General features: G+C 41.4%; 1 protein-coding gene across 8 annotated transcripts; it reads left to right on the top strand.

Annotated features, from left to right (window-relative positions):
- The first annotated feature begins 42,811 nt into the window (after positions 1-42,811).
- On the top strand, positions 42,812-272,464 carry LOC114656994 (uncharacterized). 8 transcript variants are annotated; one of them, XM_051932299.1, is made up of 6 exons: positions 118,027-118,206; positions 166,506-166,592; positions 241,209-242,470; positions 254,345-254,395; positions 263,866-263,979; positions 267,866-272,464. In XM_051932299.1, the coding sequence occupies exons 2-6, from the start codon at positions 166,557-166,559 to the stop codon at positions 268,545-268,547; spliced, it is 2,145 nt and encodes a 714-aa protein (XP_051788259.1). In that variant the 5' UTR covers positions 118,027-118,206; positions 166,506-166,556; the 3' UTR covers positions 268,548-272,464. The 8 variants fall into 8 exon arrangements, 6 of the variants coding, with proteins under 6 accessions (XP_028664527.1, XP_051788259.1, XP_051788258.1 ...); XR_007935902.1 differs by lacking the exons at positions 241,209-242,470; positions 254,345-254,395; positions 263,866-263,979 and adding exons at positions 173,523-173,573; positions 178,093-178,206; positions 183,743-184,498 and having other exon boundaries at positions 118,078-118,206; positions 166,506-167,854; positions 268,613-272,464; XR_007935901.1 differs by lacking the exons at positions 241,209-242,470; positions 254,345-254,395; positions 263,866-263,979 and adding exons at positions 173,523-173,573; positions 178,093-178,206; positions 183,743-184,888 and having other exon boundaries at positions 118,078-118,206; positions 166,506-167,854; positions 269,010-272,464.
- Positions 272,465-276,092: the final 3,628 nt, after the last annotated feature.

The following is a 276,092-nucleotide window of genomic DNA, read 5'->3' as shown; positions in this document are numbered from 1 at the left end:
AAATTTGATATCGAGCTTTGGAAATTTGATATGAAGTTTTTAAAATTTGATATCATGGTTTTGGAATTTGATCCCCAATTTTTAAAATTTGATATCGAACGTTTGAAATTTGATATCAGGTTTTTAAAATCTGATATTGTGCTTTTGAAGCTTAATTTCAAAAAAGAGACCTTAATGCTTATATATAAAGGTAAGCCGTTTTTACATTTACTCCATTTTCCTTTTTATGAAATTTCATATCAGGCTTATAAAACTTGATATCACACTTTTGAAATCTGATATCGAGCTTCTGAAATTTGATATCAATATCCTCAAGCTGGATATCAGGTTTTAAAAGCATGATATCAAATTCCAAAAGCATGATATTAAAATTTATAAGCCCGATATCCATTTTCCTTTTTATGAAATTTCGTATCAGCGTTATAAAATTTGATATCACACTTTTGAAATTTGATATCAGGTTTTTGAAATCTGATATTGTGCTTTTGAAGCTTAATTTCAAAAAAGAGACCTCAATATATAATGGTAAGCCGTTTTTACATTTACTCCATTTTCCTTTTTATGAATTTTCATATTCGGCTTATAAAATTTGATATCACACTTTTGAAATTTGTTATCAATATTATCAAACTTGATATCAGGTTTTAAAAGCACGATAACAAATTTCAAAAGCTCGATAAAAATTGAAAAACGTGATATTAAACTGTATACGCCCGATATCAAATTCCTGTGCTGATATCAAGTTTAAAACTCATGATATCAATGTTTTGAAAGCAGTTATTAAATCAAAGGAATTAAATGTGAAAACGACTTGTCGGCAAGGGCGGTGTGTAATCACCGCATGGCGGCGCTGCTGCTCCTTCACACAGGTCGTCTGTCGACCTCTGGTCTTTCACTATTTCGCTCTGCTTACTGGGCGACCTGCACAATCCGACATCTGCCCGTTTGCTCTTTTGTCGCGCTCAACACTTCTTTCTGGTGCAAGTCACTGCAGTTTATTCCCTTTTTTGTTTTCGAGTATTTCACGTTATTGTTTGCCGGTTTTTTGTGTTAACGGCTGCTCGGCTTCTTTATTTGGCTGTCTGGTCTCCGCCGGACACGCTGCTGAAGTTGCCGACTGAGGTCAATACTGGCTGAGGATCTCCATAGCTCCACTCCGTTGAGGAGTTTATCGCTTTATTTTAGGGAGTTATCTGACACAAGTCAAGTAAACCAAGTGACGAAATCCTGCAATCCAATTGTCTGTCCGGCGGAGCTACTGAATTACGATGATGCGGAGGTCTGCAGCTGGACTGAGGTGCGGCTCGTGTAGAAGCAGGAGGCGGCGTGTCTGTGGAGCGGATTGCTGCGACGTACTGTGCTGTAGATGCTGGTGTGAGTGTGAGCCCCTCAAGGCCGGATTTTCCTATAGGCTAACTAGGCTTCAGCCTAGGGCCTCAAGATCAAGAGGGGCCTACATTCAAATTGTTAGCAAAATTAAAATTACACTATTCTAAAAACAGTGAACACTAAAACACTGAACCGAAAATAAGGAGAAATTCTACGCATATGACTAATAAACAAACATAAAAATGTATTGGTTAAGATCAACGCGTATTGCGTATTTTATTATCTCATGTAATTTACAAACTTAAAAATGGAAGGTGAAAGGGCCTCATAAGTGGAATAGCTTAGGGCCTCTTTTCATATAAATTCGGCCCTGAAGCCCCTTGACCTCTGGCTTCCAGCCCCTTCCTGCCATTGCACTCACTGATATGAATTGTATGTGAATTTCCCCTTGGGGATTAATAAAGTATCTCTATCTATCTATTATGTAATGCCTTTCTATTATATAGTGCCTTTCACATCTATCTATCTATTATGTAATGCCTTTCTATTATATAGTGCCTTTCACATCTATCTATCTATCTATCTATCTATCTATCTATCTATCTATCTATCTATCTATCTATCTATCTATCTATCTATCTATATTATGTAATGCCTTTCTATTATATAGTGCCTTTCACATCTATCTATCTATCTATCTATCTATCTATCTATCTATCTATCTATCTATCTATCTATCTATCTATCTATCTATCTATCTATCTATCTATCTATCTATCTATATTATGTAATGCCTTTCTATTATATAGTGCCTTTCACATCTATCTATCTATCTATCTATCTATCTATCTATCTATCTATCTATCTATCTATCTATCTATCTATCTATCTATCTATCTATCTATCTATCTTTGCATGTCTGACTGGCACGAGACCCCGGGGCCCCCATCCCTTTCTTTGAGCTCGATAAACTCTAAGTGGGACCCCACACTGTGATGTTCGACTAGCTGTATCGATAGATTTGCATGATTTTCTGTTCAATGACTGAGTGTAGCCTGATGGGCAAAAATGTCCTAAACTAAATCTAGAAGACAATGAGGTGTGCTGCACGGAAAAAAGTATAACCTCCCTTCAACTTAAAATAATTAAGGAAATGATTCACACTTAATATTTTCAATCTGAACCAATATAATTCTTTTTATCTTATTGAACCCACAATTTTTAAGTTGAGGCAATTCATTTAGAGTGATTTGGTGCAATTCACTTGTTTTATACTGAAGTAAATCTATTTTTAAGTTGTTACAATTTAAAATGATTTATTGGTCGTAACCTGTTTTATGCTATTTAGAAATATGATGAACATAACACATTCCAATGCTGTACTTTTTACATTTATTTAAGAATGTAGGGCAAATACACAAGCATTTTGTAGTGTAAATCTTAAATATACAGCAAAAAATTATTAAACGTTTCTACAGCTTTCTTGAAAGTATGTTTTATTACGAGTTCTTATACTTAAAATTAACAGTTGAGAGACAGGGTTACTTACCAGAAATCCTCCGTTATAAAAGTCTGCTGCTGAAAATGCCCAGACCTGTATAGCCGTGTCCACTCCACTCGGGAAAGTCTTCTTCTTTTTTGGCAGTTGGAAAGCCATCATGCTGGAAAGTTCGAGAGGAGAAAATACAAGCGGCCCCTCGCACACAGCACACGAACAACATAAAATATTAAGTTAACTGAAATAGGATTTTTATGTTTGTTGCCTCCACCATAACTAACTTTGCTACAAACATTTTTTTTACTATGATTGAGATCTGAAACTAAATATCTAAAGCTACCAACCCTAATGACTAATCTTAAGTTGCTTGAAAGAGAAAATTTACGTTGAATGAACAACATCAACGTTATCCTTTTTTCAGTGCAAGTAAAGGGGGTCTGATTACTTTCTGAAGGCACTATATGTGTCTGGGTGTTGCAGCCCTTTTGTACTTGCAGTTTATCTCAAGTTTCTTGAAAGACGATCATCTCCATTCGCTTAGGCAAGCGCTTCTCAAGTTCAGTCCTGGGGGGCTCATTGTGGCTGCAGGTTTTTCTTCCATACATCTCACATTCAGGGAGTCATTTTTACCTGAAATTGATCTAATATATAAATAGCTGTTTTTCTTCCTTTTATTCAGCATTTAGAAAACCCAAGTAATTTGAGATTTACATTTATATAAAAAAATTGTTGTGGTGCTTTAAACACTTCACTATCTTCTCTGATTTAGTACTTTTTACTTTATAGGGAAAGTATGTGGTACTAGGGTGTTGTACCGTGTTAGCCATTATGAATATAGTGAAAAGTCAAGCAAAATGACACCTTTTATTAGCAAACTAAAAAGATTACAATATGCAAGCTTTCGAGGCAACTCAGGCATTGAAAAATTCAATGTCAAGATTTTGATGAATCTCGACATTTTAGACTTTAGAGTCCAAAAATACAAATTTTGAAATTATGTCTGTGTGTCTGCCGTGTGTAAACACGATAACTTGAATACTCTTCCACTTAGGTCAACCAAATTTTGCATAGAAGTATTCGGTAGAAAACGTCGATTTCTATCAACTGTTGGGTTATTTCCACTAACCAGAAGTGGAACTTTACCTTTTATTCATGCAGCCAGAGTCTGATTTATTCAACTTTACTTTTCTAATAATTGTTCAATATACGCCTATTGTTAATTTGATTTGAATTGTTGATGATGGTTCTTTAATGTACATCATATAAACAGTTTACTCTTCAGATATCCATCATCATATCTGAGTATACCAGAAAGTCGAGGGGAGACCAGTCCCGATTTTTTTATTAACTCTCATTTAGTCTGTGGGATTTGCACCCATAATTTTGTAGCACACCACCCCAGTGTGGAGGGTGTTAACAGATTTGCGCAGCAAGGAATCCGCTACGCTTTTAAAATGAGGGATGGATAAAATCAGGCCAACACCTAAGCCCTACCAAATTTCCACCCTGTCACCTGAATATTAACGACACCCAGGAAAAAAATACTAAACACCCCTCACAAACAAACCCACACACGAATGATGATTAAAGACGTGGAAAAAAAAGTCAAGTCAAGTTGGGGATTGTGCATTGGCACACCCACTACATGACAAAACAACTCAGGATCCCGGTTGGCAACCCCCTAAGCAGACATGCGGTCCAATCCCACCCTCCAGAAATGACCTTCTATCTACCGCAGCCAGGTGTTAGGTGGGCGACCCCTTGGCCTGGTCCAGCCACTTGGGTCCCCAACAATAAGGATCTTACAAGCTGGATCACCCTCGGGAAAACGCGCCATATGGCCATAGTGCTGTAACTGATTCTCCCTCACAATGCAGGTAATGTGCCTCATTTGAGACTCCATGAGCAACCGCTCATTCGACACAAAGTCAGACCAACGGTACCCAAGGATTTTCATGAGAAAAACAGTACCAAAGTCTTCATCTCAGGTCACTGGATAGCGTCCATTTCTCACAACTACATAACAAGACCAGAAGCACCAGGATTCTAAAGACTTGGACCTTCATCATTTTGCATAGATATCGGGAGCACCACACACCCATTTCCAGCGACCTCATGACCCCCAATGCTTTCCCAATCTGTCTATGACTTCATAGGAAGAGTCACCAGAGACATGAAAGTCCCTGCCAAGGTAAGTAAACCTCTCGACAAGGTCGACACTCTCTCCGCAAACAGACACACTGTTGATGGCCTTGCCCAAGAGGTCAGAAAAGGTCTGGATGTTGGTTTTTATCCAGGACACTCGCAAGACCAGACCTTCAGACTCCTCACTCAGTGTCTCGAGCGCCCCGATCAGAGCCTCCATTGACTCTGTGAAGATCACAGCATCGTTAGCAAAGTCAAGATCCGTGAACCTCTCTTCACCACAGCCGTCAGACCCCATGACCTTACCCAACACCCAGTCCATACAAGCATTGAACAGAGTAGGAGTACAACACATACCCTGATGAACCCCAGAATCGACTGGGAAAAACACAGAGGTCCTGCCTCCACTCTGCACAGCACTCACAGTACCAGTGTACAGGCCGGCTATGATATCCAGCAACCTAGAGGGTAAAAAAAAAAGTCCTTACTGTAAATACTGGAAGTGATTCTGGAAATGGAAACTAAGATTAAATGATGGAAAGAAGGGCAGAACACTCTTATTCAATAAACTACTTCCGGGAATATGGATAGTGAAATTCTGTCCTACCACCAGAGTCCAGAAGAATAGTCTTCAGAGGGGCGCCTCTTATCCTAGAGCATCGAAGGACTGGATTGGGAGGAAAAGATCCCACCGCCGTCCTTACGTCTGGTGGCCGAGTACCATCCTTCTCCGCTATGAATGTCCAGTAAGTGAAAATGTTTAGGAGCTGCTGCGGATGATGTTGATTAGAAAATGGTCCACTCGGAAAGTCCCGCCACATCCTTCTCTTCCGGTTTTATTGGTACAGTGCATACAAACCACAAACTACAAATCCCACAAGCCCCTCTGCATCAGTTCAAACCTGTTGGAAGACCCCAATTTACAAACAGAAATCGATGCACCCAGTATTGTCATTCACATTTAACAAACACCCAACAGGACATACTTACATAGAAAAACAACCCCCCCCCCCATGTGGCCCCTCTACAATTTTATCGTAAGGGCTATTAAAGAGCTTGGAAGAAATTGAGGAAAGGGATATGAAATGCCGAAAGCTGAGTGCCAAACACACTCTTCAAAATGAAGGTGCCAATGCGAGAACCATTTTTGGATCTTATAGGAACCATCCACACAAATGGTCAAGAATGAGCCTTCATTTATTTAGATTCGTAACCAGCTCTGTAAATAGTAACAAAGTGATAACAAATATTTGAAACACAGAGAATTTGGAATTTTGAAAGGACTCCTGCTGTATACTATACCAAGCTAACTTCAGGTTTTCTTCATCCGTCAGCATTATTAGAACGTTAGAACAAACTGGACGAGAACAGGTCATTCGGACCAACAGAGCTGGCCAGTCCTAAGAACTTATGTCTTCTAAAAAACATTAAGTCGAGTTTTGAAGGTCCCTGAAGTCCTTCTCTCTACCACAGTACTTGCCACTTATTCCATGCGTCTGTGGTTCTCCGCGTGAAGAAAATGTTTTTAATGTTTGTGTGAAATTTACCCTTAACAAGTGTCCAACCGTGTCCCCATATTCTTGATGAACTCATTTTAAAGCCACAACCTCGATCTACTGGACTAATTCCCTTCATTATTTTAAACACTTCAGTCGGGTCACCTCTTAATCTCCTTTTACTTAAACTGAAAAGGCTCAGCTCTTTTAATCTTCCCTCATCACTCATCCCCTACAATTCTACTATCAGCTCAGTTGCTCTTCTCTGGACTTTTTGTAACACTCTTGTGTCTTTATGGAGACCAAAATTGCACCCAGGACTCCGGATGAAGCCTCACCAGTGTCTTGAGTAGAACCTCCTGTGACTTGTACTCCACACATCAAGGCACTATATAACCTGACATTCTGTTAGCCTTCTTAATGGCATCTGAACACTGTCTTGCAGTTGATAGTGTCGAGTCCACTACGACTCCGAAATTCTTCTCATGAGGTGGACTTTCATATTTCAGAGCTCCCATTGTGTATTCTACCCTAATATTTTTACTTCATACGTGTCATACTTTACATTTACTGATATTAAATTTCATCTGCCACAAATCTGCCCAAACCTGTCTGCTGTCCACATTCCTCTGTGATGATTCAATGGATTCTCAATGATCTGACAATCCACATAGCCTGATATCATCTGCAAACCTGCAAAGTTTAACCTTAACCTACCCAAATTCATTTATGTATATGAAAAATAGCATTGGCCTCAGCACTGACCCCTGCTGGACACCACTCTTAACATCACTCACTTTTGATAAAATTCCTTGCACCATCCTCTGCTTCCTATGCTTTAGCCAATTCTGAACCCATCTACACACTACCTCCCTACTATACACTAAAGTCCTCCAGTGAGTTGGCTCCTTAGTGTGGCGATGTGGTTTGTGTGGTCAAAGATCCCCTAAGCGACGTCATCGAGAATCGTGTACTCCTTATACTGCCACCCATGGCAGCACGGTCAGACAGAGGTGAGGTCCTGACTAAGACTGACTCAACCACCTCAACCATCCTGCCAATCCCCCAATGTCCTGCACATAGGGCCGTCTTAACCTACGGGCACAATGCGCATTGGCCGAGAACCCCAGGAGCATAGGAGACCACCATGTTTCTGATGCCTATGCATGTTTCTGTTCTGTTATCAAAGCAGGTGCCCCTGCGCACTACTTTGCCTGGGGGCCTATGATGCTGTTAAGATGGTTCTGCCTGTGCACATGGATTTCCAACAGGAAGTGAAGTGGTGTGACTGAGGAATGTGCACATTCACTACCAACCAATATTAACAACTCCTTTGAGCAGTTCTCCATCCATCATCTCTCTCTCTCTCTCTCTCTCTCTCTCTATATATATATATATATATATATATATATATATATATATAAATCCATCGTCTGTCTCTCTGTCTGTCTGTCTAACAGCTTTTCACGAGAGAACTACTTAACGGATTTTGATTGGGTTTTTTTTGTAGAATGTTCTTGAACATTCCGTTTGATTTTGTAACTTCTCTCATCGCGCTACGTATCATAGTTCACTTGCTGTACCGATTTATTTGTGCAAATCTGAGAGAGATGCAGCAGACTGAGAGGAAGGGAGTGGAGCCCTCCTCACTCACGATCCAACCTCGGGGTGTTCCTTACCTCTGCTTAGCTTGCGAACAAGAGAACTGCTTAACAGATTTAGATTGCTTTTTCTATAATTTGCTTGAACATTCTGGTTGATTTTGCGACTTCTTTCATCATGCAAAGAATCATAGTTTGCTTGCAGGAGTGACATATTCATGCTAATCTGAAACAGTGGTTGTGGGGTGAGAGGATGGGGAAGCGTGACATCAGGAGTAGGGAGCCGGGCAGGTTTTGGAGTGTACCTTGCCTCTACTTAGCTAGCGATACCCGTTTGTTTATTGATTTTTATATTTTGTCCTGTTTCACTACTATGCAGGTGGAGCCATGGGGGACTGCTAGTCTTCTATGTATTAAAAATTTCTGTTTTGTCCAAATCTACAGTATACTAATAAAAGGCAAAGCCCTCACTGACTCACTCATCACTAATTCTCCAACTTCCCATGTAGGTAGAAGGCTGAAATTTGTCAGGCTCATTCCTTACAGCTTACTTACAAAAGTTAAGCAGGTTTCATTTCGAAATTCTACGCGTAACGGTCATAACGGTCGACAACGTCTGCCATGTTAAACTTTCTTATTTATGGCCCCATCTTCACGAAATATGGTAGGTGGCTTCCCTGTGCTAACCGAAACTGATGTACGTACTTATTTCGGTGGTATGACGCCACTGCTGGCCGCCATATTGAACTTTCCAACGGTCTTTGTTACTTATGGGCCCATCTTCAAGAAATTTCGTATGCGGGTTTCCAACTCTAACTGAATCCTACTTACGTACGTATATACATCCATAGCCTGTAGCTCGGTCACCGTGTGAGGTGGCGGGTCCCCCATCCCCACACCTCCCATGTACTTGGCTGCCTGCCTATATAAGGCCGTCCGTCACTCCGGTCTCTTCATTCCCTTCCTTGCTTTGCCACGGTATTCACGTCTCCCTGCTGATAACTGCAGCCTTTTTATTTATATCCACGCCTTCTCCACTGTTTTATTGTTCGTTTATTACGATTATAGTTATTTTGTAGGTATTTTAGACTTAGTTTACATTGTTCAGGTACCCATTTCCTTTATCGTTCAAACTGTACCCCCATTAACATGTCTATTGAGGTGATCACCATCGATCAAAGAACTGTCACTTACCAAGTGGTTTCCATGCCCGGAGATGGTGCCTGCCTTTTCCATTCTCTGTGTTACATATTACACGGCCATATCAGGCTCACTCTTGATATCCCTCTTGAGGAACATTGTGTCTTATGTATTGAATGACTGGGACAGGTTCAAGGTGTGGACTGATGACAGTACAGGAGATAATTATACTACACAGGAGCACTAGAAGAGTGAAATGCTTAAGCCCTTCACCTGAATGTGAGTTGATGGCTGCCGCTGAATTGTTTGGTTGTCACTTTCAAGTGTACCGAAATGGACAAATATTTTACACCTTTGGACAACCACCAATGCCTCTTAAACATCTTATTCACAGGTGATGATTTGAGTAGTGGACACTTTGATGTTTATGAATGTTTAAACTCTCAAAAGCTGGATGCAAAGTTATCGATGAAACCCATTTCAATTCAAACGCCTCCAATTTCCAGTAAGGCTCTGCTTCGCAATGACAATTAATACGTCTCAGGGACAGACCCTACAAAAGGTTGGCATTGATTTGAGGCGAGATTGCTTTTCACATGGCCAACTATACGTTGCTTGCTCAAGAGTAAGCTCAGCGCACAGCTTGGTCATATTACAACCGGAGGGCCGAACTGACAACGTGGTATACAAAGAGAACCTTAACAAATAATTATTGGTATATTTTCCCTCAGTTTAAAAAGGTTTACTTTTCTTCTTAATAAAAATTTTAAAGCAGTTCTTCGCCACTGTGAAGCACGGGTATTTTTCTAGTACACTATAAGGCTAAGGGTTTGTGGACATCTGCCTATCACACTGACTTGAGCTTGGTGGATATCCCACTCCAAAACCGCAGACATTAATATGGACTTGGAGCCCCCTTAACCGCCTCCATTCTTCTCTTCTCCTCTCTTCTTCTTTTTCTTGCTATATACTTCACAACTCGGCAGCTCCAAACTGTGAGTTTGCATGGTCTTCTACTTCATGGCTTAACTTTTGTTTCTCCTTGACGCTTCCACTTCACAATGATGGCATTCAAAGTTGACTGGGGTCCGACTTTTGGCACAAGTGGCATCCTATGACAGTGCCATGTTTAAAGTGACAGAGCTCTTCAGTAACCCTATAATATATATCTCTCTATTATAAAAAAAAATCCTTCAGAGAAACAGTAGGACGTCGATACGTGATCTTCACGTTAAGATCACGGAAGACACTTAAAGGACCCGTGAGACTAAAGGCCACGGAGCGTCTTGCGGGGGACCTTAAACGTGAGACTTTGTGCCAAGAGATTGACCCAGGACTGTCGCAATGACGTAGAACATGAGATTCGTGCAAGACACGCTCTACTTACAACCAAATAAGAGCACGGGCAGCAACACACTCAGTAGTGTTTTGGCTTTGAGCACACACAGATCCAGGGTTCTCAGCACATATAAAGCGTATAAGGACAATACGTTATAGGTGAAACGTAGACTTCTTTCTTCCCCTCTTCCTTTATTTCTCCCTATCTCCAGACCAAATTAATTCTTTTACCTTATCCAAGGAGAAAACAATCAGTTAAGAGATCACAAACAACTGAACTGAATTATATACAATAACAGATTTATTTGTATCTATATTTAAATTTATTAAATCAAGCTATTATCTATAGTGCATCCGGAAAGTTTTTTCCACATTTTGTTATGTTACAGCCTTATTCCAAAATGGATTCAATTCATTTTTTTCCTCAGAATTCTACACACAACACCCCATAATGACAACGTGAAAAAAGTTTACTTGAGATTTTTGCAAATTTATTAAAAATAAACAAACTGAGAAATCCCATGTACATAAGTATTCACAGCCTTTGCTCAATACTTTGTCGATGCCCCTTTGGCAGCAATTCCAGCCTCAAGTCTTGTTGAATATGATGCCACAAGCTTGGCACACCTATCCTTGGCCAGTTTCGCCCATTCTTCTTTGCAGCACCTCTCAAGCTCCATCAGGTTGGATGGGAAGCGTCGGTGCACAGCCATTTTAAGATCTCTCCAGAGGTGTTCAATCAGATTCAAGTCTGGGCTCCGGCTGGGCCACTCAAGGACATTCACAGAGTTGTCCTGAAGCCACTCCTTTGATATCTTGGCTGTGTGCTTAGGGTCGTTGTCCTGCTGAAAGATGAACCGTCGCCCCAGTCTGAGGTCAAGAGCGCTCTGGAGCAGGTTTTCATCCAGGATGTCTCTGTACATTGCTGCAGTCATCTTTCCCTTTATCCTGACTAGTCTCCCAGTCCCACAGCATGATGCTGCCACCACCATGCTTCACTGTAGGGATGGTATTGGCCTGGTGATGAGTGGTGCCTGGTTTCCTCCAAACGTGACGCCTGGCATTCACACCAAACAGTTCAATCTTTGTCTCATCAGACAAAAGAATTTTCTTTCTCATGGTCTGAGAGTCCTTCAGGTGCCTTTTGTCAAACTCCAGGCGGGCTGCCATGTGCCTTTTACTAAGGAGTGGCTTCCGTCTGGCCACTCTACCATACAGGCCTGATTGGTGGATTGCTGCAGAGATGTTTGTCCTTCTGAAAGGTTCTCCTCTCTCCACAGAAGACCTCTGGAGCTCTGACAGAGTGACCATCGGGTTTTTGGTCACCTCCCTGACTAAGGCCCTTCTCCCCCGATCGCTCAGTTTAGATGGCCAGCCAGCTCTAGGAAGAGTCCTGGTGGTTTCGAACTTCTTCCACTTACGGATGATGGAGGCCACTGTGCTCATTGGGACCTTCAAAGCAGCAGAAATTTTTCTGTAACCTTCCCCAGATTTGTGCCTCGAGACAATCCTGTTTTGGAGGTCTACAGACAATTTCTTTGACTTCATGCTTGGTTTGTGCTCTGACATGAACTGTCAACTGTGGGACCTTCTATAGACAGGTGTGTGCCTTTCCAAATCATGTCCAGTCAACTGAATTTACCACAGGTGGACTCCAATGAAGCTGCAGAAACATCTCAAGGATGATCAGGGGAAGCAGGATGAACCTGAGCTCAATTTTGAGCTTCATGGCAAAGGCTGTAAATACTTATGGACATGGGATTTCTCAATTTTTTATTTTTAATAAATTTGCAAAAACCTCAAGTAAACTTTTTTCTCATTGTCATTATGGGGTATTGTGTGTAGAATTCTGAGGAAAAAAATGAATTGAATCCATTTTGGAATAAGGCTGTAACATAACAAAATGTGGAGAAAGTGATGAAGCGCTGGGAATACTTTCAGGATGCACTGTATATAATGTAAAGTATACTGCTCAAAGAAATGAAAAGAACACTTTTTTATCCGAGTATAGCGTCAAGTCAATGACACTTGTGGGTTATTGATCTGATCAGTTAAGCAGCAGAGGGGCTTCTTCATCAGTTTCAGCTGCTTTGGTGCACTAGGGGGGCAACAGTCAGACGACCCCCAAAACAGGAGTGAATGGTTTAACAGCTGGAGGGAGGCCACTGACATTTTTCCCTCCTCGTCTGTTTTGTCACTCGTTCTGCATTTGGCTACAGTCAGTGTCACTACTGGTGGCATGAGGCCATACCTGGACCGTACAGAGCTACCACAGGTAGTCCGACTTCTCCAGGATGGCAGGCACATCAATATGTGGCATTGCCAGAAGGTTTGCTGTGTCTTCCAGCACAGTCTCAAGAGCATGAAGGAGATTCCAGGAGACAGGCAGTCACTCTAGGAGAGCTGGACAGGGCCCCTCGTAGAAGGTCCTTAACACATCAGCAGGACCCACCGGTATCTGCTCCGCTGGGCAAGGAGGAACAGGATGAGCACTGGCAGAGCCTACAAAATGACCTCCAGCAGGCAGGCCACTGGTGTGAATGTCTCTGACCAAACAATCAGAAACAGACTTCATGAGGGAGGTCTGAGGGCCCGATGTCCTCTAGTGGGCCCTGTGCTCACTGCACGCTCAACACCGTGGAGCTCGATTGGCATTTGCCATAGAATACCAGAACTGGCAGGTCCACCACTGGCGCCCTGTGCTTTTCACAGATGAGAGCAGGTTCACCCTGAGCACATGTGACAGACGTGAAAGGGTCTGGAGAAGCCATGGAGAACGTTATGCTGCCTGTGACAATGTTGAGCATGACCGGGTGTGGTGGGGGGTCAGTGATGGTCTGGGGAGGCATATCCATGGAGGGACGCACAGGCTAGACAATGGCACCTTGACTGCTATTAGGTATTGGGATGAAATCCTTGGACCCATTGTCAAGACTCTATGCTGGTTCCTCCTGGTGTACAACAATGCCCGGCCTCATGTGGCGAAAGGATGAAGGAATTGATACCATTGACTGGCCCCCACACTCGCATGACCTCAATCCAATAGAACATCTCTGGGACGTTATGTTTCGGTCCATCCGACGCCGCCAGGTTGCACCTCAGACTGTCCAGCAGCTTAGTAATGCCCTGGTCCAGATCTGGGAGGAGATCCCCCAGGACATCATCGGTCGTCTCATTAGGACGTTGTCAGGAATGCATACAAGCACGTTGAAGATGCTGCAGTGAAATTTCAACCAAATGGACTCGCCTGCCTGCCTGCAGCATCATTTTGTTCCTTTTGATTTTCGGGGTGTCTTTGAATTCAGCCCTCTGTAGGTTGACCATTTTCATTTCCATCAAACGACGTGGCATCCTTTCATTCCTAACACATTACCATACCAGTCCAGATATCCAGCATTATTTTTTTCCCATTGAGATCTGATGTGTTTTCAAAGTGTTTCTTTAATTTTTTTTGAGCAGTTTATTTATCTTACAGTCTAAACATTTTTTTAGGAACCTATCAACCCTGCATCTGAGGATGGCGGCTCATTCCAGGATCTCCTAGCAGTGGAGATGGAGCTCCCGCTATCTCGCGTTTGTGTTGATGATGATGATGATGATGATGATGATGATGATGATGATTACGAGGGACGTTCAAAAAGTTTCCACACTTTTATATTTTTGTTGGGAACGGTGAAGACGGGAGGAGTTGTAATTGGGCATTAAAAAGTTGGCACGACGCTGGGAGAACTGCATCACAAACGAGGTGACTATGTAGAAAAGTGACTTGTAATTTGTTTTTGAAGTTCTTAATAAACAGAGTTTTAAAAAGTGCGGAAACATCCCTCGTATTATTTATTTGTTTATTTATTGTTGTTTCTGTTCTGGCACGACGTCTACACTTTAACGGGATACCCCGGCCTGTGCCTCAGCTGTTTTCCTTGCTCCTTGTGGTCTGTCCACCGGTTACAGAGCTCAACTAATAAAACGCGATTAAAATGTTTAAAAAATACATTTATAAATCAATGTTTATGGTAGGGCGGCACGGTGGCGCAGTCGGTAGCGCTCGCTGCTAGGTGATCTGGGTGGATTGGCTATTCTAAATTGGCCCTAGTGTATGGGTGTGTGTGGATTGTTTCCTGCCTCGCGCCCTGTGTTGGCTGGGATTGGCTCCAGCAGACCCCCGTAACCCTGTGTTTGGATTCAGCGGGTTGGAAAATGGATAGATGGATATTTATGGTGCTGCTGCTTTTTCTGCCGGTGCCTTTAAACAGTTAAATCAGTTATGATTAACGCATTCATTTCCTTTTTCTTGTCATTTTTCTGATTTGTTTTGTTTTTGTATTCGTTCTTTTTAACAGCAGCCCAGAACGCGACGGCAACACGCGCACAACGGAATGAAGCGGAGAATCGCGCAGCGCCCTTAATGAGCGGCAGGGTGTGCTCCAGTCTGCCGGGCTCTGAGATGGTCGACCGCAGGGTCTTTAAACAGGCTCGAGAAGTTTACCTGTCAGTGCCCTAATCCTCGATAACGACACGCGAGCGCTTCGAAGCGTATGTGACAGCTGTGACATTTTAATTATGAATGTTCTTCATTTGTGGTACACGATCTGTTTTTTTTATGTTCAGGTCACGTGAACCTTTAAGGCGTTTTAAATTACAGCGTGTCCCCCAGCGGCACATTTTATTAAACTTTAGTACTTGACTTTTTAGACGATTTTGTTTGACAGGACTTTGACAAGCAAATGTGTGTTATTTATGTCAAAATTGCACCATTTTTAATGTTTTAAAACGGTTATAAATACAGATGTTCCAAAGTTAGATTTTACAAATCCGAATCTTGCCCAGTTCGCCGACTTACTTCGACCGAAGACTTATGCAGACCGAAAGGGGCGAACCCTTAACATTTTATTATTCTCTTAATCTCAAAATGAAGGGAACAAAAGAGAGCGGTGCTGCTTTTAGAAGAAAAGAAAAGGACGAGGGATGGAGTATTAAAAAAGAATGAAGGGATATTATTGAAATATCTCAATCGTAATTAATAATTTAAAACATAGTTACAATTTTCGTTGTTTTCATTTTTTGTATGATATTATGTTTATGTAAGATGGAGGCGGTGGGGGGGTCGGCAAACTGAAAGATGGGCGACAAAAAACTCTAGCAATGCCACTGTGTCCTCCTACTTCTTACAATAAGTGAGACGCAATGGCAACTTGCGTCTATGCTGTGTCTTTATACCTTTATCTACTTCCTTTGTGTTATGCGTCTGGATCCTCTACACAATTAAAACGCAAAATCCATAATGTAACTGCTTATCCAAGTACAGTGCCCGCCATAATGTTGGGGACAAGACACTTTTTCCCCCTTCATTTCCAGTACTGCTCCACAGTTTCAATTACAAATCAAAGAATTCAGACATTGTAATTAAAGTTCACATTGCAGACTCTCATGTGTGGGGATTTGAAGACATTTCCGTCACACAACCCTTTTTGTACACATCTCCCCCGTTTCAGGGCACCGTAATGTTTGGCACACAGCAATGGCAGGTCTGTTGAAGCTGCCATATTTAGGACTTTGTCACATATCCCCTTGACTGCTTGACTGCTTGGGCTGAGGTTTTTCTCTATTCTGTAGGCAAACATGAAGAATACCGTCGTATGCCAAAATTATCATTTGTGGATGATAAACTTGTGGATTTTACAAACATTAACTATAACATCCATCCATCCATCCAACCCGCTATATCCTAACACAGGGTCACGGGGGTCTTCTGGAGCCAATCCCAGCCTACACAGGGCTCAAGGCAGGAACAAATCCCGGGTAGGGTGACAGCCCACCGCAGGGCACACACACACACACACACACACCAGGGACAATTTAGGATCGCCACGGCACCTAACCTGCATGTCTTTGGACTGTGGGAGGAAACCAACGCAGACACGGGGAGAACATGCAAACTCTAGATAGATAGATAGATAGATAGATAGATAGATAGATAGATAGATAGATAGATAGATAGATAGATAGATAGATAGATAGATAGATAATTTTAGCGTAGTCGGCAGGATGATAGATAGATAGATAGATAGATAGATAGATAGATAGATAGATAGATAGATAGATAGATAGATAGATAGATAATTTTAGCGTAGTCGGCAGGATGATAGATAGATAGATAGATAGATAGATAGATAGATAGATAGATAGATAGATAGATAGATAGATAGATAGATAGATAGATAGATAGATAAGATACTTTAATAATCCCAAGGGGAAATTCCCATACTGATAATAACAATATTAAATTAAAGATTGATAATAATGCAGGTAAAAAACAGACAATAACTTTATATAATGTTAACGGTTACCCCCCCGGGTGGAATTGAAGAATCGCATAGTTTGGGGGAGGAACGATTTTCTCAGTCTGTCAGTGGAGCAGGACGGTGACAGCAGTCTGTCGCTGAAGCTGCTCCTCTGTCTGGAGATGATCCTGTTTAGTGGATGCAGTGGATTCTCCATGATTGACAGGAGTCTGCTCAGTGCCCGTCGCTCTGCCATGGATGTCAAACTGTCCAGCTCTGTGCCTACAATACAGCCTGCCTTCCTCACCAGTCTGTCCAGGCGTGAGGCGTCCCTCTTCTTTATGCTGCCTCCCCAGCACACCACCGCGTAGAAGAAGGAGCTTGCCACAACCGTCTCATAGAACATCTGCAGCATCTTATTGCAGCCTTCTAATGAAGTATAGTCGGTCTGTACCATCTGCACACAGTCACCTCTGATGATCACAGGGTCCATGAGGGGTCTGGTCCTCCTAAAATCCACCACCAGCTCCTTGGTTTTGCTGGTGTTCGTTCAGTTGTAGTTGGTTTGAGTCGCACCATTTAACAAAGTCCTTGATTAGGTTCCTATACTCCTCCTCCTGCCCACTCCTGATGCAGCCCGAGATAGCAGTGTCGTCAGCGAACTTTTGCACGTGGCAGGACTCCGAGTTGTGTTGGAAGTCCGATGTATATCAGCTGAACAGGACCACAGAAAGTACAGTCCCCTGCGGCGCTCCTGTGTTACTGACCACAATGTCAGACACACATACTGAGGTCTGTCTGTAAGATAGTCCACCATCCATGACACCAGGTATGAATCTACTCCCATCTCTGTCAGCTTGTCCCTAAGGAGCAGAGGTTGGATGGTGTTGAAGGCACTAAAGAAGTCCAGAAACATAATTCTTACTGCACCACTGCCTCTGTCCAAGTGAGAGAGACTCTACGCAGGGAAGACTCGAGAAGAGAGCCCAGCTCTCCTAACTGCGAGGCAGCAGCGCTACCACTGCGCCACCGTACCGCCCATCTAACATTCAGTTGATCAAAATACTAAAAATAACAAAAATAGAGATATGCTAGCATAAGTGAAAATGTCCAACTATTGAAATGCATGCAGAACTTGCTTGTAAGGAGAGACCTTGCACCGTTATCCACATATCTTCTGTCAGACCCGTTTAATCCAACTGAGAGATGTTGAACTTTCCCCAACAGCATCGGGTCCAAAGCCAGAGCCAGCTGTAGAGCGGACCCCAGTCTTTGTGATGTTTGGATGACTTTGCTGGCTTATTTTGTAGTTTTGTTTTCAGCGTTGTTGCCTCACAACCCCAGTAGACAACACTTACAGTTGAAGTCGGAAGTTTCCATACACTTAGGGTGATTTCTGTAAAACTCACTTTATAAACCTTCCATAGATTTAATATAAACAAACTATTGTGGAAACTGGCCCGGACACAGACAGGCAGATATCATTAGATCACCCAACACACATTTATTTACAATATATACAGAATAAAGTGCCACACACAACCCCAAAACTCCCCCAAAGTCCAGGCCCCACAATGCCTCTCTTTCTCTGGTCCGCCTCCACTCATCTCCTCCCGAGCTCCGTCCTTCTTCTACCCGACTCAAACCATCGAATGGAGGGAGGCGGCCCCTTTTATCCCCACCCGGATGTGCTCCAGGTGCCTCCTGATTAGCTTCCGCCAGCACTCCCAAGTGTGGCAGAAGTACCGGTTGCACACCTGGAAGCACCCCGGGTGTCCCTGGCCTTCTTGCCCCCCAGCACTTCCGGGTGTGGTGGAAGTGCTGAGGGCCAGGGCTCCTCAGTGCTGAGTGACCACGGGCCCCTATAGGGTTGATCTTCTAAGCTCTGTTCACGTGGTCCCCAAAGCCACCAGGGCAGTCGCCCCCTCATGGTCTGGAGGAGGTGTAAGCCCTCCTCCGGTCCTCCTGGGCGTACCACCCCCAGCCACTCGCCTCACTATCGATGTCTATTTTCTGCAGGGCCAAAGTAATTATTTTCCAGCAATGTTCTTTTTATTGATTATATCACAATTCAAGTGGTCACGAGTTTACAGACACTTTGTTAATTGTGACTTTAAACAGACCCCTGTGACCCTGTAGTTAGGATATAGCGGGTTGGATAATGGATAGATGGACTTTAAACAGTTTGGAAAATTTCAGAAAATCATGGCCGGCCTGTACACTGGGACTGTGAGTGCTGTGCAGAGTGGATGCAGAACCTCTGCATTTTTCCGAGTTCATTCTGGAGTTCATCGGGGTTGTTTTTTTTGCTCCTACTTTGTTCGATGCTTGCATGGACTGGGTGTTGGACAGGGTCGTGGGGTCCAGCGGCTGTTGGTGAAGAAAGATTGATGGATCTTGACTTTGCTGATGATGCTGTGATCTTAGCGGAGTCAATGGAGGCTCTGATCGGGGCGCTCGAGAGACTGAGCGAGGAGTCCGAGTGTCTGGGCTTGCGAGTGTCCTGATAAAAACCAAGAGCCAGCTCTTTAATGACCTCTTGGGCGCGGCCATCAGCAGTGTGTCTGTCTGCAGAGAGAGTGTCGACCTCGTCAAGAGGTTTGCTTACCTCGGCAGTGACATTCATGTCTCTGGTGACTCTTCCTATGAAGTCAGTAGACGGATTGGGAGGGTCATGGTGGGTCATGAGGTCGCTGAAAAGGGGTGTGTGGTGCTCTTGATATCTATGCAAAAGGACGAAGGTCCAAGTCTTTAGAGTCCTGGTGTGAATTTCCCCTTGGGATTAATAAAGTATCTATCTATCTATCTATCTATCTATCTATCTATCTATCTATCTATCTATCTATCTATCTATCTATCTATCTATCTATCTATCTATCTATCTATCTATCTATCTATCTATCTATCTATCTATCTATCTATCTATCTATCTATCTATCTATCTATCTATCTATCTATCTATCTATCTATCTATCTATCTATCTATCTATTGTGATGGATGGCTGGCTACATATTCCAGCCCTCACCCCCAGGCCTCCAGGAGGAGCTCTCCCGACAGCATGGACGTGCCCCGAATTCCAGCAGGGGCTCATGGACTTTGTAGTTTTTATGCACAGCCCTGCTGGATACCTTGGGGACCACCGGGAGTCGCTGTAGGGAGGCTCGTGGACTCTTATGTGCCCTATAACATGGAAGTACATCCTGGTCATGTGAACAGGAGAAATGATGTACTTCCAGGTTGAAGAAAAGGACTTTTACCCTAACCCGGAAGTAATAAGGACTTGTGGACTGTTGGGCAGGAACACCTCCGGGTCAGGGGGTATAAAAGGACTCTGGGAAAGCCCAGACACTGAGCTGAGCTGGGAAGTAGGGTGGCGAAGTGTCTGGGAGAAGAGGATTGGTATTTGTGATCAGTTTATTGATTATATGAGTAGTGTGGAGTGTAGAGTGCTTGGTGCACAGTATTATTATACAAAAAATAATAATTATACTTTTACCTGATGTTTGGAGTGGTACCTGAGGGTTCAAGAGGTCGATAAAAGCCTCTACTGCTACACTATCTATCTATCTATCTATCTATCTATCTATCTATCTATCTATCTATCTATCTATCTATCTATCTATCTATCTATCTATCTATCTATCTATCTATCTATCTATCTATCTATCTATCTATCTATCTATCTATCTATCTATCTATCTCTTCCTGTTTGTGAGACATGGACGCTATCCAGTGACTTGAGACTGAGGAAGAAAAAACATTATTAACTGTAATGATTATAAGCATTTAACTCAAGGACTGTATTTTGTATTAATCATGTTGCAGAGAGTTATATGATTTATTACTTTTATATGATTTGTTCTTCATTTAGGTAGAAAAAGAATTAAGCTTGTGCACAGAATATGAGACTGGTTTGCATTCTTTTATGAGAAAATGCTGACCTCTTGATACTAGCAGAACACCTTATGATACTACAATGCCTGGCCAAAAAAAAAGTCGCCACCTGGATTTAGCTAAGCAAATAGGTACGAGCCTCCTATTGGATAATTACTGCATGGGCGATTGCTTTTTATTTTATATTGATGTCTGTTTCTTTGTCGTTCCCGACTTTCAGCAACCACAAGATGAAGACTGGACTCCTTCACTGCTGTGTCTCTTCAGATAAACCTTGGGTACCGCTGGTTTGACTTTGTGTTGCTCATGAAGTCTGAATGAGGCACATGATCTGAATTGTGAGGGAGCGTCAGTTACGGCACTATGGCCATGTAGCATGATTCCACGAGTGTGACCCGGCTCAGAGGATCCTCATTGCTGAGGACCCAAGCAGCTGGATCAGGCCAAGGGGACGCCCACACAACACCTGGCTGCGGCAGATAGAGGATCATTTCAGGGATGTGGGACTGGACCGCGTGTCTGCCTGGGGGGTTCCCAACTGGAATCCTGAGCTGTTTTGTTGTGTATTAGGGTGTGGCAACGTGCTGTACCAGTGCAAGCTCCCCGATCTGACCTGACTTGTGGGGGGTGATTTTATCCTGAGGACACTCGATTGTTTCATCATGCTGGGGGGCCAAAACACTGAATTTAAATGTTAGAGACTATTGTTTGGGTGATATCCCCTCTGATGGCGTAACCTACATCCCCTACACCCCCTTGGTTACAACAGTGGGTTGTAAAATCCCTTCCATTAATAGAGCGGTTAAATGCTTTAAGACTTAAAGACTTTGTACTGAGCCAAATGTAGCTAGACATTTAACAGCCCCTACTTTAGACTTTATATCTCCAGAGCACAAATGATGAAGTCTCTGAACTAGTCCCTGAACATGGATGCACTGTGGATTTCTAGGATGACAGGCTGCAGATGAATAGCTCATGGCAACTTGTCTCCTTAAAATAAACTAGTTTTACAGATTTTCTTCTTCTTCTTCTTCTTGGGACATTGATACCTCGTTTTGCTGAAATTCTAGTCATACAGTGCTTTTGTACGATGACGGTTGTGAAAAAATAGCAGAGACGAGTTGAGTGTCTACAATTAAAAATGCAATCCTAGTCTGCATTTCATCTTCTGTAAAGTTTTCTCAACTTTTTAAATATGTTTAGTACTCTTTATGCATTTGATAACTAATTAGGAAGCAAAAGGTGTCTATGAAAGATCTAAGGCTTGTCTCACAAACAACCTGGGTAACCAGGTGTTGTGGTGTGAAATTCTGCATACAAGTTGATAAATAATTTGTATGTCTTTATTTGTAACTTAGACAAAGCAAATGTAATGTAATAGTGTTACATTACTGAGAAGCATTCATGTTTACCCCCTAGGATATTTAACCCTTAGAAATAAACTTGATGCATTAGGATTAAAAGTCAAGACGAAGGTAAAGAATTTAGGGGTAACTGTGACCTGAATTTTAAATCGCATATTAATCAGATTACTAGGATAGCATTTTTTCACTTAAGAAACATAGCAAAAGTTAGACCTCTTATATCAGTGAAAGATGCTGAGAAATTAGTTCACGCTTTTGTTTTCAGTCAACTAGATTACTATATGGTGTTCCACAAGGATCTATCCTGGGTCCGCTGCTCTTTTCAATCTACATACTTCCATTAGGTCAGATTATCTCGGGGCATAATGTGAGCTACCACAGCTATGCTGATGACATGCAGCTGTATTTATCAATAGCACCTGATGACCCCGACTCTCTTGATTCACTGACACAATGTCTTACTTGTGTTTCTAAATGGATGAATAGTCATTTTCTCAAGCTAAATAAAGAGAAAACAGAAATTTTGGTGATTGGCAGTAATGGATATAATGAGGTTATTAGAAACAAACTTGATGCATTAGAATTAAAAGTCAAGATGGAGGTAAAGAATTTAGGGGTAACTGATTGACTGTGACCTGAATTTTAAATCGCATATTAATCAGATTACTAGGACAGAATTTTAGCAATATAGCAAAAGTTAGACCTTTTATATCATTGAAAGATGCTGAGAAATTAGTTCACGCTTTTGTTTTCAGTCAACTACATTACTGTAACGCACTCCTCTCAGGACCACCAAAAAAAAGACATCAATCGATTGCAACGAGTGCAGAATGCAGCTGCTAGAATCCTAACTAGGAAAAGAAAATCCGAGCACATCACCCCAGTTTTGATGTCACTACACTGGTTACCTGTGTCATTTAGAATTGACTTTAAAATACTGCTTATGGTTTATAAAGCTTTAAATAATCTGCTCCATCTTATATATCGGAATGTCTGACATCGTATATTCCAAATCGTAACCTTAGATCTTCAAAAGAGGGTCTGCTTAGAATTCCTACAGCTAAACTTAAAAGAACTGGTGAGGCGGCCTTCTGTTGTTATGCACCTCAAATCTGGAATAGCCTGCCAATAGGAATTCGCCAGGCTGATACGGTGGAACACTTTAAAAAACTGCTGAAAACACATTACTTTAACATGGCTTTCTCATAACTTCATTTTAATTTAATCCTGATGCTCTGCATATTCAATTAATTATCATTACTATTCATGGTGGCTCCAAAATCCGTACTAACCCCTACTTTCTCTTCTGTTCTTTTTCCGGTTTTCTGTGGTGGCGACCTGCGCCACCACCACCTAATCAAAGCACCATGATGTCCCTGCATTGATTGATTAAAGGCCAGAAGTCCACGCGACTGTCATCATCAAGTCCTTCGATGAAAACCCTGAATACAACGAGGACTGATCATTTATGTTAGGTAGAATGCCTAGAGGGGCCTGGGTGGTCTCATGGCCTTGGGACCCCCTGCAGATTTTATTTTTTTTACAGCCGTCTGGAGTTTGTTTTGTTTTTTCTGTCCTCCCTGGGCATTGGACCTTACTTTTATTCTATGTTAATTAGTGTTCTCTTATTTTAATTCTTACTTTGGCTTTTTTCTCTTTCTTCATCATGTAAAGCACTTTGAGCTACATTATTTGTAGGAAAATGTGCTATAGAAATAAATGTTGTTGTTGTAGGATAGTGAATTTTACAACAGGGATTGGCAAGTGATTCTCTGCTGGACTCTCTCAGTCAACCCCCACAGGAAAACCAGACTGCATAGCTGAGAAGCTTCACATTAACATATGGTTTTGGGGGCAAGTGTGAAGGTATTCTGTGCCCCATTGGTCCTGAAGTATGGCTGTTTGGAATTGGCTTGTATCAGAAGCCTATTGGCTGTAGGGTGTGGACAGAGAATCTATAAATTTGCTTGCTTTACCTCGCTCTCTCTTACCACATGATGAAGGACCTTCTCAGACCATGAACTGAAAAGGACAACACATTAAAGAGCACAGCTCAGCAGCCATATTGAGACAGGCATGCGGCCTGTTCTGAAGAAAGCTGACCACCAGTGATGCCTTAACTAGAGACATTTTAAGTAACTAACAAGTCTGTGTGCCGCCTGAAACTACACATCAACATTTATCAGGTTGTATGGTTGCCAATATTCAAATGTACTTTGCATATTGTTATTATTTATGAAAATTATCAATAATACATTATTTAAATTGTAACTTAACTCCTGCTTGTTTTTTACTACTGTAGGGACATAAAATGCGCAGAAGATTCTCACCTTGAAAGAAGGCTCTAGGAGTCAAAGGATAGGCAGAGTAATTCGCTTTACAGTAATCCCTCGCTACTTTGCGGTTCACTTTTCGCGGATTCACGACTTCGCGGATTTTATATGTAAGCATATCTAAATTTATAACATGGATTTTTCGCTGCTTCGCGGGTTTCTGCGGACAATGGGTCTTTTTACTTCTGGTATTTGCTTCCACAGTTGGTTTGCCCAGTTGATTTCATACAAGAGATGCTATTGGCGGATGGCTGAAAGCTACCCAATCAGAGCACGCAGTTAAGTTCCTGTGTGCTGCTGATTGGCTCAGCGACGGAGTGCTGCATTAACCAGGAAGTCTCATCTCACTCATTCACCATTAACGTGCTCTTGCTACTGCATTCAGGGGATTATCACCTTCATCGTCATCATTTTTACTGCGCAGCATATTCATCACCATCATCACGTCATATATAGCTATGTGTACTTCCCTATACAGTAAGTGTAAACTTATCTACCGATTTCATATTGCTTAGCAGTTGTCCCTGTTATTAATAGAGTAAAGGGTGGGTTGTAAACAATACAGGGAGGGTTTAAAAACGTCCAAATACACGTTAAATAATTAAATAAATATGGTGTCCCTACTTCGCGGAAATTCAGTTATCGCGGTCGGCCTTGGAACCTATCTCCCGCGATAAGTGAGGGATTACTGTATTGCAATAATCAGTAATATGGACTCAACCCAATTAAGCCAAACTGAGTAGAGCCCTGAACAAGCCAAAAGTTACATTTCATATAATCATTTCTTATCATTTCAACCTCACTTGAAACAGCTCATTCGCTGCTTATTCTGACTCCCCACTCTAGCTGGCCCCTTCCAGGCCCCTTTCTGTGCCCACCAATATCTTTCTTACCTTGTCATTCATTATCATTCCTTGCTTCCCTTATATTCCTGACCTGCCCTCCAATGGCAGATGCTCCCCCTTCTCTGACCTCGGGCTGTCTCCATTCATCATTCTCCCCCTTCTCTGTCCTTTTGGGTTATTAAATATTGGTGGTTTCTCACTGAGCTCAATTAAAAAAAGAAATATGGCATATGCCTTTATTTGACTATTTGCTTGGCATACCTGATTCATGTAAACGTTCACACTAAGTCAGTGGTTCTCAATCTGTGGGGCGGGCCCCCCTAGGGGGGTGCAAAGTAAAAAAAAGGGGGGCACAAAGATGTGAAAAAAAGAAAACAAGAATCAAAAATATGAAAAATCCATCTATTGAAATTAAAACAAATTAACTTAAACTACATTCTGATACTAGAAAAATAAATATAGAGTTAGATAAATGTCGACAAAAGTTAAGTAGGTATAATAAAATATCCATATTACTAACCGAGAATGGTAAACCGGATGGCATGGACGCAGGTACATGGCGATGGGACCATGAGACGTACTGCGCAGGCGCGTACAGCGCGCATCTCATAAACCGCACGCGAAGTTGTATCCACCGCGCACGAAGGAGTCACGGCCCAAAAACGAAAGAGCTCAACTGACGTGAATGAGAAATGAAGCAACAAGCGCCCATGGCTAACGACTACCGACAGCCACACAAAAAAGAGGACTCTGCGCTGCAGCCCAGATTGAAAACGGAAGAGGCTACGGAGGCCCCACGGGTCCATAAAGTACGGAAGGCGCAGGCGTCAGCGCCATATTGTGAGTGGCACTACTGCGGAGTGAAGTTAGGAATAATGTGCTGCTTGGGTCGACTAATGTATTTCAGGATACCCAACGCCGGGGGTAGGCGAGCGAAGCGAGCAGAGGGCGGAGCCCCCTTGTGCATCTATGATATATAATTAATTAAAAAAGAACAACTGGTATTAGTGGGCTCCTTTCAAAAAAACATTAGGGGGGGCACGATTAAAACTGTTATGAAAACTCGGGTCGCAAATACTTAAAGGTTGAGAAACGCTGCACTAAGTTTTAATGCTTATAAAGTTCATACTAAGTTTAAAGTCTACTTGTGGTAATACATAACTTTAATTTGCCATACTACACCTAATTGCCTGAGGTTATAAATGTAGAAGAGAGGGTGGGGAGATGTTACATGTTATAATACCTGATAAACAGTGTGTGAGATCTGAGGCATTCTGACAAAGGCTACATATTAATAAAGTATCTATCTATCTATCTATCTATCTATCTATCTATCTATCTATCTATCTATCTATCTATCTATCTATCTATCTATCTATCTATCTATCTATCTATCTATCTATCTATCTATCTATCTATCTATCTATCTATCTATCTATCTATCTATCTATCTATCTATCTATCTATCTATCTATCTATCTATCTATCTATCTATTAATAATACAAAAGGGGAAAGCAGAGTAATATATTACTCTGCCAAGACAAAGCACCAAGGTAGCTGTCCAGAGGTGCTGAATGTGCCTGCTCTACAAATTATTTATTCAAAGTTTTCCGTTTCACCTTTTTATGAATGTTTTACAGGTTTTGGGCCTACACTCGTCAAAACAAAAGTGCCAGATTAGGCATTTTTGGTTGCTTAAACAACAAATCACAGGAAGGTTCCAGAAAGAACCTGTTGTTTAGATCAGAATTAGAATCTGAATGAAATCTGCTTATTCTGGTGTAATTTAATCTACACCGCCTGGCAAACGAGTGAAGTTCATAAAGATTGTGCCCTGGATGTGATGATCTTCCCTGCCCATGTCATGACTCTGAAACAGTATGGGTCCTGCAAATGGGTTCTATAGAGAGTGGTTAAAGCAGGGGAAAAAAGAAACAATTGGCCGTACTCCTTGTTCTTTTCGCTGATGAATATATTATGAACAACTTTAGATAGGCTGGAGATCTGATTTCATACTAATGTAGAGAAACTGTTTTGAAGAGCTTGGGAGTTTGGGGGGTCCTGGAAGCTCAGAAGCTCACTGAATTTACAGATCAGAAAAATAGAAAGACACTATACAGCCACGGACACCATGCAGCCCCAAACCCAAGACACAGTAATACCCAGCATACTTTCAAGTTAGAATAAAGAATATCTGTTCCAATAATGCACCATTACAGAATCACCTCTCCAGAAATCATCCAAAATACACAATAATTACACAATTCTTCCTCCTTTCTCCTCCAGTTGAGTGTTGCCCACTGCCTCCCATCCCTGACTCAGTCATGTAAGGCAGCAGACTCTCTTTTATGCCAGACTCAGGAATGCTTCTGGTGCCACCCCATGTCTTGCTTGGACCACTTCAGGACCATAAAGAAAGTAGGGAGGTCCTCCCATGTTATCACTCAATGTCGTTACATAGGAACCCAATAGGAATCAATATCTCAAGCACTCCTGCGGGTGTCCCAACTGAGTTCCCATGTGAGGACCACTGCTAACTATTGTATGGGGCATGGAATTGGTCCCGACTCCTGGCTATCGCTGGTCCTTCCATTATTACAGTGGTTCTCAATCTGTGGGGTGGGGCCTCCTAGGGGGGCGCGGAGTAACAAAAAGGGGGGGCAGGAAGATGTGATAAAAAGAAAACAAGAATTGAAATATGAAAAATCCATCTATTGAAACCAAAACAAATGAACTTAAACTACATTCTGATACTAGAAAAATAAATATAGAGTTAGATAAATGTCGATAAAAGTGAAGTAGGTACAATAAAATATGCATCTATGATATATCATTAATTAAAAAAGAACAAATTGGTATTAGTGGGCTCCTTTCAAAAAAAACATTAGGGGAGCGCGTTATGAAAACTCGGGTCGCAAATACTTAAAGGTTGAGAAACGCTGCATTATTAGATACTGGACGGCACAAAGTTATTTGTTTGTTTTGCCGGCCAGTCCATCTGTCTTCCCCTCTGGCATCCTATCTGGGTACAAAATCACCCCCTTTCCCAGTCGGGATGCCTGCCCTTCTACAAAAGGTAGATAGATAGATAGATAGATAGATAGATAGATAGATAGATAGATAGATAGATAGATAGATAGATAGAGTTAGGTCCATAAATATTTAGACAGAGACCACTTTTTCCTCATTTTGGTTCTGTACATCACCACAATGAATTTTAAATGAAACAACTCAGATGCAGTCGAAGTGCAGACTTTCAGCTTTAATTCAGTGAGGTGAACAAAACGATTGCATAAAAATGTGAGGCAACTAAAGCATTTTATGAACACAATCCCTTCTTCATTTCAGGGGCTCAAACGTAATTGGACAAATTAAATAACTGGAAATCAAATGTTCATTTCTAATACTTGGTTGAAAACCCCTTTGCTGGCAATGACAGCCTGAAGTCTTGAACTCCTGGACATCACCACGTCTGGGGTCACACCAATGGCTGAAGACCTACATGAGCCCCACCCCTTTGACTTCACTTCCTGTCTCCCCCTTTAAAAGCCTCCACCTTTTCCCTACTCCCTCAGTTCTGTTTGGACTCGGTTTTGCGCACATCAGTGTTGTGTTATTTTGAAAAGCAACTTTGCAGCCAGGAAACCAAATTATACGGGTGGCTGCCCCAAACCTTTATATGACTCTGTCTCGAGTTTGTGACTACTATATGTTATGTAATGTTCAAAATATAAGGTGTATTTAATATATGTATATATAATTATTTCAAATAGATATTTTATGTATAATTTATAAACATTTTTTGTGAAAAGCTTATAAAATATATTGTGTATTTAATATGTATATATATGTATTTTTTGTGAAATGTTTGTTCTGAATATTTGCAGAAAAAACTTCTTCAAGGAATGACCAAAAAATTGATTTTTGTGTTGCAAATATTCAGTAATAAATCTAAAAGAGTTTTGCTATAGCTGGTACAGTAACATTCACCACCATTAGATCAGTTTAAAAACATGTTTCATGTTTGAAGGCACTGTACAAAATGTAGCACTAATTTTAAAGTAAATTTGCTTCCATTGTTTAAAGCAAAACATTGTTGTGGTTTGTTTTATTAAAAACAATTTCACCCTAACAAACAGTGAATTCAACACCATATAAAGAACATATTTAGTTGAGTCCAATTAAGAATTGAAGTTGGCATTACAGTGAATACAATAATGGACAAATTTTTTATTTCAGTTCATCCATCCATTATCCAACCCGCTATATCCTAACTACAGGGTGACGGGGGTCTGCTGGAGCCAATCCCAGCCAACACAGGGCGCAAGGCAGGAAACAAACCCCGGGCAGGATGCCAGCCCACCGCAGTTAATTTGAGTTTTTAAAGAAATTTGGTTTGAGCTAAATACATTTTTTTGCTTTTATTCAAGTTTTTGAAAAGGTTAAAACAATACTTTTTAAAATTTGAAAGAAATCAATTAAATTGCTTGTTACCTTGTGAAGTAATTTATTTAGGTTGATCCAACAAAACATTTTTTACAGAAAAATGGTGTGTGTGAGGCGGCACGGTGGCGCAGTGGTAGTGCTGCTGCCTCGCAGTTGGGACACCTGGGTTCGCTTCCCGGGTCCTCCCTGCGTGGAGTTTGCATGTTCTCCCCGTGTCTGCGTGGGTTTCCTCCGGGCGCTCCGGTTTCCTCCCACAGTCCAAAGACATGCAGGTTAGGTGGATTGACGATTCTAAATTGGCCCTAGTGTGTGCTTGGTGTGTGGGTGTGTTTGTGTGTGTCCTGCGGTGGGTTGGCACCCTGCCCGGGATTGATTCCTGCCTTGTGCCCTGTGTTGGCTGGGATTGGCTCCAGCAGACCCCCGTGACCCTGTGTTCGGATTCAGCGGGTTGGAAAATGGATGGATGGATGGTGTGTGTGTGTGCCCTGCAGTGAGCTGGCGCCCTGCCCAGGGTTTGTTTCCTGCCTTGCACCCTGTGTTGGCTGGGATTAGCTCCAGTTGACCCTCATGACCCTGTAGTTAGGATATAGCGGGTTGGATGATGGGTGGATGGATGTTTGGGGTCTGTGGCGCCCCCTATTGGTCACACTGTATACTATCACTCAAGCTAAGCTCTGGTTCTTGATCTTTTGCTGTCCTCTTAGGTAGCTTCATGAACAGTAAAGATTTCCGTTTTCTCCACAAATTCGGAACCTTTTCAAAGCCCAAAAAACCAACTTCACGTGCACAGACCACTTCCCAGAATAAATGCTGCTTTGTCCAGCACGTAGACCGCCATTACACAGCCGTCATTTTTTTAAGGGTGACATCTTGTGAACGGATCCTGCTGTTGAGAATAGTAATTAAAAATATTAATAATACATTTTATTTATATAGTATGTACTATCTGGTCAGTTGAACAAAAAAAAAAAGTAAAATCGGGGGTAGACCCGCGACGCTCGTGTAGTGCGAGTGTCACAGCAGCTAATTCCGTATCCCGGTGTTTTTCTCGTGTAAACGTTGCTTTTCAATAACATTTTCGTGTTTTGTTTTTTTTTTTTTCACCAACGTTATTTATCGACCTGCTGAACCACAGCACTATATGTCAGGTCTACCCCATAGGTGACATCACCGCGTGCCACTTTGGCAATAAAATGTTTATACGTCATCACAAATCAAATTGATTGACACGCTACCCACACCAAACTCTAACCTTAACGAAACCGACCCTTAATACTGTATTAACTGGCACTTAACTGTAACCCTACACGCTAACCATACTAATCCCCATCTTAACTTCTGTCTTTCACCTGCTGGTCTAGAACTGCTGACGTAGACCTGCGGCGATGTGGTGCTCGTGATATTGTTATTTCTCGGGGGATGGCAGTTTGATGCTGCGTGTAAGCAGACGGCAGACATTTAACCGGTAACTCAGGTGGGAGGTGGGGGCGGCTGTCGTTATTTCTTCTTCTTGACGTTAATCCACTTCTGCTTTGAGACGATCAAGTCTGCACAGCAGCAAGGCGGTGAAGTTCAAGATAATCTGCTTTCTGTTTCTTGTCTTTCCTTAGTAATGACTTGCGTGTCATTGCCAGATGAGTGCGCATTCTCATTATAGCGCTCGTTTAATGGCCGATATTGACTCTCAAATTGAATAAGGAAGGAGCCGTCAGAAGGGGCGGGCAGCCGAGCAGGACCGGCGCCACTGGAAAAGTCTGAGAGGGGTTTGCGGGTTTCTGACGATTCAGTTAAAAGGAGCCACGGCGACTCAGCAAGCAGAAGTTTACTTTCACTTTCAGTTCCGATAAACGGTGAAGTAACAATGAATACGCATGACTGTCAGCTGGATTTTTAGTCGAATAATTCATTTTTCTTTATTCTGTTAATACTCTCTGCTGAGGTGCCGTACTAGTAGCGCAGCTGCCTTGCACTATAGAGACCGGGGTTCAAGTCCGGGATACTCCATGCATGGAGTCTGCATGTTCTATCTGTGTCAAATTTGGGATGGGGAGAGCTCATGTCGAAGACATGCAGCTTGTGGGTACTGTATTGGCTTTTCTGTTTTGGCCTCAGACCAGGGCCGGATTTTCCTATAGGCTAACTAGGCTTCAGCCTAGGGCCTCAAGATCAAGAGGGGCCTACATTCAAATTGTTAGCAAAATTAAAATTACACTATTCTAAAAACAGTGAACATTAAAACACTGAACCGAAAATAAGGAGAAATTCTACACATATGACTAATAAACAAACATAAAAATGTATTGGTTAAGATCAACGCGTTAATTTTCCACACAGGTTACTACCAATCACAACATGTTTCATTTAACATATTGATATATATCACAGTAATGATGTATTTTATTATCTCTCATGTAATTTACAAACTTAAAAATGGAAGGTAAAAGGGCCTCATAAGTGGAATAGCCTAGGGCCTCTTTTCATATAAATCCGGCCCTGCCTCAGACTATGCCTGTGTTTGCCCTGAGGTGGACTGGCACCCCGTCCAGGTGTTGCTCTTGCCTTGCACCTGTTGGGCTCCTGACTCCCTGCACTGCATAACTGAGCTTGAAAAATGGGTGGGTATCCTCTGTAGCATCACCACCTGCACTTCAGAACAGTTAATCTACCTGAAACTAAGCATGTTTGGGTTTTGGCAGGTACAAGGGTTGTCAGTATATTCAGTTATCATTAATTAAAGGGTTAATCCCCACCCGGAATAAAGGTAAAATCCACAGGCCCACTCAGACTGACCCCTCGCCTCACTGTTGTTTGCTGAAATGGAGCTTTTTGTCTGCTCAACATGTTAGGGCACTCAATACACATACCAACGAGAACTTAACTGTGGAACAAATAAAAAACTTCATAAACTAAAACAGGCGGCTCTTCTTCTTCGCCCACTTGGGACTGCAACATCTGAAGGAAGCTTTGGTGAAAAGAGAAGAATTAAGATCTGGCTGCATCTAGACGAGGACAGGCCATTCAGCCCAACAAAGCTTCCCAGTCCTGTCCACTTATTTCTTCCAAAAAAACATCAAGTCGAGTCTACCAGACTACTTGGTCACTTATTCCAAGTGTCTATCCTTCTTTGTGTAAAGAAAAAGTTTCCAACTGTGTCCCCATGTTCTTGATGAACTCATTTTAAAATAACAGTCTCTATCCACTGGACTAATTCTCTTCATAATTTTAAACACTTCAATCAACTCATCTCTTAATCTTCTTTTGTTTAAACTGTAAAAGCTCAGCTCTTTTAATCTTTCCTTATAATTTATCACCACATGTAGCCCTGGAATCAGCCTCATTGCTCTTCTCTGGACCTTTTCTAGTGCTGCTATGTCCTTTTTGTAGCATGGAGACCAAAACTACACACAGGACTCCAGATGAGGCCTCACCAGTGTGTTATAAAGCTTGAGCAGAACCTCCTGTGACTTGTACTCCACACATCAAGGCGCTATATAACCTGACATTCTGTTAGCCTTCTTAATGGCGTCTCAACACGGTCTGGAAGTCGATAGCTTAGAGTCCACCATGACTCCTAAATCCTTCTCATGAGGTGGACTCTCGATTTTCTGACCCCCCCATTGTGTATTCAAACCTAACATTTTTACTTCCTATGTGTAATTCTTTACATTTACTGACATTGAATTTCATCATCAACAAATCCACCCGAGCCTGTCTGCTGCCCAAGTCCTTCCGTGATGATATAACAGATTCCAAATTATCTGCTAATCCACCTATCTTGGTATCATCTGCAAACTTAACCAGCTTGTTAATTATATTCCTATCTAAATCATTTATATATATTAAAAATAGCAGCGGCCCCAGCACTGACCCCTGCTGGTCACCACTCTTAACATCTGCCAGTTCTGATGAGGTTCCTCACACCCTCATCACCCTCTGCTTCCTGTGTCTGAGCCAATTCTGCCCCCATCTAAAAACATCACCCTGAACTGTCACTTCTTTTAATTTGATGCCCAGCCTCTCATGTTGCACCTTATCAAATGCTTTCTGAAAGTCAAGATTAATAATATCATCTGCTCCACTTTGATCGTATCCTTTTGTTGCCTCCTCATAGAGTTCCAGCATGTTAGTAAAACACGACCTCCCTCGTCTGAACCCATGCTGACTGTTCAAAATAAAGCTCTAAAGCTTCTTCAATATTCTACCCTGAGGGATCAATGATGCTCTTCCCTGGTTGTTCTTAACATCGAATCTAACTTAAGGGCAAATTTGTGGCCTGCAGGGGCTGGCATGGACAAATCGTGGGCATTTACACCAACCGGAAAAATTGGCGAGTCGTTTTTCATTGAGGTACACTCTTAAAAATCCTGGTTCTTTACCAGCAGGTTATGATCTTTTACTGGGCTGTGTTGCTCCTTGTTGGAATTATTTCTTGACAAAGCACCCTATCATCCTGGAAATGGCTAAAAGAAGTTGTGCTCTGAAAAACTTTCTAATATGCATAAGAACAGATTAAGAAAACCTGGACATAGAATGTGTTATTATATGCAGCTAGAGACTTTTAAAAAAATCAGGACCCAATGGGATATCACAAATTTTATAAATCTGTTATCATTTGTTTCATGGTTATTTACTGCCTGAAGCTTGTTACGGATCTGAAAGTTCTGAAATCTTCATTCGGATGGGTCTTTTGGGAATGGCATCGCTCTACAGGACCACTCTGGCACCACCCTTTCCAAGAATGTAAGCCCTGTGCTTTTTCTGCGCTGCAATATCATTGGCTTTGTTTGTAATCTTTCCTAGCAGACTCCCTTTTCGATGACCAGTATGACGCTATGCCCCCCTTTAAAAATGGAAAGTCACCTTCTGTCACCACCCACTGTGGCACTGTATCCCCTGAATACAAACGTGATGCAAAAAAGTCATCTGGTTACGGATCTTCGTAAATCGCATGATCACTTTATATAGGTGTCGTAACTCGTTACTGTGACAAGTTTGAAGTAACGATATGCAAAAATGTCAACCCCATCAGAAATAAAGCCATTTTAAAAAGTCAGGTATTGAGAAAATGACCGGAAGGGCAACAAGCTGCTTATGCAAAAAATGTTTTTAACCCCGTAGCGATGCACCTCAGTTAGCGGAGAACTTACAGCCTTCCCTTTATTAAAAATAGAGATGTGATTTATCCATCCATCCATCCATTTTCCAACCCGCTATATTCCTAACTACAGGGTCACGGGGGTCTGCTGGAGCCAATCCCAGCCAACACAGGGCGCAAGGCAGGAACCAATCCCGGGCAGGGTGCCAACCCACCGCAGGACACACAAACACACCCACACACCAAGCACACACTAGGGCCAATTTAGAATCGCCAATCCACCTAACCTGCATGTCTTTGGACTGTGGGAGGAAACCCACGCAGACACGGGGAGAACATGCAAACTCCACACAGGGAGGACCTGGGAAGCGAACCCAGGTCCCCAGATCTCCCAACTGCGAGGCAGCAGCGCTACCCACTGCGCCACCGTGCCACCCGAGATGTGATTTATGTACGAGAAAAAAAATAAATGATGCTATTCAGTTATTTTAATTCGTGCGTTCACCCTTACGTTACAAGCTTTATCATCCATTGTGTTCTTACTTGTAATAATAATAATAATAATAATAATAATACATTTTATTTATTTGTAGGAGCCTTTCTAAACACTCAAGGACACCAAACAATAGACAAAACACAGATTATAAAGAAAAGTAAAATACAAAAGTTAAAATCAGACAGAGCAATTGTAATCAAAGAGAAAAGCCGTCTTAAACAAATGAGTTTTAAGTTTAGATTTGAAAAGTGAAAATAATTCAATATTTCTAAGCTCAGGTGGTAGTGAGGTCCAGAGCTGGGGAGCAGAGCAACTGAATGGTGGTAAGATGGGCGAAGGGGACAGTCAAGTGGATGGAGGAAAAGGATCTAAGGGTGCAGGAGGGAATGGCAACATGGAGGAGGTCAGACAGATATGGAGGGGCGAGGCTGTGGAGAGCCTAAAAAGTTAACAGAAGAATTTTGAATTGAATACGGAACTGAACTGGAAGCCAATGAAGCTGCTGTAAGACAGGAGTGATATGGTGAATAGGGGGGTTCTAGTAATGAATTCTGGACCAGTTGAAGCTTATAAAGAGATTTGCGAGAAAGACCAAAGAAAAGGGAATTGCAATGATCCAGACGAGAAGTGACGAGGCTATGAACGAGGATAGCAGTGGTGTGGAGAGTTAGGGAGGGGCGAATACGATTAACGCTACACAGGTGGAAATATGGAGTCTGGGAGATGTTATTGATGTAGGACTGAAAGGATAAAGTACTGTCAAGGATGACACCTATGGGGAAGACAGAGGAATTATCAATAACAAATGAAAAATGATCAGTTTTGGATAATATTGAATTTGTACCAATGACGACAACCTCAGTTTTGTCACTTGTTATTTAATTTAAGAAAATTTGAAGAAAACCAGGGTTTGATTTCTGCTATACAATCAATAAGCGAGGAGGGTGGAAAGGAAGAAATAGGTTTGCTAATGAGATAGAGCTTGGTGTCAGCATAACAGTGGAAGCTAATGTTATATTTACGAAAGATATTTCTGAGGGGAAGGAGGTAAATAATGAAAAGGAGGGGCCCCAGGACAGAGCCCACCTGAAGTGACAGCGGTGGGCTGGGATGTGAAAGTTTAAAGCTGAACAAACTGAGTGTGGCCTGAGAGGTAGGATCTGAACCGATCTAGTGGAGTGTGGGTAATGCCAATCGAAGATAATCTACTGAGAAGAGTCGTGTGACAAATAGTATCAAAGGTCGCACTCGGATCAAGGAGATAGATAGATAGATAGATAGATAGATAGATAGATAGATAGATAGATAGATAGATAGATAGATAGATAGATAGATAGATAGATAGATAGATAGATACTTTATTAATCCCAAGGGTAAATTCACATACATCAGCAGCAGCATATTGATAAAAAACAATATTAAATTAAAGAGTGATAACAATGCAGGTATAACAGACAATAACTTTGTATAATGTTAACGTTTACCCCCCACCCCGGACTAGAATTTAGCCAGGACACCAGGGTATAACCTACTCTTTACAAAAGATGCCCAGAGATCTTTAATGGCCATAGAGAAATCAGGATCTTGTTTTTACGTCTCATCCAAAGGAGAGTGCCATTTTTTGCAGTCACTGCGTCCCCGTCACTACATTGGGGCATTGGGGATCGCATACATAGACCATAGCGTAATCGTCAACTGCTGGCCACCTCACCAACATCTCTTCCAGCAGCAACCCAATCTTTCCCACCCAAGTTCTGGCATGGGCCTGAACAGGCTTAGCTTCATGTGGATAACCTACTGTGAAGTACAGGAGGTATGGCTGCCGGCTGCTGCCATCGGTGTTTTGAAAACAGAAGTTTCCAAGTAAGGCTACCACACCTCAGAGTTGCTTTCTTTATCCCACTGAGTAAGCCTTTTTAAATTTTCTACTTTCAAATAGTAGTGCAGAGCCCAAAGTCATTCTGAAGGAAAGGGTGGCACCGCATTCCTTCAAATGAAAGGAATGAATCGGTGGGCTAACAATCCCATAAAGACAGCTATCTTGTAGGGTGTTGCATTTAATCTATGAAGAGCATGATAAGAGTTTTTTTTATAGATGGGAATGAATGAATAAGTAAATGAATGAACTGACCTGAGTTTCAAGACAAGGACATGCTGGAGAGTCCTGTGTTGATTACTTTACTACTCCTCTGGGTGAACAGATGAACCTCCTCCTGATGTTTTTATGGAGTCCAAGGTTGAGCTGTCTGGCAAAAATTAATATCTGCCTTGTTTTAACTTTTACAGTTCATTTTATTTGGTAATAAAACAGAACACAACACAGTCAAGAAAACAGGAATAACATACTGTAGCAAGTTTGATGTTATGCTTCAAAAACAATTCATACTACCCACCTGACAAAGACAGCCTGATGAACCAGAGATCATCTAAAATTGAGACCACATTTTGAAACTGTCTTTTCCGTAGAATATAAAACATTTGCTTTCTAATTCTCTAGGGTGTAAAGTAATCCATGTATTTTATTTTCCTAGACTTTCAGTCATGATGCTGTTCAGTTTATGTTGTATATGGGAATGCTCCAAAAGACCATACAGACAGCACAAATGACTCTTGTTGCCTATGATCAGACAGACAGAGGCTACATCCACACTACTACAATTTTATTTAATAAACTGCATTTTAAATGAAGATAGATAGATAGACAGACAGACAGACAGACAGACAGACAGACAGACAGACAGACAGACAGACAGACAGATAGATAGATAGATAGATAGATAGATAGATAGATAGATAGATAGATAGATAGATAGATAGATAGATAGATACTTTATTAATCCATCCATCCATCCATTATCCAAACCACTGAATCTGAACACAGGGTTACGGGGGTCTGCTGGAGCCAATCCCAGCCAACACAGGGCACAAGGCAGGAACCAATCCCGGGCAGGGTGCCAACCCACTGCAGTACTTTATTAATCCCAAGGGGAAATTCACATACATCAGCAGCAGCATATTGATAAAAAACAATATTAATTTAAAGAGTGATAACAATGCAGGTATAACAGACAATAACTTTGTATAATGTTAATGTTTACACCCCCCGGTGGAATTGAAGAGTCACATATTATGGTGCAGGAACGATCTCCTCAGTCTGTCAGTGGAGCAGGATGGTGACAGCAGTCTGTCGCTGAAGCTGCTCCTCTGTCTGGAGATGATCCTGTTCAGTAGATGCAGTGGATTCTCCATGACTGACAGGAGTCTGCTCAGCTCCCGAGCCTGCCTTCTTCACCAGTTTGTCCAGGCGTGAGGTTTCCCTCTTCTTTATGCTGCCTCCCCAGCACACCACCATGTAGAAGAGGGCCCTCGCCACAACCGTCTGATAGAACATCTGCAGAATCTTATTGCAGATGTTGATGGACGCCAGCCTTCTTATGAAGTATAGTCAGCTCTGTCCCCTCTTGCACAGAGCATCAGTATTGGCAGTCCAGCTGCACTCCCAGGTATCTATAGGTCTGCACCATCTGCACATAGTGACCTCTGATGATCACAGGGTCCGTGAGGGGCCTGGGCCTCCTAAAATCCACCACCAGCTCCTTGTTTTGCTGGTGTTCAGTTGTAGGTGGTTTGAGTCGCACCATTTAACAAAGTCCTTGATTAGGTTCCTAAGGATGAGAATAGGAATTAAACCAGAATCAGCTGCCATAAGGAGGTCGTTAGTCATTTTTATAAGTGCCATTTCTGTACTGTGGAGGGGACGAAAACCAGATTGGGACTGTTCATACAGATTATTTTGAGATAAATGAGAGTGAAGTTGAATAGCTACTATTTTTTCAAGAATTTTGGAAATGAAGGGTAGATTAGAAATAGGACAGAAATTATTGAAGTTAGTAGGATTGGCACCAGGCTTTTTCAGTATTGGGGTTATTGCAGCAGTTCTAAAAGATGAAGGAACAGTACCAGTAGTGAGAGAAGAGTGGACTATAGCAGATATAAAGGGGACCAAAGAGGGGAGGCAGGCTTTGACTAGAACTGTAGGGAGGGGGTCCAGTTGACAGGTGGATGCCTTAGACTTACAGACAAGATCTGAAATTTCTGAGAAAGTAGGAAGCCGAAAAGAGGAAAATGAGTGAGTTGGTGGGTGAAATTCAAATGAAGTACTGGAGGAATCCTTACAGGGAGACTGATGAATCTTCTGGATTTTTTCATTAAAAAAGGACACAAGGGAAATGCAAAATTCATTTGAGTAAGAGCAAGAAGGTAAAGAATCGGTGGTTTGTGTGATATTGTTAAGTAGTGAAAACAATGACTTGGTGTTTCCTTCATTGGAAGAAATAATGAGAGTATAATAGTTAGATTTAGTTTGGGCAATACAGTCCTTGTAATAAAGTCTATGTTTTTTGTACATCTCTTTGTGAACAAAGAGTCCAGTTTTTTTATATAACCGTTCAAGTTGCCGGCCTTTGGCTTTCAAAAGCCAAAGTTCAGGTGTGAACCAGGGAGCAGAAAAGGAGAAAGAAATAAATCTAGTTTTTAATCTAGTTTTTGCTCTGTTCTGATTCCATCCACCCTTCCAATTTCTAAACCCACTTTATACCTACAGGGCCGTCCGCTCTGTTTATTGGTTTCTATTTTTGATTGATGGATGAGAATCGGAAATGGGGGTGTGGTCATGAGAGAAAGGAGGCGAGGAAGAGAAGGTCGGGCGCGTAAATGAAAGTCGAAACAGAGATTTCCAGTTCAGTACTTCAGGTTTATTAGCCCACGTCACGCCAGTCGGAAAGTGTTACGTTTAGTCAGAGTGTTGTGCTATCGGGGTGGGTCGGTGGAGTTGGGATGGGGACACCTGCTGGGAGGCACAGCAAAGCTATTTATGGGAATTCGACCGCTATGAGCCCCCATGCAACAAACCCCAGGTATATCTTCTATTTATTCGCTAAAAAAAAAGCCCAACTCCATCCAGAACGAAGATGGGGGGCCAAATTTGATCCCCTGGCAGTCCCGCTATCCATCCATCTTGTCCACACAGCCATTCGGCGGGAGGGAGTGGGCGCTTAGACGGCGATAGTCTGGAGTATACCAGCAATCATTGGGCTCAAGGCAGGAACAATACCTGGACAGGCCGCCACTCCAACGCAGGATGAACACACACACACACACACGGGCTAATTCAGCAACGCCAATCCACCTAAGAAATTCACCCAGACATGGGGAGAACATACAGACAGGGAACACCCGAGACGTGAACACCAGTGGCAGGCAGCAGCGCCATCATTGGCACCCTCATCATTTGTCCAATCTGTTAACCACGCCGCTTTATCTTTGCCTTCATCCAACAAATACAGTCAGTGGGGTTCTTCAGAGCGATGGAATAGAGGAATCATTTTGGGTTCCCAAAAAAAACATCTGCATGAAGTGCCTAAAAGGAACCATTAGCTTCATTACAAGGTCCTTAAATGAACAGATGATTTGTAAAGTGCAATAGGCTCCTGCTTTTAAAATGAGAATGACACGGGGATGAGTTCAGGGTTTCTTGATCTGTTAGCACCCTGCATTATACTTTAAGGATTTATTATTATTATTATTATTATTATTATTATTATTATTATTATTATTATTGTGGCAAGGTGGCACAGTGGATAGCGCTGCTGCCTCGCAATTAGGAGACCCGGGTTCACTTCCCTGGTCCTCCCTGCGTGGAGTTTGCATGTTCTCCCCGTGTCTGCGTGGGTTTCCTCCGGGCGCTCCGGTTTCCTCCCACAGTCCAAAGACATGCAGGTTAGGTGGGCTGGCGATTCTAAATTGTCCCAAGTGTGTGCTTGGTGTGTTTGTGTGTGTCCTGCGATGGGTTGGCACCCTGCCTGGGATTGGTTCCTGCCTTGTGCCCTGTGTTGGCTGGGATTGGCTCCATCAGACCCCCGTGACCCTGTAGTTAGGATATAGTGGAATGGATGGATTATTATTATTATTATTATTATTATTATTACTGGATGACGCTTTTATCTAAGGTGACATTTGAGAGATACGATTGGTTACATTTTTGTTTTTTTATTTGGAGCAGAGTGACTTGCTGATGGACACACAGTGTCAGTAGGGGGATTTGAACCCAAATCCACCAAAGCCTTAACCACTATGCCAGACTAACATAACCTTTTTAAAACCCAAAGGACTAATTTTGAATGCGAAGGACTCTTCCCAAAACAAAATGGTTGTTTGTGGAGTCAGTTTGGTGGTCCCCATATATATCAGCTACACTCACTCTCATCGAATGACTGAACGGGACATGACCACTAAGACAATAACGATCACGTGACCCTCGGTGGACCATGCGGCAGTTACCAGATTCTAATTTTGTTGTATTCCCAAGATGAATATACAGGTATATCATTAACCTTTATCATTATTATGTTATTGGGTGGCACGGTGGCGCTGCTGCCTCGCAGTTAGGAGACCTGGGTTCGCTTCCCGGGTCCTCCCTGCGTGGAGTTTGCATGTTCTCCCCATGTCTGCGTTGGTTTCCTCCGGGCGCAAAGACATGGAGGTTAGGTGGATTGGCGATTCTAAATTGGCCCTAGTGTGTGCTTGGTGTGTGGGTGTGTTTGTGTGTGTCCTGTGGTGGGTTGGCAACCTGCCCGGGATTGGTTCCTGCCTTGTGCCCTGTGTTGGCTGGGATTGGCTCCAGCAGACCCCCGTGACCCTGTATTCGGATTCAGCGGGTTGGAAAATGGATGGATGTATTATTATGTTATTATTGTATATGTATGTATTTTTATTGTTAAATGGTGGAGGCCCTTTTTGTAGAGACCGATTCAGCTGCACCATTTGCGGTTTTGCACCATATGGTCCACGGGAAATCCGGGAATTGAAAATCTCTGTAGTGCCCCCTTCACTTGATGCACAAAGCACGTGCTTATTTTGCTTAATGTGTGGAGCGGTGGCTCAGCGAGGGACCAGCCGCACAACCCAAGAAAATGCCATTAAAGAGACATTATTTTTAAGAGTGTACTACATCACCCTTAACAGATTCTCAGATTTGTAATCGAATATGACGACGTTATATGTCGATTATTTACAATTACGGGACGCCAAATCCACTGGTCTCAAATGCCCTTTACTCCATACCTGATAAAAGTTGACTTATTAGCGGAAATCATGCAGACTCCACCGGGAACTTTTTGGTGTGCGGTTTCAGCGCTACCCCTGCGCCATTGTGCAGCCCTCACCATGTATTCGCTGTGCTAATTCATTAATTTTTTAGGTTGAGTAAGAACGCGGCTTTTTCATTTAAAAACTACATTACCCATACTCTCTTTCGCGTCCATCGTAGGGTTTAGCAAATTATAGCTGCAATAAAAAGTGTTACTAAAAGGACTTTGTACAGGACTTACAACACGATTGCCTCGGAAATGTGCACTTATTGTGCACAAACTGAGAAAGATAATGACAAAGAGTCTGATGTCAGCATCTTAGACCGCGACGTGACCAGCAGTTAGCCCCGGTAGCGATTGTGAGAACAGAACGGCTGATGTGGTGAAACCCCCAGTCACTTGTGTGTGACCGCAAGCGCCGCTTCTCAACGAAGAGCCACTCATGCTCACTGACGGTCCAGGTAGGAATTGTCTGTTATCTGATGAGACCTCAGCCACCCATGTGCAGTCGTTGTGGTCGCTTCTGTGTTCGGCGCCGCACTGGATATCAGATCCTTGGGAGGTCATAAGGCTGCTCGGCAGCCGCCTATTCACGCGACCGCGCAACGAGCGCGCACCTTGTGAGTGTTTAACAGGTCGCTTGTTGTTTTCACCGTTTGGCGTGATGTTTTTGTCTACTGTTGGATTATTTTGAGTAGTGAGAAAAGCGCTATATAAATGTAAAGAATTATTATTATTATTGTTGTTGTTGTTATTATTATTATTATTATTATTATTATTATTATTATTATTATTATTACTTTATTGTGCCTTATATGCCTTGGGATGGGCATTCAATAAGAATATCATTGTCATGTTAATATATAACCGAGCCGAACGAACTACGAGTAAGAAAGTCTGAGCGTTTCAGATTGATTTAAGATGGAAACAGAACTGGACGGGGTGCAGTGGTTCTTGCCTTCACCCGTTACTCAAACCGCACCCTTCAATATGAACGTAATTAAGTTTGTATTTCTCTTTGCAGCTAACCACATAGCATTTAGCTGACAATTTTGCTTGGCACACCTGAAAAAACCTGTAAAAAGTTGCTTAAAGCTATCTTTAAATATACTGTAATGCGATATTCCTTAGGCTTAATCAGAGCTCCCTGTTGGCCATTTTAATGACATCAGAGTCAGTCGTGCATTTCTTATTAAATCAGCTTTCCATGAATTAACTGCACGCCCCAAATCAGTGGTGGGTAATGCCGGTGTTCTGACGATTTGTCCTAATTTGTCGAAGTATCTTACCGTAGTTTATATATGAAAATGTTAACATTTCTCAATTTATTTTATATACATCATTTAATGCCTGAAAGAGACACAGCCTGATGCAAAGATTTCACAAGACGGTCATTACTCGTGCATGGATACAATGGGCTGTACAAGATTAAAAGTCACACATGCAAAATATATAACTTATAAAATGTTGACAGTTAATACCTATGCAGTAAACTGTAATAAATGCATTAATGTAGTAAGGCTAATAAAAGCATACATATTACTGAAATACAGTAACACTTACCTCAAACTTCAACACTAGGTAGAAAAGTTGCGGAATTTTGGTCCGCGCATGCGTACTATAAGTGAATAGATCATTTCGATGGGTAGGATGTTTCGTTAGAACACCGGTCCTGCTGGAGGGCTGCAGATTTTTGTTCGAAGCCAATTTCTTAATGATAAGTCAACTGTTACTTGAGTATAATTACACTGGTCAACAAGCATTTTGCTACTGGGATTCTTTCACCTGTACTTTAACAAATTTCACTCCTGACTCCAAATCTGAAAATCGTTTTCATCCAGCAGCACGTCCCGTTTTTTAGTTATGATGTACCAGGTCTTGGACAACTAAGGTGACAGGACAGTAAAGGCGATGCGTTTCAGCATTTAAGAAATAAGTTTGGTCTCGAGAAAAATGAAGCCTAAATTAAGAAAGGTGTTTGTGTTGGCCCTGAAATCCGTGAACTGATGCTTGACGAGGAGTTCAAAAGGAAACTGAAGCCCACTGAATCAGCACCGTCATTCGTGCAGGTTGTCCAGAATTTTCTTGACAAGCACAGAGCAGAGATTTATACTGAGCTTGTGGAGAATATGCTGAAAGTATACTAGCTTACGGGAGCCAGAGTGTCACTGAAGATGTCATTTTTGACATTCTCATCTCGACTTGTTTTCCACCAAATCTAAGTGATGTCAGACCCGGGGGGGTTGGACTCCTTACGCACCGCCATCCACTGAAGAGCGACGTGGTCAGTGAGGGTCAATGAGGGTGAACTCCCGACCTAACAGGTAGTATCGCAGTTGAGTCACAGTCCACTTTATCGCCAGGGCCTTCCGTTCCGCATATCTCGTCTCCCGGTCAAGCAGTTTCCGGCTCAGGTGCATCATGGGGTGCTCGACACCGTTGATGCTTTGGCTGAACATGACTCCCAAGCCGGTGTTCAAAGCATCGGTCTGGAGAATAAAAGGAAAAGAGAAATTAGGGGTTTTCAATATAGGTGCTGTAGTCAGGGCCATCTTCAGGTCGCAGAACGCCCGCTCCATCATCACATCCCACACCACATGTAGCGGGGTCGACTTCTTTGTGAGATTTGTCAAGGGCGCAGGTCTCTCCGAAAAACGGGGTACGAACCGGCGGTAGTAACCCACTAATCCCAGGAAAGCTTGTACCTGCCGCTTGATTATCGATATGGGGCCAATCAAGAATGGCTTTGATTTTGGAGCACTGTGGTTTAACCGTACCTCCTCCCACCAGGTACCCCAAATACTAAGCTTCATCTAATCCAAAGAAGCATTTCTTGGGATTAATGCGCAGACTGGCCCTAGCTAGTGTCAGAATGACGGTGTAAACCTTCAGGACATGTTCATCCCACGTCCCAGAAAAAATGACGACGTCATCCAGGTAGGCGGCACAGTAGGCATTGTGGGGCTTTAGCACTCTATCTACCAGACGCTGGAAAGTCACAGGTGCCCCATGCAATCCAAATGGGAGGACTATGTACTGCCAGTGTCCAATAGGCATGCTAAATGCAGTTTTTTCTTTCGCGGATACCGTTAAGGGAATTTGCCAGTACCCCTTCGTCATATCCAAAGTAGTCAAATATCGTGCTGTCCCCAGCCGGCCATGGAGTTCATCGACCTGGGGCATGAGGTAGGCATTGAACTTGGATACCTGATTGAGACAGCGGAAGTCATTGCAGAACCTCCAGGTACCGTCAGGTTTGGAAACAATGACGATGAGACTGGACCAAGGGCTGTGGCTCTCCTCAATAACGTTCATGTCCATAATGTGTTGGACTTCTAATTCAACCTTAGCACGTTTTGCCTCTGGGAGGTGGAAAGGGCGTTCCCTGATGACCACCCCAGGTCCGTCACTATGTTGTGCTGAATCAGCAAGGTACGGCCGGGTGCCTCACTGATCACTTCCTGGACAGACAGAATTGCAGACTCCAGCTCCTGTCTTTGGGGGGCCAACAGTTTAGAGTAGGAAGTGGGCACGAGTACCATGACACGGTCTCCCGGTTGGTACTCCCGCAAGGAGGAGTTCCGATTATAATTCCGTGCCTGCGTTGATTGAGCCTTTGCCATGTGTTCTTTTAGCAGGGGTCGAATCTTTGCCAATCTGTCACGTAACTGTGCAATATATTCCAAAATGTTAGTGGAGGAAAGGGCCTCTCCTTTCCAGCCTTCCTTTAGTATGTCCAAAATTCCCCGGGCTTGTCGCCCGTACAATAATTCAAAAGGGGAAAGCCCCGTGGAGGTTTGTGGGACCTCCCGGTAAGCAAAAAGTACGAGGGGGAGGAGTTGGTCCCTGGTCCTATCATCTGTGCTGACTACTTTGCGGAGCATCTGTTTAAGGGTCTGGTTAAATCATTCGACAAGTCCGTCTGTCTGTGGATGGTAGACAGATGTCTTAAGATGCGTAATATGGAGTAGCCTGGCAACCTCCATGAACGTACCTGATGTTAAAGGCGTACCTTGGTCCGTGAGGACTTCTTTTGGTATACCTACCCGTGAGAAGAGCCCTACTACTTCCCGTGCAATACTTTTAGTATTGGCTGAGCGCAACGGAACAGCCTCTGGGAACCGAGTAGCGCAATCGACCGTCACCAGGATGTATCTGTGGCCTCTTGTGGAGGGCTTTAGGGGACCTACAAGGTTGACCCCGAGCCTCTCAAAGTGGATGTCAATGAGAGTGACAAGAGGAGCACAGTCCCTCCGAGGTATCTGGCGGAGTTGACATTCTGGGCAGAACTGACAAAATTGCCTGACCTCCTCATTTATCCCAGGCCAAAAAAATCGGAGCTTCACTTTCTCCAGTGTTTTTTCGTCTCCCGAGAGGGCATCTAGGGGGTAGGCGTGTGCCAGTTCACAGACGTCCCACCCGTAAGTCCACAGCACTAACAACAGCATCTGAACCTCGCCTTCATGCTCTGCCACCTAGTACAGCAGATCGTTTTTTAAAACAAAGTAGGGGCCCTGTGGTGTGGGAGTGTTGAGGTGATTTCCCTCCACGGAGACGATCACATTCCTGGCAAACTTCAGGGAATCGTCATTCCACTGTTCACGTTGAAAAGAGGCCGGCATAGACCGAAATTGAAAGTCTAGGCTGCATAAAGGATCGACGCCACTCCCCAAAGACGAGCTCTCTTCTCGTGGAGTCTTTGCCGGGGATGTTTCCAGGTCAAGGTCTGGAGTGGGGAAGATCATCTCCAGGCCTGTGACGTCATCACTAGTTGCCAGAGAACATGGCGTGGGAGCACTCAGGACAGACTCCGTCCTGTCCATTATCAGACCCAAGTTAGGTTTGGGAGGTGTGCAGCGCTTACCGCTTTTCTTCTCCAAACAGTCCCACCCCAATATAACTAGATAGGGAGGTTCGGGCAAGACAGCTACTACCAACTGTTTGGGTTCAGCCTCCCAGGTTTTAAAGCACTTGGCGGACTTATGATCACCATGGGTTACAGGGAATTTAGTCATAGTGCCTCCTTGTCTCTGGAACTCGCTACCACAAAACATTTGGGACACAGATTCCCTACCTATTCTCAATCTCGTCTTAAAACATATCTATTTAGATTAGCTGACACCACATGACCTTAGGCTGTATTCTTATTGCTGTATTTTCAGTTCCATAGATATAGATATATGTATATGTGAATGTGTACATTCATGTTTTTGTTGGTTTTATGATTTTATTAGGGTGGCACGGTGGTGCGGTGGGCAGCGCTGCTGCCTCGCAGTTAGGAGACCTGGGGACACGGGTTCACTTCCCGGGTCCGCCCTGCGTGGAGTTTGCATGTTCTCCCCGTGTCTGCGTGGGTTTTCTCCGGGCACTCTGGTTTCCTCCCACAGTCCAAAGACATGCTGGTTAGGTGGATTGGCGATTCTAAATTGGCCGTAGTGTATGCTTGGTGTGTGGGTGTATTTGTGTGTGTCCTGTGGTGGGTTGGCACCCTGCCTGGGATTGGTTCCTGCCTTGTGCCCTGTGTTGGCTGGGATTGGCTCCAGCAGACCCCCGTGACCCTGTATTCGGATTCAGCGGGTTGGAAAATGGATGGATGGATGATTTTATTATCTGTACGGTGTCCTTGGGTGTTTAGAAAGGCACCTTGAAATAAAATATATTATTATTATTATTAAAAGAAGAAAACCGCATGGAACCAAAATGTTACTTCTGCCACTTTGTTGCAAGTACCACTTCTTCTGCTCCTGACAGTATGTAAGACCATTACAGAAAGGAAGATCGTATTCAGTAGTGAACCATCAGTGCAATACAACTACAACCTTGGGCACTCATGCAAGACAGAGGAAGTCACTATTACCATTTTACAGTGTTTGCTTTTCTTTTTCTTATTTTTTGCTTGCGCCTTAACCTATCGTCTATGGGGAAGGAACGAAAACTTTCAATTTGTCAAAAATTTCGATCTCTGGTTTTCGAAGAACTGTTGTGATGTGAGATTTTGCATATAAGTTGATAAATATTTTGCATGTCTTTATTTGTAACTTAGGCAAAGCAATGTAATATTAGTGTTACATTAGTGAGAGGGCGGCACGGTGGCGCAGTGGGTAGCGCTGCTGCCTCGCAGTTGGGAGATCTGGGGACCTGGGTTCGCTTCCCGGGTCCTCCCTGCGTGGAGTTTGCATGTTCTCCCCGTGTCTGCGTGGGTTTCCTCCTGGCGCTCCGGTTTCCTCCCACAGTCCAAAGACATGCAGGTTAGGTGGATTGGTGATTCTAAATTGACCCTAGTGTGTGCTTGGTGTGTTTGTGTGTGTCCTGCGATGGGTTGGCACCCTGCCCAGGATTATTTCCTGCCTTGTGCCCTGTGTTGGCTGGGATTGGCTCCAGCAGACCCCCGTGACCCTGTGTTTGGATTCAGCGGGTTGGAAAATGGATGGATGGACATTAGTGAGAAGCATTCATGTTTACAACTCCCCACCACCTCTTTCAGGAATGGGTTTCTTTGAATTTTACGACAGAGTTGGGGGGAAAGTACCTTAAACAAGTTTGGCTACTGTTTCTCTGAAGTCACTCAGTCAACCCCCATAGGAAAGTCAGGCTGCCTAACTGGCAAACTTTAGCTCAACAAATGGTTTTGGGGGGCAGGTGTGAAGGTGTTCTATTCCCCCATTGGTCTAAAGTATGGCTGTTTGGAACTGACTTGTACTAGTACTGTGACGCCCTATTGGCTCTAGGAGTTGGACAGAGAATCTATAAATGTGCTCACTCCCTCACTCTCTCTCTGTTACCAAACTGATGCATGAACTGAAAAGGACAACACAATGAAGAGCACAGCTTGGCAGCCATATTGAGACAGGCATGCGGCCTGTTCTAAAAAAAGCTGACCACCAATGATGCCTGAACTAGAGACATTTTAAGTAACTAACAAGTCTGTGTGCTGCCTGAACCACACATCACCATTTATCAGATTGTATGGTTGCCAATATTCAAATGTACTTTGCATATTGTTATTATTTATGAATATTACCAATAATACATTGTTTAAATTGTAACTTAACTCCTGCTTGTCTTTTACTACACCTAATTGCCTGAGGTTATAGATGTAGAAGGGAAGGTGGGGAGAAGTTATATACTATAATACCTTATAAACAGTGGTAAGTCTGTGAGATTTGAGGCATTCTGACAAAGGCTACTTATTAATAATACAATAGGGGAAAGTAGAGCAATATATTACTCTACCAAGACAAAACATCAACGTATTAGGGTCCCCTGATACCGAAAACACTGATATCTCGATGATGGGTGTGTGTCTGTCTGTGTGTGTGTGTCCCAATTTCTTTAGGATTGTCTAGAGCTAAAATGGTTGGATGAAAAAAATATCAAGCTTGAAACTTAAGCCTGTTACGAGATGACAATATACTGATTAGTTTTTGTGCCAAAACATGTAAGAGAAAGAGGCACTCTAGAGCCGTGTTCTTCAACTGGTGGTCCGTGGAAATTTTCTGCCGGTTGGTAAAAAATTTCACTCAAATCATGTAGCGGCTACATGATTTGGGCACTACATTGTTGTGGGGTGAGTGGGACGCTTCATGCGACAACGAGTATAGGCGAAGTGCACGGCCGCCAAATGCAGGTATTGCGCCAGCTCGCTTGTCGACAACATATCGCAAAAATTCTTATTTTATTGCACACATGCATATTGTTTTCTAATATTGTGTTGTGGTATTTCAGAAAACAAATTATTTCTTTTATAAAATTTGAAACCCTACAAAATGGACTCAAAAAAGTCAAACAGTAAAACCTTTTAACCTTCTTTAGTAGAGGCAAGGACAATATTCAGGAGAAAAGCAGTGATGATGCCGAAAGTATGCCAAGTACTAGTGGTTCAAGTTTAGAAGAAACAAAGATAAAGAAATATGTTGTGTGGGACATGGCCGGCCTTTTATCCCGGCCAATACCCCCAGGCCGCCAGGTGGAGCCCTTCATGCAACATAGAGGTGCCCCGAGTTCCAGCAGGGCATCATGGACAGTGGAGTTTTTCATCACAGCCCTGCTGGATACCAGGGGACGCTGCAAGAAGGTCCAGAGACTATTATGTGCCCTATAACCCGGAAGTACGTCGTAGTCATAGCGACAGGAAGAATGACGTGCTTCCGGGGTGAAGAAGAAGAGTTTTTATATGACCCGGAAGTGTTCCTAGTCACGTGGACAGAGAGGGCGAAACACTTCCGGGTCAAGGACTATAAAAGGACTATGGGAAATCCCAGACATTGAGCTGAGCTGGGTGGAAGGGTGGCAACGCGTCTGGGAGTGTGGAGGATTATTGAGTATTGTATTATTGTGTTTATGAGTATTGTGGAGTGGAGGGTGCTTTGTGCACTGTATTGTCCGAATAAGTATCTATCTATCTATCTATCTATCTATCTATCTATCTATCTATCTATCTATCTATCTATCTATCTATCTATCTATCTATCTATCTATCTATCTATCTATCTATCTATCTATCTATCTATCTATCTATCTAAATATAATTATTGGACTTTTACCTGGTGTCTGGAGTCAAGTCTGAGAGTTCAAGAGGACGACAGCACCCTCTGTCTGTCACAGTTGATACTCCGGAATGTGAATTACAAAACAAAAAGAGAAAAGGAAACGTTGCTATGCATTAGGATAAACATTTAAAGCTTGGTTGCTTGGTTTCATTGTAGCCTCTGACAGTTAACTATCGCCACAGCCTTTGTGTGTAGTATGTTCCAAAATTCTGTCAGATGATGCTATGAAACTTTCCAAACCTGCTCATCATCTGCATTCAAAGTACAGAGATTTTACTGATAAGCCACTGGACTTTTTTGATAAAATTACGGGACCAGATGAAAATTCAGAAAAGTCAAATGAAAATGATGACGACTAGTGACAAGTCGCTGCTTCTAGCGTCTTATTCAGTTTCTCTTTGAATAGCTGAAATGAAAAAAACATTTACTATTGGTGAGAAGTTAGTAAAGCCTTGCATCTTAAATGTTGTACGAGAAATTTTGGGTCCTCAAGCCACTAAAAAACTAGAGGCTGTACCGCTTTCGGACACCACCATTCAGAGAATTGCTGATATGGCCATGAATATTGAAAAGCAAGTTGCATAGGGGATGAAGAAATTGAGATGTTTTGCGGATCAACTTGATGAATCAACTGACTTGAGTAACCATGCTATCCTAATTTGCTTCGTGAGGTATAGTGAAGATGAAGACTTAAGGGAAGAACTTCTTTGTTTCCTTGACTTACCTGGACGGACCACTAGTTCAGAGATATTTAATGCTCTTGATGAGTATTTTCAAGTGCACAGCTTAGACTGGAGCAAATGTGTTGGAGTGTGTATGGACAGTGCTGCAAGCATGACTGGATGTTGCTCAGGAGTAGTTGTGAAAATAAAGGACGTTGCTCATCCAGAGGTTTTGTCCACTCACTGTATGATCCAACGGGAGCACCTAGCTGCAAAGAAGCTTTCTACTGAACTAAGCACTGTGATGAATGACACTGTGAAGATCATTAATTAACTCCTCAAATTTGTTTTCAGCCTTTAGCAGCCAAACTGACCCTAACATTACCCGTGTGAGCCATTCTCCTTAATCTATTCCATATGACTTCACATCTTCATATGAATTATGTCTTGACAGGCATCTTTTGCCATTTCTATGGAATATATATTTTTATAGTCTTGTTTTGTTTTGTGTTTTTTTTTTTTTGTTCACTTAGTGTGATTTACCTGAAATGATTTGACTTCCTTATTCAACTTCCTCATAACTTTGGTGAACATGTAATTAATATCTTAGCATGAAACGGTCACATCAGTGAACTGACAAAGGAAATTTTAGAGACAACCAGGGGAAACGCTGTCCCGTGAGTCACCATGCTGAAACGCGTCACTGACACCCAACTGTTCTCATGACCTCCTAGTATTTCATAACTGAGAGGAACCAGTGGCAAATTAGAGACACAACAATACCGGTTCAAAGTGTCCATATTTATAACTAAAAAGTGCCCAAAGTGTACTCAATATATGTATAATGTGAATAAAAATGAAAGTTATAAATAGTTCAAGGAAAACCTGCCTGATTCAACATCACTTCCGCTTCCAGCAGCCAGAACGATGACACTTCCAGTTTCAGTGCCTAGACTGGCGTAACTTCTGGTTCTGGCCATAGACATATATAGATAGACGCCGCATTCACTGTATTGCCCAGTCGACATGATACGTCAGCGCGTACGCCATATTGCGAGTGGCAAAAGTGCCATTTAAACTAATACAGGTAAACGTGGAAACCGGATTTTCTGATGAAAAAACAATAACGTTTACAACAGTATCGTTTACATACAACAGATTTTGGTGAATCATTTAAATGCAATTATTTATATCCATTTATCCACTAATAATGACAATTATTAAATAACTAGCAAAATACCCACGCTTCGCAGCGGAGAAGTAGTGTGTTAAAGAGGTAATGAAAAAGTAAAGGAAACATTTTAAAAATAACGTAACATGATTGTCAATGTAATTGTGTTGTCATTGTTATGAGTGTTGCTGTCATATATATATACATATACACATATACACACACATATACACACATATACAGATATATTATATATACATATACACATATATTTTTTATATATATATTTTTTATATATATATATATATATATATATATATATATATATATATATATATATATATATATATATATATATATATATATATATACACATACATACATACATATACACACATAGATGCACTTACAATAACATAGAAATCAATATAAACAACATTAACATCATTATCATATGAGAATATGAAGTAATATATAAGAAGCACATTTCATATAAATATAAATTATTAAACAGTAAAATGTTCTTCAATAATTTGCTACCGTGGCTTTTCGTTGGTCTGTCCAGGATTTTAAATCACCTGTAGCTTGCAAACCGTTTCACGTATTGACTTGAAATGTGGTACACATATAATACGTCACGTCTGCTATCCGCTTTATGGGTGATGAATGTATTACTCTTTTTATGTTTATTTTATTTTAGAATCAACTCCTATCTGCGCACACCAGGGCGGCCGTGGGCAGATGCGTATGGTGTATTCACTCCATGTTATCGTGCATTGCGCTGTCACTGGTATTTTCATAAAAGAATTTGAACAATATATAAGAAGCGTATAAATTATTAAACAGTAAAACATTAACATTTAAGAAGTAAAGTTACATTGAGTACTACTGCAGTGCCTTCGGGTATACCTCATTTTTTCTTTGCCCATTACATGCTTAAATGTATACATTTTTTGGTGCACCTACCCGAGAACAAGCGACATATAACCGACCGTGGGAGAAGCATGGATTTTAAACACGCGTTGAGTTCATCTGCTGGTCTCCCTCGTGGAATAACTGGTAATGTTTGAGTAAAATGTACAGCGAGTAAAACGACATTACCTCCTTTTTTTTTTTACGATCTCTGAGATCTTGCTTTTTTCGGTTCAAGGCTTCATAAGCTCTTTTATGTTCAATGTTGTACTTAATAAGTACTAATTATCCCAAACCATCATCTTTGAATGTTGCAAGACTTTCGCCTTGTATGTAGAGCGGGGTAATTACATTCATTGCATTCCTAGTCTGAATCACAATGTGATTGTATGGGTGGTTACCTGGCACTGTAGGGTTTCCACCCGTCTTTTAAAATATCGTGCCGCGTTTGAGAATGAAATTGCGCGTCCCGTTTTGAATCAATACTGGACGGGATTTATCCCGTATTTTTTTTATCATTTTTTTTTTTAAAGCAGCGTCTCATGCAAATCATCCCACACGCATTTTATGAAGATGCCTCCTTTCCTACTTTTGATTGGGTAATACTTGATGTCATCATTAGTTTGATTGGTGTTTTTAACTGTCCAGTGAGGAGGGCGTGTCTTTTAAGTACAGTCTGCAAAGTGTTGGCACTGACATGTTGCATCAGCGGCATAGTTGAAGCCCCTAACGTTGCGGTCAGCAAGTCGGCTAACATCCGCCATGTGCCGTCTTTCAGTTGCGAGAAGCAGATCATAGAATGGTTGAAACTGTTGCCCCCTAACGTTGCGCCACGGCGTGTGCTTCGTTTATACCTCGTGTCTTCTCATTAAACTTTTATCTCGCGAATATGTTATTGCAATCCGCAGCGGGAGCATTTCTATTAACTTAATTTAAAGTTACGTTTTACACCGTGCTTTGTTTCCCTTATGAACATGCTTGTATGCTTAACTCGCTCCGTTCTCAATTGTTTAATTAATTTTTTGCTCTTCGCTGTTTGAGGCTGTTCCTCCATTTCCCCCTACTTCGTTGTTTTATCTCGCGAATATGTTATTGCAATCCTTAATGGGAGCGTTTCAATAAACTGATTGAAAATAGTTTTGCATTTAGCTTTTTAGTAAAAGGCGAGCTTTTAAGCCTGAGAAATCACCCCGTAAATGCACACGTTTAATTGGACATGTGTTAATATGTATGCTCACACAGTATTAAAAGACAGTCAAAAATTAATGTAATTTACCTTCGTTCCCGCGTGTGACTCGTGCTGTAAATGTCTTCCTTGTTTTTAGTTCACGTGATTACGTAGGAGGCGTGATGACGCGATACGTGACTCCGCCTCCTCCATTACAGTGTATGGACAAAAAATATGTTCCAGTTATGACCATTACGCTTTGAATTTCGAAATGAAACCTGCCTAACTTTTGTAAGTAAGCTGTAAGGAATGAGCCTGCCAAATTTCAGCCTTCCACCTACACGGGAAGTTGGAGAATTAGTGATGAGTGAGTCAGTGAGTGAGTCAGTCAGTGAGGGCTTTGCCTTTTATTATTATAGATAATTATTATTATTATTATTAAATAATTCCTCCCATATAAGTAACATTTCTCGGACTGCCTTCTTCCATCTCTGAAACATTTCTAGACTTTGTCCTGTTCTTATGCAACACAGTACTGGAGTATTGGTTAATGCCCGAGTCACCTCACATATAGATTACTGTAATGCTATTCTATCTGGCATCCCATAAAAACTTATCCACCGCTTACAATTTCTTCAAAATTCTGCTGCCAGAATAATAACCTGCTGTTCTAAATCCACTGAACATATTACACCTACTGCATTCTCTCTCTACTTCACTGGCTCCCTGTTAACTACCGATTACAATACTAAATACCGCTCTTAACATTTAAAGCTGTCCACATCGTCGCTGATCTCCTACAGACTTACACTCCTCTCGCTCACTCAGATCCTCATCTGCAGCTCGACTTTCTGTACTGCACATCAAACTCAGTTCTATGGGAGCTCAAGCATCTCCCCTAGTGCTCCTCAACTCTGGAATTCTCTTCCCTCTCATATCCATCAGCTCGATTCAATAACACATTTTAAAACTGCCCTCAAAACGTATCTTTTCAAACTGGCATACAAATTGTGAATTTTGCACTGTTACTGCCAGTTATCTTTGTTTGTCTTTCTTTTAACAGTGAAATGATCCACTCAATGACAAAAATAAACAATTTTATTGTATACAAATTGGCTTAATAATTTCTGAAAACATTTCACTCATTCCTCTCTCAATCTCTCTCTCTCTCACACACACACAATGTGGTTACTTAAATATATATACAGGATAGGATCTAAAATCCATGAAACAGAACTCTCTTCCATAGCAAATTCCATGTGTTGCCACTCTGTAATTTGAGAGTATTCAGTCTGGCAATGTGGTGCAGCCTTAGTTTGTGGAAGACAGACACGACTAAAGACATGAGCATAAAATGATGTCAATTTCAAACTGTGTATCCTCAATGTGCTCCTTGAGAAAAAACACATCATCTGAACCAATCTCAGCCCGGACAAACTGATTGATGAAAGATACACTGACAGCTTGCCCTAATGTCAACTGTCAGATAACACGCTCTGCTACTTTGACCACCTTGACTGGACCCTCAGAAGGAATCCTCAGACCTCCTTTGTTTTTTAATGTAAGCGAGTGGTAGCTTTGATCATATGATGTCGGCACAGCGTCTAGCACGGCACACATCACAGGACAGCTTTCTCAAAATCCCGTCTACTGGCTACCTCCCACTGCTTCCTGAGGTGGATTTCTTTGGGAAACCTTCAAAGTTTGAGAAATGTTAACAGCTAACAACAATGTACATAGTTAGTGACTAAATACGTTTAGCCAAAATGTTGTTTGGAGGCTCACTTGAGCACATAAATGCATAGCTTTGCTAGCTTAGCCTGGCGTAGCTAAAGTTAAGATTATAAAATGGGATTTTCTAATGGTCAAATATAACCAAAACAATTGTTCAGCTTTACCTATGAAATGTAATCCCTGTGATCTGGTTTGGAGCGTACAGCGGTTTGTACAATCCCAAGCAGCACATGGGTGAGGCATCTTTATCTGTTACTTCACTCCACAGCAGTGCCACTCGCAATATAGTGTGTGGACGATCACTTAGACAAGACAGCAGGTGTGGTCATATAGCAGCTTTATTTTAACATCGTCACAGTGAGCAGGTTTCAGAAAAGCAGGCAATCAATATTACACGACAGCGTCAGGGCTCTCTGAACCCTGTTTATTGGGTGGGGCAGGTTTTTATACCCCTAGAATGCGTGATTTAATATTCATTATGAAAATGCAACAGTTAACACTTTATTTTTTTTTTAATATTTTTATTTTATTAATTTTCATTGTAATCATTCCATACAAACAGATCAATATATAACCCAACAAATTTGAAGACAAATCAAACCCCACCCCTGAGAAGGAGAGCTTAGCTAAAGGAAAATTGCTTTAGGCTTTTTAATAAGGCAACATTAAACAAAATAAAGGGAGAAGTAAATATCTATGTAAATAAGAGATGGAGAAGGGAGTTAAATGCAATAATAGTTAATTCTCTTATTCTAAAATAATATTGATTAAATCCTGCCATGTTTTGAAAAAATGTTGTACAGATCCTCTAACTGAAAATTTGATTTTTTCCAATTTCAAATAATATAAAACATCGGTTTCCCACTGACTTATAAGAGGAGAATTAGGATTCTTCCAATTTAACAAAATAAGTCTGCGTGCCAAGAGTGTAGTGAATGCAATCACCATTTGCTTGTCCTTCTCCAATTCAAGTCCATCTGGAAGAACACCGAACACAGCAGTTAATGGGTTAGGAGGGATTGTGACACTAAGGCTGTCTGAGAGGCACTTAAAAATTTTTGTCCAAAATGATGTTAGTTTAGTGCAGGCCCAAAACATGTGACCCAGTGAGGCAGGAGCTTGGTTGCAGCGCTCGCAGGTTGGATCCTGGCCTGGAAACATTTTGGACAGTTTTAAGCGAGACAGATGAGCTCGGTATATAATTTTTAGTTGAATAATTCTATGCTTTGCGCATATAGAACTCGAGTGAATTCTCTGCTTTGCTACCTTCCACTCCTTTTCTGATATATTGATTAAGAGATCTTCTTCCCAATGTCCTCTTGGATCTTTGAAAGGTAGGGACTCTAATAAGATTTTATATATTGCGGAAATAGTGTTTGTTTCCTCGGAATTGAGCAGTATTTTTTCCAGCATTGTGGAGGGTCCAAGGTGGGGGAAATCGGGCAATTTCTGTTTAACAAAATTTCTAATTTGAAGATAGTAAAAGAAATGTGTAGCTGGGAGGTTAAATTTTGAACGTAATTGTTCAAAAGATGTAAATATGTTGTCTATATAACACTTTATTATACACAATCCTTGAGCCCCTTCAATGCTCCTTGTGCAACTTGATTCCTTGGCTCCTTGTTATGGCATTCAGATGTAAACAAAGGGAGAACGTGATAAGGCAGTCTCAGTGTGGAAGCTTAGACCTTGAGTCCTTCTGACAAATATTTATTTCTGTTTGCTCAGCAAAGCATGTTTTTAAAGCTTACTTCTGCTTAACTCCTTAGACAAGGATTAGTACAAAGGAACGAAGAGAACATTCATCTTCCACAAGCGACAATGTTGACGTGCGATGCTGCTGGTCATGAGGCGTCTAGTAATTCTATGTCTATGGTTCTGGCGCCCAGACTGATGTCACTTCTGGTCCCGGCCCAATGACATCACTTCCGCTTTTCAGCCATCTTCTCCTAACATAATCAGTTTAGTTGAGGACTCAAAACAGTGCACACGACCGCTATTTCCAAATGCTTTTGCAGCCAAGGACAATATATGGGTGGCTGCCCCAAACCTTTTTGTGTGTGTCGAGGCTGTTCATTTTACAATGTGTAATTCATTATCTTAGCAAAGGAATTGTTTTGTCAGCAAACTGACAAAGAAAATTTTAAAGAGAACCAGGAAAGAGCTGCCAGGAAGTCACCAGGCTGAGACGTGTCCCTGACCCCCATGTTCGTTTGAGCCTGGAATAGTTGTTGATTCTACAATAAAATTAAATAAAAATAAAAGGAGGAATAACCTTGGAGGTCAATCATCACCCCAAAAAGTGGATAGTAGACATCACATAGTATGTGTGTACCAAATTTCAGGTCAATAGGTCAAACAGTTTGCGAACTACAGGGGATTTCAAATCCTGGACAGACAAACAAACAGCCACGGTGGCGTATCATATAAGAGGATAAAAGTCTAATTTATGATTTTCAAGTTGTTATGCCATTTGAGTTGAGCTAACACCATTGAAATTTCCGTGTGACTTCTTAAACATTTCAGTCATCTCTCAGAGAAATGTGTTGTTTACTTGACCTTTATCTGGTTTCCTGATATGCCTAAACAGGTTTTTGACATGTATTAACCGTTTATACTATTTATTTAAGATGAATGCCATATTTCAGTACAGACAGCGTACTGAAACACTTTTTCCTAAATGGCAATGTGACCCCCAAGTCTAATTTTTCTTCTGCACCCCTGTGAGTCTACAGCATTAACTCCAATGGGATACAAAATTCCAACTTCAGTGTGCAGAAAAAATGGAAATGAAGTTGCCTGAGTTATTGATAATTGTACTTGGAGTAAATAGAAATGAAACAAAGAATGATATAAAGTGAGCCCACAGCAGAGCAGATCAGCTGAATCACGACTTAAAGATCAAGACATATGTTTAAGCAATAACTTTAAGATAAAAGAAAATGTAGTGAACATTGATGCCAAAATACAGGAAAATATGAGCAAAATTGAGGATAAAATAAGAGTACTTGGTGGTCACCTGGAAAAAGTTAAACCAAACGTTTATGACTCTTATCAAAGAAATAGAACAACAACAACATTTATTTATATAGCACATTTTCATACAAAAAAAGTAGCTGAAAGTGTTTTACATAATGAAGAAAAGAAAAATAAAAGACAAAGTAAGAAATTAAAATAAGACAACATTAATTAACATAGCATAAGAGTAAGGTCCGATGGCCAGGGAGGACAGAAAAAACAAAAAAAAAACTCCAGACGGCTGGAGAAAAAAATAAAATCTGCAAGGGTTCCAGGCCACGAGACCACCCAGTCCCCTCTGGGCATTCTACCTAACATAGGTGAAATAGTCCTCTTTGTATTTAGGGTTCTCATGGAAGGACTTGATGATGATGGTCATGCAGACCTCTGGCTTTTAATTTTTCACTGTTGGAACATCACGGTGCTTTGAGTAGATGGTGGTGACGAAAGCCACCACCAAAAGGACACAGGAAAAAGAAACAGAAGAGAGAATAGTGGTTAGTACAGATTTTAGAGCTACCATGGATAGTTATTATAATGAATTGGATATACAGAGTATCAGGATTAAATTACAGTGAAATTATGAGAACGCCATGTTAAAGTAATGTGTTTTCAGCAGTTTTTTGAAGTGCTCCACTGTATCAGCCTGGCGAATTCCTACTGGCAGGCTATTCCAGATTTTAGGTGCATAACAGCAGAAGGCCACCTCACCACTTCTTTTAAGTTTTGCTCTAGGAATTCTAAGGAGACACTCATTTGAGGATCTGAGGTTACAATTTCCCCTCCTCGAACCGCCACCTTATCGTGGTGGAGGGGTTTGCGTGTCCCAATGATCCTAGGAGCTCTGTTGTCCGGGGCTTTATGCCCCTGGTAGGGCCACCCAAGGCAAACTGGTCCTATGTGAGGGATGAGACAAAGAGCAGTTATACAAACCTCCTATGACGAATAAAAAATTTGGACGGCGTTTTTCCCTTGCCCGGACGCGGGTCACTGGGGCCCCCCCTCTGGAGCCAGGCCTGGAGGTGTGGCTCATTGGCGAGCGCCTGGTGGCCGGGCTTGCACTCATGGGGCTCGGCCGGGCACAGCCTGAAGAGGCAACGTGGGTCCCCCTTCCCATGGGCTCACCACCTATGGGAGGGGCCAAGGAGGTCGGGTGCAGTGTGAGTTGGGTGGTGGCCGAAGGCGGGGACCTTGGCGGTCCGATCCTCGGCTACAGAAGCTGGCTCTTGGGACGTGGAATGTCACCTCTCTGAAGGTGAAGGAGCCTGAGCTTGTGCGCGAGGTTGAGAGGTTCCGGCTAGATATAGTTGGGCTCACCTCGACGCACAGCTTGGACTCTGGAACCAATCTCCTTGAGAGGGGCTGGACTCTCTACCACTCTAGAGTTGTCCCCGGTGAGAGGCGCTGAGCGGGTGTGGGTATACTTATTGCCCCCCGACTTGGAGCCTGTACATTGGGGTTTACCCCAGTAGACGAGAGGGTAGCCTCCCTCCGCCTTTGGGTGGGGGGACGGGTCCTAACTGTTATTTGTGCGTATGCACCAAACAGCAGTTCGGAGTACCCACCCTTTTTGGAGTCCCTGGAGGGTGTGTTAGAGGGCATACCATCTGGGGACTCCCTCGTACTGCTGGGAGACTTCAATGCTCACGTGGGCAATGACAGTGAGACCTGGAAGGGCCGTGATTGGGAGGAATGGCCCCCCCGATCTGAACCCGAGCGGTGTTTTGTTATTGGACTTCTGTGCTCGTCACGGATTGTCCATAACGAACACCATGTTCAAGCATAGGGGTGTTCATATGTGCACTTGGCACCAGGACACCCTAGGCCTCAGTTCGATGATCGACTTTGTGGTCGTGTCGTCGGACTTGCGGCCACATGTCTTGGACACTCGGGTGAAGAGAGGGGCGGAGCTGTCAACTGATCACCACCTGGTGGTCAGTTGGCTCCGATGGTGGGGGAGGATGCCGGTCAGGCCTGGTAGGCCCAAACGTGTTGTGAGGGTCTGCTGGGAACGTCTGGCAGAGCCCCCTGTCAGAAGTAGCTTCAACTCCCACCTCCGGCAGAACTTTGACCACATCCCGAGGGAGGTGGGGGACATTGAGTTCGAATGGGCCATGTTCCGTGCCTCTGTTGTTGAGGCGGCTGACCGGAACTGTGGCCGTAAGGTGGTCGGTGCCTGTCGTGGCGGCAATCCCCGAACCCGTTGGTGGACACCGGCGGTGAGGAATGCCGTCAAGCTGAAGAAGGAGTCCTACCGGTCCCTTTTGTCCTGTGGGACTCTGGAGGGCAGCTAATAGGTACCGGCAGGCCAAGCGGAATGCGGCTTCGGTAGTTGCTGAGGCAAAAACTCGGGCATGGGAGGAGTTTGGGGAGGCCATGGAGAACGACTTTCGGACGGCTTCGAGGAGATTCTGGTCCACCATCCGGTGTCTCAGGAGGGGGAAGCAGTGCAGTGTAAACACTGTATATGGTGGGGATGGTGCGCTGCTGACCTCGACTCGGGACGTTGTGGGTCGGTGGGGGGAGTACTTCAAAGACCTCCTCAATCCCAATAACATGCCTTCCAATGAGGAAGCAGAGCCTGGGGACTCGGAGGTGGGCTCCCCCATCTCTGGGACTGAGGTCACCGAGGTGGTCAAAAAACTCCTTGGTGGCAGGGCCCCGGGGGTGGATGAGATACGCCCGGAGTTCCTAAAGGCTCTGGATGTTGAAGGGCTGTCTTGGTTGACACGTCTCTACAACATCGCATGGACATCAGGGTCAGTGCCTCTGGTTTGGCAGACCGGGGTAGTGGTCCCCCTCTTTAAGAAGGGGGACCGGAGGGTGTGTTCCAACTACAGAGGGATCACACTCCTCAGCCTCCCTGGAAAAGTCTATTCGGGGGTTCTGGAGAGGAGGGTCCGTCGGATAGTCGAACCTCAGATTCAGGAGGAACAGTGTGGTTTGCATCCTGGTTGCGGAACAGTGGACCAGCTCTACACCCTTAGCAGAGTCCTGGAGGGTGCATGGGAGTTCGCCCAACCAGTCTACATGTGTTTTGTGGACTTGGAAAAGGCGTTCGACCGTGTCCCTCTGGGAATCCTGTGGGGGTGCTCCGGGAGTATGGGGTACCGGACCCCCTGATAAGGGCTGTTCGGTCCCTGTACAACCGATGTCAGAGCTTGGTCCGCATTGCTGGCAGTAAGTCGAACCCGTTTCCAATGAGAGTTGGACTCCGCCAGGGCTGCCCTTTGTCACGGATTTTGTTCATAACTTTTATGGACAGAATTTCTAGGCGCAGCCAGGGCGTTGAGGGTGTCCGGTTTGGTAGACTCAGGATTGGGTCACTGCTTTTTGCAGATGATGTTGTCCTGTTTGCTTCATCAGGCCGTGATCTTCAGCTCTCTCTGGATCGGTTCGCAGCTGAGTGTGAAGCGGCTGGGATGGGAATCAGCACCTCCAAATCCGAGACCATGGTCCTCAGCCAGAAAAGGGTGGAGTGCCCTCTTAGGTTTGGGGGCGAGATCCTGCCTCAAGTGGAGGAGTTCAAGTATCTTGGGGTCTTGTTCACGAGTGAGGGAAGAATGGAGCGTGAGATCAACAGGGGGATCGGTGCGGCGTCCACAGTGATGCGGGCTCTGCATCGGTCTGTCGTGGTGAAAAAGGAGCTGAGCCATAAGGCAAAGCTCTCAATCTATGTTCCTACCCTCACCTATGGTCATGAGCTATGGGTAGTGACCGAAAGAACAAGATCGCGAATACAAGCGGCTGAAATAAGTTTCCTCCGCAGGGTGTCTGGGCTCTCCCTTAAAGATAGGGTGAGAAGCTCAGTCAGATGAGGTGGCTCGGGCATCTGATCAGGATGCCTCCTGGACACCTCCCTGGTGAGGTGTTCCGGGCACGTCTAACCGGGAGGAGGCCCCGGGGAAGACCCAGGACACGCTGGAGGGACTATGTCTCTCGACTGGCCTGGGAACGCCTTGGGATTCTCCCGGAAGAGCTAGAAGAAGTGGCCGGGGAGAAGGAAGTCTGGGCATCTCTGCACAAGCTGCTGCCCCCGCGACCCGACCTCGGATAAGTGGAAGAGGATGGATGGATGGATGGATGAGGTTACAATTTGGAATATAAGGTGTCAGACATTCGATATATAAGAAGGGGCAAGATTATTTAAGGCTTTATAAACCATAAGCAGAATTTTAAAGTCATTCCTGAATGACACAGGTGACCAGTGTAGTGACATCAAAACTGGAGAAATGTGCTCGGATTTTCTTTTCCTAGTTAGGATTCTAGCAGCTGCATTCTGCACTAGTTGCAAACGATTTATGTCTTTTTTGGGTAGTCCTGAGAGGAGTGCGTTACAGTAATCTAGTCGACTGAAAACAAACACGTGAACTGATTTCTCAGCATCTTTCAATGATATAAGAGGTCTAACTTTTGCTATTCATATCCGCCGACTACAAAGAAACAACTGCTGTAGAATCCAAATGCAAAGTGAGTTGTGATAAATTAGTAGCTTTTGAGAGTGTGCTGGCACTCTGCATCTCAGTTTGATATCCCAGAAGACATTAAAGGCTCTTCAGAGAGTTACTAATGCAGCACAGAGTATTACCAGCTGTCCACTCCCCTCACTAGAGGGCATTTGCAGTTCTCCAATTTTCCTGAAAGATTCTTCTGGCAGGCTTTACAGGTTAATTACATCTCAAACAAACAGTACTTTTTTTCTAAAGGTTATATGCATGTTGAATTCTAATATCAAGTGTGTTGTGAACCTGAGACACAGACATGACAAAAAAGGGGTTTGAGGCCTCCAAAACTGACCATAAAGCAGCCCAGGAACCTCCCTGGGCTGCCCAGCAGAAGCTTACTTCAGACCAGCTTGGTCCAGAAAACTACCTGCTGGCTTCTGGCCTAGGAGGCCCCTAAAAAGCAACTGGCTTTGAATGGTCGAAAAATACGGAAATGAGAGAGAGAGAAACTGTAAAAACATTGAAACAAGTTCCAAAAAGAATCTTTATAAAGGAAATCATCTATATATATAAAATCCGTATGTGCGTCCAGGTGTCCGTGTGTGTGTGTCTTCTGGTGAAGTGCTAATGCGCGGGGCACGGTGCGATGCGCGATATTACTGTCAGAGAAACTTACAGGCGTTTTATGGAAATACAAACAAGTATTACTGCGAGAGGAAATTAAAGGTACACAATACAGTGACGTATATTACAGCCACATACAAGCCAGTATTACTGTCAGAGGAGATTAAAGGCATATTACCGACGCATACACCTGTATTACCGCCAGAGAAAATTAAAGGTATATTACGGACGTACAAGCCAGCGGACGTACAAGACGGTATCCTTCAATAAGGGCGCGCACAAAAAGGGCGAGCCTCAAAAGGGCGACCTCAATTGGTCGCAGCAAATAAAGGCCCGCGTAAATAAAGATCTGCACCTTTGTTGTTCTTCACATATTCCAGAGCCATTTGAACTAAATCATCTACGAATGCCTTTATTCGCCGCGCTCAATTGTGGTCGCCCTTTTGAAGCTCGCCTTTTTGTGCGCACCCTTATTGAACAGAGCCGTACAAGACAGTATTACTGTCACAGAAAATTAAAGACACACAATACACGGCGGCAGCCCACGAAGAACGGTCAGCTCAGCAAGTAAACATCAACAAAAGAAAGGCTGAAAGAAAGAAAAATACGACCAACAAAAAGAATGAGGTCAAAGTCCCTTGCCATTTAATATAGACTGTTCCTACTAATGTTTATACACTACTGTTCTAGCGCCCGTTATTGTAACGGGCTAAATTACTACTTTATTATAAAACAGAAAAAAATACAACAAAATGCTCAAAGGAGCAAAAAGAATTTGTCTACAAAAGCAAACAAAAATCATCCATCCATCCATCCATTATCCAACCTGCTATATCCTAACTACAGGGTCACGGGGGTCTGCTGGAGCCAATCCCAGCCAACACAGGGTGCAAGGCAGGAAAGCAACCACAGGCAGGGCGCCAGCCCACCGCACAAACAAAGATCAACAAATCCCAATATGAAATCCACATGCAAAATCCAATAACAGAAGGAAAAATCAATAACCAGAAAATATCAAAAGAAATCAAAATTTACAAATTCTCCAAGAAATTACTCACATTTAAAGACACACATACAAAACATAACGAACAATACATTAAAACAGAAAAAAATAATAATTAAAAAATGACAATAAAATATTAAATACACATAATAACAGATCCATATGTAATACAGTGTCATCCAACATTCTAACTTAATATATAGGAAAGTACATTACTATATTTAAAGTACACATTATTTTTATACTTTAAAATTACATTATATCCAAACTCTTTTTTACAGTTATTTTTTATGTACATTTTTATATCTTGGATTCAATGAGAAGTCAAGGAACATGGCACTGTTTATTGGCTAACTAAAAAGATTACAATATGCAAGCTTTTGAGGCAACTCAGGCCTTTTCTACAGGCAAGATGATTACTCTGATTACATCTCACCTGAAGAAGAGGCCTGAATTGCCTCAAAAGCTTGCATATTGTAATCTTTTTAGTTAGCCAATAAAAGGTATCATTTTGCTTGACTTGTCATTGTACCCATAATGGCTAACATGGTCCAACACCCTAGTATTTAAAGACTTTTAAACACTTTAACGTCTTCCTGTGATGCCATTTTGTTTTGTTGAGGATGCCACCTGATGCATTTGTTTTATGAATCCTTGAAAACGAGTCGACCACTTTTCGAGTGACGTGTATCTCAGGAGGGAAATCTGTGGCCACGGTGATTCAAAAAGCAGTTTTGAACAAAATGGTTTCAGATTGATTTTGCTCCATAGAGGTATTGATTTTGTGAATTTCGTTCAGACTTCCTAAAATGCAACACAATAGGGGAAGGAGAATATCCATGTTATCAAGAAGGCTGAATCTCTCATGCAATACAAGACTGGCCTAAAATAAAAGGCTGTAACTACCGCTCAGTGTTGAGAATGTCATGTACTGGCCATACCAGATTTGTGGAAGATGCTTTGTAGGCAGAATAAAAGATCCCAGAGAACCTAATCCTAGTTTGATGACCACAGACTGGGCAGCTCTTCCAGAAGAAGAAGACATTTCATTTATATAGTGGTCTTCAGGACACTCAAAGCACTTTATATAAAGTAGGGGGAGCCACCTAAACCACTTCCAATTTGTAGTATCCACTAGAATGATATCCCTGCCCGGGATTGGTTCCTGCCTTGTGCCCTTTGTTGGCTGGGATTGGCTCCAGCAGACTCCCGTGACCCTGTGTTCGGATTCAGTGGGTTGGAAAATGGATGGATGGATAGAATGATATGATGGCAGCCATTTTGCGCCAGTTTTCTCGCCACATGTTAGTTATTAAGTGGTGAAGGGTTGAGAGAGATAGACAGCCAATTAGAGACAAGGGATGATTAGGGGGCTAGAATGACCAGGCCATGATAGGTAATTTAGCCAGGACATCGGGGTACACCATACTCTTTGCGAAAGATGCCCAGGGATCTTTAATGGCCATAGAGAAATCAGGATCTTGTTTTTACGTCTCATCCAAAGGAGAGTGCCATTTTTGCAGTCACTGCATCCCTGTCACACCACAACATCCTAGTACTACATCAGTGGTTCTCAACCTGTGGGTAACAAAAAAAGGGGCGCAAATGTTGCCATATGTGGCGTAATTTTGCTATTCGTAGGGAAATTTTAAACTTGTAGCGGTGTATCGGCAGCAAAAAATATAGGAATACATTTTACCAGGGTTTCAAAAAAACATTACGGGGCGCGATTAAAACTGTTATGAAAACTCGGGTCGCAAATACTTAAAGGTTGAGAAACACTGTACTACATACTTCTTGGATTGTACGATTATTTATCTATGGCTGTTGCTGTGGTTATGTGTTGAACTCGCACCGATCTGGAGCAGCCCCCCTAATTTCATTGCATGTGTGTACAGTAATCCCACGCTATATCACGCTTCGCCTTTTGCGGCTTCACTCTATCGCGGATTTTATATGTAAGCATATTTAAATATATATCACGGATTTTTTGCTGGTTCGCGGATTTCTGCGGACAATGGGTCTTTTAATTTCTGGTACATGCTTCCTCAGTTGGTTTGCCCAGTTGATTTCATACAAGGGACGCTATTGGCAGATGGCTGAGAAGCTACCCAGCTTACTTTTCTCTTTCTCTTGTGCTGACTTTCTCTGATCCTGAAGTAGGGGGATTGAGCAGGGGGGCTGTTCGCACACCTAGACGATACGGACGCTCGTCTAAAAATGCTGAAAGATTATCTTCACGTTGCTACCTTCTGTGCAGCTGCTTCGTGAAGCGACATGCTGCACGGTGCTTCGCATACTTAAAAGCTCGAAGGGCACGTATTGATTTTTGCTTGTTTGTTTTTCTCTCTCTCTCTCTCTCTTTGTCTGCTCCTGACGGAGGGGGTGTGAGCTGCCGCCTTCAACAGCTTTGTGCCGCGGTGCTTCGCATACTTAAAGCCAAACAGCCCTATTGATTTGTTTGCTTTCCTCTCTCTTTATGACAGTCTCTCTCTCTGATGCGCACTCCTTTGAAGAGGAAGATATGTTTGCATTCTTTTAATTGTGAGACAGAACTGTCATCTCTGTCTTGTTATGGAGCACAGTTTAAACTTTTGAAAAAGAGACAAATGTTTGTTTGCAGTGTTTGAATAACGTTCCTGTCTCTCTACAACCTCCTGTGTTTCTGCGCAGATCTGTGACCCAAGCATGACAATATAAAAATAACCATATAAACATATGGTTTCTACTTCGTGGATTTTCTTATTTCGCGGGTGACTCTGGAATGCAACCCCCGCGATGGAGGAGGGATTACTGTACAATGACAGAATTGAAATGAACTGAATTACAATGAAGCAATGGGGATGATGATGCCTCAGACAAGGGTGAGGAGAGCGAACATTCCAATACGAGTGTGCTGGGCAGTGTGGAAAACAGAACAATGTACGATTACAAAATATCCAAGAGAAAAACTAATTTATTTTGTGCGTGTATATATATGGTGTAAAATGGGACATGATAGCAATGATAAACAGTTGGGGCACCACCTTGGTGAACCCCATACAGTTGAAAGGCTTAAAGGAAAGAAAAACTCACCACAATTATGGCAACATCTTCACAGATGTGACTTCATAATAGAACTGACTCAAGATGGACGATTTCTGGGTTATGTGTTCATGAGGCAGGAACGGGAGGGTCCAGGCAGACGGTTCTATGGAGGCAGGAGAAGTGAAGGCATTAGTATACAGCGTCAACCCCTAGTCCGGCAGGTCATTTCCATCATTAAATACACTTAAGCTGTCTCCCATGCACGTGACAATGAAAACATTATGTACAGTAAATCAACGTTAACAGCACTGCTCTCCCAAATTGCTGTTGCACCTCCATTCCGCTCCCAGGCAGTCACTATGAACTCCGGCACCTCATCATTTACAAATTAATCGTTGTTTGTATTATGCGTTTTCTCCACCATGAGAACTTTTTTCAGTAACCAGAGAGATTTTTGAAAGTCAGGGGGCATTTGTAGTTCCTGGTGCTTTTTTAGCTCCTGATCCTGGGTGTGTACTTTTTGTTCAAACAGTAACTATCTTGAGTGAGTATCAGGCATTGAATTGTGCTGACGAGTTGACCACAAACATTGGCGCCATCTTAGAAATCTTCTAACAGCTTGGAGAGTAATCGTTGAAGATGGAGTACCACACTTATGTTCTGCATCACTCTTCATAGTCACCTCCTTGCTGTGCCACACCATATACTACAGACACGGTGACACATTCTTTCACGCCAGATTTTCATCATGCACTGCATACAATTTGTTTTCCAAAGACGCAGTTATGTGGGTGTAGAACCGTGTATCCAAAGTGGTGAATTTCGAGGAGAGACTGGTTACGTGGGTGACAAAAAAATGAATAAAACGCAAGATACAAAAATACCTGAAGTTCACCTGTTCATTATGTAGGATTAAGAGATTATCAACATAGTGGTTAAATGGGCTGTCCCAAGCAGGAATGTGTTTTGTTTGATGACTGTGTCCATGCGATTGCTTGTCTCCATTGTGTTGTGCTCAGTGCAAAGGCTTCAGATGGTAAAGATAAACAAGCCCTGACTCTTTTTGCATGTCACATATTTTGCATAAACATTATACTTCCTTTTGTGTGGTCGGAAGGCAATGCAAATCCTCAATAAAACAAGTACCTCAGAGCCTACTGTACACCATACAGGAAGAAAGAACAAAGTTCTTGAAATGGTAAAGCGCCTATTGAGTCCAGTGGTGTGCCTAAGGACTTGCATAATTTATCACCGTTATGAAGCTGAATATGCTGTGTCAAATTTCCCTCAAGTAGGCCTGACTGTCAGTCATTGTACATCATCAGCATTGCTTTTTCAAAGGTTTGCTCTCCAGCCAACTTAATGTACGTCTGCCTTAACATATACAACCTGTTCTGCTTTCTAAAATTTCCTTTCCATTCCCTCTCTGTGGAGCTCCTGGAGTTGCCTGAAACCAATTCAGTCAGCTACCTAAATCAGAACTGATGAAAGTAGGCTCTTCTCTCGAAACCTCAAAGGGTGTCAGTATGAACAATACCACGAAGAAATGTGCTGAGAAGTGTCCAATGTAGCAGACTCCAATATTCAAATTATTATTATATTGAAACTAGTTTGATTTGGTTTTTACTAAGTGAAAATTTGAAATGCCAGTGATGTTCATGGCTGTTGGTTAAGATTTGCCTGAGGATATTTGAATGGCTGTGTAGCAGCAGGTGTCCCATAATCCTATACTTTATTATCTGGCTCATGCCACTTCATTCATTTCCTCGTTTTCTCATGTCTCATGAGTTGTGACAAAATTCTGTCATTCATCATGTTGTTACTACTGTGTGTAAAACTGCAGTATTAGGTTTGACTTAGTTAGGAGTGCCTCCAGCTACTACAACCTTCAAGAGGTCCATCATCATGCCAACTATCATAATGCACTTTAAAAATCACATTAATAAGCATGAGTGGCTGAACTGGAGGAACCGTGTTCACCTAAACTGAGAAGAAATCGATGTGTTAAACCTCTAGAAGTTGTGAGGACAGGGCATAGGTGGAGCTGTTTGGTGATGAACGCAAATCACATAATTAGGTAGTAGGCCAGCTTCACTATTGACTTATCAAGTGAGGCTGGAGGACAGAATGACGTATTCTATTTTAGTGCGTGGTGGCATGATGACCACTGATGATGACAACCAAAATACTTGAAGGAAGTCCTGGGGTAGGATATTGTGGCCCTCCCTCTACATGGTGATAATTGATGATTAAAGGGTGACCTCTATTAGAATGGTCAATGCGGTGCCGATGAGTGCTTTTCCACCCTAAATTGTGCAATTATGATTTATCTTACAAATTGGGGCGAGACCATGGGGCCTGAATCCCACCAACATACCCAGGGGTATTATGAACTAAGGAGTTTCCAAGCACAACGTTCTAAACAGTTACTCGAAATACCCACAAGAGGGGGAATCACCTTTCAACTCTGGCAGGTCACATAAAGGGCAATAAATAATCTTTGTAAGTAAAAAAGTCTATTATTATAAGAAGCTCTGGTAATCAAAATTAAGTTCAGAGGAGCAGAATTTAAAAGCCACAGAAGGTAATACCTTCAAAATAGGCAAACCCAAATGTAAACAAAATCCCTATACAAAATCTGAGAATGGTCAAAAACAGAACATAGAGGTCAAAATCCATTAATTCACAAAAAGCACAGAATAATCAAAAGAGAAACTCACCAGCATCATGAGCACATTCATAATGAACTCCAAGGGATTGTGAGTTTTCCTCAGAATTTATAGGGCTGAAGGCAGTCCCTATATGGTGAGGGGTATGTGACCCTGCCTCTTTGGGGGACCACATTAAACATAAAAGATAACATAGAAACTAAATGACCAGCAATATTATACATAAAGGAATCGAAAATGAACAGGACAGGCATAAAAATGGCATTTGAACCTCATCCAGTGGAGGAACCCTGGCTGAAATATGACAAAAAGGAGATGCACCAGAAGGAAGCCTAGTCTCCACTAGAATTGCTGGCTCTGGCCCACACTAGGCCAAAATGCTCTTCAAAATCAAAGTTCAAAAAATAAACTATGACATGTGCCAAAGAACACTTAAAATGTCTGTGATGATGCGGGTTCGACTCCATTCTCCCATCTTCTGTCCAGGAGCCCTTGAACCCTGCACTGTTGGTAATGTTACTGATGACCTCGCAGTGAGGTACAACAATGGAGCAAGGGGATGGAATAAAAAGTGCAAAGCGCTTTTATTTAAAACAATAATCAAAAACAATGTTCAAATTAAATAAAGTGCAGTGCTTCAAAAGTCAATAAATAATCCATAAAAACAGAAGTGAAGAGTGGAGGTTAAAATCCATTAGAAAAAAATCTTTAAAACAACGAGGTTCAAATAACGCAGGAAGCAATCTTTTAAAACCAAAACAAGCCCGGTGTCTTCTTTCCTCTGGCAACTTCTCCCGTTTGGGCTTCTCAATAGGGGAGTCGCCCTACCTACAGCTGACCTTCTCTCTACCTGCTTCAGCTGATCAGATCACCTCACCAACCCATGGCTCCGGTAGGCTCCTCCAGACAGTGACTTAGGTTCCACCACGACCAGGGCGCCCACGCTGGGGGAATACACACCCCAAATCCCGACTCCGGCTGCCTTCCACGACCTTATGCGGAGAGTCATCTGCTTTCTGGTAAACTCAGTGGGAGCGACCACTACGACTACTCCGCGGGTGTCAGCCCAACACCGAGGCTCCCTGTTCAGCTCCACGCGAGCCTGCACTCGCTCGCTCTCCCACACCGGCTTTCTCTCTCTCCACTGCTTCCTGCTTTCTTCCTGCAACCTCTGTTCCTTATCTTTCCTTTCTTCTCCCCCTTTAGATAGATAGATAGATAGATAGATAGATAGATAGATAGATAGATAGATAGATAGATAGATAGATAGATAGATAGATAGATAGATAGATAGATAGATAGATAGATAGATAGATAGATAGATAGATAGATAGATAGATAGATAGATAGATACTTTATTAATCCCAAGGGGAAATTCACATACTCCAGCAGCAAAAAAAAAATATTAAATTAAAGAGTAATAAAAAATGCAGGTAAAAAACAGACAATAACTTGAATAATGTTCAACGTTTACCCCCTCTGGTGGAATTGAAGAGTCGCATAGTTTGGGGGAGGAATGATCTTCTCAGTCTGTCAGTGGAGCAGGACAGTGACAGCAGTCTGTCGCTGAAACTGCTCCTCTTTCTGGAGATGACACTGTTTAATGGATGTAGTGGATTCTCCATAATTGATAGGAGCCTGCTGAGTGCCCGTTGCTCTGCTACGGATGTCAAACCGTCCAGCTCTATGCCAACAATAGAGCCTGCCTTCCTCACCAGTTTGTCCAGGCGTGAGGCATCCTTCTTCTTAATGCTGCCTCCCCAGCACACCACTGCGTAGAAGAGGGCGCTCGCCACAACCATCTGATAGAACATCTGCAGCATCTTACTGCAGATGTTGAAGGATGCCAGTCTTCTAAGGAAGTACAGGTGGCTCTGTCCTTTCTTGCACAGATAATCAGTATTGGCAGTCCAGTCCAATTTATCGTCCAGCTGCACTCCCAGGTATTTATAGGTCTGCTTTAGCCGACTCACGCTTCTATTGATGAAGGGAATGTGGTAGTTGTGGCAATCAGCAGCTCCTGGGAACAATTACAGATGTGGACTACCCCTCACCTGTGCACTTAAGTGAGAAATGTCCACACCACAAACTCCTCCGGAACCGCTTCGGCCACACACCCCCACGCCCCCTCGCTAAGCTGTGAGTATGGCGATTATTTATTAAAACTGGCCTTTTTAACGGGAGCTGTGGACCCGCTATACCACAATGTCCCACAAGCGAGGGGAACCATGTTCAACCCAGGCTTGCATAAAGCAAGTTGACTTTATACAAGAAGGATTTATAGCTGGAATGAAAAATAACAAAAAAGGATTTGTCGAATAGGCAAACAACTCCTAATACGAAATCCACAAGAAAATTCAAGTAGATAGATAGATAGATAGATAGATAGATAGATAGATAGATAGATAGATAGATAGATAGATAGATAGATAGATAGATAGATAGATAGATACTTTATTAATCCCAAGGGGAAATTCACATAATTCACACAAGTAACACAAGCAAGAAACAGTTAAGTGTCAGAGAAAGTCAAAATCAAAGAAAATACCAAAATTCACAAATCCTGCCAAAATCCACCAGAACGCACTCAAAAAGAACTACCCTGAAACTGGATTCACCACCTGCCTTTACAGGGAGTGTGGGTGGTATCTTAATGGTGATGGATGGGCCTCTCTCCACCTACAAAATACAAGGAACATAATAAAACCAAGTGACCACATAATAACTAAGAGAAGATAATTAACAGATAATGTATAATTTGACAAATAATTAATGAACAGAACAATGTTTGTGGGGCAGCATGGTGGCGCAGTGGGTAGCGCTGCTGCCTCGCTGTTGGGAGACCTGGGGACCTGTGGTTTGCTTCCTGGGTCCTCCCTGCGTGGAGTTTGCATGTTCTCCCCGTATCTGCGTGGGTTTCCTCCCACAGTCCAAAGACATGCAGGTTAGGTGGATTGACGATTCTAAATTGGCCCTAGTGTGTGCTTGGTGTGTGGGTGTGTTTGTGTGTGTCCTGCGGTGGGTTGGCACCCTGCCCGGGATTGGTTCCTGCCTTGTGCCCTGGGATTAGCTCCAGCAGACCCCTGTGACCCTGTGTTCGGATTCAGCGGGTTGGAAAATGGATGGATGGATGGAACAATGTTTTTGCCTTGCAGTAAGGAGACCCGGGTTTGCTTCCCAGGTACTCCCTGCATGGAGTTTGCATGTTCTCCCCGTGTCTGCATGGGTTTCCTCTGGGTGCTCCAGTTTCCTCCCACAGTCCAAAGACATGCAGGTTAGGTGCATTGGCGATCCTAAATTGTCCCTGTTGTGTGCTTGGTGGGTGTGTGTGTGTGCCCTGCGGTGGGCTGGCACCTTGCCCGGGAATTTGTTCCTGCCTTGTGCACTGTGCTGGCTGGGATTGGCTCCTGCAGACCCACGTGACCCTGTGTTAGGATATAGCGGGTTGGAGAATGATTGACTGACTGACTGACTGACTGACTGACAATGTTTGTTTTGATCATGAATAATTTTTTGGACTGTATCATCTGTCATTTTGCGTTCTCATTGTCTCTGCCATTTTGGTCTCCCATTGTTTGGACAAACATGGCGGTTGTTAAGGGCGTATCCTCTGGGGTTGTGAATTTTGGTAATGACGCCACGGTATAGAAGGCCAACCGTGAAACACTTCCTTGTCCAAGCTGTGGTTTCTAAACCTGTTTCTCAAATTGTTATTCCTTATTTTCTTGCTTTATTGCTCTGGTATTTTGACCTTGATGTTTGCCTTATGTTTTGGCCTTATTGCACATTCATTTGATCTTTGGGTTTCATCCCATTTCTGGCTTTGTGTAAATCTCCTGGCTCACTCTCAAACCTTGGCTACTCACAGACACAACAGACACCTGACATCATCAGAGTGACCATATATAAGCTGGCACGTGAATTTGCACAATTTGCGTTTCTGGTGTATTGAATTTTAAATTCTGTGTTAGGTCTTTGAGTTCTGGTTAGTGATTTCTGGTTGATGACGGATCAGTTTGAAGTTTGACTTGGACCTTGGCTTATTACTGACTTCATTTACAGTCATGTCCATAAGTATTTGGACAGTGACACAATTTTCATAATTTTGGTTCTGTATGCCATCACAATGGATTTGAAAGAATGCAATCATTATGTGATTGAAGTGTAGACTTTCAGCTTTAATTCAAGGGGTTTAACAAAAATATTGTATGAGCTGTTTACAAAAGACAGATATTTTTAAACATAGTCCACCTATTTTCAGGTGATCAAAAGTATTTGGACAAAGTAACATAATCATAAATATAATGATCATTATCAATATTTGGTTGAAAATCCTTTACAGTCAATAACTGCTTCAAGTCTGAACCCATGGCCATCTCCAAGTGTTGGGTTTCCATTCTGCCGATGCTTTACCAGGCCTTTACTGCAGTTGTCTTCAGTTGCTGCTTGTTTGTTGGACTTTCTGCCATCAGTTTTGTCTTCAGTAAGTGAAATGCTTGTCCAATTGGGTTGAGGCCAGTTGATTGAATTGACAAATGAAGAATATTCCACTGAGTTAAAGAGCACTTGGTTTGCTGTCGCAGTATGTTTTGGCTCATTGTCAATTTGTACTGTGAAGCATTGTCCTGAAGCATTTGGCTGAAGCTGAGCATACAGTATAGTGGCCTGTACACTTCAGAATTCATCCTGCTGCTTCTGCCAAACATTAATAAACACCAGTCACTGCTTTCCATTGGCATGATCATGCCATAGCACTGCCTCCACCATGTTTCACAGATGATATGGTATTCCTTTTCCATACCTTTTGTTGTCGCTGAGCACTCTGGTGCATTCCTTCTTTTGAAACTCTACCAAATGGGTGATTTCACTACTCCTGGTGTTTCTGATATCTCTCCGATGGGTTTGTTTTGTTTTCTGTGTCAAATGATGGACTGTTTTACCTTGCATGGACAGCTCTTTGAACCTCATATTAAGAGGTCACAGCGACATCTTCCAAATGCAATCCAAACTTTGAATCAACTCCAGACCTCCCACATGCTTAACAGTTAAAGAAATAATGAGGGACCTGGTCCCACCTCGCTATGGAAGAGCTTGTCAGTTAAATGATCAAAGTACTTTTGAGCCCCTGGAAATTCAGGGACCATGTATTAAAACAGCTGTCCGTCCTACATTGTTCATATGATATTTTTGGTAACTTGAAACAAAGCTGAAAGTCTATACATCAATCACATCTTGATTGCTTCATTTCAAATCCATTGTGCTAGCATACAGAGCCAAAATCATGAAAATTGTGTCACTGTACTTTTGGACCTGATTTTTTCTCCTCGTCCTTATCATTAAATTCATTCTGTCTGGTCTTGACACAGTAAACATTGGCCATAATGTAAACTGTAGTAATTGTATGATTGTCACATGTACAGAGTACAGTGAAAGTAACAATGTCCATAGCTGTGCATGTGATTAGGCATTGTCAAAATGCTTGATATCAGCACACAGTCCCTACTTAAGATGGTGTCTTCCAAATCTAAATATCCTGTTTTTGGATTGAGGAATCTCTTTCTTATGGTTGAGGAAACGTAAGAAGAACTCTTTACTATTAAGGCTCTGGCTTTGCTTTTTGAAGTTTCTGTTTTGGCTCGTCTTTTGACCCCTATTCTGTAGCCCTCATAGATTTTTGCCTGAATGGTAGCAATTGCAGGGATACAAAGATTCACACCATCTGAAGATGGAAATTTGTTTATCCTTTTGTGGGGACTTCCAGGAACACACCCAGCCTTGACTCAGCACACACACACTCTCACACGCAGAGTCACTGTTAATGGCACAATGAATAAATGAATAACAAGGAAATATATTAATCAAATAATGATAAAAGAACACACAATATAACAAAAACCACATTAACAAAGGCTCTCCCTAGCTTCCTGATGGTGATAATAAATTACAACATTTATTTATATAGCACATTTTCATACAAAAGTAGCTCAAAGTGCTTTACATAATGAAGAAAAGAAAAATAAAAGACAAAATAAGAAATTAAAATAAGACAACATTAGTTAACATAGAAAAGGAGTAAGGTCCGATATACCATGGTGGACAGAAAAAACAAAAAAAAGACTCCAGACGGCTGGAGAAAAAAATAAAATCTGCAGGGGTTCCAGGCCACGAGACCACCCAGTCCCCTCTGGGCATTCTACCCAACATAAATGAAATAGTCCTCTTTGTAGTTAGGGTTTGTGGACGAAAAAGGCACACTGGAAAGCAGACAGATAATATTTTCTCAATTCACTTTATTTATTCATTCGGAGTCGCAGTAAGTAGAGATTCAAAAGAGTATATCTTATTGCTGCAAAGCTCAATTGAACCCTGATCAAAAGCCAGGAGGGGTTTTTTATACTTCAGCATCTCATGATTAATAAGACAGAAGGAACATCCTTATCAAAACAGTAAAGTTAAACAATATGTCTGTTGAGCTAAGCATTATCTGTGTTTTGGAAGCTAAGCACAGGAGAGACGCCTTTGCATAAACTTCATGTACTTTCTGCAGCCTTGTGACCTTGTCCCTGAAACATTCACTCTGAGAAAGGGAAAAAAAAGAAACAGCTTACATTTTATTCATCTGGACACTATTTCTCCTGAAACCTGGAATAACATATTTTTGTTAGTTCATAAGCCAAAGCGTCTCTCACTGGCAAGTTACAAAATAGTTATTATAAAGATTCTAATTTACTAAACACACAAAATACATGGTGCTGAGGAGAACATTCTTCTTCTACATTCCCCCCTTTTTGAACCAACAAAAATATGGGTGACATAGGAGTAACAAGGGAGAGAGTAGGAGAAGGGGAAGGAGTGGAAGGAAAGGAGGAAGAAATGGGAAGCATGCATTCTTCGTGTAACATATAAGCCTTGGCCACGGAGGCAGTGAAATACTGGGACACAATATATCTAATTAGGGGGACTATACAGCAGGCCACAAGCAACAGAATGATAAAAGCAACGGCCAGTGAAATAAAAACTGACCTGAGCCATCAGCCCCAGGGGCTAGAAATGCCAGAAGTGGTAGCTAATTTATTTGAAAGGGCAGTTAAACCTGGCAAAGCACGGTGATTGATCCATCGGGAGCCGTATTATTAGGGATGTAAGTGCAGCACACATCACCAAACAGAGCACATACACCCCCCTTTTCAGCAAGGAGCATATCTAATGCTAATCGATTTTGCCAAGTCATAAGGGATGTTCTATCAAGCTGTTCATGTATCCCTTCAACAGCCTCTTTAGTAAAATTCAGGAAACGCTGTTGGTTGTAATATAAGTAATTAAGCCAATCTACATTTTTATTTATTGTAACTTGGGGGAAAATAGACTCAAATCCGGCAGCAACTTGATCTCGCGCTTGAAATTTATCAGGGACTCCACAAGGGACACCAATGGAATCAAAGTAAACGCCAGGGCCGTGAAGAGAGAATGTGGAGGGGTCAGCAGAGCGGGGTAGATGACGTCGGCCAGAGCTGGATGACACGCGAGGAGAATTCAAAGGGAGGAGGCGGAATGGCATAACAAGTTGGGTTAATGCGCATGTGCCAGTCCAAACAGGGGGAAGAATATCAAGTAATTTTAATGTACTGCACATCCACCAAATATCAGCACGCGGAGTGGACACCTGTCAACAGGAAAAGTGATAATGTAGAATTAAATGAGGTGGAGTTAACCTGGAAAGTCTGGGAACAGAAGGAAGAAGGGATATGACCAACATTAGTACCTCGGAAGGGGGAACTATAATTACTAGAGAAGCAGGTATAATTGCCTTCATGAGACTGGAACATCGGGGGAGTCATATGAGGAGTGGGGGGGGAAAGAGGAGAGAAAGTGTAATGCAGTTAGAGTCTTTTGGTGTGGACGGAGAGGTAAAAAGGGCAAGGAGACAAGGAAGACCAACAGGGTAAATATTAGAAAGAGGGAAAGGGATGGTAGCCAAATGTGGCCTGGCCATAGCACAGGCGTAGCAATCAGATTGATTTACTTGCTTAGCCGAATATAATACCCACTGTAACCAACGATTCTGATCGCCATAGCCAGTTTCAATTGAAAAAGTGGATGAGAGGGTGGAAATATTCATAATCTTAACAGAAGAAAAGTCTGAACCAGAAGTTGGGGAGACAGGTGTGTGTGCAGGAGAATGAGGTGTTAGTAACAGGATTGTCAATCTTAATTAGAAATCTCCCTAAAGGGTCTGTTCCAGATACATATGCCCCTAATATATAGGTTCCTGAGTCATGTAAAGAGGAGTTCTTCAAAATGATGATCAAGGGGTTACAATGGTTGTCAACACATTTATGAGAAGCATGTCCTTTTATGATAGAAAATCGATTTTTCAAACCGTATTTTTGGGCCTCAAAAGGTTGAGAACCCCAGTTCTCAGTTCCAGTGTTAGCAAAAACCCATTGCCAGTTGTCGCAGTTACTTCCCTAATAATACTTCGTAACAGTCATACACACGTATTTGTCAGACCAGGTCCATTGGGCTTGTCGACCAGTCCCACAGTTGATAATAGAGCAGAAATCAACCTGCACTGATGTGGTGATTCCTAACAGGAAAGTCAAGGTGACCAGGGCAGTAGACAAGGGAAAAGAAAGCATAGTAGCACAGCAATCAAGGGTGCCATCTCTTGCAATGTGAGGCGTGAATCCAGGTGGGCAATCCTTCCATTTTCACTGCATGTGGTGTGGATAGAAGAACTTGGAACGGTCCTCTCCACCTCGGCTGATGCCAATGTTTCGTCCGAGTGTCATGGACGAGGATCCAAGTGCCTAAGGGAATCGGCGTGTCTTTAGATGGAAGATTAGTCCTCCAGGCCTGGTTAACCTGCTCGTGGACTTCTTTCAGAGAAGCTCGGAGACCTGTAAGACAAGAGAGAAGATCATTGTCCACAGTATGCAGGTTAACATTTCCTATAACCATGCCCACAGGAATGGGTGTCCGGTCAGAATTTCAAACGGTGACAGTCCTAATTGCCGGTGTGTTCTTGCCCTCAATCTCATTAAGGCCAGAGGCAAAGTGTCTGGCCAGGATAAATTTGTCTGCTCACAGATTTTTGCTAATTTAGATTTGAGGGTGCCATTATCAGTTTGCAATTTCTGTGGTATGCCCCACCTAGGAATAATTTCTTTGATTAAAGCTTAGGCTACAGTTTTAGCATCAGCGTGTTTAGAAGGAAAAAAAAAAAATTCTACCCATTGGGAGAACACATCAACAATTACTAGACAATAACGGTAAGCTTTAGACGGAGTTAGTTCAATGAAATCCATTTGGAGGTGTTCAAACGGACCCATTGGATTAGGTGTAACGGCGGGACTTACCTGGACTTACCTGGGTGCCCTTTCCTACATTAGACTTTTGACATAATGCACAGCGTCTGCAGAACTGCTCTGCATATGTAGAAAAGCCTGCAGCTTCCCAGTGTTTTTCAACATCCTGAATTATGGCGTCCCTTCCAGCATGGTCTAGACCATGAGCGATTTTTGCCATACCTGGGAAAGAAGCCTTTGGGAGGAAAGGTTTGTTAGTTTGCCTATGGGTCCAGACTCCATCAGAGAGGGACCCTTCTTTGGACCATTTTCTTTTTTCTCTGTCCGTGGCTGCACTCTGTAAAGAAACAAGTTGATTATCAGGGTCCTGGTTATTTCTCTGTTGGAATAAAGAAATTGGTGTGTTATTATATGCAGCCTGTTTAGCAAAGTGATCAGCTAATTCGTTTCCTTTGCTGACAGGATCTTGTTTTCCTATGTGAGCTTGACATTTAACAATCGCTAACTTTGATGGTTTAGTTATAGCTATTAAGAGGGATTCAATCAGTGTTTGATGTTGGATCGGTTTGCCAGCGCTGGTCTTAAATCCTCTACTAAAATAGAATGAATGGCGTGAGGTACCTTTACTGTTAGGGGGCTCATGAGCACTTTGTTTGTCTGTATGTGGTTGCGTTAAAACTGCATTCATTAATCCCCCCTTTTTCGTCCACGAACACAGTGAATGGACGAGAATATGGTCAGTGAGAGTAATGCATTTTTATTATTATTTATTTATTGATTTATTTATTTTTTTTAATCACATAGAGCCTTGTCAGCCTGCTATACCACTGCATGCAGCCAGATGGCAGTGTTAGCTAGATTTTGTAAAGGCTGTGCTCCTCCTGAAAAACTTACAATCAAACAACTTCTCAGGCCGCAAGCTGGTACTACTTTTAAATTAGGAATTCATCTCACCGTGGTGCCATACATGCTAGCCTCCAGATCATGGAAAAGTCCGAGGCGGGACCGGGTCAGCGACAACAAGGAAACACTAATTTCCGTGGCGACCCAAGTGCTAACTGTAAACAAAGATAATCCATCTCGGGAAACACACAGCACAACTCCACAACAAGAAAACATTCCCACCAAAAGCTATGCAGCCACAGAGAAATATGCTGACTTAACCTGTTGTTTTGTGACCGGTCTTGGAAGGTTTTGAATGATGGTTAAACGGCCGCTAGAGAGAGCTCTTCTATTGCAAGAAATGTCATGACCTAAATATTTAACGATAGCTTGAAGTAACTGCAGTTTTTTTTTTTTTCTTTCTTCGACACTTTTTTATGGCCATTTTCACCTAAAAAGAATAGCAATTTTCTGAGTATCATGTGCACTTGTTGTTTATTTATTTTTCTTTTCTTTTTTCTTATCTATATACTGTATCAATTTATTATCTTTTTCTGGCCAAAACCATAAACACAAGGGGCTTCAGTATATCCCTGAGGCATGACGGTCCAGGTCCATCGGCGGTTTTGAAAGGTAAAAGCAACCCAGAATTGAGAATCAGGGTGCACGGGAAATGGAAAAGAAAGCGTTAGCAAGGTCAAGAACAGAGAAGTACCGGTCGGACGGGGGTATCGTGGAAAGAATAGTGGATGGATTAGGAACAATAGGTGTTCTAGGAAAAAACCGCAGAGTTAACTTGTCATAGGACCCGTCAGCCTTTTTTACAGGAAAAAATGGGGGAGTTGACTGGAGAGTATGTAATTGGAATAATTGCTCCTCGCCTCACGAGATCAGAATGTACAGCGGCGATGCCAGCCTCTGCCTCTGGAGACAGAGGATCCTGGACACGGTACAGATGGAAGGAAGATTTTGAGAAAATCACCAGTGGCTCAGTGTGCTATCCTTCCATAATCATTTTTCCCTTGGGACCACAGTGCTAAGGAAACATGGGGAACCGAATCTCCTAAACAGAAAACGCTTTGTGAATATGTGAGGTGCATTGAAGCAACTGCTTTAGTAGACAACAAAAATACATGGAATGTGCAAAGTTTCAGGGCATGTGCTGGAGGAAAGAAAAGATTCTAACCAAGGTGTGTCCACTTCAGTAGGGAAATACTGGGCAGTACAAGGCAGGGTGTCCGGGACTTGTAAGTGAGGAAAATAGGCATGAGGGGAAAGAATGAAGGGCTTTCAAAAGGAAGGTGTGCGGGGAGATGTTCAGGGTCCAGGCTGTAAAAGAGGGCTTGGGGTGTGAAGTGTGGCACAGGAGCTTAGGAATGGAGCAGCAAAAATCCATGTTCAGTTAAAGAAAATTGAGACTGACAATTTAAGTCATAAGATCCCATCCCAGCAGTTTCACAGGACACAAATGATTTAACAGAAAGCAACGAGTCAATAATGAAACTGTTAATGCTGAGCTGTAACTGCACAGGAACCTCCTTCAGTGCGTGGCTCCTGTGTCCATTTCAAAGGCAGTTTCTTTGCCATTAAAGTCAATAAAAGATCAGTTTCAGCATGACGAGTAAGCAAAGGAAACTGGAAAAAGTGGCTTGGGTCCCTGATATTTCTTAGGACCAAGGAATGTCATTAGGCTCAGGGAGAGGGGGTGACGGAGGCGCTTGTGTGGGCAGTTGCGTTTGAAATGTCCAAGTTCACCGCAACCGTAACAGGCATATGACGCTGGCGTCTGCTCCGAAAGGTTAGGCATCTGAGCAAAAGGATTATTAGGGTTTGATAAATGGAACCCGCGTCCTCTTCTGTGCCCTCGCCCTCGACCTCCAAAGAATTTTCCGCGTCCTCTCCACCTAGCCAGGTCAGTTCTTCCAGTATAGTAATTTATTTGTGCAGCCAAAAGTTTGGTCTGTGTGTCTGACTCTTTTAATTTAGTCTGACTGTCAGCATGCTCTGCATGACGCTTGTCTTCCTCGAACGTTGCGGTCTTCCAGCCTTTTTGCAGGACGTGCAGACTTTGCTTTGAATGTCACTTCTCAGTCCCAAGATGAAAGGAGGCACTGCAGCACGAGTTCTATCGTTTGTATTGTCTAGCCCAGAGTGATTAGCCATCAGATCTTGCAATCGGTGAGCCGGCTGAAATTAGTGACCAGTTTGTGCCCTTTTTATATTTTTCTGCCAGGGCTCCTTTCAAAGGCTCTCACTGGGCGAGGAAAGGACCTTCATTCCAACGCCAAGGGACACCGTTATGATCACCGTGATTTACAGTTGCCCATGTGGTGCTCAGCTGTCGACGGAGCACCTGTGTGCACCCTGCAGCATTTGTTTCATACATGTTATCCAGCTGCTGTAACGGCTCCACAAATTGCAGTCCACGGACTGCTCGTGCGCTGGGAGACAGATGACTCTTTTAATTTCTGCCATTACAATCCAGTAGCATCTTGTGAATGATCTGAATTATCTTCCTCAGGGTCAATATGTGAGGACGGGTCATAATGATATTGTTCATCGTAAAAACCTGCTCCAGACGGTTCGTCTGTTAACAGGGGTGTTGTTGGAGAAGAGGGTGCAGGAGGTGGAAGCAGGGGAGTTTTGGTAAGGAGGGGGTGGACAGATTACGGGGTATAGGAGGTCTTTCTTTTCGGTCTGCTTTCTTTTACTTTCAGGCTTGGGCGCTGTCTCTATCTTCATTTTCTGCAACGCTAGCAATAATTCTTCCTTGTCTTTTTTGTGTTTTGACTTCAGTAGCCAGCAGGTTGTTACGCCTCTGCTTATTCCACTTCTTACATGCCTTTTAAAATCCAACCCAGTCTGCTTCTCTATTAACTGTTTAGGGGACCCGCCTTTCAATCCCGACGGTGTACTAGGAGCATGGTAATTCTCTGAAAATAATCCTTCTAACATTAAGTTTTGAGGACCCTGGGGGACCTGTTTGACTGGCGTGCCATTATAATTTCCCATAGTAAGCGGCAGGCCTTCAACAGAGAGCAACTCAATCCCCGATTATTTCTCGTCCCACTTGTCGTCCCCGGAATCAACCAGTCGACAAGTGGAAATCAACCTCCCCTCTTCCAAATTTCACACGTACTCTAACTGCCCCTTTCACCCCTATTCCTCTTAATATAGGAACGTGCCACTCGGTCCTTTCTACTCGAATTCTTAAGGGATGACTTACTAGCATTCACACTGTGCCGTCACTCTCTATGAATCCCTAAAACCCTTCTAGGTCGATACGGTATGATTCTCTATTCTTTCAGCATACTTTTATTTTTTATTCTCTTTTATTATTATTTTCTTTTTTCTTTTCCCCGTATACTTCTATTTCTTCCAGCACACCAGTCAAACCAATGGGAATCCCCCGAATCTACTCACCGCGACTCCTTCTGCCTGCCTGGAAAAATCCCATCCAGTTGCTTTTCGTTTCGGTCAGGAGGAGGTCAGCGACTCCCCACGCAGGAAAACGCCCGAGGTTGGCCAGTCCTAACTTTTACCGGAGCTGGTCCTCGATCCGCGGAAATTGGTCCACTTGGACGAACCCGCCCAGGGAGTCGTCTGCCCGTCTCCTGCCCCACGTTCGGGCGCCAAAAACTGTGGACGAAAAAGGCACACTGGAAAGCAGACAGATAATATTTTCTCAATTCACTTTATTTATTCATTCGGAGTCGCAGTAAGTAGAGATTCAAAAGAGTATAACTTATTGCCGCAAAGCTCAATTGAACCCTGATCAAAAGCCAGGAGGGGTTTTTTATACTTCAGCATCTCATGATTAATAAGACAGAAAGAACATCCTTATCAAACCAGTAAAGTTAAACAATATGTCTGTTGAGCTAAGCATTATCTGTGTTTTGGAAGCTAAGCACAGGAGAGACGCCTTTGCATAAACCACATGTACTTTCTGCAGCCTTGTGACCTTGTCCCTGAAACATTCACTCTGAGAAAGGGAAAAACAAGAAACAGCTTACATTTTATTCATCTGGACACTATTTCTCCTGAACCCTGGAATAACATATTTTTGTTAGTTCATAAGCCAAAGCGTCTCTCACTGGCAAGTTACAAAATAGTTATTATAAAGATTCTAATTTACTAAACACACAAAATACATGGTGCTGAGGAGAACATTCTTCTTCTACAGGTTCTCACGGAGTCACTTGATGCTGATGGTCATACAGACTTCTGGCTTTTAATCCATCCATCATTGCAAATTAAAACACTAACAGCAAAAAATAAACACTAACAACAATGTCCAAAACAGTCCAGTATTACAGGGGCAATTGATAATGGATTTGTGAATGACAAATCCTTTTGAACAACCTTCTGAAAGCAATCTAAAGTTTTGTCCTACCATATTCCTGATGCAGTATGAGGAGTTTGAGGTAACTGGGTGTGCTCCCCAGACAAAGATGTGTCCAAACAGTACAAACTCACCTGGACAAGCAGGCACAGGAGAGCACATTTATCCAGAGAGAAACATGAGAACATGAGGGCAACCATTAAGAAGGATATCAGGGAAGCTAATAGACCTTTGGAGAGGAATATAGCAGACACTGCAAAGAGAAAGAAGACCCAAAGAGATTCTTTCAGTATTTTAGTAGTAAAAGAACAGTCAATGAGGAGGTCAAGTGCATCAGAAATAATAAAAGGGGAATTAAAAGATAAAGACAATGAAATAGCAGATGCCCTAAACTTACATTTTTCTGAGGTGTTTACAAGTGAGCAAGTGAATAACCTTCCAGAGGTAAACACGACTACTAAGGAGTGAGGGATATGGAAATTGTAGAGGGAGAAGAGCTGTGTGGATTAAATAAGATGAAATCAAACAAATCACCAGGACCAGATAATATTTACCCTTGAGTTCTTAAGGAGACTAGTGAGTACAGATATAAACCTTTGACACATATTTTTAGGAAGTCACTGTGCACTGGAGAGATTCCGAAGGACTGGAAAATGGCAAATATCATCCCATTATATAATATGGGTGACAGGGCAGATCCAAAGAACTATAGGCCAGTAAGCTTAACATGCATCACAGGAAAATTAATAGAAGGAATTATTAAGGATAAGATTGAGCAACACCTGGCAAGGACCGGAGTTATTAGGAACAGTTAGCATGGGGTCAGAAGAGGAAGGTCGTGTTTTACTAACATGCTGGAATTCCATGAAGAGGCAACAAAAGGATACGATCAAAGCGTGACTTTCAGAAAGCATTTGATAAGGTGCCACATGAGAGGTCTGGCATCAAACTAAAAGAAGTAGGAGTTCAGGGTGATGTTTTGAGATGGGTGCAGAATTGGCTCAGACACAGTAAGCAGAGGGTGATGGTGCGAGAAACCTCATCAGAATTGGCAGATGTTAAGAGTGGTGTTCCACAGGGGGCAGTGTTGAAGCCGCTACTATTTTTAATATATATAAATGATTTATATAGGAATATAAGTAACAAAGTTTGCAGATGATACCAAGATAGGTGGATTAGCAGATATTTTGGAATCCGTTATATAATCACAGAAGGACTTGGATAACATACAGGCTTGGGCAGATTTTTGGAGGATGAAATTTAATGTCAGTAAATGTAAAGTATTACACATAAGAAGTAAAAATGTTAGGTTTGAATACACAATGGGCAGTCAGAAAATCGAGAGTACACCTTATAAGAAGGATTAAAGAGTCATAGTGAACTCTAAGCTATCAACTTCCAGACAGTGTTCAGAAGCCATTAAGAAGGATAACAGAATGTCAGGTTATATAGCGCCTTGATGTGTGGAGTACAAGTCACAGGAGGTTCTGCTCAAGCTTTATAACACACTGGTGAGGCCTCATCTGGAGTCCTGTGTGCAGTTTTGGTCTCCAGGCTACAAAAAGGACATAGCAGCATATGAGAAGGTCCAGAGAAGAGCGACTAGGCTTATTCCAGGGCTACAGGGGTTGAATTATGAGGAAAGATTTAAAGAGCTGAGCCTTTACAGTTTAATCAAAAGAAGATTAAGAGGTGACATGACTGAAGTGTTTAAAATAATGAAGGGAATCAGTCCAGTGGATCGAGACGGTTATTTTAAAATGAGTTCATCAAGACCATGGTGACACAGTTGGAAACTTGTTAAGGGTAAATTTCACACAAACATTAGGAAGTTTTTCTTTACACAAAGAATGATAGACACTTGGAATAAGCGACCAAGTAGTGTTATGGACAGTAAGACTTTAGGGACTTTCAAAACTCGACTTGATATTTTTTTGGAAGAAATAAGTGGATAGGACTGGTGAGGTTTGTTGGGCTGAATGGCCTGTTCTCATCTAGAGTGTTCTAATGTTCTAATGAAACTGTAATCCCAAGTTGTCAAATCATAATCCAATTGTGTGTATGAGGTTTATTAACAAGGAGAAGGACAATCGTGTTCCCTCCAGTGTCTTTTAGGTTCCCTTTTTAAAGAACATGCCTCGTCAATCTATTTCCAAGCTGCCTCTTTCGCTCCCCGAAGCTGTCCAATGGCGTTTTACTGCCAGGGGCCACTGGGAAATGTAGGATATTTTAAGTAGCAATGCTACAAATAAACCAGAATTTTTTTTGCAAAAGCTAAAAACAGCAAGATAAAGTAGGGTTAGTTTATACCACTAAGTGAGATTATTGTTAAATCCAAAAGGGCTTACAGTAATCCCTCGCTATATCGCGCTTCACTCCATCGTGGATTTTATATGTAAGCATATTTAAATATATATCGCGGATTTTTTGCTGGTTCGCGGATTTCTGCGGACAATGGGTCTTTTAATTTCTGGTACATGCTTCCTCAGTTGGTTTGCCCAGTTGGTTTCATACAAGGGACGCTATTGGCAGATGGCTGAGAAGCTACCCAACTTACTTTCTCTCTCTCTCTTGCGCTGACTTTCTCTGATCCTGACGTAGGGGGATTGAGCAGGGGGGCTGTTCGCACACCTAGACGATACGGACGCTCATCTAAAAATTCTGAAACGACATGCTGCACGGTGCTTTGCATACTTAAAAGCTCGAAGGGCACGTATTGATTTTTGATTGAAAAACAAACTCTGTCTCTCTCTCTCTCTCTCTCTGCTCCTGACGGAGGGGGTGTGAGCTGCCGCCTTCAACAGCTTTGTGCTCCGGTGCTTCGCATACTTAAAAGCCAAACAGCCCTATTGATTTGTTTGCTTTTCTCTATCTCTGTGACATGATCTGCTCCTGACGCGCACTCCTTTGAAGAGGAAGATATGTTTGCATTCTTTTAATTGTGAGACGGAACTGTCATCTCTGTCTTGTCATGGAAGCACAGTTTAAACTTTTGAAAAAGAGACAAATATTTGTTTGCAGTGTTTGAATAACGTTCCTGTCTCTCTACAACCTCCTGTGTTTCTGCGCAAATCTGTGACCCAAGCATGACAATATAAAAATAACCATTTCGTTGTTCCTTTGTAAAAAGTGACAATGACAATAAAGATCTATCTATCTATCTCTATCTATATGGTTTCTACTTCGCAGATTTTCTTATTTCGCGGGTGGCTCTGGAACGCAACCCCCGCGATGGAAGAGGGATTACTGTATATTCAAAGGCAAAAAAAGTCAAAACCTTCAAAGAAACTACAGAGAATGAATGTTTTCTTTATTACACAGTGCAGACGTTTGCTAAGCATGCAGGCTGCCTTTAAAAACAATAGCCGCCATGATGTTGCAAGCATACAAATACTTTGGTTCACCACAGCAATGTGTGGCATTGAAATAATCATTATAAAATGGTGGTGCACCAGCAACATAAAATACTGTATAATAGTAAAAGACAAAAATATATATATTCATATTGTATTTTTCAGGCCCATTGAAAAAAAGTCAGTGTCAGATTATTGAATCCAGAGTGGTACACTTGGATCCATCTTGTGTGCAATATGAACGATCAAGGAGCACCTGATAGGTTGATCAGATGAGAGTTCTTGTTTTGTTTTTCTGTGTTGGGCAAAGTGACAAGAATGGAGTCTATTCTAAGATATGAACCTGATTCTTGTGAATGTCACGCGTATTCAACATTCTCAGTGTACCATGAAAATTCAATGAAAACAGTGTGCCATCATGTGTGGCAGTTCCCCAAGGTAAATAGCTGCTGGCATGCTAGAAATGTACTAGAGATATGCAAATATGGAAAGCTCCAACGAAAGATCCATAAATACAAAAGGAGAGTTCAATACAAGGGCATTGATGACGTGGTTTTAAGGAAATTAACGGACCATTCCAACTGCTGAGCAAATCAAAAGGTAGCCGATAATTTCCTGATGGTGGTTCCAAATAACATGCCATGTTTTTTTCTTTTCTCTCTCTCATTTACTTGAAGGTAGGTGAGATTAACCAGTTGTGACAAAGCCTTACTTTTTTCATTCCTGGGTAAAATGGATCCTGGAAGAATTAGAAGAACTAAGTGGATAGGACTGGAGAGCTTTATTGGGCAGAATGGCCTGTTTTCATCTCGATTGTTTTAATGTTCTAATGGACGCTTCAATTCAAACAGTCAGTCCCATGTGACTTGTGTTTCCACTTTGTAATGTATCTATCCATCCATCCATCCATCCATTTTCCAACCCGCTGAATCTGAACACAGGGTCACGGGGGTCTGCTGGAGCCAATCCCAGCCAACACAGGGCACAAGGCAGGAACCAATCCCAGGCAGGGTGCCAACCCACCGTAGGACACACACAAACACACCCACACACCAAGCACACACTAGGGCCAATTTAGAATTTAGAATCGCCAATCCACCTAACCTGCATGTCTTTGGACTGTGGGAGGAAACCGGAGCGCCCGGAGGAAACCCACGCAGACACGGGGAGAACATGCAAACTCCACGCAGGGAGGACCCGGGAAGCGAACCCAGGTCTCCCAACTGCGAGGCAGCAGCTCTACCCACTGCGCCACCGTGCCTCCGTAATGTATCTGTTTAACATTATTTTAGCAAAAATACATATGTCTTAGGGATCACACTCCTCAACCTCCCCTGGAAAAGTCTATTCAGGGGTCCTGGAGAGGAGGGTCCGTCGGATAGTCGAGCCTCGGATTCAGGAGGAACAGTGTGGTTTTCGTCCTGGTCGCGGAACAGTGGACCAGCTCTATACCCTTAGCAGGGTCCTGGAGGGTGCATGGGAGTTTGCCCAACCAGTCTATATGTGTTTTGTGGACTTGGAAAAGGCATTCGACCGTGTCCCTCGGGGAATCCTGTGGGGGGTACTCCGAGAGTATGGGGTACCGGCCCCCCTGATAAGGGCTGTTCGGTCCCTGTACGATCGGTGCCAGAGCTTGGTCCGCATTGCCGGCAGTAAGTCGAACCCGTTTCCAGTGAGAGTTGGACTCCGCCAGGGTTGCCCTTTGTCACCGATTCTGTTCATAACTTTTATGGACAGAATTTCTAGGCGCAGCCAGAGCGTTGAGGGGGTCCGGTTTGGTGGGCTCAGGATTGGGTCACTGCTTTTTGCAGATGATGTTGTCCTGTTTGCTTCATCAGGCCGTGATCTTCAGCTCTCTCTGGATCGGTTCGCAGCTGAGTGTGAAGCAGCTGGGATGAGAATCAGCACCTCCAAATCCGAGACCATGGTCCTCAGCCGGAAAAGGGTGGAGTGCCCTCTCAGGGTTGGTAGCGAGATCCTGCCTCAAGTGGAGGAGCTCAAGCATCTCGGGATCTTGTTCACGAGTGAGGGAAGAATGGAGCGTGAGATCGACAGGCGGATCGGTGCGGCATCCGCAGTAATGCGGGCGCTGCATCGGTCTGTCGTGGTGAAAAAGGAGCTGAGCCGCAAGGCGAAGCTCTCAATTTACCAGTCGATCTATGTTCCTACCCTCACCTATGGTCATGAACTATGGGTAGTGACCGAAAGAACGAGATCGCGAATACAAGCGGCTGAAATGAGTTTCCTCCGCAGGGTGTCTGGGCTTTCCCTTAAAGATAGGGTGAGAAGCTCAGTCATCCGGGAGGTACTCAGAGTAGAGCCGCTGCTCCTCCGCATCGAGAGGAGTCAGATGAGGTGGCTTGGGCATCTGATCAGGATGCCTCCTGGACGCCTCCCTGGTGAGGTGTTCCGGGCACGTCCAACCGGGAGGAGGCCCCAGGGAAGACCCAGGACACGTTGGAGGGACTATGTCTCTCGACTGGCCTGGGAACGCCTTGGGATTCTCCCGGAAGAGCTAGAAGAAGTGGCCGGGGAGAGGGAAGTCTGGGCATCTCTGCTCAAGCTGCTGCCCCCGCGACCCGACCTCGGATAAGCGGGAGACAATGGATGGATGAATGGATGGATACATATGTCTTAAGCATACAACTGGATATATGACATGTGGATTATGCATCAGAAATGACATCACATGTTTATTTTATATTCTACAAACGTTTTTCACGTTGTTTGCTGTTGTACAGCACTGGTCGCTATTGCTTTATATTATATCACAACATTTTTTCTGTTCTGCATGAAAACAAAGGGTAATTTTTTTTTTCGTCCATCACTTCAGTCTACATGGATAAATAGCATATTAAATTGTTTCATTTTTGGGTCGAGTGGTCTTTTAATATATTTGTGCTTTACCATTTCACAGAAGATGAGGGAGATGCAAACAAACTTCCAGAAAAAACACGCCTTCCAGAAAATATGCTGCTGGGGCAGAAGATAAACCAGGAGATAAACAAGAGTAAATAAAAAACAATGATATGTGATCTGTCAGCATACTGGCAAATAACTTTTCTAAGCATATAGGAAAACAAAGAAAGGGTTTGAGACCAAAAGGAAACTGAAGCCAAAGGGAAAGACACAATTTGAGGTTGAGAGGACAAGCAAGAAGTGAAAAACCAAAAGTAACACGTGCAAAGTTTTGCACAAGACATTTTCGAGAGTGTTGGTATCCACAGATCAGAAAAGCCATTGAATTTCTAGCTGCCCTTAAATCATGTTGTGTCGATTAAGCACAGGTCACAACCTCAGGGGCCGAGCCCTTAGAAATGCGCGGATGCAGACCCAATGGCTAGATTTCAAAATGGTGGCGAGTGAGGGCCTAAAATGGCATCCAAAATTTGGCAACTTTATAGCCCTCAGGGTTATCAATGCTGAGAGCTGGCTCCTCAAAAGTTTGAACAAGTATGGTAGAAGTAAGACACCATTGGTTTGAAAGAGGCCCTAGATCCAAAGTGATTGAGCCATTGTGTGTTGTGAGGACACATGTATGTTTGTTAGTGCTGGTGACAACATGTCCCTATGTAGAGTGCTAAGAGTGACCACTCTAATACTTTCTTATGTGAAGGGGGTCTTGTGAGGAATGTTGCAGAGTGACTGCAATTGGCATCACCAGAGACTTTATCTGGATAGAATCTCTGTTTGTATGCGTGTGTATCTAAGACTAATATGCACACAAAGTGCAAGAGTCGATGAAATTAGTAAGTGTAGCTGGTAAGTCTCAACAAATTCTACGATAATACAGGTTTAGAAATTGAAAATTCTTTATTGCATTTTTCCCACACACCTTTTTGTTTTGGGGATTGTGTTGCAATTTGGTGGGTTTGCGTCGCCTGTTTCCATGGGGATTTCCCATGAAGCACCAGGAACATGCCACTTGTGGCATCACCAACGCGTTGGTATACAGGTCACCCTAAAACACTCACGAGTACTTGAGATTGGATGAAACGTAGTGTCCTACTTACCATGAACTTTGATTATTGGTATTTTGAAGCAAAGCCCTGGCCTATGACTCTGATTTTTGGTTTATGATTTGGCTCTGATGTTTCTCTCTCTTGTTGACTTTTGGTTTTGCCCTTTTGACTCTGTTCTTCTTCCTGATTCTCACTCTTTTATTTTTTTGGACTGACTGCCCCTTTTTACAGTCAGTTCACCTGTCGAGTACTTTGTGTTTGACACATCTCACTTTTTGGATCAATTATAAACAACTAGGAATGTATTTTGACTTTGAGTTTACGTGACATTTAGGATTTGTTGCACTGTTAGATGTTTAAGGTTTTGAATCCTTATTTGCCATTTGGACTTCATTCCCATCCGCAGGTTCATGACTCACATCAAAACGTTTTCACTAGCTAAGTTTCCATCCAGTTTTTTGCGACATTTTGTTATCGACAAACAGAATATACGTAAAAAAAATGTGCGAAATTTGCTGTCTCCAGCCTGTTTCCATCAAACTGGCTTTTTATCGATAAAATGGTGTGCGTGATGACGTCATCCCCCCCAAAACGAACTGTCGCATAACTTTTGTTGTATCGCGAAAAAAATCTGCCCTTGAGCCGTTTCCATACATAATTTTGTGTATGTCGCAAATTATCTACCTTTTGTTTTCCACGTTACACCCCCTCCACTAAACAAAGAAACAAAGAAATGGAGAGATTATTCAGAGTTTTTTGAAATTTGCCAGCTTACTGTTATTTCAGTTTCACAAATAATTGGAATTGTACATAATATCCGAAGACGACAGCAGAATGAAGCAGTTGCTTGTCGATAGCCCTAGAGCTCGAAGAAAGTACCCCAGTGCGACAAAACCCACGGGTATGGAGAGACGACGGAATAAGACCTTCTGGGAGGAGGTGGTGGAGAGACACTTAACAGAAAATCTCTGGCTGCAACATTTTATAATGACACGGCCGACGTTTGACATGTTGTGTGGATTCATCAGTCCTGATGTTGCGCCCATCACAGGTTGCCAACGACCACCGGTTCCAACCCAAAAGCGGATTGCCATCGCCCTTTACAAGCTGGCAACCTGCGCCGAGTATAGAGTAGTTGGAGAAACTTTTGGGGTTAGTAAAACTACCGTCCATCGATGTGTATATGCTGTGTGCACCGCTATTAAAGAAAAATTAATGCGGCGTTATATCAGACTTCCGACTGTAGCGGAGGCCAATGAAATCGCATACCGCAATTCCTTGGTGCATCTTGTGCCACAGATTTACGGTGCGCTGGATGGCACGCATGTGCCTATTCTTCCCCCGACAGAAGGCTACCGCGATTACATTAATCGCAAAGGGTGGCCATCTATTGTTCTCCAGGCCCTTGTTGATGACAGGTGCATGATACGAGACATTTGCGTTGGCACTCCTGGAAGTGCCCATGATGCAGCTGTGTTTGCAGCATCGGATCTGTACAGGTGAGCCTACCTTTTAACATCCCTTCACAGTGCGATAACAACTGAATTAACCTGCTTCCCTTAAGGTTTTTAATTAAAACGGAAATTTGAATTAATACAAAATAACGATGTTTAATCAAAAAAAACTCTCTTCATCAGACCATGCGAACCGCTCCGCCATTCTCGTTTTGATTGCACGTGATGAAAATGTGACACATTTATTTGCGTTAAAGCCCTTTTTTCCGACAAAAACTGTTTCCAATGTAGTTTTTGCGACATCTGAAGTATCAATATGGAATTTATGCGCTAAAGTTAAACGGAAAAATATTATGTCGACATGTACAACATTTTATCGATAATTAGCATTTCCATCAGCTATATCGGTAAAAAATTTGAAGCGCTAAATATTTTTTCGCAAAAACTCCTTGGATGGAAACCTGGCTAGTGTTACTTTGCATCAGTACAAATTTTCTCTTTTTTTTTTTTGCAATAAAATTTTCAACGTAGTTTTTCCAGGCCACAGGCATATGAGATTAGTCAATTAGCAAAATCCATTCTTATTTAGGTTGTCCACAAAGAGCCAAAAACTTCTTTTAAGTCAGGAACATGCAGATTTAGATTCAGCACAGCATTGTATTGCACAGTCATGTTTTCCAGGTTTTGGCTATACAGTGGAACCTCGGTTTGCGAGTAACTTGGTTTACGAGTGTTTTGCAAGACGAGCTAAAATTTTTAATAAATTTTGACTTGATAAACGAGCGAGGTCTTGCAATACGAGTAGTATGTATACGCTTTGTCTGCTGAGCATCATGTGATCACAACTGAGCTGTTGGTTCTTCTCTCTCTTTCTCGCTGAGGGAATTGTGGGCAATCGTCTCCTATTCTCCGGAGTCGGCGTGCCTCACTCATATAGTCAACATCTGTACGAGCGTATACTGTTTACTACAGCATTGTGACAGTGTGCGTGCGCGCGCATGTGTGCTGTGATGTGCAAGTCCCCGTCTTCCACCCCAAAACACGAAGCTGAGTCTCAGTACTTTAGCAGCACCAGCTTTATAAAGCTTGAAACAGCAACAGCGTGGTTATTTATTGTAGCGGGATCTGCCGCTCTCCTATACACAGACACAGCAGTCAGGCAGGGTCGTTGCCAAGTAGTACTGTGCCCTGCACATTTATAATGTTCCTTGTTCCTTGTATCACCCATCGATGGCAGGCGCTTATAGCATGTAGGCGATCTTTTCGGATTCGCTTTTATGGCTACAGCGCTGGGAGACTGCGATTGCTTTGGGACGCTCTTCCGCATGTCGTCCCATTGGGTGGAATCTCACAAGAGTTTAGAAACTCACTCACACCAGCCATGATTCTTTTTAAAGGTAAAGTGCAGGTTAATTTGTTTTATGTATTTTTACTTTATATTTTGTATTAATCATTTTTATATGAATAGTTTTGGGTTGTGGAACGAATCATCTGAGTTTCCATTATTTCTTATGGGGAAATTCACTTTGATATACAATTGCTTTGGACTGCAAGCTCGTTTCCGGAACGAGTTATGCTCGCAAAACGAGTTTCCACTGTATTTAATTTAGAAACATCACAATAAGTTTCACTCAGCAAGTAACATACAGTTGTCCGAGACAGACAGAGCTAAATTTGGAGATGACTGGCTGCAAAACGTAGACTCACAGGTGTTATGATCTTTACAGCTTTATTTCACACTTCTTTCACAATTTTCTGTTCCACGTTGTGCTTTAGACTTGAGTAGAAATCTTCTTCTGATGATGGATTTTCATTGAAGCCTTTATTTAAAGACTTTAGTGAGAATTCAAGCAAAATGGCACCTTTTATTGGCTATTTAAAAGATTACAATATGCAAGCTTTTGAGGCAACTCAGGCCCTTTCTTCAGGCAAGATGGAATAGAGACACTGGAGTTCCCTGTGTCTATGTAAACACTAGGACAAGTAACAACATTGGAAAACCTTTAAGTGAAGCATCTTAGATATAAAAAATTAATAGACTTCTTCAGGCTAAGATTTATTTAGCAAGAGAGAAGAACAATGCATGGTCAAGATCTTCTGATAAGATTTTTTGAAGTTTCTGATGAGTTTTTCAATACTATGTGGGTCTGTAGACAGGTTGTCTGTGTCAGTCCTAGAGATGCAAACAATCCTCTTATCTGGCAATAAAACTCTTGTATCTATTCAAACCATGTTGTAATGTGTTCAATTTTAACATGATATTAACTTCCCATTCCATTCTGAAGTTGCCCATAAGCCGTGTGAGTTTAAAGTCACTCTCACAGTGTCCATGGCTGTTGAAGTGGGCTGCTACAGGAACATCTGTTTGCCATGCCTGATGTGGAACGGGTGAAAATTAATTCTCTGGCGGATTGTTTGTCCAATTTCTCCCACACAGAGTGAGTGCAGTGTCAGGACATTTCATGCAGAGAATTAGGTAGACCACATTAGATGATCTGCACGAAAATGATCCCTTTATGCAATGTTCTAGTCAGCAGTGTGGTATAATCTACATGATCTGTATTATAAATGTGAACACACATTTAACTTCTTTTCTGTAGGCTGGGAGATGTGCCTTTTTCTATTGGTTCACTTAGGGAGCTTTGGACAATTACTGTAGTTGCTGCAGATTGGGTGGAGCACATCCTTAAACCCATCGCCTGCAATAGAACCAGCTACATCCGGGACAAGACGAGCTAAAATTTTTAATAAATTTTGACTTGATAAATGAGCGCGGTCTTGCAATATGAGTAGTATGTATACGCTTTGTCTGTTGAGCATCATGTGATCACAACTGAGCTGTTGGTTCTTCTCTCTCTTTCTCACTGCGGGATTGTGGGCAATCGTCTCCTATTCTCCGGAGTCGGCGTGCCTCACTCATATTGTCAACATCTGTACGAGCGTATACTGTTTACTACAGCATTGTGACAGTGTGCGTGCGCGCGCATGTGTGCTGTGACGTGCGAGTCCCCGTCTTCCACCCCAAAACACGAAGCTGAGTCTCAGTACTTTAGCAGCACCAGCTTTATAAAGCTTGAAACAGCAACAGCGTGGTTATTTATTGTAGCGGGATCTGCCGCTCTCCTATACACAGACACAGCAGTCAGGTAGGGTCGTTGCCAAGTAGTACTGTGCCCTGCACATTTATAATGTTCCTTGTTCCTTGTATCACCCATCGATGGCAGGCGCTTATAGCATGTCGGCGATCTTTTCGGATTCACTTTTACGGCTACAGCGCTGGGAGACTGCGATTGCTTTGGGACGCTCTTCCGCATGTCGTCCCATTGGGTGGAATCTCACAAGAGTTTAGAAACTCACTCACACCAGCCATGATTCTTTTTAAAGGTAAAGTGCAGGTTAATTTGTTTTATGTATTTTTACTTTATATTTTGTATTAATCATTTTTATATGAATAGTTTTGGGTTGTGGAACGAATCATCTGAGTTTCCATTATTTCTTATGGGGAAATTCACTTTGATATACAATTCCTTTGGACTGCAAGCTCATTTCCGGAACGAGTTATGCTCGCAAAACGAGTTTCCACTGTATTTAATTTAGAAACATCACAATAAATTTCACTCAGCAAGTAACATACAGTTGTCCGAGACAGACAGAGCTAAATTTGGAGATGACTGGCTGCAAAACGTAGACTCACAGGTGTTATGGTCTTTACAGTTTTATTTCACACTTCTTTCACAATTTTCTTTTCCACGTTGTGCTTTAGACTTGAGTAGAAATCTTCTTCTGATGATGGATTTTCATTGAAGCCTTTATTTAAAGACTTTATTGAGAATTCAAGCAAAATGGCACCTTATATTGGCTATTTAAAAGATTACAATATGCAAGCTTTCGAGGCAACTCAGGCCCTTTCTTCAGGCAAGATGGAATAGAGACACTGGAGTTCCCTGTGTCTATGTAAACACTAGGACAAGTAACAACATTGGAAAACCTTTAAGTGAAACATCTTAGATATAAAAAATTAATAGACCTCTTCAGGCTAAGATTTATTTAGCAAGAGAGAAGAACAATGCATGGTCAAGATCTTCTGATAAGATTTTTTGAAGTTTCTGATGAGTTTTTCAATACTATGTGGGTCTGTAGACAGGTTGTCTGTGTCAGTCCTAGAGATGCAAACAATCCTCATATCTGGCCATAAAACTCTTGTATCTATTCAAACCATGTTGTAATGTGTTAAATTTTAGCATGATATTAACTTCCCATTCCGTCCTGAAGTTGCCCATAAGCCGTGTGAGTTTAAAGTCACTCTCACAGTGTCCATGGCTGTTGAAGTCGGCTGCTACAGGAACATCTGTTTGCCATGCCTGATGTGGAACGGGTGTAAATTCATTCTCTGGCAGATTGTTTGTCCAGTTTCTCCCACACAGAGTGAGTGCAGTGTCAGGACATTTCATGCAGAGAATTAGGTAGACCACATTAGATGATCTGCAGGAAAATGATCCCTTTATGCAATGTTCTAGTCAGCAGTGTGGTATAACTACATGATCTGTATTATAAATGTGAACACACATTTAACTTCTTTTCTGTAGGCTGGCAGATGTGCCTTTTTCTATTGGTTCACTTAAGGAGCTTTGGACAATTACTGTAGTTGCTGCAGATTGGGTGGAGCACATCCTTAAACCCCTCGCCTGCAATACAACCAGCTACATCCGGGACACCAATTTTTTCTTAAAAAAACTGTCTGGTATAGGCCCCTTACCTAAGGGAACCTTACTGGCCACAATGGATGTTGAGGCCCTTTACACAAACATCCCCCATGATGATGGCATTTTGGCATGTGAAACATACCTTAAACAACATGACTTACCCACAGAGTCAGTTATACAAATGATAAAATTCACTCTGACACATAATTTATTGTCATTTGGACAGGACTTCTACTTACAACAAATGGGGAATGCAATGGGCTGTCGGTTTACACCTCACTATGCAAACCTATTTATGGCAAAATTGGAGGAAGATTTTATGTCAATATGCATCTTAAAACCAATGTATCTCCATTACATAGATGGCATCTTCATAATCTGTACTGCCAGTCAGAAGGACCTCCTCCATTTTCATAATGAATATGATTCTTTCCACCCCAACATAAAGCTGAAGCTGAATTACTCAAAAACAGAAGTCAGCTTCCTTGTCACCACTGTTCAACTGAAAGATAACACCTTTATAACTTCTGTTTTTCACAAATCGACAGACAGACGGACCTATCTGAGAAGTGATAGCTTCCACCCAAAGCATACAGTCATATGAAAAAGTTTGGGAACCCCTCTCAGCCTGCATAATAATTGACTCTCCTTTCAACAATAAAGATAACAGTGGTATGTCTTTCATTTCCTAGGAATATCTGAGTACTGCGGTTGTTTTCCCGAACAAAGATTTTTAGTGACGCAGTATTTAGTTGTATGAAATTAAATCAAATGTGAAAAACTGGCTGTGCAAAAATGTGGGTCCCCTTGTCATTGTGCTGATTTGAATGCCTGTCACTGCTCAATGCTGATTACTTGCAATACCAAATTGGTTGGATGAGCTCATTAAGCCTTGAACTTCATAGACAGGTGTGTCCAATCATGAGATATAAAGGTATTTAAGGTGGTCAATTACAAGTTGTGCTTCCTTCCCTTTGACTCTCCTCTGAAGAGTGACAGCATGGGATCCTCAAAGCAACTCTCAAAAGATCTGAAAACAAAGATTGTTGAGTCTCATGGTTTAGGGGAAGGCTACAAAAAACCATCTCAAAGGTTTAAACTGTCAGTTTCAAGTGTAAGGAATGGAATCAGGAAATGGAAGGCCACAGGCACAGTTACTGTTAAACCCAGCAGGTCTGGCAGGCTAAGAAAAATACAGGAGCGGCATATGATCAGGATTATGAGAATGGTGACAGACAACCCACAGATCACCTCCAAAGAGCTGCAAGAACATCTTACTGCAGATGGTGTATCTGTACATCATTCTACGATTTAGTGCAATTTGCACAAAGAACATTTTTATGGCAGGGTGATGAGAAAGAAGCCCTTTCTGCACTCACGCCACAAACAGAGTTGCTTGTTGTATGCCAATGCTCATTTAGACAAGCCAGATTCATTTTGGAACAAAGCGCTTTGGACTGATAAGACAGAAATGGAGTTATTTAGTCATAACAAAAAGTGTTTTGCATGGCAGAAGAAGAACACCGCATTCCAAGAAAAACACCTGCTACCTACTGTCAAATTTGGTGGAGGTTCCATCATGCTGTGGGGTGGGCTGTGTGGCTAGTTCAGGGACTGGGGCTCTTGTTAAAGTCGAGGGTCGGATGAATTCAACCCAATATCAACAAATTCTTCAGGATAATGTTCAAGCATCACACAAGGTTATACCCCCAAAACAACAGTGTTCTGTGGCTAGGGATCTGCACTGGCAATCAGAAGGTTGCCGGTTCGAATCCTGTAAAATGCCAAAAGGGACTCTGCTCTGTTGGGCCCTTGAGCAAGGCCCTTAACCTGCAATTGCTAAGTGCTTTGAGTAGTGAGAAAAGCTCTATATAAATGTAAAAAAAATAATTTAATTTAATTAAATTACAAAGTTGAAGTTACGCAGGGGTTGGATATTCCAACAAGACAATGACCCAAAACACAGTTGGAAATCTACAAAGGCATTCATGCAGAGGGAGAAGTACAATGTTCTGGAATGGCCGTCACATTCCCCTGACTTGAATATCATCGAAAATCTACGGGATGATTTGAAGCAGGCTGTCCATGCTTGGCAGCCATCAAATTTAACTGGAGAGATTTTGTATGAAAGAATGGTCAAAAATACCTCCATCCAGAATCCAGACGCTCATCAGAGGCTATAGGAGGACAGCGTCTAGAGGCTGTTAGATTTGCAAAAGGATGCTCAACTAAGTATTGATGTCATATCTCTGCACCTGTCTAATTTTGTTATGATGCATATTGCAGATTTTCTGTTCATCCAATAAACTTAATGTCACTGCTGAAATCCTACTGTTTCCATAAGGCATGTCAGATATTAAAAGGAAGTTGCTACTTTGAAAGCTCAGCCAATGATAAACAAAAATCCAAAGAATTAAGAGGGGTTACCATACTTTTTCATATGACTGTTTAAGGCGCTCCATTATTTTCAGCCAAACAATATGACACAACCGTATTGGCTCTGACCCGACAACCGGGATAAACAACTGCAGGAGCTTAGTCAAGATTACATCACACAAAGTTATACCCCCAAAACAACAGACACTCAAATAAAAAGAGCTACTGCCATACCCAGAGACAACCTTGTGGAATATAAAAACAAAGACATCAAGAACCGCATCCCCCTTGTTGTCACCTATAACCCACATCTTGAAGCACTTAGAAAAATTATAAAAGAACTTCAGCCAATGCTAAACAAGGACGAAACGCTGAGAGATAGATTTCCGGAACCTGCCCTCCTGGCATACAGACAACCACCAAACCTTCAGCAACTAATTGTCCGAAGCTCCCTAAGTGAACCAACAGAAAATGGCACATCTCTCTTCCTACAGAAAAGAAGTAAAACGTGTGTTGACATTTATAATACAGACCGTGTTGTTATACCACACTGCCGAATAGAACATTGCATAAAGAGATCATTTTCCTTCAGATCATCTAATGTAGTCTACCTCATTCTCTACATGAAATGTCCTGACACTGCACTCTATGTGGGAAGCATGGCAACACAGATGTTCCTGTAGCAGCCCACTTCAACAGCCATGGATACTGTGAAAGGGACTTTAAAGTCACAGGGCTTATGGGCAACTTCAGAACACAGCAAGAGAGAAAAGAATGGGAAGTCAAGCTCATGCTAAAATTGAACACATTACAACATGGTTTGAATAAAGACGAGAGATATTATGGCCAGATGTGAGGATTGTTTGCATCTCTTGGACTGGCACAGACAACCTGACTGCAGACCCACATTGTATTGAAAAACCCATCAGAAACTTCAGAAGACTTTGTTGGACAGTTAATTTATCAGAAGATCTTGACCAGACATTGTTCTCCTTTTTTGCTAAATGAATCTTAGCCTGAAGAGGTCTAATAATTTTTTACATTTAAGATGTCTCACTTAATGGTTTTCCAATATTGTTATTCGTCCTAGTGTGTACATAAACACAGAGAACTCCAGTGTCTTTATTCCATCTTGCCTGAAGAAAGGGCCTGAGTTGCCTTGAAAGCTTGCATATTGTAACCTTTTTAGTTAGCCAATAAAATGGGGTCATTTTGCTCGACTTCTCATAATGGCTAACACGGTACAACACCCTAGTATTTAAAGAATTTAAAACACTTTAATGTCTTCCTGTGATGCCATTTTGTTTTGTTGAGGATGCCACCTGATGCACTTGTTTTATGAATCCCTGAAAACGAGTCGACCATTTTATGAGTGACGTGTGTCTCAGGACAGAAATCTGTGGCCACGGTGATTCAAAAAGTAGTTTTGAACAAAATGGATTCAAATAGATTTTGTTCCATAGAGGTATCGATTTTGCGAATTTTGTTTACGCTTCCTGAACTGCAACACAATAGGGGAAGGAGAATATCCATGTTATCAAGAGGATTGAATCTCTCATTTACTTCCATGTGTAATGGGCAGAACAGTAATGCAGAATTTCTGGAAAATTCTCCTACAGGTTAAAGCTGATGGTCATCTACAGGACATAAATATTTACCTGTCTTGCTAAAGAGTCGCCTGCTTTGAATAGTCAGACTGCTTTGATTTAGTATCTCATCTACACACAATGTGGGGATACAGAACTGTCTGCTCCCTTGGAAAATTAACGAGTTCTGGGGACATTGGTTTCTAATCAAGTACTGAAAGTAAATGTGTTTACACTATTTGTTATGCAGAGGAAATTGGCTTGCACCCTTGTTTTCACTGATTGCCATGTTGATCTATGCAGAAATTGAAGCATATATATTTCTGGGAAAAGGAGAATTAAAAAAAAGAAAGAAGTATGGTCTAAGACTCGGGACTGCTGCCTGTTTCTTTTATGCTTTTCACCATATTGCTGTGGCTACACCCTGTAGCAACAGTGGCTTGTACCTGGCCCAGGTTCCCCTAGACCCTGAGGCCGTAACAATGTAATACAAGATTGGCCTAAACCAGAAGACTGTAACTACCGCTCAGCATTGAGAATGTCACGTACTGGCCATACCAGATTTGTGGAAGATGCTTTGTAGGCAGAGTAAAAGAGCCCAGAGAATGTAATCCTAAGCTTTGATGGCCACAAATTGGGCAGCCCTGCCAGAAGAAGAAGACATTGCATTTATATAGTGGTCTTCAAGACACTCAAAGCACTTTATATAGAGAAGGGGGTGCCACCTGAACCACTACCAATTTGTAGCATCCACCTGAATGATACCGTGGCAGCAATTTATGCCAGTTTGCTCACCACATGTTAGTTATTAGGTGGTGAAGGGTTGAGAGAGATAGACAGGTAATTAGAAACAAAGGATTAGAATGACCAGGCCAGGGACTAGAATTTAGCCAGGACATCAGGGTATAACCTACTCTTTACAAAAGATGCCCAGAGATCTTTAATGGCCATAGAGAAATTAGGATCTTGTTTTTACGTCTCATCCTAAGGAGAGTGCCATTTTTTGCAGTCACCGCGTCCCCGTCACTACACTGGGGCATTGGGGATCGCATACATAGACCATAGCGTAAGCGTCAACTGCTGGCCACGTCACCAACACCTCTTCCAGCAGCAACCCAATCTTTCCCAACCAAGTTCTGGCATGGGCCTGAACAGGCTTAGCTTCATGTGGATAACCTACTGTGAAGTGCAGGAGGTATGGCTGCCGGCTGCTGCCATCGGTGTTTTGAAAACAGAACAGTTTCCAAGTAAGGCTACCACACCTCAGAGTTGCTTTCTTTATCCCACTGAGTAAGCCTTTTTTCTACTTTCAAACAGTAGGGCAGAGCCCAAAGTCATTCTAAAGGAAAGGGTGGCACCACATTCCTTCAAATGAAAGGAATGAATCAGTGGGCTAACCATAAAGGCAGCTATCAGCTATCTTGTAGGGTGTTGCATTTAATCTATGAAGAGCATGATGAGTTTTTTTATAGATGGGAATGAATGAATAAGTAAATGAATGAACTGACCTGAGTTTCAAGGCTGGAGAGTCCTGTGTTGATTACTTTACTACTCCTCTGGGTGAACAGATGAACCTCCTCCTGATGTTTTTATGGAGTCCAAGGTTGAGCTGTCTGGCAAATATTAATATCTGCCTTGTTTTAACTTTTACACTTCATTTTATTTGGTAATAAAACAGAACACAACACAGTCAAGAAAACAGGAATAACATACTGTAGCAAGTTTGATGTTATGCTTCAAAAACAATTCATACTACCCACCTGACAAAGACAGCCTGATGAACCAGAGATCATCTAAAATTGAGACCACATTTTGAAACTGTCTTTTCCGTAGAATATAAAACATTTGCTTTCTAATTCGCTAGGGTGTAAAGTAATCCATGTATTTTATTTTCCTAGACTTTCAGTCATGATGCTGTTCAGTTTATGCTGTATATGGGAATACTCCAAAAGACCATACAGACAGCACAAATGACTCTTGTTGCCTATGATCAGACAGACAGAGGCTACATCCACATTACTACAATTTCATTTAATAAACGGCATTTTAAATGAAGATAGATAGATAGATAGATAGATAGATAGATAGATAGATAGATAGATAGATAGATAGATAGATAGATAGATAGATAGATAGATAGATAGATAGATAGATAGATAGATAGATAGATAGATAGATAGATAGATAGATAGATAGATAGATAGATAGATACTTTATTAATCCCAAGGGGAAATTCCCATACTCCAGCAGCAGCATACTGATAAAGAACAATATTAAATTAAAGAGTGATAACAATGCAGGTGTAACAGACAGTAATTTTGTATAATGTTAACGTTTACCCCTCCGGGTGGAATTGAAGAGTCACATAGTATGATGGAGGAACGATCTCCTCAGTCTGTCAGTGGAGCAGGATGGTGACAGCAGTCTGTCTCTGAAGCTGCTCCTCTGTCTGGAGATGATCCTGTTCAGTGGATGCAGTGGATTATCCATGATTGACAGGAGTCTGCTCAGCGCCCGTCACTCCACCACAGATGTCAGACTGTCCAGCTCCGATCCATGCCACCAGGTATGAATCTGCTCCCATCTCTGTCAGCTTGTCCTTAAGGAGCAGGGGTTGGATGGTGTTGAATGCGCTAGAGACGTCCAGAAAAATAATTCTTACAGCACCACTGCCTCTGTCCAAGTGGGATAGGGATCGGTATAGCATGTAGCTGATGGCATCCTCCGCTCCCACCTTCTCCTGGTATGCGAACTGCAGAGGGTTGAGGGCATGGTGGACCTGTGGTCTCAGGTGGTGAAGTAGCAGCCACTCCATGGTCTTCATCACATGTGATGGCAGGGCGACAGGCCTGAAGTCATTCAGCTCACCAGGACGTGATACCTTTGGGACTGGGATGACGCAAGATGTTTTCCAAAGCCTTGGGACTCTCCACTGTTCTAGGCTCAGGTTTGAAGATGCGCTGGACAGGACTCCCCAGCTCCAACGCACAGGCCTTCAGCAGTCGTGGTGATACTCCATCTGTACCCACTGCTTTGCTGGCACAAAGTCTCCTCAGCTCTCTGCTTACCTGGGCTGCTGTAATTGTGGGTGGGGGGAAACTCTCTCCTATGCTGGTATCAGCAGAAGGATGGGTGGAGGATGCAGTACTCTGAGGTGAGAGCAGGTTAGGGTGGTCAAACCTGTTAAAGAAGTTGTTGATCAGGTTTGCTTTCTCCCTGTCTCTCTCGATGGAGGCACCATGCTTCAAGCTGCAGCCAGTAATGATCTTCATCCCATCCCACACAATCTCTGTCCACACTAGTGTCTTCACATTGTTTATGAAAGTAATCCCAACCACACTAAAATGACCATAAATGCATATGACATAGATGTTCACGTACACGGGGCAAGCACACATCGGTGGAAAACTCTTTGAAGGGACCCTAACCCTGCAGACCTCTGGAGTTATCATAAAACTGTAATGACTAGTATATTAGTCAAGTCATGTGGCTTCATTATCTTACCACCCATACAACGTATTGCAGCATACAGTGGCATGAAATAACACAACCGCGAAGCAACATAGACATAAACACAAGAGAAGTGAGAGTCAGGTAAAAAAAAATGATACTATACTATAAGATAGATAAATACATCCTGTGGCCAGGTGTGGAAATGACAGCTCAGGATGCAGCGAGGGAATTTTGGGGCGTTAAACCAGGTTGTTGATTTTATTAGCCAGAAATGCCAAAATAAACAGAAATAAAACAAAACTACGCTTGTTGGCGCACATCCCTTCAGCGGGAATCTCAGAATAGCCACAACGGTTGCAGTGGCTCTAGTGGAGTTCTGTCCCATTGTTTGCTTTGGCCAGCAATGACACCTCCTTCTGGGACATCTTGGGATTTTATAGCTGCTAAACTGGAAGGGGCAGGGTCAAATGCCTTCACCATGCAGCGTCTTAGCACTGTGTGAAAAGAAGGAGATGACAATATTAGTGGTAGCACCCCCTCTCATCTTGGTGGGTAATTACACCGCTCGACCGATCCTCCAAGGAGGTCCTTTGACATGCATGTGTGACAAAACATATGTACAGAATAGGTGAGTGAATAGATAGTAATAATTTAAAAGAGACAGTGTAGCAGATGGCCAGTGCCCATGCCCGGCTGGGACACCTCTGAAATGGGAGGACTGGGAGAGAGAGTGTGCTCAAGGCCTTATCCTGCTGGGTTGCTATGGCACCACTGATTCCCCACAGGGCACGCTGGCAATTGGAGTTTGGTGGATCAGCACTTTTGGGTTCTGGAATGCTGTCAGAGGGTGCTGCAGGGACTCTCGAGCCCTATGTCATTGAACTCCCACCTTACCCAGAAGTGCTTCCGGTCCAAACCTGCGGGATATCAGAAGAACTCCCAGGGATTACATAAAAGGAGCCAGCTGCCACTGCTCCAGGAGCCAGAGTAGTTGAGAGATGGAGGACAAAGATAGCTGGAGGAAGGAGGAGGCAGAAGGAAGAAGTGAAGAAGAGTAAAATAGTGTTATTTGTGCTTATTTCAATGTGCTTGCTGGTGGGAAACAGTTAAGGAAGTGTTTTCCACAAAATAAAATCCTTGTGTGTTGATGGACTTATTCTTTGTGTCTGTCTGTGTCAAGTTTGGGGAGCTGGAGTGCCCCCTGCAGGCCACAATAGTAATAAATAAATAGCAACAACAACTCATAATAAAAAACAAAAGTAGTAACAAATGTTCCACATATAATAAGCTACTAGGAACAGTTCTGAGGGCAGGCGGGCAGCACAGAGTTCAGAGTCCAGATAGCCTAGGAGAGAACCTGGCAGAACTTGTTCAGATGTTACAACACCTTCTGCCCGATGGAAGTTAACTAGAAGTTAACTGGTTTAAGTTAGGACAGATAGGTCCCATATGATCTTTTCTGCTGTTGAAGGGCCTTATGGTCAGAGACCCTTTGGCACTTTTGTCTTTAAGGGTGTAGATGGATGGACGGAGGATGGTTGGTCATTTTCCTTACAGGCTGTTCAAATATGTACTGGCCAGCGCTAAACAAACCACAGTGAATTGCACTAACGCTCTTGGTTTTTCTGAATTACTCAACACATCCCTGTGACATAACGGTGTTAGGCAATTTCAATGTGGTATTTTCTTCAGCGGATTTCACAAAAGATTTCGCTGTTTCCTACCAACAGAACCTACGTGGGCAGCATGGGGTGCAGGGCATAAACTGACGATTGAGGAGGTGCCACTCCACCACAGGACTCGGTCACACACGCAGTGACACTCAAACTGGGCCACTTTTTAGCCACCAAATAACCAATCATGATAGTCTTTGTGATGAGGGAGTAAAGTCTGGTGGTGGTGCCTAATCTTGGACAGGCACAGGTTAATAAGTCACCTTTATGACATATTAGATCATGAGTGGTGAAGTGAGTGCAGGTGAAGAAACATCTTCTGTGTCAAAAATGACAGCTTCCAGGGATAACAACTCCGTAAAATTCCTGTCTTGTAAATGAACCTGAAATATATGAATGGACGCTTAGAATTTGGCAATGAGGACTTGTAACGTGTTTCTGCATACCAGGATGACAGGAAACGTTTCCAGAAACCCGCAGAAGGTCAACAACTGTAGAATTGACTCTTACAATGCCCATTGATGGCAGACCTCTTTACCCAAGGTGGCTTGCAACATCAGTAAACATTGCTTGGGTGATATTATTATTTTTCGTTGTAAATGATAATGAAACACATGCAGTGTTTGTGTGTGTGTGTGTGTGTGTGTGTGTCTGCCATGGTGACAAAGTGGTTAGAACTGTAGCCTCACAGCTTAAGGAAATTGGAATAGCATCGCAGTATGGTTCCAGTTTGGGAAGAAATGGAGAGTTTGCTAGCAGACGGCTACTGGGTATTAGCGGGTATCCCGTCTGTGCATGTGTGCTGACGCTCCTCAATGACCATAATTTGGAAGCCAAAAAGAGAGACAAGACAGTAGAGGACATCAGCAAACACATGGTGTGGTGGAACAGAAGGTACAGGCAGAGCTACTGCTTGCAAAATCAGCAGCTTCTGACTTACAAAGTACTGATGGGTTTTGGTTTGTTGTTGTTGTTGTCTTGTTTTTTTGCACTGCATTATACTCAAGTTATTCTATACATATTCACAAAACAAACACACCATGCGCTGTCTGAAGGATTGTGGGAAATTTTGAAACATGATAGCATTTATTTATTTCATTTAAGGGAACACAAATAAATTTCATATTTCCACCAGACTGACCATTTGCAGACTATTTGTCCAGAAAGAGTAAAATAGCTTGTAACGTGAACGTCCGTCCGTCCCAGCAAACTGTGGGCACAAGGCAGGAACAACACCTGGAGAGGGCGCTAGTCTATCACATGGTACAAACACACACACACGCATACAAACACACTCACTTACCGGGGACAATTTAACAATCTCGCTGATTCACCAAACACGAATGTCTTTGGACTATTGAAGGTAACTGGAGCACCAGGAGGAAACTCAAGTGGGGAGAACATACAAACTGCTTGAAAGGCGACTGCATGTCTAAGTAAACAATGACACTCAACTGGTATCTAAAAGATGGGCTTTTTTTCTTTTGTTTTTGATTTGTGATTTTCTTTCATAGAGGGTCTGTCATTTTTTGTGCTCATTTCAGAAAACAAAATATATTTTCTAAGTTGTGCTTATTTACACACACTTTGTCAAATGACCTTATTAAATTACACCATAGCGAAATACCCAAGTATTAAAATGGGCTTCATGGTACAGTGGTAAGTCCATCTCTTTCTGTCGCTTCATGTATTTACAAACCTCTGTTCACCAGATATGCCAGCTCTTACATCCATCTTTCTTTGTGCTTCCCGTTTCCTTTGTTCATCGAACATTGCTGCCCTCTTGTGAAGACTGGGTGACATTACACCACACATTGTACGGCTTTAATATACAGTATACTGTATACAGTATTCAAGTTGTGCTACCCATCTAAGATGGGTTGAAATTTCAGTATTCAACATTGTAATAGATTCCACATCACACGGAAAGAGGTTAGGGGGCAGCCGCCCGTATACTTGAATTTGGCCGCCAAAAATAGTGAAGGTTGTGGTTCAATGTTACAAATTTCAGTCCAGAACAAGAACAAAGCAAACAGACAAACATGGTGGTTATATAGTGGGAAACAGGAAATGATGTCACCAGACTGGAACTGGAAGTGACGTCCTCGGGGCCAGGGCCAGAAGTCAAGTCAAATCAGATCAAAATTTATTTATAAAGCACAATTTAAAAAAAACACCAATATGCCGTACAATAAGATCAAAAATATCAATAGTAAATCAATAAACAAACAAAGAAAATTACATAAATATTAGAACAAATAAGTTAAAGGAACCAATTAGCAGGTGAACAATTAACAGAAAAACAGTGAATATAAAAAATTAATAAATTGATACCAGAGTTACTTATATGCAGTTAAAGGCAATGGAAAACAGGTGTGTTTTAAGTCTTGATGTAAATATTTGGGTTGATGATGCTGACCTAATTTCAACTGGTGGAGCATTCTATAACTTTGGTGCTAGAACTACAAAGGCACGATCACCCCTAGTCTTCATCTTAGACTTTGGCATGACCAACAACTGCTGTTGAGAGGAACATAGGGAGTGGACTGGTGCATACAGGACCAGCAACTTGGCCAGATAAGATGGGGCAGCACCATTCAGTGACTTAAAAACCAAAAGTAAAATTTTAAACTGAATCCTAAATTCAACTGGGAGCCAATGAAGTGAGGCCAGAACTGGGGTAATGGACACAACTTTCTGAGAGCCAGTAAGAAAACGAGCAGCAGCATTCTGAACCGCCTGCAGCCGAGAAAGATGAGATTTACTGATTCCAGAATAAAGAGAATCACAATAGTCGAGGCGTGATATAATAAAAGCATGGCATACCTTCTTCAAATATGAGTGTCCCAGAAATGGTTTGACTCTAGCAAGCAGTCTAAGCTGGAAAAAGCAGCTCTTTACAGTGGATTAGATCTGTTAATTAAAATAAAGATTGAAATCAAGGATAAACCCAAGATTTTTGACGTTGGGTTTGCAAAACATAGCTAATGAGCCAAAGTAACGTGGCAGGGACCGGAAGTGACATCCTCAGGGCCGGGACCAGAAGTGAACCCACAACCTTGTGTGTTAGTAGTGACCTATATTTATTTTATTATTTATACATATTTTAAGGCTTTATAAACCCTTCCCACACTGTTATAAACCTTTCTCACTCTCTTGTTAACCTTTCCCACACTCTTATAAACACTTCCTATGCTCTTAAACACTTTCTACATTCTTAAACACCGCAGACCAACACTGCACACTGCACGCAGCGATCAGACGTCAATGTGTCTGCACTCGCTTTGTGAAGGGGGGCAGCTGAACTCACGCTGAGCAGAAATGGACTTTGTGCTGCTTCTGCCAAAATGACTGCTTGCCGCTCTGCGCGTTCTGAAGGAGGTGGAGGAATGGGGGGGGGGGGGGGGGGGTTGGGGGAGGGATTGGGGTGTGAGGGCTGAACGCATGTTCGCTCAAACCCCCCCCCCCCTTCCCCGGAGGCGCAGTAGCTCCTGCCACTTCGCATTGTCAAGGAGGTGGGGAGCTGAATGAACGCTAAGGAGAAGTGGACTTTGTGCTGGCTTTGTGCTGCTTGTCGCTCTGCGTGTCAATAATTTAAAAGCCTGTACAATCAGGCTTTTAGGTGTACATCACCTATTTTCCTGTCTCACTGTCTTATCTTGCATGAAGTTAAAATGTTTTATAATAGTGAGATGTTACTCCTATCCTTAGCCCGACATCCACATATCATATGTGTTAACAAAGTGTGTTTTATAAGTTTACATGTGTTTGAAGCATGTGGGATGGGTATTTTAAGGCTTAAACTATAAAAATGTTTATTTATATGGTCTTTCTATATCGCGGATTTTCTCCTGCTGCTGATGGTTCTGGAACATAACTTCCGCGATAGGCGGGCAATCACTAAAAACCCGCGAAGTCGTGAATCCGCGAAAAGTGAACCGCGAATTAGTGAGGGAATACTGTATAGGCATATCTGCAAGCAGTATTGTAAAATGTTTTCAAATGTGAAAAGGGTGGCTTTTTTTTCTCTTTTTGTGAGTATACAATATATTTAAGGTAAAGATTATCTCTTTTTCTGAAATTCCACTGGTAACTAATTGTTTAATTAGCCTTCGTATCCATATTACAATCAGCCCATCCACCTTCCAAATGTGCTTATCCAGAGGGTCATGGGGGGAGCTGGAACCCATCCCAGAAAACACCTGAACATGGCGCCAGCCCTTTGGGTGAAAACACACAAGTTACGCGGATTGGCGTCTCTAAATTGGCCATTGTGTGTGTGTGTATGTATGTGGTGTGTGTATGTGTGTGTGTTCGTCCAGTTATGAGAAGTTGGAAGGTGAATAAGCTCTTAGTAACAGTAGCATTGGCAGCTGTCCAGAAAAGTGTATTAACTCCACCTGAGATTCCATTTGAAACAGCGCAGGTTTTTGTTTTTTTTTTTGCTGTTTTTTTCCTCCAAGAGGACATGAACTCTTTGGATCATCTCAGTAATCAGCAATCAACTTAGAAACACACGCTGTGCAGGGGTGATGCAACGTCCGTCCTTGATAGTGCAGAGCGATTTCGAAAGAGGGACACGTCGCTGTGTTTCACCTTCACAACCCAATGTGCAGCAGGCGACAGCCCTTAGTGTAACACCAAGCGCTGAGGCAGTGCGTGGGTTCAGATCCCGCTACTGACACTTCACCTGCCTGTCTTCCAATGGGTTAAAGGCTTCAGACAACTAGATAGATAGATAGATAGATAGATAGATAGATAGATAGATAGATAGATAGATAGATAGATAGATAGATAGATAGATAGATAGATAGATAGATAGATAGATAGATAGATAGATAGATAGATAGAGTGAAAGGCACTATATGATAGATAGATAGATAGATAGATAGATAGATAGATAGATAGATAGATAGATAGATAGATAGATAGATAGATAGATAGATAGATAGATAGAGTGAAAGGCACTATATGATAGATAGATAGATAGATAGATAGATAGATAGATAGATAGATAGATAGATAGATAGATAGATAGATAGATAGATAGATAGATAGATAGATAGATAGATAGATACTTTATTAACCCCAATGGGAAATTCACATTCTTCAGCAGCAGCATACTGATACAATAAATAATATTAAATTAGAGAATGATAATTAGAATAGGAGTGCATGTCTACAAAAAGTCCCTGATGTTCGGTTGTATATCACCTAGACATTTAACGCCGAGAACTCTTTTCGACGCGGGTAAAGACGGAATAGCGACGAGGACGAGCGATCCATCCACTGCACCTACAATGCTAAGTAAGCCTGCAATAGCAAGAAACCCCAATTTTAGCCTCAAGCATTGCATCATTGTTATTTCTACTATCTATCTATCTATCTATCTATCTATCTATCTATCTATCTATCTATCTATCTATCTATCTATCTATCTATCTATCTATCTATCTATCTATCTATCTATCTATCTATCTATCTATCTATCTATCTATCTATCTATCTATCTATCTATCTATCTATCTATCTATCTATCTATCTACCTATTCCGAACAGTGTTTGGCGGCCAGGGGATTGCGCGTTTGTTGGTCGCAGATTACTAGAAGAGCGGGTGTCCTTTCACGAATATCTGCTCACTCCAGGTTTGAACTACCCAAACCACGGCTGAGGAGAGATAGAACACCACTGACCAAAGCGCAAGTGCTGTTATGAAGGGCGTTCTGGGCCTTGCAGAAAAAATTATTTTTTGCCAACACCTCTATATAAGCTGGCGTAAGTTCACTCCTTTAATGTCGATTGTTGCTCTCTTTTATTATTGCTGCTCGACACTGTTCTTTTTTTACAAAGAAATCGCGTCACGTTTATGCCCGTTTGAATAGACTTTCGAAGGATACGATATATTTTATATATTAGTCGAAATTTCAATAATAATAATAATTGTACATATCCAGCGTGTCAATAATATTTGACTTTTGAAATACGTGGTGATCGATTTTCCTGCTTTTGACAGTCTGATTTTCAGACTTGGAAGCGATGAGCCCAGCAAAGAAAGTACTGTAGCTGCTCCCGAAGGTTTTCTTCTGGTACAGATGAGACCACGCTCCGACTGATGTTTAAAGAGTATTTATTTGCTCTCTCTCTCTCTTTACCGCTCTCAAACACCGTGGAAAACTAAAATACAATAAAACTAGTAAATTAAACAATTAATGAATTACACAGGTGTCAGGATAACAAATTAAACCTACCGTGTGTGCCTTCTGACCAGAAATTCAGGAGTCTTTATTACAGTCTCTCTGATACTTCACTTCTTCTTATCTTATTAAAACTAAACAGCTCAGCGTCCATTAAGCGTGTCACTATGTGCCCTTCCGCTCCTTTCTCTGACCTTATCATGTGACCACTGCGCCCTTCCGTTCAGACCAACTTTGCAAACTTATGTACAAATATCCATCCATCCATCCATCCATCCAGTTTCCAACCCGCTGAATCCGAACACAGGGTCACGGGAGTCTGCTGGAGCCAATCCCAGCCAACACAGGGCACAAGGCAGGGAACCAATCCCGGGCAGGGTGCCAACCCACCGCAGGACACACACACACACACCCACACACCAAGCACACACTAGGGCCAATTTAGAATCACCAATCCACCTAACCTGCATGTCTTTGGACTGTGGGAGGAAACCGGAGCGCCCGGAGGAAACCCACGCAGACACGGGGAGAACATGCAAACTCCACGCAGGGAGGGCCCAGGAAGCGAACCCGGGTCTTCTAACTGCGAGGCAACAGCGCTACCACTGCGACAAATACATTGATTATAATATAAATAAAATTTCAATTAGAAAAACAGTTATCATCAACAATAAGATTGCAACACAACTATATGATATACAATATAGTTTACAAAATATATTTTACAAATTCAAACACTAAATTTACATATATACACACACATATTTTGCGACAGGTACAAGTACTTTGAACTTGTTAATTAAATGTCAAATAACGAAGTCCTTCGGGAAACACGCAAAACTCACTATTTCTATACCCACGTCGTTCGTTAGCCCTTTCGTTATTCGCTACGTTGATTGTTTTCTGGAAACGTACCCCGGATTGGCAAAATACCAACGGAGTCATGTTATATGGACTCTGCTATATGGAATAACACAGACTAAATAGCTTACACAACTTTTAATTTTACTGATTCGTCAACATATTAGGGAATTTTTCAAAGCCCAACGAACACATTTCACACGCAAAGAACCTATCCCGGAATGCAATGCTTATACGAGGAACCAAACAGTCAAGTCAGTTACCAGTAAAGCGCCAGCAGAAAACCAGTACTAGGAGTGCATAACTTACATTATTTATTTATATTGACACATCAAGCTATTATTATTGTTGTTGTTGTTGTTGTTTGTTTATTTATGACTCTTCTTTTTCCACTTCTATGTGGGGTCCATGTTTTACAGGTTTTAGATTATTATTATTGTTATTGTTGTTAGCGAGCTCTGCCTCTCTGTGATAAAATGACAGGCAAAAGTCCAAATAAAGAATGACGTTAAAAATAACGAGTCGGTTTACTTTGTTAATTTACCAACAAGATTAAGTATAACCTTAGTTACCAAAGGGTTCCGAAAACACTCTTTAATTAACGAATGATCGGGTAACGGAGTATTATTAAACCTTACAAAGCACCCCAGATTAATAGAGTTCAGGAATTGACAGTTGGCCGCAGATGGTTTAGTTTTCGGTGAGGTACAAATGCGCCCGACGACAAACGGGCGTGCGGACGCTGATGTCGAAAAAAACGGGATACAAAAACACCAATTTAAAATAAAAAGCAATTTCTTTATACTTGGTGAGTTAAAGAGACTGCAGCTAACCCCAACCCCCCGTGCTCAATGCCACTCACTGGCCAGAACAGACAAATCTGTTTCAAAGAAACAAAGTCATCTCTTTATATTACCTATAACTTATTCATTAGCCAAAGAGAACAAAACATGGCAGTTCACTTTGAGGTCATGCATAGATTGCTGTAAATTACGGTTACATCCTAATTTATTACATGCAAGAGTGTACAGAGTTTATTACCAATTTAAAGAGTCATCAGGGCATCACATTCCTAAAAATAAGCCTTTATCAGCATACACACACAAGACCAGTTTAAAGCAGTTTCTATAGTTCATTACTTTAGTTACAAAGAAATTACATTTAATATCTTCATTAGATTTTTTTTAGTTAGATAAATAAATCCTTATTTATTAATCCATAAGGGACATGTTTCTTATAGTTTTAAGCAAGAATTCAGAAACTATCACATTGATTTATAATATCACAGGATGTTCTGTTAGTACCAAGAGATCAGCATTTTCTCATAAAATAATGCAAGTTATGTAATAATTCTGTGCACAAGGTTTATTCTTTTCTACCTAAACGAAGAACAAATCATATAGAAGTAATAAATCAAATAGCTCTCTGCATCATGATTAATACAAAATACAGTCCTTGGTATTTGTGAGTTAAATACTTATAATCATTACAGTTAATAATGTTTTTTTCTTCCTCAGGCGTCATTTCGATCCGTTTGTCTTTCATTTTTATTTGGGTCCCCTTTGAGATCATGCTACACCCATGTCTATTGCTTAAAAATACATAACATTTCGTGATTTTTAATTGTTTAACATTTTTTCTAGTAATACTTTTTATATAGAAATAATCGTAAAAGCATTTAAATCTTAAAGTGTCAATACATGATAGGAAGTTAACTAATAAGGCAGCGTTCCATATGTGCGCATTCACGTGAGGGGTTAGAAACACAAAGATAAAGGGAGAATGTTTCGATGCATGCTCAATAATCCAGGTAAGGAAATCCTAGAAATTTGATTCTGTTCATCTGGACAAAGTTTTTAAGTGGCAGAAATATTTCGAGACTTATCCAAGTCTCTTCCTCAGTCTGAGTCTCGAAATATTTCTCCCACTTAAAAACTTTGTCCAGATGAACAGAATCAAATTTCTAGGATAAAGGGAGAATCTCCGATCCTGTGCAAACTTTAAAAGAGAGAGAGAGAGAGAAAGAAAACACATCCCCCCTTCATTTTCATTTATGGACGCTCTTCTTGCTAACAAGTATCTCATATCCTGTCCTGAAGATGTCGACCTGTTGGACAGCTCCGGTAAAGCTTCCGAGGACTTTAATCTGTAGCACCTGTAGCGTAGCCGCCATGTCCGCATCGGTGCGCCTGTTCTTTTAAACAAAGAAGTTCGCTTGATGATTCCGCAACGGCTCACAATTTAGAGTAAGAGAAATTAAATAAGCAAGTAACGGAACGAGTTGTGTAATCCTGCGGTGGGAGTTAACTTTGTCGCAGAGCCGCAGACTCCCTATTTTTAATTTTTTTTAACTTTATTTGCATTTATTTATTAACAGACAGAAAGAAAGCAAGGATCGGGACACCGCCCTGTGTGTGTGTGTGTGTGTGCGTGTGTGTATTTTTCCTGAAGGGGGCGGATTATTTCATGATCGTTTAGGCAGTTTGTGGCTCACTAAAATGAAGGGAGGCGGGGGTACCGAAAAGCACCTGCTCTGACTCGCTCGACTCATTTGAACGGTGATTGCTGTTCTTCTGTAACAGGTGTGAGGGTGGGCGCCACCGCCACCACCTGAGGACTTATACCGGTAAGCATTTGTAATTATTATTTTTTATATTTTAATTTATTTTTCTTTTATTTAACTGTTTAAAACAAGATTAAAGACTCATTTCTATTCACTTGCATTCCGTGACCTTCAGTAATACTGATGGTTTCCTCATTGTGATTATGTAACATTACTTCTATTTATTATTTATTTTATTTATGTTCATTTATTTTATTTCTATTTATGTTATTCATGTTAATTGTATGTTTTTCTTTAATTCTATTATTGTAAAGCACTTTGGCCACAGCATTTCGATGTTGTTATAAATGTGCTATAAAATTGACATTGACATTATTAATTGAGGACTCTGACAATCTTCATCCCGCAATTAAATCAAAATGCAAGATTAACTGCTTTTCAAACGAAACTCGAAATTGGGTGCTTTCAACTGATTCTTAGTTGAAGCAGAGACCTTGAGGACCTTTAAAGAAGTATCTGAGGTATGGAGACAGGTTAGCTAGTAGTTAAAGAAACGGGCTGCATGGACTGCAGGGTCTCCTCTCGTCTGTTAAATGTCTTATTTTCAACCAATCGCCAACAGTCACCCGTGTCTGATAATCTCATGTGTTTTGTTATCCTTAAGTTCTCCATATTAAGGTCTAATTATTGGTGCATTTTGCTTGCTTTCGTTTTGTCCTATTTCCTCTATTTTAAGAAAACTCAAACAGGGTTGGCTGCCTATAAAACAAGTATGAGCCTGCAGGTATAACATGTTTTTACAGAGTTCAGGTTATTCAATAACTGAAAGACAGTTGAATCTCAATTGTCGGGATTCAGTTGAATTGATTTTTTTTAACAAAAGTAGAGTGAAATCCGACCACATTTCAGATTAGGGTGAAGAAAATGTTGCGAGTAATTCAGAGAATTGCTTGTACCTTTTATTCTAATGGCTTATAGGCTTACTCTGTGTTTATGTAATATATGTATCTATTTCACATGCAGATTATTTGAACTGTATACTTTATAACATTCTTGTCGACAGTTTTTGGATAAAAATGACACATTTGTGTACTAATTTAATAATCTTGAAGTATTTCTTCCGGGTGTTGAGCTCTTTATAAAAGACTCGCGATACAAATGTCATAGATCTGCAGCCGTTCGACAAGATCATTAAACTCTTCAACACATGCCTGTCACCATCAGATTGCTTTTTACCCCTCACTGAGTCGATATGCTCATCAGTTGTCATTGTCATTATTTATTCTTCCTCTAATCGACATTCACATAGGATCTTCTTCTTGTTTCGAGACACTGACGCCTGCAATCAATCAATCAACTTTATTTAAAGAGCAGAATCACCATGCAGCATGGACCCGATACATTAGAGGAAGAGAGAAGATATAAAGTAAGCAAATAAAAACAGAAATTAAAAATAAAACATCAATGTTGAAGGAATAATCAATAATACAACTGAAATAAAATGGCATTTAAAGTTAAAGTAGGTCAACAAGTAACAAAATAATAATAATACGAGGGACGTTCAAAAATCTTCCGCACTTTTTTATACTCTGTTTATTAAGAATTTCAATTGCAAATTACATCACTTTTCTATAAAGTTACTTTCGTTTTTGATACAATTTTCACAGCGTCGTATACCAACTTTTTAATGCCCAATTACTACTCCTCCCGCCTTCACCGTTTCCAACGAAAATATAAAAGTGCGGAAACTTTTTGAACGTCCCTTGGACATACATTCATACATACATACATACATACATACATACATACATACATACATACATACATAAAAACTACATGAAATGTGAGCATAAATATATAAATGTGTCATTCATGTGAGCTCAACTTATGGGCCACAGGGGTTGAGTTATGAGGAAAGATGAAAAGAGCTGAGCCTTTACAGATTAAACAAAAGAAGATTAAGAGGTGACATGATTGAAGTGTTTAAAATTATGACGGGAATTAGTCCAGTGGATCGAGACGGTGACTTTCAAATGAGTTCATCAAGAACACGGGGACACAGTTGGAAACTTGTGAAGGTAAATTTCGTTAGGAAGTTTTTCTTTACACAAAGAACGATAGACACTTGGAATAAGTGACCAAGTAGTGTGGTAGACAGGAGGACTTTAGCGACTTTCAAAATTCGACTTGATGTTTTTTTTTGGAAGAAATAAGTGGATAGGACTGGCGAGCTTTGTTGGGCTGAATGGCCTGATCTCGTCTCCAGGGTTCTAATGTTCTAACTTGGATGAGTGAAAGTGATAGTTTTATTTCAAGCCATCCTTCATGCTGAAGACAGGGTCATGTACTGCAGCCCTGAGGTTATGGGTTAAACTCCCGCTACTGACACGCAGTGACAATGAGCAAGTAACTTGACCTGCCTGTGCTCCACTTAGAGAACGAAATGGAAATTTAATCAGTTGTATAATAAATGTTTCAAGTCGCCTTACGTCAGCCGCATAAGTAAATGTAAAGGGTGCGTTTGGAAGAATATTGGGGAAAGAATTAAATACATAAGCAGCAAAAATCATGTTTTGTGACTGATTTATTTCATTTTCTCCGAAATGTCCCTCCATTTTGGGGAACACCAAAACTTTACTTCAGAAAATTCAGATATCGTGTTGTTTTAACTTACACGTTGAGTTCTGTAAGAATAAAACCAAGTACCGTGCCCTGGATGCCTCTCAGAGGCTAGGATATCGCGTATTAGTCGAGATGTAGCTGCGATTCTTGTGAGACAATCTACCAGAAATTATTTCAGGGATTCCGGTTCGAATCCCGCTCATGGCACATTGCTGAGTGAAAGAATATATCTCTAAATATATATATATATATATATATATATATATATATATATATATATATATATATATATATTAACTTTCTCTTCGACGAACGGCGCTTTGAATTCTGCTTTGCAGGTTTAGTTGTTTATTTTTATTTTTTGATTAAACAAAAACTGTGTAATGAATGATTGATTTGTTAAGGAACATATGGACAACAAGCATAGTTAAAATCAAAATTAAGCAAACTGCTTGCAAATTCTACTGAATCATAATTATAACAAATAATAACGCATTTCACTTACTTATATAGCACCTTTACCATGGTCTCAGACGGCCGCACAGATAATCAAGAGGGGTACAATAAAAATGAAAGCACAATAAGAATGAATAAATAATAGTTCACAGCCTTGTGTTTGTATGTATTTTTAAAATTTGGGAAGTAACATATTCTATTTGATGTTGACGTTGAAGTAGGTAACAATAAATATTTGGAAATATTGCAAAGGAAAATGTTTATATACTTACAGTAAACAGCACACACACCATTTAGTTAATTATATATATTCTTCTTCTTCTTCATTCGGCTGCTCCCGTTAGGGCTGTCACAGCGGATCATCTTTTATATCCTGGCCAAATCAGGCATCAGAATAGCACAGAAACCCGCAAACAATCTGCACACGGTCCTTTTCAACGCTAAAAACAACAAATTGACAGCAGAAACACGAAACGAAGTTTATAGTATTCCATGCAGTTCTTGCTCAGCGGTATACATGAGACAAACATCAAAAAGAATTGCAACTCGCATACAGGAACATCGCAACGCCGTCAGAATGAAGGACTCACGATCACAGATCTATACGCATACAAAATCAACAGGACATACGTTTAACTGGGACAATGTACAAGTAAGATTTAAGGCGAGTACTAAAAGTGCCAGAGAACTGGCTAAATCTTGGCTATCAGACAAAAACGCCATTAACAAACATTTGGACATAAACCCAGCATATGCAAACTTAAGTAGAACATGTTCATAATAAATAAAACGTTACGACCTGTACCCATATGCTGTTCTACAGCACGATTAGAATCGTCTGAGTATGAAAGGTGTAGGTCTATTTTATAAGCATATTTTATAACATCCAGGTTAATATCGAGTATAATATTATATATAAGTATTATTGTGAAATTAGTGTTAAGTATAAAAATGAAACTATGATTATACAATATATACAATATATATTATTATACATTGAGTCCGAATGGGCCATGTTCCGTGCCTCTATTGTTGAGGCGGCTGACCGGAGCTGTGGCCGTAAGGTGGTCGGTGCCTGTCGTGGCGGCAATCCCCGAACCCGTTGGTGGACACCGGCCGTGAAGGATGCCGTCAAGCTGAAGAAGGAGTCCTACCGGTCCCTTTTGTCCTGTGGGACTCTGGAAGCGGAATGCGGCTTTGGTGGTTGCTGAGGCAAAAACTCGGGCGTGGGAGGAGTTTGGGGAGGCCATGGAGAACGACTTTCGGACGGCCTCGAGGAGATTCTGGTCCACCATCCGGCGTCTCAGGAAGGGGAAGCAGTGCAGTGTCAACACTGTATATGGTGGGGATGGTGCGCTGCTGACCTCGACTCGGGACGTTGTGGGTCGGTGAATTCCTTTTTGTGCCTGGGGCTACGGGGTATCGTGTTCAAAAAGCGGACGCCAAATTAGGGGGGAATAAATCGATATTAATCTCATGGACCTGGGGGGCGATGTTAACATCAGGGACCACCTCACGGACCTTAAGGTTAGGGTTTGGTGGGGGGGTCAGGTCAATCCTAAATAATAATACACTGTCCAGACCTTAAAAGTCTGCTTTTTGAACAATACCATTGGGGGGGGACTGGGGGGAGGAGGATGGGGTGGTTTTGGGGGGAGTAGTTTTTCTTTTTACTACTTTTATAGAAGTCAAAGTAAAAAAAATATTGTCGATTCTGCAATAAATTACGGGGAGTTCCTGCAAGTTATGCAAATATTACAATAAGAATATAAAATTAAAATAACAGTATCATATTGTCCGGAACGCCAGTTTATTGTTCGCAGTAAACTTTTGTTAATTCCAGGACAGGACCAGTAATTTACTGTAAAAAAAAAAAATCACTCAGCGTAATTGCGTTTGTAGTAATTTAGTAGCTTTCATTCCGCAAAAAATACAATAAAACTAAAATCCTATCCCTATAGCATTACATATCCTATAATAAATACACAGACATTTCTAAATACAAAATACTTTGATTAATTTGTTAATACAAAACGAATATTTACATACAGATTTCTTTTTTTTTATTTTGACAGAAAAAAAAAATATATTGGAGAGTTATAGGTAAAATTGTGCATTCGTTTTGAGGAAGCTCTTGGATTCCTTTTATGCCTGGGGCTATAGGAGTGAGGGAAGTAGTTTTTCTTTTTACTACTTTTATAGAAGTCACAGTAAAAAAATATTTTAGATTCTGCAATAAATTACGGGGAGTTCCTGTAAGTTATGCAAATATTACAATAAGAATATAAAATTAAAATAACAGTATCATATTTTCCAGAACGCCAGTGTATTGTTCGCAGTAAACTGCTGTTAATACCAGGACAGGACCAGTAATTCAATGTAAAAAAAAAAAAACACTCAGCGTAATTGTGTTTGTAGTAATTTAGCAGCTTTCATTCTGCAAAAAGTACAATAAAACTAAAATCCTATCACTGTAGTATTACATAACCTATAATAAATACAAAAACATTTCTAAATACAAAATACTTTGATTAATTTGTTAATACAAAACGATATTTTTAATTTTTTTTTGTTTGTTTGTTTTGCTGTTTGCTTGCAAGAGTGGAATAACTACTTTTCTCGCTGTCAGCCGTTGAACAATATTCACTTTTGGGAACGTTCGTGTGTTGTCATGAGATAAGGGAGCGTTTGCAACGTGTGTGTGTCTGTTTATTGTTAGCAACACGAACATGTGCGGATTATGACATTTGGGTGTGCCAGACCAACCATAAGGAAAAAATACTCACAACCGTACACTGCTGTACATACTGACACCTGTTCATAATATACTACAATATAACCTAAACCTTACTTACATTAAAACTTTGCACTTGAGAAAAAATCCAGAAAACTTTAACAATGGCAGAATATTTTTTTGTCTGCTTATTGTACTTGTGATTAAAATAAACACTTTTTTTGTGGAAAATGTAGGCAAGGCATACGCAATATTCATTTAAGATAGTTTAGCTGCCTCGAAAGGCATGCCGGTAGGTGGCTGTGCGCGCACGCGCGCGTGTGTTACAGACTCGTCCAGTTTGTAGTCGGCGCTTGCCGGGTTCGACTCCACCTTCCCTGCGATAAGTGGGGATAAGTGGGTTTAGAAAACGCACAGACAATGGAAAGTTGGGGCATTTTTTTATGTACATTTCAGTTATTTAAATATTTTGTCAGGAGATGTGCGTGACTAGTGATTGAGGTTTTGCTCAGACATGTTCATGCGCGGTGATTTAAAAAGCTGCTCGATTGAATGTTTTGCCAACAGGAGCGGCTCTCTGATATATAAATAAGAAAAATTCTGAATTAACAAGTCGAGGTGGCCTTTTTCAAGATAAATGTGAAACAGTAAACTAATCTGTGTTGCGCCAGGGAAGTGTTGCTTATTAAGGATACTTTGAATTGTCGTAATCATGGGCTATTAAGAGGGACGTTGGAAAAGTTTATTTTCAGAAAAATGCAAATGTACTGCGTACAGTAATTCACTATAAACATTCTTAGCTTTAAGTTATTTCCTAGAATGCATTGCGCTTAACAGTAACATGCCTTAAATTAATAAAGTAATATGTTTACTATGAAATACCTGTAAAATTACACATTTTTACAGTGTATAACTCTGCTTAAGTAAATATATATTACAAGATACAGTTTTGACACGTGTATATTCCCCATGCCCCCATGTCCATAGACAATGACTAAGCAGCGTTGGAGCGCACGGACGCTGAGACGCAGCTCTCTATCTTTCAGCCCTGATTCCACTCACTCAATTATTTGCTTCAAACCACCTGCAATACTGCAACGAAAAAGTTCACGAAGAAGAGCAAAGTAACGCGACGGAGAAAGAAGGATCGTGCGGCGAAGAATACGACCGCACAAACAGGGACGAGTGCGACGGTTGCAGGTGTAAACTTGATTGACGAGTGGGGCAAAGAAAGATGAAAACGACAGGCTTCGTGAGCCATTATAATCTTCCAGTGCTGGTAATGCTACGTTGGCAATCCTCTTCAGGTTTAACATTCATAAAAACAGCTCCACCGATTCGCAAAGGTTCCAAAGTCAGACGCTCATCCGCCAGTGGCGGTTTTAGACGGGGGCCAACAGGGGCCAGTGCCCCTGTAGAACTGGCCCTGGCCCCTGTGCTGAAGAGATAAAATTTTAATTAATTACTTACGGTGATATGCGCGTCTTAGCAATCTAGGGGTGCTAAGCATTGAATCCAGAAGAGCCAAGGCTTTGAACCTTGACGCATTTGTGGACCGTTTTGCAAGAAATCACAAACGCAGAATACTGTTATTATAATGTTACAGGCTACTGTGTTGCCAGCGCTAGAGGATGAGAGATTACTGAACAGAAAATGTGAGTGTACATTTAAGTTTATCCATCCATCCATTTTCCTACCCGCTGAATCCGAACACAGGGTCACGGGGGTCTGCTGGAGCCAATCCCAGCCAACACAGGGCACAAGGCAGGAACCAATCCTGGGCAGGGTACATTTAAGTTTAGTGCTGTAAAAAAGTCACTTTATAACAAAATACTTACATAAAACGAAAAATATCTTGCATACAAAAAAGAGAAATGTTACTGTACAAAAAGTAAAATTTGTTTAAAGGTTTATTGTGCTTATATACAGTATGTGAAATCTTTTGTTTGAAATTCATTTGTATGTTTTATTGTTAAATGTTCATTTTGTTTGTGCTCCAAATAAATTCACTTAATATGTTAAACAATTAAATAGTGCCTTTTTTTTTGTTTGTTTTTTGTTCTTTTTGTTTTGTTCCCCACCCTGGCCCCCTGGTAAATTTGGTCTGGAACCCCCACTGCTCATCCATAGCCATAGTCATAGCCGCTCTTATAGTTCAAATGACCAACCTTTAGAATGTGGGCTTTGTGCGCTAAGCCTGCACGAGAGGGTGGATGTGTATTTAGGTGTGGCTGGTGTTTGAGAGGTTAAGGAGTTTGAGAGAAAGCCACTAAAGAGCTTGCAGTACAATAAAGAACATTCTCAGGTGGGATTGTATTAGAAAGAGCTAAGTGTTGTTGTTTTTTATCTGTCAAAACATATTCTGTCTGCCCAAATATGAAAGATAATTCCTGCTAATGGAATTTGTCTACAGTTCTCACAGAAATTACAGTAAAGACAATTTATTTTATCAGATATCAACGAATCCCATTGATAGAATGGATTCAGTCATTATAGCTATGAACTTGTAAGCAAGCAGGAAGGCAGAGCGTTTGTAAATAATACAGCAGGGGCCGAAGTGCCGCGTTTTTGTGTAACTCCTTACTCAAACGTCAATGTCCTCCAAAATTAAAGAGTCGTTCAAAGGAATACATGGAACAGAGCCAAACTTTAAACGAACGCAATGTGAATTATGGGAAGTCTGAATTGTATGCTCTGCGGTGGGTTGGCACCCTGCCCAGGATTGTTTCCTGCCTTGTGCCCTGTGTTGGCTGGGATTGGCTCCAGCAGACCCCCGTGACCCTGTGTTCGGATTCAGCGGGTTGGAAAATGGATGAATGGATGAATTGTATGCTGCCCCAATTCGGAGTGTTAGTAAGAAAGGATTTACTTCACAAGGTAGAAGTACACACTTAAAATAAACAATGCATACTTGAAATACTACAATATACACTTCAGTTTAAATATTTAAAGTCTAAACATTCTCGATGTAATAACATAACATGAATTTGTCATTTGTCATCCTCTGATAGAGGTCCATAGAGTAAAGTATACAAAATAAGCAATAACATTAAATTCCTAATCCCTGACCCTATAGTCTGAAACGATACAACACTATATGTTTAAAATTTGTCATCTTTACCCTTCTGCAAGTGGCTTTTTAAAAAGTTATTAAAAAAATTAAAACATCATATTTGCAATTATTAATATCAAAATAGCATAAAATGACACTCGGGTCTTGTTCAAAAAGTGGATGCCAAAAATCAGACTTTTAAGGTCTGGACAGTGTACTTTTGATTTAGGATTGACTTGCCCCCTACCACAGTGGTTGTCAATCTGTGGGGCGGGCCCCCCTATCAGGGCGCAAAGCTAACAAAAAGGGGGGCATGAAGATGTGTATAAAAGAAAACAAGAATCAAAAATATGAAAATACATCTATTGAAACCAAAACAAATTAACTTAAACTACATTCTGATACTAGAAAAATAAATATAGAGTTAGATAAATGTCGATAAAAGTTAAGCAGGCATAATAAAATATGCATCTATGATATATCATTAATTAAAAAAGAACAAATTGGTATTAGTGGGCTCCTTTCAAAAAAACGTTAGGTGGGGCGCAATTAAAACTGTTACGAAAACTCGGGTCGCAAATACTTAAAGGTTGAGAAACGCTGCCTTACCAAACTCTAACCTTAAGTTCTGTGAGGTGGTCCCTGATGTTAACATTGCCCCCCAGGTCCCTGAGATTAATATTGATTTATTGGTCCCTAATTTTCTGTCCATTTGTTGAGCAAAACCCGGACACCCCACATGCTAATATTACCAATCCCCATTTTTTAGAAGTTTTGTTACAAGGCGTAACTTTGATCCCTCATGACCATCTGAGATCAGTTGATGTGGCCTGCATACCTTCAACTCCTTCTGATCATTTTTCCTGAAGACACCCATTGGTTTACGCTTTATTTTAAGAGTGTAATTTCTTGCACAAATATGTTCCAACACTGTCTAAAAATAAACTTTTTGGGTCTAGAGGGCCAAAAAATAGCTGTGGTAGGGCACAAAAATCTTGACATTTTGCATTATTAGGCATCAAGAGAAATTGAATGGCATATCTGAGTTGAAGGTTTTTCATACCAGTGAGTCAGGGGGTGCTGGACCAAAAAAAAAGAAAGAAAAAAGAAAAAACTGAAATGATTTTGAAGTATTTAGAAGAAGTTCTTTGTTGACGGAGCAGTTTGGGGTGCCGGCAAGGCCATCCCAGTTTAGTAACAAGTTCTCAAACAAAATGAACTCTCAATGTTATGAAAGCAATAATCAACAACAAGGACAACATTTATTTCTGTCGCACATTTTCATACAAATGATGCAGCTCAAAGTGCTTTACATGATGAAGAAAGAGAAAAAAGACAAAATAAATAAGAATTAAAATAAGGGAACACTAATTAACATAGAGTGTCCTGCAGTGGGTTGGCACCCTGCCCAGGATTGGTTCCTGCCTTGTGCCCTGTGTTGGCTGGAATTGGCTCCAGCAGACCCCCATGACCCTGTGTTTGGATTCAGCGGGTTGGAAAATGGATGGATGGATAATTAACATAGAATAAAAGTAAGGTCCGAAGGCGAGGGAGGACAGAAAAAACAAAAAAAACTCCAGACAGCTGGAGAAAAAAATAAAATCTGCAGGGGTTCCAGGCCATGAGACCACCCAGCCCCCTCTGGGCATTCTACCTCACATAAATGATCAGTCCTCATTTTATTTAGGGTTCTCATGGAAGAACATGATGAACATGATGTCATTGATGATGACAGTCATGTGGACTTCTGGCCTTTAATCCATCAATGTAGGGACATCACAGTGCTTTGATCAGGTCAGGTCACCACCCCAGAAAACTGGAAGAAGAACCGAAGAGAAAGTAGGGGTTAGTACGGATTTTGAATATGAATACCATGAATAATAATGATAATTAATTGAATATACAGAGCATCAGGATTAAACTAAGATGAAGCTATGAGAAAGCCATGTTAAAGTAATGTGTTTTCAGCAGTTTTTTAAAGTGTTCCACCATATCAGCCTGGTGAATTCCTATTGGCAATGTATTCCAGATTTTAGGTGCTTAATAGCAGAAGGCCGCCTTACCACTTCTTTTAAGTTTAGCTCTTGGAATTCTAAGCAGACACTTATTTGAAGATCCAAGGTTACAATTTGGAGTGTAAAGTGTAAGACATTCCGAAATATAAGATGGAGCAGATTATTGAAGGCTTTGTAAACCATCAGCAGTATTTTAAAGTCAATTCTGAATGACACAAGTAACCAGTGTAGTGACATCAAAAGATGAGAGATGTACTTGGATTTTCTTATCCTAGTTAAGATTCTTGCAGCTCCATTCTGCACTCGTTGCAATCGATTGATGTCTTTTTTGGGTGGTCCTGAGAGAAGTGCGTTACAGTAAACTAGTCGACTGAAAACAAAAGCATGGATTAATTTCTCAGCATCTTTCAATGATATAAGAGGTTTAACTTTTGCTATATTTCTTAAGTGGAAAAATGCTGTCCTAGTAATTTGATTAATATGTGATTTAAAATTCAGGTCAGAGTCAATAGTTACCCCTAAATTCTTTACCTCCTTCTTGACTTTTAATCCTAATGCATCTAGCTTATTTCTAATAACCTCATTATATACATTATTGCCAATCAGTAAAATTTCTGTTTACTCTTTATTTAGTTTGAGAAAATTACTACTCATCCATTCAGAAACACAAGTAAGACATTTTGTCAGTGAATCAAGAGAGTCGGGGTCATCAGGCGCAATTAATAAATACAGCTGCGTGTCATCAGCATAGCTGTGGTAGCTCACGTTATGCCCCGAGATAATCTGACCTAACGGAAGCATGTAAATCGAAAAGAGCAGCGGACCCAGGATAGAGCCTTGTGTAACACCATATAGAATATCTTGGGTCTTCGAAGTATAATTACCACAACTTACAAAGAATTTTCTACCTGCCAGGTAGGACTCAAACCAATTTAAGATCCTGCCAGAGATGCCCACCCTTTGACTAAGGCGATTTCTAAGACTATTGTGATCAATGGTATCGAACGCGACACTCAGATCTAAGAGGATGAGAACAGATAAACGGCCTTTGTCTGAATTTACCTGCAAGTCATTGACTACTTTAACGAGTGCAGTTTCTGTGCTGTGATTTGTTCTGAAACCCGACTGAAACTTACCAAGAATAGCAGGTTTATTGAGGTGATTATTAAGCTGCATAATGACTGCCTTCTCTAGAATTTTACTTAAGAAAGGCTAAAATTTTCAAAAGCAGAGGAGTCAAGATTATTTTTCTTCAGCAGGGGTTTAACTACAGCATTCTTAAGACAGTCTGGGAAGACCTAATGACGAGTTTACTATGTCAAGAATACTATCAATTAGTACGCCCGATACTTCTTTGAAAAAACTTGCTGTTATTGGGTCAAGGACGCAGGCGGGTGGTCTCAGTTGAGAAATTATTTAATATAAATCAGGTAAATCTATCCTGGTGAAAGAATTTAATTTGGTTAAATGGAGTACCAGGGTTTAAGTGGTTCAGTATTGGGGAGATTTACTATATTTCTAATCAAAACAAATGCCATTTAGCCAAGTGGCCTCTGTTCATTAAGATCTGTAAGTGAATTATTCTCTAGCTAGGAACTCCTCTCACAAGATCGTCTCCTTGGTCAATGATGCCTCTTTCCGGGTGGTCATCCTTTTGCAGCTCTGGGATCAGAAGGGGCAGAGTCAATTTCCCTCACTGGGCAATTTCTCCAGCCTGTGGAGGAAGAACATAATAAGGCCATAAGCGGCAGCAGCCCCTCTCAGCCCTGGGTAGTACTACAAACTTGGGAAGAGCTTGGATGGTGATCCTCAGATGCGCATACATGACACTGGCCATAACGATTCATTTGTTTCTTTGGCCACCCTTTTTAGTAATAATAGCATCCCTAGGTCCATACTGTAGAGGACACACTCAAGAATAAGCTGGCTATAAAAGGAGCCCCATGAGCAGTCTGTTGCACAGACACAACACTTAGAGAGTGTTATGGAGAAATCTTCAGAAAAAATTGAACAGAGCCTTCAGGAAGGCAGTCAGAATTTAGATTTTATTGCACAGCATAGAAAACGATTGCAGAGCATGAAAAGCCTGTCTCAGTTCATGTAGTGAACCTTGAGCATTGTGTGAGCGCCAAATTTATTACAATTCTTATCACAAAAATGTCCCACCTTTACACTGTTTCCCATCATCTACTGTACACAGATGACCTCATTCAGCATCTTTTCTCATAGCAATCACCTGGTGTTACAGACTTTCTCATAACAATACCCTTGACCCCCGTAGACATCCCCATAATAATCTTCTTCTGCATCCCTTGCCCCATAGACATCCCTGTAACAGTCTTCTCATAACAACCACTTTGGCTCGAAGGACAGATTTATTAATAATAATAATAATGATAATAATACATTTTATTTAATAGGTGCCTTTCTTAACACTCAAGGTCACCTTACAATGAAATTAAACATCCATCCATTTTCCAACCCGCTGAATCCGAACACAGGGTCACAGGGGTCTGCTGGAGCCAATCCCAGCCAACACAGCGGCACAAGGCAGGAACCAATCCTGGGCAGGGTGCCAACCCACCGCAGGGCACACACAAACACACCCACACACCAAGCATACACTACGGCCAATTTAGAATCTCCAATCCACCTAACCAGCATGTCTTTGGACTGTGGGAGGAAACCGGAGTGCCCGGAGGAAACCCACGCAAACAAGGGGAGAACATGCAAACTCCATGCAGGTAGGGCCCGAAAAGCGAACCCGGGTCCCCAGGTCTCCCAACTGCGAGGCAGCAGCGCTACCCACTGCGCCACCGTGCCGCCCTGAAATTAAACAACATTAGTAAAATAAAAACAAAGAGAATGATAAATCAAAAACCAATAATTAGCAAACAAACAAAGATAACAGGCAGTACAACTTACAACTAAACATCAGCAAAACCAAAGAGCTGGTGGTGGATTTTAGGAGGCCCAGGCCCCTCATGAACCCTGTGATCATCAGAGGTGACTGTGTGCAGAGGGTGCAGACCTATAAATACCTGGGAGTGCAGCTGGATGATAAATTGGACTGGACTGCCAATACTGATGATCTGTATAAGAAAGGACAGAGCTGACTATACTTCCTTAGAAGGCTGGTGTCCTTCAACATCTGCAATAAGATGCTGCAGATGTTCTACCAGACGGTTGTGGCGAGCACCTTCTTTTACGCGGTGGTGTGCTGGGGAGGCAGCATAAAGAAGAAGGATGCCTCACGCCTGGACAAACTGGTGAAGAAGGCAGGCTCTATTGTAGGCACGGAGCTGGACAGTTTGACATCTGTGGCAGAGCAACGGGCGCTGAGTAGGCGCCTGTCAATCATGGAGAACCCACTGCATCCACTGAACAGGATCATCTCCAGACAGAGGAGCAGCTTCAGCGACAGACTGCTGTCACCATCCTGCTCCACTGACAGACTGAGGAGATCGCTCCTCACCCACACTATGCGACTCTTCAATTCCACCAGGGGGGTAAACGTTAACATTATACAAAGATATTGTTTGTCTGTATGCCTGCATTGTTATCACTCTTTAATTTAATATTGTCTTTATCAGTATGCTGCTGCTGGAGTATGTGAATTTCCACTTGAGATTAATAAAGTATCTATCTATCTATCTATCTATCTATCTATCTATCTATCTATCTATCTATCTATCTATCTATCTATCTATCTATCTATCTATCTATCTATCTATCTATCTGTCTGTCTGTCTGTCTGTCTGTCTGTCTGTCTGTCTGTCTGTCTGTCTGTCTGTCTGTCTGTCTGTCTGTCTGTCTGTCAACAGTGCAAAATTCACAATTGGTATGCCAGTTTGAAAAGATAAGTTTTGAGGACAGTTTTAAAATGTGTTATTGAATCGATCTGATGGATATGAGAAGGAAGAGAATTCCACAGTTGAGGAGCACTATGAGAGAATACTCGAGCTCCCATAGAACAGAGTTGGATGTGTGGTGCAGAAAGTAGAGCTGCAGGTGAGGATCTGAGTGAGTGTAAGTCTGTAGTAGATCAGCAAGATTGGGAGAAGTAAGGTTGTAGATGTTAAAAACGGTATTTAGTATTGTATTCTGTAGTTAACAGGGAGCCAGTGAATTTGCGAGAGAATAGGTGTGATACAGTTCCCTAAAGACCCATTCACATGAAAGGTTCTTAAAGAACGTTTAGTTGTTTAGTTTCTTAACACAGGCTTGGGTTTTCATAATCCAGCGTTTCTCAACCTTTAAGTATTTGCGACCCGAGTTTTCATAACAGTTTTAATTGCGCCCCCTAACTTTTTTTGGAAAGGAGCCTACTAATACCAATTTGTTCTTTTTGAATTAATGATATATCATAGATGCATATTTTATTATACCTACTTAACTTTTATCGACATTTATCTAACTCTATATGTGTTTTTCTAGTACCAGAATGTAATAATAATAATAATAATTCATTACATTTATATAGAGTTTAAGTTAATTTGTTTTGGTTTCAATAGATGTATTTTTCATATTTTCGATTCTTGTTTTCTTTTTTTCACATCTTTACGCCCCCCCCCTTTATGTTACTTTGTGCCCCCCTAGGGGGGCCCGCCCCACATGTTGAGAACAACTGGTGTAATATGTTCAGTGGATTTAGAACACCAGGTTATTATCCTGGCAGCAGAATTTTGAATGAGTTGTAAGTGATGGATATGTTTTTGTGGGATGCCAGATAGAATAGCATTACAGTAATCTATACGTGAGGTGATTAAGACCTTAACCGATACTTCAGTACTGTGTTGCATAAGAACAGGATGAAGTCTAGAAATGTTTCAGAGATGGAAGAAGGCAGTCTGAGAAACATTACTTATATGGGAAGAAAAAGAAAGAGTACTGTCAAGAATGACGCCCAGGCTCTTCACCTGGGGAGAGATGTTTGTGTTAATATTGTTAATTAAAATAGAAGACTGGTTAACCTTAGCAAGTGTGGATTTAGAACCAATGAAGAGCACCTCAGTTTTATTGCTGTTTAGTTGTAGAAAATTGTGAGTCATCTATGACTTTATGTCTTGGGAAAAAAGAAGTGAATTTAGTGGATAGATATAGCTGTGTGTCCTCAGTGTCACAATGAAATTTAATACCATGGTGCCGAAAGATATTACCTATTGGGAAGATATGAATAAGAAAAAGAAGCGGCTCCAAAACAGAACCCTGTGGAACTGCTTGAGTAAATTGCCTCCTATCAGTGAGGTAGGAAGAAAACCATTGGAGGACAAGGTCACAGACTCCAAAACTAGCCAGTTTTTGAAGGGATAAGGTGTCAAATGCAGAGCTGAGGTCAAGAAGCACAAGAATTGATAAAAGTCCCATGTCAGCTGCCCGGAGAAGATCATTTGTGATTTTGACCAGTGCAGTTTCTGTGCTGTGTTTAGGATGAAACCCAGATTGAAACAAACTGAAGTTTGGAGGAAACTATCTTTTCGAGAACTTTACATATGAATGGAACATTTGAGATAGGCCGATAATTGTTAAGGATATTAGGGTCTAAACCAGGTTTTTTCAGAATTGGTGTAATTGAGGCTGTTTTTAGTGAGAGGGGGACCGGGCCTGTAGTAAGGGAAGAGTTAACTATAGCAGTTATCATGTGGGAAATATGTGACAGACAGGACTTAACAAAGCTTGCAGGTATTGGATCTAATTGGCATGTGGAAGAATTAGATTTTGTTATAAGCTCCAAGATATTATTTTCAGCTGGTAAACTGAAATCTGAGAATAGGGCAGCTGGTGAGGGAATATGGGTAATAGTGGAGAGCATGTCATTTTCTGCAGAAACAGACGAAGCAAGTTGCTGGTGGAGTTTTTCAATTTTTGAGTTGAAGACATCCAAAAAAGCGCAGCAGTATTTAACAGAGAGGTTATTTTCTGGTGGTGTAATTAGCCTATTTATTGTAGAAAAAAGAGCTCTAAGATTTTTCCCTCCCACCCAGTATTTGCTACCCAGAGGTGAGCGTCACCTGATTACCTCTCCCTTCATTCCCACAGCCTCATCCTGAGCTGTTGATCTCGATGGCCTTTTAGTTAATCAATTGTTAACAATTGAAACTCTTAACAATTAATTTGGGAGCAGAAGGAGCCATATATGAAAACTGAAATGCCTAATTAATAATTCAATAAATGATTGCTTGTTGCACTAGCATCCTGTAAGGCTAAGGCTCACATAATAGGTGACTGTGCCAGTGAGCTTCACTGATAAGAGCCAAGCTGCCAATAACCTCGACACAGTGCTTCATGCTTGAGAGAAAGAAAGAAAAAAGATGAGACTTTAACAATGGCTTCTTTAAGCTAACTAATATGAGCTACTGTATCTTTTTGCTATTACCACTAAGATGTATAAAGAAGCATTAGCATATAAACTTAAATACTAGCTAAATTAAATATACATGCGCATGCTAAAATAAGAGGCTGTGGCTGCAGCCAGCAGTGTTGCTACGTCATGGCATGCCAGTGGTCTGACTGAAGCCAAGTTGCTGCTTACTTCACGGGCACATGAGCAGGAAAAGGTCCCTAACTTTCAACAATCAATTCTTAAGACCCTATAGTGTTCCAACTAAGTAATATCATAATGCATTGTATTTTAACTTTATTGCCTAAGGCAGGCATGTCAAACACGCGGCCTGTGGGCTGCATGCGGCCCGCAACATAAATCTGTGTGGCCCGCATGGCAGATCCTAGTTAGCGCTAAACTTGTACAAAATGATTACTATCGTTTGTGATTGAATCATTCTGCATCTTCGGCATTACTTATTGACTTTTCTTACTTCCACCTTCTGACAAAAGCACATTTCCATTGGCATTATGGTACCAGAAACGTCATCTGCTAGTATAGTTGCAGCTGTGGCGTCAGCTCCTTGATACTCTAGGCATGACACTGACCCCCACCTCCCCTCCAAGAGCCTTGACCAAAGTTAATGAGCCGCGACGTCGCAACTGAAGTGCTAGACTGCAGCAGCCTGGCAGGCTACACTACTGGCTGAGACTGGCCACTGGGTAGAACTGACCATCACGAGTAGTAATAGCTTGCATATTTTCACGTTTTTTTTGCTGTATTTTTATGTAATTTTGTGCTAGTATTGTAACGAATAGATAGATAGATAGATAGATAGATAGATAGATAGATAGATAGATAGATAGATAGATAGATAGATAGATAGATAGATAGATAGATAGATACTTTATTAATCCCAAGGGGAAATTCACAAATAGTTAGTGCAGTTAGTGATCACAGTTAGTGCAGACTACAGCTGAAGATCTGAAGTGGACGTGAGAAGTTGGTGAGTTATTCATTAACAAATTTTTGTGATTTTGAGTTTGTAAAATTATTGTAGGTCAGGGGGCTTTTTGCATATCGGCTTATTTTACAATATAAACTTTGAAGTAAACTTAATAAAGTAAAATTTGATTTTTGGAGGATTTTTTTTTCCAATTTGAATTACTGAGCAATGAATTCAGCGACTGTTTTCGTGATTTCAGTTCACACGAACAGGACTTTGTGCAGTTTATCACCGTACTTTTACAACGTTGAGAATGCGCCTGAGAATATCCGAATGGAAAATTGAGTGAACTGCAGTCAGATTCTATTCTGAAGGCAAAATACAAGGAAGTTGGTGTGCCAGGCTTGTATGCTTACCTGCCACCCTCGTATGTGCAGATCCGTAAGTTGGCATCGAGAGTACGCTCTATGTTCGGAAACACTTGCCTTTGTGAGCAATTGTTTTCATTAATGAAAGCTACCAAAACCCCACATCGCTCAAGACTTACCGTCGAGCACCTTTCATCCCTCATAAAAGTTGCAGCTGCACAATATTTCTAGCCTGGTTTCTAACAAGAGATGCCAAGTGTCGGGACAAAAGAAATAGATCTCAGACTGTAAGACTCTTATATTAGGACCTAGCTAAGAGGCTAAAACTCTAACTGTACGCTGCTGTATGGAGATTGTATGGAAATAAATTGCTTTTCTTTAAACTTTAAACTTTAAGTGTTACATTTTTTAAAGTTTTCAGTATTGGAAAGAAAGCTACAGTAACTTTGTATAATATTATAATAGTATTTGTTACAGTGTGGCCCACTGATGCACATATGACAGTCAAAGAGGCCCACCAATGGTAGTGAGTTTGACATGCCTGGCCTAAAGTATTGCTGAGCCCTAATAAATCTAAATGTCAAATAAGTGCGTTTATATTTTAAACGTTAGCTTGAGAGCTCGCCAAGCACTCACAAAAGTAAAGGCCCTGCATGCAGTTTGTTTAGTCGTCTGTCAATAAGAAGCTCGGCACCTGCACTCTCAAAAAAAAATCTGCCTGCTTGCTACGTCAGAGAGCGTGATGACCTTGGCTCACAGATTGACTCACAGAAACTCGAAACAAGACAAGTGAGAAGGACAGGCAGGCAAGAGGCCTCTCTAACAAAATAAATGGCGTCCTTTTAAAGCTGCTCCAAGGCCAAGGCTTTTCATAGCTAAGAGCACTAAAACTAATCAAGGTTCAAAGTTCTTTTATTTGCCATTCATGCATAAAACCAACAGTCAAAGCACATTGGAATTCTTGTGCAGAGCTCTGTCTGAGGCATAGTAAAACATTAAAAAAAAAATAATAATGAAGAGTATTGATCCTTGATTAGAATTCTCAACAAGAGCACTTGTACACCCCTTCCATCTGCTAAAGACCAGCAATCTGGATGCATGGCTGCTGGCGAGACTCTGATATGGACACTGACTTTGGGTCAGGTCACAGAGCTGGAGATAATTGTGGCATACTGGCTGCTTCTGGCCCCGTGTAAGCGGAGTGAAGTGGAGCTGGGCATGGCCAGATTAAGGTGGGTGGCATTGATGCTGCAGCATTAGGCCCATTCCTGAAATAGGCCCAGATGAAAACAGATGAGAATTTTCCGGAAGCTGAACAGTTTTCCTTTGCTATATTAACCTCAAAATAATTCTTAGAATGAACTTATTACTTATTAGAACTTATTATACAGTTACTATTGTTCTTTGTGCTGTGACGTAACTATAACGTTGTTGTGTTTATTGTTAACCAAAGATTTCAAGTTGATGCTATAAATTTTACGTTAAACAGTTTACTTAGTAATTTAGCTGCGTTTTTTGCAATATCTTGGGGATTCTTGACACTTTATTATTGTTCGGTAAGTGCCATGTAGTAAAATTTTCACCTTGAAAGTTAGTTGTATAGTAAAAATGATGGCTATTTAAATGGTTATCTGTAAAAGTAAAACTAAAAGCCGGCCCCGCGGACCCGGCATGGATGTTTAGAATTTTTAAAATCCTCGACAGGATTCTGGTCTATTATGAAATTTAAATCATGGACAAATTTTTACCCTCAAGAGCCTGACCCAATGTCTCTGCAAATTCATTTTTTCTTACTCTGTTTCGTAAGAGAATTGCAAAATTTTGTGCTTTTCATTGTTAGGTTTTCTGCATTAAGTGCACTTTTCAGACAATTGCTATTGAATGTTGATGTTACATAGTTTGATGTTAATCTCAAGTTGTTACGATACTCGAGATCATAACAATAAAGGCTGTTCAATAAAGGCTGGCTGGCTGGTTGCTTCAGAAGCAAGTAAGGCTCCTTGGTCGGTCTGAGTGCGTACGTACGCTGAGTGTCGAATGCACATGCACCAATGCAGAGAAAAAATAAGCATCAGGCCCAATTTCTCCTTAATCCGGCCCTGGAACCGGGCAGTATGTATGAGTGGACTAAGGGTCAAAGCAGCTGGCAGCAAGTGCCACCGCTGAAGATCCAGTGGCAGTGGAAAAAGCAAATGTTCTCTTTTTCCATTCCATTCCTCCATCTCTTGCAACCCTCTGTGTCGTTACATTGGTGTGATAAGAACCAACAAACAACCCTAACATGGAGTTCTGGTTTAGCACTAACATTGGTGGACCTCACTTCAGGCTGGGTACAAATAAATCACCTAACAAACTGACTGACAGATTAGTACCTTTGAAACAGCAGATGGAGATGGATGTACAGTATGTTGCTATCACCAAGTCAAAAATGATGCATTCTTTCATTGACCCATTAATATGGTTTTTCAGTTTAAATTGGTGACTTCTTGGGTTCCTTCCTGCTTCTTGTTTTGCATGTACATTCTTAAGAAAAGCTGGTTCTTAAGTGGCAGTTAGGTCGTATGGTTCCAGCATTGCTTGACAAAGAACCATTGAATCATGGGTAGTGTTCTTTTCACATGAAATTGGTTCTTATGGCTTCAAGGTTCCTAATATGCAGACACAATGTATGGCAGGCATGACAGGAACAGATCAAGAAGGTCTGAATTTAGCCTGCTATTGTATACAAGAAGATTACTTTTGGTACTTTACAAATCTGTTATCATCTATTCAAAATAAATGAATGTTCTTCCTGAAACCATCATATGAATGGGTATTTTGGGAGCCAAAAATGGTTATTGATGGTGTTGTCCTTAATAAGCACTTTAGAACTTTTATTGTTTACAGCCAGGGGAATTGAAGACAGGGGGCTATTATGACTAGCTAGGGCAGTGGTTATCAATCTGTGGGGCAGGCCGCCATAGGGTGGCGTGAAGTAACAAAAAGGAGGGGGGGGGGGTGGGGGGGCGAGAAGATGTTAAAAAAAGAAAACAGGAATCAAAAATATGAAAAATTCATCGATTGAAACCAAAACAAATTAACTTAAAGTACATTCTGATAATAGAAAAATAAATATAGAGTTAGATAAATGTCGATAAAAGTTAAGTAGGCATAATAAAATATCCATCCATCCATCCTCCAACCCACTGAATCTGAACACAGGGTCACGGGGGTCTGCTGGAGCCAATCCCAGCCAACACAAGGCACAAGGCAGGAACCAATCCCGGGCAGGGTGCCAACCCACCACAGGACACACACACCCACACACCAAGCACACACTAGGACCAAATTAGAATCGCCAATCCAACTAACCTGCATGTCTTTGGACTGTGGGAGGAAACCGGAGCGCCCGGAGGAAACCCACGCAGACACGGGGAGAACATGCAAACTCCACGCAGGGAGGACCTGGGAAGCAAACCCAGGTCCCCAGGTCTCCCAACTGTGAGACAGCAGCGCTACCCACTGCGCCACCATGCCGCCCATAATAAAATGTGCATCTATGATATATCATTAATTAAAAAAGAACAAATTGGTATTAGTGGGCTCCTTTAACAAAACGCTAGGGGGTTGCGATTAAAACTGTTATGAAAACTCGGGTTGCAAATACTTAAAGGTTGAGAAACTCTGAGCTAGGACATCTAGCCTGCCTGAGATGTCTTCCACCTGTTTATGTCCATCTTTCTGTCAGCTTCGTCCAGTTAGGCTTTGAAATAAATTACAGATTACAGTGGCATACTTCAAACCTACCATCACACCCATGAACTGCTTATTTGTTATCTTTAAAGTATCTGACTTGTTCTAAGTTACTCAATTTTTTTAACTTGTTCGAACTTGTGTTGGGTATTGTGAAACCTTTGACAGCCATGCATGAATTTCAACTTGAATTTCAAGTTTCTGCAGTCCCCATTTTAAGGTGTAATTTAATTCTGATTGGACATTTTCAGCATTGTAAGGATTATTTATATTGTAAAGTATCCAGGGGCACTGCACAATGGCTGACCCTGTGCATTATGCATAGTACACTAACTGCTACAGTTCAAATAACTCAATTCTCAAAGTTTTAGGAAAATACCAAGCAAAAACAATCACAAATAATTGAATGTAAAAGCTCAAAACCCTCCCTACCATCAATTTATCTTCAGGCTATTTTACTACATAACATTTTGCCGTGTTGGCCACAAGTGGGTAATGACCAAAAAAATGAAACTGCAAGGAACCAGAAACAGAAACTGTACTTTCTCCGGTCCTGTTCAGCCCATATACATCGGACTTCCAATACAACTCGGAGTCCTGCCACGTGCAAAAGTTCACTGATGACACTGCTATCGTGGGCTGCATCAGGAATGGGCTGGAGGATGAGTATAGGGACCTAATCAAGGACTTTGTTAAATGGTGCGACTCAAACCACCTACACCTGAACACCAGCAAAACCAAAGAGCTGGTGGTGGATTTTAGGAGGCCAAGACCCCTCATAGACCCCATGATCATCAAAGGTGACTGTGCAGAGGGTGCAGACCTATAAATATCTGGGAGTGCAGCTGGATGAATAAATTAGACTGGACTGCCAATACTGATGCTCTGTGCAAGAAAGGACAGAGCCGGTTATACTTCCTTAGAAGGCTGGCATCCTTCAACATTTGCAATAAGATGCTGCAGATGTTCTATCTGACAGTTGTGGCGAGCGCCCTCTTCTACGCAGTGGTGTGCTGGGTAGGCAGCATTAAGAGGAAAGACGCCTCACGCCTGGACAAACTGGTGAGGAAGGCAGGCTCTATTGTTGGCATGGAGCTGGACAGTTTAACATCTGTGGCAGAGCGAAGGGCGCTCAGCAGGCTCCTATCAATTATGGAGTATCCACTGCATCCACTAAATAGTATCATCTCCAGACAGAAGAGCAGCTTCAGCGACAGACTGCTGTCACTGTCCTGCTCCACAGACAGATTGAGGAGATCGTTCCTCCCCCAAACAATGCGACTCTTCAATTCCACCCAGGTGGGTAAACATTAACATTTAACATTATACATAGTTATTGTATGTTTTTCACCTGCATTATTATCTTTCTTTAATTTAATATTATTTATTGTATCAGTATGCTGCTGCTGGAGAATGTGAATTTCCCATTGGGATTAATAAAGTATCTATCTATATGTCTATCTGTCAGAAATGAGGTTTCTTCACATAGCTGATGGGCTGACACTACATTATAGGATGAGAAGCTCAACAATTTGGGTGAATTTCCAATCAGAGTGACCACTTTTGCTGATCACCATGAGCCAGTTGAGGTGGTTTGGGTGTGTTGTAAGGTTGCCCTCCCAAGTCATCTCCCCCTGGAGCTGCTCCAGGCACATCCCACTAGGTGGAAGACCCCATGGCACATCTAGGACATGCTTGATGGATCACTTCCCTTGGCTGACTTAACCTCCACACATGTGAAGTGCTTAAGAAGAGCTGGAATCATTAGCTGGGAGCAGGTAGAATTGGGCTGACCTGATTGGCCTGCTTCCGCTGCTATAGGCTGAGAAAATGAGACGATGAGATGAAATTTCAGAAGAGAACAATAGAAGAGGCAGTAACAGTTAAATCTTGAGTCATTGGATCCATTGGGCTTAAGGGTATTATACTGTTGATGCTTTACTCCATAGTTTTTAAAGCTCTTTCCTTCACCATGCACAGTAATAAGGTTTCCACGTACAGCAAATGTGTGTATTTACATGTGTCTGATGTTCATACAGCCATACATTAGAGTAGTGTTTCTTAAACTATGGGTCTCCACTTATTTTTGGTAACGTGATGTCTGAACTTGGGTCATGCTGAGTTGTGAATTATAGAAGTATTAAGCGAGAAAATGTTCCAAATTGTTTGTGGAATGCCTTGGGATGGGTCACTGTTTGCAAGGGTAAAACAATCCCCCTCAAATGCCCATTGGCAGTGATTCTCCAAGGGGGTCCCTAGATGACGATTGTGTCGTAAAGACATGCAAGAGGCAAAATTGGTTTGAACAAAAGATTTAAGAACCACTGCATTAGTGTATTGAATTAAAATAACTGGTAAGTCCGCATGATACTACAAAACTAGATAATCTAGAATTAGATGAAGCATTACAGAAACACCTTGACAGAATTCAGATTACGGAATATTTTTGTAGAAAGACTTAATGTAAGTACATGTGAAGGATTACGCAAATGAAGTAAAAATGTTAGATATAATAGATAATAACCTCTGCTCCTTAGAGACAAACTGACAGAGATGGGAGTAGATTCATACATGGTGGCATGGATCATGGACTATTTTACAGACAGACCTCAGTATGTGCGTTTCGGGAACTGCAGGTCTGACATTGTGGTCAGCAGCACAGGAGCGCTGCAGGGGACTGTGCTTTCTCCAGTCCTGTTCAGCCTATATACATCAGACTTCCAATACAACTCGGAGTCCTACCACGTGCAAAAGTTCACTGACGACACTGCTATTGTGGGCTGCATCAAGAGTGGGTAGGAGGAGAAGTATAGGAACCTAATCAAGGACTTTGTTAAATGGTGCGACTCAAACCACCTACACCTGAACACCAGTAAAATCAAGGAGCTGGTGGTGGTTTTTAGGAGGACCAGGCCCTTCATGGACCCCGTGATTATCAGAGGTGACCGTGTGCAGAGGGTGCAGACCTATAAATACCTGGGAGTGCAGCTGGATGATAAACTGGACTGGACTGCCAATACTGATGCTCTATGCAAGAGAGGACTGAGCCGACTATACTTCCTTAGAAGGCTGGCGTCCTTCAACATCTGAAATAAGATGCTGCAGATGTTCTATCAGATGGTTGTGGTGAGCGCCCTCTTCTACGCGGTGGTGTGCTGGGGAGGCAGCATAAAGAAGAGGGACGCCTCACGCCTGGACAAACTGGTGAGGAAGGCAGGCTCTATTGTAGGCACGGAGCTGGACAGTTTGACATCTGTGGCAGAGCGATGGGCACTGAGCAGGCTCCTGTCAATCATGGAGAATCCACTGCATCCACTGAACAGGATCATCTCCAGACAGAGGAGCAGCTTCAGTGACAGACCGCTGTCACCATCCTGCTCCACTGACAGACTGAGGAGATCGTTCCTCCACCACACTATGCGACTCTTCAATTCCACTGGGGGAGGGGGGGGGGGGGTAAATTTTAACATTATACAAAGATATTGTCTGTCTGTGTACCTGCATTGTTATCACTCTTTAATTTAATATTGTCTTTATCAGTATGCTGCTGCTAGAGTATGCGAATTTCCCCTTGAGATTAATAAAGTATCCTATCTATCTAATGGGAGGTTTGAAAGTAGAATGTATGAGGCTAGACCTGTGTGTTATAGCATACTGGCCACTGTTGTGGCCACTGGGGTCATAAACCCCCAAATACAACTGCCCACAATGGTTCCAGGTTGAAATACTCTATTTATTTTATACAAACTACTTGCCAGTCAGTGACATTCGGTGAGATTCATGGCTGTTGACTCCTTCAGAGTGAGATTTACAAATGTATGAACCCAAAAGAGTAGCTTATTCACTATATATTTGGGAGCATGCACATTGACTACTGGTTGTGTTTCATATCTCATCAGCATTCTTTACACACACATAGGTAAGGCGCATATTAGGCTAAGAAAGAACATTACATTTACAGCAGTGACAGAGAGTGGAGAGAGCGCATTTGCTCCTCACCCTCCATGTGTTCTAAATTTGCCGTTGCAATTCCACAATTCATACTCCTTCAATGCAAACGAAAGTATAGAGTGGTGTACGAAAAAGGATTTCAATTATTAGTTGTTTTGAAAAGTTTTTAATTGTGATGCTTTAATCAATTTTACTACAGACTGTTCATCTAAACAGAAAAACAAAAGAATATTTTATTTAAGGTCAAAATTTAGTTTTTAAATATTGGATTGTTTTTTTTTCTTAGTCTGATCCATCCATTTTCCAACCCGCTGAATCCGAACACAGGGTCACGGGGTCTGCTGGATCCAATCCCAGCCAACGAACCAGTCCCAGGCAGGGTGCCAACCCACCGCAGGACACACACAAACGGGCCAATTTAGAATCGCCAATCCACCTAACCTGCATGTCTTTGGAATGTGGGAGGAAACCCACGCAGAGAACATGCAAACTCCACGCAGGGAGGACCCGGGAATCGAACCCAGGTCCGCAGATCTCCCAACTGCGAGCCAGCAGCGCTACCCCCTGCGCCACTGTGCCGCCCTAGTCTGATCCCATTTTTTTAAATAAAATTGAAAACCGTTTATAGTCTACCTTTATTTGTAAATGAAGTCCTTGCGCCTATCTTTCTCCACGAATATCTCCGTCACTTTCTTGTAAAACTTCTCCTTATTTTCCTTTAGTTTTAAAAGTCTTAATTTTCCATTTTAGCAATCAGTCGGAACAAAAAATAAAAATAAACAGACCGCTGCAGTGCACTTGACTTTCTGATATCGCTAACTTATTGGCGCCTCTGCGTAGAAGAACAGCTCATATGTGCCCCCTTCAGGGCTGCACGGTACTGTCTGCCTCACCTTGTGCCTTTTCACTGTGGTTTTATGTCCGATTAGCAAGACTAAATATGTCACACACATTCATTAAACATATTATCCAAACTGTGGAAAGTCGGGATGTATAATAATCATGTCTGCAAGAATTATATCAGCGACATACAGAGAGACAGCAACGGGCACGTGCCAATTGCATGCATGAACCCAGTGTTGTGAGGGACAGCGCAGTCCTAGGGGAGGTGAGGTTCGTCGTTACCGCGCCTTACGTTTCTGTCCTATATTTGAACAGGAAATGTACAAATTCAGCGATTTTGACTATAAAATAATCAAAATTATTGGAATCATACAGAAAACAAATGTATAGCACAGACCAGTGGGCAAATTTATTTTATGTTATCATTATTAGTTTTAAGCCTCACCTGTCTCCCCTGACCTCACATACTTGTTGCCAATGGCATTATTTGCAATTGGAACTGCACAACACAAACTCTTTATCCATTCTTTCTCCCTTTCTTTTCCTCTTGTATCACTCCTTTTCACTCCATTTCTCCTTAGGCTTTTTTCACCATCTTGGACTCACCTTCCAAGTGAAGAGGGGTGGCTCCTTTTATTTTGGAGCAAGGTAGCACTTCTGGTGGCATGACTGCCCACTGAGGTCAATTAGAACCAACTGTGGATAGAGGAGCTTACTCTGAGCAACACCCTGGGCATCCAGCAAGGTTGTGCCTTGTTACTACAATTCCTAGGTAGCACTACTGGTATGCACATGGGTACCTCAGGCACAGGGCACTGCCACCTGACAGCTTGAGGGAGCATGTAATTTTGATATGCATTCATCTCCATCAACATTACTAACTCAGATGATATTAATTTGCACAGAACAGAGGCGGAATTACTTCTAGCCTCTTATGAATTTTAGCTGGTTCCTTGCCTTTCCTTTCCTTGGTGTTCTGCTTTTTCTTAGTGTGTTCGATACTTTTTTGGCCTTTAATGTTGTGAAATCTTTATATTTGTGGATTTCTTGAGTTAATACCATGTCTGTTGAGAATTATATTTGAATAGCCTCATTGGAAATATAGTATATTTACTGAAATGTTGAACATGTTCAATATTTATTTCCCCAACTGCATACATTAAAGTTCTGAATACCAGTTAAAGCAGTGTCTAGTTTTTTACAGCTTGGAGATCTTCCCACTACCCTCTCGCCATTCCGTCAATCAATGTCAACCTGATTAATTTATACCAACAAGAGTTAGATCATGGGCGGTGACCCTTAGCAAATATTTATTAGTTTTATTGCTTACAGAGATCATTAATTGTTTTATCAGTAGCTGCTTTTCCTTGAAACTCCTTTATATTCACAGACCACTACTGACCACCTGCAGAAATATTTTGTAATTATGATATACTTAATAAGAACCTATAATGATGTAGCTTTGGTTACAACTTAAAGAAAATAACAAGTATTAAACTATTTAACATACATGAATCCCAGTACATTACTTACTGTTAAACAACATCAAATATTTTCATGGTGATAGGATTTAAAAGTTCACAGAGCAGAATATAATCCTTGGATAGACACATACAGATTGAGTATATATGTTTCTATATTCGCAATAGACGCATTTCAGAGGGTGAAATGGCAGGGAGGACAAGGAGTATGGTGACGAGGAACAGTGAAATTATGAAAGGCCTAAATGGGGAATTCAATCTCTGCAATGCAAAAAAAAGATACAAGGAAGCTGAATACACCCTGAAGTTAGGTTCAGTTTTGGTGGATAACCTAAGAACATTCTACATTTAACCTAAACAGGTAACACCTCATTTTTTGTGAAACAGTGTCCTGATTTTCCCCATTAACAAAGGTTGTTATTCTTTCAGAGTCATTCTATTTCAGATGTCCGCCATACTCTCTGTGTTCTTCCTCCTCCTCCCTCACACACAATACATGAAAACTGCACAGATTAGGCATTGGAATGGGGAGAGGCAGCAATTAGTCATTTTTATGATGAAGGCAGTCAACTCACCAAACAATTTACTACCCGTCAGTCTTGAAAAAAACTGACATACTCTGCCAGTGTTCATTTGATGCCACACAGACTTGTACTGCTTTCAGATGGGTGGGAGTAATTTTAGATGGGCAATTTTGTTATCAATAGATGACAGGTTATCTTCCAAACATTGGCAGTTATTTATTAAACACCACTCACTGCATGAATCCACTACAGTTGTCACAGATTTTAGTTCTTGTTGGGAAGAAAAATTTCTTGTTGTTTGTGTTATCATAATGATAATCCCTGGTTTATAGAACAAATAAGAGAGAGAATATTCTTCAGTGACCAAATCAATCAACTGACCTCAACCCAATGGGACATGCATTTCAATTGCTGACGACAAAATTGAAGGCAGAAAGTCCAACGAATGAACAGCACCTGAAAGCAGTGGTAGTAAAGGCCTAGTAAAGCATCACTAGAGTGGAAACTCAGCACTTGGAGATGGCCATCAGTTCAAACTTCAGGCAATCACTAGTGTTGCAGTTTTAATTTATGGCTTGTAGCAAAAACATTGTATGAGCCATTTCAAAAAGACTACCATTTTTATACATGGTCACCCCATTTTCAGGGGCTCAAAAGTATTTGGACAAACTAACATAATCATAAATATAATGATCATATTCAATATTTGGTTGAAAATCCTTTCCAGTCAATGATTGCCTGAAGTTTGAACTGATGGCCATCTCCAAGTGCTGAGTTTCCACTCTAGTGAAGCTTTACTAGGCCTTTACTACCACTGCCTTCAGGTGCTGCTCATTCGTTGGACTTTCTGCCTTCAATTTTGTCTTCAGCAATTGAAATGCATGTCCCATTGGGTAGAGGTCAGTTGATTGATTTGGTCATTGAAGAATATTCCACTTCTTTGCATTGAAAAGCACTTGGTTTGTGGTCACAGTACATTTTGGCTCATTGTCCATCTGCACTGTGAAGCATCATCCTAACAGTTTTGCAGGATTTGTCTGAATGTGAGCAGAATGTATAGCCCTGGACACTTCAGAATTCATCCTGCTTCTTCTGCCAGCAGCAATATTATCTGTCAATAAACACTAGTGATTGACCTCCATTGGTAGTCACGCTTGCTCATGCCATAACACTGCCTCCACCATGTTTCACAGATGAAGTGGTGTCCTATAGATCATGACCAGTTTCTTCTCTTCTCCATACACTTTTCTGTTCATCATTCTGGTATACAGTAATCCCTCGCTATATCGCGCTTCGACTTTCGCGGCTTCACTCTATTGCGGATTTTATATGTAAGCATATTTAAATATATATCGCGGATTTTTTGCTGGTTCGCGGATTTCTGCGGACAATGGGTCTTTTAATTTCTGGTACATGCTTCCTCAGTTGGTTTGCCCAGTTGATTTCATAGAAGGGACACTATTGGCAGATGGCTGAGAAGCTACCCAACCACAGCGCGTATTATGTATTAAATAAAACTCCTCAAATATATTGTGAGCACGGCGGCTGTTCGCTCCCCTAGAGGACACGACCGCTCCTCAAAAAACGCTGAAAGATTACCTTCACAGTGCTCCCTTCTTTGCTGGGCTTACATGTGGCTGCTTTGCAAGCGATATGCTTCCAGCATGGTGCTTCGCATACTTAAAAGATCAAACAGCACGTATTGATTTTTGATTGTTTGTTTTCCCCTCTCTCTCTCTCTCTCTCTCTCTCTCGCTGTGACGGAGGGGGTGTGAGCAGAGGGGCTGTTCGCACACTGGCCTAGAGGATACGGTCACTCCTCTAAAAAATGATGAAAAATGCTTGCTCCCTTCCTTGCAGCTGCTTTGTCCGGTGGTGCTTCGCATACTTAAAATCCAAACAGCCCTATTGATTTTTGACTGTTTGCTTTTTTTCTCTCTCTCTCTCTCTCTGATGCGCACTCCTTTGAAGAGGAAGATATGTTTGCATTCTTTTAATTGTGAGACTGAACTGTCATCTCTGTCTTGTCATGGAGCACAGTTTAAACTTTTGAAAAAGAGACAAATGTTTGTTTGCAGTGTTTGAATAACGTTCCTGTCTCTCTACAACCTCCTGTGTTTCTGTGCAAATCTGTGACCCAAGCATGACAATATAAAAATAACCATATAAACATATGGTTTCTACTTCGCGGATTTTCACCTTTTGCGGGGGGGGGGTCTGGAACGCAACCCCCGCGATGGAGGAGGGATTACTGTATATTGATCTTAGTGTCCTTTGTTCAAATAAAATTATATCAAAACTGGACAGTTTTTTAAAATATTTTCTGGCAAAGTCTAATCTGTCCTCCATATGTTCCAAAATTACCAGTGGTTTGCACCTTGTGATAAACTCTCTGTCTTTACTTTCATGAAGTCTGTTGATTGTAGACTTTGGCAATGATAGGACTACCTCCCAGAGAGTGTTCTTGGTTTGTCTAAATGTCGTGAATTGTTTTATCTTCACCAAGGAAAGAATCCTGCAATCATCCAACACAGATGTTTTCCATGGTTGTCCAGGCCTTCTAGTGTTGCTGAGTTTACCAGTGCATTCCTTCTTTTTAAGAACGTACGAGATGATTGCTGCAGTGGGTTGGCACCCTGCCCAGGATTGATTCCTGCCTTGTGCCCTTTGTTGGCTGGGATTGGCTCCAGCAGACCCCCGTGACCTTGTGTTCGTATTAAGTGGGCTGGAAAATGGATGGATGGATGGACGAGATGATTGATTTGACTAATCAATCTAATGTATAATGCCTTGAATAGAATTCACACTAAAACATGGCGTACGGACAAAACTAGAAATGTGCATATGCACAACAATTTCAGATGCCTAAAACTCTGTATAAGCAAAGTTCTATGCACTTTCCCTTTATAAATCCCAATCAACGTGAATTTTAACACACATACATGCGCCTACGGCCCTACCTCAAACTCCTCCTAGAAATTTGCCTGTTTGGTATATGCAAAATGGCCCCTTACAGTCAGTGTTTTGTTAAAATACAATGGCAAAAGCATGTGTAAAAAAAAAATAAGAATTTCAGTGAATGCGAAATGGAGGTCCTTCTCAGTGAAGTGGAGACAAAGAAAAATGAACTATATGGTGGCTTAAACAACAAAAAGAAACTGATGGCATGGCACAGCATGGCGGAGGCACTCAAAGTTCAAGTTCAGAAAGTCATAGAGTGCCCGAAATTAAAAAGAAGTGTTCAAATATCAAAGTTGACATGAAAAGGTGAGTTGCAGCCCACAGTCTGAGTGTCATATGGAAGCGTATTAGGGACACAGTGGAAAAAATTGTGTATGTCAAGATTAATCTCCAAGCAGCACTACTGTTTCTATGTGGATTCCCTTACTTTTTTAGATTCACATCCATGATTCGGTCGTTATCAAAAACACCAAAATTAATTTTAGAATGTTTACAAATTTAAGGCACTTCATCAGGGCCGGATTTATATGAAAAGAGGCCCTAGGCTATTCCACTTATGAGGCCCTTTCACCTTCCATTTTTAAGTTTGTAAATTACATGAGAGATAATAAAATACATCATTACTGTGATATATATCAATATGTTAAATGAAACATGTTGTGATTGGTACTAACCTGTGTGGAAAATTAACGCGTTGATCTTAACCAATACATTTTTATGTTTGTTTATTAGTCATATGCGTAGAATTTCTCCTTATTTTCGGTTCAGTGTTTTAGTGTTCACTGTTTTTAGAATAGTGTAATTTTAATTTTGCTAACAATTTGAATGTAGGCCCCTCTTGATCTTGAGGCCCTAGGCTGAAGCCTAGTTAGCCTATAGGAAAATCCGGCCCTGCACTTCATTAATAATAATTCATTACATTTATATAGCGCTTTTCTCAGTACTCAAAGCGCTATCCACACAGGGAGGAACCGAACCCACAATCTTCCACAGTCTCCTTACTGCAAAGCAGCAGCACTACCACTGCGCCACCTGTGAGGATGTAATCAAACTGTAACAATATAATGGCTGCATTAGCTTTGTTAGAAGACATTGCAAATGGAAGAATTAGAAGAGAGGGCATATTTAGAGATCATACTGACCTCTTGTCCCATGATGATGGCCAGCTTCTTAAGTTAATTTAGGTATCCTCTTGAAGCTGTGTGCTGAATATTAGGATGGATAGCTGATATCAGCCCCCTATGGACCTCTATCGATTTGAGGACAAATGTCTATTAAAATCAATAAAATTTTAACTGTAGACATTTAAATTGAAGCACACATTTTGGTTTTTCAAATATTTGGCACATCTATTTTTGTTTATTATGCACATCTCCCACACAAAGTAAATTCTTATATTTCTTATCATCACCCTGAATTAGGACGGCTTACGCTAATTCAGGCTTTTTTATCTTATGTAGTTCTTTATTGGCCTCAAAAATCATTAAGCTGTTGTTTTGGGGGGTTCTGAAGTCAGAGTTCAGTGGTTCATTTTTTTTTTAATTCCATTCCATTGTTTTGTTAAGAATTCCTTCTCCCATTGCTCCATACTGTTTTTGTATATCCGCTGTCTTTGTTAATTGTTCTGATGCTAGGCTTTACAATCAGTGGTGTGAATCACATTATACCATCACCATGGTGGGATAAAGGTCAGAATCATGCAATTTTATATAATCTCAGTATTGAAAGTATCTCTAAGAACTTGGCTTGCACCTTTCACTGTGTTACTTTGGCATCTTGGGTTGGACTTGTGTTGGTTTACTGACTTTGATTCTTGTGTCTTGGATTGATTCATAAATTGTACTCGATTTCAGTGCTCCTGACTCTCTCGCTACTCTCCTTTTGACTCTGATTTCTACTGTAAGTTTTGGGCATTGTTTGAAACACTCATTTTTCTTACTCACTGGCAGGGATTCTTCCAATTTCATCTGCTGAGCCTTAATATGAACGTTTTATCCTGTGCAGCCATTGCAGTTTGGCCTTGTTGTAGTGTTGATGGACCTCCCCATTTTGATTTCCGTTTTGGTTTGGTCTTTTTTCCCCACTCACCACTATACAATAGTCCTTGCTGTTGTGTCTAGCACATGTTGGTAAAGTGTGCCAGTACTGAAAAAGTACAGAAAAACTCCAATTTTAAAATGTTATGGTCCCAGCATTTTGGGATTTTCAGTACCAGAAGTAAACGTCACCTTTCCGCTCAATTCTCTTCACGTTTCCTTGAAGCTCGCTATTGCTATTGTGAAAAAGGTGTGTTTTTCCTCACACACAATAACACCCAACATAGTCCCGGGGTCAAATAAAGTATTTTATTACATAAATATCTCCCCAAATGCACACAAACAACCAAAGCACAATTACAAAGTTAGTAAACATTCATTTTCTCTCCTTCTGCACCTCCTGATGTGTGTCGCCCACCGCCCCCCAACTCTGACTCATTCATTGAACTTACCTGGGAAAACCTCCAGTGCCATAGTGTGTTCTTTTGGAAGCACCTCTGACTCATGTGAAAACCAGCGAGATCCTTCCCCGATAGCACCCTCTAATGGCACCCAGGGACCCTGTCAGAGCTGCACTTCTAGACTCCCGCTCCCATATACACTGCGTTTGTCCAAACAGGGTCATCTTGGGAGACCCACTGTCAGCTGAGGTATGGGGGATTGAACTGCTTCTGGCCTCTGTCATCCTCTGATCCATCCTTATATGCCTCTGGCCGAGCAAGAAGTCATATTCCTACCCAGCTGGCATACCCATATGAGCTTCATGACACTTACAGTAGTCATTCTGATATGTGTTCAGACCATAGTGTGTTTTTATTTATTTATTTAAAGAGCTTCTATAACAAGCTAAATTTCCCCCTGGAGACAAACAAAGTTCTGTTTATCTATCCTGCCATTCATCCAGTAGGCCGCTCAAACCTCCCTTCATAGGTGAACAGGTGGGGCCCAATCCACCTAACCAGTCTTGTTACTCAGAGGCAGCGTATTGTGTTTGGTTTTGCTGAAAATTTACTTTGGCAGGATTTCAAGTCAAAGCACCAATGCAAATGCACATGAACATAAAAAGTCAGACAGCATAGTAGCTCATACATCTCTACACCCATGTGTGGAATGCAAAAACTCTCAATACAGTCCTGCCTGAAACTCGACAATGTTGTGTTTGTCCTCAAAACAAAATGTCATCATTCTATTTTTGGGTTTATGCTGACAGAAACTCCAATCAGACTGTAAACAAAAGTATAAAGGAAGGCTTTCCAGTTGAGTGGTTTTGTAGAAGTACAAATTTCTGATGGTGGCAGAATGTTTTTCTCATAACTCGCTTTATGAATGGCTGTAGCTGTAATGGGTGCTCATAGGGGTCAGGTGCAGAGTCGAGTTAATCTCAAAATGGGCTGAGATGTTAGGCTCCTTCAGTGGGAATGCCACAGTGACTTGGTGACAAGTATTTTGTCATTTAGAGTCTTAGGTGATCCTGTTTTCCCTTTCACACTCTTTATTATGTACAGTTGACCCAAATGTCTTCAGTCCCATATTCGATCTTCCCCACTTCCCTTTCTATAACCTCAGAGAATTAGATAGAGTAAAAGAATAGACAGGAGCTAAATTTCACATCTAATGATGTATTATTGATAATCTATCTAAATTATAGCAAAGCAGTGTGCAATGTGAGTGTTGGCTACAAACCAAACCATAAAACCTAATAGATAGATAGATAGATAGATAGATAGAGTGAAAGGCACTATATTATAGATAGATAGATAGATAGATAGATAGATAGATAGATAGATAGATAGATAGATAGATAGATAGATAGATAGATAGATAGATAGATAGATAGATAGATAGATAGATAGATAGATAGATAGATAGATAGATAGATAGATAGATAGATAGATAGATAGATACTTTATTAATCCCAAGGGGAAATTCCCATACTCCAGCAGCAGCATACTGATAATAACAAAATTGAAGAGTGATAACAATGCTGGTATAACAGACAATAACTTTGTATAATGTTAACATTTACCCCCTGGATGGAATTGAAGAGTCACATAGTGTTGGGGAGGACCAATCTCCTCAGTCTGTCAGTGGAGCAGGATGGTGATAGCAGTCTGTCACTGAAGCTGCTCCTCTGTCTGGAGATGATCCTGTTCAGTGGATGCAGTGGATTCTCCATGATTGACAGGAGCCTACTCAGCGCTTGTCGTTCCTCCACGGATGTCACACTGTAAAATGGATTGGGAGAGCATGGGGGGTCATGAGGTCGCTGGAAAGTGGTGTGTGGCACTCCTGAAATCTATGCAAAAGGACAAAGGTCCAAGTCTTGGTGCTTCTTGTTTTGCTATATGGTTGCAAAACATGGACGTTATCCAGTGACCTGAGACAAAGACTGGACTCCTTTGGTACTATGGTTCTCCGGAAATCCTGGGGTACCATTGGTTTGACTTTGTGTTGAATGAGCGGTTGCTCATGGAGTCCCGAATGAGGCACATTACCTGCATTGTAAGCATTAGTTACGGCACTACGGCCATGTGGCGCATTTCCCCAAGGGTGATCCAGCTCATAGGATCCTCATTATTGAGGACCCGACTGGCCGGACCAGGCCAAGGGGTCGCCCAAGTAACACATGGCTGTGGCAGATTGAGGGTCATTTCCGGAGGGTGGGACTGGACCGTGTGTCTGCCTGGGGGTTTGTCAACCGGGATCCCAAGCTGCTTCATCATGTGGTGGGTGCAGCAACGGATTGTACCAATGCATGCTCCCCAACTTGACTTGACTTGAAATATAAATCGGATGGGACTTCCTAAAATCAACAAACATCTTGTTCGTTTTTACAATGACAGGTTGTTGTTGGCATATTAGGCTGTCAGATGTTTGACCTCTTCTCTGTATGTTGACTCATAATTGTTACTAATGAAGCCAACCACAGGTGTGTCATCAGTGAATTTGATAATGTGTTTGGAGTTAAACTAAGTAATGCAGTCATGTGTTGGCAGAGAAGGGAGGGCGAAGTCCTGCAGTGCTCTGGTACTTAGTGTGATGGTTCTGGAGATATTGATATGAATGTTAGCCAACTGAGGCCGTGCTGTTCATGCTGGCCATGATGTATTCATTCATAATCCGCTGAGTTTGGTTGTTGGTTTCTGTGGGATGATGGTGTTAAATGCTGAGCAGAAGTTGATGAATAGCATTCTGATATACAGTAAGTGTTCTTGTTTTCTGTGTGAGACAGAAAAAGATGGAAGACCACAGAGAAAGTGTCTTGTGTGGACCAGTTTAGACCTTGATCTGTGATATGACTGCCCTCTCTAAGAGCTTCATAATGATTGGTGTGAGTGTTATGGGACAGTAGTCATTCAGTCTTCTTTGGCACCAGGATGATGGTGGCAATCTTGAAACACACATAAACTTGTAGCTACACTTGATTCTTTCTGGTCAGCTCTCTTCATGATGGAAAAGTTTCAGGTAGAGCATGCCTTTTGAAAGCCTCCCTCTTTATTGTCCCTTTACAGGTCCTGACACACACACACACACACATAAAAACGCACACCCAGCTCCTTCCTGGGCAATTCACCAATGAAACAGCTCAGGCAAACTCAAGTCCAGCTCTTCTGTAGCTTCTAACAAACAAGAAAGGAAAGCTGCAATTAAATCATAAAACTGTCCCAGATGGTGCTTTCCTTATTAATGAAGGTCTGGGGTAGAACACTGTTTTGTTCAGCTTCCTCACTTTTAAACATTTCAAAAAAGACATTCAAAATATACAGTACTAGCCATACGCAGCATAATTATGTATTGATGGGTGAACACTTCCTGAACGACACAGTTGTCCAAACAGAAGTGAAAACAAAATCGAGCCCAGTGCATTCTTTAACTGCCTTGTAGCGCAGTAGTAGTGCTGCTGCTTTGCAGTAAGGAGACTGTGGAAGATTTTGGGTTTGCTTCCCGGTTCCTACCTGTGTGGATAGGGCTATGAATACTGAAAACACTGGTATATCAATGTAATGAAGTATTATTATTCTTTTGCGTCTAGCGCTCGCTCTCTCTCACGCGTGCCTGTATGTGTGTGTGTGTGTGTGTGTGTGTGTGTCGCTTGCTCGCTCGCTCGCTCACTGCACGTGTTCCTGCAGGCATACCAGTAAGTGAATGAAAAGATGGAACTCTTACAACAATGCACGCTACAAACCAACATACAATCATCGTTCAGTATGCACTGCCTGCTCATGTGCCCGCCCCCAACTCCTCACCTGAGTCACTGTCGTCTGTGCACCTCTGAGCCACGTTGTCCTTTCATTGTTCTTTGCGGTTCCTGCTGCTTTTCTATATATAATCCACCAAGTCACCCGACCATGGTAGTAGCGGGGGGGTGTTGGTGCGTACACAGGGCAGGGACGTATTCAGAGGGAGCGTATGACCCGCACTCACTGGGCATTCCTCGTTCGTGGGGGACATTTGCAAGCCCTGGTGCCCATTACGAATGGGGTTCAACGGCTTACCCACGCCTGTCGGCGCCGGGTAGACACATGTTGATCCATTCAGTGTAGCGTGCGTGAAGTACCAGACATCACATACCTGTTAATGCTCAATCTCACGTGGCTGAAAGCCACTTGTCCCTCTAAGAAGTTGGACGCCTACTGCTTGGCGATCGCGTAACTATTAAGCAGGAGGGAGTCTCATTTGTTTTCGGAATTAACCAGACTAATCGCTCCACCAACTAAGTATGGCCTTGCAACACCACGCACAGAATCGAGAAAGAGCTATCAATTTGTCAATCCTCTCCGTGTCTGGGCAGGGTGAGGTTTCCCGTGTTGAGTCAAATTAAGCAAGATTTGTGTGTGGCGAGTTGTTGCGTTCGAGCACATGAGCAGGCACTGTGAATGCCTTGAGAGCGTGGGTGGACGCGTGCTGGGGAATAATGAGTATCTATATATCTTCTTAGATATAGACAGCGTCTGATAGATGTGATGGTTTTACACTCCAGTACATTGCGATGAACGCTGGTAACAGTCAGGCGGGCAGGCGTATTAGAGTTGGTGCTTTTAGAGTTGGTGGGCGTGTCTCTCTAGCGGTTCGAGTTCATGGGCGGTGCTCTGTCGTTTGTATCCCACGGTCGGACGACTTGGTGGATTATATATGGAAATGCAGCCGAAACCGAAAAGAATAATGAAAAGTCAACGTGGCTCAGTGGTGCATGTGTACTGTAGCAGAGATGAAATTGAGTTTTTCCGTCCGGGGCACATGAGCAGGCACCATGAATGCCTCCAGTTGGTGGGCGTGAGTTGTTGGGCTGGGCTTTGTGAATTGACTGCTTTCAAAGCGCTGCGTGCTTTCATGGGTGTCTTGCTTGCTCTGGCGGCGGCTTAGTGAATTATATGGTCCTGCCGCCTCCACCCTTGTTCTCGAAGCATACACACCGCCCTGGTCATGGGTGGGGAAATGTCTTCCGTGTTCCTGCAGGACCATCTAAGAAGACGCATGTTTGTCGCAGATGCGAATTGCTGTATGTAGCGTGTAAAACAGTTTGCGATGGTGCACGCGGTCGTGCGTCGTAACCGCAAAGTCAATGCGGCTCAGAGATCCATGTGTACTCTAGCACAGACGAACATAAATGACGGCGTTTTTTCCGAGTCGTCACGTCCGAGTTGGTGGGTGTGGCTCTGCGAGTTGTCGTCGTATCCAATGGTCTTAGAGTTGGTGGGCATGGCTCCTTCCTGCATGTGCCATGGGTGTCTTACTTGTCGGCGGCTTAGTGAATATACGCCCCTTCCTGCGTGCTTTCATGGGTGTCTTGCTTGCCCTGACGGCGGCTTAGTGAATTTTATATATATATAGATATCAACCCATATGCTAGATATCACTCATTTTAAAGTCTGTCACACCAATAGAGCTGCTAATTTTATTATCTGAACAAATCTGAACATTTAGATCAACTCCAAAAGAGGCAGGTTAGTTCCATTTTTAAATGGCACTTACCATGGACGAGGGAGGGCTTTTGAATACAATACAATTTATTTTTGTTTAACCCCAAAACACGTAAGAAATGCAACAAGGGGCTTTAACAGGTCCTGTTTACTGACAGCCCCCCATCCTTGACTCACTAAGAAGACACGAAAAAAGGAACAAATTTGAAGAAATCTTGGAAAAGGCAAATCAGAGAGAGAGACCCCTTTTCAGGTAGGTTGGGCATACAGTGGGTGTCAAAAAACGGGGTAAATACAATACAAAACACAGAACAGAACACAAGTGATACTCAACACAACACAATAGTATAATAGTAATAGTATAAGTACAGATCAAAATGCAAGAGTAGATGATATCACATAATAGGATTCTGATTTGTTTGGAGTCCTGATGACCTCGGCCATCAAGCTGCCTCCCCACTACAGGCCATTCCACAGTGATGGGCCGGACAATCTGATGAAAGGACCTTTTTACCCGATGATTCCAATGTTCCTCTATCAGAGATGACTTTTCCTTAGGTAAGCAAACAACTTGGCATTAGGGCAGTGGCACAAAGTGCTACATTTAAGTACTGAGAAGAAAAACAGAATAGACAAGGGTTAGTAACAAATTATAACTATCATATTACTTATGTTTTAGTGTTAATGACTAACAACAGAGATGTGATATGTGTAGTTAATCAGCAGCTCTAGTCAGGGTATGCTAAACTGAAGTTGTGGGTCTTCAGCCGGGATTTGAAAGCAGAGACTGAAGAGGCATCTCTTATAGTAGCAGACAGACCACTCCACAGCTTTGGGGCCCTGTAACTTAAACCCGACCTCCCACTGTTATGTTATTAATCCTTGGAATCGATTTTCAGTAGATAGTCTTCAAAGAGAAGCGTTAAGTCAGTTCTAGTGGTCCTGAGTTAAAGAAGTAATGATTTAAGTAGTTTCTATTGATTCTTACCTAGATGGTAATGAATTAACTATTATTGAGCAATCCTGACTTATAAGGAAGAAAGCATTAACTAATAACGTTATGAAAGTCCTTAGCCTTCAGCTCTTACGGAGATACCACCATGTTCATATCAATTGGAGATGAAGTTTACTCTTTCCTGAATATATTGAAAAATATTCTTACCCACAGGAAGTCATGGTGAGTGGTATGAAGGGGAAGAGTGAGAGGAGTGGAGGTCGCTTCCACCTGATTTGGAACAAGTCATTTTTCCAGCATGATAATCCACTGGCTCTAGTGTCGCTTCAGTATTGAAGTTTTGACTTTAGTTAACGATATCAGATTTTGAACCTCAGTATCAGTACTGGTAATCGATATCGATTTTGAATCTTAGTATCAGTACTAAAATTGTTCTGAAGCGGACAACAAATAATTCCCAAATCCTCCTTTCTCCAGACTCCCTGATGCACCACACAATTGCACTGCTTCCTTCTTGATAGCCATAACGTCCTGATCACACCAAAGCAAGGTGGGTTGCTCAACGTTGCTGCATTTTCACTAATATGCATACATTCTATGATGAAGCAACACAAATGAACAGAAAGGTCAAATTGTCTTCCTAAGCTTCTGTATTATGAGTGTTCAAAAACAGCCACCTGAAACCAGCATTGTTGCTTTTGGCCATGCCTTAGGTGACTCCTAATGCCTCAAGACCTTGAGATGTCTTCTGTTACAAATGAACATTTAGTCAGTCAGTCAGTCAGTCAGTCATTCTCCACCCCACTATATCCTAACACAGGGTTACGGGGGTCTGCTAGAGCCAATCCCAGCCAACACAGGGAGCAAGACCGGTACCAGCCCACCGCAGAATGAACTTTTAGATACCTTACAATTTATTTTGATCCAACAGAGGACTGATGAGCTACGTGAACATTTGATACCCTGACTTAAGCAGATCTATGAGTGTGCATGTATTTTTCTATCAAGCCACAAGATTGAAACAGTGGGTAGTGAGCTAAAAAAAAAACCTCAAATAAAGACCTGTTTAACCAGTCAGATATCTTAAAAAAAAAAAAACAGAAGCCAACCATGACAAAGTTCCTGATGTTAGTTAATGGGAACTGTGGGCTCTTTATAAGAGGAATCATTGGCAGCAATTCTAAAACACTACCTTAGATAAAGTACAATGACAAATGTGCAGCCTGAATTGTGCCAGAAACAAGACCCTCCGTAACGTAGACCACCCTAGCATGGCTACATTTAACAATGCATCTATTTGTATCACTTTTGTAATTCGATTCACACTTAAATGTCATGTTCGACTACTGCAAACTAATGTATTGAGAAACATTCTCAGATTTGAAAATTGAAAGATTTGTGTTGCGTGTGTTTGGAAAAAACAGACATGTTCAAAAATGCTGGCAAGTGATCAGGAAATGGCTTCAGGCGTACCTCGCCTTGAAAACTTTGAATATTTTTTAATCGTTTCTTTGGTAGAACTCCACATTGATATTTTCCATTGCTTGGACTTCCTTGTTCTTCTTCATAATAAATAAACACCCTTGAATAGTTGTGGTTTCCTCACAGATGCTCTTTGGTTTTTTTTTTGTCTGTTGTCTTGGCATTTCAACTGTGTTGGAAATAGCATGTTCAGATGTATCTCTTGTCTCAAATCCAACTTGGTGATGGATGAGTTTTAAAGCCGGAGTGCTTTCCACTATATGGGCTTACATCGGATGATTCTTTTGGCGATGATAGTGTTATTTCAGTAAATCTGTTCAGTATCCTTTGGCATTATACACAGATCAACCACAACATTAAAAGCACCTGCCTAATATTGTGTAGGTCCCCCTCGTACTAACCCATCAAGGCATGGACTCCACAAGACCTCTGAAGGGTGCCCTGTGGTATCTGACACTAAGACATTAGCAGCAGATCCTTTAAATCCTATAAGTTGCAAAGTGAGGACTCCACAGATCAGGCTTGCTTTTCCAGCACATCCCACAGATGCTCAATCGGATTGAGATCTGAGGAATTTCGGGGTCAAGTCAACACTTTGAACTCTTTGTTACGTTCTTCAAACAGTTTTGGCAGTGTGGCAGGGTGCAGTAATCTGCTGAAAGTGGCCACTGCCATCAGGAAATACCCTTGACATGAATGGGTGTACGTGGTCTGCAATACTATTTAGGTAAGTGGTACGTGTCAAAGTAGCATCCACATGAATGCCAGGACCAAAAGTTTCCCAGCAGAACACGACCCAGAGCATTGCACTGCCTCTGCCAGCTTGTTTTCTTCCCATAGTCCAGCCTGCTGCCAACTGTTGTCCAGGTAAATAACTCACACACACCCAGTTGTTCATATATTCTCAAAGAAAACAGGATACATCAGACCAGTCTACCTTCTTCCATTGCTCCATGGTCCAGTTCTCATGCTGATGTGCCTTTTGTAGGTGCTGTAGGTTCAGAATGGGTACCCTGACCGGTTTGTGATGCATTGTATGTTCCTACACCTTTCTCTCATAGCCAGCATGAAAATATTCAGCAATTTGTGCTCCACTAGCTGTTCTGTGGGATTGGACCACATGGGCAAGCCTTCGCTCCACCACACATATCAACGAGCCTTGGGCACCCATGACCTTTTTGTTGATCCTTCAGTTGTCCTTCCTTGGACAACCTTTGGTAGGTACTAACCACTACATACTGGGAACACCCCACAAGATCTGACATTTTGGAGACGATCTGACCCAGTCATGAAGCCATCACAGCTTGGCCCTTGTCAAAGTCACTCAGATCTTTATGTTTGCCCAACACAGAACTGACTGTTCACTTGGTGCCTAATATATGCCACCCCTTGACAGGTACCATTGAGACAAGATCATCAACGTGATTCACATCACCTCTCAGTGGTTCTAATGTTTTGGCTATCCTTAATTAATAATTTGCAGAAAGTGTCATTACAGGCTTATCCGCCACTATTCTTTCTCAGGAGTCTCAAGATCTGGGTGCAAGTTATTTCCTGCACATAGCAGTCTCACTTCAACTGTGTGCTAAATGGTAGGATTTTCTCCTCCATAGTTGTAGGTCAGTCTTTGCTGACTTATTAATTTCCATAGATGGTGTGATGCCACCAGGGTATATACCACCACCCTAACCCGGACACAGACAGGCAGGACACAGGTTCAACTCACCACCCGTGTTTATTTATAATAAAAGTGCACAACCAACCACCAGCACTATGACACAACACACCACCACAAATCCTTCTCGCCACCAGTCCTTCTGCCTCCAATCCTCCTCAGCCATTGTCCTCTTCCTCCCGACTCTGGCTATGGAATGGTGGGACTGGCCCCTTTTTATAGGGCACCTGGAAGGACTCCAGGTGCCTAACGAGCTTCTTTGGGCCATCCTTCCGGGTGTGGTGGAAGTGTGGCCAAATAAGGCCCTGGAACGGTCCATGCGCACCCTGGCCCTGCTGGAAACCAGGGAAGCTGCTCTCTGTCAGCTAGGGGGAGAAACTGTCACAAAAATACTCTCTCCCCGGTCCTACCATACTCTGGGCATCCCGGCCGGGCAAGAGGTATGGCCACCTGCCACAATGGGAAGACCAAACTTAGCAAAAAATGAAAAAGTCATAGAATTAATAACTTATTGAAGGACGATTAAATAAAATTAAAGAACTAATAATAAAAATCACAATGGGGAAATACAACTCTGTTTCCAAAAAAGTTATGACACTGTGCAAAATTTTAATAAAAATGGAATGCACTGATTTGCAAATCATTTAAATGCATATTTAATTGAAAATAGAACAAACACAACACATGAAATGTTGAAATTGAGACATTTTATTGTTTTCTAATAAATATCTGATCATTTGTAGCAATTTAAAGTAAGCGGGGTGGGGCCCTGGAAAAGTTGGGTGAAATGCTGCTAAAAAAAAAAAAAAAAGCTGATGGTCATGTGACAACTAAGGAGGATAACTGGCAACAGGTCAGTCACATGATTGGTTATAAATAAGAACTTCCTGGAAAGGCGGAGTCTCTCGGAAGTAAAGATGGCGAGGGTTCGCCACTCTGTGAAAAACAAATGATGCAACGATTTAGGAATAACATTCTTCAACTTAAACTAGCAAAGAATTTGGGGATTTCACCTCACAATAAACCCAGGAGACACTGACTCATAACATAAAGCTGGCTTATGCTGTGACATATGCAGTACTTTATGATCCTTTCAAGTGACTGCTGCACCCAAAGGTGCTTTCTGGTGACGGCCCTGTCCTTGCAAGGTTAAAGTAATAAGAAGTGTAAGGCATCAGGGTAAAATTACAAATGTATGATGAAGCTTAAACAGAACAATACTTAAGAGAGCAAGGAGAAAATTCAAAGCGCAATGAAAAACGTAAAAAGTGTGAGGCACAGCAACAGTCCTGACAGTGTTTTTCACTGTTTTTTTATTTCTTGTAGCTTTTAAAGGTTTAAAATGATGATGATGATGATGATATATTAATCCCCAAAGGGAAAATTATCTTTTTGCATGATTTGGGGTTGAGAGAGCAGTGTTAGCCATTGTACAGAGTCCCTGGAGTAGTTGGCAATAACTGCCATTATTGTCACATTTACAGTGTAAAAGTTCTTACTTCTGTGTCTTTTAAATGGTTATTATTCTGTAAGTGTTCCATCAGAAATGGGGCATTTTTAAGGGCATCACAATATTTACAAAAGTATCCATCCACAGAGCTAAGAGACTATTTTCAAAAGTGTAATTCAACCTTTTAATTAATTATTTTCATTAATTGGACTCCGCCAGGGCTGTCCTTTGTCACCGATTCTGTTCATAACTTTTATAGACAGAATTTCTAGGCGCAGCCAGGGTGTTGAGGGGGTCTGGTTTGGTGGACTCAGGATTGGGTCACTGCTTTTTGCAGATGATGTTGTCCTGTTTGCTTCATCAGGTCGTGATCTTCAGCTCTCTCTGGATCTGTTCGCAGCTGAGTGTGAAGCGGCTGGGATGAGAATCAGCACCTCCAAATCCGAGACCATGGTCCTCAGCCGGAAAAGGGTGGAGTGCCCTCTCAGGGTTGGGAGTGAGATCCTGCCCCAAGTGGAGGAGTTCAAGTATCTCGGGGTCTTGTTCACGAGTGAGGGGAGAATGGAGCGTGAGATCGACAGGCGGATCGGTGCGGCGTCCGCAGTGATGAGGGCTCTGCATCGGTCTGTCGTGGTGAAAAAGGAGCTGAGCCGTAAGGCAAAGTTCTCAATTTACCAGTCGATCTATGTTCCTACCCTCACCTATGGTCATGAGCTATGGGTAGTGACCGAAAGAACGAGATCGCGAATACAAGTGGCTGAAATTAGTTTCCTCCGCAGGGTGTCTGGGCTCCCCCTTAAAGATAGGGTGAGAAGCTTCACATCGAGAGGAGTCAGATGAGGTGGCTCGGGCATCTGATCAGGATGCCTCCTGGACGCCTCCCTGGTGAGGTGTTCCGGGCACGTCCAACTGGGAGGAGGCCCCGGGAAGACCCAGGACACGCTGGAGGGACTATGTCTCCCGGCTGGCCTGGGAACACCTCGGGATTCTCCCGGAAGAGCTAGAAGAAGTGGCCGGGGAGAGGGAAGTCTGGGTATCTCTGCTCAAGCTGCTACCCCTGCGACCCAACCTCGGATAAGCGGAAGAGGATGGATGGATGGATGGGTAATTCAACCTGCACAGTGCTGCTGCAAAAGAGATGGCTTTTGTTGATTGTTGAGATCCCCAAAGCAATTTAAATCCCGAACAGTACCAAAAATGTCCACCAGAGAGAGAAAAACACTGTCAAGCACCCTAACGTGTAACACAGAGGGCAACTTAGAAACTCAGTCAGTCATTGTCCAACCCGTTATATCCTAACACAGGGTCACGGGGGTCTGCTGGAGCCAAACCCAGCCAGTACAGGGCACAAGTCAGGAACCAGTCCCCGGCAGGGCGCCAACTCACCACAGGACACACACACACCAAGCACTCACTAGGGACAATTGAGGGTCGCCAATACACCTAACCTGCATGTCTTTGGACTGTGGGAGGACACTGGAGCACCCGGAGGAAACCCACGCAGACACGAGGAGAACATGGAAACTCCACGCAGGGAGGACCCAGGAAGTGAACCTGGCATTTAGAAATTTTATAGATAAAATATTTATTTAAAACAATAATGCTATGTAATAACATGAAGCTTGGCGGAGGGCAAAATGGAAAACAGTACTTGTGGGCAAAAGCAATCCAAGATGAACAAAGTCCCAATATGAAATTCAAGGCGAAATGAAAGAACGGAGCAGAAAGTCAAACATCCAGTGATCACAATCAAACCTCTCTAATTCCCTAGCACAGTATTTCTCAACCTTTAAGTATTTGCGACCCGAGTTTCAGAACAGTTTTAATCGCGCCCCCCTAACGTTTTTTTGAAACCCTAATAAAATTTATTCCTATATTTTTTGCTGCCGATACACTGCTACAAGTTTAAAATTTTCCTACGAATAGAGAAATTACACCTCATATGGCAACATTTGCACCCCCTTTTTTGTTACTTCGCCCCACAGTTTGAGAACCGCTGCCCTAGCACATTCAAATGAACCACCTGGATCTTTGGGGAAACCCTTGCCTTTATAGGGCTGGGGGCTGTCCGTGGCAGTGATGAGCAGGTGGCCCCACCACTCACAGAGCCACCCACAAAACCCAAGGCACATAAGAAAGGCTTGGAGACAAAATCACAAGCAAATAATAATGCAAATAATCAATAAAAGTAACATTACTGTAAACAGAATAATTAAAAATGATCAAAAGAAACAATCAAACAAGGTGGCATTCCCGGTTGAAACATAATGTAAAGATTTATATCAGCCTGTTACTGTTGCGTATTTCTAGTGGGTCATGTAGTTTGTGGAGTTTGACAACTTTTTGGTGTGTTGTAACCACACAGGCTGCACATTTTAGGCAGACCTCTGCTTCTATGACAAATGTGTTGTGATACTCGCTGATCATGGTGGCACAGAGAGGCAGCGTGTTACATGGGCTTCCCCATGACTTTTGTCCTAAAAAGGTTCCCTCCCAAGCACAGCTGATTGGTTGACAGCTCAAACTTATAGGGCTTGAGCCAAGTCCAAAATGTTCAGTCTCCAGTGATGGGCCATTTCAGGTGACCAGTGAGTGTAGGACCCTTACCTTGTCATCACCAAGTGACAGTTACACATGTGGATGACACTGGACTTGCACAATTCATCATTTAAAAACTGAAGCCTTAGATTTGGCACTGTGGGACGACCGGCGACCTGGGAAATTCTTACAATATACAGTATGAAATATCTGAACCAATTTAACTTCATAATCTATATTTCAGGGTGTGTAAAGAATTGTTCAGTGCTGAATTCATTCTAATGTATTGTCTTTGCAGGTGTTTCCTTCACAAAAGAATCCAGGAGAAGCTTGCTGGGAGGATACAAATATGAAAGCCGGAGAGAGTATGGAGGCCTTAATTAAGGTCACTGCAAAGTGGCCAAAGTTGAAACGAAACTGGGTCATCTTGTTTGTTTGTGCACTCATCTTGGTTTTGATCTACAGTTTTGTTTTACCTTCTTCATTATTCAACATTATCCATCAGAGCATAGCTAAGACCCCTTCCATTTTTACCATGCACCATCCCACCAGTCACAAGTTTGTTGCCTTTTCGGCCTTTCTAGATGATAGGGACTCGAATTCTGTCTCTCCTGTGATCCGAGTCATAGGCCTCAACAACCTGTACCATAAGGAGAAGGTGTACTGCCATGTTCGGTGTGACAGTGGCATTTACTCCGTCCAGGCCATGGAACCTGTCCTCTCCAATGACATAGGTGTCCCCTCAGGCGAGTCTGACATGATATGTGAAAACCGCTGTGGCTCTGCTAGTTTGATTGACATTGCTGTGAGTACAAAACATAATCACAGTGCCATGGAAGGGTCAGTTAAAATTCTTAACACCAAAGAAGGTCGACCCACAGAGTTCCAACATGGTTTGACCATTTGTATTAACAAGGTATTGGATGAGTACACTAATGTCCTCCAACTCATCCAGTCTATCGAGATGTACCGACTGCTGGGGGCGGGCAAGGTGTCGGTGTACAAAATAAACTGCTCAGACATGATGCAGCAGGTGCTTGACTACTACGCTCAAGATGGCTTCATCGAAGTCCTTAGTTGGGACATTTCTCAGCTGCTTACGTCATCCCATCACACCCACAAAGAGACTTTACAGCACATCCAGGATATATTTTCAATTGATTGTGTCTACAGGAACATGTACACAAGCAAATATGTCCTGCTCAATGGACCAGAAGAAATCCTCATTCCCAACCAACATGAAAACTGGACTGAGCTGATGAGGGAGTTGGCACAACAGCATGAAGGAGCCGAGACATTTGTCTTTAATGTGCACGTCTTTTCTGCCATTGCCCCTGACACGGACAGCCTTACTTCTAATACACAGTGGCCTGCTGATCCTGGACTGAACATTTTATACTATCACTTCAACAATGGAGTAGAGAGTGATGAGAAGAGGATGGTTATAAACCCCAGGGTTATTTTCAACTTAGATCAGCTTTCAGTGGATCACAGTGGGAAGTGGGTCAAGATCCCAAGTGACATGGCTCAGATACGCCTTTATCAGAATCTAATCACCACTGAATCGGGAGTGGTCCCTGAGAACGAAGACAAAAGGCTGCAACATTACAAGCCCTCACTGGCAGAGCATCTGGCAGCGGTCTTGAGGTCAGTTTTCTGTGATGCCGTGTGAATTTGTTGGACGTAGGTTTCAATACATATCTGCTTGTCTCCATCCAAGAATTGGCACAGTACTTGATATTAAAGGTACAGGGGTTCAGATGCTTAGGGTTAATGAATGATGAGTTCCACAACAGTCAACCCGTTGTATCCTGACAGCACTGTATGTTCTGTGGCCACATAGGTCATAACAGTACCAGTCACACATTGATTCATGGCTGAATGCACAAAGGTTTAGTTGTCCCCAAACAGTCATGAATGGCATGAGTACACTTCTTACTTATTTAGTGTTCCACCAATGTCCTGGCCCATGACCACTGACCTTCTCTCCTCTCTGGTGCATCCCAGATATTTTCCACCCAGTTCAGTCTTCTCAGTCACTCGCCTTTAGCGAAGCCTCAAGCACCTTCTGTAGGAGTGTTTTAGTCTGTCATTTGCACCATATGGACAAACCAATGAACACAGGCATGATCTAATTTGCAATGGAGAAGCACAGTCTCCAGAATATCTGTGATGCCTTAAGTGTATGTAGCCTTGGCATTATCCATTACCTAGGGCATCAATAGCCATGACTAAACTAGTGGAAGGTTGGTGCAACAAAGTGCTCAGTGCAGTTTTATTTCATTCAAATCAGGCAATGAGGAACAAGTGCAGTGCAGTCTCCAATTAATAAATCTGCACTAAAAATGGTTCCAATATGGAGGATAAAATGTATAAATAAAGCCAATAAAGAGATTTGAAGAAGGATTAAAACCCAGTCAGGATCATCTGTCTCCCATATCCCAAGTCCTATTAACATCCATCATTTGAACCTTCTGCTCACCCCTTGGATCTGCTCAGTAGATGAAGAAGCTGGCCACCTTTCCAGCTCTCACCCCAGTCACCTCAGTCAGTCACCACTGGACTCCTGGAGCACTCCATTTTTCTATGGATTGCTCAGCAGAAGCAACCTGCCACTACAGGACCTGGGGGAGCCAAATGACCACTTGACTTCCTTTCCTCTTCACCCGGCTCAAGCTTGGTCCCGACATGTTACACTCTCTCTTTCTTTCTTGATCTTTTCTTTTTTCCTCCATCTCCTTTTTGCTCTCTCTCTTTCTCAGACCCCTTTAATCTCCAGTGAGTGCAGCTGCTGTCGTAGTGAAAAATTATCACCAGAAGGCTTTTTACCTGAAATGAAGGCTATTAGGAGACTCAGATGACAGGCAAACAGAGTCTATAATTTTATTGCAATAAAATAACCATAATAATAACACAGACTCAACCCAATACGGCCAAATTGAGCTGAGCCCCGAACAGTTCAAAACCCAAAACTTATATATCATTTCTTATCATTTCTTATCGTTCGATTAGCTCATTCTGCACCCGTTTTTACTGTCCATTGTTCCTCTCTAGTTTCTGTTTTGCTTATGTAGCCCGTCTACTCCAACTGTGTGTAGAAAGGGGCCTTGAGTTCTTTACTCTAATGTCTAATTTGTAAGGATTCTACTTACTTTAATATTTTATGTCTCAGGTTACATTGAACAAAACATTATTAATTAATTCTATCAATACACTGGTTAGATAATAACAAATAATGATAAAAGAAATTACCTGTTAACATTCGTTCCTAACCCAATAGTTTATATTACACAAACTTATAATAAACACCAGGAAACTGGGTTATAAAACAATAATGAACTCCCTGTTTAATTATAAGTCAACAAACACAATTAATAAATTGAAAATAATCAGGAACTATATTACACTATTAATGCTAAAATAAAACACATTCAGTCTTGTCACTCTATTTGAAACAAAACGTTGCAGGCCTGATTTGTGGCTTGGGAGCATTGCGACCAAAAACTTATCGGTCGTTTCACTCCACCAGGAGCAACAAAATAAAATGAAAAAGCTACCTTACTTGGCAATGTTGTTATCAGTCCAACAAATCCTTCTGACCTCTCTGCCTCTGTCTATGCACAGGTAGCCTCTGTTAATAATAATAATAATAATAATAATTCATTACATTTATATAGCGCTTTTCTCAGTACTCAAAGCGCTATCCACACAGGGAGGAACCGGGAAGCGAACCCACAATGTTCCACAGTCTCCTTACTGCAAAGCAGCAGCACTTCCACTGCGCCACCTGTGAGTGAATCCAAAAATGTCTCCGTCATCCAAATAAGCAAACGTCCACCATTAGCGTGTTGAGCTGAGTTAACTCCTGCCTCTGGTAGTTTGCTCCGTTACGCCCCTCGTTGAATTAACAAGTCATTCCTCAACAGATAGACCCTGCGAATGTTTAATCGAACTTCTTCGTCTATCTCAGCAGTTCGTATGCCGGTAAATTATCTGGTTGATAATTTATCTCTCAAACTTTCTGCTACACCACCTCGCCGTCACGCTCTCTCTTTTTCTTTTTTCTTCTCTCCTACAGCCCTTCCGTTTTCTCGACCACTTCCGGATGTCAAAATAAAAGTTTTCATAACTACGTAAACAAACTATTACACTAAAATTAACAGTTTACAACACAACATTTACATTTTTACATTAATTAGTGATTTAAACACATTTCTACCTGGGCTACACTTATTTTTATTGGTCTACAGTTGGGCAGATGTCTTCCTTTTACCATCTTTGGGCTTTTCTTATGTCATTTCCTTTCCTAAGCCTTTCACACTATGTTATAATGGTGGTCTCACAACATCTCCAAAGACCTGCACATTCAGTTACCTGGCGACTTGAAACTTTCAATGTGTGCGTTTAGATGTCTGTGAGTGAGCCACGGGATGGACCGACTCCCTGTCCTAGTCCGGCTCTTACCTTGTGCCCAGTGCTTCCAAGATGGGCTACAGCGTCTCACAACGTTTAATTGGATTGAGGGGGGATTCAGAATTCTGTATTTGCCCATTTTTAAAAGGGAGATCGATTCCCTCCCTCCACTCTCCAATTCAACAGTCAATTCCCTTCATAATCCATTTCATAATCCCCACTCAGGGGTTGGAAGACAAGTGCTCTTTGCAATTAAACGTAAGCTGAAATGGTTGTGACCAGGATATCTATGAACAAAGTCGAGGGAATTTCAGAACTGTTTTCAGGTCCTGAAAGAGACTAATCGAGGTGACCTCTTTAATTAATGCAGACGTTATATTGATGAATTCAGTTCAGTGGTTCTCAACCTGTAGGGCAGGCCCCCCTAGGGGGGTCGCAAAGATGTGAAAAAAAGAAAACAAGAATCAAAAATATGAAAAATACATCTATTGAAAACAAAACAAATTAACTTAAACTACATTCTGATACTAGAAAAATAAACATAGAGTTAGATAAATGTCGATAAAAGTTAAGTAGGTATAATAAAATATGCATCTAAGTGTATTATATATCATTAATTTAAAAAGAACAAATTTGTATTAGTGGGCTCCTTTCAAAAAAACGTTAGGGGGGCGCGATTAAAACTGTTATGAAAACTCGGGTTGCAAATACTTAAAGGTTGAGAAATGCTGATTCAGTTCAGTTCATTTTTATCACACCCTAAAGTACAAAATATCAAAAAAATAATTCTGCTGGTGCAGAAACTGGAGACAATGAGAAAGCAATGACAATACGTGACAGTTTAACCCTTCCAATTTTAAAATAAACACATAAGTGTCGGGTCGCACAGTGGTAGCGCTGCTGCCTCGCAGTAAGGAAACTTGGGTTCGCTTCCCAGATCCTCCCTGCGTGGAGTTTGCATGTTCTCCCCGTGTCTGTGTGGGTTTATTCCAGGTGTTCTTGTTTCCTCCCACAGTCCAAAGACATGCAGGTTAGATGGATTGGCGATTCTAAATTGGCCCTAGTGTGTGCTTGGTGTGTGTGTGTGTGTGTGTCCTGCGGTGATTGGTTCATGCCTTGCACCCTGTGTTGGCTGGGATTGGCTCCAGCAGACCCCCGTGACCCTATGTTCGGATTCAGCGGGTTGGAAAATGGAAGGATGGACATTAAGTGTCCGAATACACAAACCATATCTATCATTAGACAACTCACAGTAATTTATTGCGGCTCAGATATTAATTGTACAGGTTTTTAACACTATAAACAGCGTTAGTTACCGACATGCTGCACTGCTTAACGGAAATACGAGAATCACCTTTGGGGAAGTAGTGGTGTTGTCATTCGCATTAGCCGACATCTTCACGACGAGCCGTTCGACATGACGCATAAAGCAGTGCTACACTGACCCCTAGTGGTAGTGCTTGGATATCGCGGTAAAAGTAATGAACGTTCAAAGCTGTTATAAAGAGAAAAAAAAACACAACCTCCACAAAAATGAACCCCTGCGGGTGTCACCTGACACATGGGGGATGCCCATTTGTCCTCTGTGACATTATCTATCTATCTATCTATCTATCTATCTATCTATCTATCTATCTATCTATCTATCTATCTATCTATCTATCTATCTATCTATCTATCTATCTATCTATCTATCTATCGTCATTTACTTTATTATCTATCTCTCTTATCTATGTAAAGGTATCCCCTTTCTTGTCGTCAGTCAGTTAGTGTCCCAAATCTATTAAAGAGACCACTGTGATGATCAATATTCAGGATGCATGTCTTGTGATGAGAAGTGTACAGCACACTTGTGAGGCCTCAACTCAAGCATGTGCACTTTTACTTCTCAGTAAAACAAAAAGGAATAAACAGTGAAGAGGGAGTTGATTGATCCTTGGACTGTAGAATGCCAGCCATTCTTCATCAAGAATAGACGGCCAAAGATGGAAGTTGGTTCAAGGTCAACTTTACAAATTAATGAAACTGACAATATGTACCCAAGTACTGTGGTTAATTGAAACGTCTTTAGAAGGATCGAGCACAACATCCCAATTATTTTTGATTTAATGGTTTGTTCTCTTTCAAATATTTTGTTTGTTCTTTGCCACTCTTAGATTTCTTTGAGTGTAGAATTCTACCTCTTTCTTTTACAGTGAACTTCCATACCCTTTTGAAGGATGCCAGCTTGACTGTTTATGGTTTTGTGTGCTTATGTGATATCTAATTAAATGCGTGATTTGTGACTTGACAGACAGATGATCACCACAGTTAAAACAGTTTTTATTTCCACCGCAGGTGTTGTGTTGTTTATAAAGACATTTGGTGTCAACTGATATGTTTTAGTTTGAGACAAACCCAACAGTTAAGTTTCGAGGCGTCCTGTAAAAGCTCATTAATTGTGTGAGTGTGAAGCTACGCAACTCCTTTTCATTGAAGCAACACTCCACCCCAAAATTAAATGTTTCCCATCTGCTACTCACCTTGCCTTTTTGTATGTCAGGCTTTGAAGATTGGAGATTACAAAATACCTGACAAATTGAGCTTCAGTGGTAACCCGACAGCAAATAATATGAAAGCGTCCAGTATCTAGGCACAAGTGTATTTTTTGGTAACATGTTGTTCAACTGTTTACGGCAAATTGTCTCGTGTACAACAGCAAGGTGCCCTTGAACATGTCTTGAACACACTTAGTCATGACAGGAATGGGGAAGAAATTCTGAAGTAAATCATGATCTCTTAAAATTCTTGCAGTCAAGGAAGAGCTGACAAGGCAACACGTTGCCAATTCAAGTACAGTAAATGTCCCAAGATGGCTGTCAGCGTGGTCTTCTCACTCTGCTCTTGTGTGTTTTTCTTTTAGATTGTTGCCTATGCTGACTCAGAACGTGGAGCTGAAGTGGTTCACCAAGTGGTAAGCAAACTCTTTTGCCTTGAAAATAGATTTGGTTGTTAAATACCGTTGAGCTGCTCACCTTCATCTTATTGAAGAACTTGACCTCAGCTTGACTTGACTGAGGGGCTTCAGCCTTTCCACATTTTGGAGTCTTGTTTGTCCATCCAGAGGAAATCTACTCTTCATGTTAACTGTTGAGTCCAGGCTAATCCTGGCAGCTTCTTTTCATTTGAACCATTGGGTGTTTCAACCCCAGGTGTCATTTACCTTTTACGTACAATTGTGGCCCCTAGAGAGCCCTCACCACCACAGCCCAAAGATGTTCAGTATCCATGGGGTGCAGTGCTTGGTTGGAGGCTGTTGAGTGAAAGCAAAGTACCAATCTGTTCCGTAGATCCTAATCAGTTAGACTTCGAAAGTGGCCATTCTACAGAGATGTCTCTGCTTACCATTGTCAACACATTACAGCTGGCTAGAGCTACTAACATGCCATCTATCCTCATCTTCCTTCATCTCTCCTCTGCTTTTAACAACGATAACCATCAGATCCTCCTTTCCACCCTCTCTGACCTTGGCAATACTAGGATGGCCCTCAGGTGGTGTAAGTCCTACCTCTTGAGCAGATCCTACCCTGTGTTCTGGTGAGGAGAGATGTTAAGGGTGCATCAAGCAAGCATAGGGGTGTCCAAAGAATCTCCCCTTCTCACCATACACCTCTTCACTAGGCCCCACCATCCAATCACATGGTTTGTCATATCACTGCTATGCTGATGGTACACAGTGGTACCTGTCGTTCCCTCTGGAGGACCACATCAACTACAGTCTCTGCATGTCTCACCTTACAACTATTACAGCCAGCATGAAGGAGATCAGGCTGCCAAAGAAGACACTCCTTGTTATCCCTGCTCATTTGTCTATTCAGCACCCATCGGGTCATGACCCATAACACCAGACAAGTCAAGACACAACCTTGGGGTGATAATGCTGTCCTTCAGTTCAGTTGCCTTCATGCAGATTCATCACTGTGTTTATTATCCATAAGACCATACCAAGGCCCAGGTTTTGGTCTTGTCACATCTGGACTATTGTCACTTTCTGCTGACAGGAACACCTGCATGTTCTACCACACTACTGTAGATGATTCAACATGCAGCATCACTTCTTGAATTCAATGATCTGAGATGCGCTTGTGTCCCTCCTCGTTTCAGATTGCTACACTGGCTCCCTGTAGCAAGACAAATTAAGTTCATATCCTTAATACTCACTCACAGAGTCATCATTGGGTCAGAACCAGTGTATATGCAGACACTCATGATGTCCTGTGATGCTTCCTCACCCACTCCGGTCTTCAATTAAAAAGTATCTGGTGATGTCACCACTATGTAGCATCAAATGTCAATTCAGACCTTTTTCTTGTGTGGCTCTTTACTCGTGGAACAACTTGCTTGTCTCCATCTGATCTGCTGAATCCCTCAATGTGTTTTAGAAGTATTTGAAGACCCTCTTGTTCTGTGTCTGTCTAACTGATAATGGCTTTGATAGGTACTTACCATACCTAGGTTCTTCACTTGTGATAATGAATTCTGTAACCTTGCCCTGTCATTCTTGTTCCTAAGATGTCCCCACGTTGATATCTACTCGATTATGTTGACCTCATTTGTGAGATGCTTTGGATAAAACATTTGCTAAGTACATAGATGTAAATGTAAACCAAAGTGCACACCTCAGGCCTGAAACAGCACGCCACTTCATGGGATTGTTTCATAAAGGCACCCAACTGTGGATTCTCCTGTCAACATCAAATCAGAGAGGACCTTTTTTCCTCGGGCAGATCTATGCCAACATTCCCACAGCTTCTGTTTTGTTACTGGAGCCACTCTGTCTTTTTCTTCCAAGTTAGGAAGGATTTAGAGATCCCTGGCCCCTTGTCAGAAGTGGTGAATTTGAGGTCCCTGATGTCTCACCCTTAAAAGGATTAGAAGATCTGAGTGTGTAGTGATGGGATGGCTACCAGGTGTCAGCACAGTCAAGCCTTTGGAAATATAACATCTCAGTAACTCTTAGGCTGGATTTATACTTCACGCGACGTGATGCATGCTGCAGCGGATGCTCCTGCTACACAAGCGTTGAAGTGTTTATACCTGCGCGCGTACTTTCCGTAAATCTGGAGGAATCCACCAGGTAGGGCGAGATATTATCATGGTGAGAACATGTTCAGCTTCTCTGTGTTGTGAATTGCCTAGAACACCCATTAAATTCCAATGAAACCTTACCGCATTATCTCTGAAAAGGATGTTTATTGATTAAATCCAGGGATGTGTCCATTCCAGCAAGCATTGGGCACGAGTGAGAAACAATCCCTGGACGAGACTTCGGCTCATTGCAAGGTGAATAGAAGCACACACATACACTAGCGTCATTTTAGCGGCACCAGATCCCCAAATCTGCATATCTTTGGAAGGAAACTGGAACACACTGAGGAAACCCAGCAGGAAAACATGTAAACTCCAGGAAGGGGATATCAGCGACGTGACTCCCTGCAAGACAGCAGCGCTAACGTTCCACCACCGTGTCACCCCCATGTGTGTAATTATTAACAGTATTCATTATTTAAAGGAAATTACCGATTTATCTGTAAAATGTAATATACATACTTTAATGCTTTTCATCATGAAAGTGATATCACGTGTAAATCTTAGGATTCTAAATGTGCAGACAGTTGGAATATCATGCAATTAATGTGCTCAGTGTGGTGATCTATTGTTGGCGATCCGCTGCTGTCAGGAGCAGAGGAAGCCCTAGAAAAAAAGACGGCACAGAAGACGGTATGTGAGACTTTTAAAACGTATCGTGTCATTACAATCGGGAATATGCGAAGCTTGAATATAAAAGCACCACGAATACATCTGTATGTCGGCATTTTGCTTCACCACATCGAACCATTTACCAAATATCGAAGCGTGCACACCGATCTCGTAGGATCCGCAAAGCGGCTTTCTCTCACATGTAGATAGTAACCAGAGACTCTGATGTCACATTCCAACTTTTAGCACACTGCACCCCCCCCCCCCCCCCCATCCCTGACTTTTTGCTGGTACTGGAACTTGCGCACGCGTCATGTTAATTGCTGAGGACCTGCTCAGAGGACGCATCAAATGAACGCTGGGAACGCGTGACACTAGTGGTGACACTAAAATGAAGCCAGTGTGTGTATGTGAGTGCTTGTATTCACCTTGCGATGAGCTGATGCCCCCTCTAGGGATTGTTTCTGCCTCGTGCCCTATGCTTGCTGGAATGGGCACATCCCTGGATTGATGGATTTAATCATTAAACATCCTTTTCAGAGATACAGTGGTAACTCGGGTCACGACTGTAATTCGTTCCAAACCTTTGGACGTGACCCGATTTGGTCGTGACCCGAACATAATTTCCCCATAAGATTGTATGTAAATACAATTAATCCGTTCCAGACTGTAGGAACTGTATGTAAATATATATATATATTTTTAAGCACATAAATAGTTAATTATACCATAGAATGCACAGTGTAATAGTAAACTAAATGTAAAAACACTGAGAAAACCTTGAACAACAGAGAAAACTAACATTGTAAGAGTTCGCGCCAGACTCTTACGAACTGCTCGCTGTAAACACTTTTTTATGAGTTTTAAGCACAGGGAAAAATAATTAAATGCCACTTCTCTTGCAAAACTTTTCATACCATCCTCTACTGGCTTTAAATTCCTCACCTCTTCATATCTTACGTCATTTTTGAGGCAGATTGAACACTTAAGTGCCAGTTTAAGTGATCAATTAAGGAAAATATACTAAGTAATTGCAACACAAACACTTACTTAATCAGTTTTAATGCGAAAAGGTGCCGATGAAAGAAGAGAAGAAGCGGGCCGCCAGGGTGGAGAAAAGAAGAGCTGCTCAGGAAGCATCAAGGGCATCAACCTCTGAGCAAACAAATGGTAAACGTACAGAGAAAGAGGATGAAGCAAGTGGATTCACTCCACGTTATCGTTATAGCAGTGCGCCGTTACTGGTTTCTAATAATCTTACAAACGCATTTTAGATGCATACCGGTAGGCAACACAGCTTGTGCAATGGGAAGCAACTCTTCTATGCTTGCTTTTCTTCCACTAAGGATGATCAAACAGGGAATGAGACATTGTAACCGGTAGGATCTTATCAGGGAAGAGCCACATAAGCAGAGCAGAGAGCGACCAAGTTGGCATTTTCAGAAATCTGCATTTTCACCCATGAAGCAGCAGCATTTTTTAAAGTCGCCACCTCTGGAGAGCATTTGCAAAAGTCACGGGTTGAAAACGCTAGGGTAGTGTGGACGAAAGGTGAAAATGAAGTCCTGTTTCTGCCTTTTTAAATGAAAACATACTAGTGTGGACGGGGCTTTACTTCATCTGTGAAAGTGTTGTACAATAGAGTAGAAATGAATGGATGAAAGATTCTAATGTGAGTGCGTCATATCATTCCCTAGCTTCGTAATAATAAGAGGTGATGTGCTTCTTTGCAGGACACATTGGCACGTTCCTGTTGTCGGCGAAGGCAACTTTAATCGAGAGGCCCTGAATCAGCACCACAAGAATAAAAGGCTCACCATTGGCCTGACCGTCTTTGCATTGGGCAAGTATGTAATTCTATTTCTTTTCAAAGAAAAAAATCTGCTATTCTTAAAGTTGGCGGTGTGCCCTCACTTACTCCAAACCTGTCGCTCTTTTATGGTTTTATTTTTTTGGGGTTTGTCTATTGCTATTCACAGTTCTTGCACAGTTGATATTTGTCATCATTTATCTCACATTACCACATTGGTGTTTTATTTGTAAATTCTGATTCCAATCTCCCTCCATTTTGTAGCCCAGATATGCAGTCAGCACTATTTTGCTAATAGATTTGACTCCTGTTGCGAGTCACGAAATTCGTGACCAGTGGCGTTCGTTTTTTTTCTAAGGCTAAAGCTCCTGATCCCAGGTACCCAGCAGTGTTGTGCAAGTTCACACCTTACAAGAACTCACTCAAAGTTCAATTCACACAGATTAAAATGAACACATTCACATTCATAGTTCATCATTTCAATTTGGAACTAGTTCATGTTCAGTTCATTTTGTATTTTTTAAGGAGGGAGAATAAATGACCCATAAGTTTACTTTTTTCAATTCTGCATGCCTTATATTAGGCACTTATACAGTGTTCTTGAATAAAATACAATAATTATGAAGACTTTTTTAATTTAAATACACTTTATTGAGTTATACTCAGCAACAAACACATATAACCATATAAGCTAATATACTCCCAGTCAAAAAAGAAATTAAATAGACGCAATTATACAAATAAATTACCGCTCTATTTCCAACTGTGTGACACAGTGACTGGGAACCAGCGTGTAGGTGAACTGACCTGTTATGCTGCCGGTCAAAATTCGCGTCACACATTGCATGTCCAATGGGGAAAAATATAAAGTGGCCTCACAAAATACAACATTTTCCTAAAAGTGAAAGCGGAGCTTCTCCATGTGCTCGTGTCAGCGGAGGTGCAGCCTAAGCACAAGTGCAGGGAGACGCAGACAGCACCTATTTGATTTTAAGTTATTTTTTCCAAATACAAATAAATGGCAAAAACATTTGTACAAAATAAATATTCATAAAAATCCACTATTTGTGCTTATCTGAATACCATATTTGGATTTGGCTCCACCCCTGCATTACCGGGTAAGGCAAGCCGTTTAATCCGGACCTAAACCAGATACAGAATGTCAAGTTCTTCTTTTGCAAATAATAAGTTCACCGTTCTTAGAAAAATGAACTTGTTCAAAGAACGTGCCCTTCATGCACAACACCAGTACCCAGCCCCTGACCTGTGAGAGCCGGGCCCCTCTTTGTTCCAACCTGCTTTGTGCCATGCATGGGCGACACTGTGAAAGCACGCACGCTGCTCTTTGACTGTGCTAAAATTCAATGGAGGACACCTTCCCCAGGTTTTCCGTCTACCATACAGTATATACTGGTCTAACAGTATTATCAAGGGGGGCTAAGCCCCTAACAAGTGCTAAAGCTAGCAATGCCCCAGCATCTGACCAGTAATGCCACCATCGTTCTTTCCGTTAAGATGGTGGTGAGCTACACGTGACAGTTACTTCTTTGAATTTGTTTTAAAATACAAAGGGAGACCCAAACAATCACAGAATTGTTAAAAACAACCTTCATTACAAAATTTACAGCAATTCTCTTAATCTCCTTCAAAATACACTCCTTGAGAAGCTCTTCTCCCATTCCTGGAAAACATCTCCATGTACTCATCTTTTGTTTCCAAGTCTAGAGCCTCCTGTGTGTGTGTGTGTGTGTGTGTGTGTGTGTGTGTGTGTGTGTGTGTGTGTGTGTGTGTGTTTTGTATTTCTTTCACAGTAGATAATCATCTTCCCTTTAGTCTCAGCTTTTCCTTTTTTGTGATGTGCCCTCTGTTGTAATGACAAATGCAATGCTTTTTTCTTACTACAAATGTCTGTAACGTGCCATCTGTTGGAATGACAAATGTAATGTATTTTATTACTACAAATGCTGGAGATGTGTCAAATGTTGGAATGACAAATTCAGTGCCCTGAGCTTACTCTTGAGCATGCAACGTACAGTTGGCCATGTGAAAAGCAATCTTGCCTCAAATCAATGCCAACCTTTTGTAGGGTCTGTCCCTAAGATTTATTAATTGTCATTGCAAAGCAGAGCCTTACTGGAAATTGGAGGCGTTTGAATTGAAATGGGAGATCAGAGGGTATAACGGGAATGTGAGGAATAAAAACTCTCTCCCCTGAGCCACTGCCAGTAAAAATAGTTGCCTCAATTAGGTTCTTTTGCAGACCCATGACCTGAAGTCTCGTGCCGTTATAAAGTTTTGGTGGCTGTAAGTTTCTTAGTAATATTATTGGTGACCCAACCTTCAAAATTAGATTATGCTCAGGAGTGCCTGGAGGATTAAGAGTGTGGAGAAACTCTACCGGATAGTGCACCGCGTCTTCCACTTCTACAACTGAATCCACAGACTGATATGTTTTCGATTGTGAAGGTAGTTCTTGAAGTAAAATGTGGTTTATAGTCATAGTCATGTCATTTCTTGGTGTCAGGATAGCTCTCTCCCTCAACCATGACACGTCGTTTCGTGGAGATTTCGTAGATTGGGGTAAACATTTTGAAGAAGGCTTTCTAAGAGGTATTGGCAGTTGTCCAAAGGTGTAAAATATTTGGCCATTTCGGTACACTTGAAAGTGACAACGGAACAATTCAGCGACAGCCATCAACTCACATGCAGAACCATAGGTGAAGGGCTTAAGCATTTCACTCTTCTAGTGCTCCTGTGTAGTATAATTATCTCCTGTACCGTCATCAGTCCACACCTTGAACCTGTGCCAGTCATTCAATACATAAGACACAATGTTCCTCCGGATATCAAGAGTGAGTCTGATATGGCCGTGCAATATGTAACACAGAGAATGGAAAAGGCAGGCGCCGTCTCCGGGCATGGAAACCACTCGGTAAGTGACTGTTCTTTGATCGATGGTGATCACCTCCATAGACATGGTAGTGGGGGTACGGTTGGAACGATAAAGGAAATGGGTACCTGAACAATGTAAACGAAGTCTAAAATACCTACACAATAACTATAATCATAATAAATGAACAATAAAACAGTGGAGAAGCCGTGGATTAAATAAAGAGGCTGCAGTTATCAGAAGGGAGACATGAATACCGTGGCGAAGCAAGGAAGGGAATGAAGAAACCAGAGCGGCCGACGGCCTTATATAGGCAGGCAGCCAACTACATGGGAGGCATGGGGATGGGGTACCCAACGCCGGCTCACACGGCGACGAGTTGCAGGCTATGGACGTATATATGTACGTAAGTAGGATTCAGTTAGTGTTGGGAACCCGCGTACCAAATTTCTTGAAGATGGTCCCATAAGTAACAAAGACCGTTGGAAAGTTCAATATGGTGGCCGACAGTGGCATCATACCATTGAAATAAGTACGTACTTCGGTTTCAGTTAGCGCAGGGAAGCCGCCTACCAAATTTCATGAAGATGGGGCCATAAATATCAAAGTTTAACATGGCAGATGTTGTCGACCGTTATGACCGTTACGGTGAAGAATTTCAGCTGACAGTGGCCTCATACCACCGAAATAAGTATGTACATCGGTTTCGGTTAGTGCAGGGAAGCCGCCTACCAAATTTCGTGAAGATGGGGCCATAAATAAGAAAGTTTAACATGGTGGGTGTTGTCGACCTTTATGACCGTTACGCGTAGAATTTCGAAATGAAACCTTCTTAACCTTTAAGCTGTAAGGAATGAGCCTGCCAAATTTCAGCCTTCTTGGAGAATTAGTGATGAGTGAGTCAGTGAGGGCTTTGCCTTTTATTAGTATAGATGCAGGTATGAACAAAAACAAAACATTTATTCTGAATGAAGTTACCAACGTTCATTTCTGAAAAATATATCTAGTGTTGATTTTTTTGGATATTTGTTTCTATATGGATTAAACAAACTTCATGCTTTTTTGTTGAATTATTGGCTGATACATTTTTTGCAGACCAGTGTAATTGATAAAGTTGGCAATTGTACTAGAACATATCTAGGAACTCAACAAAATATCCTCATGTTACAGGAAATGAGTCTGGTAATTTTTTTGTGGAAATCAGGAAACAGGAAATGGCATTTACTCGTTCATTTGGATGTGGTAGTTGGCCCCCCACTCATAGATTTTTCTGTGACGTAAACACAGTAATGTCCACAATGGCACATCGATGTATCCAAAAGGTTTTTGAATCTTACCCGCGAGTCACACAAATTAGCAGAAACATAAGCTTTTCCCTTGATGGCTGTTCCTGCAGCACCCTGTTTTGCTAACTTCTTGTCCTGCCACTGTCTCTGCGAGTAAACATAAGGCTTTTTGATGGTCAACAGCAGAATCAAATTAACTTTACCGGTGAGTGACACATTATGTGCATTACGCAGCTGCAAAAAACAAACGTAAAGGTAAACACAGAAGTATGAACATTTATTTGTCTTGGTAGAGTAATATATTGCTCTACTTTCCCCTGTTGTATTATTAATAAGTAGCCTTTGTCAGAATGCCTAATCTCACAGATTTACCACTGTTTATAAGGGATTATAGTATATAACTATAATCTATAGGTAATTAGGTATAGTTAAAAGACAAGCAGGAGTTAAGTTACAACTTAAAATAATGTATTATTGATAATATTCATAAATAATAACAATATGCAAAGTCCATTTGAATACTGGCAACCATACAACTTGATTAAATGGTGATGTGTAGTTTCAGGCGGCACACACACCTGTTAGTTATTTAAAATGTCTCTAGTTAAGGCATCATTGGTGCTCAGCTTTCTTCAGAACAGGCCTGTTCAATATGGTTGCTAAGCTGTGCTCTTCATTGTGTTGTCTTCATCATCAGAGGTTAGTAAGAGATGATTCTTTCAGATGTTAGTAAGAGAGAGATTGTGAGGTTAAACAAGTAAATTTATAGATGTTCTGTCCAACCGCTAGAGCCAATAGGACATCATGGTACTTAAAAGCTTCTGATCCAAGCAAATTCCAAACAGCCATACTTCAGACCAATGAGGGAAATAGAACATCTTAACACCAGCCCCCCAACCATATGTTAACGTAGCCTGGCTTTCTTGTGGGGGTTGAAAGACTTTAGCAGAGAAACACTCGCCAAACTGGTTTAAGGCACATCCCCCAAATCCTGTCGTAAAATTCAAAGAGACCCATTCCTTGGGTTGTAAACATGAATGCTTCTCACTAATATGACATTGCTTTGCTTAAATTACAAATAAAGACATGCAAAATAAATAAGTTATATGCAAAATCTCACATCACAACAACATTGCTTTAGGAAACAATAATCCACCACAGAAACGTTTAAAACCTCCAAAAAATGAAAACTCTTTTTAGTGAGTTTTGTATTTCTCAATTGAGAAATCGCCGGGAAACTGTATGTGGGTTGAAATGGGCCTGTTTTCGCTCATCAGTACTTCTCATAAATGTTTCAAGCATGGAAGTCCTGGGAACTGTTTACTGAAGTGATGGCGCTACCAAGGCCAAGTTGTAGTGATTGACAATTTGTTTTTTGTTTTTTTGTCTGTTGCCAGGTATCTGGATTACTTCCTGGAACAGTTTCTTGCCAGTGCCGAGAAGTACTTCATGACAGACCACCGAGTGATAATTTACGTGATGGTGGATGAGCCTTCCAAAGTCGCCTACGTGGAGTTTGGAGTTAAACACTCCTACAAAGTATTTCGCATCAAGAAGGAAAACCGGTGGCAGGACATCAGCATGATGCGCATGAAGACGCTCTCGGATCTGTTGAAGAAGTACATTCAATATGAGGTGGACTACCTCTTCTGTATGGATGTCGATGTAAACTTCATTGCCCCCTACGGTGTGGAGACCTTAGGAGAACGGGTGGCACAGACTCAAGCTTGGTTTTTCGAGACCACCAATCAATATTTCACCTATGAGAGGCGACCAGAGTCGGCTGCCTACATACCGATGGGAGAGGGCGATTATTACTACCACGCGGCCTCCTTCGGGGGTACTCCCAGTGAGGTGCTGAAACTGGTGGACCACTGCTACAACGGCATCATGGCTGACAAGGAGAAAAACATTGAGGCCATCTGGCATGATGAGAGCCATCTCAACAAGTACTTTCTGCTCAATAAGCCCACCAAGGTCTTGAGTCCGGACTACCTCTGGGATTTTAATATTCATGGAAATCAAAATGCAAAACTCCGTTGGGTGCCAAAAGATTACGGGCAAGTGCGGGAGAACTAATATGAAGGACAAAGGACACGAAGAGTCAGCTGCAATTCTACCTCTGATAATACGGGTCTTTTTTAAATTCCAGGGTTTTACTCAGAAATGTAGACGATCTGGAATTGCAGGAGTTAAGTCACATATTTATGCCTTATTGTTCTATTTTTATGAATGCAAAAACTGAAGAATATTATCAAAATCATAACTGCTCACTAATTGATGTACTTCTCATGCCAGGGTTTGAGTTTTAAATCAATTCTTGATTTTTTTCCCAGGATGATAAGACATTGCTTTTAGTTTCCATTTGGGGAAGCATCTCCAGAAGCTTCATTACTCATTCATTTTTAATTTGTAATTTTTATAGACAGGTTTATATGAAAATGTTACATTTTATGCTCACATTCAATCTCAGGGTGGCCTCTAGAGGTGCAATTATGCACATGAGCTGTAACTATCATGAAAGACGGAGAAACGATATTCAGGTTTTCCTATCCTGATCCCTCATTAAAACTCCTGATTGAGGATTTGTGTTAATTGGTAACTACAATGTGCCAACATATTGTGTGGCTACAAAAATATGGGGTGACGATAAATGCAGGATCACTCATTAGTGTTGTTGTCCCACCCCATCAAATTGAAAAGAAAAATGAAGGCATGCTAGGATGGTGCACCTTATCAGCCATTATGTCTGTTGTGGAGGCCCAGTGTGGGTCACAATGGTCCATGCGTCCTTAGTCCACAGACAGGGCATAGCGATTATCGGGTTTGCTCCCAGTCACACTTCCCGCTGGAAACGCTCCTGAAGCAGATCGCAGTATGGTGAGATAGTATCCACATCGAGAGGTACACACTCAGGGTCCCCGAGATTATGAGAGCTAGCACTTGTGCCTTTGTACCAGCTCTCTCATGGATGGGCATCGGTACAATGCCAGTTTTTTATTATTTGTTTGAATATAATGCGTTTTTTGGTTTATTTAAATGTGCCAGCCCAAAGATTCTCAAAGTGAGTGTATTGGATTACAGAGTACCATTGTGACTGTTTTTCTTTACATCTGGCGGTCCTCTCAGTTTTCAGCTTTGTGCTGTCCACTTATTGACCATGCCGATGGGCAGTAGGACCTCTGTAGCATCCATTACACTGTTTGCCATCTCTCATCTGGTCTGTCTCGGTCTTTCTCTTTTTCTCTTTGCCACTGGTTTGTCTTACCTTCCTTTTATGGGACCCCTTTATCAATGTAGAGTTGGAGCTTTTTGTTTTGGGACTGCTCATCCACTTGCAATCACTTATTTATTTTAAACTAGTATTCTGAGCTACTGACGCAAGAAGTTGACTGTTTTTCCACTAGTGTTGGATGGATGCTAAAATTTTGACTTCAGCATCGAGAGCAGCTATTTTGGACCTCATTCTCAGTAAGAAAATGGTATCAAAGAAAATAATGGTTAACCCCAGGTGACCCACTCCAGCCTCCCCGATGTACCCCATAATCACACGCTTCACTGCTGTGCCACAAAAACATGTGCCTCACTGCCTTGACACACCCCACGGTTCCTCTTTCCAACGTGTCTAAGGCTTGGGTGGAATGAAATTGCACCCATGGAATCTCCATTGCATCATAGAGCAGAAGAACAAAGTGCTTAGCATGAGGTCTTTTAAACCTATTGTTTTCTTCTGATACTGTTGACACTGTAATGTGTTAAAAATGACATTTTGCGGTACATTTTTATTATTGTTATCCCATTCAGCCTTGGATTCTACCTCTGATTATACAGGTTTTTCAGTTCCAGGGTTTACTTAGAGAGGTTTGATCATTCTTGTGATGCTCCGTGCATCCAGCCATGGCCATTACCATTTCACCAGAGCATCAGTAGTTCATAACCAAGGATTGACTACAGCAGTGGTTCTCAATCTGTGGGGTGGGCCCCCCTAGGGGGGTGCGAAGTAACAAAAAGGGGGACGCGAAGATGTGAAAAAAAAACAAGAATCAAAAATATGAAAAATACATCTATTGAAAAAACCAAAACAAATTAACTTAAACTACATTCTGATACTAGAAAAATAAATATAGAGTTAGATAAATGTCGATAAAAGTTAAGTAGGTATAATAAAATATGCATCTATGATATATCATTAATTAAAAAAGAACAAATTGATATTAGTGGGCTCCTTTCAAAAAAACATTAGGGGAGCGCGTTATGAAAACTCGGGTCATAAATACTTAAAGGTTGAGAAACGCTGAACTACAGCAAATGAGGAAACAATAATCAAGTTAACAGTACAAAAGTGCAAGTTTATTCAAATCAAAAAAACTGTGTCCAAAGTGTGGTACATTTGAAAATCTTCTGTAAATAATAATGATCCATAATACAACAGAGCTGCAGGGGAAGATAAAGTCCTGTCTTAGTTTTTCTTTTAAACATACTTATTGTAATTAAATCAAAGTCAGGATAGGCTTCTCCCATCTTGTCCCCAGTGCCCCTGCAGGGCTGAGACAACGGCAAATGCCGTCCCCAATGGCTCCCTTCCCAGCCACCTCTGTTGGTACCCACTTGGACCCACTTGAAGCTGACTTCCTATTCCTCTTATGTCTGTTGGTCTCCGCAGAACACCCGGAGCTCACAATCGCCCTTTCTCCAATGGCTCAGTAAGTATGATCCACCCCTGGAGAGCTGTTCCCTTTGCTCTACTGTGGGGTATCCCCAACTAGTTTGACTGCACATTTCTGCTTCCACCTTCTTTCTTGATCATGATCACCCCCCTAAGAACACACACACACACACTTTGTCTCTCCTTCTATGACCTTTTCTATCCCTGTGAGTGTAGGAGAGCCTAATTATCCATGGAGTACTAATGAGAGCTGGCTGTGCTGATCGTGCACCCACTCATGAATGAACCATCAGCCGATTCCCCTATTTAGCACTCCGTGGCCATCTCTTCTCCCGTACACACCTACACTCATGAAATCTGAGCTGCACTGTTCTTTAAAAATCCCACACCCACTGGTTCTGCCACAGACCCTTGACACGCTGCACCACAAGGCCCACCTGGCCTGTCTTGCTCCTTCTCCTTCTCTTTCTCTTTGCCACTGGTTTGTCTTGCTTTCCCTTCTTTATGAATGTAGGGTTTGAGTGTTTGTTTTCAGCCTGCTAATCCACTTGTATTCATTCACTTGTTAGTTGGTCTTTTCTGACTGGCACTACACAACTGTTTTTTCCGATTGGCTATTTAAAATTTTCAAACCCCTTTCAGCTCACCAGGGGAGGGCTGAGATGTTTACCTAGCAGATCAGGAGCAGAACCAGGTAAATTCTCTGTGATATTAATGTTAATCCACTATGTGATCATTTAGTCGCTTGCTTATTTTTTTGCAGTATAACAGGAGGCTTATTTAATGAATTTGTCTTTGGTCATCTACTACCAGCAAGAGGCACACTGCCTGTCTGAGATGGTTGAAAAATTCGACAAGCTTTACACGTTCCAACACACTCACTTTCCTCCTTTTCTTTTCATCCATGACTGTTCTTCATTGTTTGTGTTCATTGTACTGCTAACCGAATGCTTGTTGGCTGTTAAATCTCAAAGGCTCACAAGCTCACCGTACAGGAATTCATTAAGATGAAACCAAACCAATGTGATTTAGATGTGGTGAGTTCTAAGGGATCGTTAAGAGCACTAGGACTGAGATGGTAGGGTCGGTACACCAGACGACTGATGGTAACCAGCATCCACTGTCGCTTTGCACCATCTTTTCCTTTCTTTCTTCTGAGACTGTTCGTCAAAAAGACTTAAAATAGAATCTTCCACTTGTTTCTAGAATGTTTCGGAAACTCGGCCTTAGCAGTGGAATGTTCTGCGTTTCATTTTTTGAGACTGTTCGTCAAAAAGACTTAAGATAGAAACTTGCACTTGGTTCTAGAATGTTCCGGAAACTCGGCCTTAGCAGTAGAATGTTCTGCGTTTCATTTTTAGAGACTGTTCGTCAAAAGACTTAAGATAGAAACTTGCACTTGTTTCTAGAATGTTCTGGAAACTTTGCCTCAGCAGTAGAATGTTCTGTGTTTCATTTTTAGAGACTGTTCGACAAAAGACTTAAGATAGAAACTTGCACTTGTTTCTAGAATGTTCTGGAAACTTTGCCTCAGCAGTAGAATGTTCTGTGTTTCATTTTTAGAGACTGTTCGACAAAAGACTTAAGATAGAAACTTGCACTTGTTTCTAGAATGTTCCGGAAACTCTGCCTTAACAGTAGAATGTTCTGCGTTTCATTTTTAGAGACTGTTCGTCAAAAAGACTTAAAATAGAAACTTCCACTTGTTTCTAGAATGTTCCGGAAATTAGCAGTAGAATGTTCTGCGTTTCATGTTTAGAGACTGTTTGTCAAAAAGACTTTAAATAGAAACTTTCACTTATTTCTAGAATGTTCTGGAAACTCGTCCTTAGCAGTAGAATGTTCTGCATTTCATTTTTAGAGGCTGTTCGTCAAAACTTGGCCTTAGCCGTAGAATGTTCTGTGTTTCATTTTTAGAGACTGTTCGTCAAAAAGACTTAAAATAGAAACTTCCACTTGTTTCTAGAATGTTCCGGAAACTCGGCCTTAACAGTGGAATGTTCTGTGTTTCATTTTTAGAGACTGTTCGTCAAAAGACTTAAGATAGAAACTTCCACTTGTTTCTAGAATGTTCTGGAAACTCGGCCTTAGCATTAGAATGTTCTGTGTTTCATTTTTAGAGACTGTTCGTCAAAAAGACTTTAAATAGAAACTTCCACTTGTTTCTAGAATGTTCTGGAAACTCTGCCTTAGCAGTAGAATGTTCTGTGTTTCATTTTTAGAGACTGTTCGTCAAAAAGACTTTAAATAGAAACTTCTACTTGTTTCTAGAATGTTCTGTGTTTCATTTTTATTTATTTATTTTTTTATTGCTTACTAATCACTTATTTAAAAACACCCTTACAAGAGTATGAACTATGAACGTAATAACAACGCAAACAAAATGTTCAGAATGGAGTGACCTCTTAATGTTTCACAATCTGACAAAAATCCCTAATGGACCAAAAATAAGCCTTGTGAAGAAATGATTCTAAAAACATGAACTCTTTGCATTTGGGTTGTAGACCACCCTAGTGATACTGAAGACTCTTGGTTTTGACACAAAATTGCACTGAACTAATTGAGCTGAATGTAAACCAACATGGTCACAATGAAGAACGCCTTTGGCCTTGTTTCATTTTGCACATTGACTTTTCAATCTGATTATTATTATTGATATTCCTTGATGTGAATTCTCGAGATGAATGACTACCAATTTATCCTGGATAGATGCCCGTATGTGAGTCTGGGAAATTCTTGGCACAGGATGAGGTTAACTGGACACTTTAACATATTCCTGCAGACCCCAAAGACTGTGTAGAACTCAACTGGTTTGGTTGGCTTTCTTTATCAATTTGCCTGTGAAATGCGATTTTAAGAGCTGAACTTTTTTTATTTAAATTTTAATAATCAATGAAAGAAATTTTAATTTGAAAATGTATCAGAGTTTTTAATTTTGTATGTGATTTGTGTATTTTTTAAATATTGTGTCTATTGATTTACTGTGATGGGTTTATGTTATGACTCTGTTTGTTTGTTTTTTTTTATTTGCTTTGCGTCCTCGCCCACCATAACCTATCATGTATGGCAGAGGAGCAAAAGCTTTAGATTCTTCAAAAATTTCCATCTCAAGGTTTCAACGGCTCTCGATGTTTTAGGGTTCCCTCATACTGAAAACCTTGATACGTTGATGATGGGTGTGTATCTGTCCTGTGTGTCACAGGTTCTTGTGGTCAGTCTAAAGCTATAACGGCTCGACGGAAAAATACCAAACTCGAAATTTCAGCCTGTTATGAGATGACAATGTGCTGATTAGTTTTTGAGCCAAAATGTCAGAGAGAAAGAAGCACTGTAGAGGAACCCTCAAATACCGTAATTCTGCAATTCATTATGAATTCATCCCATCAATTGCTATTGTAATGACCTAATTTATGATCAGAAAGATCAGCATCAGAGTGGTAAAAATTACTGAAATGTTATAGAATAATAATAATAATAATAATTCACTGCGGTGGGTTGGCACCCTGCCTGGGATTGGTCCCTGCCTTGTGCCCTGTGTTGGCTGGGATTGGCTCCAGCAGACCCCCGTGACCCTGTGTTCGGATTCAGCGGGTTGGAAAATGGATGGATGGATGGATAATAATTCATTACATTTATATAGCGCTTTTCTCAGTACTCAAAGAATAGTTTGGGTAACTTGGTACCGAGGGCCAAAGCCTAGTGATGCTCATGTCTGAAATTTTTTAAATTTTAATCACAGAGAGAGTTACTCATAGCAAAGGAAGGAACACAATGGTTGACCCATACATTATTATTAACACGGTACAGTCCGATGTTTCAGAATAGATGGATGACCTTTGGCTCAGACTTTTAGAAACGGTCAGAAATTGGAAAAAGAGAAGCAGCAGCCAGAATGCTGGTTTCATATTTAGAACTTGGTTGCTCCTCTTTATGACCTCCTTTTTGGTGCTACTATCTTTTTGAAATGTATAAATCTTCTTTTCTTACTTCTTTAATAAACTTTCTACAGTTTTGGTAGGATTTGCTCATTCACATTTGCAGTTGATATTCTTTAATTTACCATGTCTTTGATGTTCTATCCCACATGAAATTGCTCAGGAGGTTATTTTATAGAAGGACAAGAAGACAACAGTTCATTTATATAGCACTTTTCTCACATAGACAGATTGAACCACTGCAACCACCATCAACGTGTAGCATCCACCTGTATGATACAAAGGCAGCCATTTTGTGCCAGGTTGCTCAGCACACATTAGTCAGTAGGTAGTGGAGGGGTGAGAGGGATAATGGACAGGGCATGATTAGGCCATGGTGTGCAATTTAGAAAGGACTTCAGGGTACACCCTACTTATTTTAAGGGATGCCTAGGGATCTTTAATGACGACAGTGAGTCAGAACCACGGTTTTACATTTCAAACAAAGGACAAAACCATTTTTACAGCAGTGTGTCCCTGTCACTACACTGGGGCATTGGAATCCACACACAGGCCACAGGGTAAGCTCCCCCTGCTGGCCATCCCCAACATCTCTTCTAGCAAGCATCCCAAGTTTTTCTTAGATGGTTTCCCATGCAAGTACTGGCCAGCAAAGGCGTAGCTCGGGTTTTCAGCGCCCGGGGACAACTGAAGATTTCCCGGCCCCTCCTGTTTGCCAAAATGCAATGGGGAAGGGAAAGAAACATCAGTTTGGCTCCCCCTGGATGCTGCGCCTGGGGACAGATGTCCCCCCTTGCCACCCCTAGCTATGCCACTGCTGGCCAGGCCTGAACATGCTTAGCTTCAGGTGGATTGCCTGTTCTGATGTGCAGTTGGTATGGTCACTGGCCATATTAAGCTGTTTATAGGCTTTTAGGCACAGTTATGGAATGGAAACATGATGATGACGCTCAATGACTGCATTTGTTCTACTCTGTTACCACTATTGTGTAAACCAATTGTTCATTCAGGACCAAAGATATACACACATTTTCCTCTTCTACCCTGACTGATAGCAGCGCCTTTATTTCACAGTCCATAATTTGTTTTTACATTTCGTTCTGATTTTTTGTTTGAGTTTCTTTAGAGTGGTTCACACACAAATGAATAACTGCGTGCCTTGCGTACAGCTCTCACTGTTTTTTCCGTGTTTAAACAGAGCATTTTTTACAATGTCGAAGATAAAGTACACAACTTAAAATCGGACATTTCTGAGAATCCATACCAACTTTGGCTCTAGTAAATTGCAGGCTTAAGTTTGCCCAGGATTTCAGTCACGCACCATCTTAACCTGGTAGTTTACAGGTAAATTCCTGGGACAGCCTGAGTGTGTGAATGATGCTGGTGTCTCTCTGGCACATATTCGTAAACACTTCATCTTGCAGTCCCGGTGTCCTAATGTTTAAAGTTCTCTGTTCCTTTTTATGTTTCAAATACTTGCCTTACAATTCGCCTTCTTGAAACTGACTTTACCGCACCGGTGCTCGTTTCTGTTGCACTGTCTAACTTTCTCAAATTGAGCACTGGGAGGTTTGTGTCACTCTGCTGCTGTCGGAACTGTAAATTGTCTTGATGTTTGTGTTATGGTGTATAAAATCTGTACATTTTGGTTTCCATTATATTTTGCTCGAGACAAGACAACAGATGAACTAAGACAGATCTAAGCAGGTTTTCTTACACCTCAATTTCAAACAGCTGTTTCCTACATTGAAAGGAAGACATTTCTGGTGGTTCAATTACTTTATAACCTGGGAAAGGATGCTGTGCTGACACCCCAGGCTATTGATTACTTTATGGATGGAAATTTGGGATAAGAATGTCGTTTACAGCCTGGGGAAAGGGAAACTGAGGCAATATCAAAGAACTTTATTATCTGGGAAAGAATTTGAGCAAAATTCATCAATCACATTGACAGCCAGCCAATCAGGTGCATGGAACATTCATGTGCTGTGAAACCATGGCATGGAACTTTATAATAAATATGCCTTGGTTTTGGAAGAGGAGAGGAGGAGGAAGGAGAAGAAGCAAAGAGAAGGAGGAGAAAAAGAGGAACAGACGAAGACGACATTGGTCGTCAGAAAGGCATCATGAACATCCATTGCTAAATCAAACGCCTCCCTGGGACATTCATCCTTGTCATTTCAGCTTTTCCGTAAGCTTTTCCTAAAGACTATATATATTCAGACTTTTCTATCAGTACCTATTTTCTATTATTCTTTGTTCCAGTGTTATTATTGTTATTCTTGTAATAAATACCATGCTGCTTTTAACTTTCTATGCTTTGTCTTAATGTCTAGAGTGATTGAATTAATAAGTTAGATTTCTTTGAACACCTGTTGTAGCCAGATTTTTGCCATTATTTCTGTGCTGCGAGGTTTATAAGGCTGAGAGTGAGGGCGCCGCTCGAAAGAAGGGACAGTACGATAAAAAGAAGGTATTCTTGGCTGATAAATGGCCTATAGTCAAGAGTGCTGAGTCTTTGTATGTTTAAATGTGTTCTTGTACACCAAAAGTAATATTTAGGTCTGAGATATCACTAAAACATTGTATGTTGTTCGTGCCGATAATAAGTAAGTCTCTTGAAGTGCTGAGTGACAGGCTGATGTGTGGTTTAAAGTGCTAAGGGTTAATCAGCGTGTGTGTATCATTCATAGGGCACTGTTGTGGTTAGGGTCTGTGTGTGTGTGTGTGTTCATTTCAAAGTGCAACAGTAGACCAACCCGATAACGAACCTGACGAGAACATTTACCCTTGAGAGAACAGGTAAAGGGTAAGTAGAGGGAAATACTACGATAATACAATCGGTGAAGCAGGTGAGACGCTAATGAAAAAGAGGCACAGGGCTTATTGGTTTTTAAAGACTGCTTCCTTCATTGTGTTTTAACCTCCGTTTTAAAGGATTGGCTCTCTCTCTCTGGCGCTGCCTGTATGTGTGCCTCTGTCTCTCTCTGGCGCTGCCGGGGTGTGTGCGCCGCTCTCTCTCTCGCACTGCCTGTTTGTGAACCAAGGTTCCACTGAGGTTGACTAATGAAAAGTCAACGTGGCTCAGAACTGCATGTAGACTGTGGCACAGACAAACAGAAATGACGGCATGTTTTCTGAGGCGTCACGTTCGAGTTGGTGGGCGTGGCTGTGCGAGTTTTCGTCTTATCCAATGGTCTTAGAGTTGGTGGGCGTGGCTCCTTCCCGCGTGCTTTCATGGGTGTCGTGCCGCTCTGGAGGCGGTTTAGAGAATTATATATACAGTGGAACCTCGGTTCACGACCATAATTTGTTCCAAACCTCTGGTCGTAAACCGAATTGGTCGTGAACCGAAGCAATTTCCCCCATAGGATTGTATGTAAATACAATTAATCCGTTCCAGACCGTATGAACTGTATGTAAATATATTTTTTAAAATATTTTTAAGCACAAACATAGTTAATTACACCACAGAATGCACAGTGTAATTGTAAACTAATGTAAAAGCATTGAATAACACTGACAAACACCCAGGCTCCCTGCTCAGCTGCACATACAGGCTCGCGCTCAGCTGTACACTCTCTCTCTCTCTCATCAGCACACGAGCCTGCCTGCTCTCTCTCTCTCTCCTCCTCTCTCTCTCTCCTTCTCTCTCCTCCTCTCTCTCTCTCTCTCTCTCTCTCTCTCTCTCTCTTGCTCTCTCTCATCAGCACGCGAGCCTGCCTGCTCTCTCTCTCTCTCTCTCTCTCTCTCTCTCTCTCTCTCTCTCATCAGCACACGAGCCTGCCTGCTCTCTCTCTCTCTCTCTCTCTCTCTCTCTCTCTCTCTCTCTCTCTCTCTCTCTCTTGCTCTCTCTCATCAGCACGCGAGCCTGCCTGCTCTCTCTCTCTCTCTCTCTCTCTCTCTCTCTCTCTCTCTCTCATCAGCACACGAGCCTGCCTGCTCTCTCTCTCTCTCTCTCTCTCTCTCTCTCTCTCTCTCTCTCTCTCTCTCTCTCTTGCTCTCTCTCTCTCATCAGCACGCGAGCCTGCCTGCTCTCTCTCTCTCTCTCTCTCTCTCTCTCTCTCTCTCTCATCAGCACACGAGCCTGCCTGCTCTCTCTCTCTCTCTCTCTCTCTCTCTCTCTCTCTCTCTCTCTCTCTCTCTCTCACTCTCTCTCTCATCAGCACGCGAGCCTGCCTGCTCTCTCTCTCTCTCTCTCTCTCTCTCTCTCTCTCTCTCTCATCAGCACACGAGCCTGCCTGCTCTCTCTCTCTCTCTCTCTCTCTCTCTCTCTCTCTCTCTCTCTCTCTCTCTCTCTCTCTCTCTCTTGCTCTCTCTCTCTCTCATCAGCACGCGAGCCTGCCTGCTCTCTCTCTCTCTCTCTCTCTCTCTCTCTCTCTCTCTCTCTCATCAGCACACGAGCCTGCCTGCTCTCTCTCTCTCTCTCTCTCTTGCTCTCTCTCTCTCTCTCCAGCATGTGAGCCTGCCTGCTCTCTCTCTCTCTCTCTCTCTCTCTCTCATCAGCACACGAGCCTGCCTGCTCTCTCTCTCTCTCTCTCTCTTGCTCTCTCTCTCTCTCATCAGCACGCGAGCCTGCCTGCTCTCTCTCTCTCTCTCTCTCTCTCTCATCAGCACACGAGCCTGCCTGCTCTCTCTCTCTCTCTCTCTCTTGCTCTCTCTCTCTCTCTCCAGCATGTGAGCCTGCCTGCTCTCTCTCTCTCTCTCTCTCTCTCATCAGCACACGAGCCTGCCTGCTCTCTCTCTCTCTCTCTCTCTTGCTCTCTCTCTCTCTCATCAGCACGTGAGCCTGCCTGCTCTCTCTCTCTCTCTCTCTCTCTCATCAGCACACGAGCCTGCCTGCTCTCTCTCTCTCTCTCTCTCTTGCTCTCTCTCTCTCTCTCCAGCATGTGAGCCTGCCTGCTCTCTCTCTCTCTCTCTCTCTCTCATCAGCACACGAGCCTGCCTGCTCTCTCTCTCTCTCTCTCTCTTGCTCTCTCTCTCTCTCATCAGCACGTGAGCCTGCCTGCTCTCTCTCTCTCTCTCTCTCTCTCATCAGCACACGAGCCTGCCTGCTCTCTCTCTCTCTCTCTCTCTTGCTCTCTCTCTCTCTCTCCAGCATGTGAGCCTGCCTGCTCTCTCTCTCTCTCTCTCTCATCAGCACACGAGCCTGCCTGCTCTCTCTCTCTCTCTTGCTCTCTCTCTCTCTCATCAGCACATGAGCCTGCCTGCTCTCTCTCTCTCTCTCTCTCATCAGCACGCGAGCCTGCCTGCTCTCTCTCTCTCTCTCTCTCTCTAGCACACTAGCCTGCCTGCTCTCTCTCTCTCTCTCTCTCTCTCTCTCTCTCATCAGCACACGAGCCTGCCTGCTCTCTCTCTCTCTCTCTCTTGCTCTCTCTCTCTCTCATCAGCACGCGAGCCTGCCTGCTCTCTCTCTCTGCTCTCTCTCTCTCATCAGCACACGCCTGCCTGCTCTCTCTCTCTCTCTCTCTCTCTCTCTCTCTCTCTCTCTCTCTCTCTCTCTCTCTCTCTCTCTCTCTCTCTCTCTCATCAGCACACGAGCCTGCCTGCTCTCTCTCTCTCTCTCTCTCTTGCTCTCTCTCTCTCTCTCCAGCATGTGAGCCTGCCTGCTCTCTCTCTCTCTCTCTCTCTCTCATCAGCACACGAGCCTGCCTGCTCTCTCTCTCTCTCTTGCTCTCTCTCTCTCTCATCAGCACACGAGCCTGCCTGCTCTCTCTCTCTCTCTCTCTCTCTCATCAGCACGCGAGCCTGCCTGCACTCTCTCTCTCTCTCTCTCTCTCTTCAGCACACGAGCCTGCCTGCTCTCTCTCTCTCTCTCTCTCTCTCATCAGCACACGAGCCTGCCTGCTCTCTCTCTCTCTCTCTCATCAGCACGTGAGCCTGCCTGCTCTCTCTCTCTCTCTCTCTCTCTCATCAGCACACGAGCCTGCCTGCTCTCTCTCTCTCTCTCTCTCTTGCTCTCTCTCTCTCTCTCCAGCATGTGAGCCTGCCTGCTCTCTCTCTCTCTCTCTCTCTCTCATCAGCACACGAGCCTGCCTGCTCTCTCTCTCTCTCTCTCTCTCTCTAGCACACTAGCCTGCCTGCTCTCTCTCTCTCTCTCTCTCTCTCTCTCTCTCTCTCTTACATTGCAGCAGTTCAGCAGTTCACGTCTGACTGAGAACAATGCAACACGTGTGGAAATCATCAGCGCGCACAAACCGAAAGGGAAACTGGCTTGTTCGTATACCGAGTGTGTGGTCGTGAACCGAGGCAAAAGTTTGGCGAACTTTTTGGTCGTAAACCGAGTTGTACGTGTACCGAGGCGTTCGTGAACCAAGGTTCCACTGTATAGATTATTTCAATCTCAAGATGAAGCGAACAAAAGAGAGCGGTGCTGCTTTTAGAAAAAAAGAAAAAGGCGAAGGAAGAAGTATTTAAAAAAAAGAATGAAAGGACATTATTGAAATACCTCAATCGTAATTAATCATTTTTTTAAAAAATCGTCATTTTTATTTTTGCTTGATATTTATTATGCTTTATTTTGCAAGGGGGGAAGGTGGGAGGGAGTGCAACTCAAAGACAGCCCCGGGCGACAAACACTGGGGCCGCAGCAGTTGGCTGTGATGGTAAAAAGCGTTCTTTACTTTCAAATATGTACCTTAAGTGTGAATGTTGAGGGATTCCGGCTTCTGTGCGATTCTGATCTCGCAGTAATAATTGGCGAAGTTGATTTGCTAACTGCTCATTTTGGTCTCACGAAGGGGATTGTCTCAATTTTGCTTATTTTATAAAGCCGAGCCATTGTTCTCGTTCAGAATCATCGATTTGCATGTAGACCACTGATTTTTTTTATTGTTTCCGCAATCTTTAGCATTCAGCGTTCTAAGTTCACCCTGTTTATTATGAAAGTCTGCGTTTGCATGTTCTCCCCGTGTCTGCGTGGGTTTCCTGCGGGTACTTCAGTTTCCTCCCACAGTCCAAAGACATGTAGGTTAGGATCCTAAATTGTCCCTAGTGTGTGCTTGGTGTGTGTGTGTGTGTGTGTGTGTGTGTGTGTGTGTGTGTGTGTGTGTGCGTGCGTGTGTGTGTGTGTGTGTGTGTGTTCGTCCAGTTATGGGAAGTTGGAAGGTGAATAAGCTTTTAGTAACAGTAGCATTGGCAGCTGTCCAGAAAAGTGTATTAACTCCACCTGAGATTCCATTTGAAACAGTGCAGTTTTTGTTTTTTTTTTGCTGTTTTTTTCCTCCAAGAGGACATGAACTCTTTGGATCATCTCAGTAATCAGCAATCAATTTAGAAACACACGCTATGCAGGGGTGATGCAACGCCCATCCTTGATAGTGCAGAGCGATTTCGAAAGAGGAACACGTCGCTGTGTGTCACCTTCACAACCCAATGTGCAGCTGCAGACAGCCCTTAGTGTAACACCAAGCGCTGAGGCAGTGCGTGGGTTCAGATCCCGCTACTGACACTTCACCTGCCTGTCTTCCAATGGGTTAAAGGCTTCAGACAACTAGATAGATAGATAGATAGATAGATAGATAGATAGATAGATAGATAGATAGATAGATAGATAGATAGATAGATAGATAGATAGATAGATAGATAGATAGATAGATAGATAGATAGATAGATAGATAGATAGATAGAGTGAAAGGCACTATATGATAGATAGATAGCTTGAAAGGCACTATATGATAGATAGAGTGAAAGGCACTATATGATAGATAGATAGATTGGAAGGCACTATATGATAGATAGATAGATAGATAGATAGATAGATAGATAGATAGATAGATAGATAGATAGATAGATAGATAGATAGATAGATAGATAGATAGATAGATAGATAGATAGATAGATAGATAGATAGATAGATAGATAGATAGATAGATACTTTATTAATCCCAATGGGAAATTCACATTCTTCAGCAGCAGCATACTGATAAGCTGGCACTTCAATCTGCCTCAAGAATGATTTAAGATAGAACACCACTGATCAAAGCGTAAGTGCTGTTATGAAGAGCGCTCTGGGCCTTGCAGAAAAATTTATTTTTTGCCAACACCTCTATAAAAGCTGGCGTAAGTTCACTCCTTTTATGTCGATTGTTGCTCTCTTTTATTATTGCTGCTCGACACTGTTCTTTTTTTACAAAGAAATCGCGTCACGTTTGTGCCCGTTTGAATAGACTTTCGAAGGATACGATATATTTTATCAATTAGTCGAAATTTTAATAATAATAATAATAATAATTGTACATATCTAGTATGCTGCAGTGGGTTGGCACCCTGCCCGGGATTGGTTCCTGCCTTGTGCCCTGTGTTGGCTGGGATTGGCTCCAGCAGACCCCCCGTGACCCTGTATTCGGATTCAGCGGTTTGGAAAATGGATGGATGGATGGATATCTAGTGTGTCAATAATATTTGACTTTTGAAATACATGGTGATCGATTTTCCTGTTTTTGACAATCTGATTTTCAGACTTGGAAGCGATGAGCCCACGTCGTTCGTTAGCCCTTTCGTTATTCGCTATGTTGATCGTTTTCTGGAAACGCACCCCGGATTGGCAAAATACCAATGGACTCATGGACTCTGCTATATGGAATAACACAGACTACATAGCTTACTCAACATTTAATTTTACTGATTCGTCAACATATTAGGGAATTTTTCAAAGCCCAAAGAACACATTTCACACGCAAAGAACCTATCCCGGAATGCAATGCTTATACGAGGAACCAAACAGTCAAGCCAGTTACCAGTAAAGCGCCAGCAGAAAACCAGTACTAGGAGTGCATAACTTACATTATTTATTTATATTGACACATCAAACTATTATTATTATTGTTGTTGTTGTTGTTTGTTTGTTTATGACTCTTCTTTTTCCACTGGGGTCCATGTTTTACAGGTTTTAGATTATTATTATTGTTATTGTTGTTAGCGAGCTCTGCCTCTCTGTAATAAAATGGCAGGCTAAAGTCCAAATAAAGAATGACGTTAAAAATAACGAGTCGGTTTACTTTGTTGATTTACCAACAAGATTAAGTATAACCTTAGTTACCAAAGGGTTCCGAAAACACTCTTTAATTAACGAATGATCGGGTAACGGAGTATTATTAAACCTTACAAAGCACCCCAGATTAATAGAGTTCAGGAATTGACAGTTGGCTGCAGATGGTTTAGTTTTCGGTGAGGTACAAATGCGCCCGACGACTAACGGGCGTGCGGACGCTGATGTCGAAAACAACGGGATACAAAAACACCAATTTAAAATAAAAAGGAATTTCTTTATACTTGGTGAGTTAAAGAGACTGAAGCTAACCCCAACCCCTCGTGCTCAATGCCACTCACTGGCCAGAAAAGACAAATCTGTTTCAAAGAAACAAAGTCCTCTCTTTATATTACCTATAGCTTATTCATTAGGGTTAGGGTCACCTGCATTATTATCATTCTTTAATTTAAAATTATTTATTGTATCAGTATGCTGCTGCTGGAGAATGTGAATTTCCCATTGGGATTAATAAAGTATCTATCTATCTATCTATCTATCTATCTATCTATCTATCTATCTATCTATCTATCTATCTATCTATCTATCTATCTATCTATCTATCTATCTATCTATCTATCTATCTATCTATCTATCTATCTATCTATCTATCTATCTATCTATCTATCTCTATTAGCCAAACAGAGAAACGCTTGGCAGTTCATTTTGAGGTCATACACAGATTGCTGTAAATTACGATTACACCCTAATTTATTACATGCAAGAGTGTACAGAGTTTATTACCAATTTAAAGTGTCATCAGGGCATCACATTCCTAAAAATAAGCCTTTATCAGCATACACACACAAGACCAGTTTAAAGCAGTTTCTATAGTTCATTACTTTAGTTACAAAGAAATTACATTCTTATAGCTTTAATATCTTCATTAGATTTTTTTAGTTAGATTAATAAATCCTTATTTATTAATCTATAAGGGACATGTTTCTTATAGTTTTAAGCAAGAATTCAGAAACTATCACATTGATTTATAATATCACAGGATGTTCTGTTAGTACCAAGAGATCAGCATTTTCTCATAAAATAACGCAAGTTATCTTATAATTCTGTGCACAAGGTTCATTCTTTTCTACCTAAACGAAGAACAAATCGTATAGAAGTAATAAATCAAATAGCTCTCTCCATCATGATTAATACAAAATACAGTCCTTGGTATTTGTGAGTTAAATACTTATAATCATTACAGTTAATAATGTTTTTTTCTTCCTCAGGTGTCATTTCGATCCGTTTGTCTTTCATTTTTATTTGTGTCCCCTTTGAGATCATGCTACACCCATGTCTATTGCTTAAAAATACATAACATTTCGTAATTTTTAATTGTTTAATATTTTTTCTAGTAATACTTTTTATATGGAAATAAGCGTAAAGGCATTTAAATCTTAAAGTGTCAATACATGATAGGAAGTTAACTAATAAGGCAGCATTCCGTATGTGTGCATGCACGTGAGGGGTTATAAACACAAAGATAAAGGGAGAATGTCCGATCCTGTGCAAACTTTAAAAGAGAGAGAGAGAGAGAGAAAAAACCACATCCCCCCTTCATTTTCATTTATGGACGCTCTTCTTGCTAACAAGTATCTCATATCCTGTCCTGAAGATGTCGACCAAGATGTTGGACAGCTCCGGTAAAGCTTCCGAGGACTTTAATCTGTAGCACCTGTCGCGTAGCCGCCATGTCCGCATCGGTGCGCCTGTTCTTTTAAATAAAGAAGTTCGCTTGATGATTGCGCAACGGCTCACAATTTAGAGTATAAGAGAAATTAAATAAGCAAGTAACGGAACGAGTTGTGTAATCCTGCGGTGAGAGTTAACTTTGTCGCAGAGCAGCAGACTCCCTATTTTTTATTTATTTTTTACTTTATTTGCATTTATTTATTAACAGACAGAAAGCAAGCAAGGATCGGGACACCGCCCCGTGTGTGTGTGCGTGTGTGTATTTTTCCTGATAGGGGGCGGATTATTTCATGATCGTTTAGGCAGTTTGTGGCTCACTAAAATGTGTGTGGGGGGGGGGGGGGGGGGGGGGGGGGGGTTACAGAAAAGCACCTGCTCCGAGTCGCTCGACTCATTTGAACGGTGATTGCTGTTCTTCTGTTCTTCTGTAACAGGTGTGAGGGTGGGCGCCACCGCCACCGCCACCACGTGAGGACTTATACCGGTAAGCTTTTGTAATTATTATTTTTTATATTTTTATTTATTTTTCTTTTATTTAACTGTTTAAAACAAGATTAAAGACTCATTTCTATTCACTTGCATTCCGTGACCTTCAGTAATACTGATGGTTTCCTCATTGTGATTATGTAACATTACTTCTATTTATTATTTATTTTATTTATGTTCATTTATTTTATTTCTATTTATGCTATTCATGTTAATTGTATGTTTTTCTTTAATTCTATTATTGTAAAACACTTTGGCCACAGCATTTCGATGTTGTTTTAAATGTGCTATAAAGTTGACATTGACATTATTAATTCAGGACTCTGACAATCATCATTCCGCAATTAAATCAAAATGCAAGATTAACTGCTTTTCAAACGAAACTCGACATTGGGTGCTATCAACTGATTCTTAGTTGAAGCAGAGACCTTGAGGACCTTTAAGAAGTATCTGAGGTATGGAGACAGGTTAGCTAGTAGCTAAAGAAACGGGCTGCATGGACTGCAGGGTCTCCTCTCGTCTGTTAAATGTCTTATTTTCAACCAATCGCCGACAGTCACCCGTGTCTGATAATCTCATGTGTTTTGTTCTCCTTAAATTCTCCATATTAAGGTCTAATTATTGGTGCATTTTGCTTGCTTTCGTTTTGTCCTAATTCTTCTATTTTTATAAAAACTACATGAAATGTGAGCATTTAATATATAAATGTGTTATTCATGTGAGCTCAACTTGTGGGCCACAGGGGTTGAGTTATGAGGAACAGATGAAAAGAGCTGAGCCTTAACAGAGTAAGCAAAAGAAGATTAAGAAGAGACCTGACTGAAGTGTTTAAAATTATGACGGGAATTAGTCCAGTGGATCGAGACTGTGACTTTAAAATGAGTTCATCAAGAACACGGGGACACAGTTGGAAACTTGTGAAGGTAAATTTCGTTAGGAAGTTTTTCTTTACACAAAGAACGATAGACACTTGGAATAAGTGACCAAGTAGTGTGGTAGACAGGAGGACTTTAGGGACTTTCAAAATTCGACTTGATGTTTTTTTGGATGAAATAAGTGGATAGGACTGGCGAGCTTTGTTGGGGTGAATGGCCTGTTCTCATCTAGAGTGTTCTAATGTTCTAACTTGGATGAGTGAAAGTGACAGTTTTATTTCAGGCCATCCTTCATGCTGAAGACAGTGACAATGAGAAAGTAACCTGACCTGCCTGTGCTCCACTTAGAGAACGAAATGGAAATTTAACCAGTTGTATAAAGAGAAAAGCCAAGCAAAATGACACCTTTTATTGGCTAACTAAGAAGATTACAATATGCAAGCTTTCGAGGCAAGTCACCTTACGTCAGCCGCATAAGTAAATGTAAAGGGTGCGTTTGGATGAATATTATGGACACAATTAAATATGTAAGCAGCAAAAATCATGTTTTGTGACTGATTTATTTCATTTTCTCCGGAATGTCCCTACATTTTCGGGAACACCAAAACTTTACTTCAGAAAATTCAGATATCGTGTTGTTTTAACTTACACGTTGAGTTCTGTAAGAATAAAACCAAGTACCGTCCCCTGGATGCCTCTAAGAGGCTAGGATATCGCGTATTAGTCGAGATGTAGCTGCGATTCTTGTGAGACAATCTACTAGAAATGATCTCAGGGATCCCCGTTCGAATCCCGCTCATGGCACATTGCTGAGTGAAAGAATATATCTCTAATATATATATATATATATATATATATATATATATATATATATATATATATATATATATATATATATATATATTTTAACTTTCTCTTCGACGAACGGTGCTTTGAATTCTGCTTTGCAGATTTAGTTGTTTATTTTTATTTTTTAATTAAACAAAAACTGTTTAATGAATGATTGATTTGTTAAGGAACATATGGACAACAAGCATATAAAATCAAAATTAAGCAAACTGCCTGCAAATTCTATTGAATCATAATTGTAACAAATAATAACGCATTTCACTTACTTATATAGCACCTTTACCATAGTCTCAGACGGCCGCACAAATAATCAAGAGGGGTACAATAAAAATGAAAGCACAATAAGAATGAATAAATAATAGTTCACAGCCTTGTGTTTGTATGTATTTTTAAAATTTGGGAAGTAACATATTTTAGTTGAGGCTGACATTTAATTAATTTAAAGTAGGTAACAATACATATTTGGAAATATTGAAAGGGAAATATTTATATACTTATAGTAAAGAGCACACACACCATTTAGTTAATTATATATATTCTTCTTCTTCTTCATTCGGCTGCTCCCGTTAGTGGCTGTCACAGCGGATCATCTTTTATATCCTGGCCAAATCAGGCATCAGAATAGCACAGAAACCCGCAAACAATCTGCACACGGTCCTTTTCAACACTAAAAACAAGAAATTGACAGCAGAAACACGAAACGAAGTTTATAGTATTCCACGCAGTTCTTGCCCCGCGGTATACATGAGACAAACATCAAAAAGAATTGCAACTCGTATACAGGAACATCGCAACGCCGTCAGAATGAAGGACTCACGATCACAGATCTATACGCATACAACATCAACAGGACATACGTTTAACTGGGACAATGTACAAGTAAGATTTAAGGCGAGTACTAAAAGTGCCAGAGAACTGGCTACATCTTGGCTATCAGACAAAAACGCCATTAACAAACATTTGGACATAAACCCAGCATATGCAAACTTAAGTAGAACATGTTCATAATAAATAAAACGTTACGACCTGTACTCCACATATATGCTGTTCTACAGCACGATTAGAATCGTCTGAGTATTAAAGGTGTAGGTCTATTTTACAGTATAAGCATATTTTATAACATCAAGGTTAATAGCGAGTATAATATTATATAAAATTATTATTGTGAAATTAGTGTTACGTATAAAAATGAAACTATGATTACACAATTCAATGTTTATTATATTTATACATTATTATGTCTGTACACGTTTTGCAAACATATTTGATAAATGTAATAAACTGCACCAAGAATTGTTTAAAAATCATTAAAAAATGTGTACGTGAATGTAAATATATCTGCACAAACCGACACTCGTGAGTAAAATTTTTAGAAATTTCAAAATGAAACGCAAATCGCAAAGCGTCTGTGTGCAAACTCGAACAAGCTTTTGCAGAATACATTAACTGACAAGAGGTTGGCCCGCCCTTTCTGTTAGCCAACACGAGCCGTGATTCGCCAATTCTTGGTAGCCGACCGAGCCATCATTGGCCAGTTCTTGGTGGCCGATACGGGCCGCGATTGGGCCGAGCTTTCAATTCTTGGTAGAATCTTGGTAGCAGAAACCGATCTCATTGGTTTTCGCTACCAAGAATTACCTCGACTCATGGCTGCTCGGAGGCGCCATCGTGCCGCCCAACTGATATTAATAGATCGTTAATTACTCTGGTCAAAGCAGTTTCTTTAAGTGACCATATTTTCAGGTCTAATATACTTGCACAGTATTCCAAGATCAAAAAAACATCATTTGCTTAAAATATAAAGTTTCAGTGTAACATAAATTACACTTTTAAATTATGGCTTTTAAATTATGAAGAAGTCCAACTCGCGCCCGATGCTAAAGTCCGGCTTCCCTGCGTTTCTGCTCTGGGTACGTGCTGGCTTTAGAAAATTGACGAAATGATGGAAAGTAAAGGCACTTTTCATTGTCGTTGCACTTCATCAGAGACATTTTTGTTTGTGACATATTTTGTTAGGATGGAGTCTGACCAAATGTAGTTCCGACCGCCGCACTGCTAGTTTGGACAAGCCGCACATTCACGTCACGGCAAGTGAATACGCACAGCCGTCCTTAGCTTTTCTGGCATTTAAATAGCAACTCGCAGATCTGACGTGTAAACGAGGAAAATAGGGCGTTAGTATTAGACGAAGGGTTTAAATTTATTTAACATTAGGGGATAAAAATACATATTTATGATCTATACGTATAATACATATTCTATGATCATTAAGAAAAAATCTGTCAAGGTATACCCAAACAGTAAGCCATGGATCACTAATGAGGTTAAAGCATTACTATTGCAAAGGCAACATGCACGTCAAGAAAATAAGTTAGAAGATAAGCGAATTTTACAGTAAAGGGTTAACAGGTTAATTAAACAAAATAAAAAGTTGTATGGGGAAAAAATCAAGAGGTGGTTCAATGATAACAATCCAAAGCAGGTCTGGAAGGGACTAAAAACAATTACAGGACTGGGCCCTAAAAAGAATGGAGATTTTCCAGCTGACAAAGACTACAAGCTTTTAGCAGATGAACTGAATAACTTTTATGCCAGATTTGAAACAAGTGATTTCAGCACCCAAAATACAGAAATAAAGGAAATGCTTTATAAAAACACCAGGTGTTCTGCTGTGATTGGGTTCAGTTTAACTGAAGTGGAAAAAGGCTTGCGGCAGGCCAAAACAAATAGTGCAGTGGGACCAGACGGCATATCAGGTCGGCTCTTAAAGTCTCGCTCTAAGCAGCTCTCCCCAGTTTTTCATTTGCTTTTTAACTGGTCTCTGACCTGTGGTATTGTACCTAATCTGTGGAAACAATCAGTCATTACCCCTGTGTCTAAGGTTTCTAGGCCAAGCTGTTTAAATGACTACAGACCAGTGGCACTTACATCTATTCCAATGAAATGCTTTGAACACTTGGTGAAAAACATTTTAATGACAAAGACAAAGTCTTTTCAAGACAACAATCAATTTGCTTATTGTGCAAACAGAAGTGTGGAAGATGCTCTGCTTGTTATCTTATATCAAATCTATACCTTTCTTGATCAGCCTGGTTCATATGTCAGAGCACTATTTTTGGATTTTTCTTCAGCGTTCAATACTATACAGCCTCATATACTGATTGGGAAATTAAACAGTATGAATGTAAACCCATTTATCACACTATGGATTCAGAACTTTCTTTCAAATCGTTCACAGACAGTTAAAGTTCAGGACACTTTTTCAACAGCCATTCATTCAAACACAGGAAGTCCACAGGGGTGTGTGTCTTATCACCATTACTGGTTACTCTGTACACCAGTGACCTGAGACAGAACAATGACCACCGCTCCATTATTAAGTATGCGGATGACACCATGATCATAGGATGCATATCTGGGGAGGATGAAAGCCACCATCTAAATCAAGTGGACTGGATGGTAAACTGGTGCAATTAAAACTCTCTCACTCTGAATGTAAAAAAGACCAAAGAAATGATATTTGATTTTAAGAACAGAAATCTGTATGTTCACCTATTGTAGTTCTGGGAGAGGAGGTAGAAATAGTGAATGAATATAAATACTTAGGAACTTACCTAGATAATAATTTTTTTGTATTTGTATTGCAGTTAAGATTGTTTTCTAAATGCTACCAGCGCTTATTTCTCCTCCATAAACTCAAACTATTTAAAGTAGACAAGGACCTCATGTTGTCCTTCTATCGCAGTCTGATCCAGTCCGTCATCACTTTCAGTTTCATTGCCTGATTTAATAGTCTGACAAACCAAAACTCAAAAAAGCTCCAGCAGATTACAAAGTATGCAGCTAAAGTTATTGGGGCTGATGTAGATGATTTGACTGGTGTGTGTGTGTCAGAGGGCAATGCTAAAGAAACTGGAAATCATCTCAACTGATGACAGTCATCCATTACATGTAGAACTAAACTTCAGTAAATCAGGAAGGATAGTTGCTTTGAAAATCCACACAAATCGCTCCAGAAACTCCTTTCTTCCTAGTGCCATACAACTTTTCAATAAGAAATATCGGAGATAATGTTTAAGGTTTTGATATATATCCCGTTACCTTTTTTTTTTTTTGGTGTAAATATGTTTTATCTAACTGCCTTACCTTAAACTTTCTTATTTCTATTTGTCTGTTTTATTTCATTCTGTCTGTTACCTGTCATTAGATGCAACTGAGAAGGCAAATTTCATGTTTTCTTGTGTAATAAAGAAACCTAAACCTAAACCTAATTTAACATTAGGGCTGATGCGATTTGGACCTAGGGGGTGAGAGAGACAGTAAAATTAAAATTGGTTATGGTGAGAATAAGGAAAGGGACAAGTAACCTCTCTCGAGCTGAAACAGTAAAGTAACCCGGTACAGAATGTGTCTCTGTTTTAAGGGGAGGTGACGTTAAATGAGCGTATTCACTGATTTTTAACAAATTTACATTAGCACGGTGGCGCAGTGCTGCCTCGCAGTATGAAGGCCAGGGTTCGCGTCTTGTGACCTCCCTATCAGGAGTTTGCACGTTTCCCACCCCGTGTGTGTGTGGGTCCAGGGTGTGTTCCTGTCTTGCGCCTTGTGCTAACTGGGATAGGCTCTAGCACCACCCGCGACCCTGTTTTGGATTAAATGGATTCAAAATGCCATAATACTCGTAGCTGTGGACTTGAAAAAGAGAGAGACAAAAAAACACAACACTTTTATTGGAGAATTAAGTAAAATTGTGCATTCGTTTTGAGGAAGCCCTTGAATTCTTTTTGTGCCTGGGGCTACGGGGTATTGTGTTCAAAAAGCGGACGCCATATTAGGGGGCAATAAATCGATATTAATCTCATGGACCTGGGGGGCGATGTTAACATCAGGGACCACCTCACGGACCTTAAGGTTAGGGTTTGGTGGGGGGTCAGGTCAATCCTAAATTAAAAGTACACTGTCCAGACCTTAAAAGTCTGCTTTTTGGCGTCCACTTTTTGAACAATACCACTGGATGGGGGGGGTTTGGGGGGGAGTAGTTTTTCTTTTTACTACTTTTATAGAAGTCAAAGTAAAAAAAATATTGTCGATTCTGCAATAAATTACGGGGAGTTCCAGCAAGTTATGCAAATATTACAATAAGAATATAAAATTCAAATAACAGTATCATATTGTCCGGAACGCCAGTGTATTGTTTGCAGTAAACGTCTGTTAATTCCAGGACAGGACCAGTAATTTACTGTAAAAAAAAAAAAAATCACTTAGCGTAATTGCGCTTGTAGTAATTTAGTAGCTTTCATTCCGCAAAAAATACAATAAAACTAAAATTCTATCCCTATAGCATTACATATCCTATAATAAATACACAGACATTTCTAAATACAAAATACTTTGATTAATTTGTTAATACAAAACGAATATTTACATACAGATTTCTTTTTTTTTATTTTGACAGAAACAAAAAGTATATTGGAGAGTTATAGGTAAAGTTGTGCATTCGTTTTGAGGAAGCCCTTGGATTCCTTTTATGCCTGGGGCTACCTGGAGTGAAGGAAGTAGTTTTCTTTTTACTACTTTTAAAGAAGTCACAGTGAAAAAAATATTGTAAATTGTGCAATAAATTACGGGGAGTTCCCGTAAGTTATGCAAATATTACAATAAGAATATAAAATTAAAAATATCATATTGTCCGGAACACCAGTGTATTGTTCGCAGTAAACTGCTGTTAATTTCAGGACAGGACCAGTAATTTACTGTAAAAAAAAAAATCACTCAGCGTAATTGTGATTGTAGTAATTTAGCAGCTTTCATTCTACAAAAAGTACAATAAAACTAAAATCCTATCCCTGTAGTATTGCATAACCTATAATAAATACAAAAACATTTCTAAATACAACATACTTTGATTAATTTGTTAATACAAAACGAAAATTTACATATAGATTTCTTTTAATTTTTTTTGTTTGTTTGCTTGTTTTGCTGTTTGCAAAATAACTAGAATAGCTAGTTTTCTTGCTGTCAGCCGCTGAACAATACAATATTCACTTTTGGGAACGATCGTGTGTTGTCGTGAGATGACGGAGCGTTTGCAATGTGTGTGTGTCTGTTTATTGTTAGCAACACGAACATGTGCGGATTATGACATTTGGGTGTGCCATACCAACCATAAGGAAAAAAGACTCACAACCGTACACTGCTGTACATACTGACACCTGTTCATAATATACTACAATATAACCTAAATCTTACTTACATTAAAACTTTGCAGTTGAGAAAAAATCCAGAAAACTTTAACAATGACAGAATATTTTTTGTCTGCTTATTGTACTTGTGATTAAAATAAACACTTTTTTGTAGAAAATGTAGGCAAGGCATACGCAATATTCATGTGTTTTAAGATAGTTTAGCGGCTTCGAAAGGCATGCCGGTAGGTGGCTGTGCGCGCACGCGCGCGTGTGTTACAGACTCGTCCAGTTTGTAGTCGGCGCTTGCCTGTTCGACTCCACCTTCCCAGCGATGAGTGGGGATAAGTGGGTTTAGAAAACGCACGGACAATGGAAAGTTGGAGCATTTTTTATGTACATTTCAGTTATTTAAATATTTTGTCAGGAGGTGTGCGTGACTAGTGATTGAGGTTTTGCTCAGAGATGTTCGAGCGCGGTGATTTAAAAAGCTGCTCGATTGAATGTTTTGCCAACAGGGGCGGCTGTCTGATATATAAATAAGAAAAATTCTGAATTAACAGGTCGGGGTGGCCTTTTTCAAATAATACATGTTATTTATATAGCGCCTTTCCCATGCTCAAGGCACTTACAGAATATAATAAGAACGGCAGAATATACAGTATATAGCATTGTACAAACCAGATAAATAAATAAAGAAGATTAAGACAGTAAATTCTGAAAAAAAAAAAAAAAAAACAGACAACATAATTGATGGTCTCGCACACACATACAGGTTACATTAGCATCTTGACAGAGAAGTAAACTGAGAGAAAGGTAATAAAGTCAAGTAGAGCTAAAAGCCTTCCTGAACAGATGAGTTTTGAGTTGTTTTTTAAAAGATAAATGTGAAACAGTAAACTAACCTGTGTTGCGCCAGGGAAGTGTTGCTTAGTAAGGATACTTTGAATTGTCGTAGTCATGGGCTATTAAGAGGGATGTTGGACAAGTTTATTTTCAGAAAAATGCAAATGTACTGCGTACAGTAATTCACTATAAACATTCTTAGCTTTAAGTTATTTCCTAGAATGCATTGCGCTTAACAGTAACATGCCATAAATTAATAAAGTAATATGTTTGCTATGAAATACCTGTAAAATTAAACATTTTTACAGTGTATAACTCTGCTTAAGTAAATATATATTACAAGATACAGTTTTGACAGTTTTGAAGTCCCGCCGACACGTGTATATTCCCCATGCCCCCATGTCCATAGACAATGGCTAAGCAGCGTTGGAGCGCACGGACGCTGAGACGCAGCTCTCTATCTTTCAGCCCTGATTCCACTCACTCAATTATTTGCTTCAAACCACCTGCAATACTGCAACGAAAAAGTTCACGAAGGAGAGCAAAGTAACGCGACGGAGAAAGAAGGATCGTGCGGCGAAGAACACGACCGCACAAACAGGGACGAGTGCGACGGTTGCAGGTGTAAACTTGATTGACGAGTAGGGCAAAGAAAGATGAAAACGACAGACTTCGTGAGCCATTATAATCTTCCAGTGCTGGTAATGCTACATTGACAGTCTTCTTCAGGTTTAACATTCATAAAAACAGCTCCACCGATTCGCACAGGTTCCAAAGTCAGACGCTCATCCGCCAGTGCCCCTGTAGAACTGAAATTTTAATTAATTACTTACGGTGATATGCGCGGTTTAGCAATCTAGGGGTGCTAAGCATTGAATCCAGAAGAGCCAATTTTGAACCTTGATGCATTTGTGGACCGTTTTGCAAGAAATCACAAACGCAGAATACTGTTATTATAATGTTACAGGCTACTGTGTTGCCAGTGCTAGAGGATGAGAGATTACTGAACAGAAAATGTGAGGGTACATTTAAGTGTCGTGCTGTAAAAAAGTCACTTTATAACAAAATACATACATAAATAGAAAAATATCTTGCATACAAAAAAGAGAAATGTTACTGTACAAAAAGTAAAATTTGTTTAAAGGTTTATTGTGCATATGTACAGTATGTGAAATCTTTTGTTTAAAATTCATTTGTATGTTTTATTGTTAAATGTTCATTTTGTTTGTGCTCCAAATAAATTCACTTAAAATGTTAAACAATTAAATATTGCCCCTTTTTTTTTTGTTCTGTGCCCCCATGAAAAAACACTGGCCCCACCCTGGCCCCCCTGGTAAATTTGGTCTGGAACCCCCACTGCTCATCCCTGACGTCATAGCCGCTCTTATAGTTCAAATGACCAACCCTTAGAATGTGGGCTTTGTGCGCTAAGCCTGCACCGGAGGGTGGATGAGTATTTAGGTGTGGCTGGTGTTTGAGAGGTTAAGGAGTTTGAGGGAAAGCCACTAAAGAGCTTTCACTACAATAAAGAACATTCTCAGGTGGGATTGTATTAGAAAGAGCTACGTGTTGTTGTTTTTTATCTGTCAAAACATATTCTGTCTGCCCAAATCCGCTAATGGAATTCGTCTACAGTTCTCACAGAAATGACAGTAAAGACTATTTTATCAGATATCAACGAATTCCATTGATTGAATGGATTCAATCGTTATAGCTATATAATGAACTTGTAAGCAAGCAGGAAGGCAGAGCGTTTGTAAATAATACAGCAGGGGCCGAAGTGACGCATTTTTATGTAACTCCTCACTCAAACCGTCAGTGTCCTCCAAAATTAAAGAGTCGTTCAAAGGAATACATGGAACAGAGCCAAACTTTAAACGAATGCGATGTGAATTATGGGAAGTCTGAATTGTATGCTGCCCCAATTCGGAGTGTTAGTAAGAAAGGATTTACTTCACGAGGTAGATGTACATACTTATAATAAACAATGCATACTTGAAATACTACAATATACGCTTCAGTTTAAATATTTAAAGTCTAAACATTCTCGAAGTAATAACATAACATGAATTTGTCATTTGTCATCCTCTGATAGAGGTCCATAGAGTAAAGTATACAAAATAAGCAATAACGTTAAATTCCTAATCACTGACCCTATAGTCTGAAAAGATACAACACTATATGTTTAAAAATTGTCATCTTTACCCTTCTTCAAGTGGCTTTTTAAAAAGTTATTCAAAAATTGAAAATATCATATTTGCAATTAGTAATATCAAAATAGCATAAAAGGACACTCGGGTCTTGTTCAAAAAGTGGATGCCAAAAATCAGACTTTTAAGGTCTGGACAGTGTACTTTTGATTTAGGATTGACTTGCCCCCTACGACAGTGGTTCTCAATCTGTGGGGCGGGCCCCCATAGGGGGGGCGCGAAGCTAACAAAAAGGGGGGCACGAAGATGTTAAAAAAAGAAAATAGGAATCAAAAATATGAAAAAAACATCTATTGAAACCAAAACAAATTAACTTAAAGTACATTCTGATACTAGAAAAATGAATATAGAGTTAGATAAATGTTGAATAAAGTTAAGTAGGTGTAATAAAATATGCATCTATGATATATCATTAATTAAAAAAGAACAAATTGTTATTAGTGGGCTCCTTTCAAAAAACGTTAGGGGGGTGCGATTAAAACTGTAATGAAAACTCGGGTCGCAAATACTTAAAGGTTGAGAAACGCTGAGCTAGGACATCTAGCCTGCCTGAGATGTCTTCCACCTGTTTATGTCCATCTTTCTGTCTGCTTCATCCAGTTAGGCTTTGAAATAAATTACAGATTACAGTGGCATACTTCAAACCTACCATCACACCCATGAACTGCTTATTTGTAAGCTTTTAATTATCTGATTTGTTCTAAGTTACTCAGTTATTTTAACTTGTTTGAACTTGTGTTGGGTATTGTGAAACCTTTGACAGCCATGCATGAATTTCAACTTGAATTTCAAGTTTCTGCAGTCCCCATTTTTAGGTGTAATTTCATTCTGTTTGGACATTTTCAGGAATTGTAAGGATTATTTATATTGTAAAGTATCCAGGGACACTGCACAATGGCTGGCCCTGTGCATTATGCATAGTACACTAACTACTACAGTTCAAATAACTCAATTCTCAAAGTTTTCGGAAAATACCAAGCAAAAACAATCACAAATAATTGAATGTAAAAGCTCAAAATCCTCCCTACCATCAATTTATCTTCAGGCTATTTTATGTTTCAATATGTTACTACATAACATTTTGCCGTGTTGTCCACTAGTGGGTAATGATCAAATGAATGAAACTGCAAGGAACCAGAAGCAGAAATGAGTTTTCTTCACATAGCTGATGGGCTGACACTACATTATAGAATGAGAAACTCAACAATTAAGGTGAATTCCCAATCAGAGTGACCACTTTTGCTGATCAACATGAGCCAGTGAGGTGGTTTGGGTGTGTTGTAAGGTTACCCTCCCAAGTCATCTCCCCCTGGAGCTGCTCCAGGCACATCCCACTAGGTGGAAGACCCCATGGCAGATCTAGGACATGCTTGATGGATCACTTCCCTTGGCTGACTTAACCTCCACATATGTGAAGTGCTTAAGAAGAGCTGGAATCATTAGATAGATAGATAGATAGATAGATAGATAGATAGATAGATAGATAGATAGATAGATAGATAGATAGATAGATAGATAGATAGATAGATAGATAGATAGATAGATAGATAGATAGATAGATAGATAGATAGATAGATAGATAGATAGATAGATAGATAGATAGATAGATAGATAGATACTTTATTAATCCCAAGGGGAAATTCACATACTCCAGCAGCACCTTACTGATACAAAAAAAAAACAATATTAAATTAAGGATTGATAACAATGCAGGTAAAAACAGACAATAACTTTTTATAATGTTAACGTTTACCCCCCCGGGTGGAATTGAAGAGTCACATAGTTTGGTGGAGGAACGATCTCAGTCTGTCAGTGGAGCAGGACAGTGACAGCAGTCTGTCACTGAATCTGCTCTTCTGTCTAGAGATGATCCTGTTTAGTGGATGCAGTGGATTTTCCATAATTGACAGGAGTCTGCTGAGCGCCCGTCGCTCTGCCACAGATGTCAAACTGTCCAGCTCCATGCCAACAATAGATAGATAGATAGATAGATAGATAGATAGATAGATAGATAGATAGATACTAGAGCCTGCCTTCCTCACCCGTTTGTCCAGGCGTGAGGCGTCTTTCTTCTTAATGCTGCATCTCCAGCACACCACCGCGTAGAAGAGGGCGCTCAACACAACTGTCTGATAGAACATCTGCAGCATCTTATTGCAGATGTTGAAGGACGCCAGCCTTCTAAGGAAGTATAACCGGCTCTGTCCTTTCTTGCATAGAGCATCAGTATTGGCAGTCCAGTCTAATTTATCATCCAGCTGCACTCCCAGGTATTTATAGGTCTGCACCATCTGCACACAGTCACCTCTGATGATCATGGGGTCCATGAGGGGTCTGGACCTCCTAAAATCCATCACCAGCTCCTTGATTTTGCTGGTGTTCAGGTGTAGGTGGTTTGAGTCGCACCATTTAACAAAGTCATTGATGAGGTCCCTATACTCCTCCTCCTGCCCACTCCTGATGCAGCCCACGATAGCAGTGTCATCAGTGAACTTTTGCACGTGGCAGGACTCCGAGTTGTGTTGGAAGTCCGATGTATATAGGCTGAACAGGATCATAGAAAGTACAGTCCCTTGTGGCGCTCCTGTGTTGCTGACCACAATGTCAGACGTGCAGTTCCCAAGACGCACATACTGAGGTCTGTCTGTAAGATAGTCCACGATCCATGCCACCAGGTATGGATCTACTCCCATCTCTGTCAGCTTGTCCCTAAGGAGCAGAGGTTGGATTGTGTTGAAGGTGCTAGAGAAGTCTAGAAACATAATTCTTACAGCACCACTGCCTCTGTCCAAGTGAGAGAGGGATCGATGTAGCATATAGATGATGGCATCCTCCGCTCCCACCTTCTCCTGATATGCAAACTGCAGAGGGTCAAGGGCGTGTTGAACCTGTGGTCTCAGGTGGTGAAGCAGCAGCCTCTCCATGGTCTTCATCACATGTGATGTCAGAGCAACAGGCCGGAAGTCATTCAGCTCACTAGGATGTGATACCTTTGGGACTGGGGTGATGCAAGATGTTTTCCAAAGCCTTGGGACTCTCCCCTGTTCCAGGCTCAGGTTGAAGATGCGCTGTAGAGGACCCCCCAGCTCTGATGCACAGACCTTCAGCAGTCGTGGCGATACTCCATCTGGACCCGCTGCTTTGCTGGCACGAAGTCTCCTCAGCTCTCTGCTCACTTGCGCTGGGAGCAGGTAGAATTGGGCTGACCTGATTGGCCTGCTTCTGCTGCTATAAGTTGAGAAATGTGTGTATTTACATGTATCTGACGTTCATACAGCCATACATTAGAGTAGTGTTTCTTAAACTGAACTTGGGTCACGCTGAGTTGTGAATTATAGAAGTACTAAGCGAGAAAATGTTCCAAATTGTTTGTGGAATGCCTTGGGATGGGTCACTGTTTGCAAGGGTAAAGTGATTCTCCAAGGGGGTCCTTAGATGACGATTGTGTCATAAAGACATGCAAGAGGCAAAATTGGTTCGAACAAAAGATTTAAGAACCACTGCATTAGCGTATTGAATTTAAATAACTGGTAAGTCCGCATGATACTACAAAACTAGATAATCTAGAGTTAGATGAAGCATTACAGAAACACCTTGACAGAATTCAGATTACGGAATATTTTTTTAGAAAGACTAAATGTAAGTACATGTGAAGGATTACGCAAATGAAGTAAAAATGTTAGATATAATAGATAATAACCTCTGCTCCTTAGAGACAAGCTGACAGAGATGGGAGTACAATACAATACAGTTTATTTTTGTATAGCCCAAAATCACACAGGAAGTGCCGCAATGGGCTTTAACAGGCCCTGCCTCTTGACAGCCCCCCAGCCTTGACTCTCTAAGAAGACAAGGAAAAACTCCCAAAAAAACCTTGTAGGGAAAAAATGGAAGAAACCTTGGGAAAGGCAGTTCAAAGAGAGACCCCTTTCCAGGTAGGTTGGGCGTGCAGTGGGTGTCAAAAGAAGGGGGTCAGTACAATACAATGCAGTTAACAGAACAGAACAATTCCTCAATATACTAAAAAATAAAAAATATAAATTTTAGAATTACATAGCAGAATTTAACAGTAGATGATATATTACATAATAAGATTTGGATTTGTGTAGAGTCCTGGAGACCTCATCATTCAAGCTGCCTCCCCCATTTGGCCATTCCACGGCTGAAACAGTGCTGGGCCAGCCAATCCGATGAAAGGACCCCTCTTTCCCACAATTCCTGCGATCCTCCATCTGGGATGACTTTTCCTTAGGCAGGCAAAACAACTTGGCAGGTGGGCCATGGCACCAAGTGCCACATTTGAGTACCGAGAAGAAAAACAGAATAAGTGAGAGTTAGTATACAATTATAACTGTCATGTTACTTATGTTTAAGTGCTAATGACTAACAACAGAGATGCAGTCTGTACAGTTAATCAGCAGCTCTAGTCAGGATATGCTAAACTGAAGTAGTGAGTCTTCAGCCGGGATTTAAAAGCTGAGACCAAATAGATTCAAACCTGGTGGCATGGATCATGGACTGTTTTACAGACAGACCTCAGTATGTGCGTCTCGGGAACTGCAAGTCTGACATTGTGGTCAGCAGCACAGGAGCGCCGCAGGGGACTGTGCTTTCTCTGGTCCTGTTAGTCTATATACATCGGACTTCCAATATAACTCGGAGTCCTGCCACGTGCAAAAGTTAGCTGACGACACTGCTATCGTGGGCTGCATCAGGAGTGGGCAGGTGGAGGAGTATAGGAACCTAATCAAAGACTTTGTTAAATGGTGCGACTCAAACCACCTACACCTGAACACCAGCAAAACCAAGGAGCTGGTGGTGGTTTTTAGGAGGCCCAGGCCCCTCATGGACCCCATGATCATCAGAGGTGACTGTGTGCAGAGGGTGCAGACCTATAAATACCTGGGAGTGCAGCTGGATGATAAACTGGAATGGACTGCCAATACTGATGCTCTGTGCAAGAGAGGACAGAGCCGACTATACTTCCTTAGAAGACTGGCGTCTTTCAACATCTGCAATAAGATGTTGCAGATGTTCTATCAGACGGTTGTGGCGAGTGCCCTCTTCTATGCGGTGGTGTGCTGGAGATGCAGCATAAAGAAGAGGGACGCCTCACGCCTGGACAAACTGCAGGCTCTATTGTAGGCACGGAGCTGGATAGTTTGACATCTGTGGCAGAGCGACGGGTGCTGAGCAGACTCCTGTCAATTATGGAGAATCCACTGCATCCACTGAACAGGATTATCTCCAGACAGAGGAGCAGCTTCAGTGACAGACTGCTGTCACCATCCTGCTCCACTGATAGACTGAGGAGATCGTTCCTACCCCACACTAAGCGACTCTTCAATTCCACTCGGGGGGGGGGGGGGGTAAACGTTAACATTATACAAAGTTATTGTCTGTCTGTATACCTGCATTGTTATCACTCTTTAATTTAATATTGTTATTATCAGTATGCTGCTGCTGGAGTATGGGAATTTCCCCTTGAGATTAATAAAGTATCTATCTCTCTATCTATCTATCTAATGGGAGGTTTGAAAGTAGAAAGTATGAGGCTAGACCTGTGTGTCATAGCATACTGGCCACTGTTGTCGCCACTGGGGCATACCTAAGTCATAAACCTCGAAATACAACTGCCCACAATGGTCCCAGGTTGAAATACACTATTTATTTTATACAAACTACTTGCCAGTCAGTGACATTCGGTGAGATTCATGGTTGGTGACTCCTTCAGAGTGAGATTTACAAATTTATGAACCCAAAAGAGTATCTTATTCACTATACATTTGGGAGCATGCACATTGACTACTGGTTGTGTTTCATATCTCATCAGCATTCTTTACACACACATAGGTAAGGCGCATATCAGGCTAAGAAAGAACGTTACATTTACAGCGGTGACAGAGAGCAGAGAGAGCGAATTTGCTCCTCACCCTCCATGTGTTCTAAATTTGCCGTTGCAATTCCACAATTCATACTCCTTCAATACAAATGAAAGTATAGAGTGGTACACAAAAAAAGGATTTCAATTTTGACCTTAATTGAAATATTTAGTTGTTTTGAAAAGCTTTTAATTGTGATGCTTTAATCAATTTTACTACAGACTGTTCATCAAAACAGAAAAACAAAAGAATATTTTATTTAAGGTCAAAATTTAGTTTATAAATATTGGATGTGGTTTTTTTTTCTTAGTCTGATCCCATTTTTTTAAATAAAATTGAAAACTGTTTATAGTCTTACCTTTATTTGTAAATGAAGTCCATGCGCCTATCTTTCTCCACGAATATCTCCGTCACTTTCTTGTAAAAGTTCTCCTTATTTTCCTTTAGTTTTAAAAGTCTTAATCTTCCATTTTGGCAATCAGTCGGAACAAAAAATAAAAATAAACAGACCGCTGCAGTGCACTTGACTTTCTGATATCGCTAACTTATTGGTGCCTCTGCGTAGAAGAACAGCTCATATGCGCCCCCTTCAGGGCTGCACGGTACTGTCTGCCTCACCTTGTGCCTTTTCACTGTGGTTTTATGTCCGATTAGCAAGACTAAATATGTCACACACATTCATTAAACATATTATCCACACTGTGGAAAGTCGGGATGTATAATAATCGTGTCTGCAAGAATTATATCGGTGACATACAGAGAGACAGCAATGGGCACGCGCCAATTGCATGCATCAACCCAGTGTTGCTACCGCGCCTTACGTTTCTGTCCTATATTTGAACAGGAAATGCGCAAATTCAGCGATTTTGACTATAAAAATAATCAAAATTATTGGAATCATACAGAAAGCAAATTTATAGCACAGACCAGTGGGTAAATTTATTTTATGTTATCATTATTAGTTTAAAGCCTCACCTGTCTCCCCTGACCGCACATACCTGTTGCCAATGGCATTATTTGTAATTGGAACTGCACAACACAAACTCTTTATCCATTCTTTCTCCCTTTCTTTTCCTCTTGTATCACTCCTTTTCACTCCATTCCTACTTGGGCTTGTTTCACCAACTCGGACTCACCTTCCAAGTGAAGAGGGGTGGCTCCTTTTATTTTGGAGCAAGGGAGCACTTCTGGTGGCATGACTGCCCACCGAGGTCAATCAGAACCAACTGTGGATAGAGGAGCTTACTCTGAGCAACACCCTGGGCATCCAGCAAGGTTGTGCCTTGTTACTACAATTCCTAGGTAGCACTACTGGTATGCACATGGGTACCTCAGGCACAGGGCACTGACACCTGACAGCTTGAGGGAGCATGTAATTTTGATATGCATTCATCTCCATCAACATTACTAACTCAGATGATATTGATTTGCACAGAACAGAGGTGGAATTACTTTCTAGCCTCTTATGAATTTTAGCTGGTTCCTTGCCTTTCCTATCCTTGGTGTTCTGCTTTTTCTTAGTGTGTTCGATACTTTTTTGGCCTTTAATGTTGTGAAATCTTTATATTTGTGGATTTCTTGAGTTAATACCATGTCTGTTGAGAATTATATTTGAATAGCCTCATTGGAAATATAGTATATTTACTGAAATGTTAACATGTTCAATATTTATTTCCCCAACTGTATACATTAAAGTTCTGAATATCAGTTAAGGTAGTGTCTAGTTTTTTACATCTTTGAGATCTTCCCACTACCCTCTCACCATTCCGTCAATCAATGTCAACCTGATTAATTTATACCAACATGAGAAAGGTCATGGGCAGTGACCCTTAGCAAATATTTATCAGTTTTATTGCTTACAGAGATCATTAATTGTTTTATCAGTAACTGCTTTTCCTTGAAACTCCTTTATCTTCACAGACCGCTACTAACCACCTGCAGAAATATTTTGTAGGTATGATATACTTAATAAGTACCTATAATGATGTAGATTTGGTTACAACTTAAAGAAAATATCAAGTATTAAACTATTTAACATGCATGAATCCCAGTACATTACTTACTGTTAAACAACATCAAATAATTTCATAGTGATAGGATTTAAAAGTTCACAGAGCAGAATATAATCCTTGGATAGACACATACAGATTGAGTATATATGTTTCTATATTCGCAATAGAGGGTGAAATGGCAGGGAGGACAAGGAGTATGGTGACGAGGAACAGTGAAATTATGAAAGGCCTAAATGGGGAATTCAATCTCTGCAATGCAAAAAAGACACAAGGAAGCTGAATACACCCTGAAGTTAGGTTCAGCTTTGGTGGGTAACCTTAGAATATTCTACTTTTAACCTAAACAGGTAACACCTCATTTTTTGTGAAACAGTGTTCTGATTTTCCCCATTAACAAAGGTTGTTATTCTTTCAGAGTCATTCTATTTCAGATGTCCGCCATACTCTCTGTCTTCTTCCTCCTCCTCCCTCACACACAATACATGAAAACTGCACAGATTAGGCATTGGAATGGGGAGAGGCAGCAATTAGTCATTTTTATGATGAAGGCAGTCAACTCACCAAACAATTTACTACCCGTCAGTCTTGAAAAAAACTGACATACTCTGCCAGTGTTCATTTGATGCCACACAGACTTGTACTGCTTTCAGATGGGTGGGAGTTATTTTAGATGGGCAATTTTGTTATCAATAGATGACAGGTTATCTTCCAAACATTGGCAGTTATTTATTAAACACCACTCACTGCATGAATCCACTACAGTTGTCACAGATTTTAGTTCTTGTTGGGAAGAAACATTTCTTGTTTTTTGTGTTATCATAATGATAATCCCTGGTTTATACAACAAAGAAGAGAGACAGTTTGGTGAAGCAATTTCTTTGGGAGATTTTAGTTCTTGTTGGGAAGAAACATTTCTTGATTTTTGTGTTATCATAATGATAATCCCTGGTTTATACAACAAAGAAGACAGACAGTTTGGTGAAGCAATTTCTTTGGGACAGACCAGAAATGCAAAAAACAAACAAACAAAAAAATCCCAAAACTCTTAAAACAGATAGCAGAAATTAGAAACAGAGTACAAGAACAGAGTAAAAAGACTGCTCTACAATGGAAGGATTTCTGCCACCTGGCTTGGACAGTCTGTTCTAATAAAAAACAGTTGGTGAGTTTCCATGCACTTCGATAACTGTTATTCACAGAAACCTGACTTTGAAAGTGCCATGTAAACCCTCATTCTGGTTAGACAAACCTGATTAACAGACGTAGATCTTCTTCATGAATACCCTAATTATGTGGCCGTGTAAACCCTTAACCAGGTTACTGTGAAGGATTTTTGTAGTCTGCGCATGTCCATTGTACTCTTGTCAGGTTGCACATGTGTGTGCTTACATCAGCCACAGACAGAAGCATCCACAAAAAATTTCCAGAAGCAAATGTTCAAGCAATCACATAATTCTTTCCTCTGTCCTAAATAAGCCAACTCAGTATTTCAGAAATCACTAAATTTGTGTTCACGAGCTAAACATAGAGTGCTGAACTCAGCAACAGAATCTCAAGGGCAGTAGGGTAACACATTAAAAGTAACATTACATAGGTTGCTCATTACCTTAAAAAGTAATAAAAAGTAATAAAACTAACGTAATACTTATTGAAGTAAAAATCCCCACTATGTTGTTGTAGCAGCTTTGGGCGTGAGGCAAGAAGCACACGTATCTAGGGTTGCCAGATGTCCCTTAGAAATGGGAATTGTCCCATATTTGATAATTTTGTCCCCCGTACTGTACTGACCTTTCAGGGACACCCAAATGTCCCATATTTCGTTCATTTTCAAATTTCATAATAAACATATATCTTTACTACCTTCTTATGGTACTTAGTTGTAACTTTATAAGTAATTATACTTTCTTTTCTCAGATTCTCTTGATGAAAATAACCCAGATGTAACGAGGATACTCGTGTTTGCTGCCTGTTTGTAGCTTGTTCAATTGCTATGGCTGGCTGAGGACGGCGACACTCTTACCGTTTTGCTCTCCAGCCGCGCTGCTGTGCAGTTCTCTATCACCATTGCGACATACAGTGACTGTCAACAAAGGGTGTTGTTACTACTTGCCACGGCCCACATTTTTTCCAACTGCCTGTTTTAAATAATAATAATATCTCTGTTGTCTGTATTAAATAAATATTTTCAAATAATTTCACTTTTACAGAATTTTTTTTAACTTGTATTAAATAATATTCAAATGATTTTACTTTTGTTTTCCTCATAACCCATTCAAATGCTTGCTTTATGTTTTTAACTTATTTCTCTACTTTTATCTATATATATAAAATCCCTGTGTGCGTCCAGATGTCCGTGTGTGGGTGTCTTCTGATGAAGTGCGCATGCGCGGGGCACGGTGCGATGCGCGATATTACTGTCAGAGAAAGTTAGAAGCGTTTTACGGAAATACAAACCAGTATTACTGCGATAGGAAATTAGAGGTACGCATATTATAGCCACATATAAGCCAGTATTACTGTCAGAGGAGATTAAAGGCATATTACCGACGCGCACGCCTGTATTACCGCCAGAGAAAATTAAAGGTATATTACAGACGTACAAGCCAGCGGACGTACAAGACGGTATCCTTCAATAAGGGCACGTACAAAAAGGCGAGCCTCAAAAGGGCGACCTCAATTGGGCGTGGCGAATAAAGGCGCGCGTAAATAAAGATCTGCACCTTTGTTGCTCTTCACATATTCCGGAGCCATTTGAACTAAATTATCTACGAACGCCTTTATTCGCCGCATTCAATTGAGGTCGCCCTTTTGAAGCTCGCCTTTTTGTGCGCGCCCTTATTGAATAGAGTCGTACAAGACAGTATTACTGTCACAGAAAATTAAAGACACACAATACACGGCGGCAACCCACGAAGAACGGTCAGCTCAGCAAGTAAACATCAACAAAAGAAAGGTTGAAAGAAAGAAAAATACGACCAACAAAAAGAATGAGGTCAAAGTCCCTTGCCATTTAATATAGACTGTTCCTACTAATGTTTATGCACTACTGTTCTAGCGCCCGTTATTGTAACGGGCTAAATGACTAGTATAATATATTTGTCTGGGTGTGTCGGGGGCATGTATAAATTTATATATATAGTAATACAGAGAGAGATTTTAAGAGTCTGCGGTGGACTGGCGCCCTGCCCAGGGTTTGTTTCCTGCCTTGCGCCCTGTGTTGGCTGGGATTGGCTCCAGTAGACCCCCCGTGACCCTGTAGTTAGGATATAGCGGGTTGGATAATGGATGGATGGATGGATTTTAAGAGTGTCCCATATTTCTTATTTTCTAATCTGGTAACCCTACACGTATCAGTATGCCTGTCCTTCACAGGGCTCAGTTGCTCAGCCAAGCAGAAAAAAGGTTTGCTGCATGCAATCTGCTAACAGAAACCTATAAAACAATCATCAATTAAACTAAGCATATTGATAAAACACAAAAAAATTATCCTGATGACAATTAACTCCATCTTCTTGGACAGTTTAATGATGTTGGAGAGTTTGGACAAAGGAGAACTCCAGAAGATTACTTGCGTATGTAAATGTGAATTATTAAGAAATCAGATTTCTGCCTTAACTGGGTTATTCACCTTAGTCTGGTTATGTGTGTCTGCATATAAACTCAAAGAGTGTGTCTCTTTTACCACAATGCTCAGTCTTCATTAAACTGTGTCATCATCATCGGCCATCGTGGAACTGAACAAAATTATGAAGGCTGAGATAATTTATTTTGTGGTTATATAAATAAATGTAGTCCTTCATGTGTTGTGAAGTAAATCACCTCAATCCCCTTTTCACACCTTCAACCTGAGATCCAGGTGACTCGCTGCATGAACACTGGCCGCAGTGCCATCCAATTACACCATTACAACATATCTGAAATGTCTGTTTATTTATAGGTTTCTGTTACCCGATTGCACGCAGTGCACTCTTTTCTGAGTGACTGAGCCCTGTAAAGCCCTGTAAAGGAGTGGCATATCTGCATTAATTGATTCTACAATGAGTCAGTTGCATAACTGTCTTGAAGAACTGAGATCCTGGATGGCTAACAGTTTTTTTGATCTCAATCGTAATAAAACAGAAGGGCTGTTAGTTGGTCTTGCAGCCAAAACTCAAGTTGAATTTGAATTTATTTGGTATTTTATTGCACCTCTGTAAACCTCTAGTCCAGAATCTTGGGGTTATTTTTGACAATAGCTGCTTTTTGAGAAATAGATTAATGCTGTGGTCAAGAGTTGTTTTTTTCCAGCTTCGTCTTTTAGACAAGGGCAAACCATTTCTATCTCCTATGGATTTTGAGAGAGTTGTTCCAGGATTTTGGGATCCGCAAATCCCTGATCCGCAGGTTGCAGATGGTTCAGAATGCTACTTACTCGGTTTTTGGTTGGGGCAAGAAAGTTCACCTCTGTATCCAAAATTTTGGCCTTGTTACCCTGGTTGCCAGTTCGTTTTAGAATTGATTTTAAAATTTTGCACTGGTTTTTAAATATGCACATGGGCATTCTCCCACCTATTTGTCTGAATTGTGTGTTTTACATCAGCTTAGGTCTACCAGTCAGTTGTCTCTTGTGGTCCCTCGTAGTAAGTATAAAACTAAGGGGGACAAGGCTTTAGCAGCCACTGCATCTCATTTGTGGAATTTGTTTGCCTTATTACATTAAGGACGCACCATCAATTGATCTGTTTAAAACAAGACTGAAGACTCATTTCTATTCTTTACCTTTTCATGATCTTCAGTGATGCTTACCGGTAATTCTACCTTTGTACTCAGTGGTTTGATTCACTTTACTATTGGTTGTATTATGTTTTATGTATTTTATGTATTGTATGTTCCATGTAAGCACTTTGGTTACAGCATTACTGATGTTGCATTAAATGTGCTCTATAAATAAACTGACATTGACTTTGACTTATCAGTATGTGTGCCTCTTGCCTTACACTCAGTACTGCTGCAATAAGAATAGTGCAGGTATTTTTACTTCAATAAAATGAGTTTTTCCTTTTCATGCCTCTTCTGTGCATTTTTCATTTCATTTTAGGTTTTTCACTAATTTAAAAAGTATTCGGACTACATAACACACATTACTGCTACTGAGATTGTGCTGGTGAACTTAGCATGGCACATTTACTTCCTCAACATTGGTTTATTGACATTTTTTCAATCAGGAGAAGGACTAATGCAATCATCCAAGCATTTGCTTCAGGAAATTTATCTTGTGAACACATCTGCCTGTGGCTGCTGAATGCGTGTGCAAAGCTACAGAGTGCAATGGACATGCACAGACAACAAAATCCTTAACTGTAACACAATTAGGTCCATTAACACAGTCATATGTTAAAGTTTGGGAACCCCTCTTAATTCTTTGGATTTTTGTTTCTCATTAGCTGAGTTTTCAAAGTAGCAACTTCCTTTTAATATCTGACATGCCTCATGGAAACAGTAGTATTTCAGCAGTGACATTAAATTTATTGGATTAACAGAAAATATGAAGTATGCATCATAACAAAATTAGACAGGTGCATAAATCTGGGCACCCCAACAGCGATATGACATCAATACTTAGTTGAGCCTCCTTTTGCAAATCTAACAACAACCTCTAGACGCTGTCCTCCTATAGCCTTTGATGAGTGTCTGGATTCTGGATGGAGGTATTTTTGACCATTCTCCCATATAAAATCTCTCCAGTTCAGTTCAATTTGATTTCTGCCGAGTATGGACAGCCTGCTTCAAATCATCCCATAGATTTTCGATGATATTCAAGTCAGGGGACTGTGACGGCCATTCCAGAACATTCTACTTCTCCCTCTGCATGAATGCCTTTGTAGATTTCCAACTGTGTTTTTGGGTCTTTGTCTTGTTGGAATATCCAACCCCTGCGTAACTTCAACTTTGTGACTGATGCTTGAACATTATCCTGATGAATTTGTTGATATTGGGTTGAATTCATCTGACCCTCGACTTTAACAAGGGCCCCAGTCCCTGAACTTGCCACACAGCACACCCCACAGCATGATGGAACCTCCACCAAATTTGACAGTAGGTAGCAGGTGTTTTCCTTGGAATGCGGTGTTCTTCTTCCGCCATGCAAAGCGCTTTTTGTTATGACCAAATAACTCCATTTTTGTCTCATCAGTCCAAAGCACTTTGTTCCCAAAATGAATCTGGCTTGTCTAAATGAGCATTGGCATACAACAAGCGACTCTGTTTGAGGGGTGAGTGCAGAAAGGGCTTCTTTCTCATCACCCTGCCATACAGATGTTCTTTGTGGAAATTGCGCTCAATTGTAGAACGATGTACAGATACACCATCCGCAGCAAGATGTTCTTGCAGGTCTTTGGAGGTGATCTGTGGGTTGTCTGTCACCATTCTCACAATCCTGCGCATATGCTGCTCCTGTATTTTTCTTGGCCTGTCAGACCTGCTGGGTTTAACAGCAACTGTGCCTTCCATTTCCTGATTCCATTCCTTACAGTTGAAACTGACAGTTTAAACCTCTGAGATGGCTTTTTGTAGCCTTCCCCTAAACCAGGAGACTCAATAATCTTTGTTTTCAGATATTTGGAGAGTTGCTTTGAGGATCCCATGCTGTCACTCTTCAGAGGAGAGTCAAAGAGAAGGAAGCACTACTTGTAATTGACCACCTTAAATGCCTTTTCTCATGATTGGACACACCTGTCTATGAAGTTCAAGGCTTAACGAGCTCATCCAACCAATTTGGTGTTGCAAGTCATCAGCATTGAGCAGTGACATGCATTCAAATCAGCAAAATTACAAGGGGACCCACATTTTTGCACAGCCAGTTTTTCACATTTGATTTAATTTCATACAACTAAATACTGCTTCACTAACAATCTTTGTGCGGAAAACACCGCAGTTCTCAGATGTTTCTAGGAAATGAAAGACATACCACTGTTTTTTTTTTTGTTGAAAGGAGAGTAAATTATTATGCAGGCTGAGAGGGGTTCCCAAACTTTCTCATATGACTGTAATTGGACAATTATGCAATTTTCATAATTTTGGCTCTGTATGCCACCACAATGGATTTGAAATGAAGCAATCAAGATGTGGTTGCAGTTTTAATTTATGGCTTGTAGCAAAAACATTGTATGAGCCATTTCGTAAAGACAACCATTTTTATATATGGTCACTCCATTTTCAGGGGCTCCAAAGTATTTGGACAAACTAACATAATCATAAATATAATGACCGTATTCAATATTTGGTTGAAAATCCTTTCCAATCAATGATTGCCTGAAGTCTGAACTGATGGCCATCTCCAAGTGCTTAGTTTCCACTCTAGTGATGCTTTACTAGGCCTTTACTACACCTGCCTTCAGGTGCTGCTCATTCGTTGGACTTTCTGCTTTCAATTTTGTCTTCAGCATGCATGTCCCATTAGGTTGAGGTCAGTTGATTGATTTGGTTTTTGAAGAATATTCCACTTCTTTGCATTGAAAAGCACTTGGTTTGCGGTCACAGTACATTTTGGCTCATTGTCCATCTGCACTGTGAAGCATCATCCTAACAGTTTTGCAGGATTTGTCTGAATGTGAGCAGAATGTATAGCCCTGGACACTTCAGAATTCATCCTGCTTCTTCTGCCAGCAGCAATATTATCTGTCAATAAACACTAATGATTGACTTCTATTGGTAGTCACGCTTGCTCATGCCATAACACTGCCTCCACCATGTTTCACAGATGACGTGGTGTCTTATAGATCATGACCAGTTTCTTCTCTTCTCCATACACTTTTCTATTCATCATTCTGGTATATATTGATGTTAGTGTCCTTTGTTCAAATAAGATTATTTCAAAACTGGACAGTTTTTTAAAATATTTTCTGGCAAAGTCTAATCTGTCCTTCATATGCTCCAAGATTACCAGTGGTTTGCACCTTGTGGTAAACTATCTGTCTTTACTTCCATAAAGTCTCTTAATTGTAGACTTTGGCAATGTTGTTTTCCATGGTTGTCCAGGCCTAATAATAATAAATTACATTTATATAGCACTTTTCTCAGTACTCAAAGCGCTATCCACACAGCGAGGAACCGGGAAGCGAACCCACAATCTTCTTACTGCAAAGCAACAGCACTACCACTGCACCACCTGTGAGGACTACTAGTGTTGCTGAGTTTACCAGTGCATTCCTTCTTTTTAAGAACGTACGAGATGATTGATTTGACCAATCAATCTAATGTATAATGCCTTGAATAGAATTCACACTAAAACATGGCGTATGGACAAAACTAGAAATGTGCATATACACAAAAAATTCAGATGCATAAAACTCTGTATAAGCAAAGTTCTATGCACTTTCCCTTTATAAATCCCAATCAACGTGAATTTTAACGCACATACATGTGCCTACGGCCCTACCTCAACTCCTCCTAGAAATTTGCCTATTTGGTATATGCAAATTAGCCCCTTACAGTCAGTGTTTTGTTAAAATACAATGGCAAAAGCATGTGTAAAAAAAATAAGAATTTCAGTGAATGCGAAATGGAGGTCCTTCTCAGTGAAGTGGAGACAAAGAAAAATTAACTATTTGGTGGCTTAAACAACAAAAAGAAACTGATGGCGTGGCACAGCATGGCAGAGGCACTCAAAATTCAAGTTCAGAAAGTCATAGAGTGCCCGAAATTAAAAAGAAGTGTTCAAATATCAAAGTTGACATGAAAAGGTGAGTTGCAGCCCACAGTCTGAGTGTCATATGGAAGCGTATTAGGGACACAGTGGGAAAAAGTTGTGTATGTCAAGATTAATCTCCAAATTTTGACTTTAATCTCATTGTTTATTTTGTCATTAAAGGAGCCCGTTGTAAACTTCATCTTAATATCAATGTTTAATATACTAATACAAAAATGTTGCGTACACCCATTTCCACACTCACATTGAGATGTATAAAAACTAACCTTGGCATATTTTCATGGCAACCTCAGGCCATGCATACGCACATTTCTGCTAGGTTTAGTAAATGGGTATCACTCAATGTCAAAGCAGCACTACTGTTTCTGTGTGGATTCCCTTACTTTTTTAGATTCACATCCATGACGCGGTCTTTATCAAAAACACCATAACTAATTTTAGAATGTTTACAAATTTAAGGCACTTCATTGTAATCAAACCGTAACAATATAATGGCTGCATTAGCTTTGTTAGAAGACATTGCAAATGGAAGAATTAGAAGAGAGGGCACATTTAGAGATCATACTGACCTCTTGTCTCATGATGATGGCCAGCTTCTTAAGTTAATTTAGATTTCCAACAGGTATCCTCTTGAAGCTGTGTGCTGAATATTAGGATGGATAGCTGATATCATTTTTCGGATGCAAGGCATTAAAGTCATGTATGTATATTACATTTTACAGATACATTTTTCTTTATTTAAATAATGCATACTGTTAACAATTAAACATGTGGGGGCAGGATGGTGCAGCAGAAGCACTGCTGCCTTGCAGTAACGGGGTCACGTTCCAAGTGTTCCCTGCCTGGTGGGTTTCTTCCTCATGCTTCAGTTTCTTTCCAAAGACATGCAGGTTTGGGGATTTGGTGATGTAAGTTGACGCAACTAGTCAGAAGTTGGTGGATATCAAAGTACATTTGTCTCTTTGGTTTACAACTCATTATTTTGTTTGTAATGAGTTTGCCTTCTCCCTCATTCATGTACAATTGATTTTGTTTTACATGATTTTGACTTAACAAAATCTCATTTCTCAGCCCTTCAGAGCATTAAGCCTGGTTTATACTTGACGCATCTATGCTTGTAAAAATTGCCTTATAAATGGCACAAGAGGTACACTTCACCGGCCATAAGGGAAGTGGACGATGTTCAAAAGATATACTAGCATTAAAATATTCGGTCCTAGACCCCTCTTATGGCTGATATCTTGCTGTCCACAGGAATAGAGAGCAAGTCCGACTCACCAATGGGAGAACCATCGGGCCACATACCAAAACCCACTCATTTTCTCGGGTGTTCACCTCGCCATTTCTTTTCTTCTGGGTAGCCACCCCATAAATAACAGACATCCATACGTGAATTTCGCCTCCGCCATCTTTCTAGCCTTAGATAGCTGAGCCTTTGCTTTGCTGTTTCTTCTCTCTCTCTCTCCTCTTCCTTCTCAGTTAGCAGTCGTTCCTAACAAAAAAAATTTTCACACTAAAAGTTTCCATTTCCTGACCTGGTAGACATGGTAACGTAACGCCTGCCCTAGACAACTGGAAATCCTACCAAGCTAAGTCCTCCAAAACTTCGCCGTCGACTGCTATAGCTGAATGGATTTTCCTTCAGCATTCTAAATCCCTGTAATCAAGTGACAGCAGTTGGAAGAAAACAAAGCAGATTTTAATTCTATGCAGTCTTGCTGCACTCTGGTCATGAGCAACACGGTGAGAATCTGTTTCATAAACTGGTGGTCCTTGCCCTTTAAGAGCCACTCCTAGAAGGGTAAAAACGACAAATTTCACATATAGGTGTGCAGGCTATCGTTTTAGACTATTTCAGTGTTTGCAAATATGATATTCTTTCAGGACCCGGGTTCACTTCCCGGGTCCTCCCTGCGTGGAATTTTCATGTTCTCCCCGTGTCTGCGTGGGTTTCCTCCGGGCGCTCCGGTTTCCTCCCACAGTCCAAAGACATGCAGGTTAGGTGCATTGGCGATTCTAAATTGTCCCTAGTGTGTGTGTGTGTGTGTGTGTGTGCGCCTTGCGGTGGGCTGGCGCCCTGCCCGGGGTTTGTTTCCTGCCTTGCGCCCTGTGTTGGCTGGGATTGGCTCCAGCAGACCCCCATGACCCTGTAGTTAGGATATAGCAGGTTGGATAATGGATGGCTGGATGGATATTCTTTCAGATCCATTACAGCCCCCTATGGACCTCTATCGATTTGAGGCCAAATGTCTATTAAAATCAATGTCATTTTGACTTTAGACATTTAAATTGAAGCACACATTTTGGTTTTTCAAATATTTGGCACATCTATTTTTGTTTATTATGCACATCTCCCTCACAAAGTAAATTCTTATATTTCTTATCATCACCCTGAATTAGGACGGCTTACGCTAATTCAGGCTTTTTAATCTTATGTAGTTCTTTCTTGGCCTCAAAAATCATTAAGCTGTTGTTTTGTGGGGTTCTGAAGTCAGAGTTCAGTGGTTCATTTTATTTTTGTTTTAAATTCCATTCCATTGTTTTGTTAAGAATTCCTTCTCCCATTGCTCCACACTGTTTTTGTATATTCGCTGTCTTTGTTAATTGTTCTGATGCTAGGCTTTACAATCAGTGGTGTGCATCTCATTATGCCATCACCATGGTGGGATAAAGGTCAGAATCATGCAATTTTATATCATCTCAGTATTGAAAGTACCTCTAAGAACATGGCTTGCACCTTTCACTGTGTTACTTTGACATCTTGGGTTGGACTTGTGTTGGTTTACTGACTTTGATTGTTGTGTCTTGGATTGATTCATAAATTGTACTCGATTTCAGTGCTCCTGACTCTCTCGCTACTCTCCTTTTGACTCTGATTTCTACTGTAAGTTTTGGGCATTGTTTGAAACACTCATTTTCTTACTCACTGGCATCGATTTTTCCAATTTCATCTGCTGAGCCTTAATATGAACGTTTTATCCTGTGCAGCCATTGCAGTTTGGCCTTATTGTAGTGTTGATGGACCTCCCCATTTTGATTTCCGTTTTGGTTTTTGACTGTCTTTTTTCCCCACTCACCACTATACAATACTCCTTGCTGTTGTGTCTAGCACATGTTGGTAAAGTGTGCCAGTACTGAAAAAGTACAGAAAAAACTCCAATTTTAAAATGTTATGGTCCCAGCATTTTGGGATTTTCAGTACCAGAAGTAAACGTCACCTTTCCGCTCAATTCTCTTTACGTTTCCTTGAAGCTCGCTATTGCTATTGTGAAAAAAGTGTGTTTTGCCTCACACACAATAACACCCAACATAGTCCCGGGGTCAAATAAAGTATTTTATTACACAAATATCTCCCCAAATGTGCACAAACAACCAAAGCACAATTACAAAGTTAGTAAACATTCATTTTCTCTCCTTCTGCACCTCCTGATGTGTGTCGCCCACCGAACTTACCTGGGAAAACTTCCAGTGCCATAGTGTGTTCTTTTGGAAGCACCTCTGACTCATGTGGAAACCAGAGAGATCCTTCCCCGATAGCACACTCTAATGGCACCCAGGGACCCTGTCAGGGCTGCACTTCTAGACTCCAGCTCCCATATACACTGCGTTTGTCCAAACCGGGTCATCTTGGGAGACCCACTGTCAGCTGAGGTATGGGGGATTGAATTGCTTCTGGCCTCTGTCATCCTCTGATCCATCCTTATATGCCTCTGGCCGAGCAAGAAGTCATATTCCTGCCCAGCTGGCATACCCATATGAGCTTCATGACACTTACAGTAGTCATTCTGATATGTGTTCAGACCATGGTGTGTTTTTATTTATTTAAAGAGTCTCTGTAAAAAGCTAAATTTCCCCCTGGAGACAAACAAAGTTCTGTTTATCTATCCCGCCATTCATCCAATAGGTCGCTCAAACTTCCCTTCATATGTGAACAAGTGGGGCCCAATCCACCTAACCAGTCTTGTTACTCAGAGGCAGCGTATTGTGTTTGGTTTTGCTGAAAATTTACTTTGGCAGGATTTCAAGTCAAAGCACCAATGCAAATGCACATGAACATAAAAAGTCAGACAGCATAGTAGCTCATTCATCTCTACACCCATGTATGGAATGCAAAAACTCTCAATACAGTCCTGCCTGAAACTCGACAATGTTGTGTTTGTCCTCAAAACAAAATGTCATCATTCTATTTTTGGGTTTATGCTGACAGAAAATCCAATCAGACTGTAAACAAAAGTATAAAGGAAGGCTTTCCAGTTTAGTGGTTTGGCAGAAGTACAGATTTCTGATGGTGGCAGAATGTTTTTCTCATAACTCTCTTTATGAATGGCTGTAGCTGTAATGGGTGCTCATAGGGGTCAGGTGCAGAGTCGAGTTAATCTCAAAATGGGCTAAGATGTTAGGCTCCTTCAGTGGGATTGCCACAGTGACTTGGTGACAAGTATTTTGTCATTTAGAGTCTTAGGTGACCCTGTTTTGCCCTTTCACACTCTTTATTATGTACAGTTGACATGAATGTCTTCAGTCCCATATTCGATCTTCCCCAATTCCGTTTCTATAACCTTAGAGAATTAGATAGAATAAAAAAATGGACAGGAGCTAAATTTCACATCTAATGATGTATTATTGATAATAATTATAACAAAGCAGTGTGCAATGTGAGTGTTGGCTACAAACCAAACCATACAACCTAATAGATAGATAGATAGATAGATAGATAGATAGATAGATAGATAGATAGATAGATAGATAGATAGATAGATAGATAGATAGATAGATAGATAGATAGATAGATAGATAGATAGATACTTTATTAATCCCAAGGGGAAATTCACATACTCCAGCAGCAGCATATTGATAAAAAAACAATATTAAATTAAAGAGTGATAACAATGCAACTTTGTATAATGTTAACATTTACCCCCCGGGTAGAATTGAAGAGTCGCATAGTGTTGGGGAGGACCAATCTCCTCAGTCTGTCAGTGGAGCAGGACAGTCTGTCACTGAAGCTGCTGCTCTGTCTGGAGATGATCCTGTTCAGTGGATGCAGTGGATTCTCCATGATTGACAGGAGCCTACTCAGCGCCCGTCGCTCCGCCACGGATGTCAACCTGTCAAATGGATTGGGAGAGCATGGGGGGTCATGAGGTCACTGGAAAGGGGTGTGTGGCACTCCTGAAGTCTATGCAAAAGGACAAAGGTCTTTAGAGTCCTGATGCTTCTTGTTTTGCTATATGGTTGCAAAACATGGACGCTATCCAGTGACCTGAGACGAAGACTGGACTCCTTTGGTACTATGTCTCTCCGGAAATCCTTGGGTACCGTTGGTTTGACTTTGTGTTGAATCAGCGGTTGCTCATGGTGTCCCGAATGAGGCACATTACCTGCATTGTAAGCTTTAGTTACGGCACTACAGCCACGTAGCGCATTTCCCCAAGGGTGATCCAGCTCATAGGATCCTCATTATTGGGGACCCGAGTGGCTTGACCAGGCCAAGGGTTCGCCCAAGTAACACATGGCTGTGGCAGATTGAGGGTCATTTCCGGAGGGTGGGACTGGACTGTGTGTCTGCCTGGGGGTTTGCCAACCAGGATCCCAAGCTGCTTCATCGTGTGGTGGGTGCGGCAACAGATTGTACCAGTGCATGCTCCCCAACTTGACTTGACTTGAAATATGAATTGGATGGGACTTCCTAAAGTCAACAAACATCTTGTTCATTTTTACAACGACAGGTTGTTGTTGGTGCATTAGGCTATCAGATGTTTGACCTCTTCTCTGTATGTTGACTCATAATTGTTACTGATGAGGCCAACCACAGGTGTGTCATCAGTGAATTTGATAATGTGATTGGAGTTAAACTAAGTAATGTAGTCATGTGTTGGCAGAGGAGGGAGGGCGAAGTCCTGCAGTGCTCTGGTACTTAGTGTGATGGTTCTGGAGATGTTGATATGAATGTTAGCCAACTGAGGCCGTGCTGTTCATGCTGGCCATGATGTATTTATTCGTAATCCACTGAGTTTGGTTGTTGGTTTCTGTGGGATGATGGTGTTAAATGCTGAGCAGAAGTTGATGAATAGCATTCTGATATACAGTAAGTGTTCTTGTTATCCGTGTGAGACAGAAAACGGTGGAAGACCATAGAGAAAGTATCTTGTGTGGACCAGTTTGGACCTTGATCTGTGATATGACTGCCCTCTCTAAGAGCTTCATAATGATTGGTGTGACACTAAGACATTAGCAGCAGATCCTTTAAATCCTATAAGTTGCAAAGTGAGGACTCCATGGATCAGGCTTGCTTTTCCAGCACATCCCACAGATGCTCAATCAGATTGACACAGTGGGTAGTGAGCTAAAATAAACCCTCAAATAAAGACCTGTTTAACCAGTCAGATATCTTCAAAAAAAAAACAAAAAACAGAAGCCAACCATGACAAAGTTCCTGATGTTAGTTACTGGGAACTGTCAGCTCTTTATAAGAGGAATCATTGGCAGCAATTCTAAAACACTACCTTAGATAAAGTACAATGACTAATGTGCAGCCTGAATTGTGCCAGAAACAAGACCCTCCGTAACGTAGACCACCCTAGCATGGCTACATTTAACAATGCATCTATTTGTATCACTTTTGTAATTCTATTCACACTTAAATGTCATGTTCGACTACTGCAAACTAATGTATTGAGAAACATTCTCCGATTTGAAAACTGAAAGGTTTGTGTTGCGTGTGTTTGGAAAAAACAGACATGTTCAAAAATGTTGGCAAGTGATCAGGAAATGGCTTCAGGCGTACCTCGCCTTGAAAACCTTGAATATTTTTTAATTGTTTCTTTGGTAGAACTCCACATTGATATTTTCCATTGCTTGGACTTTCCTGTTCTTCTTCATAATAAATAAACACCCTTGAATAGTTGTGGTTTCCGCACAGATGCTCTTTGGGTTTTGTTTGTCTGTTGTCTTGGCATTTCAACTGTGTTGGAAATAGCATGTTCAGATGTATCTCTTGTCTCAAATCCAACTTGGTGATGGATGAGTTTTAAAGCCAGAGTGCTTTCCACCATATGGGCTTACATCGGATGTTTCTTTTGGCGATGATAGTGTTATTTCAGTAAATCTGTTCAGTATCCTTTGACATTATACACCGATCAACCACAACATTAAAAGCACCTGCCTAATATTGTGTAGGTCCCCCTCATACTAACCCATCAAGGTATGGACTCCACAAAACCTCTGAAGGGTGCCCTGTGGTATCTGACAATAAGACATTAGCAGCAGATACTTTAAATCCTATAAGTTGCAAAGTGAGGACTCCACGGATCAGGCTTGCTTTTCCAGCACATCCCACAGATGCTCAATCGGATTGAGATCTGGGGAATTTGGGGGTCAAGTCAACACTTTGAACTCTTTGTTACGTTCTTCAAACAGTTTTGGCAGTGTGGCAAGGTGCATTATCCTGCTGAAAGAGGCCACTGCCATCAGGGAATACCCTTGACATGAATGGGTGTACGTGGTCTGCAATACTATTTAGGTAAGTGGTACGTGTCAAAGTAGCATCCTCATGAATGCCAGGACCAAAAGTTTCCCAGCAGAACACGGCCCAGAGCATTGCACTGCCTCTGCCAGCTTGTTTTCTTCCCATAGTCCAGCCTGCTGCCAGCTGTTGTCCGGGTAAATAACTCACACACACACAGTTATTCATATATTCTCAAAGAAAACAGGATACATCAGACCAGACTACCTTCTTCCATTGCTCCATGGTCCAGTTCTCATGCTGATGTGCCATTTGTAGGTGCTGTAGGTTCAGAATGGGTACCCTGACCGGTTTGTGATGAACTGTATGTTCCTACACCTTTCTCTCATGGCCAACATGAAAATATTCAGCAATTTGTGTTCCACTAGCTCTTCTGTGGGATTAGACTAGATGGGCAAGCCTTCGCTCCATCACACACATCAACGAGCCTTGTTGATCCTTCAGTTGTCTTTCCTTGGACAACCTTTGGTAGTTACTAACCACTACATACAAGATCTGACATTTTGGAGACGGTCTGACCGAGTCATGAAGCCATCACAACTTGACTGTCAAAGTCACTCAGATCTTGACAGGTACCATTGAGACAAGATCATCAACGTGATTCACATCACCTCTCAGTGGTTCTAATGTTTTGGCTATCCTTAATTAATAATTTGCAGAAAGTGTCATTACAGGCTTATCCACCACTATTCTTTCTCAGGAGTCTCAAGATCTGGGTGCAAGTTATTTCCTGCACATAGCAGTCTCACTTCAACTGTGTGCTAAATGGTAGGATTTTCTCCTCCGTAGTTGTAGGTCAGTCTTTGCTGACTTATTATAAATTTCCATAGATGGTGTGATGCCACCAGGGCATATATCACCACCCTAACCCGGACACAGACAGCAGGACGCAGGTTCAACTCACCACCCGTGTTTATTTATAATAAAAGTGCACAACCAACCACCAGCACTATGACACAACACACCACCACAAATCTTTCTCGCCGCCAGTCCTTCTTCCTCCACTCCTCCTCAATCTTTGTCCTCTTCCTCCTGACTCTGGCCACGGAATGGTTGGTGGGACTGGCCCCTTTTTATAGGGCACCTGGAAGGACTTCAGGTGCCTAACAAGCTTCTTTGAGCCATCCTTCCGGGTGTGGTGGAAGTGTGGCCAAATAAGGCCCTGGAATGGTCCATGCGCCCCCTGGCCCTGCTGGAAACCAGGGGAGCTGCTCTCTGTTCGGCTAGGGGGAGAAACTGTCCCAAAAATACTTCTCTCCCCCGGTCCTACCATACTCTGGGCATCCCAGCTGGGCAAGAGTTATGGCCACCTGCCACAATGGGAAGACCAAAACAGTCTCAAACTTAGCAAAAAATGAAAAAGTCATAGAATTAATAACTTATTGAAGGACGATTAAATAAAATTAAAGAACTAATAATAAAAATCACAATGGGGAAATACAACTCTGTTTCCAAAAAAGTTATGACGCTGTGTAAAAATTTAATAAAAGTAGAATGTGCTGATTTGCAAATCATTTAAATGCATATTTAATTGAAAATAGAACAAACACAACACATGAAATGTTGAAATTGAGACATTTTATTGTTTTCTAATAAATATCTGCTCATTTGTAGCAATTTAAAGTAAGCGGGGGTGGGGCCCTGGAAAAGTTGGGTGAAATGCTGCTAAAAAAAAAAAGCTGATGGACATGTGACAACTAATGAGGATAACTGGCAACAGATCAGTCACATGATTGGGTATAAAAAAGAACTTCCCGGAAAGGTGGAGTCTCTCAGAAGTAAAGATGACAAGGGTTCACCACTCTGTGAAAGACAAATGATGCAACGATTTAGGAATAACATTCTTCAACTTAAACTAGCAAATAATTCGGGGATTTCATCTCACAATAAACCCAGGAGACACTGACTCATAACATAAAGCTGGCTTATGCTGTGACATATGCAGTACTTTATGATCCTTTCAAGTGACTGCTGCACCCAAAGGTGCTTTCTGGTGGCGGCCCTGTCCTTGTAAGGTTAAAGCAATAAGAAGTGTAAGGCATCAGGGTAAAATTACAAATGTATGATGAAGCTTAAACAGAACAATACTTAAGAGAGCGAGGAGAAAATTCAAAACACAATGAAAAACGTAAAAAGTGTGAGGCACAGCAACAGTGCTGACAGTATTTTTCACTGTTTTTTTATTTCTTGTAGTTTTTAAAGGTTTAAAATGATGATGATGATGATGATATATTAATCCCCAAAGGGAAAACTATCTTTTTGCATGATTTGGGGTTGAGAGAGCAGGGTTAGCCATTGTACAGAGTCCCTGGAGTAGTTGGCAGTAACTGCCATTACTGTCACATTTACAGTGTAAAAGTTCTTACTTCTGTGTCTTTTAAATGGTTATTATTCTGTAAGTGTTCCATCAGAAATGGGGCATTTTTAAGGGCATCACAATATTTACAAAAGTATCCATCCACAGAGCTAAGGGAGTATTTTCAAAAGTGTAGACTGCAGAGTGCTGCTGCAAAAGAGATGGCTTTTGTTGATGGTTGAGATCCCCAAAGCAATTTCAGTCCCAAAACAGTACCAAAAATGCCCACCAGAGAGAGAAAAACACTGTCAAGCACCCTAACTTGTATCACAGAGGGCCACTTAGAAACTCAGTCAGTCATTCTCCAACCCGCTATATTCTAACACAGGGTCACGGGGGTCTGCTGGAGCCAAACCCAGCCAGTACATGGAATAAGTCAGGAACCAATCCCCGACAGGGCACCAACTCACCACAGGACACGCACACACCAAGCACACACTAGGGACAATTGAGGATCACCAATACACCTAACCTGCATGTCTTTGGACTGTGGGAGGAAACCCACGCAGACACGGGGAGAACATGCAAACTCCACGCAGGGAGGACCCGGGAAGTGAACCTGGCACTTAGAAACTTTATAGATAAGATATTTATTTAAAACAAAAATGCTATGTAATAACATGAAGCTTGGCGGAGGGCAAAATGGAAAACAGTACTTGTGGGCAAAAGCAATCCAAGATGAACAAAGTCCCAATATGAAATTCAAGGCGAATTCACAATCACAATCAACACTCACCAACTCCCAAGCACATTCAAATAAACCACCTGGATCTTTGGGGAAACCCTTGCCTTTATAGGGCTGGGGGCAGTCCCCGACAGTGCTGGGCAGGTGGCCCCGCCTCTTAACAAGGCCCCCACCAAACCCAAGGCACATAAGAAAGGCTTGGAGACAAAATCACAAGCAAATAATAATGCAAGTAATCAATAAAAGTAACATTAATGTAAACAGAATAATTAAAAATTATCAAAAGAGACAATCAAACAAGGTGGCATTCCTGGCTGAAACATAATGTAAAGGTTTATATCAGCCTGTTACTGTTGGGTATTTCTAGTGGGTCATGTAGTTTGTGGAGTTTGGCAACTTTTTGATGGGTTGAAACCACACAGGCTGCACATTTTCCGCAGATCTCTGCTTCATGGTGGCACAGAGAGGCAGCGTGTTACATGGGCTTCCCCACGACTCTCTTCATAAAAAGGTTTCCCCCCAAGCACATCTGATTGGTTGACAGCTCAAACTTATAGGGCTTGAGCCAAGTCCAAAATGTTCAGTCTCCAGTGATGGGCCACTTCAGGTGACCAGTGAGTGTAGGACCCTTACCTGTCATCACCAAGTGACACTTACACATGTGGTTGACACTGGACTTGCACAATTCATCATTTAAAAACTGAAGCCTTAGATTTGGCACTGTGGGATGACTGGCGACCTGGGAAATTCTTATGATATACAGTATGATATATCTCAACCAATTTAACTTCATAATCTATATTTCAGGGTGTGTAAAGCATTGTTCAGTTCTGAATTCATTCTAATGTATTGTCTTTGCAGGTGTTTCCTTCACAAAAGAATCCAGGAGAAGCTTGCTGGGAGGATACAAATATGAAAGCCGGAAAGAGTGTGGAGGCCTTAATTAAGGTCACTGCAAACTGGCCAAAGTTGAAACGAAACTGGGTCATCTTGTTTGTTTGTGCACTCATCTTGGTTTTGATGTACAATTTTGTTTTACCTTCTTCATTATTCAACATTATTCATCAGAGAATAGCTAAGACCCCTTCCATTTTTACCATGCACCATCCCACCAGTCACAAGTTTGTTGCCTTTTCGGCCTTTCTAGATGATAGGGACTCGAATTCTGTCTCTCCTGTGATCCGAGTCATCGGCCTCAACAACCTGTACCATAAGGAGAAGGTGTACTGCCATGTTCGGTGTGACAGTGGCATTTACTCCGTCCAGGCCATGGAACCTGTCTTCTCCAATGACATAGGTGTCCCCTCAGGCGAGTCTGACATGATATGTGAAAACCGCTGTGGCTCTGCTAGTTTGATTGACATTGCTGTGAGTACAAAACATAATCACAGTGCCATGGAAGGGTCAGTTAAAATTCTTAACACCAAAGAAGGTCGACCCACAGAGTTCCAACATGGTTTGACCATTTGTATTAACAAGGTATTGGATGAGTATATTAATGTCATCCAACTCATCCAGTCTATCGAGATGTACCGACTGCTGGGGGCGGGCAAGGTGTCGGTGTACAAAATAAACTGCTCAGACATGATGCAGCAGGTGCTTGACTACTACGCTGAAGATGGTTTCATCGAAGTCCTCAGTTGGGACATTTCTCAGCTGCTTAAGTCATCCCACCACACCCACAAAGAGACTTTAGAGCACATCCAGGATATATTTTCAATTGATTGTGTCTACAGGAACATGTACACAAGCAAATATGTCCTGCTCAGTGGACCAGAAGAAATCCTCATTCCCAACCAACATGAAAACTGGACTGAGCTGATGAGGAAGCTGGCACAACAGCATGAAGGAGCCGAGACATTTGTCTTTAATGTGCATGTCTTTTCTGCCGTTGCCCCTGACACGGACAGCCTTACTTCTAATACACAGTGGCCTGCTAATCCCGGACTGAACATTTTATACTATCACTTCAACAATGGAGTAGAGAGTGATGAGAAAAGGATGGTTATAAACCCCAGGGTTATTTTCAACTTAGATCAGCTTTCAGTGGATCACAGTGGGAAGTGGGTCAAGATCCCAAGTGACATGGCTCAGATACACCTTTATCAGAATCCAATCACCACTGAATATGGAGATGTCCCTGAGAACGACGACAAAAGGCTGCAACATTACAAGCCCTCACTGGCAGAGCATCTGGCAGCGGTCTTGAGGTCAGTTTTCTGTGATGCCGTATGAATTTGTAGGACGTAGGTTTCAATACATATCTGCTTGTCTCCATCCAAGAATTGGCACAGTACTTGATATTAAAGGTACAGGGGTTCAGATGCTTAGGGTTAATGAATGATGAGTTCCACAGCCGTCAACCCGTTGTATCCTGACAGCACTGTATGTTCTGTGGCCACATAGGTCATAACAGTACCAGTCACACATTGATTCATGGCTGAATACACAAAGGTTTAGTTGTCCCCAATCAGTCATGAATGGCATGAGTACACTTCTTACTTATTTAGTGTCCTCTCCTTCTACCCCAAGGTTTGGAGTTTTGTACAGATCACCAGAAATCCTTACAGTTCCACCAATGTCCTGGCCCATGACCACTGACCTCCTCTCCTCTCTACTGCATCCCAGATATTTTCCACCCAGTTCAGTCTTCTCAGTCACTCGCCTTTAGCGAAGCCTCAAGCACCTTCTGTAGGAGTCTTTTAGTCTGTCATTTGCACCATATGGACAAACCAATGAACACAGGCATGATCTAATTTGCAATGGAGAAGCACAGTCTCCAGAATATCTGTGATGCCTTAAGTGTCCGTAGCCTTGGCATTATCCATTACCTAGGGCATCAATAGCCATGACTGAACTAGTGGAAGGTTGGTGCAACAAAGTGCTCAGTGCAGTTTTATTTCATTCAAATCAGGCAATGAGGAACAAGTGCAGTGCAGTCTCCAATTAATAAATCTGCACTAAAAATGGTTCCAATATGGAGGATAAAATGTATAAATAAAGCCAATAAAGAGGTTTGAAGAAGGATTAAAACCCAGTCTGGATCATCTGTCTCCCATATCCCAAGTCCTATTAACAGCCATCATTTGAACCTTCTGCTCACCCCTTGGATCTGCTCAGTAGATGAAGAAGCTGGCCACCTTTCCAGCTCTCACCCCAGCCACCTCAGTCAGTCACCACTGGACTCCTGGAGCACTCCATTGCTCCTTTTTCTATGGATTGCTCAGCAGAAGCAACCTGCCCATGGAGCGCCTTTCCTCTCGCCACTACAGGACCTGGGGGAGCCAAATGACCACTTGACTTCCTTTCCTCTTCACCCGGCTCAAGCTTGGTCCCGACATGTTACACTCTCTCTTTCTTTCTTGATCTTTTCTTTTTTCCTCCATCTCCTTTTTGCTCTCTCTCTTTCTCAGACCCCTTTAATCTCCAGTGAGTGCAGCTGCTGTCGTAGTGAAAAATTATCACCAGAAGGCTTTTTACCTGAAATGAAGGCTATTAGGAGACTCAGATGACAGGCAAACAGAGTCTATAATTTTATTGCAATAAAATAACCATAATAATAACACAGACTCAACCCAATACGGCCAAATTGAGCTGAGCCCCGAACAGTTCAAAACCCAAAACTTATATATCATTTCTTATCACTCTGACCTCATTCGATTAGCTCATTCTGCACCCGTTTTTACTGTCCATTGTTCCTCTCTAGTTTCTGTTTTGCTTATGTAGCCCGTCTACTCCAACTGTGTGTAGAAAGGGGCCTTGAGTTCTTTACTCTAATGTCTAATTTGTAAGGATTCTACTTACTTTAATATTTTACGTCTCAGGTTACTTTGAACAAAACATTATTAATTAATTCTATCAATACACTGGTTAGATAATAACAAATAATGATAAAAGAAATTACCTGTTAACATTCGTTCCTAACCCAATAGTTTATATTACACAAACTTATAATAAACTCCAGGGGCCTCATGTATAAACGGTGCGTACGCACAGAAATGTTGCGTACGAACATTTCCACACTCAAATCGCAATGTATAAAACCTAAACTTGGCGTAAAGCCACGCTCATTTCCACGGTAACTCATACCTTGGCGTACGCAATTTCTCCGCTCGGTTTTGCAGACTGGCGGCACCCAGCGTCAAAGCAGTGCTACTGTTCCTGTGTGGTCACCCTTTCTTTCTTAGACCCACGTTCCTGAAGCGGCTTTATAAATACACTGAAATTAACTGCATATTGTTTATTAGTGTAATGCATCTGATTGTAATTAACCTGTAGCAATATAATGGTCCAGGGAATAGCCATAGTATTACAAATACCATAACAGCTTTAGTGTTGTTACGCTCACTGCATCTTCTTCTTCTTTCTGCTGCTCCCGTTAAGGGTTGCCACTGCAGATCATCTTTTTCCATATTACTCTCACTGCACCACTCGGAGTATTTATAACACTGTATCTGAGTGGGGAATCACAGCAGCAGCTGATCGGAAAGAGAATTATCGGTATACAGTTTCAAGTACACACTACCTCAACCACGGCAAAAAGCGTCAAAGCCTTTCCTGTACGGACCTCGCATTTCAGTAACAGTTTCATCCCAAAAACTATAAACGCACTCAATCAGTCCATCAAGTGCTCCTTGTAGAACTGTTTGTACTTATAAGTACAATTACCTCACTGTAAACTTACACTACAGTTATAATATTGCACAACCTGCTCTACTTTATAAAGCGCGTATGATGACAATATCATTTTTAAGATGTAATGCAGCAAAATATGTTGCTTTTAGTATACAGATAAAACTTTAACTTCATTTAAATAATCTGTATTGTTAATAGTTAAACATGTGAGGACACGGTGCTGCAGCGCTAGCTAGTTCACGGATAGCTCCTGCCTTGCACTGTATTATTGCTGGTGCTGACGCGACACTGGGAGGATAGACGGATAGAATAATTAAACATGTACTACGAAGATATTTCAATGTTCCTTAAAAGTTTTGAAGAATCAGCGTTCTAAGCTTACAGATGGCTTAACGTCTATTACAGAGCTGATTGTGTGGCGATTGGGTATTTGGAGAAAGAAAAGTAAGCACAGGAATTGGAGGTTAGTACGTTTGAAAGAGACAGTACTTCTGTAATAAATTATTTCATCGACGGTCGCACATGGCGCAGCAAGCCTCTTGCTTGAGATATGAACAATCACTGTGCCACCGTGTTCCCATGTTTAATAACATGCTTTCATTCCTATCATCATTAAAATGATATCACGTATACATCTCAGTATTTTAATTATTCAGAGAGCTGTAATATCTCGACTATAATGGATTCTGTGTCCTGTCGGAGAAAGAGAAAGAACGGAAGCACATAGTGATTCACACACATAGAGCACATAGAAGATCAAATACAGAACAAAGCATTTAATGTGCTACTTGAGAAACTAGTAGAATAAACGATTTTAAGATGAAGTTTATGATGTTCTACTTTAATGGCAAAATAAACTACGTGATTAAAGTTGAAATTTCGAGATTAAAGTTGACATTTCATGCTTTTTTCCTACTGTGTGCCTATTTTTTTCGTCTGTACCCTAATAAGCTTTCATATGACACTCAGATGGTGGGCTACGACTTGCCTTTTCACGGCGACTTTGATATACGATTTCTTTTTTATTTCGGGCACTGTGCGATTTTGTGAACTTGATTTTTCGAGTTTCTCCGACACTCTGTCACTCGATCAACTTTCTTTTGTTGATTATACCACTGTTTAAACCAACAAATAGTACGTTTTTCCTTTGCCTTTCCTTGGTATTTGCTGAAATTCTTATATTTTCCCCTGTGCTTTTCTCATTGTCTTTTCACAGAAGGCTATTTATATTGATTTGCATATTCAAAGAGGCGTAATTCTGAGAGGAGTTGGGGCGGGACAGAAGGCGCGTGCACGTGTGTTACTTTTCACGCTGATCGGGATTTATGTAGTGGAAGAACGTGGAAGTTTGTGTGCGCACAGATTCCTGCATCTGGATTTTTCTGTGCGTACGCACATTCCCACTTTCGTGTTTACGCCATGTTATAGTGTGAGTTCTACGCACGGCGTTATACATGAGGCCCCAGGAAACTGGGTTATAAAACAATAATGAACTCCCTGTTTAATTATAAGTCAACAAACACAATTAATAAACTGAAAATAATCAGGAACTATATTACACTATTAATGCTAAAATAAAACACATTCAGTCTTGTCACTCTATTTGAAACAAAACGTTGCAGGCCTGATTTGTGGCTTGGGAGCGTTGCGACCAAAAACTTATCGGTCGTTTCACTCTACCAGGAGCAACAAAATAAAATGAAAAAAGTACCTTACTTGGCAATGTTGTTATCAGTCCAACAAATCCTTCTGACCTCTCTGCCTCTGTCTATGAGCAGGTAGCCTCTGTTTAGTGAATCCAAAAATGTCTCCGTCATCCAAATAAGCAAACGTCCACCATTAGCGTGTTGAGCTGAGTTAACTCCTGCCTCTGGTAGTTCGCTCCGTTACTCCCCTCTTTGAATTAACAAGTCGTTCCTCACCAGATAGACCCTACGATTGTTTAATCGAACTTCTGCGTCTATCTCAGCAGTTCGTACGCCGGTAAATTATCTGGTTGATAATTTATCTCTCAAACTTTCTGCTACACCACCTTGGCGTCACGTTCTCTCTTTTTCTTTTTTCTTCTCTCCTACAACCCTTCCGTTTTCTAGACCACTGCCGGATGTCAAAATAAAAGTCTACATAACTGTGTAAACAAACTATTACACTAAAATTAACAGTTTACAACACAACATTTACATTTTTACATTAATTAGTGATTTAAACACATTTCTACCTGGGCTACACTTATTTTTATTGGTCTACAGCTGGGCAGATGTCTTCCTTTTACCATCTTTGGGCTTTTCTTATGTCATTTCCTTTCCTAAGCCTTTCACACTATGTTATAATGGTGGTCTGAAGCTAAGCTTTAATTTAAAAAGAAATATGGCATGTGCCTTTATTTAATCATTTGCTTGGCATGCTTGTTTAACATGTAATTTCTGCACTAAGGTTAAATGCTAGTATAATTTTCTAAACTTATTTATGCTAGAATATATTTTTGTTATTTTCCATACATTACATCATATCTGACCTTGGCGGCAATGCCTTTTTGCCATCTTTGCTGATTCACTATTCCAGCTGGCTTCTTACGTGCCTACAAGAACCTATTTTTTACTAATATCGTTTCTCAGCTTTCTGACTTCCGAACACAGGTGCACATGCTCCCCATTCTTCTGTCCTCGGGTAGTTTCTGTGCGTCATTTTTGTCCTGTTCTCTTCTTCCTCTCTTAATACTGTTGATTTTCCTTCAAGCTTAAAAAATAATGCAATTTGACTGATTTTTCAGTTAACCATTTGCTTGACCTATCTTATTTGCTTAACATTCTAATTTATGCTTAATCTAAGGTTTCAGAAGCTTTTAATTAGTTTTATGGCTATTTATGCTAATATGCTATTTATGCCTAATGTATACATTTTTCCTTCTATGCTGCACCAGAAGACCCACTGACAGACTCAATGACAGATGGCTGCAGTAACTACCTTCATGCACATTACACACACAAGTCCTTCATCAAGATTTCTACAGCCACGCAGCTTTCCTCCCACCAACCTACACTCTTGGGGTCTGCACTGCCTCACTGTTTTTACAGTACCAACGTTATTTGTTTATTTTTTTTTTACTGCACAACCACTCTTGTCCACTCTTTCACAGAGTGGTGAACCCTCGTCATCTTTACTTCCAAGAGACTCCGCCTCTCCGGGAAGTTCTTATTTATACCCAATCATGTGACTGACCTGTTGCCAGTTATCCTTATTAGCTGTCACATGTCCACCAGTTTTTTTTTTATTTTTTAGCAACATTACACCCAATGTTTCCAGTGTAGCTCTGTGTGTCTGGGATCTTTATAATTTAAGCGTAAGATTGCTGTGCTAATATGGGATATTGACATGCGATCAAAGAAGTTACATTTTTTCTCGGCTATAAATACAAACCATATAAAGTATGTAACAAATAAAAAATATGTGTCATTTTTTCATTGGAGTTTTGTTTTAAATTAAACTTCAGTATATTAGGAATTCATTTTAAATTAAATGTACAGTGCATCCGGAAAGTATTCACAGCGCATCACTTTTTCCATGTTTTGTTATGTTACAGCCTTATTCCAAAATGGATTCAATTAATTTTTTTCCTCAGAATTCTACACACAACACCCCATAATGACAACGTGATAAAAGTTTACTTGAGATTTTTGCAAATTTATTAAAAATAAAAAAATTGAGAAAGCATATGTACATAAGTATTCACAGCCTTTGCCATGAAGCTCAAAATTGAGCTCAGGCGCCTCCTGTTTCCCCTGATCATCCTTGAGATGTTTCTGCAGCTTCATTGGAGTCCACCTGTGGTAAATTTAGTTGACTGGACATGATTTGGAAAGGCACACACCTGTCTATAGAAGGTCCCACAGTTGACAGTTCATGTCAGAGCACAAACCAAGCATGAAGTCAAAGGAATTGTCTGTAGACCTCCGAGACAGGATTGTCTCGAGGCACAAATCTGGGGAAGGTTACAGAAAAATTTCTGCTGCTTTGAAGGTCCCAATGAGCACAGTGGCCTCCATCATCCATAAGTGGAAGAAGTTCGAAACCACCAGGACTCTTCCTAGAGCTGGCCGGCCATCTAAACTGAGCGATCGGGGGAAAAGGGCCTTAGTCAGGGAGGTGACCAAGAACCCAATGGTCACCATGTCAGAGCTCCAGAGGTCCTCTGTGGAGAGAGGAGAACCTTCCAGAATGACAACCATCTCTGCAGCAATCCACCAATCAGGCCTGTATGGTAGAGTGGCCAGACGGAAGCCACTCCTTAGTAAAAGGCACATGGCAGCCTGCCTGGAGTTTGCAAAAAAGCAGCTGAAGGACTCTGAGACCATGAGAATGAAAATTCTCTGGTCTGATGAGACAAAGATTGAACTCTTTGGTGTGAATGCCAGGCGTCACGTTTGGAGGAAACCAGGCACCGCTCATCACCAGGCCAATACCATCCCTGCAGTGAAGCATGGTGGTGGCAGCATCATACTGTTGGGATGGGAGACTAGTCAGGATAAAGGGAAAGATGACTGCAGCAATGTACAGAGACATCCTGGATGAAAACCTGCTCCAGAGCACTCTTGACCTCAGACTGGGGCGACGGTTCATCTTTTAGCAGGACAACGACCCTAAGCACACAGCCAAGATATCAAAGGAGTGGCTTCAGGACAACTCTGTGAATGTCCTTGAGTGGCCCAGCCAGAGCCCAGACTTGAATCCGATTGAACATCTCTGGAGAGATCTTAAAATGGCTGTGCACCGACGCTTCCCATCCAACCTGATGGAGCTTGAGAGGTGCTGCAAAGAGGAATGGGCCAAACTGGCCAAGGATAGGTGTGCCAAGCTTGTGGCATCATATTCAAAAAGACTTGAGGCTGGAATTGCTGCCAAAGGTGCATCGACAAAGTATTGAGCAAAGGCTGTGAATACTTATGGACATGTTATTTCTCAGTTTTTTTATTTTTAATAAATTTGCAAAAATCTCAAGTAAACTTTTTTCACATTGTCATTATGGGGTGTTGTGTGTAGAATTCTGAGGAAAAAAAATGAATTGAATCCATTTTGGAATAAGGCTGTAACATAATAAAATGTGGAAAAAGTGATGATGTGCTGGGAATACTTTCCAGATTCACTGTATGGTTGAAAAATTTTGAAATCCACACTTTTGTAAAATGTATAATGCCCTATGCCTCATTCTTGACAGTGTGAACTTTGTATGCTCTCCCATTATTTGTTTGTGGGGGTTTCCCTCCAGATATTCTGATTTCCCTCACAACATCTCCAAAGACCTGCACATTCAGTTACCTGGTGACTTGAAACTTTCAATGTGTGCGTTTAGATGTCTGTGAGTGAGCCACGGGATGGACCGACTCCCTATCCTAGTCTGGCTCTTACCTTGTACCCAGTGCTTCCAAGATGGGCTACAGCTTCTCACAACGCTTAATTGGATTGAGGGGGGATTCAGAATTCTGTATTTGCCCATTTTTAAAATGGGAGATCGATTCCCTCCCTCCACTCTCCAATTCAACAGTAATCCATTTCATAATCCCCACTCAGGGGTTGGAAGACAAGTGCTCTTTGCACTTAAACGTAAGCTGAAATGGTTGTGACCAGGATATCTATGAACAAAGTCGAGGGAATTTCAGAACTGTTTTCAGGTCCTGAAAGAGACTAATCGAGGTGACCTCTTTAATTAATGCAGACGTTATATTGATGGATTCAGTTCAGTGGTTCTCAATCTGTAGGGCAGGCCCCCCTAGTGGGGTGCGGAGATGTGAAAAAAAGTAAACAAGAATTGAAAATATGAAAAATACATCTATTGAAACCAAAACAAATTAACTTAAACTGCATTCTGATACTAGAAAAATAAACATAGAGTTAGATAAATGTCGAGAAAAGGTAAGTAGGTATAATAAAATATGTATCTAAGTGTATTATATATCATTAATTTAAAAAGAACAAATTGGTATTAGTGGGCTCCTTTCAAAAAAACGTTAGGGGGCGCGATTAAAACTGTTATGAAAACTCGGGTTGCAAATACTTAAAGGTTGAGAAATGCTGATTCAGTTCAGTTCATTTTTATCACACCCTAAAGTACAAAATATCAAAAAAATAATTCTGTTGGTGCAGAAACTGGAGACAATGAGAAAGCAATGACAATACGTGACAGTTTAACCCTTCCAATTTTAAAATAAACACATAAGTGTCGGGTCGCACAGTGGTAGCGCTGCTGCCTCGCAGTAAGGAAACTTGGGTTCGCTTCCCAGATCCTCCCTGCGTGGAGTTTGCATGTTCTCTCCGTGTCTGTGTGGGTTTATTCCAGGAGTTCTTGTTTCCTCCCACAGTCCAAAGACATGCAGGTTAGATGGATTGGCGATTCTAAATTGGCCCTAGTGTGTGCTTGGTGTGTGTGTGTGTGTCCTGCGGTTATTGGTTCATGCCTTGCACCCTGTGTTGGCTGGGATTGGCTCCAGCAGACCCCCGTGACCCTATGTTCTGATTCAGCGGGTTGGAAAATGGAAGGAAGGACGTTAAGTGTCCGAATGCACAAAACCTAACTATCATTAGACAACTCACAGTAATTTAACAGATTTTTAACACTATAAACAGCGTTAGTTACCGACATGCTGCACTGCTTGACGGAAATACGAGAATCACCTTTGGGGAAGTAGTGGTGTTGTCATTCGCATTAGCCGACATCTTCACGACGAGCCGTTCGACATGACGCATAAAGCAGTGCTACACTGACCCCTAGTGGTAGTGCTTGGATATCGCGGTAAAAGTAATGAACGTTCAAGGCCGTTACAAAGAGAAAAAAAACAACCTGCACAAAAATGAACCCCTGCGGGTGTCACCTGACACATGGGGGATGCCCATTTGTCCTCTGTGACATTATCTATCTATCTATCTATCTATCTATCTATCTATCTATCTATCTATCTATCTATCTATCTATCTATCTATCTATCTATCTATCTATCTATCTATCTATCTATCTATCGTCATTTACTTTATTATCTATCTCTCTTATCTATGTAAAGGTATCCCCTTTCTTGTCGTCAGTCAGTTAGTGTCCCAAATCTATTAAAGAGACCACTGTGATGATCAATATTCAGGATGCATGTCTTGTGATGAGAAGTGCACTTTCAAGTGTACAGCACACTTGTGAGGCCTCAACTCAAGCATGTGCACTTTTACGTCTCAGTAAAACAAAAAGGAATAAACAGTGAAGAGGGAGTTGATTGATCCTTGGACTGTAGAATGCCAGCCATTCTTCATCAAGAATAGACGGCCAAAGATGGAAGTTGGTTCAAGGTCAACTTTACAAATTAATGAAACTGACAATATGTACCCAAGTACTGTGGTTAATTGAAACGTCTTTAGAAGGATCGAGCACAACATCCCAATTATTTTTGATTTAATGGTTTGTTCTCTTTCAAATATTTTGTTTGTTCTTTGCCACTCTTAGATTTCTTTGAGTGTAGAATTCTACCTCTTTCTTTTACAATGAAATTCCATACCCATTTGAAGGATGCCAGCTTGACTGTTTATGGTTTTGTGTGCTTATGTGATATCTAATTAAATGCGTGATTTGTGACTTGACAGACAGATGATCACCACAGTTAAAACAGTTTTTATTTCCACCGCAGGTGTTGTGTTGTTTATAAAGACATTTGGTGTCAACTGATATGTTTTAGTTTGAGACAAACCCAACAGTTAAGTTTCGAGGCGTCCTGTAAAAGCTCATTAATTGTGTGAGTGTGAAGCTACACAACTCCTTTTCATTGAAGCAACACTCCACCCCAAAATGAAATGTTTCCCATCTGCTACTCACCTCGCCTTGTTTGTAACGATAGCTAAGAAAAATTTTTGAATGTCAGGCTTTGAAGATTGGAGATTACAAAATACCTGACAAATTGAGCTTCAGTGGTAACCCGACAGCAAATAATATGAAAGCGTCCAGTATCTAGGCACAAGTGTATTTTTTGGTAACATGTTGTTAAACTGTTTACGGCCAATTGTCTCGTGTACAACAGCAAGGTGCCCTTGAACATGTCTTGAACACACTTAGTCATGACAGGAATGGGGAAGAAATTCTGAAGTAAATCATGATCTCTTAAAATTCTTGCAGTCAAGGAAGAGCTGACAAGGCAACACGTTTCCAATTCAAGTACAGTAAATGTCCCAAGATGGCTGTCAGCGTGGTCTTCTCACTCTGCTCTTGTGTGTTTTTCTTTTAGATTCTTTTAGGGGCAGCAGCTTGAGCAGAGATGCCCAGACTTCCCTCTCTCCAGCCACTTCTTCTAGCTCTTCCGGGAGAATCCCAAGGCGTTCCCAGGCCAGCCGGGAGACAAAGTCCCTCCAGCGTGTCCTGGGTCTTCCCCGGGGCCTCCTCCCGGTTGGATGTGCCCGGAACACCTCACCAGGGAGGCGTCAAGGAGGCATCCTAATCAGATGCCCGAGCCACCTCATCTGACTCCTCTCAATGCGGAGGAGCAGCGGCTCTACTCTGAGCCCCTCCCGGATGACTGAGCTTCTTACCCTATCTTTAAGGGAGAGCCCAGACACCCTGCGGAGGAAACTCATTTCAGCCGCTTGTATTCGCGAGCTTGTTCTTTCGGTCACTACCCACAGCTCATGACCATAGGTGAAGGTAGGAACGTAGATCGACTAGTAAATTGAGAGCTTTGCCTTACGGCTCAGCTCCTTTTTCACCACGACAGATCGATGTGCCCGCATCACTGCTGATGCCGCAGCGATCCGCCTGTTGATCTCACGCTCCATTCTTCCCTCACTCGTGAACAAGACCCCGAGATACTTGACCTCCTCCACTTGAGGCAGGATCTCGCTCCCAACCCTGAGAGGGCACTCCACCCTTTTCCGGCTGAGGACCATGGTCTCGGATTTGGAGGTGCTGATTCCCATCCCAGCCGCTTCACACTCAGCTGCGAACCGATCCATAGAGAGCTGAAGATCACGGCCTGATGAAGCAAACAGGACAACATCATCTGCAAAAAGCAGTGTCCCAATCCTGAGTCCACCAAACCGGACCCCCTCAACGCCCTGGCTGCGCCTAGAAATTCTGTCCATAAAAGTTATGAACAGAATTGGTGACAAAGGGCAGCCCTGGCGGAGTCCAACTCTCACTGAAAACGGGTTCGACTTACTGCCGGCGATGCGGACCAAGCTCTGACACCGGTTGTACAGGGACCGAACAGCCCTTATCAGGGGGTCTGGTACCCCATACTCCCGGAGCACCCCCCACAGGATTCCCCGAGGGACACGGTCGAACGCCTTTTCAAAGTCCACAAAACACATGTAGACTGGTTGGGCGAACTCCCATGCACCCTGGATGCCGTTGCCAATTCAAGTACAGTAAATGTCCCAAGCTGGCTGTCAGCGTGGTCTTCTCACTCTGCTCTTGTGTGTTTTTCTTTTAGATTGTTGCCTATGCTGACTCAGAACGTGGAGCTGAAGTGGTTCACCAAGTGGTAAGCAAACTCTTTTTGCCTTGAAAATAGATTTGGTTGTTAAATACCGTTGAACTGCTCACCTTCATCTTATTGAAGAACTTGACCTCAACTTGACTTGACTGAGGAGCTTCAGCCTTTTCACATTTTGGAGTCTTGTTTGTCCATCCAGAGGAAATCTACTCTTCATATTAACTGTTGAGTCCAGGCTAATCCTGGCAGCTTCTTTTCATTTGAACCCTTGGGTGTTTCAACCCCAGGTGTCATTTACCTTTTACGTACAATTGTGGCCCCTAGAGAGCCCTCACCACCACAGCCCAAGGATGTTCAGTATCCACGGGGTGCAGTGCTTGTTGGAGGCTGTTGAGTGAAAGCAAAGTACCAATCTGTTCCGTAGATCCTAATCAGTTAGACTTTGAAAGTGGCCATTCTACAGAGATGTCTCTGCTTACCATTGTCAACACATTACAGCTGGCTAGAGCTACTAACATGCCATCTGTCCTCATCTTCCTTCGTCTCTCCTATGCTTTTAACAACGATAACCATCAGATCCTCCTTTCCACCCTCTCTGACCTTGGCAATACTAGGACGGCCCTCAGGTGGCGTACTGTAAGTCCTGCCTCTTGAGCAGATCCTACCCTGTGTTCTGATGAGGAGAGATGTTAAGGGTGCATCAAGCAAGCACAGGGGTGTCCAAAGAATCTCCCCTTCTCACCATACACCTCTTCACTAGGCCCCACCATCCAATCACATGGTTTGTCATATCACTGCTATGCTGATGGTACACAGTGGTACCTGTCGTTCCCTCTGGAGGACCACATCAACTACAGTCTCTGCATGTCTCACCTTACAACTATTACAGCCAGCATGAAGGAGCTCAGCCTGCCAAAGAAGACCCACCTTATTATCCCCGCTCATTTGTCTATTCAGCACCCATCGGTTCATGACCCATAACACCAGACAAGTCAAGACACAACCTTGGGGTGGTAATGCTGTCCTTCAGTTCAATTGCCTTCATGCAGATTCATCACTGTGTTTATTATCCACAAGATCATACCAAGGCCCAGGCTTTGGTCTTGTCACATCTGGACTATTGTCACTTTCTGCTGACAGGAACACCTGCATGTTCTACCACACTACTGTAGATGATTCAACATGCAGCATGACATCTTGTATTCAATGATCTGAGATGGGCTCGTGTCCCTCCTCATTTCAGATTGCTACACTGGCTCCCTGTAGCAAGACAAATTAAGTTCATATCCTTAACACTCACTCACAGAGTCATCATTGGGTCAGAACCAGTGTATATGCAGACACTCATGATGTCCTGTGATGCTTCCTCACCCACTCCGGTCTTCAATTGAAAAGTATCTGGTGATGTCACCACTATGTAGCATCAAATGTCAATTCAGACCTTTTTCTTGTGTGGCTCTTTACTCGTGGAACAACTTGCTTGTCTCCATCTGATCTGCTGAATCCCTCAATGTGTTTTAGAAGTATTTGAAGACCCTCTTGTTCTGTGTCTGTCTAACTGATAATGCCTTTAATAGGTACTTACCATACTTAGGTTCTTCACTTGTGATAATGAATTCTGTAACCTTGCCGTGTCATTCTTGTTCCTAAGATGTCCCCACACTAATGTCTCTTTGATTATGTTGACCTCATTTGTGACATGCTTTGGATAAAACATTTGCTAAGTAAATAGATGTAAATGTAAACCAAAGTGCACACCTCAGGCCTGAAACTGCATGCCACTTCATGGGATTGTTTCATAAAGGCACCCAACAGTGGATTCTCCTGTGAACATCAAATCAGAGAGGACCTTATTTCCTCGGGCAGATCTATGCCAACATTCCCGCAGCTTCTGTTTTGTTACTGGAGCCACTCTGTCTTTTTCTTCCAAGTTAGGTAGGATTTAGAGATTCCTGGTCCCTTGTCAGAAGTGGTGAATTTGAGGTCCCTAATGTCTCACCCTTAAAAGGATTAGAAGGTTTGAGTGTGTAGTGATGTGTTGGCCACCAGGTGTCAGAACAGTCAAGCCTTTGGAAATATAACATCTCAGTAACTCTTAGGCCGGATTTATACTTCACGCGATGTGACGCATGCTGCTGTGGATGCTCCTGCTACACAAGCGTTGAAGTGTTTATAGTTGTGCGCATACTTTACGTAAATCTGGAGGAATCCACCAGGTAGGGCGAGATATTATCATGGTGAAAACATGTTCAGCTTCTCTGTGTTGTGAATTGCCTAGAACACTCATTAAATTCCTATGACACCTTACTGCATTATCTCTGAAAAGGATGTTTATTGATTAAATCCAGGGATGTGTCCATTCCAGCAAGCATTGGGCATGAGTGAGAAACAATCCCTGGATGAGACCTCGGCTCATTCCAAGGTGAATAGAAGCACACACATACACTAGCGTCATTTTAGCGGCACCAGATCCCCAAATCTGCATATCTTTGGAAGGAAACTGGAACACACTGAGGAAACCCAGCAGGAAAACATGTAAACTCCAGGAAGGGGATATCAGCGACGTGACTCCCTGCAAGACAGCAGCGCTAACGTTCCACCACCGTGTCACCCCCATGTGTGTAATTATTAACAGTATTCATTATTTAAAGGAAATTACCGATTTATCTGTAAAATGTAATATACATACTTTAATGCTTTTCATCATGAAAGTGATATCACGTGTAAATCTTAGGATTCTAAATGTGCAGACAGTTGGAATATCATGCAATTAATGTGCTCAGTGTGGTGATCTATTGTTGGCGATTCGCTGCTGTCAGGAGCAGAGGAAGCCCTAGAAAAAAAGACGGCACAGAAGACGGTATGTGACTTTTAAAACGTATCGTGTCATTACGATCGGGAATATTTGACGCTTGAATATAAAAGCACCACGAATACATCTGTATGTCGGCATTTTGCTTCACCACATCAAACCATTTATCAAATATCGAAGCGCGTACACCGATCTCGTAGGATCCGCAAAGCGGCTTTCTGTCACATGTAGATAGTAACCAGAGACTCTGACGTCACATTCCAACTTTTAGCACACTGCGCCCCCCCGACTTTTTGCTGGTACTGCAACTAGCACACGCGTCACGTTAATTTCTGAGGACCTGATCAGAGGACGAATCAAATGAATGCTGGGAACGCGTGAAACTAGTGGTGATACTAAAATGAAGCCAGTGTGTGTATGTGAGTGCTTGTATTCACCTTGCGATGAGCTGATGCCCCCTCTAGGGATTGTTTCTGCCTCGTGCCCTATGCTTGCTGGAATGGGCACATCCCTGGATTGATGGATTTAATCATTAAACATCCTTTTCAGAGATACAGTGGTAACTCGGGTCACGACCGTAATTCGTTCCAAACCTTTGGACGTGACCCGATTTGGTCGTGACCTGAACATAATTTCCCTATAAGATTGTATGTGAATACAATTAATCCGTTCCAGACCGTAGGAACTGTATGTAAATATATATATATTTTTTAAGCACAAAAATAGTTAACTATACCATAGAATGCACAGTGTAATAGTAAACTAAATGTAAAAACACTGAGAAAACCTTGAACAACAGAGAAAACTAACATTGTAAGAGTTCGTGCCAGACTCTTACGAACCGCTCGCTGTAAACACTTTTTTTTGAGTTTTAAGCACAGGCAAGAATAATTAAATGCCACTTCTCTTGCAAAACTTTCACACCGTCCTCTACTGGCTTTAAATTCCTCACCTTCGCCATTCAAAGAAGGATTTTTTTTTTCAGCAAATCGCCATGAATCTTCCTGGCTTTCTCGCATATGATCTCCTCGCTTACGCAATCCCTTGCAAGTTGCTTCTCGTTCAACCGCACTAGCAACAGTTTTTCCACCTCTTCCAGCACTTGAGGCCTCTGCTTGGTTAACATTGTAACTCCTTTTGCAACATCAGCTGCTTTGTTAGGCCCTGTATACGCAAACAAAAGAAAATGGGAAACTGAGAATGGGGAAATCATTGACGCATACGAACCGGAAGGGAAACTGGCCGGCAATGTTTTTGTTCACCACCAGAACGTGTGGTCGTGAACAGATGCAAAATTTTGGCAAACTTTTTGATCGTAACCTGATTTGTACGTGTTTGGAAACATTTGTGACCAGAGGTTCTACTGTATTGCGGTAAATTGTCATCGAAATTTAATGGGTGTTCCAGGCAATTCACAAAACGGCGAAGCCAAACCTGTTCTCACTGTGATAATATCTCGCACTGCCGTAAATCTTACAGATTTATGTAAAGTACCTGCGCAAGTATAAAGAGTAAAACGCTTGCATAGCAAGTATAAACCTGTCCTCTGGCACGGATTGTGGCTTTCTGGTGAAAGTAATTTGACTGTTTGAAGACACATTGAAGATTGAGAGCACATTAGCAAGCAGCACTCTGGAAAACCTGCCTTCAGGGCTGCTCAAGCATTCCATCCAATGCTAAAGGAGAATTCCATATTTACAGTATTCAGAAATGTCAAATGTCTCAGCATATCTGATGTGCATGCACGTGACTATAGGGCTACATCTACACTACTATGTTTTCATTTTGAAAATGATATTTTTAAACAAAAACGATCTCCGTTCATACTAACATTTTCACATCATTTCCAAAATTATTTTCTTTCAGACTAAAACAACCGAAAACACAAGTGAGGTAATCATCCAGCCACACTGAGCAAGCTTGCAGCATAGATCTCTTACACAGGGCACACACTTAGTGACTTTGCATCATTTTAGGCCTGATTTACAGTTGTGGACTGTGTAGCATTCACAATGACACTCAGATTTTCACTGTTTCTAAACGGTGATTTGTTTATTTTATTTTTGGGAACCCAGGAACACATCCAGCCTTGAATCAGCTCATACTGACCCACAGAGACACATATAAAGGCAGAAATGATTTGATGAAAGGATATATTAAACAAATAAAGAAAGCAAAAATATATACATAATAATCAAAGTGCATGCAAAACTCCTTCCCATTTCCTCAACAGTGAAAGTAATTTACAAACACTGCAGAAATGAAACCAAACAAAACACAAGGCACTAGACCAGGTGGGTATTTTTCGTATGTCACTTAAATCATCTGAGATCAGATGCCTCATCTTGGATGAGTTAATGCCGGTGACACTCATCCGGGATAGGTCGGTTTTTCAAACGCAGCAGTGTATTAGATTAATCCAGCTGGATCTAATCATCCGAGATGAATGCGCGCGCCCGCACTGAGTGAAAAGCCCATATATATCGAGTCTAGAAAACACGATCAGCAAGTCTTTGATAGGCTGTAACAAAATGACAAAAGAACGGGCGCATTTTTTTTTTCACACAAGCGGAGCAAGACCTTTTATTCGAAGGACATGAAGAATTTCAAGATTTAATATGCACAAGGGGTAACACTGCAACAGCAGCCCAGACCAGAAAAGACGTCTGGCAAAAAGTGGCCGACAAATTAAATGCTAAGTACTGTGCATTGTACTTACTGAATGCAACGTTTCATTTCCTATGTGTCATATTAGTTATTATTTAATATGTCATAATTCCCAATCAAACGTGAGCACAAGGAGAACATGGGAACAGGTTAAAGTGAAGTACAAGAATATACTTCAAACTGGTAAATTATTCGTATATAACTATTTAAAGAATTGTTGACATAAATAATATAATATAAAAAACATTAATTTTAAAGCTAATAAGAAGGCAGACAAGCAAAAAACAGGTGGAGGTCCACGCGGTCCAGACCTAACCCCTGCAGAAGAGTTGGCTCTCCAGCAAAATGCCCATCGCCCTGTTTCTGAGGGCATTCCAGGGGGAAGCTCCTCCTCAGAACCAGTGGCAGGATGCAGTGGTCACTTCATTTCAGGTAAAGGATGGTCATTGCATATATTGGTCCTCGATGTGTGCCATACGTATGTTCCATATAGCCCTCTTTTTTGTTGGGTCAGTTGCAGGGAATGTCATATCCCTAGAACCTGTGTCTGACCAACGAGATATTGACGAAGGTCAAATATTTGATGAAGACACTGTGTCTGATTATTCATCAGGAGGAGAGGTACATTTTCCAAATAATGTTTGATCAAACTCCACTCTGATCAGTCCCATGTGCCCCAATCACATTTAGAAATCCTGGTAATGAGAATGTTAGGCTGATTGTGAGATTCTTTATGGAACTGTGGGTGTTTTAGCCTGTGTGTTACCTACCTGCAATGGCATGAAACGCCTCTTTTATTGTCTGCACACGCAGGTGTCCAGGAAACACAATGAAAACCCGAAGGAAATATTTCAGAGCCAAACAGACTTTACGAATTGCCTGGCAAACTGCACTTTTAGTTAGATTTTCCACATCGCCTACAGTATATAAAAATGTGCCGCTTGTAAAAAACCTCAAAGCAATGCCTACTGTCTGTGTGGTTGTGAGAGCCCGACTTCGCAGAGTTTGACTTCGAATATAAGGTGCTAATAAATCTTTGAGGTACAATATTCCCCCTCCGCTAAAGCGGTATCTTTCGAAAAGAATTTCCTCCGTGAGCAATAACGGATCTTGCCGATCGCGCAAAACCCTCTTTATATGAAATTCTCTTCTTATAATTTGCGCACCGATATCAATTGGTCGCTCATTCATGAACGGCGAAGCCCTGACTGGATGACTTCCACGCACCGTCACTGATCACGTGTGTAAACTAATACTTGTTTACGTAGAACAAACCTGCTCTGAGCAGGTTTGAGGATTAGGATGTGCTGCTATGACAACACTTCCAGCAAGAGTTTCAAAAAACCGACAGATCAGGATCAGGCCAAATCGTCAACAATTACATCCGGCTAAACGACTAATCCACGCACGGAAAATACCTCCCAGAGGTGGCAAGCTCCAGGCCTCGAGTGCTGCAGTGGCTGCAGGTTTTCATTCGTATCATCTTCTTATTTAGTGACTAGTTTTTGCTTCTGATTAATTCTTTTAATTAACTTGACTCAGGCCCCATAGTTGTTTTTTTTTCTTTAATTAGCAGCCAAACAATAACGAGACACAAAACAAGCCACCACATGACCAGCTCCCCTGTGCCCATTACACAATATCTGAAATTAAAGAGAGGTGATGGTCTCTGTAAGGCTGATCTCTTAGGTCACCAAAACATTTTGACGATGCTCTTAGAAAGAACAGAAAAACAACAGATTTAGAAATGTGTGCTGTGGCAGAAAGAGAGCACCAACAAGCCATGGAATTAAATAACGGGTTTAATTAACAGCAAGAATTGACTTCTCATTAAAAAAATGATTGGAGTGAAACTGGTTGGAGTGTGAAGCCCCAGTTTAGCTGGTCATCTGCTAGCTCATTTCACATCTCATTTCTGTTTGGCTGTCATTTAATGAAGAAAGAAATAAATTCAGAGGGCTGAACTCTTCTAACATGGCTATTAAAGTGATGGGGAAAAAGTTAATTAGCAGTGAAAACTGGTCACTGATTAGGAAAACGGTTAGAATGAAAACCTGTAGCCACTGCGGCCCTCCAGGCCTGGACTTCACCACCCCTGCACTAGACGATAAACACTCACCACTTGTGACACAGTCCAGTACAGCTGGTGTAGATGATGGTGAGAATGAATGGAGATGCCAAATGAACAGTTTCCTTTTTTAAAAGCTGTTATGTGCAGATCTATGGAAGCTGGGCACACTCCCCAGACAAAGACGTTTGCCAGCCCAGACCAAATTGCATGAACAAGCAGGATCGGGACAAGCACATAAATCCAGAATAAATCCATCCATCATCCAACCCACTGGAGCCAATCCCAGCCAACACAGGGCGCAAGGCAAGAAACAAACCCCGGGCACGGTGCCAGCCCACCGCAGGGCACACACACAAACACACACCAAGCACAAACTAGGGACAATTTAGGATCGCCAATGCACCTAACCTGCATGTCTTTGGACTATGGGAGGAAACCCACGCAGACATGGGGAGAACATGCAAACTCCACGCAGGGAGGACCCGGGAAGCGAACCCAGGTCTCCTAACTGTGAGGCAGCAACGCTACCCACTGCGCCAATCCAGAATAAATGGTGGTTGTATTCCAGTGGTGGAGTGAGAAGCGTAGTAATGAATAAACATGGATGATCTTGATCTTGTCCCCTGTGTCTTTCACGGCTCCTTTTTAAAGAAAGCTCCTATTATCCATCTGCCCAGCAACCCCACCCCACTCTGAAGGTGCTGTCCAATGCTGTAATACTACCGGGACTGCTGGGAGCTGTAGGCCATTTAAGCAACACTGCAACAACCGAGTTGGTCCAAATTTCAACTTCTTTGGCTGTCGTTTCAAGTCAAGTTTATGATGCCCGATGGGCTTTTGTTGCACAATCAGAAGAATTTCTGTCATATCAATTGGACCAAATGTGCTTGTGACTGGCATCAGTATCTTCTTATGTATTGCGCTACAATGGCTGTCCATTTGTCTGTCCAGGATTTTAAATCCCCTGTATCTCGCAAACCGTTTGACCTATTGAACTGAAGGTTGATACACAAACACTACGTAACATCTACTATCCGCTTTCGGGGTGATGATTAACCTCCAAGGTTATTCCTCTTTTTATTTTTATTTGATCTTATTGTGGAATCAACTCTGGGCAGTGGCCAGCAGGGCAGTGCATGCGTACGAGTGCCGTTCTCATTTCTACCATCTTTGCCGTTACCTTTTCATATCTTACATCATTTTTGAGGCAGATTGAACACTTAAGTGCCAGTTTAAGTGAACAATTAAGGAAAACGTACTAAGTAATTGCAACACAAACACTGACTTAATCAGTTTTAATGCGAAAAGATGCCGATGAAAGAAGAGAAGAAGCGGGCCGCTAGGGTGGAGAAAAGAAGAGCTGCTCAGGAAGCATCAAGGGCATCAACCTCTGAGCAAACAAATGGTAAACGTACAGAAAAAGAGGATGAAGCAAGTGGATTCACTCCACGTTATCGTTATAGCAGTGCGCCGTTACTGGTTTCTAATAATCTTACAAACGCATTTTAGATGCATACTGGTAGGCAACACAGCTTGTGCAATGGGAAGCAACTCTTCTATGCTTGCTTTTCTTCCACTAAGGATGATCAAACAGGGAATGAGACATTGTAACCGGTAGGATCTTATCAGGGAAGAGCCACACAAGCAGAGCAGAGAGCGACCGAGTTGGCATTTTCAGAAATCTTCATTTTCACCCATGCAGCAGCAGCATTTTTTAAAGTCGCCACCTCTGGAGAGCATTTGCAAAAGTCACGGGTTGAAAACGCTAGGGTAGTGTGGACGAAAGGTGAAAATGAAGTCCTGTTTCTGCCTTTTTAAATGAAAACATACTAGTGTGGACGGGGCCTTACTTCATCTGTGAAAGTGTTGTACAATAGAGTAGAAATGAATGGATGAAAGATTCTAACGTGAGTGCGTCATATCATTCCCTAGCTTCGTAATAATAAGAGGTGATGTGCTTCTTTGCAGGACACATTGGCACGTTCCTGTTGTGGGCGAAGGCAACTTTAATCGAGAGGCCCTGAATAAGCACCACAAGAATAAAAGGCTCACCATTGGCCTGACCGTCTTTGCAGTGGGCAAGTATGTAATTCTATTTCTTTTCAAAGAAAAAAATCTGCTATTCTTAAAGTTAGCGGTGTGCCCTCACTTACTCCAAACCTGTCGTTCTTTTATGGTTTTATTTTTTCTGGGTTTGTCTATTGCTATTCACAGTTCTTGCACAGTTGATATTTGTCATCATTTATCTCACATTACCACATTGGTGTTTTATTTGTAAATTCTGATTCCAATCTCCGTCCATTTTGTAGCTCAGATATGCAGTCAGCACTATTTTGCTAATTGATTTGATTCCTGTTGCGAGTCACGAAATTCGTGACCAGTGGCATTTGTTTTTTCTCTAAGGATCAAGCTGCTGATCCCAGGTACCCAGCAGTGTCGTGCAAGTTCACACCTCACAAGAACTCGCTCAAAGTTCAATTCACACAGATTAAAATGAACACATTCACGTTCATAGTTCACCATTTCAATTTGGAACTAGTTCATGTTCAGTTCATTTTGTATTTTTTAAGGAGGGAGAATAAATGACCCATAAGTTTACTTTTTTCAATTTTGCATGCCTTATATTAGGCACTTATACAGTGTTCTTGAATAAAATACAATAATTATGAAGACTGATTTTATTTAAATGTACTTTATTGAGTTATACCCAGCAACAAACACATATAACCATATAAGCTAATATACTCCCAGTCAAAAAAGAAATTAAATAGATGCAATTATACAAATAAATTACCGCTCTATTTCCAACTGTGTGACACAGTGACTGGGAACCAGCGTTTAGGTGAACTGACCTGTTATGCTGCCGGTCAAAATTTGCGTCACACATGTCCAACGGGGAAAAATATAAAGTGGCCTCACAAAATATAACATCTTCCTAAAAGTGAAAGCGGAGCTTCTCCACGTGCTCATGTCAGCGGGTGTGCAGCTTAAGCACAAGCGCAGGGAGATGCAGACAGCAACTATTTGATTTTAAGTTATTTTTTCCAAACACAAATAAATGGCAAAAAAAATTGTACAAAATAAATAGTCGTATTTGGATTTGGCTCCACCCCTACATTACCGGGTAAGACAAGCCATTTAATCCGGACCTAAACCAGACCCAGAATGTCACTTACACTGAACCAGCTCATGTTCAAGTTCTTCTTTTGCAAATAATAAGTTCACCGTTCTTAGAAAAATGAGCTTGTTTAATGAACGCGCCCTTCATGCACAACACCAGTACCCAGCCCCTGACCTATGAGAGCTGGGCCACTCTCTGTCCCAACCTGCTTTGTGCTAAAATTCAATGGGGGACACCTTCCGCAGGTTTTCCATCTACCATACAGTATATACTGGTCTAACAGCATTATTGAGTGGGGCTAAGCCCCTAACAAGTGCTAAAGCTAGCAATGCCCCAGCATCTGCCCAGTAATGCCACCATCGTTCTGCCCGTTAAGATGGTGGTGAGCTACACGTGACAGTTACATTTTTGAATTTGTTTTAAAAAACAAAGGGAGACGCAAACAATAACAGAATTGTTAAAAAACAACCTTCATTACAAAATTTGCAGCAATTCTCTTTTAATCTCCTTCAAAATACACTCCTTGAGAAACTGTTCTCCCATTCCTGGAAAACATCCCCATGTACTCATCTTTTGTTTCCAAGTCTAGAGCCTCCTGTTTGTGTTTTTTGTATTTCTTTCACAGTAGAAAATCATCTTCCCTTTAGTCTCAGCTTTTACTTTTTTGTGATGTGCCCTCTGTTGAAATAACAAATGCAATGCATTTTTCTTACTACAAATGTCTGTAACGTGCCATCTGTTGGAATGACAAATGTAATGTATTTTATTACTACAAATGTTGGAGATGTGTCATCTGTTGGAATGACAAATTCAATGCATTTTAGTATTACAAATATGTGTGATGCCCTATCGATTGGAATGACAAACGCAATGCTTTTTATTACAATTGTTTGTGATGCATCCTCTGTTGGAATGACAAATGCAGTGTTTTTTATTATTGCAAATGTTTGTGGTTAGCCATCTGTTGAAATGGCAAAGTCGGTGCATTTTATTACTGCAAATGTTTGTGAATCGGTTTAGGTTGGAATAACAGATGCCATTCAGTTTATTACAATGAAAAGAAAAGGTGCTTTTCATGTGTCTTTGTATTTGTTTGGCTATGTCTCTGTTATGCACTATTGGGTATGGGATTCATAAAAGCAGGGCTCGTGTTTGTGATGTGCCATCTGCTAGAGCAGGGGTGGGCAGATTCAGTCCTGGAGGGCCGCAGTGGTTGCAGGTTTTTGTTCCAACCCAGTTACTTAATTAAAAACTAATCCTTGTCAATTATTTAATTGCATGGCTTGCTAGTGCTTTAACTCTGCCATGTCAGGTCATTGTCATATCCTAGATTTATTTTCCTTTCTAAGGATATCATCCAAATGATTTGAAGTCTAAAACAGATGAGTTATTCTCAGTCCTTTACTTTTTTCTCTTCACTTTCCTTCCAAGTATTTAATTAAACCAAATAGTGCATGATAAATGCACAGAGGTGTAAATGAAAACAAGCTAAATGGAGAAATGCTGGTGTCTTTTGTCATTTGTATATTATTGCTAATTAGGAGCAATTAAAAACCAAGAATACAGCAGTTTAAGACTAAAATAAGCAATAAGGGTTCAAAATCTTAACGAGGAAGACAACTAAAGTAAAGCAGAAGTGTTACTTGAGCAATAAGGGCTTCTTATTAAGCAACTGGGTTGGAGCAAAAACCTGCAGCCACTGTGGCCCTCCAAGACTGAATTTGCCCACCCCTGTGCTAGATCGTCAAATTCAATGCATTTTATTACTAGAAATGTTTGTGATGCACCATTTGTTAAGTTTAAAAATGTGCAATGTATGTCATTACTACAAATGTTTGTTATTGGCCATCTGTTGGAATGACAAATGCACTGCAGTTTGAGGTATACGTTGATTATTTCGATTTGAGAGGTAAAATTAAAATGGACAGAATAGGGATGCATTCTTACTCTATGAAAATAATACAGGTATGAACAAAAACTAAACATTTATTCTGAATGAAGTTAACAATGTTCATTTTTGAAAAATATATCTAGTGTTGATTTTTTTTGGATATTTGTTTCTATATGGATTAAACAAACTTCATGCTTTTTTGTTGAATTATCAGCTGAGACATTTTTTGCAGACCAGTGAATTGATAAAGTTGGCAATTGTATTAGAACATATCTGGCAACTCAGCAAAATATCTACATGGTACAGGAAATGAGTCTGGTGATTTTTTCTGTGGAAATCAAGAAACAGGAAATGGCGTTTACTCATTAATTTGGATGTGGTAGTTGGCCTACCACTCTTAGATTTTTCTGTGACGTAAACACAGTACTGTCCACAAAAGCATACTGATGTATCCAAAAGGTTGTTAAATCTTACCCGCGAGTCACACAAATTAGCAGAAACAAAAGCTTTTCCCTTGATGGGCGTTCCTGCAGCACCCTGTTTTGCTAACTTCTTGTCCTGCCACTGTCTCTGTGAGTAAACATAAGGCTGTCTGATGGTCAACAGAAGAATCAAATTAACTTTACCGGCATGTGACACATTATGTGCATTACGCAGGTGCAAAAAACAAACATAAAGGTAAACGCAGAAGTATGAACATTGCTTTAGGAAACAATAATCTACCACAGAAACGTTTAAAACCTCCAAAAAATGAAAACTCTTTTTAGTGAGTTTTGTGTTTCTCAATTGAGAAATCGCTGGAAAACTGTGTGTGGGTTGAAATGGGCCTGTTTTCGCTCATCAGTACTTCTCATAAATGCTTCAAGCATGGAAGTCACTGGAACAAAGTGATGGCGCTACCAAGGCCAAGTTGTAGTTATTCACAATTTGTTTTTTGTTTTTTTGTCTGTTGCCAGGTATCTGGATTACTTCCTGGAACAGTTTCTTGTCAGTGCGGACAAGTACTTCATGACAGACCACCGAGTGATCATTTACGTGATGGTGGATGAGCCTTCCAAAATTGCCCATGTGGAGTTTGGAGTTAAACGCTCCTACAAAGTATTTCGCATCAAGAAGGAAAACCGGTGGCAGGACATCAGCATGATGCGCATGAAGACGCTCTCGGATTTGTTGAAGAAGTACATTCAATATGAGGTGGACTACCTCTTCTGTATGGATGTTGATGTAAACTTCATTGCCCCCTACGGTGTGGAGACCTTAGGAGAACGGGTGGCACAGACTCAAGCTTGGTTTTTCGAGACCACCAATCAATATTTCACCTATGAGAGGCGACCAGAGTCGGCTGCCTACATACCGATGGGAGAGGGCGATTATTACTACCACGCGGCCTCCTTTGGGGGTACTCCCAGTGAGGTGCTGAAACTGGTGGACCACTGCTACGACGGTATCATGGCTGACAAGGAAAAAAACATTGAGGCCATCTGGCATGATGAGAGCCATCTCAACAAGTACTTTCTGCTCAATAAGCCCACCAAGGTCTTGAATCCGGACTACCTCTGGAGTTTTAGTATTCATGATAATAAAAATGCAAAACTCCGTTGGGTGCCAAAAGATTACGGGCAAGTGCGGGAGAACTAAAGTGAAGGACAAAGGACAAAAAGAGTCAGCTGTGATTCTTCCTCCGGGTTTTTTTTTAATTCCAGGGTTTTACTCAGAAATGTCGATGATCTGGAATTGCAGGGGTTAATTCACATATTTAGGCGTTATTGTTCTATTTTTATGAATGCAAAAACTAAAGAATATTATCAAATCCATAACTGCTTACTAAGGGATGTACTTCTCATGCCAGTGTTTGAGTTTTAAATTGATTCTTGAAATTATTATTTTTCCCAGAATGATAAGACTTTGCTTTTAGTTTCCATTTGGGGAAACATCTCCAGAAACTTCATTACTTATACATTTTTAATTTGTAATTTTTATAGACATGTTTATATGAAAATGTTACATTTTATGCTCACATTCAATCTCAGGGTGGCCTCTAGAAGTGCAATTATGCACATGAGCTGTAACTATCATGAAAGACGGAGAAACGATATTCAGGTTTTCCTAACCTGATTCCTCATTAAAACTCTTGATTGAGGATTTGTGTTACTTGGTAACTACAATGTGAGACTGTTCGTCAAAAAGACTTAAAATAGAAACTTCCACTTGTTTCTAGGATGTTCCATAAACTCGGCCTTAGCAGTAGAATGTTCTGCGTTTCATTTTTATTTAATTATTGCTTACTAATCACTTAGTTAAAAAAAAAGCACCCTTACAAGAGTATGAACTATGAACGCAATAACAACACAAACAAAATGTTCAGAATGGAGTGACCTCTGAATGTTTCACAATCTGGCAAAAATCCCTAATGGACCAAAAATAAGCCTTGTAGAGAAATGATTCTAAAAACATCAACTCTTTGCGTTTGGGTTGTAGACCGCCCTAGTGATACTGAAGACTCTTGGTTTTGACACAAAATTGCACTGAACTAATTGAGCTGAATGTAAACCAACATGGTCACAGTGAAGAACGCCTTTGGCCTTGTTTCATTTTGCACATTGACTTTTCAATCTGATTATTATTATTGATATTCCTTGACGTGACTTCTCGAGATGAATGAATACCAATTTATCCCGGGTAGATGCCCGTAAGTGAGTCTGGGAAATTCTTGGCACAGGATGAGTTTAACTGGACACTTTAACATATTCCTACAGACCCCACAGACTGTGTCTAACTCAACTGGTTTGGTTCGCTTTCTATAGATAGATAGATAGATACTTTATTAATCCCAAGGGGAAATTCACATACTCCAGCAGCAGCATACTTTTTTATCAATTTTCCTATGCAATGTGAGCTTCTGATTTTAAGAGGTCAATTTTTTTTTTTTAATTTTAATAATTAATGAAAGAAATTTTAATTAGAAAATGTATCAGAGTTTTTAATTTTGTATGTGATTTGTATATTTTTTAAATATCGTGTATATTGATTTACTGTGATGGGTTTGTGTTACGACTCTGTTTGTTTGTTTTTTTTTGCTTTGCATCGTCGCCCACCATAACCTATCATGTATGGCAGAGGAGCAAAAGCTTTAGATTCGTCAAAAATTTCCATCTCAGGTTTTCAACGGCTCTCGATGTTTTAGGGTCCCCTGATACTGAAAACCTTGATACGTTGATGATGGGTGTGTATCTGTCCTGTGTGTCACAGTTTCTTGTGGATGGTCTAGAGCTATAACGGCTCGATGGAAAAATACCAAACTAGAAATTTCAGCCTGTTATGAGCTGACAATGTGCTGATTATTTTTTGAGCCAAAATGTCCGAGAGAAAGAAGCACTGTAGAGGAACCCTCAAATACCGTAATTCTGCAATTCATTATGAATTCATCCCATCAATTGCTATCGTAATGACCTAATTTATGATCAGAAAGATCAGCATCAGAATGGTAAAAATTACTGAAATGTTATAGAATAGTTTGGGGTAACTTGGTTCTGAGGGCCAAAGCCTAGTGATGCTCATGTCTGAATTATTTAAAATTCTAATCACAGAGAGAGCAACTGAATTAAAGCTGTCAAGAAAAGATAAACACTCGAGTTACTCATAGTAAAGAAATGAACATAATGGTTGACCCATACATTAGTATTAACACGGTACAGTCCGATGTTTCAGAATAGATGGATGAAAAGCCTTCAGTGAACCTTTGGCTCAGACTTTTAGAAACGGTCAGAAATTGGAAAAGGAGAAGCAGCAGCCAGAATGCTGGTTTCATACAGTATTTAGAACTTGGTTGCTCCTCTTTATGACCTCCTTTTTGGTGCTACTATCTTTTTGAAATGTATAAATCTTCTTTTCTTACTTCTTTAATAAGATTCCTACAATTTTGGTAGGATTCGCTCATTCACATTTGCAGTTGATATTCTTTAATTTACCATGTCTTTGATGTTCTATCCCACATGAAATTGCTCAGGATGTTATTTTATAGAAGGAGAAGAAGACAACAGTTCATTTATATAGCACTTTTCTCACATAGACAGATTGAATCACTGCAACCACCACCAACGTGTAGCATCCACCTGTATGATAGAAAGGCAGCCATTTTGTGCCAGGTTGCTCAGCACACATTAGTCAGTAGGTAGTGGAGGGGTAAGAGGGATAAGGGACAGGGCATGATTAGGCCATGGTGGGCAATTTAGAAAGGACTTCAGGGTACACCCTACTTATTTTAAGGGATGCCTAGGGATCTTTAATGACGACAGTGAGTCAGGACCACGGTTTTTCATTTCAACCAAAGGACAAAACCATTTTACAGCAGTGTGTCCTTGTCACTGCACTGGGGCATTGGAATCCACACACAGACCACAGGGTAAGCTCCCCCTGCTGGCCATCCCCAACATCTCTACTAGCAAGCATCCCAAGTTTTTCTTAGATGGTTTCCCATGCAAGTACTGGCCAGCAGAGGCGTAGCTCGGGTTTTCAGCGCCCGGGGACAACTGAAGATTTTGCACCCCCTCTTGTTTGCCAAAATGCAATGGGGAAGAGAAAGAAACATCAATTTGGTGCCCCCTGGATGCTGCGCCCGGGGACAGATGTCCCCCCTTGCCCCCCCTAGCTACGCCACTGCTGGCCAGGCCTGAACATGCTTAGCTTCAGGTGGATTGCCTGTTCTGATGTGCAGTTGGTATGGTCACTGACCATATTAAGCTGTTTATAGGCTTTTAGGCACAGTTATGGAATGGAAACATGATGATGACGCTCAATGACTGCATTTGTTCTACTCTGTTACCACTATTGTCCAAACCAATTGTTCATTCAGGACCAAAGATATACACACATTTTCCTCTTCTACCCTGACTGATAGCATCACCTTTATTTCACAGTCCATAATTTGTTTTTTACATTCCGTTCTGATTTTCTTTAGAGTGGTTCACACACAAATGAATAACTGCGTGCCTTGCGTACAGCTCTCACTGTTTTTTCCGTGTTTAAACAGAGCATTTTTTACAATTTCGATGATCAAGTACACAACTTAAAATCGGACATTTCTGAGAATCCATACCAACTTTGGCTCTAGTAAATTGCAGGGTTGAGTTTACCCAGGATTTCAGTCACGCACCATCTTTACCTGGTCATTTACGGGTAAATTCCTGGGACAGCCTGAGTGTGTGAATGATGCTGGTATCTCTCTGGCACATATTCGTAAACACTTCATCTTGCAGTCCCGGTGTCCTAGAGTTTAAAGTTCTCTGTTCCTTTTTATGTTTCAAATACTTGCCTTACAATTCGCCTTCTTGAAACTGACTTTACCGCACCGGTGCTCGTTTCTGTTGCACTGTCTAACTTTCTCAAATTGAGCACTGGGAGGTTTGTGTCACTCTGCTGCTGTCGGAACTGTAAATTGTCTTGATGTTCATCACCTGTGTTGCATTTTTGCAGTTTGTGTTTGTAATCCTCCTCTAAGTAAAGTGTATTTTAAAGAATATGAACATTATAAATATTAAAGGCTATTTGATTGATTACACAGCTCTTACATGGTCCTCTGTATGACTCTGCACCATGATTGAGTTTTTTGCTGAACTGTAGACATACCCAGAATTTTGCCCTCTTTGGACAACAATGCTGCTAGAATACACTTGGAGAAGACTGGCAAGTGGGATGAAGCGATGGGGCAATCTCCTCAGGTGGCAGCATTTTCATGCAATAGTACTTTGTTTTTGTTTTTTTTTTTACATTACAAAATAACAATAGAATAACAACAAAGAAAGATATTGGTTTTCATTGAGTTAAACCCAACCCTAAAACCTCATCCCATTCTGAGGTCTAAAACGTTCAGGTTTTCATTAAGGATGTCTTTGTTGTGTTTTCACTCAATCCTGTGTGGTCTCCTTGTCTGGGCTGCTAAAAAAGAATCCCAGAACATGATGCTGCCACCAGTGTTCTTCTCCTTTGGAATGGTGTTGTGCAGGTGATGAGCAGTGCCTGGTTTCCTCCTGAAATAACGTTAACCTTGGTTTTCTCAGACCAGAGAAGCTTGTTTCTCACAGTGTGAGAGTCCTTTAGGTGTCATTTGGCAAACTCTAGGCAGACTCTTGTGTACATTTTATTGATTAGACAGAAAAACAGAAACAGAAAAACAGAAGGGCATTTCACGGAAAATGTGCCCTAAATGCTTCCTATGTAATCACAACACGCATCTGTTATATGAATGTTGTTACAATATTGAGATTAATTGTCACTTTATCTGTTTAAACTGTATAAATTCATTTCTTTTCTGTAAGCATGCAGAGCTGGGCCAAGCATTAGGATAAGACAAACAGGGACAGCTGGAGGACTGTCGCCAGCCTGAAGGAGAACAGTGTGTTATAAAAGCCTACTGTCTGATGTCAGCTAAAAGTTTGTACCCTTGTTTGGAAATGGGCTCTGTGCCATCTGGGGGCTTGCACGTGGAGAAATACTATAAGGCATCTTGGAGGATTGCCAGCCATTGGGAGACTTGACGCCCGGACTACAGGAGACTATGTTGACTTGGTCTGAGAAATCCTTCCAAACGCTGTGACGATGACTGCAAACTTCATACGCAAGGTCCCCACTCTTGGACTGAGTACTGCGGTGTGTCTTCCCTGTTAATTATGCAGCGTAAGCCGTTATTAAAGAGCTAGAATTATCCTAACTTGTCGTGTAAGCTTGTAACCGCCATTGCATGCTGAGTGGGGTAATACCATTTTAATTTATAATAATTTATAATTCAGGTTAATTAAAATGCCGCAATATAAAAGAACACATTTCCAGAGAGCTAATACCTCTCTTCAGGAAAGAGCATCGTACACAGGGCAAATTTTTTTTGCGATTGTCTTTGTAAAAATTAGAGTGCGCGTCTTACACGAGGGCGCATGGTAAAACAGTAATTCTAAAAAAGACTCTAAAGACTGCCACATGCCCCGGCACCCAAAAGTGATGTGCACTGCACAGTCAGTATTTAATAAATTTGCCAAAAATTTTAAAATCTTATTTTTACTTTGTCATTCTGGAGTACTGCATTTTGCTTGATGTTAGGAAAAATTAATTACTTTTAGCACAAGCGAGCAACATAGCAATATGTGAAAAAAGTGAAACGGTCTAAATATTTTTCAAATCCACTGCATGTAATATGAGGGACGTTCAAAAAGTTTCCGCACTTTTAAATTTTCGTTGGAAACGGTGAAGACGGAGGAGGAGTAGTAATTAAAAAGTTGGTACGATGCTGGGAAAACTGCATCGCAAACGAAGTTGACTATGTAGAAAAGAGCTCAAAATGTGTTTTCGAAATTCTTAAGAAATTGAGTTTAAAAATAAAATATATAAAAAGAAAACTTTTTAAGTAAAACGATTTTATTTACTTTAGTTATAAATGCACTAAAAACAACAAACATTTTCTTTAACCAAAATTTTTGTGGTTGAATATGACTAAATAAAATCGTGGGGCACACATATAAATGAATTAATTCAAACAATTTTTGAAACTTGTTTAGTATGGTGAGGAACTACAAAGTTGTTTTTTATATATATGTTATGATGAAAGTAGATATTCTATTAATTGATTATATGAATTAATTTAGGTGCACCTCATGATTTTATTTAGTCACATTCAGCCACGAAAATTGTGGTTAAAGGAAACTGTATTTTTTTGGTTTTTACTGCATTTATAACTAAAGTAAATACAATCATTTTCTTAAAATATATTTAAAACAAATTTACTTTTTAGTTTTTGAGTATTTTGCAAATGATTTTTCTTTAATCATTTTTCATGATTCCCATAATATACCTTCTTTGAAAAATTATTTGAATACTAAAAATATATATATATATTGGTCTCTATTTTTATGTTCAGGCTCTAAAAAAAAAACCAAAAATAGATGACAGAACGGCAAACTTTACAGCAATACTTCCTCACCGTGATCATCAAGATTACTGCTTCTCAAGAGTAAAAAGTCATCACACGTATTTACCGACTCCACTCACTGGAAGAGGCAAGTGGGGGCAATCTGGTGTGTCTCTCACTTGTAAGCTCCTATATCTATTCTCATCCTCCTTGATTCGAGTGCAGCCTTTGATACTATTTGTCACACGACTCTTCTCAATAGATTATCTTCGATTGGCATTACCCACACTCCACTAGATCGGTTCAGATCCTACCACTCAGGCTGCACTCAGTTTGTTCAGCTTAAAACTTTCACATCCCCACCCACCGCTGTTACTTCAGGTGGGCTCTTTCCTGGGGCTCCTCCTTTTCATTATTTACCTCCTTCCCCTTGGTAATATCTTTCGTAAATAAAACATTAGTTTCCACTGTTATGCTGATGACACCCAGCTCTATCTCACTAGCAAACCTACTGTTTCTTTTCCACCCTCCTCATTTACTGATTGCCTAGCAGAAATTAAATCCTGGTTTTCTTCAAATTTTCTTAAATTAAATAGTGACAAAATTGAGGTTCTCATCATTGGTACTAAATCAACATTATCCAAAACTGATCATTTTTCATTTGTTTTTGATAATTCCTCTGTCTCCCCTTCCCCACAAGTGTCATCCTTGACAGTACTTTATCCTTTCAGTCCCACATCAATAACATCTCCCGGTCTGCATATTTCCACTTGCGTAACGTTAATCGTATTCGCCCCTCCCTCACTCCCCACACCACCACTATCCTTGTTCATAGCCTCGTCACTTCTCATCTGGATTATTGCAATTTCCTTTTCTTTGGTCTTTCTCGCACATCTCTTTCTAAACTTCAACTGGTCCAGAATTCAGCTGCCCGCATCATTACTAGAACCTCCTCTATTCACCATATCACTCCCATCTTGCAGCTGCTTCATTGGCTTCCAGTTCAGTTCCAAATTCAATTCAAAATTCTCCTACTAACTTTTAAGGCTCTTCACAACCTCGCCCCTCCATATCTGTCTGACCTCCTCCATGTTGCCATTCCCTCCCGTACCCTTAGATCCTCTTCCTCCATCCACTTGACTATCCCCTTCGTCCATCTTACTACTATGGGGAGCAAAACATTCAGTTGCTCTGCTCCCCAGCTTTGGAACTCACTACCACTTGAGCTTAGAAATATTGAATCATTTTCACTTTTCAAATCTAAACTTAAAACTCATTTGTTTTTTCTC

This window comes from Erpetoichthys calabaricus, chromosome 9 (assembly GCF_900747795.2).
Source record: "Erpetoichthys calabaricus chromosome 9, fErpCal1.3, whole genome shotgun sequence".
Lineage (NCBI taxonomy): Eukaryota > Metazoa > Chordata > Cladistia > Polypteriformes > Polypteridae > Erpetoichthys > Erpetoichthys calabaricus.
Note: the sequence above shows the minus strand (reverse complement) of the source record. Positions and strands in the feature narration are given on the sequence as shown.

What these genes read in the sequence shown, in the direction of transcription:
- LOC114656994 (XM_051932299.1), top strand. Translation starts at nt 166,557, where the DNA reads ATGAAAGCCGGAGAGAGTATGGAGGCCTTAATTAAG. An exon ending in GTATGGAGGCCTTAATTAAG is followed by an intron (nt 166,593 to 241,208) that starts GTCACTGCAAAG and finishes GCCTTAATTAAG; the next exon opens with GTCACTGCAAACTGGCCAAA. An exon ending in ACCGTCTTTGCAGTGGGCAA is followed by an intron (nt 263,980 to 267,865) that starts GTATGTAATTCT and finishes GTCTGTTGCCAG; the next exon opens with GTATCTGGATTACTTCCTGG.